Source organism: Coregonus clupeaformis, unplaced genomic scaffold, assembly GCF_020615455.1.
Source record: "Coregonus clupeaformis isolate EN_2021a unplaced genomic scaffold, ASM2061545v1 scaf0071, whole genome shotgun sequence".
NCBI classification, from domain to species: domain Eukaryota; kingdom Metazoa; phylum Chordata; class Actinopteri; order Salmoniformes; family Salmonidae; genus Coregonus; species Coregonus clupeaformis.
The window spans coordinates 1-270,000 of record NW_025533526.1 but is presented as its reverse complement, the minus strand read 5'-3'; the positions used below and the strand labels follow the sequence as shown (position 1 = coordinate 270,000).

The following is a 270,000-nucleotide window of genomic DNA, read 5'->3' as shown; positions in this document are numbered from 1 at the left end:
TTGAGCCACCCTTGTTTCTAGGAAACCATACACAAAATTAATAATTTGACCAAATATTTAGGAAGAGGTCATCATTTCATAGAGTCTGTGAAGGAAGAAACCACATGGAAAAAGTGGTAAGCAAGTTAGGTCCAAAAAAAGCAGATTTTCACCAAGTCAAATTAATTGATTGTGTTAGAGGTTTCATGATGCTTGTATCTAAACCAAAGTAGATAATTTAAAGATTGTTCTATACATCAGTTGGGGTCTCTATAAGCCTCAATATGAGTTCAGAAACCTAGAATTAAAGTGCATCCTTGTAGCTGTGTGGGCTAATATAGTCAAAATGTTTGCCTTGGGGTAAGTTGAGCCATTGGCTATGGGGTAAGTTAAGCCAATGGTTGATTGACAAGGCATTATAGCTGGGATATGAGGTAACAACAGGGCCTGGCTTTTGTTAAAAATGTTTTTAAAAATGACAAAGTGCTTGTTAGATGTTAAGCCTGTGTTAAAAGATGTTTCAAATTATTAAAAGACAAAAAAAGTGATTGTGATTATTCTGCCCTGGAATTGCGTTCCCGTGCAAAACTAGACAGATAGCTAACAACTGAGTCTTCAATAAAACTTCCAAGGCGTGACTTTTCTTGAACGAATGTATTGAAAACGTTTATGTTGTGAAACTGCAAATACAGAAAAGAATATAATTTAGTATTCAATTCACATTGACATACTGTAGCTGTACATTATACATTTCAAGTTGAAGTTGCATAAATACAAAGCAAGTGCCAAGTTACCATATATCTGGCATGACGACAAACCAAATAGATAATTACTCTATGAGTAACAACTAGCCAACTCCTTTCATTACTCTAATAATGTACAAACACCTCTGTACAATAACAAAGCATATTACACTAGAAACAGTAACAAACTATAGTATGTTTTACACTTCTTTTACATGACGCACGAGCAAACTAATACAGCTAACGGCATCCATGAAAGTCAATGCAATTTGCGTGAGTAAATGTAACCAATTAACATTGATAAGTAAGCAATTCGAGAGCTTCAAGTTCCTTGGTGTCCACATCACCAACGAACTATCATGGTCCAAACACACCAAGACAGTCGTGAAGAGGGCACGACAAAGCCTATTCCCCCTCAGGAGACTAAAAATATTTGGCATGGGTCCTCAGATCCTCAAAAAATTATACAGCTGCACCATCGAGAGCATCCTGACTGGTTGCATCACCGCCTGGTATGGCAACTGCTTGGCCTCTGACCGCAAGGCACTACAGAGGGTAGTGCGTACGGCCCAGTACATCACTGGGGCAAAGCGTCCTGCCATCCAGGACCTCTATACCAGGCGGTGTCAGAGGAAGGCCCTCAAAATTGTCAAAGACTCCAGCCACCCTAGTCATAGACTGTTCTCTCTGCTACCGCACGGCAAGCGGTACCGGAGTGCCAAGTCTAGGTCCAAAAGACTTCTCAACAGCTTCTACCCCCAAGCCATAAGACTCCTGAACAGCTAATCATGGCTACCCAGACTATTTGCACTGCCCCCCCCACCCCATCCTTTTTACGCTGCTGCTACTCTGTTAAGTATTTATGCATAGTCACTTTTAACTCTACCCACATGTACATATTACCTCAACTACCTCAACCAGCCGGTGCCCCCAGCACATTGACTCTGCAACGGTACCCCCTGTATATATAGCCTCCCACTGTCACTTTATTTTACTTCTGCTCTTTTTTTCTCAACACTTTTTTTGTTGTTGTTTTATTCTTACTTTTTTTGTTTAAAATAAATGCACTGTTGGTTAAGGGCTGTAAGTAAGCATTTCACTGTAATGTCTGCACCTGTTGTATTCGGCGCATGTGACCAATAAAATTTGATTTGATTTGATTTGATTTGAATTCTGTCAATAACAATATTATCATCACTTGCAATATGCTTGAATTGAACTTACAAACAAATATTTTCCGAGGCTGAAGCGTAACAAGAAATAGTTGCACTGAAAGAACTGTACAGTAGCGTTGTTTCTAGCTGCTTGTCTGCGTGCATGACTACTTTACTTCCGTTTTTTTTTAAACATAATTCTAAGTACCAGAAAGCTCCACTAGGGGGCGCTAAACACCATGGAACACAATGAAAGTCAATCTTAATCACTATAATAAAATAATCTGTTACCTTCTAACAAGATGGCAGCACAGTGATTGTGTTCAATTGTGTTTGGGAAATAAATATAGACATGGTTCTATTTGGTAAAAGACCAAGTCCATATTATGGAAAGAACAGCGCAAATAAGCGAAGAGAAATGACAGTCCATCATTACTTTAAGACATGAAGGTCAATCAATCCGTAGAATTTCAAGAACTTGGAAAGTTTCTTCAAGTGCAGTCGCAAAAACCATCATGCGCTATGATGAATCTGGCTCTCATGAGGACCGCCACAGGAATGGAAGACCCAGAGTTACCTCTGCTGCAGAGGATAAGTTCATTAGAGTTACCAGCAGACACATCTCAACATCAACTGTTCAGAGGGGACTGTGTGAATCAGGCCTTCATGGTTGAATTGCTGCAAAGAAACCACTACTAAAGGACACCAATAATAAGAAGAGACCTACTTGGGCCAAGAAACACGAGCAATGGACATTAGACCGGTGGAAATTTCTCCTTTGGTCTGGAGTCCAAATTGGAGATTTTTAGTTCCAACCGCCTTGTCTTTGTGAGTCGTGGTGTGGGTGAACGGATGATCTCTGCATGTGTATTTCCCACGATAAAGCATGGAGGAGGAGGTGTTTTGGTATGGGGTGCTTTGCTGGTGACACTGTCTGTGAATTATTTTGAATTCAAGGCACACTTAACCAGCATTGCTACCATAGCATTCTGCAGCGATATGCCATCCCATCTGGTTTGGGCTTAGTGGGACTATCATTGGTTTTTCAACAGGACAATGACCCAACACACCACCAGGCTGTGTAAGGGCTATTTTACCAAGAAGGAGAGTGATGGAGTGCTGCATCAGATGACCTGGCCTCCACAATCCCCCGATCTCAACCCAATTGAAATGGTTTGGGATGAGTCGGACGGCAGAGTGAAGGAAAAGCAGCCAACAAGTGCTCAGCATATGTGGGAACTCCTTCAAGACAGTTGGAAAAGCATTCCAGGTGAAGCTGGTTGAGAGAATGCCAAGACTGTGCAAAGCTGTCATCAAGGCAAAGGGTGGCTATTTGAAGAATCTCAAACATAAAATATATTTGGATTTGTTTAACACTTTTTTTGGTTACTACATGATTCCATATGTGTTATTTAATAGTTTTGATGTCTTCACTATTATTCTACGATGTAGAAAATAGTAAAAATAAAGAAAAAACCTTGAATGAGTAGGTGTGTCCAAACTTTTGACTGGTACTGTATGTAGATATCTTTGTTTTAAAGAATACTAGATTTCCCTTGATAGAGTGATGCTGAATGTAAAAATTGGCTCAACTTACCCCACTCTCCCCTACAATGTCGTGTTACTGTCACTCAAGGAGTAGAAAAGACTTAGCAACACAACGTGCCAACATTAGCACGACTTCACTGCATGACCTCACAAGTTCATGACCTCACAGCTTGACAGACACTGGCTTCAGACAAATACAACGTTCTAACCCCAGCAGTATCAGAATACATTACACTTATACAGCATCAGGACTCACTGCAAAATCAGCTCTTTGACAGCGCTGAGACAATAACAGTATGTTACAGTGAATCAGCAATTACTTAATATGGGACATCTGGGGGGAAAGAGAGAGAGAGAGGAAGTGTGTATATGTGTATTAGTGTAGGCTATCTGTGGCATTTGTGTGTTTACCTGTCTGCCGGTGTGTCAGTATTTGTGTGATAGAGAAAGTGAGCGCTGAATAACAAGACATTCTGGCTAAATTCCCTCCCTGTATTATTTAAGGCGTTGCAATCAGATTTTCACAGGCCATTGTGTAGAAGTACAGTCTATTTTGGGGTTGAATCATGTTAATTATCCTGCTGGAGATGACAGGGAAAGCTTGTCACACGCAATAAGGCTTTAAATGTTGCAGATAATTAGCCTTTGTTACTGCACTTGTCAGGGAACTCCCCTTCTGCCACACTCACACACGCACACACATACATACACATGCTCGTGTACGAACCTCACCTCACATCTTGTCAGACCCACAGAGATCCAATTTTACCCTGATGATGTGCTGTAGGCAGTAGGGGGCAGGGCATTAGACAGGGAGGCTGTGTCTGGAATTGTTACCTATTCCAATCTATTCCCATAGTGCACACGGGGACACTGGCCAAAAGTGGTGCCAATTATAGGAAGTAAAAAGCCATTTTGGATCCATCTAGAGCAGGGGTCGGCAACAGGTGGCCCGCGAACACAACCGGGCCACAAGTGATTTTTTTGTCAAATAATAAAATCACCTGTGTTTCAATGTAATCAAGGTATTAAATTATATATATTTTTTGTAATTCAATCTATTTTTGGCCTAAATTGTGGTCATTTGCAGTGTACAAATGATTATAGTTATGTTCCGCAAAAATCATCCCGCGGCTGAATGTAGTTGTCTACCCCTGATGTAAAGTTACATAAACGAGTGATGATGACAAAGAGCAATGGAAGTCAGTAGAAGGTCCAGAGATGACTAGGCCTTGAGACTGATGACTAACCAGGCTTTTGAGTATGATGACTAGAATGATAGAGCTTTGAGTATGAATAATAGGCTGATGACTAGGCTTTGGGTAGGCTTTATCATGGGCCCCTTAGGGACACTAGAGTATTAGAAAGTTAGAGAGAGAGAGACCAAAGGCCTGGGAATAGAGAGAGAGTCCAGAGAGACCAGAGAGACCAAAGAGACCATAGGCCTGGGAATATAGAGAGAGACCAGAGAGACCAGAGAGACCAGAGAGACCAGAGAGACCAGAGAGACCAGAGGCCTGGGAATAGAGAGAGAGACCAGAGAGACCATAGGCCTGGGAATAGAGAGAGAGACCAGAGAGACCAGAGAGACCAGAGAGACCAGAGAGACCAGAGAGACCAGAGGCCTGGGAATAGAGAGAGAGACCAGAGAGACCAGAGGCCTGGGAATAGAGAGAGAGACCAGAGAGACCAGAGAGACCAGAGAGACCAGAGAGACCAGAGGCCTGGGAATAGAGAGAGAGTCCAGAGAGACCAGAGAGACCAGAGAGACCAGAGAGACCAGAGAGACCAGAGGCCTGGGAATAGAGAGAGAGTCCAGAGAGACCAGAGAGACCAGAGAGACCAGAGAGACCAGCGGCCTCGGAATAGAGAGAGAGACCAGAGAGACCAGAGAGACCAGAGAGACCAGAGAGACCAGAGAGACCAGAGAGACCAGAGGCCTGGGAATAGAGAGAGAGTCCAGAGAGTCCAGAGAGACCAGAGAGACCAGAGAGACCAGCGGCCTGGGAATAGAGAGAGAGACCAGAGAGACCAGAGAGACCAGATAGACCAGAGAGACCAGAGAGACCAGAGAGACCAGAGAGACCAGAGGCCTGGGAATAGAGAGAGAGTCCAGAGAGACCAGAGAGACCAGAGAGACCAGAGGCCTGGTTATAGAGAGCGAGACCAGAGAGACCAAAGAGACCAGAGAGACCAAAGGCCTGGGAATAGAGAGGCCACAATGAGGACACACAGAGCAGCCCTGTCCTGTGGGACTCTCCACTCAGCTGGGGCCCCACGGGTCTGTGATTTTGTGTATGTGTGTGCGCGTGTGTGTGTGTGCTCGTGCATGCAAATGTATACGTGCCTATGTGTGTGTGTGTGTGTGTGTGTGTGTGTGCGTGTGTGTGTGTGTGTGTGGGCATGCAGGCAGTAGAGGTTCCCAGTCCAGGACTGAAGGGCTCTATTGAGACGGTCTCTCTCTCTCCTCCTCTTCCTTCATTACCATTCAGAAGGGACCAGCTGCCCACACTCTGCCATGACGGCTGAAATATTTACGACTTTCTGTTTACCCACGACTACCCTGACTGACAAGACCACACCCCCACAAGTTCACACCTTCTCTTCCCCTTTAAACTCCATCCCTCTCTTGTTTTATTTTCCTGTCGTTTAACTTGCTGATGGCTCTGTCTGTCTGTCTCACGGCGATGGCGACGTCTGCCCGGAGCGCCTCATGCTCATTGTGTCGATAATGGAGTCTTTGAGTGACAGATTTTAATCCTGCCCTCCCCTAATGATATTTGCTCTCCCCCCGGTGTGTCGTCCGCTATCAAAATGTCACAGGCAGATTTACAAGTGCTGAGCTGCCAAACAAAGCCTATTTTAGTCCGGGGCTCCCAGGGAGGGGCAGATATCCATATAGAGTATACAACAAATCATTGGCAGAATATTTACGACTGGCACCTGCAGCCTAACGATTGCAAACGGCTCACACACACAAACAAATAAGTGAGCTCTTAACTAAAATAACTCACTGTCACGGATTCTGCCGAGACTGCCCTTCCTTTTGGTTCGGGCAGGCTACGGCGTTCGTCGTCACCGGAATTGTAGCTGCTGCCGATCTATGTTTTATGTTTCTATGTTCACCTGATTGTTGTCTAGTGTTGCGCACCTGTTTCTTATGATAGTATGATGTCATTTCCTTATTTAACCTGTTTGCCCCCACTGTGTGTTGTGCGTGTTTGTTACTTGTTACGAGTGTCGTTTGTGAGCATGTTTGCTCCTCCCTGTGTTTGGAGGTTTTGCTTGTTTCTTTACTATTCAGTAAAGTAGATTTTCATTTCATTCTGTGTCTTGCGCTTGACTCTGGCCTACCGCATTCCACAGACATTCATGACAGTAACACGTACCCCTATGGAGTCAGCAGGAACAGCCGGATTAACCGAGACAATGGAGGAACGAGTCCAACGTCAAGAGTTGATGATTCAGACTCTCGGTGTCACCATGGAACGAATGTTCCAGACGATGGAACGATGGGAGAGAGGTGGTATCCCGTCACCAACTCCAACCACTCAACCACCTACAACACTGGTCACCACTTCGCCACTGGGGTCCAGTGGAATTCGGCTCTCGCTCCCGAGGGCATATGACGGTACACCTGCCGGGTGCCAGGGATTTCTCCTCCAGGTAGAGCTCTACCTGGCCACCATTCACCCGGCGCCCTCGGGATATGAGAGCGTGTCCGCCCTCATCTCCTGTCTATCGGGGAAGGCGCTTGAATGGGCCAATGCCAAGTGGGGAGGAATAGACTCAAGAACTGTCCGCTACGAGGATTTCACCCGTCGCTTCAGGGCGGTATTCGATCAACCACCAGAAGAGCGGCGGGTGAACGTCTGTTCCACCTACGACAGGAGATGAGGAGCGAGCAGGAGTTTGCGCTGGAGTTTAGAACTTTAGCAGCCAGCGTGGGATGGAATGAGAGGGCCCTGATCAACCACTATCGTTGCAGCTTAAGGGAGGACGTCCGTCGGGAGCTGGCCTGCAGGGACACCGATCTCAACCTGGACCAACTGGTGGACATGTCCATCAGGTTGGATAACCTGTTGGCAGGTCGTGGACGTTCTGATCGGGGGCCGTCCATTCCATCCCCCAGCACCTCTGAACCTACCCCCATGGAGCTCGGAGGTGCTGCGGTTAGGGAGACGGGGAGAGGGACCGTCCCCTGCACCAACTGTGGCCGCAGAGGACACACTGCTGGTCGGTGCTTGGGAGGGTCCTCAGGAGGTCGAGGCAGCAAGCAGGGCACTGGTCGACCGTCTCAGGTGAGTAGGCACCCGACTCACCCAGAGCCTCCTGTTGCTAATCTGTGTATATCTGTGTTTTTCCAGATTTTTCCCCCATTCCCAGCATAAGGCACTAGTAGATTCAGGCGCGGCTGGGAATTTTATTGATCGCCAGTATGCTCGTAGTTTAGGGATCCCTACTGTGTCTGTTGATAAACCTTTCCCTGTGCATGCATTAGATAGTCGCCCGTTAGGGTCAGGCATAATCAGGGAGGTCACCACTCCACTTCTGATGAGGACGCAGGGGGGGTCATGAGGAGAGGATTAGCCTCTATCTGATTGATTCTCCTGCGTATCCTGTGGTGTTGGGACTTCCCTGGTTAACCATTCATGACCCCACGATTTCATGGCAACAGAGGGCTCTCAAGGGATAGTCCGGTCAGTGTTCAGGGAGGTGTGTAGGAGTTCCCTTGGGGGCAACTACGGTGGAAATCCCAAACCAGGTTTCCACTATGCACATTCCTGCCGAGTATGCCGATTTGGCTATCGCCTTCAGTAAAAAGAGGGTGACTAAATTACCACCCCATCGTCTGGGGGATTGCGCGATAAATCTCCAGGTAGGAGCTGCACTTCCCCGGAGTCACGTGTATCCTTTGTCTCAGGAGGAGAGGGCGGCTATGGAGACATATGTCACCGAATCTCTGAGACAGGGATACATTCGGCCATCCATTTCACCTGTCTCTTCGAGTTTCTTTTTTGTGAAGAAGAAGGATGGTGGTTTACGCCTGTGCATTGATTACCGTGGCTTAAATCAGATTACCATCAAGTACAGCTATCCATTACCCCTGATAGCTAGTATGACGGAATCATTGCACGGGGTACGCTTCTTCACAAAATTGGATCTCATGAGCACGTACAACCTAGTGCGTATCCGGGAGGGAGATGAGTGAAAGACGGCATTTAGTACCACCTCTGGACATTATGAGTATCTTGTCATGCCATACGGGTTAATGAATGCTCCATCAGTCTTCCAGTCATTTGTGGATGAGATTTTCAGGGACCTGCACGGACAAGGGGTAGTGGTGTATATTGATGACATCCTTATATACTCCACTACAAGGGCCGAGCATGTGTCCCTGGTGCGTAAAGTGCTTAGAAGACTGTTGGAGCATGACCTGTATGCTAAGGCAGAGAATTGTTTGTTATTTCAGGAGTCCATCTCCTTCCTAGGGTACCACATGTCCGCGTCTGGGGTGAGGATGGAGAGTGACCGCATTTCGGCCATGCGTAATTGGTCGACTCCAACCACGGTGAAAGAGGTGCAGCGATTCTTGGGGTTTGCCAACTACTACCGGAGGTTTATCTGGGGCTTTGGTCAGGTAGCGGCTCCCATTACCTCATTGCTGAAGGGGGGACCGGTGCGTCTGTGGTGGTCAGCTGAGGCGGACAGGGCTTTTAGTCGCCTGAAGGACCTGTTTACCTCGGCTCCAGTGCTGGCTCATCCGGATCCCTCCTTGGCCTTCACGGTTGAGGTGGACGCATCCAAGGCTGGGATAGGCGCTGTACTTTCTCAGCGCTCGGGCACGCCACCCAAGCTCCGCCCCTGTGCTTTCTTTTCGAAGAAGCTCAGCCCGGCGGAGCGCAACTATGATGTGGGGGACCGGGAGCTGTTGGCTATGGTCAAAGCCCTGAAAGCGTGGAGACATTGTCTTGAGGGGGCTAAACACCCTTTTCTCATTTTGACTGACCACCGCAATCTGGAGTACATCTGAGCGGCGAAGAGGTTAAACCCTCGCCAGGCAAGGTGGTCTATGTTTCTAACCCATTTTGTTTTCACCCTTTCTTACAGGCCAGGCTCCCAGAATGCTAAGGCAGATGCTCTGTCCCGACTGTAGGACACGGAGGAGAATTCCGTGGAGCCCACTCCCATACTTCCGGCGTCGTGTCTGGTGGCACCGGTGGTATGGGAGGTTGACGCGGACATCGAGCGGGCGTTGCATAACGACCCCACTCCTCCCCAGTGTCCAGAGGGTCGTATGTACATACCGCTGGAGGTCCGCGATCGTTTGATCTATTGGGCTCACATGTCACCCTCCTCTGGTCATCCTGGCATCGGTCGGACAGTGAACTGTCTTAGTGGGAAGTACTGGTGGCCCACCTTAGCTAAGGACGTGAGGGTTTATGTTTCCTCCTGCTCAGTGTGCGCCCAGTGTAAGGCTCCTAGACACCTGCCCAGAGGGAAATTACAACCCCTACCCGTTCCACAACGACCGTGGTCCCACCTAACGGTGGATTTTATGACTGATCTTCCTCCCTCCAGAGGGAACACAACCATCCTAGTCGTTGTGGATTGGTTTTCTAAGTCCTGTCGCCTCCTTCCTCTGCCCAGACTCCCTACGACCCTACAAACTGCCGAGGCCCTATTTACACACATCTTCCGGCACTACGGGGTGCCCGAGGATATAGTGTCTGATCGGGGTCCCCAATTCACCTCAAGGGTTTGGAGGGCATTCATGGAACGGTTGGGGATCTCGGTTAGCCTTACCTCAGGTTTTCACCCCGAGAGTAACGGGCAGGTGTAGAAAATTAACCAGGAGGTGGGTAGGTTTCTGAGGTCGTATTGCCAGGACCGGCGAGGGGAGTGGTCGGTTTTCCTACCCTGGGCAGAGATGGCAATAAACTCCAACCGCCACTCCTCAACTGACCTCACTCCTTTCCAGTGTGTGTTAGGTTATCAGCGGCCCTGGCACCGTGGCATCAGAGCCAGAACGAGGTACCTGCGGTGGACGAGTGGGTTCGGCGCTCGCAGAAGACCTGGGACGCTGCCCATGAAGCGGCAGAAGGTGGCAGAAGGCGAGCGCCGACCGCTACCGCAGCCGGGTCTGGCTCTCGACCCGAAACCTGCCCCTTCGCCTGCCCTGCCGGAAGTTGGGTAGGCGGTTTGTGGGCCCATTTAAAGTCCTGAGGAGATTAAACGAGGTATGTTATAGGTTACAGCTTCCTATTAATTATCGCATTAACCCCTCGTTCCATGTGTCTCTCCTCAGGCCGGTGGTAGCTGGCCCACTCCAGGAATCTGAGATACGGGAGGTTCCTCCGCCCCCACTAGACATCGAGGGGGCACCGGCGTACTCGGTCCGTTCCATCCTGGATTCGAGGCGTCGGATGGGGGGCCTGCAGTATCTCGTGGAGTGGGAGGGGAACAGTCCGGAGGAGCGATGCTGGGTTCCTAGGAGGGATATGCTCGATCCCTCCTTGTTGAGAGAGTTTCATCGAAATCATCCGACTCGCCCCGCACCGCGTCCTCCTGGCCGCCCCCGAGGCCGGTGTCGACGCACGGCTGGAGCCGCGTGTCGGGGGGGGTACTGTCACGGATTCTGCCGAGACTGCCCTTCCTTCTGGTTCGGGCAGGCTACGGCGTTCGTCGTCACCGGAATTCTAGCTGCTGCCGATCTATGTTTTATGTTCACCTGTTTGTTGTCTAGTGTTGCGCACCTGTTTCCCATGATAGTATGATGTCATTCCCTATTTAACCTGTTCGCCCCCACTGTGTGTTGTGCGTGTTTGTTACTTGACTCTGGCCTACCGCATTCCACAGACATTCATGACACTCACTGTGTGTGTGTGTGTGTGTGTGTGTGTGTGTGTACGTGTATGTGATAGCAGAGTAAATAGAGAGCCTATCTCATGTTCTGTTCTGTCTTCATCTTTCCTTCTCTTTTAACGCTTACAACATGAGCTCTGGACAACCAATTGCCTAGACTCCCTTTCTCTCTCTCTTTCTCCCTCTCTTTTCGCTCTCTCCTATTCCCTCTCCATTTCCCCCTCCCTCTCTTTCTCTCTCCCTCTCACTGCATCCTTCGGTCTCTCTTTTACCATGCCAGAAGGATTTAGTGTGATATTGCTCATCAAAAAAAAAAGAACATGACATGCCTTTGGGGCACATTTACCCAACGCTAACAACTATTACTAAAGCTTCATCACAGTTCTCTCCCCAAGGGTTAGACCATGTATCCTGTACGGCTATACAGGCCTTCTGTGTAATATGCTTCTGATATCCCTGATTCCATATGTACCCAAAGGCTATGCATATCTACTCATACATACTGAAATGCAATGTGCACCTTCCTGCATTGGGAAAGGAATAGAAATCTTCCCGGCTTCATCCATATGTACCCCACCAAAAAAGACATATTCCATATGTATCCAGCGGCAATGTACTTCTGTCTCTTATTCCATATAACCCCAGGGAGCTGGATGGTCATGTGGGAATGCTATGGGATGTGCCGCAGAGTAGTTGTGTAAGTGTGTGTGGAGGGGGCGGTGATACAAACACACACACCGAGCTCTGGTGACATTAGTAGAATAGAGGTGTATATGCAGTGCCAGCTCTGGGCCTGGCAGAGCCCCATGGTGAATATGGCTGATTACACTGCCTTGACAAGCCTGGTGAGAGGGTGCCAACTGTGTGTGTGTGTGCGTGTGCGTGTGTGTGTGTGTGTGCGTGTGCGTGTGCGTGTGTGTGTGTGTGTGTGTGTGTGTGTGTGTGTGTGTCTGTGTGTGTGTGTGTGTGCGTGTGTGTGTGCGTGTGCGTGTGTGCGTGTGTGCGTGTGTGCGTGTGTGTGTGCGTGTGCGTGTGCGTGCGTGCCCACTGCCAGACAGAGACCTATAGTCCTCTGTATCACCAAACCCTGACCCCACTGCCACTAAACAACAACATCTACAGGACTAGCTGTCCTTCCTTCAAACCAAATCCCTCCAATTCTACCCCTCTATTACTCTGGCCATCTAATATAATTGCAAGGTTGTCATAGCAGCATGGGATGCATTGCTTTTCCCAAAACACAAATACCGAATGCATTAGATGACAGAAAACCGAAAATATGCATCAGGAGGGTATGCATATTACCTCCCTTTCTTTTGTTGTTGCAGATAACAGACCAATTATTGACTCTGTACACCACATGGCTATGCAGATAACATTAAATGAATGATCCAGTGACACTATCAGTCTGCCCACCTCTCTCTCCCTCTATCCCTCTTACTCACCCCATCCCTCTTTCCATCCCTCCACATCTACTTATTTTCTTACACCCTTCCGCAACCATCACGCCACTACCCCCTACAGTATATCCACATGATCCAATCATCCCACAAAGGAATGTTCATCCTCAGTATCCTCAGACTACTGGCAGTAATCCAGAGAGTGTCCGAGGAAAGTTAGAGAGATAGAGAGGGAGGGCAGAGAAAGATAAGAGTGACAAGCACACTGTCTGAGCAGGGACAGAGGCTATCACTATCAAACACTCCACACTGACCCAGCACATCCATCAACACTGTCCTCCACAGAGATACAGAGAGGGGCAGAGAGGGAAGGGGAGAAGAGGAGGAGAGGAGAGGAGAGGAGAGGAGAGGAGAGGAGAGGAGAGGAGAGGAGAGGAGAGGAGAGAGGAGAGGAGAGGAGAGGAGAGGAGAGGAGAGGAGAGGAGAGGAGAGGAGAGGAGAGGAGAGGAGAGGAGAGGAGAGGAGATCAACACTAAATCTCTAATGATTTACCAAACACACATAGGCAATGTCCTAAATGCCACACATAGGCAACGGACCCTATTCACTATTAAAGGGACACTCAAGAGCACCCAAACTACACAACATGCACAGGAGGCCTATACCCACAGTCCACACTCTCAGCTGCAGCTAGCATCCTCTAAAACAAAACAAACATGTTGGACTAAATGGAACGGAACATCTAAGGTCACAGGGGAACATGCTTCACTTCACAAGAACTCTTCTATAGTAGCTGACTCTGGAAGATTGGACAGTCAGCACTTCTGGACCAGATGTTGTCACTTTTATGTTGTAGAGACAAACACAGTATGTAGTAAACATACCAACTAATAAAAGACAAATTACTAACCGATGTACTCAGGATCTGATACAGGCGTTTGGTTGGGACTGCTTTTTATTCCTTTATTTATGATCAAGACAATCCTTCCGCAGCTGAGCGCTAGCTAACATCTGCTTGGAAACTCTAGAATAGGATAGTGGGAATGGGAAATGCATCGGACTATGATTATAGGGAAATTACTGCAGGACTTTCAATGTTGCTTGAATATTTTGGAGCCATTACAATATGCATAAACACATGTAAAATGAAAAGCAGTGATTATCCAACGGTGCAGACTACAGATTATACAGACCAGACACAACAATAGCAGCTAAGTATCTGATTTTTCTAAGCACTGCACATTTACACAGCATGATACCCATCTAGTAGAACAGTCGCCTGTAAAACCATGCAGAACAGCATCTAAACAAACAGATTCCCACTATGGGGATCAATAAAGTACTGTGTCCAGAATAAACAAGATATACAGAGAATAAGGTCAAAGACAATACATATGGCTATCAGTGCCCCTTCACTAATGTAGGGTGTATGCCGCCCAAATCACACCCAACATACAAAAACAGCACCCAACCCTCAGGACACCCCTATCAATAAATAAATATACAGTACCAGTCAAAAGTTTGGACACACCTACTCATTCAAGGGTTTTTCTTAATTTTTACTATTTTTTACATTGTAGAATAATAGTGAAGATATCAAAATATGAAATAACACATACAGTGAGGGAAAAAAGTATTTGATCCCCTGCTGATTTTCTACGTTTGCCCACTGACAAAGACATGATCAGTCTATAATTTTAATGGTAGGTTTATTTGAACAGTGAGAGACAAAATAACAACAAAAAAATCCAGAAAAACGCATGTCAAAAAGGGAAATAAGTATTTGACCCCTCTGCAAAACATGACTTAGTACTTGGTGGCAAAACACTTGTTGGCAATCACAGAGGTTAGACGTTTCTTGTAGTTGGCCACCAGGTTTGCACACATCTCAGGAGGGATTTTGTTCCACTCCTCTTTGCAGATCTTCTCCAAGTCATTAAGGTTTCGAGGCTGACGTTTGGCAACTCGAACCTTCAGCTCCCTCCACAGATTTTCTATGGGATTAAGGTCTGGAGACTGGCTAGGCCACTCCAGGACCTTAATGGGCTTCTTCTTGAGCCACTCCTTTGTTGCCTTGGCTGTGTGTTTTGGGTCATTGTCATGCTGGAATACCCATCCACGACCCATTTTCAATGCCCTGACTGAGGGAAGGAGGTTCTCACCCAAGATTTGACGGTACATGGCCCCGTCCATCGTCCCTTTGATGCGGTGAAGTTGTCCTGTCCCCTTAGCAGAAAAACACCACCGAAGCATAATGTTTCCACCTCCATGTTTGACGGTGGGGATGGTGTTCTTGGGGTCATAGGCAGCATTCCTCCTCCTCCAAACACGGCGAGTTGAGTTGATGCCAAAGAGCTCGATTTTGGTCTCATCTGATCACAACACTTTCACCCAGTTCTCCTCTGAATCATTCAGATGTTAATTGGCAAACTTCAGACGGCCCTGTATATGTGCTTTCTTGAGCAGGGGGACCTTGCGGGCGCTGCAGGATTTCAGTCCTTCACAGCGTAGTGTGTTACCAATTGTTTTCTTGGTGACTATGGTCCCAGCTGCCTTGAGATCATTGACAAGATCCTCCCGTGTAGTTCTGGGCTGATTCCTCACCGTTCTCATGATCATTGTAACTCCACGAGGTGAGATCTTGCATGGAGCCCCAGGCCGAGGGAGATTGACAGTTCTTTTGTGTTTCTTCCATTTGCAAATAATCGCACCAACTGTTGTCACCTTCTCACCAAGCTGCTTGGCGATGGTCTTGTAGCCCATTCTAGCCTTGTGTAGGTCTACAATCTTGTCCCTAACATCCTTGGAGAGTTCTTTGGTCTTGGCCATGGTGGAGAGTTTGGAATCTGATTGATTGATTGCTTCTGTGGACAGGTGTCTTTTATACAGGTAACAAGCTGAGATTATGAGCACTCCCTTTAAGAGTGTGCTCCTAATATCAGCTTGTTACCTGTATAAAAGACACCTGAGTGCCAGAAATCTTTCTGATTGAGAGGGGGTCAAATACTTATTTCCCTCATTAAAATGCAAATCAATTTATAACATTTTTGAAATGCGTTTTTCTGGATTTTTGTTGTTGTTATTCTGTCTCTCACTGTTCAAATAAACCTACCATTAAAATTATAGACTGATCATTTCTTTGTCAGTGGGCAAACGTACAAAATCAGCAGGGGATCAAATACTTTTTCCCCTCACTGTATGGAATCATGTAGTAACCAAAAAAGTGTTAAACATATCAAAATATATTTTATATTTGAGAGTCTTCAAATAGCCACCATTTGCCTTGATGACAGCTTTGCACACTCTTGGCATTCTCTCAACCAGCTTAATCTGGAATGCTTTTCCAACAGTCTTGAAGGAATTCCCACATATGCTGAGCACTTGTTGGCTGCTTTTCCTTCACTTTGCCGTCCGACTCATCCCAAGCCATCTCAATTGGGTTGAGGTCAGGGGATTGTGGAGTCATCTGATGCAGCACTCCATCACTCTCCTTCTTGGTAAAATAGCCCTTACACAGCCTGGAGGTGCGTTGGGTCATTGTCCTGTTGAAAAACAAATGATAGTCCCACTAAGCCCAAACCAGATGGGATGGCGTATCGCTGCAGAATGCTGTGGTAGCCATTCTGGTTAAGTGTGCCTTGAATTCTAAATAAATCACAGACAGTGTAACCAGCAAAGCGCCCCCACACCATAACACCTCCTCCTCCATGCATTACTGTGAGAACCACACATGCGGAGATCATCCGTTCACCCGCACCGCGTCTCACAAAGACAAAAATTCTCAAATTTGGACTCCAGACCAAAGGACAAATTTCCACCGGCCTAATGTCCATTGCTCGTGTTTCTTGGCCCAAGTAGGTCTCGTCTTCTTATTGGTGTCCTTTAGTAGTGGTTTCTTTGCAGCAATTCGACCATGAAGGCCTGATTCACACAATCCCCTCTAAACAGTTGATGTTGAGATGTGTCTGTGACTTGAACTCTGTGAAGCATTTATTTGGACTGCAATTTCTGAGGCTGGTAACTCTAATGAACTTATCCTCTGCAGCAATTTGTGATAAAGTTGTATCAACAAAATGTATTCAAAATGAATCTAAAACAGTCCACATAAACAGAAAGCTAAAATAGAAAGCTGAAATACTTCCTGTGGTGGTCCTCATGAGAGCCAGTTTCATCACAGCACTTTATGGTTTTTGTGGCTGCACTTGAAGAAACTTTCAAAGTTCTTGAAATGTCCTGTATTGAGACCTTCATGTCTTAAAGTAATGATGGACTGTTGTTTCTCTTTGATTATTTGAGCTGTTCTTGCCATAATATGGACTTGGTCTTTTACCAAATAGGGCATATCTTCTGTATACCCCCCTACCATGTCACAACACAACTGAAGGAAAGAAATTCCACAAATTCACTTTTAAAAAGGCACACCTGTTAATTGAAATGCATTCCAGGTGACTACCTCATGAAGCTGGTTGAGAGAATGGCAAGAGTGTGCAAAGCTGTCATCAAGGCAAAGGGTGGCTATTTGAAGAATCTCAAATTTAAAATATATTTTGATTTGTTTAACACTTTTTTGGTTACTACATGATTCCATATGTGTTATTTCATAGTTTTGATGTCTTCACTATTATTCTACAAAGTAGAAAATAGTAAAAATAAAGAAAAACCCTTCAATGAGTAGGTGTGTTCAAACTTTTGACAGGTAAGTATTCAGACTCCTTGACTTTTTCCACATTTTGTTACGTTATAGCCTTATTCTAAAATGGATTAAATTCATTTTTTCACTCATTTAATCTACACACAATACCCCATAATGACAAAGCGAAAACAGGTATTTAGAAATTGTTGCAAATTTATTTTAAAAAAAATCAGAAATATCTTATTTGCCTAAGTATTCAGACGTAGAACATTATAACATACTATGTCACACGATCAGACATTTATGCTAATTCAACTTTATCTATATTAATTAATTTCCCCCTAAAATCTTATTTTTCTTTCATTTTGTCTGTACACTGTAATTCAGCTTTCAGCTGTGAATGTGTACAAGCTCAAATAAACCTTACTATATCCTCATCCTCTCTTTTCTGTTGCAACAGGTGGAATGAAGTATGATTCCGAATGCTACCACTCAGTGTTATAATTCCAATATGGACTAGCTTAAAACATCTGTAGCCTATAATACTCACTTTTAGGGTTGCAAAATTCCTGGATCTTTCAATACATTCCCTGTTTTTCCAGAAATCCTGGTTGGAGGATTCCAGATTTCCTGGTTATTCCCTCCTGATTCCAGGAAACCTCCATCTGGGATTTCTGAAAAAAAAAAACAACAGGGAATTTAATAAAGTTCCAGGATTTTTGCAACCCTGCTCACTTTCAAGTCCATTATCAAATTAATCCTCCACTATATGAAAGTGAGGTAGACTACATGCCAACTTCCAAAAATAAAAACAGCTTTCAGCATTTGTACATTTTCTAATGATACAGCTTTCAGCATTTTAATGATTTTAATGATTTTAATGATACCATGTTGCTCAGGCAACCAATTAGAGTGGAGAGTAGAGGTAACTCTGATGAGTTCCTGTGTTGACGCTAGGCTAACTAGCTCATAGAGGAATCAGAGGGGATTGAATGGAGACTCACTGAGATGTGGTCTCTGATACAGATGATTATCTATGGGACTTGAGATCAAAGCACAACCATGCCTTGTTCTCATCAGGGAGTATACAGACGGACTGGGGAGAAATTATTGGTTCCAATAACCTGTCTTTTATCATTGGGTTTTCTAAGCATATTTACACAGCATGATACCCATCTAGTAGATCAGTTGCCTGCCTGTAAAACCATGCAGAGCATCACCTTACTAATTGACAACATTAACTAAACAAACAGATTCCCACTATGAGGATCAATAAAGTACTGTGTCCATTGAGACTGAAGCTATGTATTTTTTCTGGAAATAATATACAAGATATACAGAGAATAAGGTCAAAGACCATACATATGGATATCAGTGCCCCTTCACTAATGTAGGGTGTATGACGCCCAAATCACACCCAACCTACAAAAACAGCACCCAACCCTCAGGACACCCCTATCAATAAATATCATATACTTTATATAATATATATATATATATATATATATATATATATATATATATATATATATATATATATCAATATTAAGACATAGAACATCATAACATACTATGGTACACAATCAGACATTTACTTTGCTAATTCAACTTTATCAATATCAACTCTTCATTTCCCCCTAAAATCTTATTTTTCTTTCCTTTTGTCTGTACACTGTAATTCAGCTTTCAGCTGTGAATGTGTACAAGCTCAAATAAACCTTACTATATCCTCATCCTCTCTTTTCTGTTGCAACAGGTGGAATGAAGTATGATTCCGAATGCTACCACTCAGTGTTATAATTCCAATATGGACTAGCTTAAAACATCTGTAGCCTATAATACTCACTTTTAGGGTTGCAAAATTCCTGGAACTTTCAATACATTCCCTGTTTTTCCAGAAATCCTGGTTGGAGGATTCCATATTTCCTGGTTATTCCCTCCTGATGCCTGGAAACCTCCATCTGGGATTTGGGGAAAACCAGGGAATTTATTGAATGTTCCAGAAATGTTGCAACCCTGCTCACTTTCAAGTCCATTATCAAATTCATCTTCCGCTATATGAAAGTGAGGTAGACTACATGCCAACTTCCAAAAATAAAAACCTATTATTTGATCCTATGTACAACAGCTTTCAGCATTATGACATTTTCTAATGATACAGCTTTCAGCATTTTAATGATTTTAATTATACCATGTTGCTCAGGCAACCAATTACAGTGGAGAATAGCGGTAACTCTGATGAGTTCCTGTGTTGACGCTAGGCTAACAAGCTCATAGAGGAATCAGAAGGGATTGAATGGTGACTCACTGAGATGTGGTCTCTGATACAGATGATGGGACTTGAGATCAAAGCACAACCATCCCTTGTTCTCATCAGGGAGTATACAGACAGACTGGAGAGAAATTATTGGTTCCAATAACCTGTCTTTTATCATTGGGTTTTGCAAACAAAATGTAAGTTAATAAGAAGAATTCACTTTTTTTTTTAAAGAAAAAAACAACCAGTATGAACAAACATAATTGCAATTTGTATATGGAATTGTACATGTAAATGTACATGTAAATGTAGCCCTAATGTAGACACAGCATTGCTTGCTGTTAGGGGTTTTAGGCTGGGTTTCTGTATAGGACTTTGTGACATCTGCTGATGTAGAAAGGGCTTTATGAATAAAATGTGATTGATTGATTGATTGATATCCTGTATAACCACAATTTGTGATAAAGTTGTATCAACAAAATGTATTCAAAATGAATCTAAAACAGTCCACATAAACAGAAGGCTAAAATACAGATAGCTGAATGTAAAAAACCCATCCAGTAGAAGTGACATTCTGGGCTGTTCTCTACCCCAACAGAAGGTCACAACCCCTGAAAGAAAACTGTGGAGGAAGCAGAAAGACAGCCATCTGTGATTTCTACGCCAGAGCATCTGTGTACAGTATGTGTGTACAGTGTGTGTTTGTGTGTGTGTGTGTGTGTGTGTGTGTGTGTGTGTGTGTGTGTGTGTGTGTGTGTGTGTGTGTGTGTGTGTGTGTGTGTGTGTGTGTGTGTGTGTGTGTGTGTGTGTGTGTGTGGAGAGAGAGAGAGAATGAAAGGGAGAGCATGCCTGTGTCTGTCTCTGTGTGTCTAATTTCTGTGTAATTTCTCTCCTTCAAACCCCGTACTCCTGCCTACAGTACATGCCTGCTTGCTGTTGCAAACAAAGAAATGCTTCTCATACATGAATACAACTTTACCTTGACATATTTTACATTACAATGATTCACACTCACAGCAACCCCTAACAGACACACAAACTTGCTGTCAGTAGTCTAAAACTTAGTCTAACAAAATGTTTTCTAACAAAGCTTCACATTGTATTGGAGGGATACAATGATGCATGGCTCAAGTGTACATTCTGTCTTAGGGACTCATTACACATGCACATTCAGTATGGGTACACACACACACACACACACACACACACACACACACACACACACACACATATGGTCCTTTATCTTACCAGACCCCCCTGATCTTTAACGAGTCCCAATGTAATTTAAACACTCCAGACATGCAGACAGACAGAAGTATCAGAAAGGTGTGAGGTTGTTTCTCTCTCCACACACACACACACACACACACACACACACACACACACACACACACACACACACACACACACACACACACACACACACACACACATACACAAACACACACAACACGTACAAGAGGTGTGAGGGTGTTTCTCTCTCCACACAAACACACACACACAAACACACACACACACGCACATACACAAACACACACACACACACGTACAAGAGGTGTGAGGTTGTTTCTCTCTCCACACACACACACACACACACACACACACACACACACACACACACACACACACACACACACACACACACATACACAAACACACACACGTACAAGAGGTGTGAGGTTGTTTCTCTCTCCACACACACACACACACACACACACACACACACACATACACAAACACACACACGTACAAGAGGTGTGAGGGTGTTTCTCTCTCACCACCACTGAATACCAGGATGAAAATAGCAGGCAAAAGAACTCCTGCTAATTCAATAACATGTCTTACTGCAATGCAATTCAGAGCCTGTTTGATCAGCTGTTCAAGAGCATGAAAGAGAAAGTGAGATCCAATTCATTAAACAACAAAAACATTCCTTGGCATACAGTTTATAACAACGTTACTTTACTTTTCCTCTGAGCTCATATTGCTTCATCATACATGAATGTTTTGCTCCAAAACACACGACAAGCCCAGTGATGTGCCAACTAAAGACTCTATCCTTGCGTGATGGTAAGCTAGCATCAGAGAAGGGTAAATGTTTAATGAGATAGCCTTACGACCGCTTCACACAACAGGCCCAAACACGAAAACACAAACAAGCATGTCTGTCTCAAAGGATGGATATCATCACTCTGTTTGATGTTGTGATGATGGTCAGAGTTAGTGAGCCTCATTGGTCAGTCTCATAGTGTAACGTGTGGACTTTGTAACTGTTGCCTGCCCTCGCCCTGAGTTACCCTCCCTGGCCCTGCGTCCTCACAATGCATGTTGACTAGGCTTCATCACCCAGCATCCCTAGCCCCAATTTTAGACAATAATTAGGCGAGCTAATGAACAGGCATGATCTGGACAGCAACCTCCAAGAGTTCAACGCTTTGGTCGATGGAACTCTCCACTGTCCTGTCATTAAACCATTATGGCCAACATTAAAGAGGAGGGAGATGTGTGTTTCTCTCTAGGGTTTCTGTGTGTGTGTGTGTGTGTGTGTGTGTGTGTGTGTGTGTGTGTGTACGTGTGTGCATGCGTGTGTGTGTGTGTGCTTTTAATGATACCATGTTGCTCAGGCAACCAATTAGAGTGGAGTATGTGTGTGTTTGTAGATGTGCATGCATGTGCCTGTGTTTGTGCCTGTTGTGGTTGTGTGTGTTTTTGTGTGTGTGCGTGCGTGCTCAGTCTGCTCAGTGGTGACTGATAGCTGTGCACTTACTCCAAAGCATGGTGTGTATATGTGTGTGTGTGTGTGTGTGTGTGTGTGTGTGTGTGTGTGTGTGTGTGTGTGTGTGTGTGTGTGGGTGGGTGACAGACAAAGAGAGCAGAATGGGTATGTCTGTCTCCATCATAAACACTCTCTCTATGGACCCTCGCTCTCTCGCTCGACTTTAATCCATCTTCTATCTCTCTCCTTCTCTTTCTTCCCCTCCCGGCTCTCCTCTATTTCAATCCCTCTGTCTCTGTTTCTTCATCCCTCTCTGGTCTCTATCCCACTGTGTTTTTTCCATTTCAGGTTGCGTGTGGTGGCACTGAGGTTTAGACACCCCAGGTTTATGTAAGGCTAAGGGATGATGGAGGGAGGAGAGGAGAGGAAAAGAGGAGAGGAGAGGGGGAGGTTGGGACCAGAGTATTTGCAGAGGCGGCTTGGATACGAGATACAAAAACAAAGGAGGACATCTAGGTTAAAAGACATGCAGGTTGCTTCTCAAAGGGCCTGTGTGCTCTGCTTGCTCAGCCCAGTCTGTCCGTGACTCAAAGATTGCCTGCCTGCCAGTCAGGAGGCTCCTGTGGAGGCTTATTTATAATCCCTGTGTCTTCTAAAAGAGTCATAGTAGACTAATATCCGTGGCTGCAGGCTGTGTGGCCAGTCCTACTCTTACAGGCCTTCGACCAGGCACTACCTGATATCCCTGAATTCCTTGAAAGTGGTGTGGTAGTCCTAAGATAATGTAGAGAAGATTTTGAATGGTGAGGCAAGGACAGGCATCAAGATGTCAGACCCAAAACAGTGCCTCAACGCCGTTCACCCCTCACTCCCCTGACATTGAAATCATATCATATCATTGTGATCATATAATTAATAACAATATTGTTAAAGAAAAGTATCATCATCTGTGTTCTTATTGTAATTACAAGGCTACTAGCCCAGATTTACTCCATATTGTTAAAACTAAAAAATAATAGGAACCTGTGTGAAATATTAACGCTTTGTTCAACAGGGCCTTTCATGCATCTTGCATCTTCACCTGTTGAGGTATCTCACACCTTTACTGCTATTTAAAACATGGGAGGAACAGAGGTAGGCTACACGGGTCTTTACACCGACACAACTCGCTCCGTTTCACCGGTGAGATCCCGTGAGAACCCCACCCGGTGCTCAGGAATCATTTCTGGCGCTGCAATGCTCCGTTAGTCCCGTCTCCCCCGCGGAGGGAATTGAGTGTTTGTAGACTCCCCCCTACCGTAAGAAGACGGAACTTCCTGTTTAACTCTTATCCTTAACCATCAAAGCCAGGCACACTTTTTCTCAATATTTTCTCCCGAGCCCAAATATTTTCAGATATCTGTCTCTATATGTAATGCCAATTCTCAGTCTCAATCACTTTAACATATGATCTATCTTATGTCACACAAACACACGCACGCACGCACACACACACACACACACACACACACACACACACACACACACACACACACACACACACACACACACAGACACACACTTCAATTGCATTTCTCGCTCTGTTCTTAAAGAGACATCCTTTCAGCAAAGCACAGGGCTCATTGAACCGAATAGTTCTCTCGGCTCCTGCAAATAGTCTTCTCCCCCTCTCTGTCTTTTCGATCACTTTGATGTTGAACGCTTCATTTAGCCCTACACACAGAGAGGTAGACTTGGTCCGAAGAAATTTAGCGTTCACTTGCATTAAGGGGGTGGAAATGGGGCAGTTTCACCAGAAGCGGTTAGGTGAAAATATTAGAACCATCCTATTTCGCTATAGGGGAGGATATTGTTGCATTAATTATGCCGGCCATAAGTGCTATTTAGGACTAGGGGAAACACTGTATTTATACAGAAGCTTCAGTTGCACATCACACACTCACCAAAAAGTGTTCAGTGACTACTAATCCGCAAAGCAGAGAGTGCATGACTGCATTACCGACATGTAGAATGTTTCACTGCATGCCACATCGCTATAAGTTATTGCCACATAAATCAACACAGGCTGAATAACTGAAAACATCAGCAAGTTATTTCATTCTGCATGTAGGGATAGGATAGCCTATATTGTTATAATAAATGATGTGCTACTAAGTAAGGACTATTGAACATGTGAGTAAATAAAGAAAGTGTAGAGTTAAAAAGTGGAGTAGAGTTCACAAATAATGCAATTTTCATGCCATGGAGAGCTACATGTCTATCAGAGTGCAGCTACTTCCAAACGCAGAGACAAGAGGACACGGGTAGTAGGGTAAAAAGAGCCACCGAGGAATCCCTTCCCTAGACAAATAAGGCAGATAATAACACAAATGTAGAGAAACAATCAATATGCACAACAAAGGCATCTCCAAAATCATTTGCCATATTTGTATCCCGGAAAAGGCCCCTTTGATTTCCTCAAAAATTAAATACTAGGGTTTAGTCAAACTCATGAAATCAGAGTAGATATTTGTTGTGGCGACCTTGCTATCCAGTCTGTCGGAGATACTGGATAGGTACATTGGACAGCGACTAGCCTACCAGAGACCACGGCCGCCGCAAGGGCGCTAGGAGTCGGGCGCGCTGTGATTCCCTGAGCGCGTCTGTTTGACATGTTTATACTGCCTAAATCCACACCCGGACCACTAAAAACTGCTCGGAGAAAATTCATCTGGCCCTGTTCTCCATTTCCAAAGCAGTACAGCTTATAGTAATCGAATTAGGAGGGACCAGAACGGAAAGAAGGGCAATGCCCAGTGGGTTTAGAAGAAGTTGATGTGATGAGTGACGGATATTTTCTATCCCTTGCCTGTCTGAAACTGCCGACCAACGCCTCGGCTTTGCTGCTAGTCTGTCATCAACGAGAATTATCTTAAAACCATGGTGCTGCAAAATGAATTCACTAAATATTTTATCAAACACAAATGTTTAATTCTTAAAAACTCCACTGCCTCAAGGGAAGATGCGAGAAGCGGAGATCCAATGTCGGATTAATATAACACTATGTTATTGACATAGCACATTCGGTTGAAAGTCACAATAACGCGTTACTTTGAGGTGTCTATATATTAAATTAAAGTAATATTTACCTTGAAAAAGTTAACAGTTCCATTGAAGCATATCTTCCGTGTTCCAAGCTCAAATACTTTCGAGAGACAATCAACAATTCCACAAGCTTGATTAAAATTAGTTCGTTGTATTTATTATTTCAAGTAGGCGTAGCCGATGTATAGCCTAATGTAATTGGAAAAATATAGATATTTGGATGAAATTAACAAGTCTGAGCAGACCTGCAATTCAAACCCGATTTATTCCAAAGTTCCAATGAGTCAAATGAATACAAATCCAATCCATGTAGGTTTTAACAGTATGTCGATCCAAATTCAAAGGTCCCCCTGTTTCTGAAGAGATGCTCGCAAAATCTATATTTTTTAAATCCCAATTTATTGTAGAAGCCTTGTCATCAAGTTATTCTCCAATTTCGCTGGCTTCGATCGACACAGGCGCCAGGTGAAGTGAAGGTCTAACAAAGCGTAAAATCAGGAGAGCTCGCGGTGTTTTGTCTTGATTCCAGTGCGAGCGTTTAGGCAGCACCCATCGTTCATCCCAGTTTTGGAGTGTCCTTGCCGGTGTGTCTGCGGTCCACGCGCTGGACCTGGTTTCAGTCTTTGAAGCCCTGGGATTCGTCACAAACGCATATACCCAGCAGCCCCCCCTTCTGGAGATGGAGTCGGAACAATGCGTGGGTGACACACCGAAGTGAATGAGCCTCAGCAAAGAGGGTTGGGGTTAGACATGTGCAAGAGAACGCAAGAGAGAATAGAGAGAGGATTTTTTGTCGAAAGAGTGTTCCTTCCTTGATCAACTGTGTTTTGTAAATGTATCGAAATATTCTTTACAAAGCAATATCTATTCAATACATGATGAAGTTCTTGCTGCGTTTTAATTTATTGGAATTAGCCTATATGTTTTGTAAAATCCTGTTATGTAGCGTAAATAACAACTGTTTAGATTGGATGCAATTACGCATGGCATTTCAAACGAGGATTAGTTCCTTACGAAGGTAACGGTGTCTTGTCTGAAGTAGCCAGTGTGATGCAGCTATAGTTTAATCTGAATCGAATATAAATTGAGTGTCTACAGACCAACATCAAGTGCGCACTGGCATAATTAAAAAAAACACACACACCCGAACTGAGTTCCAAATATGCAGTAGTCAAGCTGCACGTGCTATAGCCTACAGTTGCCAAATGGCACATTTAGTCGCTCCCTTGCTCGAGCTGTTCGGAGTAGCCTTTATGCCTGCTACGTCAGGTTAGGAGTAGCCTGGTGACAGAAAGTGACTCAGGGGTAGGCTATATGTATCCAACCAGATTTTCACAGATATTGTCTAATATCCCGATCAGTGGTTGCAAAATAGACTATCCAATACTTGTAGCTCAAATGGGAGATTCCATTTCTTGAGGCATCCCATGGCTCTCCCCGCGCGCCTCTAAGTGGGCGGACTTTTTTTCATTATGCATAGGAGGTTCGCTGTTTTAAAGGGGCGGGAGTGGGACTCTTTGAATAGATTTATTCTGGTCCAATAACACACATCTGCCGTTCGAGTAACTTACATCCATCCAGTAAGTTACAGGTAGTTTAGGCTACTTATCTAATTGACAATATGTATAGAGTGCTCTGTTGACATCAGGATGCTTATTATATGCATATTAAACATATGTACCCCCCTGTACCTACAAACTAATGCACAATTACCACTGGTTTGACATTCCCCTGTATGATAGCTATTGACAAGAGGTTCTGTCATCATTTACACTTACATTTTTAAATGTTGTCATTTAGCCAATGCTCTTATCCAGAGGGACTTACAGTTAGTGCATTCATCTTAAGATAGCTAGGTGGGACAACTGAATGCATTCAACTGAAATGTGTCTTCCGCATTTAACCCAAACCCTCTGAATCAGAGAGGTGCGGGGGTCTGCCTTAAATCGACATCCACGGCATCACGCCCGGGGGTGCTGTGGGATTATTTAAGATACTCTTTGAAGAGGTATGGTTTCAGTTGTTATCGGAAAATGTGCAGGGACTCTGCTGTCCAAGCTTCAGGGGAAAGCTGGTTCCACCATTGGGGTGCCAGGACAGAGAAGAGCTTGGACTGAGCGTGGAAGGGCCAAGAAATTAGAGGAGGCAGAATGGAGTCCTCGGGTTGGGGTGTAGGGTTTGAGCAGAGCCTGAAGGTAGGGAGGGGCAGTTCCTCTTGCTGCTCCGTAGACAATTACCATGGTCTTGTAATGGATCCGAGCTTTGACTGGAAGCCGCCAGTGGAGTGTGCTGAGGAGCGGGGTGACATGGAAGAACTTGGGAAAGTTGAACACCAGGCGGGCTGCAGCGTTCTGGATAATTTGCAGGGATTTGATGGCACAAGCGGGGATCCCAGCCAACAGGGAGTAGTAGTAGTCCAGACGGGAGATGACAAGTACCTGGATTAGGACCTGTGCCACTTCCTGTGTGAGGTAGGTTCGTACTCTGCGGATGTTGTAGAGCATAAACTTGCAGGAATCACTGCTTTGATGTTTATAGAGAACGACAGGGTGTTGTCCAGGGTCACGCCAAGGTTCTTTGCACTCTGGGAGGGGGACACCGTGGAGTGGAGAGGTGATGGAGAGGTCTTTGGGCGTGCAGGCCTTCCCCGTAAGGAAGAGCAGCTCCGTCTTGTCGAGGTTGAGCTTGAGGTGGTGAGCCGACATCCAAGCTGAGATATCTGCCAGGCACACAGAGATGTGTGCCTGGATCTGATGGTTCACAGTGTTGAAGGTCCACCACCTCAAGGGTCGTAGGCTATGGCTGAGACATGAATAAACCTATGTTGCCAAATCATGTTTTCAGGGACATGACTCCCATCTCAAATGGCTTTGACAAAATCAATGCAACATGTAAACAACCAGACAAAAACGCTGCAAACCATTCAACAACCTGTGTTAGTGTACGGTGTAAAGTTCACGTTTTATGGCTGCCACTTCAGTAACACAAATATGTTAGCCAATATAAGCAGCAAGCTAGTGTGCACTGCCTTTTACAGTAACTTAGAGTTACAGAAGCCTGAATGGAAAACGTTTCAGCAGTGAGGAAGTAGTCAATATTCAGCTCCTGTTCTGTCCCTGCCTTTTATGTCTGCTATGAGAGACAAGACCCACCTTGGCACCATAGCTGCAGGCCTGCATGTGACCCCTCCCTCCTCCCCTCCCTCCTCCCCTCCCTCCTGTGCCATTCCAGGCTTAGCTTCCACATACACTGACCATGTTCAAATGGTTTAACCCCCTTCCCACTGGGCTCGACCACACAGCTGGGAAACCCTTCTGATGTGAAACCCAGGGAGATCTGAAAGACTTCTATAGGAAAAGGCACAAACAAATACCTCCCCCTCTTTCTTTGTCTCTCACTCCCCCACCAAATAACCAAGCCATGCAGAACATGGGCCTACACACAGATTAAAGTGAGGTCTTTTTCAGTCACCTCACGTTGTCAATGTACCAAAATACATCCCCAAAAGGCTTGCCAACCACAGTCTGGCCAAACAAGACTCTTTTAGCTGTGCCTTACGGAGCAATCAAATTTCAGGGAAATCAAAGCCTTCCTGCAGCCCCATCGTGAATTACATTTACGACTGGCTGAGAGAGCGTTTTCAGGGGGCCCTTTGTGTTTGAATTATCTACAGTTACAGTCAAAGTCGAAGGATAGGATCGGGATGCATTTGTGGGGAAAGCAGCTGCAGTGGCAGCTGAACTAATAAAAATTACATAAAAACACACATCTTATAATGGCTTGGATTGACTGCAGGGAGTAACGGATTGTCGTGTTCTGGAAATCTATACAACACAGATCTGAATAATGAGTGAATGTAACAACGTAATGACATGCAAATTAACATAAGGCTATTTCAAATGCAAATGTGTGCAAAAACCAGTAGGGTTTTCTTCCCATTCTATGACATAATTAATCTCTTGTTGATTTACTTTCCATAAATATGATCTCACTGCATCTCCAGCCTACCTTTTTAATGATGTGATCTCACTGCATCTCCAGCCTACCTTTTTAATGATGTGATCTCACTGCATCTCCAGCCTACCTTTTTAATGATGTGATCTCACTGCATCTCCAGCCTACGTTTTTAATGATGTGATCTCACTGCATCTCCAGCCTACCTTTTTAATGATGTGATCTCACTGCATCTCCAGCCTACCTTTTTCATGATGTGATCTCACTGCATCTCCAGCCTACCTTTTTCATGATGTGATCTCACTGCATCTCCAGCCTACGTTTTTCATGATGTGATCTCACTGCATCTCCAGCCTACCTTTTTCATGATGTGATCTCACTCAGTTAATACCATTGTCTCTACTATAGCTAGATTAGGGTTTCCTAAAACGAGGATGAGTCCATCAGTCTGTGCAGTGGACAGTGATATAGAGGTCTTAGTATGCCTGGATGAGCAGAGTGACTCCCCCTCTTATCCTCAGTAATCTGCATTACCGTATCCACCATTATCACATATGGTGTCCAAAAGCCTATAAATGATTCAGATTTAACACAGACATAAGAATAGCATGGGTCGACATCACTCTCTACCTTTCTCTTGATCTCCCCTCTCTCTCTCTCTCTCTCTCTCTCTCAATTTAAATTTAAATTTTCAATTTAAGGGCTTTATTGGTATGTTAACATTGCCAAAGCAAGTGAAGTAGATAGTAAATAAAAGTGAAATAAACAATAAATATGAATAGGAAACATTACACTCAGAAGTTCCAAAAGAATAAAGGCATTTCAAATGTCATGTTATGTATATGTACAGTGTACAAATTGTAACAACAATTTTCTGTATTTTGATCATTAGCAGGTATCGGCCTAATTCTGCTCTGCATGCATTATTTTGTGTTTTTCGTTGTATACTGAGGATATTTTTGCAGAATTCTGCATGCAGATTCTCAATTTCGTGTTTGTCCCATTTTGTGAATTCTTGGTTGGTGAGCGGACCCCAGACCTCACAACCATAAAGGGCAATGGGTTCTATAACTGATTCAAGTATTTTTAGCCAGATCCTAATTGTTATGTCAAATTCTCTCTCTCTCTCTCTCCCTCTCTCTCTCTCTCTCTCTCTCTCTCTCTCTCTCTCTCTCTCTCTCTCTCTCTCTCTCTCTCTCTCTCTCTCTCTCTCTCTCTCTCTCTCTCTCTCTCTCTCTCTCTCTCTCTCTTTCTCTCTTTCTCTCTCTCTCGCTGTCTCTCTCTCTCTCTCACCTCATGTTGACAATGTACCAAAATACATCCCCAAAAGGCTTGCCAACCACAGTCTGGCCAAACAAGACTCTTTTAGCTGTGCAAAGCCTTTCTGCAGCCCCATTGTGAATTACATTTACGACTGGCTGAGAGTGTGTTTTCAGGGGGCCTTTGTGCTTGAATTATCTACAGTTAGAGTCGACGGTTAGGATCGGGATACATTTGTGGGGAAATCAGCTGCGGTGGCAGCTGAACTAATAAAAATTATTTAAAAACACAAATCTCATAATGGCTTGGTTTGACTGCAGGGAGTAATGGATTGTCGTGTTCTGGAAACACAGATTCTGAATAATGGGTGAATCCTAACAACGTAATGACATGCAAATTAACATAAGGCTATTTCAAATGCAAATGTGTGCAAAACCCCGTAGGGTTTTCATCCCATACTATGATTCTTATTTTTTTTAATAGTAAATGGAGGTTATGCCTATTTGGTCATGCACATAATGTAAGCCTATATAGAGGAAAAACGGTGACTGCAATCATGTTCTCTTAAAATAACTTATTCTAGCTGACCATGTAGCCCAGTGGCGTGCCCATGGCTAAATGTGACTTGGATGTCCTAGTACATATACAGTATGTAGGTGAACTTTACACACAGAATCCCCACTTAACCGATCCTTATGGGGACCCAGCAGCATTTCTCCATCTATCAATCTATAAATTGTTTTCAGTTTCTATAGATTTTTTGTAGTATTCTATAGTGACCTCATCTGTTATTGGGTATTAAATCCACATTGGCATTATCCCTGATCTCTAACAGCAACATGTCATTTGAGCAGCTCAGGGGGATAATGCTATTATAACACCATTACAGAACATTAAAGCCTGGTTTTGATCTGACCTTTTTAGTTCCAGTTATCTGAAGAACTCTGGGGAGCCTGTTTGACTGTGGTGATTCTGGTAGAATGAATGACTGTCTGAATGAATGACTGAATGAATGAATGAATGAATGAATGAACTAATTAATTAATTAATTAATGAATTAATTAATTAACGATCCTATTTGAACAAAACGATGTACTCTATAAACCATGTCATTATGGTCATTACACAGTGCATTTGATTTATACCTTCTAAACTGTAATTATGAAGGGCTCAATAAAAGTCCCTAGTCATTTGTTGTTAACCACACATTAGACTGTAATCTCCCATATTAAAAAACGGATTTACTGTATAGCATCTTTATCTGGATTCATATGTACTCTATGTCCTGATTCAGATCAACCCGTGGTGGTCTGAGCAAAACTGAGCTGGTGGTGTGGGCTGGTCTGGGGGAGTCTGGCTCTGGCTCAGGTCCAGAGTGTGGTGGTTCTGGGTCCTGGTTTTGTTGGGATGTGATGGAGGCTGGCCCATGTCCAGACTCGTAGTTCTGGTGTTGTTGGGGGATGTGGGGGTAGGTTGGTCCAGCTCCAGATTAGTAGCACTGGTGTTGTTGGGGGGTGGGGGGAAGGTTGGATCAGGTCCGCTGTGGTGGTTCTGGGTCCTGGTTTTGTTGGGGGATATGGGAACTGTTGGACCAGGTCCGGTGTGGTGGTTCTGGGTCCTGGTTTTGTTGGGGGATATGGGAACTGTTGGACCAGGTCCGGTGTGGTGGTTCTGGGTCCTGGTTTTGTTGGGGGATATGCGAACTGTTGGATCAGGTCCGGTGTGGTGGTTCTGGGTCCTGGTTTTGTGTGCAGTAGACTGTACTGTACACACACACACACATGCACTCCCACCAACAGACCAGACACTGGACCTTTGACTCTCTCACAAACAAATGGCTCATTCATTACAGTTTTTCTCAGTCGCTTTGGTGCATTTCTTAGATCAAAAGTGCAATTCTTGATACTACTTGTACAAATTCCAAATCATCTAGTCACTTGTGCACATCATTAAAGCAATTTCTTATTCCTTTGAACAAATTGCAATTGCTTTTGTACATATTGCAATTGATAATGTACAAGTGTCAGCTTTTTTCCACATTTTCAATTGCTCATGTCATGTTGATCAAAATATAGTAGATGGTTCTCTGTTGAATAGTCTTACCCTCAAAACATCTAGGCATTAGTTCCTTGCATAAGCCATTACATGCAAAATTGTTGAACTATTTGTCATAAACTGTCAAGCATAGTTTTACACAGTTCTATTAGACCTTTTGTACAAAAACGTAAATTGCTGAATCGTGCAGGTGAAATTAACCCTCACTCATGAAGGAATGTAAAGTGTTAGTTCAACCAACAATCAACCAGTTGTCTAAATTGCTCAAAGGTGCATCTCATGAAGAATCAATTGGCAAGCATATATAGACAGACCACAACACAGAGTTGCAATTTTCCAATAATGGATGGACCAGGAAACGAACAGGGTCAACAGCCAAGAGGAGGAAGAAGAGGAGCAAGGATGCGTGGTGGAAGGCAAAACAGAGGAAGAGGCAGAAGAGGACATAGGCGCATATCTGATGACATAAGGGCCACTATTGTAGACCATGTTGTCAATCATGGCCTTACAATGGCTGAGGCGGGTCGAAGGGTGCAGCCGAATATTGGGAGATCAACCGTGTCCTCAATAGTACAAACGTTTCGAAGAGAGAACAGGTATGTCCACCAATGTACAGTGCACTGTTACTGTATATAAGCAGTATACTGTATACTTCCTACAATGCTTCATATTACAGTAGTCCACTTGTATTTCACAGCATACAGAAATATACTCTATACAGATACATACTGCACCTTACATGCACCCACCTGTATGTTTTACAGTAAAATGTGTGTTCGCATAGTTTTTGTCTATGTGAAAGTGTGCGATGCATCACTGCATTTTTCCACACATAGGACTGCAAGATTACCTCAAACCGGTGGCAGAGGACGCCTTTTCACACCTCAACAGGAGGAGGCTATTTGCACCATGGTCCGAGCAAACAATGCCATGAGACTCAGGGAAATACAAAGGACCATTATAGAAGACAACGATGTCTTTGAAAACATCCATACGGTTAGCATCTCAACCATCGACAGGGTGCTGCATAGAAACCAGATGAGTATGAAACAGCTGTACCGTGTACCATTCCAAAGGAATGAGGACAGAGTTAAGGAGCTACGGTACCAGTATGTACAGGTAAAACATATATCTATGTAACTACTTTACAGCAACATTTTATAGTGTTACATAGTACAGTAAGCATAAACTGCACATATTTCCATTGCTGTGGAAGGAACATGCAATATATGTACATTTTATGTCACTCTTCCTTACCAAAACAAATTCAACTGTGTGTTCTGGGATATAGCGTATAATGGAGTTGGAATCAAGTGAACCCTCTCACAACTTTGTATACGTGGATGAGGCTGGCTTCAACCTGACCAAATGCAGAAGGCGGGGTCGGAATATCATCGGTCACAGAGCTACTGTGGATTTGCCAGGCCAACGGGGAGGAAATATCACCATGTGTGCTGCTATTTCGGAGCATGGTGTCCTAACCCATATCCCCCCTTTTAGGGCCATACAACACCCAGCATCTACTCAACTTTTTTAGAGACTCTCTACAGGGCTCTCATCCCTGATGATGAGAGGGGTCTGTTTAGAGAGGATTTGCCAAAGTATGTGGTCATTTGTGATAATGTGAGTTTCCATCGATCAAACATCATAAGGCAATGGTTTGTGACCCACCCGAGGATGCTCATAGAATTCCTCCCACCTTATTCACCATTCCTTAACCCAATTGAGGAGTTCTTTTCAGCATGGAGGTGGAAGGTGTACGATCGTCAGCCACACACACAGATGACCCTGCTGGCTGCAATGGATGCAGCATGTGAGGACACCACAGTAGACGCCTGCAGAGGATGGATAAGGCATTCCAAAAGATTCTTTCCACGTTGCATTGGAAGGGAAAATATCCGGTGTGATGTGGATGAGAATATGTGGGCTGACAGACAGGAACGTCTGGATGTGTAGAGACAGCACTAGAACAGTGCTGTGGGCAAAGTTGTGCCTTAGGGGTGGTTTCCTGTGTTTCTTTCTAATTTAGTTTTTTCCTTTGTGCCCCTTGGGTTGTCCAGTCTCTTTCAATCAATAACCCACATACAGTAATATGTAAATAGTACTGTTGAAATTGATATATGCCATAGAAGTGCAGCCTTGTGCATTTTCAATACAGTAACTGTCATCCAAACTGTAGCCTAAGTTTACATCAGGTAATACTGTCAAAGTACACAGTTCCATTGACAACATGCCTAAACATTTTGACAACCTTGTTCGTGAACAATGACTCAATGACTTATCATTCTGATGACACTGACATGATCATTGGCATGAATATTTACTTTTGAGAGATGTACTAAGGATTTTTAGTGACTGACTAGCTTTAGAAACATATCTATTGTATATTGCAGTTTGTACAAATTGTTCTGAGAAATGCACTTATTATTTTGCACATGTTAGGGATGATGTGAAAAATGCACCAAAGCGACTGAGAAAAACTGTAATGTTCAATTTCAGTCAGAACCAGTGACCTTGCACATAAAAAGGTATGAGCGGTGATGTGTAAAACCCTAATCTTCCTCTGTGTAAACAGTGAGGACAGTGCAGACTCGGAGGGGGTCCAAATCATCTGTGTCCGAATGTTGACTTCCTCCCTCTCTGCCTCTTTCCCTGCCTCACTCTAATGTGCTGAGTTTGTCAGTCAGCTGAATGCTTGCTTTGGTCTATTTGGAATTTTTCCTTCCTGACTTCTCTCTTCCTCTCTGGAGAGGGAGAAAGAGGGAGGCAGATAGAGACAGATAGAGAAAGAGAGAGACATATAGATAGAGCGATAGAGATAAAGAGAGAGACAGATAGAGAGAAGAAATAAGAGAGGGAGAGAGAGACAGACAGACAGACAGACAGACAGACAGACAGACAGACAGACAGACAGACAGACAGACAGACAGACAGACAGACAGACAGACAGACAGATAGACAGATAGACAGATAGACAGATAGACAGATAGACAGATAGACAGATAGATAGATAGATAGATAGATAGATAGATAGATAGATAGATAGATAGATAGATAGATAGATAGATATAGAAACAGATAGAGAAAGAGAGAGACTGGTAGATAGAGACAGATAGATAGAGACAGACACAGAATGAGAAATAAAGAGACAGATAGAGAGAGGAAATGGGAGAGAGAGAGAGCGAGAGATAGGCAGGTGCAGGCAGCAGACTGAGGGATTCACCACACCATAGATGAGTGTCAGACAGTGTTCCTCTAGGTTATATCAAAGCTCTCTCACTCAGAAATAACACTAGGCGTAAACACCAACTCACACATGTATACGGTGCGCACACACACACACCCACACACAGTGACACAAACCCTGTCTTCTTTACTATAAACACCTGAATTACTAATGATATATCCATTCTAAAACAAACATTTACACACTAGTGGTACTGAGGCAAAAGACAGGGTATTTATCTCCTTCCTCTGTGTGTGTGTCTGGGTTTATGTGTGTGTGTGTGTGTGCCTGTGTGTGTGTGTGTGTGTGTGTGTGTGTGTGTGCCTGTGTGAGTGTGTATGTGTGCCTGTGTGTGTGTGCCTGTGTGTGTGTGCCTGTGTGTGCCTGTGTGTGTGTGTGTGTGTGTGTGTGTGTGCCTGTGTGTGTGTGTGTGTGTGTGTGTGTGTGTGTGTGTGTGTGTGTGTGTGTGTGTGTGTGTGTGTGTGTGTGTGTGTGTGTGTGTGTGTGTGTGTGTGTGTGTGTGTGTGTGTGTGTGTGTGTGTGGACATGAGCTTTAGCTCGACAATCTTCCCGGGGCTGATCCTGGAAGCTAAGATCATGTTTGATCCACTGTGTTAATAAGTGTTTTCCCTTCTATCCTCCCATCTTCTTCCTTTCATTTCACAGCTCTTCTACTAATCTCAGTGATAGATTTGTTCTTCTCCTACTTGTGGTCTTTGATTATTGCTGGGAGGATTAGCTTCCCTGAGTGTTTATCCACAACGCCTCAGCGTTTGATGTTCTCTTCCTAATGAGGCTACCAGGAAAAGGCAGAGCACTGAAATGTTCTGTTGCTTTAACGTATATTGGACATCTTAGAAGTTGTTATAATGGGTTATTAGATTTGTTCAGAGCAGGCACGTCCACTTCTGAATTCATTTATAGGGTCAGAAGAGGGTCAAATGGTGAGGATGCTGGTTGGCCTTTAACTTTCATACAGGCGCTTAAGAGCTATTGGATATTGGAGAGATGACTTGAATTTAAAATTAGGCTAAAACCCCCCCCTATATATATATATTGAGGTGACAGCACTGGAAATGCTTTTGGCGGTTGACCTGCTTCTGTTTTGTGGGTGGCACTGTGTGCTGTTTTCGATGGATGGGTCCTGGCCTCTCGGGGCACTAGGGATCGGGAGGGACGGGGGTGGGATGCCGATCATTGGGATGACGGCTCAACTTGGGATGGGGAGGGGCTTTAGCGGGGGAATTCGTGGAGAAAAATTGGAGGGTTACTTAGTAGCAATGCAAATATCATGGTACAGCTATATGGACACTCAATCATTACGGTATTTTTTATTGGTATATTTACAAACATATATAATGATAAATAGACTTGAAACTTGTATCTCATTATGGTATATGGTGAAATAAGTATAGCCAGTTATAATTGTAATGGCTTAGCAGATAATAACAAAAGAAGAACAATATTTACATGGCACAAAGAGAAGGAATATAATATCTATTGTTTACAGGAAACTCATTCAACAATTCGAGATGAAGTTGTGTGGAAAAAGGAATGGGGGGGCGAAATGTACTTCTCCCATGGGCAAAGAAACTCAAAAGGGGTGATGATATTAATTAACAGTAATTTCGATCCGAATGTGCAAATTGTCCAAATAGATACACAAGGTAGATGGATTATTTTACATATGTTATTGGACCATAAACAGATATGGCTCATTAACCTTTATGGACCAAATAATGATGATCCACACTTCTTTGACAATATATATATAATAAATTATCAACCCTGCAAGCAATTCAAATCAATATTATTATGGTCGGGGATTATAATTCTGTTTTAAATAGCTCAATGGACCGTAAAGGAAATCACACTACAAACTATCACCCTCATGCTCTTAAGGAAATCGTGAATGTCATGGATACATTAGAACTAGTAGATATATGGAGGCTTAAATATCCTGATATAGTGAGATATACATGGCGGGGACTCAATCAAGCTAGTCATCTTGACTTCTTTCTTATGTGATTCTCGTTGGCACCAAAAGTTTAAAAAGTGTTGATAGGGGACAGAGTGTGGTCGGACCATCATATAATTGGCATATACATTACTCTTACTGAATTTCTACGTGGGCGAGGATATTGGACATTTTATCAAAGCCTATTGAATGATCATTTGTTTTTAACTAGGACAAAGGAATTTATAACTGATTTCTTCCGACATAACATAGGTACAGCAAATCCCCTTATTGTATGGGACGCCTTTAAATGTGCCTTTAGAGGCCATGCAATTCAGTACTCATCTCGAAAACAAAAGCAATTTAGGTCAAAAGAGTCTATACTAACAAAGGAAATAGAAGGTCTAACAGAACAGATAGATGGCAATAAAAACTGTAACATAGAGGCTCAAAATAAATTAGAGGAAAAACAAAAAGAAATTGAGAAATGTATTCAAGAAAGATCAAGTGTAATATATTATAAAAAATCAAGCAAACTGGATGGAATATGGGGCAAAATGCACCAAATTCTTTTTTAATCTTCAACATAGGAATGCTACCAAAAATAATTTAATGAAACTGGTTACAAATGACGGAGTCACCCATGATTCACCAAATGATATTTTGAAGGAGGAAACAAAGTACTTTAAGCGTATGTTTTCGTTTCAGTGGCCTCCATCTCCTCTAACTGAAGCTAATTGTAGAGATTTTGTTCTATTGATAATGTAAAATTAACAGCCATACAGAAAGACTCATGTGAAGGTGAAATTACAGAGGAGGAACTTCTGGATGCAATTAAAGACTTTAAGTCTGGGAAAACTCCAGGGTTGGATGGCATACCAGTCGAGGTATACCAAATCTTTTTTTATATACTAAGAGGACCGTTATTAGCATGTTTTAACCACTCCTATGTAAATAAAAGATTATCAGACACTTAAGAAGAAGGTGTGATTTCATTATTACTGAAACAGGATACAAGTGGAAAATATAAAGATCCAGTCCATAAAAAAAAATTGGAGGCCCCTTACACTTCAGTGTTGTGATGTAAAAATTCTAGCAAAATGTATAGCGCATAGAATTAAAAAGGTATTGTCAGACATTATTCATTCTAATCAGACAGGTTTTTTACATGGAAGATACATTGGAGATAATATATGGCAAGTACTGTAAACAATAGAACACTATGGAAAATCTGGGAAACCAGGCCTGCTATTCATAGCAGACTTCGAAAAGGCATTTGATAAAGTACGACTGGGGTTTATATATAAATGCCTGGAGCATTTCAATTTAGGAGAATCTCTTATAAAATGGGTAAAAATCATGTATAGTAACCTTAGGTGTAAAATAGTAAATAATCAGATCCAACAATAATATCAAGGGATTAGAAATCCAGGGCTTAAAAACAAAGGTGTCATTTTACGCTGATGATTCATGTTTTCTTTTAAATCCACAACTTGAATCCCTCCACAGCCTCATAAAGGATTTAGATACATTTTCTAACCTCTTTGGATTACAACCAAATTATGACAAATGTACTATATTATGTATTGGATCACTAAAAAATACAATTTTTACATTACCATGTAGTTTACCAATAAAATGGTCTGATGGTGATGTGAATATATACTTGGAATACATATCCCAAAGCAAATAAATGATCTCACTCCAATACATTTTAATAGAAAGTTAGCAAAAATAGATAAGATCTTGCTACCATGGAAAGGTAAATACCTGTCAATTTGTGGAAAATTCACCCTGATTAACTCTTTAGTATTATCCCAGTATACCTATTTGCTTATGGTCTTGCCTACGCATAGCGAAGAGTTTATTAAATTATATGAGAATTTTTTTTTCCATTTTGTTTTGAAACGGCAAGCCAGACAAAATTAAACGGGCCTATTTATATAATTAATATTAATTCAGAGGACAGAAATTATTAAATATTAATGCATTAGACCTATCGCTAAAAGCTTCAGTCATACAAAAGTTATACTTAAATCCGAACTGGTTCTCTAGCAAATTAGTAAGATTGTCTCACCCAATGTTCAAGAATGGCCTTTTTCCCTTTATTCAGATTACAACCTCTCACTTTCAGTTATTTGAAAAGGAAATCATCTCCCAAATATCACTATTTCTAAAACAAGCCATAAAAAGTTGGTTGCAATTTCAATTTAATACTCCAGAAACGACAGATCAAATAATGCAACAAATACTGTGGTTAAACTCAAATATACTAATTGACAAAAAAACGTTTAAAATGTTTAGAAAATGTATAATCTTTGTAAATGATATCATCGGTAGGACTGGTGGAGCTATGTCGCACATGCAGCTAACAAAAACATATGGAAAACTGTGATAAATAAAAAAGTATACCAGTTTAATTTAAGGACCAAAGGATTGACAGCCGTCAATTGCAAAATAGTTGGGAAGAGATTTTTGACGTACCGATCCCATGGCATAGTGTTTATGAACTCATACGCAAAATGACGCCGGATTCAAAACTTAGAATCTTTCAATTTAAATTATTAATCCTATATGGATGGTGTTAAGAGATAGATGGGTGGTGTTGAATGGAGTTGAAGGATGGGACTAATAACAACTAACAACAACTAATAACAAGATAACTAATAATGTAAGCATACTGTGTCCATAATAAGTATATAGGTCGTAGGTTGGGAGCTTTTATGAAAGAGCACAGTTAAAAAGATATGCCATATAAAAGCAAACCGGCTGGACATCATGAAAATGATCAGAGAGGTTGAGGGTAGAGGAAGTTCAGGAGAAAAAACAAACAAAATAGAATTATTGTAAAATTGACTGTGTCCATAAAATGTATATAGTAAGTATAAGCTGGAAGTAGAGGCCTAAGCATTGTTGTTCACTAGTTTACTCCAATTAGGGAAAGGGTGGTGGGGTTGGAAAGTAATAAAGGGGAATATATATTTTTAAAAAGGATATGTATGTGTATGTATGTACAGTGGGGAGAACAAGTATTTGATACACTGCCGATTTTGCAGGTTTTCCTACTTACAAAGCATGTAGAGGTCTGTAATTTTTATCATAGGTACACTTCAACTGTGAGAGACGGAATCTAAAACAAAAATCCAGAAAATCACATTGTATTATTTTTAAATAATTCATTTGCATTTTATTGCATGACATAAGTATTTGATCACCTACCAACCAGTAAGAATTCCGGCTCTCACAGACCTGTTAGTTTTTCTTTAAGAAGCCCTCCTGTTCTCCACTCATTACCTGTATTAACTGCACCTGTTTGAACTCGTTACCTCTATAAAAGACACTTGTCCACACACTCAATCAAACAGACTCCAACCTCTCCACAATGGCCAAGACCAGAGAGCTGTGTAAGGACATCAGGGATACAATTGTAGACCTGCACAAGGCTGGGATGGGTTACAGGACAATAGGCAAGCAGCTTGGTAAGAAGGCAACAACTGTTGGCACAATTATTAGAGTTCAAGATGACGGTCAATCACCCTCGGTCTGGGGCTCCATGCAAGATCTCACCTCGTGGGGCATCAATGATCATGAGGAAGGTGAGGGATCAGCCCAGAACTACACGGCAGGACCTTTTCAATGACCTGAAGAGAGCTGGGACCACAGTCTCAAAGAAAACCATTAGTAACACACTACGCCGTCATGGATTAAAATCCTGCAGGGCACGCAAGGTCCCCCTGCTCAAGCCAGTGCATGTCCAGGCCCGTCTGAAGTTTGCCAATGACCATCTGGATGATCCAGAGGAGGAATGGGAGAAGGTCATGTGGTCTGATGAGACAAAAATAGAGCTTTTTGGTCTAAACTCCACTCGCCGTGTTTGGAGGAAGAAGAAGGATGAGTACAACCCCAAGAACACCATCCCCACCGTCAAACATGGAGGTGGAAACATTATGCTTTGGGGGTGTTTTTCTGCTAAGGGGACAGGACAACTTCACCGCATCAAAGGGACGATGGACGGGGCCATGTACCGTCAAATCTTGGATGAGAACCTCCTTCCCTCAGCCAGGGCATTGAAAATGGGTTGTGGATGGGTATTCCAGCATGACAATGACCCAAAACACACGGCCAAGGCAACAAAGGAGTGGCTCAAGAAGAAGCACATTAATGTCCTGGAGTGGCCTAGCCAGTCTCCAGACCTTAATCCCATAGAAACTCTGTGGAAGAAGCTGAAGGTTCGAGTTTCCAAACGTCAGCCTCGAAACCTTAATGACTTGGAGAAGATCTGCAAAGAGGAGTGGAACAAAATCCCTCCTGAGATGTGTGCAAACCTGGTGGCCAACTACAAAAAACGTCTGACCTCTGTGATTGCCATCAAGGGTTTTGCAGAGGGGTCAAATACTTATTTCCCTCATTAAAATGCAAATCAATTTATAACATTTTTGACATGCGTTTTTCTGGATTTTGTTGTTGTTATTCTGTCTCTCACTGTTCAAATAAACCTACAATTAAAATTATAGACTGATCATGTCTTTGTCAGTGGGCAAACGAACAAAATCAGAATTCACAGAAATATGCTTAGGGAGATGACACGCATCCTATGTTGCCTCCTGTTTGTGAATGCTTACTCCCCCGCTCCCTGTGGAGAAGGTGTGGAGAAAGTGAATGTGTGTGTGTTTTCATCTTGAGCACTCATCCGTTCAGGCAAGGTGTAGTCGCCTGGGGAGCATCGGACTGTGCCCTACATTATTCACTATACAGCGGTCTAAACTGCTCAAAGATTCATGCTCAGAGAGCCTTTGTGAGACCCAAACTAAAAAGTTCCAAGAGAAAAAAAACAGTAGTTGGAAAATTGGAATGTGGCTAAACCGAGCACAGAACATGAGGGGATAGAGGGGGAGAGAGAAAGAACAATAGAGAATGAGAGAGAGCAAGAGTGTTGCCACTTTATGTTGATCATCTTCCCGGTATCGATGGCGTATATAGCCTAGTCCTTATCCTTCATACCAGGGCCTTTACAGCAACAATAATGGGTTTAAGTGAGTAGCAGTATGTGGGAATGTGAGTGAATGCCTTGTTATATGTACAGAATGGAGAAAGGGAAATTCCGCCACTGAAGTCACCCTTGCCGATAACGCAAGGGTGACACATGGTTCAGTCTGAGTCCAGGGATTCATAGAGAAACACAAACAAACACAGATATCTCTGAAACAGCAACACAGACAAAGCACCTCAGAGATGTGGTACCGGGGACGAGTTAACCACCCTGAGGAGCAGCACCAAAACAAACTAGATAGAGGGGAAGAGAGGGAGGAGAGAGGGTGGGGTACAGGAGAAAGGTGAGGAAAAGTGATTGAGGAAATCAAGGCAGGAACCAGAAAGAAAGACTGGATAGATAGATGGAGACAGCCAGAGAAAGAGTACTTTGTTGAAGGCCCAATAAGGCCCGACACTTTCTATAGCTTGTCAGCTACGTTAATTGCATTAGCTTGGATTCATAGCCAAGCACACCCAGTTCAGTGAGCGGAACCATAGTGTGTCAGAGATGTGTCTTGCATCCCATATGATGCCTCACTCAAACTGATCCCATAAAACACTCTAATAGTCACCAGGTACCAGATGGTTTCACTCTCTGACCAACTAGACACGGATCAGCAGAGGGCCACACACACAAGCAGGTTAGAGAGGGCACAGCCTGACACACAGGCTTTCCAGCCCCATGCACCAATCAAACGCTCTGCAGCTGCTCCCAAACGACTAATCAGATATGGGTCACTAACAGATACCTTCCGTAGGACCTGGCTATCAGACAGGGTTGAGTGGATTGCATGCTGTTATAAGTAGTGATCATACATCATGACAGGATTATATTTCATTAGGGAAATGTCATGTTAGGATTGTGGATCGTGAACACATTTCGTTATGTTACACTCTTAGAAAAAAAGGTGCTATCTAGAACCTAAAAGGGTTCTTCAGCTGTCCCCATAGGATAACCCTTTGAAGAACCCTTTTTGGTTCCAGGTAGAACCCCTTTGGTTCCAGCTAGAACCCTTTTACTCAGAGGATTCTACATGGAACCCAAAATTGTTCTTTCTATTTGGAACCAAAATGGGTTCTCCTATGGGGACAGCCAAAACACCCTTCTGCAACCCTTCTTTCTAAGAGTGTAAGGCTAGCTGAACTATTTATTTCTCCAAGATTCACAATAAATTAATTCATACAATACAATACAACTTTATTTTCCAATGTGCAATTCGCTGACATGTTTTCTTTTTGCTGTGTTTCCCTGCATATAGGGCTCTGCTCTATGGATTGAAAGATGAAAACCTGTCCAACTCTCTGAGCTGTCTGAGTGAGGTTTTACACTATTGATCCTGGCTACTGTATAGTTTTCTCGCCCCCAGAAACTTTTCAAAGTGTTTCTGTAATTGCTGCTGTCATCAGGTTCCTGTTCCAGGACCCACATCCATTACATCAGCAATTAATTACATTATGATGATAAGTCAGGTGGGAATGGAATATTGGTATTCTGTAGATACAGGTTCCTGATGTGACTGTAATATGCCAACTCTATGAAAAGATGTAGAATGCAGAGTCTGGATTTCATAGGTTTCATCAGTTTTGTGTGTGTTTGTGTCGTTGATGAAATACTTGCATGGTATGTGAGTGTGTGTGTGTTTGTCTGAGTCAATGTGATGAAAGGCCTTCGATGTGTGTTATAATATGTTATGCCATATTCACTCCTATTGTGTTTCTATCAATAACTCAACATTTCACACTCATCGATTTGTCTCATGTCTGAGTCCTATCGCCCATAGGGACGTCTGTTGATGGTTTATCACAAGTTGTGATGTTGTAAAAATACACAAGCGTGTAGAAATCTCTGGCTCTCTTCATAAAGCCCAGGAGTGACAAGAAATCCATATCAGTCATATGCAATTACGTCCATGCTGATTCGGTGAAAAGACTGGCTGATTTATATTGCATCAAGGCCATGGAGGAGCTGAGCTAGGTCTGACCCCGCCACCCGGCAACCCGGACACCCCGGCCCCAGTCTCGCTCTCTTTCCACTTCTCCACTCAATACTGTCCCCTAGAGCCCTAGTACATACACACACAGGCAGCACACGAGTACATACAGGCACGCGCACGCACGCACACACACCCACACCCAAACAAATCATATAATTAAAACTTTCTTCACAAATACCTATATGAACATAACAACCTTGTGAAATACTGTCCGCCTCATATTATACAAAATAACAAAGTGCACTTGGTGTTGCATCCATATTGTCGTCTAGGGCATAAGGCCTCTGTTCTTTATACTGTCTATTCCATCATGCTAAGCACATATCAATTGCTCTTAATTGTTTCTGTTCCAAGATCCTTTCCTAGAATTTGTTGATATGAGCTAAATTAATCATGAGAAATTCATTAAGCTCTAATCGATGTTCTGAACACTAACTTATAGCAGTGGACATTGGAAAAACATGGACAGTGTTTTTTGAGGATTGTTTACCAAGCTTTGTAAAATATTTGGCAATTTTCCCAATATCATTGCACTAAGCTATATCCTGTGAAACCATAATACAATCCAGACAATATCTCCACCGTGCGCATTCCCCCCGAATACCTCGATTTGGCGCATGCGTTTTCCAAAACGCAGGAGACCAAATTACCACCCCATCGGGCGGAAACGGAGGCTATGGAAACATACATCTCCGAGTCCCTGTGTCAGGGGTTTATACGTCCCTCCACTTCCCCCGCCTCCTCAAGTTTCTTTTTCGTGAAGAAGAAAGAGAGGGGTCTGCGCCCTTGCATTGATTACCGTGCACTTAATAAAACTACTATTCGCTATAGTTATCCTCTACCCCTCATTTCCTCTGTGATCTAATTAATGCATGGGGCGCGCTTCTTGACGAAATTAGATCTCAGGAGTGCATACAACCTGGTGCCTGTCCGGGAAGGGGATGAGTGGAAGACAGCATTTAGCACAACTACGGGGCATTATGAATACCTGGTGATGCCGTACGGGTTGATGAATGCTCCATCAGTCTTCCAGTCCTTTGTGAACGAGGTGTTTCGGGACATGCTTGGTCGCGGTGTGGTGGTCTACATCGATGACATCCTGGTGTTTTCCGCTACGCGCGCCGAGCATGTGTTCCTGGTTCGCAGAGTGCTGGGCCGACAGTTGGTGCATGACCTGTATGCCAAAGCAGAAAAGGGTCTGTTCTTCTAACAATCCGTCTCCTTCCTCGGATACCACATCACCACCTCAGGTGTGGAGATGGAGGGAGACCGCATTTCAGCCGTGCGCAATTGGCCGACTCCAACCACGGTAAAGGATGTGCAACGCTTCATTGGCTTTGCCCATTACTATCAGAGGTTTATCTGGGGCTTTGGCAAGGTTGCAGCTCCGATAACCTCTCTGTTGAAGGGTGGGCCGTCCCGGCTCCGCTGGTCTGCTGAGGCTGACAGGGCTTGCAGTAACCTGAGGGCTCTGTTCACCTCAGCCCCGGTACTGGCCCATCCCAATCCATCATTGCCGTTCATAGTGGAGGTGGATGCGTCTGAGGTAGGGGTAGGCGCTGTCCTATCCCAACGCTCGTGCACGCCACCCAAGCTCCGCCCCTGTGCCTTCTTCTCTAAGAAGCTCAGCCCGGTGGAGCAGAACTATGACGTTGGTGATCGGGAGCTGTTGGCTGTTGTCAGAGCCCTGACAGCGTAGAGGCACTGGCTCGAGGGGGCGAAACACCCTTTCCTCATCTGGACTGACCACCGTAACCTAGAGTACATCCGGGCAGCGAGGAGGCTGAAACCTCGCCAGGCCAGGTGGGCCTTGTTCTTCACCCGGTTTGATTTCACGCTGTCCTATATACCAGGCATGAAGAACGTGAAGGCAGACGCACTGTCATGGCTGTACGACCCAGACGAGAGGCCCATTGACAACACCCCCATACTCCCGGCTTCCTGCATTGTGGTGCCGGTGGTGTGGGCGGTGGACACGGACATAGAGCGGGCGTTACGCACAGAGCCATCTCCACCTCAGTGCCCCACTGGGCTTCGGTACGTGCCATCTAGTGTCCGTAATCGTCTTATCTATGAGCACACACATCTCCCTCCTCTGGTCACCCAGGCATCGCCCGTACAGTGCGCTGCCTGACCGGGAAGTACTGGTGGTCTACCTTGGCTAAGGACGTGAGGGTGCATGTCTCCTCCTGCTCAGTGTGCGCCCAGAGTAAGGCACCTAGGCACCTTCCAGCGGGTAAGTTACATCCCTTACCAGTTCCACAATGGCCATGGTCCCACTTATCCATTGATTTCCTAATTGATCTTCCCCTCTCTCAGGGTAACACCACCTGGTGGTCGTTGTGGACCGCTTCTCTAAAGCCTGCCGCCTCCTTCCTCTGCCCGGTCTCCCCACGACCCTGCAATCTGCGGAAGCCTTGTTTACTCACGTCTTCCAGCATTTGGGGTGCCAGAGGACATAGTGTCTGACCGGGGTCCCCAGTTTACGTCCAGGGTCTGGAAGGTGTTCATGGAACGTCTAGGGGTCTCGGTCATCCTGACCTCTGGGTTTCACCCCGAATCTAATGGGCAGGTGGAACGGGTGAATAAGGATGTGGGTAGGTTCCTGTGGTCCTACTGCCAGGACAGGCCAGGGGAGTGGTCAGTGTTCTTTCCATGGGCCGAATATGCACAGAACTCTCTCCGCCACTCCTCCACTAACCTGTCACCATTTCAATGTGTTTTAGGTTATCAGCCTGTCCTGGCACCATGGCATCAGAGCCAGACCGAAGCTCCTGCGGGGGACGACTGGTTTCGGTGTGCGGAGGAACGCTGCCCACGTCCACCTCCAGTTCGCCGTGCATCGCCAGAAGGCCAACGCTGACCGCCACCGCAGTGAGGCCCCGGTCTTTGTACCAGGTGATCGGGTCTGGCTCTCGACCCGGAACCTGCCCCTCCGCCTGCCCTGCCGGAAGCTGAGCCCGCGGTTTGTGGGGCCGTTCAAAGTCCTGAGGAGAATCAATGAGGTTACGTATAGGTTGCTACTCCCTCCTGATTACCGTATTAACCGCTCGTTTCACGTGTCTCTCCTCAGGCCGGTGGTGGCTGGTCCGCTCCAGGAGTCTGAGGTGCGGGAGGTCCCTCTGCCCCCTCTGGACATCGGCGTACTCTGTCCGTTCCATCCTGGATTCGAGGCGTCGGGTGGGGGGCCTTTAGTACCTCGTGGAGTGGGAGGGGTATGGTCCGGAAGAGCGGTGCTGGGTTCCGGTGAAGGATGTCCTTGATCCCTCCCTGTTGTGGGATTTCCACCGTCGCCAACCTGATCGCCCTGCTCCGCTTCCTCCTGGCCGTCCCTGAGGCCGGTTTCAGCGCGTTGCTTTAGCTGTGCGTCAAGGGGGGGTACTGTCACGACTTCCTCCGAAGCTGCCACCTCTCAATGTTCGGGCAGGCTTCGGCGTTCGTCGTCACCGGCCTTCTAGCCACTGCCGCTCCTCTTTTCATCATTCCATTTGTTTTGTCTTGTTTTTTACACACACCTGGTTCATATCCCCTCATCAGTCCCTGTATAAGTATTCCCTCTGCCCCCCATGTCTTTGTGTGTGATTGTTTCCAAGTGGAGGTGTCGATAGCTCGGTGGAGCATTATGTACTTTATCACCGGGCTATTCACCCGTGTGTTTTGTTTTTCCCAGTGCGCCGTTAAGTCGCACTGTAGTTGTTTTACGCCGAATAAACCATTATTCTGTGATTTACACCTCCTGCGCCTGACTCCGTCCAAATCACCCGCTACAAAATGAAGGAGTACCCTGGTTGACACACATTCTCCAGCGGCAGGCAGGCAGCTCTCTCTCTGTTGGTCACGGACCACAACACCAGCTCCAGGCTTGATACAGCACAGCTCACACCAAATTATTAAATAAACTTGGCAGCATGAAACCGTACAATATATATATAAACACGTACACACACATAAACACACATGCATGCATGCTAGCTCACACATACACACATGCGCGCACACTTGTAACTTGTGCAGTTACATGTGTATGTATTCAAAACTGATCTCTTTTCAGCACTGTATTTCAATAAACGTGAAATAATCATTAGAATACCATAACACCAAAGCATCTAAGTCCCATTCATACAGGATAATTATGTAGAAAATGCCATTAATGATGGTAATTAATCAACGATCAAAAACAGCAGCAGACACACTCAGTAGTATTTATTACACATGAATAGAGGAGAAGTGACATTTATATAAACATTATGCCAGTTTTACTACGTTATAATGGCGATGTGAGTGGAAGGAAAAACCCATGCTGCCACCTACACACACACACATAGACACACATCGACACAAACTCTCTCTCTCTCTCTCTCTCTCTCTCTCACTCTCTCTCTCTCTCTCTCTCTCTCTCTCTCTCTCTCTCTCTCTCTCTCTCTCTCTCTCTCTCTCTCTCTCTCTCTCTCTATCTCTCTCTCTCTGTCTCTTGCTCTCTCTCTCACTCTCTCTCTCACTCTCTCTCTCTCCCTAGCCCCAGCTTCCTCCCTTATGTAATATCCTCTATATACCCGCTATATGTTTGAAATATGTGGCAGGCCACGTGCTTTCTCCGTCACAATAATCCCACTTGCTCTGCAGGTGTGTAGCTGTACTCTCCCCTCACCTGAGTGGTGGACCGGGTTTCTGAGCAAGTTGTATGATGGACAGGTGAGATTTGTTGGCTCTCTGCAGGTGGGAGTGCTCCCCTCTGCCTGTCTGAACCTGACAGGTGTCTGCAGGCTAAATATAGCCACTTGGCTTGTTAGCTCCACACTCAACGTATCGATCCCAAATCCCACGTACCTACCTGTCACTGTGGGTGTGTGTCTGTGTGTGTGTGCCTGTAACTGTGTTCCCAGCATCCCCAGCACTCCAGGAAATGTGTGGGCTCTTGACCAATGACTCACATTCTGTTCAACAATGCCTGAATGATGTAGAAAACATATTCCTTTGTACAAACGATACAATGTGACATGGATCTGTCTTGGATTATAAGGGGAAACATAATATCCTAGTGTTATCTGTTCACAGGTGAGTTATATTTTAGTGATACAGTTTTCTTCTATATCTATGGGACACGGTCGGGTCGGGTCTGGTCTGGTCTGTTCTAATCTGCTCCAGTCTGGCCCAGTCTGGCCTAGTCTGGTCTGGTTTGGTCTGGTTTGTTTCTGGTCTGGTTTGTTCTAATCTGCTCCGGTCTGGTCCAGTCTGGTCTCTCCCGTTATGGTTAGATCCCAGGGACATGGAGGATAATGAGGAGGAGATGACTTCATTACCGACCGCTTCCCTCTGAAGGTCCCCTTCAGCCCCGGAACGCCCAGAACATACTGCCTGGACGGGAGCAGGCAGCATCAAATCGATACGCAAAACATAGGAATACTGGGCAAGACGAATGGACTGCAAACAGGCAAGTGAAGTGGGAAATTGATTTTTAAGTCGCCCTGCATAGCATTTGCAAGTGGCATTTAGAATAAGAAAGACTTGGAGAGAGAGAGGAAAGGATGCTCAGTCAGTCACTAAAGCAGTGTGCTGCCAAAGAGCTCTGGGTCTGTTGCGATTATGTTCATTAAAGAACATTTAAGTCTCAACACGGACTGGAGGCCTCCGTTGCACACGCACCTCAACCATGAACAGAACTGGTCAGATTAACTGAAGGTAATGTGAGTAGAGTGATGATACCGAATCACATAGCAAATATGTTGATAAGAAATTACCCACCATGCCCTTAGAAGCATCTTTCCTGAAGCTGCAGTAAATGACTGACTATGACTAGATGAGGACATGGCGTCAGAGTAGGTAGATTTAGATGTTCACTTGACTCAAGGAGACAGCAGAGTAATGGAGACGCTGGAGGGGTGAGAGGCTGATGACGGATAAATGTTCAGAGTGTTCTGAGAAGTTTGAGGTAATGCATTTATTTTCTTCTTAAGGATGACCACTTTAATTAGACTCATCAATGATGGAGCCACCTCCATTCTGCTCTTCCCCTGCTGCTGTAATTAATTCAATCAATATTTATGTTCCATTTCCAGCCGGCAATTAATCTCCTTTCTCACTTCTCACTTCTGTCCCAACGTTTTCACAGCAAATTGATTTCAAGATTACTTAATTGCATCACCAATATGGAATGCTGAGTTCAACAAGATTGAGGGAGGCGAATTCTGGCAAACTGTGAAAAATGAATTGTGAAAGATCCCGACGGTGCCCCAAATACCTCAGATGGCCCCTAGCTCTACCTTTAGGAGTGGGATTGAAGTGGGAGGATTATATGAGCCCGTATTCACAGAATCTCAGAGTAGGAGTGCTGATTTAGGATCAGGTCCCCCCTGTCCATATAATAAGAACTTCTACTCTGAGACACTTTTTGAAAACGGGCCCTGAAGCTTTTGTTTTCCTTAAATGCCAATGAATAGGAGCCTCATATAGAGATTGGTGTGATGATAGCAACAATGGTCTCGGTGGAAGCTACTGCTGCCTGCAACCTTAGCTCTATACAATGGGAATCCAAAGTGATTTGACTGGCTAATAGATGTTGTTTGTTGTGCCCACAAGGAGAGGCAGGTAGCAGTGCTCATACAGATGAGTGATTACTGAAACAACATGGAGGCAGGAATCATTCCGTAATAACACGTGTTTCCCTGCTGGTAGAAGATTTGTTTTCTGCCTTAGCGATTGGCTCGTTCATCCTTAATAGCATCAAGATTTACATTTACATTTACGTCGTTTAGCAGACGCTCTTATCCAGAGCGACTTACAAATTGGTGCCAGTGGGATAACCACTTTACAATATGTTTTTTTTTCTTCTTTCTTTGGGGTGGGTTAAGGGGGGGTAGAAGGATTACTTTATCCTATCCCAGGTATTCCTTGAAGAGGTGGGGTTTCAAGTGTCTCCGGAAGGTGGTGAGTGACTCCGCTGTCCTGGCGTCGTGAGGGAGCTTGTTCCACCATTGGGGTGCCAGAGCAGCGAACAGTTTTGACTGGGCTGAGCGGGAACTGTGCTTCCGCAGAGGTAGGGGGGCCAACAGGCCAGAGGTGGATCAAAGCAATGCCCTCGTTTGGGTGTAGGGACTGATCAGAGCCTGATGGTACGGAGGTGCCGTTCCCCTCACAGCTCCGTAGGCAAGCACCATGGTCTTGTAGCAGATGCGATCTTCAACTGGAAGCCAGTGGAGTGTGCGGAGGAGCGGGGTGACGTGAGAGAACTTGGGAAGGTTGAACACCAGACGGGCTGCGGCATTCTGGATGAGTTGTAGGGGTTTAATGGCACAGGCAGGGAGCCCAGCCAACAGCGAGTTGCAGTAATCCAGACGGGAGATGACAAGTGCCTGGATTAGGACCTGTGCCGCTTCCTGTGTAAGGCAGGGTCGTACTCTCCGAATGTTGTAGAGCATGAACCTACAGGATTGGGTCACCGCCTTGATGTTAGCGGAGAACGACGGTGTTGTCCAGGGTCACGCCAATGCTCTTCGCACTCTGGGAGGAGGACACAACGGAGTTGTCAACCGTGATGGCGAGATCATGGAATGGGCAGTCCTTCCCCGGGAGGAAGAGCAGCTCTGTCTTGCCGAGGTTCAGCTTGAGGTGGTGATCCGTCATCCACACTGATATGTCTGCCAGACATGCAGAGATGCGATTCGCCACCTGGTTATCAGAAGGGGGAACGGAGAAGATTAGTTGTGTGTCGTCTGCGTAGCAATGATAGGAGAGGCCATGTAAGGATATGACAGAGCCAAGTGACTTGGTGTATAGCGAGAATAGGAGAGGGACTAGAACTGAGCCCTGGGGGACACCAGTGGTGAGAGCACGTGGTGCGGAGACAGATTCTCGCCACGCCACTTGGTAGGAGCGACCAGTCAGGTAGGACGCAATCCAAGAGTGAGCCGTGCCGGAGATGCCCAACTCGGAGAGGGTGGAGAGGAGGATCTGATGGTTCACAGTATCAAAGGCAGCAGACAGGTCTAGAAGGACAAGAGCAGAGGAGAGAGAGTTAGCGTTAGCAGTGCGGAGAGCCTCCGTGACACAGAGAAGAGCAGTCTCAGTTGAATGACCAGTCTTGAAACCTGACTGGTTTGGATCAAGAAGGTCATTCTGAGAGAGATAGCAAGAGAGTTGGCTAAAGACGGCACGCTCAAGAGTTTTGGAGAGAAAAGAAAGAAGGGATACTGGTCTGTAGTTGTTGACATCGGAGGGATCGAGTGTAGGTTTTTTGAGAAGGAGTGCAACTCTCGCTCTCTTGAAGACGGAAGGGACATAGCCAGCGGTCAAGGATGAGTTGATGAGCGAGGTGAGGTAAGGGAGAAGGTCACCGGAGATGGTCTGGAGAAGAGAGGAGGGGATAGGGTCAAGCGGGCAGGTTGTTGGGCGGCCGGCCATCACAAGTCGCAAGATTTCATCTGGAGAGAGAGGGGAGAAAGAAGTCAAAGCATAGGGTAGGGCAGTGTGAGCAGGACCAGCAGTGTCATTTGACTTAACAAACGAGGATCGGATGTCATCAACCTTCTTTTCAAAATGGTTGACGAAGTCATCCACAGAGAGGGAGGAGGGGGGAGGGGGAGGACGATTCAGCAGGGAGGAGAAGGTGGCAAAGAGCTTCCTAGGGTTAGAGGCAGATGCTTGGAATTTAGAGTGGTAGAAAGTGGCTTTAGCAGCAGAAACAGAGGAAGAAAATGTAGAGAGGAGGGAGTGAAAAGATGCCAGGTCCGCAGGGAGTCTAGTTTTCCTCCATTTCCGCTCGGCTGCCCGGAGCCCTGTTCTGTGAGCTCGCAATGAGTCGTCAAGCCACGGAGCAGGAGGGGAGGACCGAGCCGGCCGGGAGGATAGGGGACATGGAGAGTCAGCGGGAGAGAGAGAGTGAAGGTTGCGACGGTGCATTACCATCTGAGTAGGGGCAGAGTGAGTAGTGTTGGAGGAGAGCGAGAGAGAAAAGGATACAAAGTAGTGGTCGGAGACATGGAGGAGAGTTGCAGTGAGATTAGTAGAAGAACAGCATCTAGTAAAGGTGAGGTCAAGCGTATTGCCTGCCTTGTGAGTAGGGGGGACGGTGAGAGGGTGAGGTCAAAAGAGGAGAGGAGTGGAAAAAAGGAGGCAGAGAGAAATGAGTCAAAGGTAGACGTAGGGAGGTTAAAGTCACCCAGAACTGTGAGGGGTGAGCCATCCTCAGGAAAGGAACTTATCAAGGCGTCAAGCTCATTGATGAACTCTCCAAGGGAACCTGGAGGGCTATAAATGACAAGGATGTTAAGCTTGAATGGGCTAGTGACTGTGACAGCATGGAATTCAAATGAGGAGATAGACAGATGGGTCAGGGGAAAAAGAGAGAATGTACACTTGGGACATCTCAACAGAGATGAGAGAGAGAAAAAATATTATAATTAGAAGTTTAGCTTAAAAAAAACTGGCTTTTACCTCTCGTCAATCAAGACCAGGTAGTGAGGGTAAAGATTGGCAATTTGATTTTAGAAGCATGTCTACGTTTTTAGTAAGAAACTTTTCAAACTCTTTTTGATGTAGACTAATCTCACTTTTCCATTCTGTTCTGGATGCACACACGGTACGGGACTGAATTGATTGTGCATTGAAAATCTGGCAGCTCCAGCTCTCTCAGATGCCAAGCATCTCAAATGAATAAAGCTGGTTGGAGTACACAGTGCTCACGCTGTTCACATTTGCGATTCCTGCTGAAAGCGGTCTTCAATTGTCTTAATCACATGTTCCGCCATGCTTTTGAGGGTGTGTGTGTATGTGTGTGTGTTTACATGCATGTGTGTGTGTGTGTCTGTGTGTGTGTGTTTACATCTCACTGTGAAGTGAAGCATTCTCTCATATGTTCAGTCGTCTACACAGTATGCCAAGATACATTGTTTCATGATGTTCTTTGTAATTTGGGTAAATAGAGGAAGATGAGAAAGCCTCTATAGATATTAGCTGTTTGACAGCCACTGAGAGTTCCCTATAATTGTTTGTCTGCAGGCTAAAGGGTTGGGTAGTGCCCTGAAGGAAGTTTTCTTTTACTCTTCTTTGTTTGTTGAAGGTCAGGAGGAATGACAGTATAGTCTGCAGTGGAGAGAGGAAGAAACAAAGGATGAGGAGAGAGAGATTGAGAGTGAGAGAAAGAGAGAGAGAGAGAGAGAGAGAGAGAGAGGGGGGAGGAAGCAGGAGCCCGTACAGATACATTTAACTTATTTATTATTAGCAGCTTTTTCAAGCATGAAAGATTCATGACGTTTTCATTTTCTTCCGCTTAACAGAAGTCGTAAAGGAAGAAGAATGTTATAAAAATGTTACGATGACAAAGTTCTTTGTTTAACACAGTTCAACTTTTCAAAACACTTGGTTGGTACACATTCACCCACACAAACGCGTGTACACACACACACACACACACACACACACACACACACACACACACACACACACACACACACACGCATACACACACAAACACACCCCGCACACACACCCAGACATACTCTCACCTTGGCTGATCTCTCTCATGTCACCTCATTGCTCTGGCAGCATCTTCCATCCTCTCTCCCTCTCCTTCTGGACATAATCCATTATCTGACGCCTACAGAAACAATATACCAGGAAGAAGCTGCTCTCCGCTCGCTGCCTGGGGGCTTCACTCCCCTCTGCTTCCTCTGCACTATCTCCAGCGAAGGGTCAGTCAGAGCCAGCCCCAACCAGCCCCAGCCAGCCCCCTTGCATCGCAGGCAGAAACGCTTAAGTCTACAGATCATGTAAATCAGTAGGCCAGCCCGGGCCACCGCTGGCACCCTGCACCCCCATCACAATGGGCCTCCCTCCTTCGCCACTTCCATCTCTTTTCTCTTTTTATTCCTTTTAATGAATGTCATCTAATTCCCTCCCCTACCATTTCTTAATTGTGTCAGCATTCTTTCAGAAAATCACAATGTATAATGGCTGCCGCCAGTGGGAACATTTGACCCCTCGGCTGATTGAAAAATTTTAACCAGAGGGAAAAAAGAGCTGGCCCCAAGGGAAGAAAGAGCCCACAGCAGTTTTTGAAGTAGTCGTCGATTAAAGTTTGAGATTGAGGTAGGAAGGCAGTTTAAAATAGTACTTTTATACTGCTACGTGAGGTGTTAAGTGTCAGTGGCTGACAATTTAAAGTTGAGGTTCTGGGAGGGTAGGTACTATACGGTGCCAGGCCTGCAGGGTAAATGCAAGCCATTGGCAGTGTAATGGAGAATCTGGCTGTTTAAGTTTAGCTACACAGTTTCCATTGTAGAGAAATAGCTTTACCTTTTAGTCTGTGTGAAGGTTATTATTTCTGCCAAATATACTTAGATGGTTGAATACACTATGTTGACCTACAGTACATGCAACTGGCAATGAAAGTAAGCCACACGCAGTCTCCATTGGTCTCTACAGGTTTTAATCATTTCAGCCAAATAGACTTGCACCATTTAGATGGTTGAATGACTATATCTCTTACTACAGTATATGGTTTAATGATACCTGTGTGTGTCTGTGTTTAACTGAACCACAGCCACTTTCTACTCCCCATGGTTATCATTATATGAAGGAGATAATGTTGCAGCAGGTCCATTGAATTGCATTACCTTTGTTCCCTGCTGCACTATAATCAGTCTGGTGACACCGCTGATGTTTTGTCAGTAATGGAGTGGGAGGAGTCAGACAGATTCACCACCACTTATTCTGATTCACAATGTAATGCAAGACCTTTCTGAGTCGGCTGAGTTGTACTCCTAATCGCTGTTATGCGTTTTCATTCCTTTTTCTTTTAGTCCAGGGCGCCTCAAGAAGTGTCGTTTTCAGTGTAGCTCGGCGCTGTATGTGTGTGAGTGTGTGTGTGTGTGTGTGTGTGTGAGTGATTACTTAAGCCCCTGTGTGTAGGAGTAGCTTAATAGCAGTGAGGCACTTCACTACAGCCTCTTCAACATGCAATGACATTCTAGACGATTCTGTGCTTCCAACTTTGTGGCAACAGTTTGGGGAAGGCCCTTTCCTGTTTCAGCATGATAATGCCCCCGTGCACAAAGCGAGGTTCATACAGAAATGGTTTGTCGAGATCGGTGTTGAAGAACTTGACTGGCCTGGACAGAGCCCTGACCTCAACCCAATCGAACACCTTTGGGATGAATTGGAACGCCGAATGCGAGCCAGGCCTAATTGCCCAACATCAGTGCCCGACCTCACTAATTCTCTTGTGGCTGAATGGAAGCAAGTCACCGCAGCAATATTCCAACATCTAGTGGAAAGCCTTCCCAGAAGAGTGGAGGATGTTATAGCAGCAAAGGGGGGACCAACTCCATTTTAATGCCCATGATTTTGGAATGAGCAGGTGTCCACATACTTTTGGTCAGGTAGTATACTTGAGATATGGACAACACTTCAGATTGTGCTTGCAATTGAAAGTGTGCTTGAAGGTCATCAGGTTCTTTGTGTAGTCTTGTGTAGTGTTGTCACGATACCAGAATTTTTACTTCGACACCATACCAAGTTTAGTATCAATACTCGATACCATCACGATACTCAATACCAAAACGATACCATAACACAGCAAAGGAAGGAATCTTAGCCAAAGTCACAAAATGGCACTTGATCCAGTCAGAAACTCAGCTACTGCTCTGTTCAATTGTTGGGCATCTTTTGAGTTCAATAACATTATATTTAAAAAAATTTACTTCAACATTTTTCAGAGACAGCCATGTAACGTTATGCATTAATGAATCAATTATACAATCATACAATCAATTTGACTTTGTTTTTACCAATCTAACTACATAACAACATAATGTTAATAATTTATTTGAAAGGTAAATCGGATGCCAAGCAGTTGCCATACCAAGCAGTGATGCATCCAGTCTAGATGCTCTCAATGGTGCAGCTGTAGATCTTTTTGAGGATCTGAGGGCCCATGCCAAATCTTGTAAGATTCCTGAGGGGGAAGAGGCATTGTCATGCCATCTTTACAACTGTGTTGGTGTGTGAGGCCCATTATAGATCCTAAGTGATGTGGACACCGATGAACTTGAAGCTCTCGACCGTTCCACTACAGCCCCGTCGATGTGAATGGGGGCATGCTCGGCCCTCCATCTCTTGTAGTCCACGATCAGCTTCTTTCAGGGAGAGGTTGTTATCCTGGCATCACACGGCCAGGTCTCTGACCTCCTCCTATAGGCAGTCTCATCGTCGTCGGTGATCAGGCCTACGACCGTCGTGTTGTCAGTAAGCTAAATTATGGTGTTGGAGTTGTGTGTTGCCACGCAGTCGTGGGTGAACAGGGAGTACTGGAGGGGACTAAGCATGCACCCCTGAGGGGCCCTCGTGTTGAGGGTCAGCATGGCGGATGTATTGTTGCCTACCCTCACCACCTGGGGGTGGCCCATCAGGAAGTCCAGGATCCAGTTGCAGAGGGAGGTGTTCAGTCCCAAGGTCCAGCCTTTCAAATCATTTCATGGCTACAGATGTGAGTGCTACGGGGCGATAGTCATTTAGAAAGGTTACCTTGGCGTTCTTGGGCACAGGGACTATGGTGGTCTGCTTGAAACATGTAGGTATTACAGACTGGGTCAGGGAGAGGTCATAAATGTCAGTAAAGACACTTGCCAGCTGGTCAGCGCATGCTCCGAGTACTCGTCCTGGTAATCCGTCTGGCCCTGAGGCCTTGTGAATGTTAACCTGTTTAAAGGTTTTACTCACATTGGCTATGAAGAGCGTGATCACACAGCCGTCCAGAACAGCTGGTGCTCTCATGCATGGTTCAGTGTTAATTACCTTGAAGCGTGCATAGAGGGTATTTAGCTCGTATGGTATGCACGCGTCACTGGGCAGCTCGCGGCTGGGTTTCCCTTTGTAATCTGTGAAAGTTTGCAAGCCCTGACTCATCCGATGTCTAACTGTCTAACTAGGTTGAAGACACAGTAATAATTCCATGCGGAAGCGTTCGAAAATAAAGAAATCCATGAGACCAGCACCATTGCTGGATTCTGCAGGATGAGCATTGAAGACGTGACCAGCGGTCGCTAAATCCAGTAATGGCTGTATACACTGTAAACCCGAATAAGTAAGCAGAACTTTAAAAAAAGTGAGGCAATCAGTTGCCACAATTTTTTTGAGTTCATAAACTCAAACATTTGAGTATATCATCGCTTATATATTTGGAGTTCATGTTAAATGTAATTTTAAATTATAATTAAATTAAATTTACTGATTAAGCCAACTCAAACATTTTCAGTTTATGCTACTCAGAATATTTATTCATCTTTCTCATTGCAATAACTCAAGAGAACTTAATCATTTCAAGCATGAAAACTCAGGATATTTATGTTTCATTAACTTAACATTTATTAGTTTTTTCAATCAATCTTCTGATTACCCATAACTCAAAAACATTGACTTATTACAACTCAAAATAATTTACCACCAAACTTAAAATATTTGTGGCAACTGATTGCCTTAAAAATAATAAGTACTCTTGACTTAAAAGTCAAACAAAAAAACATCAAATTAAAAGTTAATATTTTTTCTATTCAGATGTTTAGTAGAAACTTTTCTTGCCCAGTCTTTTAGCAAAAAAATATATGAAAAAAATAAAAAAATAAATACATAAATACATAAATAAAAAATAAAAAATAACAATTAACAAGTCTACTTCTGGGCAATTTGTTTATACTTTAAGATGAACTATGTAATAGTAGAAAATATTCAAACTCAGAAAAGCTAAAATTACATTAAGAAAATATCATTATGTCACAAATAGCTTATAAACGGTTAATACAACATTACCAGGGGGGCATCAGCAAGTCCTGGGTGGTCCTGGCGGACATAATGAATGTATGGCAAAACAAACACTGCATGTCTCCAAAACGTATCAGGCAGGTTTCCAGGATGCCAAGTAGCCTGCTCATTTCAATGTAACAATTGCCGATGATAACCGGTGTCAAAAAAGAAAATAAATAAAAAAATAGATCACAGACTTCATGATCGATTACCATGGCAACGAACGAAGCTTCGAAGCTTTGATATTTTTGGGTCAGCCCTAATGTTGATTTATATAATGATTGATTATACTGAGCACATTTTCCAATAAATTAACAATTAATGATTTTATGAAGAATTACTTACCATAGAGTGGTCTTAATTTTGTCTCACTTGTATGAACCTCTTGGGAGTCAACAGCAGCAAGCCATCAATCTTGTATGCAGAGAGTGGAATTGTATCATTGAAGTCAGATTGCAGGTGGATATACATGCTTCCCTGTATGGCTGACAGCTCATAGGATCGAAGATGCTCTACATACCAGGAGTCATAATCACAACAGAGAAAATAAACATTGTGATTCACAAGGTAGATCTGTGTTAGTCTGCAAAATTTTGACAGTCCCCCACTGATTCCAACTGACACAAACATGCCACTGGTATAGTCTGTGCCATCAATGGTCACCTTTGATGTACGATAGACAGTGTCACTAGTTGTTTGTCCTCTAATGTGAGCCTGAGCTACTTCTGCTAGAGCTGAAACCAAAACAGAGTCAACCCTGGATGTTTGCGTTGTTGGTTTGAAAAACAATGGTGAACCAAGGTGATATGCCATCATGTGTTGGTGTCTGATTGCCAGTGTCTTCAATACATTTTTGAAGTTTTGAGCGTCATGCACCACTCTCTTGAAGAAGCGATGTTTAGCTTCAAATCGCATGGTCCAAACATGCACCAGGGGCCCAAAGCACTTAACTAAGGTGGGGTAATGTTCCACATAGTGATGTTTAGGACGAAGCCTAAACTCAGGGAAAGCCTCTTGTAGGATCTGTCTGTGGTCACTGATTTTGCAAACAAAATAGTCCAATGTTTCATCAGAAAATGATGGGCACAATGCTAATTCCACCAACTCTTTCAAGTCCATCAAAACCTCCCATACAACATTACCCTCTGGTACTTTACTGCCTACAAGTAACGGAAGTAATCTGAGCAGCGTGGCATTTTCATGCCCGTTGCCTCCAATTGTTTTCCGGGTCATGAATGTTTTGGGAACTGGATGAGGTTTATTTACTTTATCAGTGTGCTGATATGGGAATGATGTGATCCTTTGGTTCAAATACTCTAAAGTGAAGTGCTTAAGCCGAATCATTTCTCTAATGCAAAGTGCAAGTTCAACTGGAACGATTCCTTCCAAAAGATTGTGTAGTAGATCTGGAGGAAAACCTGTGATAGGGTGGAAGTGCTCAAGTGACTCACGGAAGACACAATCACCTTTAACCTCAAATTGGCTGCTTGAACTCTCATCTTGGAGGACATTTTGTACATGAATGTCATGACTCGCTTTGGTTCTCTGGACAAATTCCTCCTTTTTTACCTCAGTTGTTTGAAACTGTTCACTTGTGGCCATACAGAATCTGCAAACATAATCTGCTCTGAATGACTCCAAAAAGCCACCTAACCCATGTGCAGCCAGATTGTCAGCAGAAACACAGAAGATGGTGCCTTTCACATTCTGACCAACAGATTCAATGAAAACACCATCCTGTTCAAGTGTGTGAACATCACGAACCAGTGGAGCAAGTACAGCTGCATATCCATATTTCTGGAGGTCTGTCACTTTAGCTAGCATGGCCAATTGTATAGTGTGCATTGCTGATCTATACTTGGGCGGCACATTTGCTAGGACCCAGTACACAGCACAAAGTTTGTGAACTTTACGTGATGTGCCGAGAGGGTTAGCGATTTCAAGATCGTCAATATATAGCTGTATTGCTAGGTGTAGATCTTCTGTTGAGAGTAACTCATTTTCCTGGAAATGAGAGCCATCACAATATGACACATAATAACCAGGCTCAGTGTTTGGTTCTCTGATCTTGCTCAGGATATCTGTGTTTTTAAACAGCTCCTTAATCATTTGAAGGATTGGAACATACATGATGGTATGACCAGGTGCTTCTAAATGGTACTCTACTGGCATTACCAATGGATAGTTGTGCTCTATAAATGTCTTCCTTCGCTTATAAGAGGACAACTCTGCACCTTTGGAGGTTGCACTAAATACAACATTAGAGTCCATGACAGCACTGACAACTTCATTGAGTGTGGAATCTGTGATATTGTGACCATGTCTCTGCAATATATCATTAATTGCATCCTTGATCAATGGCTGAGATAAAGAGAAAATCTGATTCAAGTGATCAACTATTTATTGTGAAGCTGTGTTTGACACATGAAGGATAGCCTGTATCTTTAGAAATAAAGATGCTGCATTAAGTTTGAGCTGATTTTTTAGTTTTGAAGTATCACACTGCTCATCATCCTGCATTTCTGTGCTCTGAACTGGACACTCTTCATCCACATCAATAGTGACGTTAGAGTTGGTGGCTTGGAGATTCTAAGTATGTTCATAGACAATGTCACTACCAAAGTCTGACGCAAGACTCGCTTGATGCACTCTACTTTTATGGGAATTTAAAGAACCGTATACATTTGTGCTATAGTTACAACCTTTGTATGGGCATACCACTGTCTCATGCTTTTTTAAGTGTGTTCTTATGTGACTGAGGAGTACAGACTCAGAAAAAGGTTGCTGAAATGTGCATAAAGGACACTTGAAAGTCACAAGTTCCTGAATCTCTTTGCATTGCTGTTATGTTCTTTAGTATGATATCTTGACAGATGAGTACTCAGTGCACTAAGTGTCTGAAATGTGCACATGCAATCATCATGGAGGCATGGGAGTGTGCTAATTTTTGAAAAGTGGCTGTGCTGCAGTCTTCAGTGTTTAAATAAATATTTTCTAGTGGTAAAAGAAGCTGAACACAACTTACAGTGCCAAGTCATATTTGTTGCAGCAACCTGAAAACATACAACAACATATTATTTTACAGGACACCTGTCATGAAGTTTAAACCTCCATCAGAACTATCAAAAACTGCAGTCATATTTCTCATACTAAAAGTGTACAACAATATAGCTACACCAACATTGATTAAAACAAAGTAGATGTGTAAGATGCCTGTTAGACTATTCAAAACATTTTATTACACAAATAAGTTAAAGTTAGGTAACGTTGGGCTGGTAGCATCCATACATTCTTATCATAGCAATAACAAAAAAATTCATACAAAAAAATTTACCAGCTAATTCAACTTGCAGAGAATAGCTTTCAGTTAGCCTAAGGCACAACACGTGGAGTTAGCTTCTGCTTTCACTCACAACACTGACACAGCTCCAGCACAGATTTCGAGTTTTTATTGAGCAGTACATGATACCTTACTATCCACCGCTGCACATTGGCCTCAACCAGTTTTTTACAACTATATTAGCCTAGCCATGTAGCCTATACAGCTAGCTAACTGGCGGGATGACTTTGCATGTTAGCTTGCTAACCTAACGGTTAACCGTTTTACATTGCTAACGTGACACACTTTGTCCGTCTTAAAAATACGTTGAACCTCCAGAAACAAACATTCAAACTAGTTTTATGTTGACTACTTACATTCACAACTCATTTGTGCAGAGCTGAGTGTTACCCTCCGGTCTCCCGCTCTTCTCCTCGGCTCCGGTCTGCTGCCTGAAGAGGAAGTGCATGCAAATACTACAAAATAAAATATGTGAGCGCATATATGTAATTTATTAACTAGCCAACCTTGTAACAAGCAAACTATTAACAATTAATTCTTTATAAACGTATATACATGTGTGTGTGCGTTTGATATTTTATATATACAAATCTATCTGATTCAATTGATTTATTCTCAATTCGTTCTTGATTTGATTTATTTGTTCTTTCAAAATAAGACATAAATTCATGTTTAATCCATATAGATTTAAGTTTAAAAAATAATAATTTTAAGTAGCAGTTACATAAAAATGAAAAATGTTCATATTATTCAAAAATTACAAGTTCAATAAACTCAAAAAGAAGAAAATTGCTACTGGCACTCAACATTTTTTAAGTAAGTACAACTTTTAAGAACATTTTAAGTTTACACTACTTATTACAATTAATTATTTTGAACATTCGGGTTTACAGTATATATATTTTTAAAAACGTCTGAATGAATATAATGGCAGTTAAGCAGTTATGCTATGTGTTCGCTGAGTAGTTGGCTGAAATTCACTCAATTGTGTTCATTTTTCACTTTCTGTGCTGCTACCTTTCACTCTAGTCATTCCGAATGCAGAAGCTGGTCCCTTGTTTAATAGTGTCGCAAAGAGTTATGGGATATTAGAATCCTCTTGTCTTAACCTGTATATTTTAAACCTAGCTATGGGTACACTCAAAATGGTTCCCAGTCCACCCATTATGCCATCATTGACTTGAATGGAGATGCCCTTTCTATTCATTCTATTTCTATGGGGCTGGCCCAACGGAGCAGAGTCAGTTTGCTGAGGCAATAGATCATCTTTGGGAGAGATGAGAGCGAATAAGTGAATGAATAAAGTTTTTGGTGGCAATCAGCTTTGAAATCAGCATATTTTGACTATTTACGTTGACCCCCCCTCCCCCCCACCCCTTGTTTTTACACTGCTGCTACTCACTGTTTATTAACTATGCATAGTCACTTTACCCCTACCTACATGTACAAATTACCTCGACTAACCTTTACCCCCGCTCATTGACTCGGTACCGGTACCCCCTGTATATAGCCTCGTTATGGTTATTTTATTGTGTTCCTTTTTATTATATTTTTTCCTTTAGTTTGTTTAGTCAATATTTTCTTAACTCTATTTCTTGAACTGCATTGATGGTTAAGGGCTTGTAAGTACGCATTTCACAGTAAGGTCTACACCTGTTGTATTCGGCTCATGTGACAAATAAAATGTGATTTTATTTGATTTGGTTTGACTATTATCACAAACAAAGTACTGGGGTAGTGAATTGATGTTAGATTTAGGTGTCAGCCAACAAGGAAAGTTAGCCTACAAAGCTGGAAGCTACAGGTATCTTCTTGCATTGTAAAATGTTCTAGCCTGTATGGACATTGTTCTGTGAACAGTAATTAACAGTTTCAACATTTCTACATGTGTCGCAATATTCAAGTGTGTTAACTTCTGTGCAGCATGAGTGAGGACTAGGGAGCTAGCATGACGCAGCTCAGACTCCCAGTTCAGGGTAGCATGCACGGTGCGTCTGTGCTCATAGACAGGCTTGATCCGTGAGACACATTTGACATAAATACCAAAAGTAACACAAATTATAGTACTGAACCATTGTTCATGTTCTAGTATCGAAAAAGTACGGAAGTTTTGGTATACCGCGTAATACTAGTCTGGTGTGTAGTTATATTGTTTTGTTCCCACTTCTGGTGAAAGGGTTTGAATTGTATATGCTGAGCAGGTCAGTAGTAGTGACACTGATGGTGACACTGATCTTCCAGGCATCTGTATGGTGTGTCAATGCACAGTTGACCAAGAGGATGTGTACAGCCGGAAGTCCCAGAGGTTCCCTGGGTCTCCCAGTGTAGAGATGTGTGATTGTGATCCCCGTGCCCGGAGAGCACCGGAAAGCAGAGACACTAAGGAGGCCTGACAGACTTGTCCTCCGTCAGCAGATGGAGTCCATCTATAATTCAGTCTGGAGGCAGTTTCATGCTGTTTCTCTTCGTATCTCATCACTGTTTCCCATAGCCGCGGGAAGTAGGGGTGCAGGAGGTGCTGCAGCACCCCCTGATAAATTGATAAAAAAATTCCAACAATTATCTATTTTTTCAACAATTATATAAAAAACTATGTATCAAAAGTTTCTAAAAAGTAGCTGTAGATTAAGTTTTATCACTTACAGTCAGGAAGGGTATCACGTGTGCCAAATATAGAACAGCATGTTGCATTGTGGCCATCCATTGAAGGGTTTTGGAAACTCTAACTCTGGCAATTTGACTGGTAAACTCATGGGTACACTAGCAATGGCTGCCAGTCCTGTCTTGAATGGGAACTGCCATCTGAGCGAAGAGCAATGTTTTTCAAAATAGCTTATCTTGAGATAGGATATTTGCACGAGCACATCGGCCATCACCTTTGAGTAGCCTAGGCTTTATCTTCATCATCGGGTGAGTCAGTGCCACTGGAAAGTTTATTTAGTAGCCTACTGTAGCCTATACATTGTTCAATCTGTATGTCTCTTCATTGGCCTGAGCTATTGTTTGCATTCAAGACCAGGTCATTATTATTGCTCTCAGTTTCGCACTGTCAGAGTAGCCACTCATTTCGGTCATTTGTGTGGCATTAAAAAATATTCTGCTAATGTCTTTTATCGTGTAAATGGCGTAGAATTGCATGAAATGCATTTATAAAAGGCACAAAAAAACCTTCCGGTTATTTCCCTAACGCTCTTAACCACTAGCCTACCGGTTACTGGACCCCAGCTAGCCTAGTGCTAATCATCTTGGTCTTGCGAGCTTACGTTCAGTTTTGCTACATGGATACAGTCTGGTCATGACCAGATTCAAACCGTTTGAGCCCCTCCCTTCCGTCTACCATATGGCCGGACCCATCAGCGTCCTCTGATAATCTGTAGGGGTGGTTTAGTTGATGACGACAACGAGAAGCAACTACACTGGGCGCAGAAGTCGAAAATCATAACAATGGCTGCTCTTGAGGAGGTTGGTGTTGATGCTGCTATAGCAGCAGTTATATCAGAACCGGAAGGCATAAGTTCATTGAAAGAACAGCAAATAACTGCATTGATCTTTTCACTCTTCTCCCGACTGGGTTCGCCAAGAGCTTGATTTACCAGCTTGTTCCACTTGTAGTCACACATTTTTTTCATTAATATGTAGCCGTTTGTCACCCTCCATGGAGGACCAGATCAGAGAGGCTGCGAAGCTGGGGATCACTGCTATGCAGCTCTGTGTAAATAATGACACCGACATCCTCCATGGATGTTGGCAGGTTTTTTTTCGGTAGCCCAGAGTCTTGGTTGCTGAACGACAATTGGCAGAATATGCTGGCATCAACAGTGTATGTGGATGAGGTTCAGGTCACATACAAATGGCAAATACACCGAGTATACCAAACATTAGGAACACCTTCCTAATATTGATGCCCCCCCCACACACACACACTCACACTTTTGCCCTCAGAACAGCCTCAATTCGTCGGGGCATGGACTCCAAAAGGTGTCGAAAGCGTTCCACAGGGACGCTGGCCCATGTTGACTCCAATGCTTCCCACAGTTGTGTCAAGTTGGCTGGATGTCCTTTGGGTGGTGGACCATTCTTGACACACGGGAAACGGTTGAGCATGAAATAACCAGCAGCGTTGCAGTTCTTGTAACAAACCGGTGCTCCTTGCACCTACTACCATACCCCGTTCAAAGGCACTTCAATCTTTTGTCTTGTCCATTCTCCCTCTGAATGGCACACATACACAATCCATGTACCAATTGTCTTAAGGCTTAACAATCCTTCTTTAACCTGCCTCCTCCCCTTCATCTACACTGATTGAAGTGGATTTAACAAGTGAAATCAATAAGGGATCATAGCTTTCATCTAGATTCAGCTGGTCAGTCTATGTCATGGAAAGAGCAGGGGTTCTTAATGTTTTGTACACTCAGTGTACTGTATATACAGTCTAGGACTGCACATTTCACACCACACACTCAAACCGACAAGAGACAAATAAGAACAGAAGAGAAGTCAAATATTTCAACACTGATCTGTCATTGAGCTTGACATAATAGGATCACCACTGCAGACTGCACTGTCCCCAATGTCTCTGTTCACTGAATATTAGCTGTCTTTATACTAACTACTATTATCTGTCCTTGTCCCAGCAGGCGATTCTGCCCTTCATCAGCCCAAGACCCAGCCAGCTCGGATAAAGAGATGTCTTGTCTGCTAACTAGTGATGTCATCTCAAACATTGTGATTCACATTGTGATGGATGGGTCCTTTCTACTTTACTTCAGCTGATTCGGGTTTATTAAGTCATAAACAGTCCGGAAATATGATTCTGATACAATTGGATACATTTTCTAACCCAGAAATGTATTTTGGAATGTTGCCCAGTTCCATAATGTGTCATAATGAGTCTGGTCCTGGCCTGAGTCTCTGGGTCTGATGATGGTTTCAGGTCAGGATGAACACAGCTCTAGACTGAGGATATGGTGTAATCAGTGAACATGGTCAATATTCACTCCACACAGGCATCATCATCATCAGAATAATCATTAAAGGTCTGGCACATGCTTGAAACTCAAAACAAGGAAAAATACAATAATCAATAAGTACATATTAATGAGCACTTGTCTGTTTTGTTATTCGAGATCGACATGGCAGGTGTCCTTAATGTATTGTATACTCAGTGTATAATTACATCATTTGATATTACATGTATTAATTGGACTTCTAGCTAGATAGCTAACTAGTAGTGCATAAGTAAAAATGAAATGCTTGATGTTCAACATGTCTGAGATCTTATTCTTATTCTAGATGACACCTTTAAAATTGGTTTACCATGTAATTATATAATTTTTTTATGTGGTTGAAATATCATAGCTCTTTTGTAATGTCTATTGCATGAACAAATATGTATTTATCATTGTTGTTATTACACTTTTCTTCAATTTGTCTCAACAGATGTCTCAAACTGTTTTTTACATTGTAGAATAATAGTGAAGACATCAAAACTATGAAATAACACACATGGAATCATGTAGTAACCAAAAAAGTGTTAAACAAATCAAAATATATTTTATATTTGAGATTCTTCAAATAGCCAACCTTTGCCTTGATGACAGCTTTGCACACTCCAGGTTCCAACCTCTACAGAGGAAGCTCTTCCTGTCCAACATGCAGGATGCAGTGAAGGAGGGAGATGGGGAGATGTTGTTGAAGTTATACATTGTAACTCTGTTGTTCTACAAGGCCTATGATCATAGCCAATATGCCTACAGTACCATTCTACTGGCCTTGCAAGTCATTGGCACTCTTTCCCCTCGGCTGGCACACTGTCTTACCTGGAACAAGATCTGGAATGGGAGGGGAAGAATACCCCCCTTGACTTACACCTGGAACACCTCTACAACTTCTTGAAGTTATTTTTGGGTCCAAACATGGCTGAGCAAGCAGCAGACAGGATTAGCATGTCCATTGGTGTCCTCAAGGTCTTGATGGACACCACGGACGCTGAGTTAGAGACATTAAAGTCAAGTGGCATCAATCATACTGCTCGCCAGAACGTGGACATTCTAACCCTTGTGGAGGCTGCGGTTGACGAGGTCCAAATTGAAGGAGTGGAGAAATGTTCCAGTTTGATTTCAACCAACTTGGGTGCCAGGCTGTGGGGATGTGGTTGGCTCAGTTTGACCATCAAACCCTGTCTAAGAGGTAGACAGTTATTGGGAGTTAAGATGCAGGAGTAGGCTAAATCAACTAATGTTGTCACTGTACATATTTGTATTTGTACAAATCTGTATTTGTATTTATTAGTTCAACTTTCTATCGGCTTTTATCCGTAAAACTTTCCATGTATCATTGTTCTGTTGTCTACTGTAACAAAGTAAATATCTACATTTGATTTATGCCCCTTGATGAATTCATCGTTCATAACAACTGAACACACCATTAACAGTGTTGAGCAATAGTTATAACAGTTTTAACCAGTTGCATTTGGAACTACATACAGATAGTAACACAGTCTCATTTCTGAGCAGTCATTCAACTAACTAACTACTATAGAACAAAAAGTCTGCAGCTAAAATGTTAATCCACCAACCCCCAAAAAACGAACAAATGTCACTGATGATGTGCAGTATTTCTCTTCTTTCACTACAACTCTCCCTCCCTCCCTCCCTCCCTCCCTCCCTCCCTCCCTCCCTCCCTCCAGCAGTCTTGTACTCAGAGGAGACACACATGGCCCAAAACCTGTCACAGAACTATGGACAATGCCAAACATGTCAGTCTGAAATGGAAACCACAGATGGTACTGTGTACCAGTTATAGATATTCTATATTTCTGCTATAAGTCTGTGGTACAAACAGTCAGACAAAACACAGGCAGCAGTTAGATGATTGTACTTTACAAAATACTATACTTCTAGATACAATATCATACACAATGGCAGAGATGATAGTGGTGGATTTAGGTAAACAGTAACAGTTTAGAAGACTATCATAATATTAGATTGCACAAACTGCATTGAGACCACTTGACATGCATGACTGAAAGAGATATGAACCAGAGAATGTAGAAAAAATCTAAAGGCTTCTGAAATAATCCCATCCCTCTGTCCCTCCGTGGCTGTGGCTGCCATAAACACCCAGTGTGAGGGTGTGAAGGTCGACACACAGAGAGAGAGAGAGAGAGAGAGAGAGAGAGAGAGAGAGAGAGAGAGAGAGAGAGAGAGAGGCAGGGAGGAGTGATATTTTGCCAATGTTAGTTAGGGCATTCTTCCCCTGGAGAGCCCAGTTTGTCGCTCAGGCTTTTACAGTAACATCTCACCATAGCAGCATAGCAGTTGTTGCACATAGCTCATCTACTAGCTACTATACTAGTCCAATGTGAACACCATAGAAACAAAATTACTAGAACGCGCATTCCCATTCAAGTCGATGTGCCATGATGGGTGGACCGGGGGCCAGCAAGTCATCCTATTTCTATGGTGGAGATTGTGCTGCCTCTCCCTGAGGACTGTTGTCACCTCTGGTCCCAGGAGATCCTGGTTTACCCTGTTTCACCCAGGTTAATGTAATATTTCTGCTTCACACTTCCTTACCTCTCTCCCATTCACTGGCTGTGACTGGCCCACTATACACTCACACCACTGAGGTCAGATACAACTCCAGTTTACAGATTCCACTCTCTGTCTCTCTCTCTCTCTCTCTCTCTCTCTCTCTCTCTCTCTCTCTCTCTCTCTCTCTCTCTCTCTCTCTCTCTCTCTCTCTCTCTCTCTCTCTCTCTCTCATGCACTCTCTCTCTCGTGCACTCTTTTATCTCTGTATCTCTCTCTCTTTCTCTCTGTAGACTCTCATTGCTCTAAGGTTCATAACAGAATTAAGGGGAACACAACACCATTGACTCACAGGATATGTCCCAGATATGAAACAATTCACTGGGGGAAAAAAAGAACACAACATAACCATGTGTGTTTCCAGTTTTAGATTACAAAAATGTAGTGCATTCCTATTTCCTCATGCGGAATGTATATTACACAAATGACAGACATAGATTAACCATATCAAGAAGCATTAAGAACAATGATTCACTTTGTTTCACTTTGTTTCTATCTCTGTAATTGCTATTGTTCCTTGATTTCCACAGTCAATTTTCCGAGCCATAAGGCCTATTTTGCCACTCTGTACTGCATATCCCAGAGTGCATTTCTCCTGCCTAAACTGTCATATGACCATGCTGCAGGAGCAGGCAGCAGGTCATGTGATGTTTAAGCCTTAGCTGTCTGGAAGCTGCTGCTAAATTGGAGCTGAATCTCAGAGCACACCACTCACTCTCTCTCTTTCCAGAGAAAGGTAATGTGTGGGATATCTATCCCTCTTTTTCATGCTGTTTTTCTCTTGTTATCTGAATAGTGCTGTGGTCAGAGACAAAGGGAGTGGAAGGAGAAAGAGAGAGAGGGGAGGCAGGGATGAGGGGGAAGGAAGGAAGCCATTAAGGATGTTCTTCCGTTGCTGCTGCATCCAGGAAGCAGAACCAGGAAGGACTGAGATTTATTGTAGTTTGTTAGTATGCTATGTGTGTGTGTGTGTGTGTGTGTGTGTGTGTGTGTGTGTGTGTGTGTGTGTGTGTGTGTGTGTGTGTGTGTGTGTGTGTGTGTGTGTGTGTGTGTGTGTGTGTGTGTGTGTGTGTGTGTGTGTGTGTGTCAAAATATAACCTCTGATGCTGGATGCATAGATGGAGGGCGGTAGATGGAGTGATATATGTAGGAATAGAGAGATAGATAGATGGTGGGATGGATATGCTGTTTATCTGGCTATCTCTGTTGTTAAACCACCCTCAGCTCTCTGAATGAGAACACTCAGTGTGCATGCTGCCAGCAATGCTTGATGCTCTCTGTTTATCCCTCTCTCAGCCAATTAGTTTGCACATGGTTTCCGACTGCCCAATCAGCTCGTTTCCCTGCTACTAATGTCCTTTGGTTTGTCATAGACGTGGCAAGTCATTTGTGGATGAGGTTTATAGGTTTTGTTACATTCTTATCAAATTATTACACATCACTACACATGATAATACTCTATATTTACTCTGCCACATTACTACACATAATACTCTATATTTACTCTGCCACATTACTACACATAATAATACTCTATATTTACTCTGCCACATTACTACACATAATAATAATAATACTATATATTTACTCTGACACATCACTATACATAATAATACTCTATATTTACTCTGACACATTACTACACATAATAATACTCTATAATTACTCTGCCACATTACTTATTGAACACAATATAGAACAATATTAATTTTTTGATCACTTTCTCTAAGTTTGAACCATTCTCTCGCTCTCTCTCTCTCGCTCTCTCTCTGTCTCTCTCTCTCTGTCTCTATCGCTCTGTCTCTCTCGCTCTCTCTCTCTGTTTGTGTGGGCATCCTATAGATGACTCATCCCCACCTCTCTCTGTCTCAGTCCACCTCTGTAGAGCAGCACTCAGTGTGGACTGTTCATGTAACTACCAGCCCACTGGAAATCCAGCCATATCTTCTCACTTTTGTCAGGCATGTTTATATGTAATCCCTATTGAGCATTTTGTAGTAATGGCTACTACTTTTCTCAGAAATAAGTATTTCAGCACAACAATACATTTGTCTCCATGTGCTCTAAGTATATATCTATGTGCTCTTTGTTTTCATGTGTTGTAATAAAGGGAAAGAAAAATCCAGGTTTAACATCGAAGGTGGATGTCACCTATCATTATTGTGCAGAATGCTGATGTCTCAGTAGGTGGACTGGTGGTAACCTGTATAAGTGCTGTCCGTGGACCTGGTGAGGTTAGATCACTGTACAGATGTTGTCCGTAGTCCTGGTGAGGTTAGATCATTGTACAGATGCTGCCCGTGGGCCTGATGTGGTCTGTTCCCTGGTGGTGTTGAATGGAAAGTGACAGTGTGTATGTTAGTTAGATGACCCATTGGCCACACCTTGTGCTCTGAACAACAATTGTCCCTAAAAACCAACTTCTAATTTAGAAAACAGCCTAGCATCGACATGAGTCAGAAACATTTATTCAACTGTCAAAATTGACTACAAAGTGTAAATAGGATAATTTTGGTCAAAAAGTTGAGGTCGTGACTGCATCACAATGTAAATAAAGGTTGGGTTTGTTTCGATCCTGCCCAAATGCCCACAACTGGCAGGACACAAGTAATCATCAATACGGAGTTCAGCTGCAGGCGACCCAATCGTAATGCCCGTGGTAAATTTGGGTTGACTTTGGATATCCCTATGGGGCTAGTAAAGGACCAACAGAAAATTACACAATGAACATGGGACAATATGTTAAAATTTCTAAATTTCAATGCCTTAAAAACCTCAAACCAATTAAAGTGTAGAAATTCACATACAAATGTTGAAAGCATTTAATGAGAAAACAAAGTGTGCAACATGAAAATATTGTCTCATTTACATTGTGTAATTATTTGACAGTCCCTAACTATCCCCAGAGATAGGCTATCCAAAGTCAAACCAACTTTGCTCGATCGCACACGACAGCCAGCTAAGGCTAAGTGGCTAAATAATTTGGCTAACGCTTCTCAACTGCGAACACACACGAGACACCCACATCAAACCACACCCGAAACAAACTCACGTTTTAATTCAGTCATGGCTGCTAGCATTTCTTAATGAACCAAATCTAAAATGAGGCCAAATCAGGCCCTTTAAATCTGACTCACCTCAAATGGAATCAGGACATAGCCATCCATTGTTTGATACATTTGATTGTTTGTGATGCTGTTGCCAACTAATAATCATATCTCAAAGATCCGAGGAGGGAGGAACTCTTGATGATGAACTCTTGAGGTTGTCATTCAGTTATTATTATGTCTGTGTTATCAAATGATTCCTAGGTCAACTACTCTCATTAATTACAGCATTATCATCAAGCACTGTCAGATGGCATCAATTGCTATTCCAAGGTCATTTTCTCCATTACACTCTCAACTTGATTAGATTGCCCAGGGAGAAAAAAAAGTAATTCAACAACAACAAGTCATCACAATGGTAGCGTAATTAAGGGAGCAATTTTCAATGTATCCCCCCCCCCAAAAAAATGGCATGTCATTAAAAGCTATTTTCCTGCCAATCGAAAGATCATGTGTAGCATGAGCTGGGGTGAGATGGTCAGATGGGTTGGTAATTGCTATGATTGCATACTGTAAGTAAGTGACTGAATCCTGGATGGTAATTGAGGCCCCATTGTGAAGGAAGGAGACAAATGGAGAAAGAGGAGGCTATGGCTGTGGATTTAGTCATTTGTGGATCGAGGCGGACAAGGGGGCTTGGCCATCCCCGATTCCCAATAACAAGGCCAGTGGTCTGTGTGTGAATAATGGCTGGACAGAGGGCTAGACATGATTTAAAATCAGTCCTCATGCGAACCCAGATGCACTCCGATACAAGAGATGCCGACTAATGGGTTGATGGAACAATTAAAAGTCTGCTGGTACGCCAATGTTCTCTCAGATGACACAGAGACTGGGCCAGGCAAATCAAATGTCCAGTGTATGTGTCAAATGGGAGACAGCCTATATCAAACCTCCATAAAAGCACCAATTTTGAAGTTCCTGCTTGGCTGCTTTCTACATTATTTTGTCTTCTTTTGCCTGAGATTAAACTCTCATGGTAAAAATCAAGCAGTTATTTTGATGTGGCAACCCACCACAGGGAACACTCTAGTGCTTTGATTGCTGATTGCAAACATTCTAAACTTCATTATGCTAGTTTGAGTTTTGTACTGTGCACTATGGATTCTGCAGATCCACCAGTAAAACCAATCCACTGTAAATACTTACACATAGTATATTTACACCATATGTTTGTTTATTGTCTACTCTAGCAAAACATCCCATTACTTCATGTCTAAGGTTTTATCGCATTCTGCTCCTCTTCTGGCTGCATGCTTCGTCAATTGGAGGACCTTATTGATCATATCAGATTAGTTAAGTAATTGATTGTTACTGGTTATTAACCTCTCAGAACTCTGGGCCTGGCCAACACAGATGGAGGACAGCCCCTAATCACTCACCAGTGGCAGCCAGACGCTAATGAAATTAGTTCCTGGTTCTGCCTCACAACTCTGTTCGTTCCAGGAAGTATTGGCAAGGGCAATGAGATGCTAGAGTTTACCTTGCTGGAGAAGGAAAGAAAACATACAGAAAAAACTAAGCAGGAGAAATTGGTAATCTATTAATAAAGTTTGTGTTGGTGTGTATGTGACAAGTACTGAGGATACGAAGAGGCAGGACACAGACGCAGGAATCAACAATGTAAAGGTTTACTTAACACTGAGCAAGAGCACAACAAAGCGCGAGTACAAGACACTAACAATCACACACAACACAACACTGAACAGTCCAGGGCTATATAGGGGTGGTGATGAGATTATGAGGTGCAGGTGTGCTGGAGGTGATTAGGGTGCGTTGGGTTTCCATTCCGGTGTTGCCGAGGTGGTGCGCTCAGACCGGTGGCTCAGTAGACCGCGAATCAGAGCACCAGAGGGGAGCAATGGGAGGAGACGTGACACTGTAGACCTATGTGTGTACATGGGTCAGAAAATTTGACACGCAATTAGTGTGATTAAAATATGTGAAAAATTACAGTTATGATCCATCACACACTACATTTCACAACACAGATATTCATTTTAATTAAAACAACCAACTATTATGTTAATTGAAATGTAACTCTATTTTGCTTAGAGCATTCATAATTCTAGTTTTTTTATGCCTGCTACCGTTGGGTATTTGTCATGATTATCATGACTCACAAACACACTGCAGATGGATAGTTACCACCATCTGCTATGAAGCGTCAGAGTCAAGATTCCAATCAAGTGTCACCCCAATCCAATGTATGCAATCACGTCCCTAGCCAGCTTGAGAATTATAATAAATTATGTCACACTTTCAGTATGTCACTACACACAGCTTGAGCCACAGTTGGAAAGTCCACAAGTGTGCGTGCCTAGATGACTGAGGTGTTTTCTGTGTTGATAAATGTCAGTGCTGCAGGGATGTGATTATCTTGTCAGAACCAATAAGTCCCAACCATGTCTATTGGGCTTTGTTTACACAGGCAGCCCAATTCTGATCTTTTTTTCACTAATTGGTATTTTGACCAATCAGATCAGCTCTGAAAACGATATGATGTGAAAAGATCTGATTTGATTGGTCAAAAGACCAGTTAGTGGAAAAAAGATCAGAATTGCGCTTCCTGTGTAAACGCAGCCTTATAGTTGCCTATTGTGGTGTATTTTTCTGAAATGTCATTTTATCTCTTGATGGTTGGCTATAGTCCCAATTATTCTGCTTCAAGTACTGTGATACATCTTCTCACACATTATTCATTGTTCAATAGTATTTAAAATGTTTCTGCCATCGACATTACCCATGTGCAGCCATGTGCGTGCATGTGTTCGTGCGTGTGTGTTTCCCCCTTCTCTTTCTGGGGGTTGTGTAGCCATGGTGATGGCTGTGAGGGATCCAGGAAACAGATAGCCGCAGGGTGAAGCATATGTGGCGGGCAGAGAGAGAGGCACCAGAAGGCCACAGTGTGGATGTCCAGTTGGCCATCTGCTCCTCTCTACAGCAAGGGTCAGGAAGCCCCCCAACCACAGAGGAAGAGGCTGCCTCTCCTAATGCCAAGCCCAGAACAGCCACCCTCCCCTGGGAATAAGACTCCCACAGGTCTCCCAGACACAGAGCCATGGATGAGCCATGTAGGCTGGCAGCACTGGTAGTGGGACTCAGTCAGGCAGGCCTCCCATAGACAGCCATTGATGCATGGCAGAGATGGCATCCCTTCATGCAGAGTGTTTGTTTCTCTGCAGTAGGGTAGGAGGGTAAGGAAGGGGGAGCCACAGTAGTGTTTGGTTCATCAGCCAAATACCATTACTCTTCCTCATGGCAGGCCAAGTCCACAAGCTGCTCTACTACAGACAAATCTGGGACCACCCATCCAGTCATGGAACGACACAACTGGCTTTATCCAGAGGACGTTTTAGGACACATATTAGAATTCCGGTGCTAATGTTTTATCAGAGACATGAGAATTAAAACATATGAAAAGCAATTCCAAGAAGATGATTTTAGAGCAGATATTTGAATATTTTTTTACTTTGTTTTTTGGCAAGGGAATTATTTGGAATTGGGTCAGTTTGCAGTAGTCTGATCTCACTTTGTCTGTCTCTCTCTCTCTCTCCTCTCTCTCTTCTCTCTCTCTCTCTCTCTCTCTCTCTCTCTCTCTCTCTCTCTCTCTCTCTCTCTCTCTCTCTCTCTCTCTCTCTCTCTTTCTCTCACATACACACACACACACACCCTGTGGGTGCAGCTGGTCTAATGAAATATGCCAGCACACCCTTCCATTTGTCACTGAGCCGCAGGCTTGTGTGAACACTCGGGGCGTCTGTGTGTGTGTATATGTGAGTGTGTGTTGTGTGTGTATGTGTGTAGCACGGTGGCCAGCTTGGGGGTCAGAGTCTTGGTCTGCCTCTCTGTTGACTTGGACGTCTGCTCGGCTCCCTTCCATCGCCTCGGGAGATTAGGTTTCACCAGCTGGATGTGTACTGTTGGCCTGTCACGCCCTGACCTGGAGAGACTGTTATTCTCTAGGTAGTTTGGTCAGGGTGTGAAACTCTATGTTTTGTATTTCTATGTTTGGCCGGGTGTGGTTCCCAATCAGAGGCAGCTGTCGCTCGTTGTCTCTGATTGGGGATCATACTTAGGCAGCCAGTTTTCCTGCCTGGGTTGTGGGATCTTGTTTGTGTTTCGGTGTGTTTGGCTTGTTTGTGTATAGCCTTTTGATGTCACGTTTCGTTGCCTTTTGTTGTTTTGTCAGTGTTTATTGTTTTTAATAAACATGTATGCATTCCACGCTGCGCCTTGGTCTAATCCGTCTCTCAACGATCGTGACATGGCCCCAGAACACACTCCTCAGTTTGTTAGACAAAAAACCTGCCTCTCAGAAATGAAACAATTCCCCAGTATTGTGGTTTAGATGCTTTTACTGTTATTCTTAATCTTCTTAAGTTGGTGTTCTAAAATGTAGTCATGTGACTCTGACATATCGGTGTTGAATTCTGCAGGTTTCTGTATGACGGGGACACTGTGATATGATACCGTGATATGTGAAGTGGGAAGTTTGTGCTTTTCGCCATTGTAGCTATACTAAAAAACTGATCACTTCAAGCTTGTGACAGCTCTTGTTTATTTTCTTTTTTCCTGAATGATCAGTTGAAAAAGAGGTCAGATGAAGTCTTTGCTCTGTAGTCCTTTAGAGACACGCATGAACCAGATGGAGGGAGAGAGAAAAAAAAGAGAGAGGAGTGGTTTATGAGCGCAGATTAACGAGAGGAGGTTTGTAGAATAATGAACAATTTCCCCTCAGGACCATCACCTTCTCACCACTCCACATTCGTATGCATGTGAGAGCTTGTCACACACACACACACACACACACATACAGACAGACTGTTTGTCTTCTCCTCATCCGTCATTGACAATCCAATCAAACAAGTGCAGAGAGGACCACCTCTTAAGTCCTCTCAAACAAATGAAACTGGCAAGGTCCTTCACCCCCTCTGTTCTCTATTGTCTGGGAAGGTCGCCTTCATTCAGCATTCCTCACTCACCTTGCACCGCGTGGACCGACGCTCTTTAAAGTGTTATTGATACTCACCTGTATGGCCTATTTGTCTGCACATGCGGCTCAGAGGTGTGACTTACCTCACTGATAAGACCCCTGTTGTTTTTGTTGATTTTAAGTTGAATTTACGTTAGTTGACAACCCATTGTAAATCAAAACTAGATGTTGAACTGACGTCTGTGCCCAGTGGGTTGTTTGTAATTGTCATTTCCTTTAAAAGTCTTCCTCAGTCATGGACGGGACTTTGTTCCATACAAATTGCATGTTTTCTTTCTCTACTGTTTTAATTGTTGGTCTCTCATCCCTGAAAAAATTATTCACTTGCAATTTCCATGTTGGACAATACAACAACAAATGAAAATTGATAGATCAATCAATAATTTGTCAATGCAGTGCAATGAATCATGTGGTCCTGACCTGTATACCTACTTGTATAAACAGACTGAAGATTCAAAGATTCTCTTTAAAGTGCTCTCATAATCATTGCATGCTATTTGCCCACCCTATCACAACATAACTACACTATAAATTATCCGTGAGTATGAGATTCCCTAACAAATTATTTTAGCAGGAAATAAAACCACTCTCAAATTAGCACTTTGTTGAATACATTTAGGGAACAAAGGCTGAAAAACAGCAACTGTTTTTACATTTCTTTACAAAGACATACACTGTAGTTAAGAGTAAGTAGCTTTGCAGTGCTGCTTAGATATAGCCTCCTTCACACTCTCTTGTTGTAATCTCTCACCTTTCCCTTCCAGTGGTAAATGAACTAATGCCGCTTCAGTCAGTGCATCGCCATAGACACCTCACCCAGCCCCACTACTGAAATAAAGGTGTCTTCTTCAGGTTATTAAGGCTGCTGCCAGAACCACTGTCTCCATGGTTTACATTGCCAATTAAGCAGTTTGGCCAATTAGGGAGAGGAGAGAGCTGTAGTGTGACTGGGGACTGATAACCCTGTCCTCCCCTGTGGGTGCCTGATGTGATTGGCCCAGCTAGCAGAGCAGAGCAGACTGACTGTGGTGAGAGTTTGATTCTGGGCCTCGTTTCATACCTCATACCTCCGCCAGTCTAGACAGCCAACTCATCACTGTGGAAACTCATAACACCTCAGTGGTTATAGTAACGGGAGATTTATTTCAGACGCTTATGTAACACAGGTGGTTTGTTGAAATCATGCTTGCATGATGAGTAAACCTTGCCTGAGAACTGATGCCTAGTTTTTAGCACTGCGACCTAACACAGTCACGTACCGAGCAGAAGACTCGGGTTTGAAATCCAGTTGGTCACACTTGTGTGTAATGGAATGTTGAAGGGGGATTGTCTGTCTCTGGTTGAAGGTTGACTAGGCTAAAGCGGTTAAGGAAGCAGTTGGAATGGAAGCACTGCTTTACAGCCAGGGAGTGTTGATCAACCTCCAGTATAGGCTGTGTGAACAGGGCTTTAGTGGATTTGGATGGATTTAACCCTTCCTCCTAACCCTCTCCTCTTGAGAGACATGGCTAAGCCCATTGGTGAAGCTGTATGTTTGATATTTGATATACACAGGCTGGTAGACACAGACAGAGATCAACCTGCCCGTGAGTGTGATGCATGTGAAGCTTATATCACTCCCCAGTCTCTGTGCTGTAGTGTGTGTGTCTTGGCCAGCTTGTCTGCTTGTGTTTGGATCCCCAGGGCCAGCACTGTGACAGAGAACAAACAGAGATAACACTACCTTTGTGGGCTCCAGCTCCATACAGAGACAGCTCCCCCTCCAGGACTGCTTTATTTGATCCTCTCGTCCACGTATCTGGAGATCAGAATGGGGTGATGATAGGGGAGTTGACCGCGGGGATGAACGTGTCAGGTTCACTGTTTGTTTGTCGCTATCTTGTTATCATTAACCAGCTTGTTTTAGGACGGTGTGTGTGTGTGTGTGTGTGTTTCATATCGCTAGACTGCATGTCATACTTGCAAACATACTTGCGAACATAAGCAAGTATTTTAAAGTTAAAAGGGTTCTCACGCACAAAATGTATATCAGCCAATTAAAATGTACTTGCATGTGACCGAACGCTAAATTGTAGCTGGTCCTATCAGATAACATGGCACAAGTTAGCCCTATGCTAACTTCAACAGGTGGCACTGATTATATCCTGGCACAAGTTCATCAGCCAATTAAAATCGATGAAGTAGTTGGACACTTTCCAACGGCATGTTCTGATCATCAAAGCAACTATCATGTGTATTTGACTGACTTGTCAAATTGCTCTGTGTAAAGTGCCTATTCCATGTAATTGTCACAGATTGTGGCAAGGGTTTGAATCTCAAATCCACCCCCCCCCCACCCCTTTGAAATGTTGATTTACATGTAGTGTGCAGTGCTCGACTTGGACTAAAATATGTACCAGTACTAATTTTGGGTGCCGGTAGGGTTTATATTTAGGTACAGGATATGAACAATACTTTTGAGCTGATATTTTACAAGGGGTGCACGGTTAAAGTGCACTATCAATTGCGAGTCAACCGCTTTAGCAGTATGTGCCATGAGAAGCGATGATGACAGCGATAGACTACATGACAGCTATTTGACAAATCCATAAGGCTCTTCAGGTTTTTTTTAATGATGTATGATAAATATTTTTCCCATAAAAGTACATGGATGTGTGTGAAACTGATAAACAAAAACGAGGGATTTTGTCATATATACGAAAACATGAAAATGTTGTCAAACGTTAGTAGTAGCTAGTAGCCTAGTCAAAGATGCATCAGTGCAATATTGGCATATTACATTTTGTTACATACCAACATAACAAGTATACCTTGAATTTGTAGATTTAAAATATCCCTCTAGTGGCCAGGATTTACCTATTTTAAGAAATGCCATTGGTTTGTGGATATAAAGTCTAAGATCTTTCATAGGCTGATGAAGAAGTTGTGCCAGGATATAATCAGTGCCACCTGAGGTTAGCATAGGGCTAACGTGTGCCATGTTATCTGATGGGACCAACTACAATTTAGCGTTTTGTCACAGTAACTCAACACTTTTGATTGGCTGATATGCACTTTGTGTGTGTGAGCCCACGGAAATTTAAATGCTTGCTTATGTTCGCAATTATGGCCCCAGTGCTTAATTTGTAAACCGGGAGGTACAGGAACAAAAAGTGACTGCGAGAGGTGGGTGACCTGGGGAGCTCTGAGGTACCTTTATAATAATAAAACATTGCATGCATATCATTGCATTTGCATAGTGGCATAGAGCATTAGAGTAGAGGCATTACAGAAGTTGCACACATGGGGAATTTTTTTTTAGTGGCCTGGGGTGAAGCTGTTCTACACCCTTTTACATGACTGAATACTTTGCCATAATCTTTTTTAATGCTGCATTCAAAACAGTGGGAACTCAGAATTTAGAACTGGAAATCTCCTACTTACGACTTCAGTGCATTCAAGACAACTGGAAACTCGGAGAGAAACTAGCACCGACTGGGAAAATTCATTTTGAACGGTCATCCAACTCGGAATTCCAAGTCTGGAACTCTTTCTAGAGCTCCGACTTTCCAACCTGAAGATCACTGACGTAATGATTTGACCTCATTTATTTTTCTGAGTTCCCAGTTCTCTTGAAAGCACCATAATACTGCTGACAATGACAGGCTACCTTGACATTGACAAACTGAGAATGATCTTTTTGATAGCTTTTATTAACAATTTTACATTGCAAAAAGTGAAAATAATTTTTCATGCCACAAGAGGTACCGAATCCGGCCAAATCGGTTCCAGAACGAAACAGTCCAAAACCGAAAGGTTCCAGATCCTGTTCCGGTAAGATCCAGCTCAAATTAAGCACTGTATGGCCCCCATATATCTAAGCATTGTTGTGTTTTAATAAGGAGTCACATAATGGGATCATGTTTTTGGTTGTCTAGTCATCACTCAATAGACTGTTTATAAGACTGTTAAATAATGTGTGTCTGTGTGTGTGTGTGTGTGTGTGTGTGTGTGTGTGTGTGCATGTGTGTCTGTCTGTTGCTGTGATAACAGTTGCTGGTGATAGGTGGGGGGATAGAGTTTATTTAGGGAATAGAATGGGGTGATTTATCTCAATAATTAGTATTTTTATGTGACAGGGCAATTCCACTGTCCATAGTTGTTTTTTCTTTCTTTTCTTTTTTCCTCATTCTTTTTTTGTTAAAGACAGTTTATCAGCCTTAGGTCATTTTTAATGGAGTGGACAGAAAGAGAAAGAGAGAGAGAGATGGAAGAGAGAAAGTGAGAGCTTTAGCAAAACACTTCAGCAGTCCTAATGTTTGGCTAGTTCAGCAGAAGGGGAGGATAAGGAAGTGGGGGGTAAAGAAGCACTTTACTTTCTCAGCCCTGACTGTCCTCATTTAAGTCTGAGAACACAACACCATAGATATAATGACCTGACTGTCCTCATTGATGTCTGAGAACACAACACCATAGACACAATGACCTGACTGTCCTCATTGATGTCTGAGAACACAACACCATAGACACAATGACCTGACTGTCCTCATTGATGTCTGAGACCACAACAACATAGACACAATGACCTGACTGTCCTCATTGATGTCTGAGAACACAACACCGTAGACACAATGACCTGACTGTCCTCATTGTTGTCTGAGAACACAACACCATGGACTAGAAGGACCTGACTGTCCTTATTGATGTCTGAGAACACAACACCATAGGCACAATGACCTGACTGTCCTCATTGATGTGTGAGAACAGAACACCATAGGCACAATGACCTGACTGTCCTCATTGATGTGTGAGAACAGAACACCATAGACACAATGACCTGACTCTCCTCATTGATGTCTGAGAACACAACAACGTAGACACAATGACCTGACTGTCCTCATTGATGTCTGAGACCACAACACCATAGACACAATGACCTGACTGTCCTCATTGATGTCTGAGACCACAACAACATAGACACAATGACCTGACTGTCCTCATTGATGTGTGAGAACACAACACCGTAGACACAATGACCTGACTGTCCTCATTGTTGTCTGAGAACACAACACCATGGACTAGAAGGACCTGACTGTCCTTATTGATGTCTGAGAACACAACACCATAGGCACAATGACCTGACTGTCCTCATTGATGTCTGAGAACACAACACCGTAGACACAATGACCTGACTGTCCTTATTGATGTCTGAGTACACAACACCATAGGCACAATGACCTGACTGTCCTCATTGATGTCTTAGAACACAACACCATAGGCACAATGACCTGACTGTCCTTATTGATGTATAAGAACACAATGCCATAGACACAATTACCTGACTGTCCTCATTGATGTATGAGAACAGAACACAATAGACACAATGGCCTGACTGTACTCATTGATGTCTGAGAACACAACATCATAGACAGAATGACCTGACTGTCCTCATTCATGCCTGAGAACACAACACCATAAACACAATGATTTGACTGTCCTCATTGATGTCTGAGAACACAACACCATAGACACAATGACCTGACTGTCCTCATTGTTGTCTGAGAACACAACACCATACACCAGAATGACCTGACTGTCCTCATTGATGTCTGAGAACACAACACCGTAGACACAATGACCTGACTGTTCTCATTGTTGTCTGAGAACACAACACCATGGACTAGAAGGACCTGACTGTCCTTATTGATGTCTGACAACACAACACCATAGACACAATGATATGACTGTCCAAATTGATGTCTGAGAACACAACACCATAGATACAATGACCTGACTATCCTCATTGATTCCAGAAAACACAACACCGTAGACACAATGACCTGACTGTCCTTATTGATGTCTGAGAACACAACACCATGGAAACAATGACCTGATTGTCCTCATGGTTGTCTGAGAACACAACGCCATAGACCAGAATGACCTGACTGTCCTCATTGATGTCTGAGAACACAACACAGTAGACACAATGATATGACTGTCCAAATTGATTTCTGAGAACACAACACCATAGATACAATTACCTGACTGTCCTCATTGATGTCTGAGAACACAATGCCATAGACACAATGACCTGACTGTCCTCATTGTTGTCTGAGAACACAACACCATGGACTAAAAGGACCTGACTGTCCTTATTGATGTCTGAGAACACAACACCATAGGCACAATGACCTGACTGTCCTTATTGATGTCTGAGAACAAAACACCATAGGCACAATGACCTGACTGTCCTTATTGATGTCTATGAACAAAATGCCATAGACACAATGACCTGACTGTCCTCATTGATGTATGAGAACAGAACACAATAGACACAAGGGCCTGACTGTACTCATTGATGTCTGAGAACACAACATCATAGACAGAATGACCTGACTGTCCTCATTCATGCCTGAGAACACAACACCATAAACACAATGACCTGACTGTCCTCATTGTTGTCTGAGAACACAACACCATACACAAGAATTACCTGACTGTCCTCATTGATGTCTGAGAACACAACACCGTAGACACAATGACCTGACTGTTCACATTGTTGTCTGAGAACACAACACCATGGACTAGAAGGACCTGACTGTCCTTATTGATGTCTGAGAACACAACACCATAGATACAATGACCTGACGGTCCTCATTGATGTCTGAGAACACAACACCATAGACACAATGATATGACTGTCCAAATTGATGTCTGAGAACACAACACCATAGATACAATGACCTGACTGTCCTCATTGATGTCTGAGAATATAACACCATAGACACAAGGACCTGACTGTCCTCAATGATGTCTGAGAACAAAACATCGTATAAAGAATGACCTGACTGTCCTCATTGATGTCTGACAACACAACACCATAGACACAATGACATCACTGTCCTCATTGATGTCTGAAAACACAACACCATAGACATAATGACCTGACTGTCCTCATTGATGTCTGAGAACACAACACCATAGACACAATGACATCACTGTCCTCATTGATGTCTGAGAACACAACACCGTAGACACAATACCTGACTGTCCTCATTGTTGTCTGTGGTCCTCTGTAGCTCAGCTGGTAGAGCACGGCGCTTCTAACGCCAAGGTAGTGGGTTCGATCCCCGGGACCACCCATACACAAAAATGTATGCACGAATGACTGTAAGTCGCTTTGGATAAAAGCGTCTGCTAAATGGCATATTATTTATATTATAACACAACACCATAGACCAGAATGACCTTACTGTCCTCATTGATGTCTGAAAACATAACACCATAGACAGAACACCGGAGAAGATGGCTGCCGTTTTACAGCCCTCTAACCAATTGTACTATTATGTGTGTTTTTTCGCGTTATTTGTAATTTATTTTGTACATAATGTTTCTGCCATCGTCTCTTATAACCAAAAAGAGCTTTCTGGATATCAGGACAGCGATTACTCACCTCGTATTGGACGAAGTTTTTTTCTTCAACGAGGCGGCCGCGAAGGATATCATACAGACACCCGACAAGGCCCAAATCCCCGTCATTCGCATGAGGAAGAGACGGAGATATCGTGGACGGAGATCGGGGTGCCTTGTAAGGATCCGACGGCGAGCGAGTAAACTGCCTCTTCCATCAATCCTATTAGCCAACGTTCAATCTTTTGAAAATAAAGTGGACGACTTAAGATTACGGTTATCCTACCAACGGGACATTAAAAACTGTAATATATTATGTTTCACCGAGTCGTGGCTGAACGACGACAATGATAACATTCAGCTAGCAGGCTATACGCTACATCGGCAGGACAGAACGGCTGACTCCGGTAAGACAAGGGGTGGCGGTCTGTGTATATTTGTAAACAACAGCTGGTGCACAAAATCCAATACTAAGGAAGTCTCGAGGTTTTGCTCGCCTGAGGTAGAGTATCTTATGATAAGCTGTAGACCACACTATTTACCAAGAGCGTTTTCATCTATATTTTTCATAGCTGTCTATTTACCACCACAAACCAATGCTGGCATTAAGATTGCACTGAATGAGTTGTACAAGGCCATTAATCAACAGGAAAACGCTCATCCAGATGCAGCGCTCCTAGTGGCCGGGGACTTTAATGCAGGGAAACTTAAATCCGTTCTACCTAATTTCTACCAGCATGTTAAATGTGCAACCAGAGGGAAAAAAAACTCTAGACCACCTTTACTCCACACACAGAGACGCATACAAAGCTCTCCCTCGCCCTCCATTTGGCAAATCTGACCATAACTATATCCTCCTGATTCCTGCTTATAAGCAAAAACTAAAGCAGGAAGCACCAGTGACTCGGTTAATAAAAAAGTGGTCAGATGACGCAGATGCTAAGCTACAGGACTGTTTTGCTAGCACAGACTGGAACATGTTCCGGGATTCTTCAGACAGCATTGAGGAGTACACCACATCAGTCACTGGCTTCATCAATAAGTGCATCGATGATGTCGTCCCCCACAGTGACCGTACGTACATACCCCAACCAGAAGCCATGGATTACAGGAAACATCCGCACTGAGCTAAAGGGTAGAGCTGCCGCTTTCAAGGAACGGGACTCTAACCCGGACGCTTATAAGAAATCCCGCTATGACCTCCGACGAACCATCAAACAGGAAAAGAGTCAATACAGGTCTAAGATTGAATCGTACTACACTGGCTCTGACGCTCGTCGGATGTGGCAGGGCTTGAAAACTATTACAGACTACAAAGGGAAGCACAGCCGTGAGCTGCCCAGTGACACAAGCCTACCAGACGAGCTAAACCACTTCTATGCTCGCTTCGAGGCAAGCAACACTGAAGCATGCATGAGAGCACCAGCTGTTCCGGATGACTATGTGATCACGCTCTCCGTAGCCGATGTGAGTAAGACTTTTAAGCAGGTCAACATTCACAAGGCCGCAGGGCCAGACGGATTACCAGGACGTGTACTCCGAGCATGTGCTGACCAACTGGCAAGTGTCTTCACTGACATTTTCAACATGTCCCTGACTGAGTCTGTAATACCAACATGTTTCAAGTAGACCACCATAGTCCCCGTGCCCAAGGACTCTAAGATAACCTGCCTAAATGACTACCGACCCGTAGCACTGACGTCTGTAGCCATGAAGTGCTTTGAAAGGCTGGTCATGGCTCACATCAACAGCATTATCCCAGAAACCCTAGACCCACTCCAATTTGCATACCGCCCCAACAGATCCACAGATGATGTAATCTCTATTGCACTCCACACTGCCCTTTCCCACCTGGACAAGAGGAACACCTACGTGAGAATGCTATTCATTGACTACAGCTCAGCATTCAACACCATAGTGCCCTCTAAGCTCATCACTAAGCTGATCCTGGGACTAAACACCTCCCTCTGCAACTGGATCCTGGACTTCCTGACGGGCCGCCCCCAGGTGGTAAGGGTAGGTAACAACACATCTGCCACACTGATCCTCAACACGGGGGCCCCTCAGGGGTGCGTGCTCAGTCCCCTCCTGTACTCTCTGTTCACCCATGACTGCATGGCCAGGCACGACTCCAACACCATCATTAAGTTTGCCAACGACACAACAGTGGTAGGCCTGATCACCGACAACGATGAGACAGCCTATAGGGAGGAGGTCAGAGATCTGGCCGTGTGGTGCCAGGACAACAACCTCTCCCTCAACGTGACCAAGACAAAGGAGATGATTGTGGACTACAGGGAAAAAAAGAGGACTGAGCACGCCCCCCATTCTCATCGACGGGGCTGTAGTGGAACAGGTTGAGAGCTTCAAGTTCCTTGGTGTCCACATCACCAACAAACTATCATGGTCCAAACACACCAAGACAGTCGTGAAGAGGGCACGACAAAGCCTATTCCCCCTCAGGAGACTAAAAAGATTTGGCATGGGTCCTCAGATCCTCAAAAAATTCTACAGCTGCACCATCGAGAGCATCCTGACTGGTTGCATCACCGCCTGGTATGGCAACTGCTTGGCCTCCGACCGCAAGGCACTACAGAGGGTAGTGCGTACGGCCCAGTACATCACTGGGGCAAAGCTTCCTGCCATCCAGGACCTCTATACCAGGCGGTGTCAGAGGAAGGCCCTCAAAATTGTCAAAGACTCCAGCCACCCTAGTCATAGACTGTTCTCTCTGCTACCGCACGGCAAGCGGTACCGGAGTGCCAAGTCTAGGTCCAAAAGACTTCTCAACAGCTTCTACCCCCAAGCCATAAGACTCCTGAACAGCTAATCATGGCTACCCTGACTATTTGCACTGCCCCCCCACCCCATCCTTTTTACGCTGCTGCTACTCTGTTAAGTATTTATGCATAGTCACTTTAACTCTACCCACATGTACATATTACCTCAACTACCTCAACTAGCCGGTGCCCCCGCACCTTGAACTCTGCAACGGTACCCCCCTGTATATATAGCCTCCCTACTGTCACTTTATTTTACTTCTGCTCTTTTTTTCTCAACACTTTTTTTTGTTGTTGTTGTTTTATTTTTACTTTTTTTGTTTAAAATAAATGCACTGTTGGTTAAGGGCTGTAAGTAAGCATTTCACTGTAATGTCTGCACCTGTTGTATTCGGCGCATGTGACCAATAAAATTTGATTTGATTTGATTTGATAATGACCTGACTGTCTTCATATATATATGAGAACCAAACACCATAGACACAATGACCTGACTGTCCTCATTGATGTCTATGACCACAACACCATAGACACAATGACCTGACTGTCCTCGTTGATGTCTGAGAGCACAACACCATAGACCAGATTGACTTGACTGTCCTCATTGTTGTCTGAGAACACAACACCATGGACCAGAAGGACTTGACTGTACTTATTGATGTCTGACGACACAACACCATATACACAATGACCTGACTGTCCTCATTGATGTCTGAGAACACAACACCATAGACACAATGACCTGACTGTCCTCATTGATGTATGAGAACACAACACCATAAACACAATGATTTGACTGTACTTATTGATGTCTGAGAGCACAACACCATAGACCAGAATGACCTGACTGTCCTCATTGATATCTGAGAACATAACACAATAGACACAATGACTTGACTGTCCTCATTGATGTCTGAGAACACAACACCATAGACACAATGACCTGACTGTCCTCATTGTTGTCTGAGAACACAACACCATAGGCCAGAATGCCATGACTGTCCTCATTGATGTCTGAAAACACAACATCATAGACAGAATGACATGACTGTCCTCATTCATGCCTGAGAACACAACACCATAAACACAATGACCTGACTGTCCTCATTGATGTCTGAGAACACAACACCATAGACCAGAATGACCTGACTGTCCTCATTAATGTCTGAGGACACAACACCATAGACACAATGACCTGACTGTCCTAATTGATGTCTGAGAACACAACTCCATAGACACAAGGACCTGACTGTCCTTATTGATGTCTGAGAGCACAACACCATAGACCAGAATGACCTGACTGTCCTCATTGATGTCTGAGAACACAAAACCATAAACACTATGACCCGACTGTCCTCATTGATGTATGAGAACAGAAAACAATAGACACAAGGGCCTGACTGTACTCATTGATGTCTGAGAACACAACATCATAGACAGAATGACCTGACTGTCCTCATTCATGCCTGAGAACACAACACCATAGAACAGAATGACCTGACTGTCCTCATTGATGTCTGAGAACACAACACCATAAACACAATGACCCGATGTCCTCATTGATATCTGAGAACTTAACACCATAGACACAATGACTTGACTGTCCTCGTTGATGTCTGAGAACACAACACCATAGACACAATGACCTGACTGTCCTCATTGATGTCTGAGAACACAACACCATAGACACAATGACCTGACTGTCCTAATTGATATCTGAGCACACAACACCATAGACACAAGGACCTGACTGTCCTTATTGATGTCTGAGAGCACAACACCATAGACCAGAATGACCTGACTGTCCTCATTGATATCTGAGAACATAACACCATAGACACAATGACTTGACTGTCCTCATTGATGTCTGAGAACACAACACCATAGACACAATGACCTGACTGTCCTCATTGTTGTCTGAGAACACAACACAATAGACCAGAATGCCCTGACTGTCCTCATTGATGACTGAGAACACAACATCATAGACAGAATGACATGACTGTCCTCATTCATGCCTGAGAACACAACACCATAAACACAATGACCTGACTGTCCTCATTGATGTCTGAGAACACAACACCATAGACCAGAATGACCTGACTGTCCTCATTAATGTCTGAGGACACAACACCATAGACACAATGACCTGTCTTTCCTAATTGATGTCTGAGAACACAACTCCATAGACACAAGGACCTGACTGTCCTTATTGATGTCTGAGAGCACAACACCATAGACCAGAATGACCTGACTGTCCTCATTGATATCTGAGAACACAAAACCATAGACACTATGACCTGACTGTCCTCATTGATGTATGAGAACAGAAAACAATAGACATAAGGGCCTGACTGTACTCATTGATGTCTGAGAACACAACATCATAGACAGAATGACCTGACTGTCCTCATTGATGTCTGAGAACCAAACACCATAGACACAATGACCTGACTGTCCTTATTGATGTCTTAGAAAACAACACCATAGACACAATGACCTGACTGTCCTCATTTATGTCTATGACCACAACACCATAGACACAATGACCTGACTGTCCTCATTGATGTCTGAGAACACAACACCATAGACACAATGACCTGACTGTCCTCATTGATGTATGAGAACAGAACACAATAGACACAATGGCCTGACTGTACTAATTGATGTCTGAGAACACAACATCATAGACAGAATGACCTGACTGTCCTCATTCGTGCCTGAGAACACAACACCAAAGAACAGAATGACCTCACTGTCCGCATTGATGTCTGAGAACACAACACCATAAACACAATGACCTGACTGTCCTCATTGATATCTGAGAACACATCACCATAGACACAATGACCTGACTGTCCTCATTGATATCTGAGAACATAACACCATAGACACAATGACTTGACTGTCCTCATTGATGTCTGTGAACACAACACTATTGACACAATGACTTGACTGTCCTCATTGATGTCTGAGAACACAACACCATAGACCAGAATGATGTGACTGTCCTCATTGATGTCTGAGGCCACAACTCCATAGACATAATGACCTGACTGTCCTCATTAATGTCTGAGAACACAACACCATAGACAAAAAGACCTGACTGTCCTCATTGATGTCTGAGAACACAACATCATAGACATAATGACCTGACTGTCCTCAATGATGTCTGAGAACACAACACCATAGACACAATGACCTGACTGTCGTCATTGATGTTTGAGAACATAACACCATAGACAAAATGACCTTGGAGACCCTCTGCTTTGTGCTGTTTGTGTGTTGTTCACAGGTCGTTGTTATTATTGGGTTATCAAAGCAACATCTGATATTAGTTTACACACACACACATACACACACACACACACACACACACAGACAGACACACATCAATTAATGTAGTTATGAGTGCTAGCTGAGCAGCTTAGTGTGAGTGTGACTTAGTTGAACGATGGCCAGCAGGTCGCATGGTAACATTATCAGATTAGCAATAGCTTTGATTAGCCAAGCACTAACAGCAAAGCTGCAGGCCGCCAAATTGTAGCTAACCTTTTGCCATGTCGATCCCAAATAACAAAACAGACAAGTGTTCAGTAATATGTACTTATTGATTATTGTATTTTTCCTTGTTTTGAGTTTCAAGCATGTGCCAGACCTTTAATGATTATTCTGATGATGATGATGCCTGAGTGGAGTGAATATTGACCATGTTCACTGATTACACCATATCCTCAGTCTAGAGCTGTGTTCATCCTGACCTGAAACCATCATCAGACCCAGAGACTCAGGCCAGGACCAGACTCATTATGACACATTATGGAACTGGGCAACATTCCAAAAATGTCCTGACCCTTAACGACTTAATAAACCCAAATCAGCTGAAGTAAAGTAGAAAGGACCCATCCATCACAATGTGAATCAGAATGTTTGAGATGACATCACTAGTTAGCAGACCAGACATCTCTTTATCCGAGCTGGCTGGGTCTTGGGCTGATGAAGGGCAGATAATAGTAGTTAGTATAAAGACAGCTAATATTCAGTGACCAGGGACAGTGGACAGTCTGCAGTGGTGATCCTATTATGTCAAGCTCAATGACAATCAGTGTTCTCTTCTCTTCTTATTTGTCTCTTGTCGGTTTGAGTGTGTGTGTGAAATATATACAGTTGAAGTCGGAAGTTTACATACACCTTAGCCAAATACATTTAAACTCAGTTTTTCACAATTCCTGACATTTAATCCTAGTAAAAATTCCCTGTCTTAGGACAGTTAGGATCACCAGTTTATTTTAAGAATGTGAAATGTCAGAATAATAGCAGAGATAATTATTTATTTCAGCTTTTATTTCTTTCATCACATTCCCAGTGGGTCAGAAGTTTACATACACTCAATTAGTATTTGGTAGCATTGCCTTTAAATTGTTTAACTTGGGTCAAACGTTTCAGGTAGCCTTCCACTAGCTTCCCATAATAAGTTGGGTGAATTTTGGCCCATTCCTCCTGACAGAGCTGGTGTAAATGAGTCAGGTTTTTAGGCCTCCTTGCTCGCACCCGCTTTTTCAGTTCTGCCCACATATGTTCTATAGGATTGAGGTCAGGGCTTTGTGATGACCACTCCAATACCTTGACTTTGTTGTCCTTAAGCCATTTTGCCACAACTTTGGAAGTATGCTTGGGGTCATTGTCCATTTGGAAGACCCATTTGCGACCAAGCTTTAACTTCCTGACTGATGTCTTGAGATGTTGCTTTAATATAGCCACATAATTTTCCTTCCTCATTATGCCATCTATTTTGTGAAGTGCACCAGTCCCTCCTGCAGCAAAGCACCCCCACAGCATGATGCTGCCACCCCCGTGCTTCACGGTTGGGATGGTGTTCTTCGGCTTGCAAGCATCTCACTTTTTCCTCCAAACATATCGATGGTCATTATGGCCAAACAGTTGTATTTTTGTTTCATCAGACCAGAGAACATTTCTCCAAAATGTACGATCTTTGTCCCCATGTGCAGTTACAAACCGTAGTCTGGCTTTTTTTTATGGCGGTTTTGGAGCAGTGGCTTCTTCCTTGCTGACCGGCCTTTCAGGTTATGTCGATATAGGACTCATATTACTGTGGATATAGATACTTTTGTACCTCTTTCCTCCAGCATCTTCACAAGGTCCTTTGCTGTTGTTCTGGGATTGATTTTTCATTTTTCGCACCAAAGTACATTCATCTCTAGGAGACAGAACGCGTCTCCTTCCTGAGCGGTATGACGGCTGTGTGGTCCCATGGTGTTTATACCTGCGTACTATTGTTTATTCAGATGAACGTGGTACCTTCAGGCGTTTGGAAATTGCTCCCAAGGATGAACCAGACTTGTGGAGGTCTACAATTTTTTTTCTGAGGTCTTGGCTGATTTCTTTTCATTTTCTCATGATGTCAAGCAAAGAGGCACTGAGTTTGAAGGTAGGCCTTGAAATACATTCACAGTTACACTTCCAATTGACTCAAATGATGTCAATTAGCCTAGCAGAAGCTTCTAAAGCCATGACATCATTTTCTGGAATTTTCCAAGCTGTTTAAAGGCACAGTCAACTTAGTGTATGTAAACTTCTGACCCACTGGAATTGTGATACAGTGAATTATAAGTGAAATAATCTGTCTGTAAACAATTGTTGGAAAAAGTACTAACCAACTTACCAGAACTATAGTTTGTTAACAAGAAATTTGTGGAGAGGTTGAAAAACGAGTTTTAATGACTCCAACCTAAGTGTATGTAAACTTCTGACTTCAACTGTATATACATATATATACAGTGGGGAGAACAAGTATTTGATACACTGCCGATTTTGCAGGTTTTCCTACGTACAAAGCATGTAGAGGTCTGTAATTTTTATCATAGGTACATTTCAACTGTGAGAGACGGAATCTAAAAAATCACATTTGTATGATTTTTAAGTAATTCATTTGCATTTTATTGCATGACATAAGTATTTGATCACCTACCAACCAGTAAGAATTCCGGCTCTCACAGACCTGTTAGTTTTTCTTTAAGAAGCCCGCCTGTTCTCCACTCATTACCTGTATTAACTGCACCTGTTTGAACTTGTTACCTATATAAAAGACACCTGTCCACACACTCAATCAAACAGACTCCAACCTCTCCACAATGGCCAAGACCAGAGAGCTGTGTAAGGACATCAGGGATAAAATTGTAGACCTGCACAAGGCTGGGATGGGCTACAGGACAATAGGCAAGCAGCTTGGTGAGAAGGCAACAACTGTTGGCGCAATTATTAGAAAATGGAAGAAGTACAAGATGACGGTCAATCACCCTCGGTCTGGGGTTCCATGCAAGATCTCATTTATTATTATTATTATTATTATTATTATTATTATTATTATTATTATTATTATCATCTCACCTCGTGGGGCATCAATGATCATGAGGAAGGTGAGGGATCAGCCCAGAACTACACGGCAGGACCTGGTCAATGACCTGAAGAGAGCTGGGACCACAGTCTCAAAGAAAACCATTAGTAACACACTACGCCATCATGGAATAAAATCCTGCAGCGCACGCAAGGTCCCCCTGCTCAAGCCAGTGCATGTCCAGGCCCGTCTGAAGTTTGCCAATGACCGTCTGGATGATCATGTGGTCTGATGAGACAAAAATAGAGCTTTTTGGTCTAAACTCCACTCGCCGTGTTTGGAGGAATAAGAAGGATGAGTACAACCCCATGAACACCATCCCAACTGTGAAGCGTGGAGGTGGAAACATCATTCTTTGGGGAAGCTTTTCTGCAAAGGGGACAGGACGACTGCACCGTATTGAGGGGAGGATGGATGGGGCCATGTATCGCGAGATCTTGGCCAACAACCTACTTCCCTCAGTAAGAGCATTGAAGATGGGTCGTGGCTGGGTCTTCCAGCATGACAACGACCCGAAACACACAGCCAGGGCAACTAAGGAGTGGCTCCGTAAGAAGCATCTCAAGATCCTGGAGTGGCCTAGCCAGTCTCCAGACCTGAACCCAATAGAAAATCTTTGGAGGGAGCTGAAAGTCCGTATTGCCCAGCGACAGCCCCGAAACCTGAAGGATCTGGAGAAGGTCTGTATGGAGGAGTGGGCCAAAATCCCTGCTGCAGTGTGTGCAAACCTGGTCAAGACCTACAGGAAACGTATGATCTCTGTAATTGCAAACAAAGGTTTCTGCACCAAATATTAAGTTCTGCTTTTCTGATGTATCAAATACTTATGTCATGCAATAAAATGCAAATTAATTACTTAAAAATCATACAATGTGATTTTCTGGATTTTTGTTTTAGATTCCGTCTCTCACAGTTGAAGTGTACCTATGATAAAAATTACAGACCTCTACATGCTTTGTAAGTAGGAAAACCTGCAAAATCGGCAGTGTATCAAATACTTGTTCTCCCCATTGTATATCGTATATTTGTTGTCACATGTTCTTAAATTTCAAATGCACAAGCATTCATATGAAAATAATTTCAGTATAATTCTCAAAGGCTGACACACACACACACACACACCCACACACAGAGACCAGGTTGTCCCCACTGTTGTTTCTGTTGTGTGTAATAAAAATACAGCATTTGTGTCCATCATGGTGGGTAATTTCTGCTCAGTTGCCTGATTCCCTCTCGCTGTGCTGAGCCTAGCTCTGGTCATGATGGCAGCTGTGAGAGGAGTCAGGGACTGATTCAGAATCACAGGAAGGGATGAATGATACTCTCTCTCAGGGTTGAGACAAGCCAGTGTGTCTGTCTGCCCTCCTACCAGGGCTGTATTTACTGGCACCATGGGTCCCACAATGTCTCACAGGGATGTGGCACACCTCCAACTCGCTCTCACACTGACATGGCATGGGAACACACACACACACGCACACACATTGCTCTCTGGTTTTCTATCCATTATTATTTAGCTAATCTCACAACTTTATGTAAGATGTGTAATTGACCCTAGACTTATCTCTCTCATAAAACAATTCATTTGATTTCCGAGGGCTGTTTGAAAAGCTCTCTGGCTCTCTCTGCCTGAGCTGCAATTAGTCTCTTCTTATGCCGACAAATTAATGAGAGAGAGAGAGAGAGAGAGAGAGAGACGCTCCCATCACCAGGGAACTCATGGCTGCTTTATTATGGATAGTGAACAATAAGTTATATCCTAATAATGTTCCCCCACATTTGATTCCATTTTGATTTGCCTGTCGTCTAGTACTGTATATTTACTGTAGTAGGACTAAGCAATCTCAAGTCACTGAAACACAGAACCAACCACACAAGTAGAACCCCGTGTCTATAGAGGAGACAAGATGGGGAGTGATGTATCAGTCAGCACACTCTCTGCTCAGCCAATCACAGAGCTCTATTGTGAGTCAGAGACCAGGGCGAGTGTTGATGACATCACCAGGCCAGGCAGAGCGGGAGAGTCTGGGTGAAGGCCAGGGGTGGTGGGGCTAGCTGGTGCAGGGACCTGAAACACCAAGCCAATGAGTAATTACACAGTGGGTCGCCATCCACTCATTGTGTCACTACACCATGCAGTCCTCTGCTCTGCTCTGACCTCACTCTTCACAAGGGTGGCTGGCTGTGCTTGGAGAGACACATATAGGATCAGTGTGTGTGTGTGTGTGCGTGTGTTTGTGTGTTTCTGGGTGTGGTATACACACATACAAGTATGTATATATTCCTATATAAATCAAATCAAATTTGATTTGTCACTTGTGCCGAATACCGTGAAATGCTTACTTACAAGCCCTTAACCAACAATGCAGTTCAAGAAATAGAGTGAAGATAAAATAAAAAGTAACACAATAAAATAACAATAACGAGGCTATATACAGGAGTTACCGGTACCGAGTCAATGTGTGCGGGTACAGGTTAGTTGAGGTAATTTGTACTTGGGAGGTATTCAGACCCCTTGTCTTTTTCCACATTTTGTTACGTTTCAGCCTTATTCTAAAATGTATAAAAAAAATAAAAAAAAATCCTCATCAATCTACACACAATACTCCATAATGACAAGGAAAAATAGGTTTTTAGACATTTCTGCACATTTATTAAAAGTTAAAAACATAAAAATATCACATTTACATAAGTATTCAGACCTTTACTCAGTGCTTTGTTTAAGAACCTTTGGCAGCGATTTCAGCCTCGAGTCTTCTTGGGTATGATGCTACAAGCTTGGCACACCTGTATTTGGGGAGTTTCTCCCATTCTTCTCTGCAGATCTTCTCAAGCTCTGTCAGGTTGGATGGGGTGCGTTGCTGCACAGCTATTTTCAGGTTTTTGTAGAGGTTTGATCGGGTTCAAGTCCGGGCTCTGGCTGGGCAACTCAAGGACATTCAGAGACTTGTCGCGAAGCCACTCCTGCTTTGTCTTGGCTGTGTGCTTAGGGTCGTTATCCTGTTGGAAGGTGAACCTTTGCCCCAGTCTGAGGTCCATCAAGGATCTCTCTGTACTTTGCTGCGTTCATCTTTGCCTCGATCCTGACTAGTCTCCCTGTCCCTGCCGCTGAAAAACATCCCCACAGCATTATGCTGCCACCACCATGCTTCACTGTAGGGATGGTGCCAGGTTTCCTCCAGACATGACGCTTGGCATTTGTGACAGGTTAAAGGACATATTCATAGCCTGTTATACACTAAAAAGTATTAGTAAGTTCATGGTATGTAAGGATCTTAAAATATCTAAGGTTAAAAAGAGAATGCATCCAGTACTAGTTCATAGAGATTGATAAAATGCATAAATGTGTTTAAAATCCGTCAAGAGTCAAAGGGTTAATATTGTAAGAGGAATGTGTAAATGTTATATTGACTACTTTATTTTGTGGTGCCTAATTTAAGGGTAAAAGTGTTCATCTGTGATCTACTAAATGCTCTTAATCTATGAGCCTGAGATCGATTGCTCTGGTCTCCACCCAACTTCCTGGGGAAATCGCGGTCTTTTTCTCATTACACTAAATTTGTCAGTGAGGAAACATAACTGCGTCACGTTCGTGATTATTTCTTCCCTTTTTCAGGTACGTTATTGATATGAAACGAGTTAATTTGAATGTAATAACTTGCTAACCTGTGAAGAGAGTTTAAGGTATGTGTTAGTAACATCTTGAGTAAGTTAGAGTTAAGTTGAAGAGAGTTATTAGGTGCGTGTGTGACTGTAATCTGCTTGGTTGCAGCGATATAGCTTCGTACTGAGAGTAGCTGCCATTTTATGCTAATTGTGAATGAACATGTGCGTTGTTAATAATAATATTCGGGGGTTATTTGTATAATGTGTTTCGAATACTTTGTTGACATGGTTGATAAATGTAGTTATGGGTTACTGAGCTAAAGCTACTTTGTGTTTGACAGTTATATTGAAACATTTGTATATGTTTTAGTGAATTACAGTTTATGCTGTTGTGACTTGAATAAGCTTTGTACCCTACAAATCTCTGGTTCCTGTAGATCTGTTGTTCTGTAAAATGTGGTATTTTTGTAAAATCATTACACTAAATTTGTCAGTGAGGAAACATAACTGCGTCACGTTCGTGATTATTTCTTCCCCTTTTTCAGGGGTGTAACATTTTGGAGGCTCCGCTGAGATTGCTGCTCAGATGTCCGGCTTCCACATCCTGGTCGCTGAATTCCGAGCCAGCTAAATCCCTACATAACAACCCAGGCAGGCTGCAGTGAGGAAAGTGTTGCTGTTCGAGGGGAGCTGGAAGTTGGTGGTTAAGTACGTGTCAACTGAGGCCGTTGAGAGACCATCAGAGACAGTAAGGACCATCTAATTCAGAGTCAACTCCTGCACAGTAAAGGTTCCTCCTGTCCTGTCAACATGACAACCGCCTTGGAAGAACTACAGGAAGAGGTAGTAGGAGAATTGCACACCCTGACTAAAGACAAGTTACTAGACGTATGTGATTTCCTTGACATATCAGGCGAACAGAGAAGAGATGTTCAAGACAAATCCCGCATATCACTGATGACTCACATTATGATGTTCCTTGAAAGAGAGGAAGTTGCAGAGTTAGAAGATGGCGGCATGTCGGAATTATTGTTACTTAAAGACAAAATGACAGAGATGATCAGTGGCATAGATAGCAAGACAGGGCAAACTGACCATGATATTGAAACAGCCAGAACACATCACAGAATAGAGGGACTGAGAACTGTAACCCCACAACAAGGGGTGGGAACTGAGCAGAGTACTGCAGACCAAGCCAGTGATTCTCTGCGCCAGCCCCAACCCCCTGCCCATCTTCAGAGGAGCATGCAGCTCTCACCCAGTGCACAGCCCGGCTCATACTGGCGCAAAGAGTTAAACATTTCTGGTCAGATAGGTGAACCGGGCCAGAAAGATAAACTGACTTTTTCCAGCCTTGCCCATCAGATTGAGAATGGACTTAACAGAGGCTATCCTGAGGTAGAAATAGTAGACGCAGTAATCAGGGCTATTTCTCCAGGCTCACAGCTACGCAGCTACTTGGAAGGTAAACCCCAGCTAACTCTTCCCACACTTAGATGCATCCTGCGTTCCCACTTCCAAGAGAAGAGTGCAACAGAGCTTTACAAACAGCTAGCTTCAGAAGCACAGCATAGCAAGGAGACCCCTCAAAGCTTCCTGATGCGCGTCTTAGATTTGAGGCAGAAAGTACTATTTGCGTCCCAGGAGTCAGAATCAGGGCTTAAGTATGACCCTGCCCTAGTCCAGCGCATGTGTTTACACACAGTCCTTACAGGTCTCCAGAGTGACAGTATCAGGATAGACATGCAGCCTCTCCTGCTTGATAGCGAAACATCAGATGAGGTTTTGCTAGAGAAGCTTAACATTGCTTGTGCTAATGAGTTAGAAAGACGAAACAAAAAGCGTTTTAATGCCCCCACAGCCTGCTACAACTGTAAGTGTAGTCCAGTTAGAAGATACGCCATCTGCAAAGTGTCCTGTGAAGGAAGCCAAAGCTAAGATACCCGCAGAACTGTTAACAGAGTTAGCTGAACTTAAGACAGGTGTAGCTTCCCTAAAAGGTCTCAGTGCAGAGATTGCTCAGATTAAGGAGACATTACAGCAGCCTATGTTTCAGTCATCGCCTTATGCCCATGCCCCACTTCCAGTTAGGAGGCCAGATAGGGAACCCCCAGCCACCTGTTTCCCAGCAGCAGTATTACAGCAACTACAGTCAGCCCCATGCACCTGACCCTGCGCAGTATCAATATGCACCTAACCTGTATACCAACCGCTCTGCTCAAGCTCCAAGGAGGTGTTTTGTCTGCCAGCAGGCCAGAACAGATGCACGCTGCACACACTGCTTCCGATGTGGGAGTGGGGGAACATTTTCAAGCTGGATGTAAAATCCGGGGAGTCAGACCATCCAAAGAGGCCCCTTTAAACGGGGAAGGGTTACCGCTGAGGGACAAGTGTTAACCATAGCTACCAAAAAGTCCCAGAAATGTGCAAATTGTGCCAGAGAAGAGTCATTTGAGAACCTGAAACAATGTTCATCATGTAAAGAGACACTGTACTGTTCCAAAGGATGTCAAAACCAACATTGGACTAAACATAAGGAAAAATGCACTCACCTGAAAATTGACTCTACCTGTGAAAAGCTTTCCTGTACAGAAGAAAATGCCCACTCTTTACCATCCCTAGCTCAAGGTTGCCACCCCCATAAGGTCACCTCGCTAGTCGGTAGACAGTGCCTTGTTGAGTGTCACCTGAATCGCCACCACCTCCAAGCTCTATGGGACACAGGCTCTCAGGTATCGGTCATTGATGAACGATGGAAAGCGGAATCTCTCCCAAACGCAAGGCTGAGGGATGTTTCAGAAATTCTGGACTCACCTGATGATCTAAGATTGACGGCAGCAAATGGGACTGAAATGCCGTACCTGGGATGGATTGAAACAACTTTTCGGCTTGCCTCTGAAACTGACCAAACGAAGGAACTGATCATCCCAGTGCTGGTAATGAAAGGCTGTCACCTATCTCATCCCATCATAGGTTTCAATGTTATTGAGCACATCCTGACAAGGACCGAAAAGACTAAACGGTACAGTACAGTGAAAAAAGCTTTCCCAAGCCTCAAAAGAAATAAGGTGAGGGCTTTTATACAGGCTGTTAGCGCAGAACAGACAGATGAATACGCAGTGAAGACCAAGAAAGAGAAGGTTGCTGTACCAAAACACAGTAGCATTCAGATTGAGTGCCGGGTAGCTTCCCAGCCTTTCAAAGATGACATGACAATGCTTTTCCAGCCAGACCTGAACCCGCAGTGGCCAGATGAACTTGAGTTCTTTGACACACTAGTCAGAGTTAAGAAAGGTGTTTTTCCAGTTGTCATGCTTGATGTCTCTAACCCCACTGACCACGACATTGCCCTGCTAGGACGCACCATAATCGGTACAGTACAAACCATTATGACTGTGTTACCTGCCCAAGTCTTTGAAAAAGCTGTCACCCCAGCCACAGTGAATCACACTAGTGTTCAAACTCCATGTACTGCTACTGAACAGTGGGATCCACCAGTAGGTTTAAGTCACCTAACCGAAGAACAGAGAGAGGTTGTTAGGAAAATGCTTAGAGAAGAGTGTCACTCCTTCTCCAGATCAGACAATGACATTGGCTGCATTGAACGATTGAAAATGACTATTTCTCTAAAGGACTCTGAACCAGTCAAGCGCACATACATGTCAGTGCCCAGGCCACTGTATCAGGAGATGAAGGGTTACCTTCATGACCTCATAGCCCAGGGTTGGGTTAGGAAGTCAAACTCTTCATATTCTTCACCTGTCGTGTGCGTTAGGAAGAAGGACGGGACCCTCCGGTTGTGTATAGATTACAGAGACCTGAACAGAAAGACACATCCCGACCGCCAGCCCATCCCTCGGGTCCAGGACATCATGGACAGTTTAGGTGGTAATTCCTGGTTCTCCCTTTTAGATCAGGGAAAAGCATATCACCAAGGGTTCATCTCTGAAGAAAGCAGATCACTGACAGCATTTGTGACCCCATGGGGACTCTATGAGTGGATACGTATGCCATTCGGCCTCATGAACGCTCCTGCAGCTTTTCAGCGTTGTATGGAGGAATGTTTGGAAGGGCTCCGGGACAACATCTGCATTCCTTATCTGGACGACACGCTAGTTTTCAGTAAAACTTTCGACAGCCATGTGAATGATGTGCAAAAGGTTTTGCAGCGTCTCAGAGAGTATGGCATCAAACTCAAGCCAAGTAAGTGTGATCTCTTTAAACCCCCAGGTCCGTTATTTGGGCAGAATAGTGTCTGCAGACGGCAGCAAAGTTGACCCAGCCGATTTTGAAGCAGTAAGAGCATTGAAAGAGATCAGACCACAGACTGTGGGCCAGCTCAGAAAAATGCTTGGTTTACTCACTTACTACAGACAGTACATCAAAGACTTTTCTAGGAGGGCCAGCTGTCTGTATGACCTCCTGAAAGCAGATTCAGAGAAATTACCTGACCACCCACGGAAAGCAAAAACAAAGAAAGTAAGTCATGTGGTGCCCTCAAACAAGCCAATCCTGTGGACTGACCAGCATCAACAGGCACTTGAACAGCTGATTGAGTGTCTGCTTCACCCACCAGTCTTAGGTTTCCCTGACTTCACTCAGCCATTTGTTGTACACACTGATGCGTCACACCAAGGCTTGGGAGCAGTTCTTTATCAAGAGCAAGATGGGAAGCTTAGGGTCATTGCTTATGGCTCTCGAACCTTAACAGCAGCTGAGAAGAACTATCACTACCACTCTGGCAAGCTAGAATTTCTAGCTCTAAAATGGGCAATCACTGATAAGTTCCATGATTATTTGTACTATGCTCCGACCTTCACTGTATACAGTGATAACAACCCGCTCAGCTACATTCTGTCTACTGCAAAACTGAACGCAACCACTTCCAGGTGGGTTGCAGAATTGGCTGATTTCCACTTTACAATAAAGTACAGGCCAGGCAGAGAGAACGGTGATGCAGATGCTTTGTCGAGGATGCCACTGGATGTAGAGTCACTGATGAGAGAATGTTCTGAGGAGCTTCCACCAGACACCATTGCCGCCACTATACAAGCAGTAGAGGTACAGAAAGAGCCTTTTGTGCCTTGGTCAATTTCAGCTGCATCTATGTCAGTATCAGCTGAAGGTGAGACAACTACAGCAACAATCAGCTCGATCCCAAAAGAGGGGATAAGAGAGGCACAAGAGTCTGATCCGGTCATCCGTCCTGTGCTCGATTTCAAGCTGTCTGGTTCCAAACCGCCAGTTAAAGAGCAAAAGGAATTCAGTCCAAAGACAAAATGCCTATTCAGAGAATGGGACAAATTGACAATCGACAGTGATGGTATTCTGTACAGAATCACTACAGCCCGCAAGCAGTTAGTTCTACCAGAGCAGTACAAAGGTAAAGTGATGGAAGAGTTGCACAATAACATGGGACACCAAGGTACTGACCGCACTGTATCACTAGTACGTGACCGCTTCTTCTGGCCTTATATGCAATCTGACATTGAGCACTATGTGACTAAAACTTGTAGCTGTGTCAAGCAGAAAAAGCCAGGCCATGAAACAAGAGCTCCTCTGACAAACATTGTGACAACACAGCCATTTGAACTGGTATGTATAGATTTCCTCCATCTCGACAGATGCAAAGGGGGGATATGAGTACATCCTCGTGATTGTTGATCATTTTACACGTTACACTCAAGCCTACGCCACCACATCAAAGTCAGGAAAAACTGCTGCAAATCTCATCTTCAATGACTTTGCCCTGAAGTTTGGGTTCCCCTCCCGCATCCACCATGACCAAGGGGGAGAATTCGAAAATCAGTTGTTCCATCAGTTAAAGAAACTCAGTGGCATGGCGGGGTCCAGAACAACACCCTACCACCCGATGGGGAACGGTCAAGTGGAACGAATGAACAGAACATTGTTGCAAATGCTAAAGACACTAACTGAGACACAAAAGTCAAACTGGAAGGAGTCTCTAAACAAACTGGTTTATGCCTATAACTGCACCCGTTGCGAAGTGACTGGCTATTCACCATTTTATCTTCTGTTTGGGAGATCACCCAGGCTTCCAGTTGATATGTTCTTTGGATTGTGCACAGAGGCAGGTTCCAGTAACCAGCGAGACTACGTGGAGAACTGGAAACGAGGAATGGAAGAAGCATACGCCATTGCAAATGAAAATGCTCAGAAAGCTGCTGAAAGAAGTAAGAAGTACTATGACACTAAAGTTAGGAGTTCAGTGCTACAGCCTGGCGAGCGAGTTCTGATTAAAAACCTGACACCAAGAGGAGGACCAGGCAAACTCCGTAACTATTGGGAAGATCAAATTCACACAGTAGTGAGACAAATGGGTTCAGACCTGCCGATTTATGAGTTGAGACCAGAAAAGGGTAGGGGACGCTCCCGGGTCCTGCACAGAAACCTGCTCATGTCCTGTGACCACTTACCTTTGAGAGACAACCAGAAATGACTAAAGATGACAAAAGTAAGAAAAAGAGACATCAGCCTGGATCACAGCCTCTAGATTCTGATGAAGACAGCGGGGATGAATATGACCTTCATCATGAGCCGCTACAGGTCCCCACATCTCCTACAGTACCTGAGAGGTATGCTGAACCAGCGAGAGAGTCGGAAAACAGGCCCCCACCAGTGAAACAAACAGTTGCGGTGCCAGTTCCTGATACGCTACCAGCACAGCCTCTTGTTGAAAATCAGCTGGAGGAGAAAACAACAGTTATAGAACTGCCTGCTGAGGAGATGAACTTGCCTGCTGAAAATGTGCTGGATGATCGTCCACTAAGTGCCTTTCCTTCATTAACTGCTGCTGCTGAACCTGAGGAACCAGCTTACCAGCTGCCACAAAGAGAGAGACACCCTCCAAGACGTATCACCTATGATCAGCTTGGTATCCCTTCCTGCTACAGTATCCAGCCACAGCCACAGTTGTTCCCTGTCTACCCTGCACCAGGACTGGTTCCATGGCTGCCATCACTACAGCGATATTACCTTCAGCCACCCTACATGTATGGACTTCAGCAAACTTGAGGCCACAGACAGAGTTGACATGTTTGACCATGGACTACTGACTGATTTCACAGACTTTCACAAGACAATTAGCAGACTATGCATATAGATCATTAAAACTGATGGACTGTTGACAATAGTATGAGAAAAGACTGCTTATGGACTGTTTATACAGCTGGTCAACAGATATGGACTGTGAATATAACTTCTTGGTTCTATTTGAACTGTGAACTTTGACCTCTGCTCAAGGACTAGCTTACAGAAGAGGATTTTCTACGTCCAGTGCTTATAGACTGTTTAAGAAGATAATGTTGGTAATGTTGGGACAACATTTATTTTGTCGGGGAGAGTGTGACAGGTTAAAGGACATATTCATAGCCTGTTATACACTAAAAAGTATTAGTAAGTTCATGGTATGTAAGGATCTTAAAATATCTAAGGTTAAAAAGAGAATGCATCCAGTACTAGTTCATAGAGATTGATAAAATGCATAAATGTGTTTAAAATCCGTCAAGAGTCAAAGGGTTAATATTGTAAGAGGAATGTGTAAATGTTATATTGACTACTTTATTTTGTGGTGCCTAATTTAAGGGTAAAAGTGTTCATCTGTGATCTACTAAATGCTCTTAATCTATGAGCCTGAGATCGATTGCTCTGGTCTCCACCCAACTTCCTGGGGGAAATCGCGGTCTTTTTCTCATTACACTAAATTTGTCAGTGAGGAAACATAACTGCGTCACGTTCGTGATTATTTCTTCCCTTTTTCAGGTACGTTATTGATATGAAACGAGTTAATTTGAATGTAATAACTTGCTAACCTGTGAAGAGAGTTTAAGGTATGTGTTAGTAACATCTTGAGTAAGTTAGAGTTAAGTTGAAGAGAGTTATTAGGTGCGTGTGTGACTGTAATCTGCTTGGTTGCAGCGATATAGCTTCGTACTGAGAGTAGCTGCCATTTTATGCTAATTGTGAATGAACATGTGCGTTGTTAATAATAATATTCGGGGTTATTTGTATAATGTGTTTCGAATACTTTGTTGACATGGTTGATAAATGTAGTTATGGGTTACTGAGCTAAAGCTACTTTGTGTTTGACAGTTATATTGAAACATTTGTATATGTTTTAGTGAATTACAGTTTATGCTGTTGTGACTTGAATAAGCTTTGTACCCTACAAATCTCTGGTTCCTGTAGATCTGTTGTTCTGTAAAATGTGGTATTTTTGTAAAATCATTACACTAAATTTGTCAGTGAGGAAACATAACTGCGTCACGTTCGTGATTATTTCTTCCCTTTTTCAGGGGTGTAACACATTCAGGCCAAAGTGTTCAATCTTGGTTTCATCAGACCAGAGAATCTTGTTTCTCATGGTCTGAGTCTTTAGGTGCCTTTTGGCAAACTCCAAGCGGGCTGTCATGTGCCTTTTACTGAGGAGAGGCTTCCGCCTGGCCACTCTACCATAAAGGCCTGATTGGTGGAGTGCTGCAGAGATGGTTGTCCTTCTGGAATTTTCTCCCATCTCCACAGCGGCGCTCTAGAGCTCTGTCAGAGTGACCATTGGGTTCTTGGTCACCTCCCTGACCAAGGCCCTTCCCCCCCGATTTCTCAGTTTGGCCGGGCGGCCAGCTCTAGGAAGAGCCTTCGTGATTCCAAACTTCTTCCATTTAAGAATTGGCCACTGTGTTCTTGAGGACCTTCAATGCTGCAGAAATGTTTTGGTACCCTTCCCCAGATCTGTGCCTTGACACAATCCTGTCTGAGCTCTACAGACAATTTCTTCATCTTCATTGCTTGGTTTTTGCTCTGACATGCACTGTCAACTTTGGGACCTTATATAGACAGGTGTGTGCCTTTCCAAATCATGTCCAATCCATTGAATTTACCACAGGTGGACTCCAATCAAGTTGTAGAAACATCTCAAATTTGATCAATGGAAACAGGATGCACCTGAGCTCAATTTCGAGTCTCATAGCAAAGGGTCTGAATACTTATGTAAATAAGGTATTTCTGTTTATACATTTTAATACATTTGCTGAAATTTCTAAAAAAACGTTTTTTGCTTTGTCATTATGGGGTATTGTGTGTAGATTGCAGATTTTTGTTGTTGTTGGGATAATCCATTTTAGAATAAGTCTGTACCTTAACAAAATGTGGAAAGAGTCAAGGGGTCTAAATACTTTCCAAAGGCACTGTAGGTAGGGGTAAAGTGACTATGCATAGATAACCACCAGCCTCAGAGACAAGGTATGGGCGAAGAAAAGAGAATGTGTCTAAGAAAGTTGGTCTGAAAATCTGTATATTTCTATGTACTGCTCAGAGTGAGAGCACAGATTGAGACACGCAGTGCCTATGCACACTTCAGAAGGCTGGAGCACCAGGCACTACAGTGACTAGTGACTGGGCTGGGATTCAAGAGGAGCAGAGAGAGAGAGTTTATTGGCTTCCAACAGTAATTCATCTTGCTGCTTTATGAAAATTAATCAGATTAAATGACCACGTGGTTCCAGTTAATCTGATCCTCTGTCTCCCTCTTAAGATGGGACACTGAATCCCCCTCATCTCCTCTCTCTCTGTCTCTCTCCTCTCCCTCTCTCCTTCTGTCTCTCTCTCCATCTCCTCTCTATATCTCTATTCTCTCATTTTCTCCTTCTGTCCTCCCTCTCCTCTCCTCTCTCTCTCTCGATCCCTCACCGCTCCCTCTCTCTCTGTCCCTTTGCCACCCTTATGAGACAGTCATGAATGCCAGTGTTCACGTACCCAGACCAGGGTGCCAGACCAGACCAGACTGGCTTCAATATCACAAAAGGGCTGCTGGATAATGATATTTGAACACAATCACAAGCCTACTTAGCTCAATGCCTGCTATTCACAGAGGGCTGAAGGTCTTACAGGACAGCTTATGAAATCATGATACCATGTGACCTTTGGTTGTGATGCTGGTAGACACAAGGCTTCATAGAGCTCATCATGTCATCTGTGTGTCCCTGTCTGGGATGGAATACACATTCAATATGCATTCTTTAACTTTTTCAGTGATGTTTTTGCACACCTCCCTCCCCTCCGGTATGGAGTGTGAATGGGGTTAGAATTCCATATAGACGAGGGTGAGTCGTGATTAATAATGTCACCGGGCATCAAGGATTCAGTTCATACACACACTTATAGATGCACACGCACACACGTACACACACAGATTCCCACATCACAGATTTCCATATTTTTCCCTGATGATTCCTGGAATCTACCAACCAGGATTTCTGGAATACCAGAATATTGAAAGCCTACTCAGATCCATATAGTACATCCACCAATCTCACTGCTGTTGTTGTGTTCTCTCTCTGTTCCAGACTGACAGACTCATAACCACCAGGACAGGATGTCATACGGATCCATTGACGGAGGCTCCTTTGGAGGCAGTCGAAACCCCTTCGGCGGCCCCAAGAGGCAGGGCTACCAACCAATAGGTAAAGACAAACATCCACTTCCATGATTTCATGCTAATTTGAGGACCATATTTGTACCATAACTCAAACAAACTGTTTAAATGACACTCATACTTTTAGTACAGTATAGAAAACAGGACTGAGTTTGTCAAAGTGACATCAATCTGCCACTGGGCTTGCAGGCTGACTATGGATGGATGGATGGACAACACTACCACCCCTTGACCCCTTGAGGAGAGACAATCACAGGGTTCACTATTGTGGAATAGACGGGTGTGTGTGGAGGAATGGACTGTGTGAATTAAGAGGTCATATGGGGTCTCTGCAGAGAAATCAAGCAGGGGGAGGCAGGGCATAAAGTGTTCTTTGTTTTACCATGCACAACATGAAGTGATAATGCTATTTCTATATGCTCAAGACCCTTCAATATCCACTGGTTTGGAGGGAATATCCACTGGTTTGGAGGGAATTTCCACAGGTTTGGAGGGAATATCCACTGGTTTGGAGGGAATATCCACTGGTTTGTAGGGAATATCCACTGGTTTGTAGGGAATATCCACTGGTTTGTAGGGATTAACCACTGGTTTAGAGGGAATATCCATGCTCTAGTTTACAGGGAATATCCACTGGTTTGGAGGGAATATCCACTGGTTTGGAGGTAATATCCACTGGTTTGGAGGGAATATCTACTGGTTTGGAGGGAACATTCCCTGGCTTGGAGGGAACATCCACTGCTTTGGAGGGAATATACACTGTTTGGAGGGAATATCCACTGGTTTGGAGGGAATATCCACTGGCTTGGAGGGAATATCCACTGGCTTGGAGGGAACATCCACTGGTTTGGAGGAAATGTCCACTGGTTTGGAGGGACTATCCACTGGTTTGGAGGGACTATCCACTGGTTTGGAGGAACTATCCACTGGTTTGGAGGGACTATCCACTGGTTTGGAGGGACTATCCACTGGTTTGGAGGGAACATCCACTGGTATGGAGGGAATATCCACTCTACAGCTCACAACAGATATCTTTATCAAAGGAGGGTTATCGTGGTAATGACCTGAAGCAGATTTGCAGTGTGGTGTCAGGAACTTGGAGAGTGTTAGGGGTCAGGGGTCAGTCTGGCAGTTATAATGGGGTGGTTGCCAGCATCACTGCTCTACTCCATGACTTTTCACCTTTCACACATTAGCCTTGTAATAGGGCCAGATTAAGGCAGGCCTCCAATGAGTGTGTGTGATGTATACTGTTCACTACCCTCCGTGTGTTTGTGTATGTTTGTGTGTGTGTGCATGCATGTGTACGTCATGCATGTATTTGATATGCTCTGTGTATGTATTCATACTTTTGTGCCTGTTCTATAGAGTTAATTTTAACAGTGATCACAGCTGACACTCCAGTAGAGTTGCTGGTACAAGGTATTATGGTGTTGCTCAGATACCCAGTGAAGTAAGATGAATTTGACAGGAACAAACAAACATCAAATAAGCTCTTTTGTCTCTTAACTCCTACATACTGTAAAACTGGGAGAAACAAATATTCACATTCACTCAGTGACAGTCTCCCCCCCCCTCTCTCTCTCTATCGCTCTCTCTCCCCCATCTCCCTCTCTCTCTCTCTCTCTTTCCCCCAACTCTCTCTCTCCCCCTCCCGCTCTCTATCACTTTCCCCTCTCTCTCTCTCTCTCGCTCTCTCTCTCTCTCTTTATCCATCTCTATCCCTCTATCTCTCTACCTCTCTCTCTCTCCCCCTCCATCCTGCTCTCTCTTTCCCCTTATCTCTCTCTTTCCCCCTTTCTCTCTCTTTCTTTCTTTCTCCATATCTCTCTCTCCATCTCTCTCCCTCTCTCTCTCTCCCTTTCTCTCTCTACCTCTCTCGCTCTCTCTCGCTCTCTCTCTACCTCCCCTCTCTCCCTAGTGTATAAAGAGCAGACTGTGTAGTGTGTGCTGTGGCAGCCTCAGTGTTATGGGGAGACAGATGGGGGCCTGAGCCATCAGAGAGTGTAGCTTTGATCACAGTGAAGCCGGGGCCAATTCAGCGGGCCGGAGCCTGTCAGATTTGCTGTGTGTGGCTTCTGGTGCTTGCTGCCTGCGTCTACTGAGCTGTGTGTTCAAACACACAGTGTGTGTGTGTGTGTGTGTTTGTGACTGAGCTGTACTGAGCTGTGTAGCAGTGGAGGGGGGCTCAGGAAATGATCAAAGCCCAGGTTGAGTCTCTAATGGAGCTGTCAGTCGGGCTAATCTTTCTCCTCCTTTCTCTTGCCAAACCTTTCAAGCCCTTCCAGCATATATGCAACTCTCCTCTTCTACTCCCCGGGTGGGTGCTTAGTCTATCAAACTCCTAGGAGTGTCTGTCTGCGATCTCTCTTGAACACTCACTCACTCTTATTCTCCAATCTCCTCTCTTCGATCGCTTATGGTCAAAAAGTGGAGGCACTCTCCTTGGTCCTCTTGTGGAGAAAACACTCACTCTGTTGTGCTCTGCTGTTCCTGGTGTGTGTGTGTGTTTGAACAGTTGGAATGCCAATAAAGAGAACAGCAATGGTGTTCAGCAGCACACACCAGGTTGGCCCGGCCTATTCTCCCTGTGTTCTCCCTGTGTTCTGGGCCTGACCCTGGGATAGACGAGTCTTGTTAGACCCCACTAATTCTCTGCTCCACAGCCCCAGCCATGGTCATTAGGATGGGGTGGGATGGAGAGCTGTTTGTCTGGGAGGAGACCTTGATGAGAGCCGACTCCACCAGCCACATATCTTACTGAGGGTCCTTAAGTGGCCCAAGTGGGATGTGTGCTGAGCAGCCATGACAATGTCATTGGAGCCGCTGGGAGTGAATTGGTTGCAGTGGTCTGGAGTCACATATTGGGGTTAGAACTAGAATGTTACTAGAACTAGAATGGTAGACTGCCATACAGCTTGGAGAGATGGTGTTGCCCAAGAGTTGGAAAACATTGTGGGAGTAAGTTAAAGGTTGTTTGTTTTGCTTCCTTTGTCGGATTGATGATGCATGCTAACAAAGTTTCAATGGTGAACCACCACAATTAATTAAATGTGTTTATCTAGCATAAAGAACACTTTGAAATACTCAGCATCTGTATGAAAGAAGGTATTGTGAAGGATATATTTGTCATATATACACCCCGTAATTACCATTCTAAAGGTCAAGATTTGCGTCAGACTCTCACTGCATCAGAAAATATTCACAACGATATTTTTAGAGGGCTACAGAAGGCAACCGTATGGATAGGAGATTCTCCCACACATATTAGTGTAGTTGCATACTGTGCCTCATACAGCAACATTGATGATGCATCATCAGTCTAATTCAGGGAATAGAGAGCCAGTTAGCACCAAGCAGATGTCAGAGGAGGCTCATACTCATAACAATTTCTCAGTGCATTTAAGAAAGTCCATTAGAACTATATTTAGCTTTAGTGGGCATTTGACGCCTCTCCAACGTCAATGTATTTATTATTATTATTTTATTTCACCTTTATTTAACCAGGTAAGCCAGTCGAGAACAAGTTCTCATTTACAACTGCGACCTGGCCAAGATAAAGCAAAGCAGTGCGATAAAAACAACAACACAGAGTTACATATGGGGTAAAACAAAACATAAAGTCAAAAATACAACAGAAAATATATATACAGTGTGTGCAAATGTAGCAAGTTATGGAGGTAAGGCAATTAATAGGCTATAGTGCAAAATAATTACAATTAGTATTAACACTGGAATGATAGATGTGCAAGAGATGATGTGCAAATAGAGATACTGGGGTGCAAATGAGCAAAATAAATAACAATATGGGGATGAGGTAGTTGGGTGTGCTAATTTCAGATGGGCTGTGTACAGGTGCAGTGATCGGTAAGGTGCTCTGACAACTGATGCTTAAAGTTAGTGAGGGAGATAAGAGTCTCCAGCTTCAGAGATTTTTGCAATTCGTTCCAGTCATTTGCAGCAGAGATCTGGAAGGAATGGCGGCCAAAGGAGGTGTTGGCTTTGGGGATGACCAGTGAGATATACCTGCTGGAGCGCATACTACGGGTGGGTGTTGCTATGGTGACCAATGAGCTAAGATAAGGCGGGGATTTGCCTACCAGTGATTTATAGATGGCCTGGAGCCAGTGGGTTTGGCAACGAATATGTAGTGAGGACCAGCCAACAAGAGCGTACAGGTCACAGTGGTGGGTAGTATATGGGGCTTTGGTGACAAAACGGATGGCACTGTGATAGACTACATCCAATTTGCTGAGTAGAGTGTTGGAGGCTATTTTGTAAATGACATCGCCGATGTCAAGGATCGGTAGGATAATCAGTTTTACGAGGGCATGTTTGGCAGCATGAGTGAAGGAGGCTTTGTTGCGATATAGGAAGCCGATTCTAGATTTAACTTTGGATTGGAGATGCTTAATGTGAGTCTGGAAGGAGAGTTTACAGTCTAACCAGACACCTAGGTATTTGTAGTTGTCCACATACTCTAGGTCAGACCCGTCGAGAGTAGTGATTCTAGTCGGGTGGCGGGTGCCAGCAGCGTTCGATTGAAGAGCATGCATTTAGTTTTACTAGTGTTTAAGAGCAGTTGGAGGCTACTGAAGGAGTGTTGTATGGCATTGAAGCTCGTTTGGAGGTTTGTTAACACAGTGTCCAATGAAGGGCCAGATGTATACAAAATGGTGTCGTCTGCGTAGAGGTGGATCTGAGAGTCACCAGCAGCAAGAGCGACATCATTGATATACACGGAGAAAAGAGTCGGCCCAAGAATTGAACCCTGTGGCACCCCCATAGAGACTGCCATAGGTCCAGACAACAGGCCCTCCGATTTGACACTCTATTTGAGAAGTAGTTGGTGAACCAGTCGAGGCAGTCATTTGAGAAACCAAGGCTATTTAGTCTGCCAATAAGAATGCGGTGGTTGACAGAGTCGAAAGCCTTGGCCAGGTCGATGAAGACGGCTGCACAGTACTGTCTATTATCGATCGCGGTTATAATATCATTTAGGACCTTGAGCGTGGCTGAGGTGCACCCATGACCAGCTCGGAAACCGGATTGCATAGCGGAGAAGGTACGGTGGGATTCGAAATGGTCGGTGATCTGTTTGTTAACTTGGCTTTCAAAAACAGGATGGATATAGGTCTGTAACAGTTTGGATCTAGAGTGTCACCCCCTTTGAAGAGAGGGATGACCTCGGCCGCTTTCCAATCTCTGGGGATCTCAGACGGTACGAAAGAGAGGTTGAACAGGCTAGTAATAGGGGTTGCGACAATTTTGGTGGCTAGTTTTAGAAAGAAAGGGTCCAGATTGTCTAGCCCAGATGATTTGTAGGGGTCCAGATTTTGCAGCTCTTTCAGAACATCAGCTGTCTGAATTTGTGTGAAGGAGAAGAGGGGGGCATGGGCAAGTTGCAGCGGAGGGTGCAGAGCTGGTGGCTGGGGTAGTGGTATCCAGGTGGAAAGCATGGCCAGCCGTAGCAAAATGCTTGTTGAAATTCTCGATTATTGTAGATTTATCGGTGGTGATAGTGTTTCCTAGCCTCAGTGCAGTGGGGAGCTGGGAGGAGGTGCTCTTATTCTCCATGGACTTTACAGTGTCCCAAAACTTTTTGGAGTTAGTGCTACAGGAAATTTCTGTTTGAAAAAGTTAGCCTTTGTTTTCCTAACTGCTTGTGTATATTGGTTCCTGACTTCCCTGAAAAGTTGCATATCACGGGGGCTATTTGATGATAATGCAGTACGCCACAGGATGTTTTTGTGCTGGTCAAGGGCAGTCAAGTCTGAGGAGAACCAGGGGCTATATCTGTTCTTAGTTCTGTCTTTTTTGAATGGGGCATGTTTATTTAAGATTGAGAGGAAATTACTTTTAAAGAACAACCAGGCATCCTCTACTGACGGAATGAGATCTATATCCATCCAGGATACCTGGGCCAGGTCAATTAGGAAGGCCTGCTCGCTAAAGTGTTATAGGGAGCGTTTGACAGTGATGAGGGGTGGTCGTTTGACCGCGGACCCGTTACGGACGCAGGCAATAAGGCAGTGATCGCTGAGATCCTGGTTGAAGACAGCGGAGGTGTATTTAGAGGGTAAGTTAGTCAGGATGATATCTATGAGGGTAACCATGTTTACGGATTTAGGGTTGTACCTGGTAGGTTCGTTGATCATTTGTGTGAGATTGAGGGCATCTAGTTTGGATTGTAGGATGGCCGGGGTGTTAAGCATATCCCAATTTAGGTCACCAAGCAGTACGAACTCTGAGGATAAATGGGGGGCAATCAATTCAACGGGAAGCCTGTTGAAACCACAGACGATTACGTCGGCAGACCAGTCGTGATGGATCGGCAGAGCTCCGTGTCAACTCTAGGAGGTCCCGTCCGGTTGACAGAGAGGTAGATAGCCGGGAGATGTGCTTGACTCAAGGCTAGCTCAAGGCTGATTAGCCAACAACAACGTTCATTTGGTTGCAGCTAGCTAGTTGCGATTATCCAGAGTTAAAGGTCCAGTGATTCAGTGATTCCGGCAGAAAATCCGATAGGTTCTGGGTCGATAACTCGCTGTGCAGACAGTGCAGACTGGCCGATAATAGTCCAGGCTAGAACTGGCTGGTAGGTAGTGCAGGCCACGGACAATGGAGAAAAAGCCGCTAACGGTGGCTAAGAGCAAGTAGCTAGTTAACTGGTTAGCTGGCTACTCCCGTCCGGTAGACAGAGAGGTAGATAGCCGGGGCTAACTCAAGGCTCAAGGCTAATTGGTGCTACGGGGGCAGTGGTGATTAGCCTACAGCAACATCCATTCGACATCCATTCGGTTGCGGCTAGCTAGATCCGGTGTTAAGGTCCAGTGATTCAGTTATTCCGGCAGAAAATCCGATGTTCTGGGTGAAAACCGCTAACGGTGGCTAATAGCAAGTAGCTAGTTAGCTAGTTAGCTGGCTGGCTAGTTTCAACTGGAGATTCTAGATAAAGGTGAGTAAATAATAGAATCCGTTCCACATTGAGTGAGGCGGGTTGCAGGAAAGTATATTTAGTAGAAGGATGAAAAGTGTGATAGGGAAATATATACGTAAAATACAAAAAAACTGGATATTTACATGGACACACAAGAGAACACGACCGCACTGCTACGCTATCTTGGAAACAATTTAGTATATGGATATCTAAAATATCAGCTATAAGTGTGACACAATTCATATTTTGAATTGCTGAAGATATATTGTTGGCTACATCACAGGAAAATAGTTGTATTTGCTGCCTGTGTTCTATCTTTGCCAACTCTGTTCATTTGTTATGGATGGGGGAGTGGGTGAGTGATTGAGAACTGTAAAGGGACTATTATCATCAGACTTCCTGGCAAACAGCAAGGCTTGAACAGGAGAGGAAGATGCTTTCATGATCATGATTGAATGTGTTCCTACATTATCTTGTCTTCTGACTGGAACACACCAACAGAAGAGACCACTCTGGAGGGGGTGGAGGGTAGCGCTATGTTGAAACAGTGAATATTTAATGATTGTTGTGTTTTTTTGTTGGCTTGTCACTCCAGGTATCTCCAGGCCTGCTCACATCATGCCCCAAAATAAACCTAGCATGAACTTTATTATAGCAACTGCGGTGTAAGTAGGCTATGCTCTAACATGTTTTATGGCAACCCAACATGGCCTGTGTGTAGTTACGTAGTGTGACTGCTCGAGTGTTGAACTTACAGTAGATTGTCCAGAAGACTAAAAACCAAGTTAGGTAACACGAGCTTGTGAGAATGATCTGAGAATTACCTGACCTAGGTTAGATAGCTAGATCAAGAACTGGCGTGCTTTTTCTCTCCAACAAAAGTATTTGTGTGTAATTTTAAAAAGACATCACATACTGAAATAGTCTTTAGAAGTTGGAAGCTACCATCCTCTGGGACTTGGACTCTGGGACCCCTCTGCAGTTGGTCTATGCCCAGCCTGGCCCTGTTTTAGGAAGAGTTTCCACAGTGGAACGATAGCTGCTGACCTTGAAGGTAATGAGATGGGAGCTTTTGATTAAGTTGCTCTCTGATTTGAGAGTATAATTGAATGTGTTGCAGATAGAGCATTTACCGTATCGACAAGCGACTCTGCAAAGGCCAGGATGTTAATTTGTCTCTAGCGTGTTGCTGAGGTTTTCATTCATCACTGTAGCACTGTGTGGGTTTTGCGTGTTTGCGTGTGTGTAGGGAGAAATCAGCGGCTTCTATATCGGTTGCTCAGCATTTCTCAACCTGTGGTACCGCAGTGTGAAGACACATTTTAATCACTTCCCTTTACACTCCCTTTATGGAGATTGTGCTGAGTGATGCAGTTGGATGTAGATCTGCTAGACATTATGTCATGATTATAGTTTCAGACCGCTTCCAAAGCACTGTAGAGAGAGATAGGAGACAGAGGAAGTATAAAGAACCAATTAAACACATTAAACATTTTTAAATGCCTATCTAACATTTTTCCCAAACCTGGCTACCTTTCCATCCCTATCTTTGTCTTTCTTCCTGATTTCCCTTCTCTATTCTCTCCTCTCCATTCCCTTCCTCTCTCCACCTCCCTCCATCCCTTGTTCTTTCTGTGCCAGCCTGATCCTGTGCCAGCCTGTCAGGCAGAGAGCCAGGACTCTGTCCAGTGTAGCAGCCAGGAGTCCAAGACCACCTTATGGGGACACTAGAGTAATGACTGTGTCAGATGCCCTCCACTAGTCGTTGTGTGTCTGTGTGTGTGTGTGTGCATATGCATGTGTGCGTGCAAGCGTTCGTGTGAGATAGTGATAGGTAAATAGAGTGAGAATGAAGGAGAGAGTTTGCTCATGACTTAAAGTTTGTGTACAGTGCATTCAGAAAGTATTCAGCCTTATTCTAAAATTGGTTAAATTGTTTTTTTCCTCATCAATCTACACACAATACCTCATAATGACAAAGCAAAAACCGTTTTATTTATTAAAATAAAAATTTAAATATCACATTTTACATAAGTATTCAGGCCCTTTACTCAGCAATTTGTTGCAGCACTTTTGGCAGCGATTACAGCCTCAAGTCTTCTTGGGTATGACGCTACAAGCTTGGCACACCTGTATTTGGGGAGTTTCTGTCACGACTTCCGCCGAGGCTGCCTCCCCTCCTTGTTCGGGCAGGCTTCGGCGTTCGTCGTCACCGGCTTACTAGCCACTGCCGCTCCATATCTCATCATTCCATTTGTCTTGTCTTGTTAATTACACACACCTGGTTCATATCCCCTCATTAGTCCATGTATAAGTGTTCCCTCTGCCCCCTTGTCCTTGTGGGTGATTGTTTTATGTGAGTTGAGTGTAGCTCGGTGGAGCTACTCGTACCTTGTATTGCCGGGGTAGATTATTCCCCTGTGCCTGTATTTTGTTGGAGCTACCCGTACCTTGTACTGCCGGGGTAGATTATTCCCCTGTGCCTGTATTTTGTTGGAGCTACCCGTACCTTGTATTGCCGGGGTAGATTGTTCCCCTGTGCCTGTATTTTGTTGGAGCTACCCGTACCTTGTATTGCCTGGGTAGATTATTCCCCTGTGCCTGTATTTTGTTGGAGCTACTCGTACCTTGTATTGCCGGGGTAGATTATTCCCCTGTGCCTGTATTTTGTTGGAGCTACCCGTACCTTGTATTGCCGGGGTAGATTATTCCCCTGTGCCTGTATTTTGTTGGAGCTACTCGTACCTTGTATTGCCGGGGTAGATTATTCCACTGTGTCTGTATTTTGTTGTCGCTATCCAGCGCAACTGTGTACGATGGAATAAACTCTGTATTCATGTGCCTTTTAATGAGGAGCGGCTTCCATCTGGGCACCCTACCATAAAGGCCTGATTGGTGGAGTGCTGCAGAGATGGTTGTCCTTCTGGAAGGTTCTCCCATCTCCACAGAGGAACTCTGGAGCTCTGTCAGAGTGAACATCGGGTTCTTGGTCACCTCCCTGACCAAGGCCCTTCTCTCCCGATTGCTCGGTTTGGCCGAGCGGTCAGCTCTAGGAAGAGTCTTGATGGTTCCAAACTTCTTCCATTTAAGAATTATGGAGGCCATTTTGTTCTTGAGTGCCTTCAATCATGCAGAAATGTTTTGGTACCCTTCCCCAGATCTGTGCCTTGACACAATCCTGTCTCGGAGCTCTACAGACAATTCCTTCAATCTCATGGCTTGGTTTTTGCTCTGACATGCACTGTTAACTCTGGGACCTTATATAGACAGGTGTGTGCCTTTCCAAATCATGTCCAATCCATTGAATTTACCACAGGTGGACTCCAATCAAGTTGTAGAAACATCTCAAATTTGATCAATGGAAACAGCTAAATTTCATAGCAAAGGGTCTGAATACTTATGTAAATGTCATTGTTATGTTCATGTTTTTGCTTTGTCATTATGGGGGTGTTGTGTGTAGATTGATGAGGAAAAACATTAATTTGGAAAAAGTCAAGGGGTCTGAATACTTTCCGAATGCACTGTATTTCCAAAAGTGGTGGTATGTTTCCAAACATGTGGTGGCATATTTCCAAACATGTGGTGGTATGTTTCCAAACATGTTGTGGTATGTTTCCAAACAAGTACATTTGAGTGAGTACTATATGTGACACGTATTTGCATATTTTTTCATGTGGGAGTGATGTTTTGAAGCAGATCATGCTGATGTGAGCGTGTGTAGGTCTGTGTGTGTGTGTGTGTGTGTGTGTGTGTGTGTGTGTGTGTGTGTGTGTGTGATAATTGAAGAGGGAGTGGGGCTGGATCCAGGTGGTGGAAGATATAAGGTTTAGAAGTGATCCCGTCGTGCTACCGCTTCCCCACCAGCAGGGGGGTGTTTACGTATCACAGCAGTCTGCAGTGGATGGCTGAGCCTGCCGCTATATCTGTCTCACACACACTCAACTCATTCTACCGCAAACCGGGCGTGGTCAGACATGACACACACACACATTGCAGACCTGACTACACATAAGCATGCACACACACACTCACGCTACAACCCAACTGGCTAAGTCCCCAACCGAGTGTAGTCTGAGACGTTACACCCACACACTGCATGTATGAACTCTCACATACTCACAGAGACAAACAAAGACTAACTCAGACGTCATACAAGGATGAACAAACAGAAGAGAGACCAGGATGCCACTGATCAGAGGATGGAACGGTGCAGACTAATCAATGTCCTCCCTGAAATCACACTGACCATCCGTGTCATTGGGTGACCTTGTGTCACCCTTCTATATCCCTCCATCCTTCCATCTCTCCCTCTACCCCTCCATCAGCAGAGTGTGAAACACAGGGTCACTGATGAGAGGAGAGGAGAGGAGAGGGGTGACACAGCCCTCTGAGTTTCTCCACACAGACAGAGATGGTTCCATGTGAAGTAGCATGAATATTGAGCATCCGCCATTTATCATAACGATGGGAAGAAGTGGACAAGCATGTGTCCAAGGCGGGAGAATGTAGATCACATTAGGGGCAGTAAAGGTCATTGAACTGAAAAATTACCCCATTTAAAAAATGTATCACTATTATGTAACGTGTACGTTTGACTTAATCATTTTTCTTCCGCCACAGCAAAATCAAGTTAATGACTCTTAATATGCAGACGTGTCTATCGTATGTCTCAGTGAACTGCAAACCTTTATTTTGTTATTCGTGGTTAATAGAGCACATCTTAAGGGAACAATGCTCATACAATATGCAGGTTCAACATACTTCCTTTCTTTTCCCATACCTTTTCATTCCAACCAGTAATCCCACACCACCCATTGTCATTTTCACACCTGTTGAAACACTACTGGCTGTAGTTGGAGTAAAAAATAAAAAATAAACGTTCCAATTGCAGTCACTTTAGGTGTCAGAATTAGACAGTGGAGGGAGTCAGACCCTGGCCTGTGTATTCTGTGTGCCTCTATGTTCTACTGCTGTTGCTCTTCCCCAGTTGACAACCATCAGGCCTTTCTGGCGTAGTCGCTCTGTGACATTCTGTCCTTTTGATCAGGGAGAATAGCCCACACAACCCTTCAGCTGGACTCATGACTCACAGCAATCTACTTCCTGCTCACTGCTATTAGAATTTTGTTTATATATATTTTTACCTGTCATGACTACTGAGGTGGCAAAGACATGTCCTTTACCTTCAGGTCACTAGAAAAACAGCTATTTAGCAGTTGCCTAAGGTGTTTGGTTGATAGTCGCTGGACCCGGATTACAGTCCCGGACAGGGCTAAACCCCAAATTCACTGTACCACATTTCATGATAGAACAGCTATGTGGCTATATTTTTGTGTTTTCACCTCAAATATCTGGCTTGTTATTGGTGTGTTTTTATCATGCTCCATTTAACTGAAATCATTTCTTCTTCCCCAAGCAACACAGGTCAGCTCATCAGAGCTGCAAGACGTGTTTCAGGAGACCTCCTCTAACATTTTCCAGATCAACGCAAATGGTGAGTCTTGTAAATATGTGTGCATCGGTGTGTGTGTGTGTGTGTGCGTGCATGTGTCTTTTCTGTTATACTTTAGATATATTACTCTAAAAGCACTTGAACGTCTTTGATGTTCACAATGCTACATGTTCCTCCACATCTCAGTTGTAACGTTAGAGAAGAATCTTCAATCATTGGGAACGTCCAGAGACACTGCTGAACTGCGACAGAGCCTGTGAGTAATCACAACATGCACATACACACACACAGAGAAATTATAGTATTTACATATTCATATCAATACATTAGTGTGCAACTCAAGCGAATCAATCAACGATTCCTCCCTCAATTAGCCAACCCTCAGAACACAAACCATTTATTGCTGTGCTATTGACATCACATATTGCTACCACCATGCAATAGCTACAGTTAAAGTGTAGCCTGATTCATAGCCTCTGAGTGTTCATGCTACTTGTCTGTCTGTCCTTTAATCATGCCGAGGGTGACATTAAACCCAGTAGCTATAGAACAGAGCATATTTTCTCTTTGTTTCAACGTCCACTTTCACAGCTGATATTGATTCTGCTTGTTTTAGTTGAGCTGCCAGCAATTACCAAATTCCTGCCTGATGACAATATGGCCAATCTGAGATGATTGTGCCTGTTTCAAATGCATTACACCCCACTGTGCTGCCTGGCATGTCAACTACTTTTTTTTATGATCACCTTGGAAACCTACACTGTCTGACTCTTTGTGTGTGTGTGCATGCGTGGTGTTTGTGTGTGTGGTGTGTGTGCACACGTGCATTTGAGCGTGTGTGTTTATTTTGCTTTCTGTTCATCAATATTGATGCAGGATGTGAACCATTATACACAACACTGTGGGCTCACTGCTCTGAATTACAAGAAAGAAAATGGTTTACCATGTGATGTGACCCCTCTGTGTCAGCTGTCAACAGCTACAGTAATGTATGTATTCTAGTGTCTTGAAAAGATGGTTGAATGGTACAGTTGAATGGTTGAATGGTACAGTTGAATGGTTGACTGGTACAGTTGAATGGTTGATTGGTACAGTTGAATGGTTGATTGGTACAGTTGAATGGTTGAATGGTACAGTTGAATGGTTGATTGGTACAGTTGAATGGTTGATTGGTACAGTTGAATGGTTGATTGGTACAGTTGAATGGTTGATTGGTACAGTTGAATGGTTGATTGGTACAGTTGAATGGTTGATTGGTACAGTTGAATGGTTGATTGGTACAGTTGAATGGTTGATTGGTACAGTTGAATGGTTGAATGCTGCAGGAAGATGTGGATACATTTCATGCTGAGGGGATGCCACCTACTCACAGCTACTCACTGCCACTTCCAGCAACTACCGTAACTGTAGCGAGGATGGTTGGTTGATGGGGGGGATTTTCCCAAATGTTTACGAGAGGAGATTGTCTTCGTCTACTATTGTAATGGTGGGCATATTTTACAGTATACACAAACGCCCTGAAAGAGAGAGGAAGCTAAATAAAGAGGAACTTCCTTCGTGCCTCTGGTTAAGAATGTTAACCGACCATCTTCACCCACGGTCTTCCTCCCCTACTCCCTGCTACAACCACAATCTCACGGTTAATAGAATTGGACCCGTCCTTGTAATCGTGGAAATGCACACGGCAAAAGTCTAAGTGGATTAATCGCTCCCACCCTCTGAGTGTCATTGTCTTTGTTAGTGCATTAGGCATTCTGTGGCGACTCGTCCGTAACCCACCAGAGGACAAGGACACTGTTTAGAGGAGAGGAGAAAGAGGAGAGGAGAGGGGGAGGAGAGGGGAAGAAATGGAGGGAGGAGAGGTGAGATGAAGGAGATGAGAGAAGAGAAGAGAAGAGAAGAGAAGAGAAGAGAAGAGAAGAGAAGAGAAGAGAAGAGAAGAGAAGAGAAGAGAAGAGAAGAGAAGAGAAGAGAAGAGAAGAGAACAGAGGAGGCAACAGACTCTGCTCTCAGACAGACAGAAGGCCAACTGCCACAGAGGGCCTTGGCGAGCCTCTCCTCAACCAGCCATAAGGCCTACCTTCTGCCAGGGGGCTCCCCCCAGCAAAGCCTTCACACAGTACATTACAGTACAGTACAGACACTGGAGCTATAGATGGAGGAAACGTCACGTCAATTACTGTTTGTACTCAGGGCTTTCCTCTTGCAGAGACAGATCCACATTTGTCATGGAGTTAACTTGGAACCTTTTAGCAATTAACACCTATGTTAAAAAAAATCACAAAACTAATGTGCTGTGAAATATATTATTGATAAAACAAACATGTCAAATATGCCTACATTTGTTGATGAAAGAAAGATTTACTGTGAAGACCATTAGCTAAATTAGCCCTGTGCTAATATAAAATATCTATTTCAAAACATAATTAATTTTTTCCACTAAAGTAATTACTTTTCTACCATGCTATATGGCTTTATTTGAGTCAATATGATCATACTCTATTTAGTTTTTTAAAGACAGCACTATGGAACAATTCATTTAATGAAATCACATGAGGTGATATAGAGAGATAGATAAGAACTGAAGGAGGGACGAGGAAGAAGCTAGATAAACTGCTGTGGTGCGTGCATACATGTGTGAGAGGCCTTGAACAACTACTGTGTAAATTCACAAAATCTCCCTAGACCGTGTTGTGGAGATCTGGATTAGGAATATTGATTTAGTGTCTTGTGCCGTCTGGGCTTAGCCTCCGAGCCCACCTCTGCTCCCCTGGTCCCCTCTAGCCTAGCTTGGACATAACATACTGAACAGTACAGCAGACCTGGGTTCAAGTACTATTTGAATTTATTTCAGATACTTTATCAGGGCTTTACTGAGTTTTATGTGGTGCAATGGAAACAATTAAATAATCACACAATTGCAAACTCTGCCCATGTGGTTCTCCAGACTAAAGCAGCGTTTCCCAAACTTGGTCCTGGAGACCCCAAGGGGTGCACATTTTGGATTTTGCACTAGCACTACACAGCTGATTCAAATAATTATCTCATAATCAAGCTTTGATTATTTGAATCAGCTGTGGAGTGTTAGGGCGAAAAACAAAATGTGTGCCCCTTGGGGTCCCCAGGACCGAGTTTGGGAAACGCTGGGCAAAATCAAACACTAAAGGTAGGATTCTGAATGTTATTTGAACCCAGGTCTGATGTATAGTACATTCTGTCCTGGTGCTCCCTGGAGAGACCCAGGGATGAACACGGCTAGAGAGATCTTCTCCATACCTCCCCACCCTAGTCCTCAAATATTGATCTAAATCTGGAGAGTGGAAATGAGGGGAAAAAATAGACAGACAGACAGTCCTCAGTGTATTAGTGAACTTAGAACCAGGGCCATGTCACTGTAATTCTCTGGCCACTGTGGGAAGAACCAAGCCAACCTAGTGGAAAATAGTGGGAAAATAGACTTCCTGTTTTTTTTCCAGAGAAAGAGGGAGAGAGAGAGAGAGATCTCGAGGTTGAAGGCCAAGCTAAAGTACAGTCACGCTAGCTTCTGAGGGGAAAAGTAAGTTGAGCAAATATGGCCCCTAAAACCAGAGAAAGTATGACCTCTGTGTTTTTGGTATATTACTTATTGTGCTATGTCTCTGTCACTCTACATTACCTCAGCAAGGTCATACTGTATCTGCCAGTGATTGCATTCAAACAACTACTGAAAACAGCCATTCATAATGTTGTGCAGGAGTTGATTACTGCTTTACTTCCCTCATTCATGCAAGACCGGTTGTACTAGAACACATGTAAAAGCTGCTGCTAAATGGGTGGGCAGAGCAGATACTGTATCCTGGGTTAATTAGAGTTCGTAGCTGACAGAGTGGGCTGGATGAAGTACTTATAATATCCAGGAAAAATATGTAGTCAATCATTTCATCCTGATGCACCTGAAAGTTGGAGTTGGTCCACCCATGCTGGATCAAAAGTTTGCTCTAAGCGCTTGCATTTAAAATGCACCTGCATACTGTCACTAATAAGCTTGACTGTGACCTTCTGATGTATCTTTGGTAGGTAAAGGACATACGCACACACACACATGAACACACACACACACACAGGAATCAAAGGGATTAATAAGAGGGCTAAATCTCTGGCTGATGTGTCATCATTTAACGGTTCAGTGAAAGACTTCTCAGACATCCAGAGGATTACACTAAAATCACGGCTAGTTCATGCACCATCACGTCACAACAGGAACAACATGACTGATCTATGTGGAGAAGGACTGTGCCTTTGGATCTGCAGGCATGATATTAGTTAACCTAATACAGAGGAGGTGAATATCCTAATTCTGTTGTCCTCAGGCCTACAGTGTATTCATTGTATGACATAGATTAGGATAACCTGTACTTCGATGGTTTTACCTTAAAACCATGCAACACATAAAAGGTCAAATGTATGCATACAACACTTCAGTGAAATGCATCTTCCAATGCTTCATGTACTAAAAATAAGAATCCATTATGACCTGTTTTTAATTAATTCCCATGGATCCTCTATGAGTCAGTTTGCACCTGTTCTAGAGAGTTAGTTTCTATGGATCATCAGTGTAAGTTTATGCCACTGTACCGAGCAGTATGTTGTGCCAAACTCTCTCGGTTCACATCGCCCACTCTAGAGGACCCTCTCACACTCTTCTGACGTATCACATTACAAAGCTATCGAGATCTGTTAGTAACTTTCGCCCCCACAACGATCTCTAGAGTAGGGACTCAGCAGCAGAACAGTATGTAAAAATATAGGGAATTACTGATAATGTGAATTGCAATCAGTCACCGATGACTTTCTCCTTTGTGCTCTGCTTTGTATTCCTTTGTGGCTGATTAGCACCAGTGAGATGGAGAGGCAGAGAGAGAGGCAGAGAGAGAGAGAGAGAGAGAGAGAGAGAGAGAGAGAGAGAGAGAGAGAGAGAGAGAGAGAGAGAGAGAGAGAGAGAGAGAGAGAGAGAGAGAGAGAGGAGAGAAAAAAAAAAAAAAAAAAAAAAAAAAAAAAAAAAAAAAAAAGACCTGCGACCAGTTGTCTGATGGATAGTGTGTGAGAGAGAGGAGGTGCTGTCCTGATGTCCCCCATGTGTCATGGCTGCCTCTGGGCTAGCAGGGTTCTGTTGAGACAGACTGTTTATTTGGCTATGCTTAAGATTATCAACACAGTCTTGAAGAATATTATCCAACCAGTTCCAGTTATCACTAGCCTCAGCCCTCACCTGAACATAAAAACCACTAACAAAACCACATGTTGCTCTTCCAGAGACATTACTATTCCACTGAGATTAGGGTTGGTTTGGCGATGCTAATTGCTGTTGGAGACAGTGTGGTCGTTCCACCAATTCAGTGCCTTTTGAGGAGTGTAACTTGGTCCCAAAAACGTTTGATTTCACCTAATTTTAACATTCTGTCATAAAGAGCACATTTCCAACTTCATAAAAAACATGTTTTCCCATCTCAAGAGGTAAAAATAAATAAATGACTATAGTAAGTGCCGATTCAGTGCCAAATAAAATAACAGGGTTGACCGTAACAGGGTTGACGATTTAATCTTAAATCAGCCATAAATCCCCTCGTGACAGGGGGAATGGAAGATAGTTGTTTGCAACAGGAAGTGGCAATTAAATGCAAGCTTCAGAAAAATAATGTAATTGCTAAAACATTTCTAGCCTGCCTATCTATGGGTAACAGGGATGATGTGTTACGCTAGACCCACTCCATAAAACACCAGAAAATTGCCAAAAAGAGTAGAACCAGCCCACCTGCTTTTACTTTATGATTTGACTATTATATGTTTAATGTTTCTTTTAAAAAGGAATAGTTTCACCATATTAAAGCGAAAGTTCAGTTCACGTAACAGGGTTGACCTTAAAATGAGGGACACTATTCACATGAAATTAATAATAATCTTAAAAAATGACTTTGTCAACAAAATATCTAGGGCTTTACAAACGTGGATAGATTTTCTTGATTAAGTGGCTGGAAATCTTCCTAGAACAGATTTATTGAATTCTTCATGTGGTCTATATTAAAGGGCACTTCATGTTATATAACAGGCGTTTAAAATTCAATATTGGTGCACAATTTCTACTTATAATATCAAATGAACGCAAAAGACACTACTTTCATGGAACAACCCAGAGATGCTTCAGTAAATGAGTGTGTGGGAGGAGAAGTAGAAAATAAATGTGAAAAGCTACAGGCAGTCAGCACTGATATTAGTGCAAGAAAATATGTTTTTGTGCATGCAAATGTGACTATATTGTCTATCAGAGATTTGAATATGATTTGCATAATCACAATAGTGTCTGAAATCAGTAAACATAATAAAGGCATGTATCTTTTTGTGTTGTCTTCACAATCTACTGTTTGGCATGAGTGGCAGACTGTCAGTTGAATTGTCTAAAATGAGACTTATCAATTGAATCGCCATTCACACCTTTGCCATTATTTGATAAGAAATAATGTATGTTTCTAAACAATAATTGGGGTACATTTGTTCAACATAAAAATCCATACTCCGAGTGGCGCAGTGGTCTAAGGCAGTGGTCTAAGGCACTGCATCGCAGTGCTAGCTGTGCCACTAGAGATCCTGGTTCGAATCCAGGCTCTGTCGTAGCCGGCCGCGACCGGGAGACCCATGGGGCGGTGCACAATTGGCCCAGCGTCGTCTAGGGTAGGGGAGGGAATGGCCGGCAGGGGATGTAGCTCAGTTGGTAGAGCATGGCGTTTGCAACGGCAGGGTTGTGGGTTCGATTCCCACGGGGGGGTAAAAAAAAAGTAACAATAATGTATGCACTCACTAACTGTAAGTCGCTCTGGATAAGAGCGTCTGCTAAATGACGTAAATGTAAATGTAATACTGTCCTTGGCTGAATAGCCATGCTGAGTGCACCTCCATCCTCCCACCACTGGGCTGCACTGTAGTTCGTAAGCTGCTGTGTTTTTTGATGGTGAAAGCCTGGGTGGCTCCTCTTTGTTCTTCACCTGGCAGAGAAAGAACACCCCTAGCGCCCTGCATCCCTCACTGTGCCACTGTATAGGGCCTAACCCTACCTCTGCTCTGTCAGACTGTTGTTAATATTGATTCACTTAATTGGTTGAACTTAATCTCTCCCATGGAACTCTGAGAGCGCCCTGGCCAGCCCAGAATGCACACTGTCCGTTCTAGAATCCAGCGCCAGGGGATAAAAGCTGCCATGTCACAACCCCGAGAATAACCTCACTCATACCACATCTTAGAGGCTAAAGACTATATATCTCTTTCTCTTTTCGTCTTCTCTCTCTCTTTCACTCTCTCTCTCTTTTATTTTCTCTTTCTCTCACTTGCTTTCTCTTTCACTCACTCTCTTTCTTTCTTTCTTTCTTTCTTTCTTTCTTTCTTTCTCTCTCTCTTTCTTTCTTTCTTTCTTTCTTTCTTTCTTTCTTTCTTTCTTTCTTTCTTTCTTTCTTTCTTTCTTTCTTTCTTTCTTTCTTTCTTTCTTTCTTTCTTTCTTTCTTTCTTTCTTTCTTTCTTTCTTTCTTTCTTTCTTTCTTTCTTTCTTTCTTTCTTTCTTTCTTTCTTTATTTCTTTCTCTCTATTTATTTTTGTATTTCTCTCTGTCTCTCTTTCTCTTCATTTCCAGACATTCTACACAGCAGCAAACCAACAAAGTCATCACCAGCACCAGTCAACTCATCAAACAACTCTCTGACATCATCACTGGCTCTACACGGGTTAAAAATCTAAATTATTTCATCTATTTCTCTAAACTTTGTATCTGATTTGGATAAATACAAAGAAGCAGAGACATGAATTAAGATAATTGTCATTAATCTTCTTTCTTTGTTTTCACAGCAAGATCGTCTTCGCCTGACTAGACTTAAGACAGAACTCTCGGAGTCGGTTCAACGTTATGGAGATCTGCAAAAGGTGCCCTTGCATTGCCTCTTGTCTTCTCATCTGTTTAGTGGGGTGTTGTTCTATAGAGAGTGGTGCCCTTGCATTGCCTCATGTCTTCTCATCTGTTTAGTGGGGTGTTGTTCTATAGAGAACGGTGCCCTTGCATTGCCTCATGTCTTCTCATCTGTTTAGTGGGGTGTTGTTTGATAGAGAACGGTGCCCTTGCATTGCCTCATGTCTTCTCATTTGTTTAGTGGGATGTTGTTCTATAGAGAACGGTGCCCTTGCATTGCCTCATGTCTTCTCATCTGTTTAGTGGGGTGTTGTTCTATAGAGAATGTTGACCATGTGACATGGAAAATAAAGAGCTGATTTGCAACACGGCTGCAATATACAGTATGTTTTACAATATTAACTAAATGCTTCTCTCACGCTCTTGTGCTCTCTCTCTTCTTGTGTCTCTTCAGAAAATTGCAGACCGTTCGAGGGCCTTGCTACCCCCGGCACAGACAGAAATGAAGCAGGTGAGTTTGATGCATAGTGTATCAGTCTGTAATGGCCTTTGTTCCATTGTGAAGGTGACAACGCTCATTAGAGACAAAGATAATAAGCTTGGCCCTCCTTGTTTGATTGCCTTCTCATGAGAGGTTCTTTTGAAGCTTTGTCTAGTGTCTCCTCTCTTCTCTTCACTCTTCTCTCAGTTCTCTCCCCCTCTCTTCTCTTCGCTCTTCTCTGTTTTCCCTCCCGCTTATTAGCCATACACCCAAGTCCCTTCAATACTGCTACAGTTTTCAACAAGTTGCAGACTCATCTGTATTTTTCTGTCAGTTGAAAAGTTCAAAAGGGACAGACACATTTTGGGTTGTATGTATTTTCTGCAGGACATAGTTGTTCCGGCTGCATCAACACAGAATCAAATCTTCCCATCTCTTCAGGGGAGGAGGTTGTATGATAAGAGATCTGTGATGGGATGATCCTGCTTTTTTCACTGAGGAAGAGAGACGGGTGAAAGATAGGAAGAGAGAGAAAGATCGAGAGAGGGAGAGATCAGAAGAGGAGACAACAGATAGGTCGGTATTGAATATGATCCACAGACAGTAAAAAAAGGACGAGATGGACTCTGATACCGTGTGACGATTCTATCCATCCACCTTTTCTTACGCTTTCATGGGTAACCAACACTTTCAGACTACTGAGATGGAAAAATTAGAATTCAATCTAAATTCAATCAGACACCACAGAAATAGACGGACTCACTCACATACAGTGGTAAATCATGACAATTTGTATGTCTATATTAGGATTTATACTTATAGTCATGGGTTATACCATGTAAAAACTGGCTTGAGGTTAGATAACAGGTATCATGTTGATACACCAGAAAGCATCGTGTCTGGAGACCTCTCTCTCTCTCTCTTCTGTGTAACCCGTGGTTCTTTCCCCGAATCTAAGGAGTATTTTGTCTCCCGTGGAGACATCTAGTACAAATGATCAAATGAGATATATATCCTTCTTAGAACACCTTTGGGGACAGGAGAGGAGAGAGACAACAAAACAACAATACCCCAAAGTAATTTGTTGTAAGAGATGAATGAACAGTGAATCTTTTTGAAGGTGTCACATTTCAATGAGTTCTAAGAGGGACTGAGTGGATTCTTTTTACCTCTTCACAATGCAATTCAATCATGATTGAATTTATTCATACATTACACTGGCAATAACAACACTGAAAACTGCACTGATCCTTATCAAAAGCACTCAGTAAAGCTAATGAGAAACCCAGACATTCTTTATGATGCACTGTGTAGTGTTACTGTGTTGTAGGTGACACTATATTGCTGTACACTGTAAAAAAATATATTAAAAAATGTTTTTTTTAAGGTAACTTACTGGCATCCAGTTACCTGTAAGTTACTATTTTAAAAAATGCACAGTATATTACTGTAAATTCAGAATACATTTTTGTGTGATGTCTCATTTAGCTGTTCATACCTGATAGCTAGGCTGTCATTGCCTGATCTTCATCTCACCTTTTAAACTTTCACTATAATGTCCTGGAATAATATCAGTACGATCATGTCAAGTAGAGCGCTGCCTGAAAATCAACGCAAATAGCTATAACTTATGTTGATGTTATTGAAACATATTTCACATTTTCCTGAAAGTGTTCTTTTTTGAAATCATACTCAAATGACCCGCTGGAGAATAGACAAACTCAGGTATGTAGCCCTACTGAAGACACTAGTATCAAGGTTCTCCTTACACACCCCTGAACCCTACAGCACCAGGACACCAGAGGCTAATGTATTAAGGCTTATTTTCTGCTGAATCAATTTTATTTCATTATGCTGGTTTAAGAGGAAAACGTCTCAGACTCCAGATATAAGGACAGGTTATGTAACAGTGATTACCTTCAGTGAAGAAATTAACTTAATTGGCACGCCATTCACATTCATGAAAAAAGTTATTCATTTTTTCATAAACATGAATAAGGAATATTTATTCTCAAATTACTACATTTCTGCAGTTTTAGGGACAAAGCAGTTGGTCTATAATTTAGTATAGCCCAGCCAAGAGACCTATACCTCGGATGTCAGTAACACTACTGTAGCAGATGGTGCATATTCACTGACAACAAAAAGCAAGAACAGCACAGAAGGTAGAGCAGATAGGCTGTGTGGTCGACATTGAGTGGGTAGACCAAAGACACTGGCCCTCCTCTAGCCCCTCTAGCCCCTCCCACCTCCGTACTGAAGAAGCTACCCACAGTAAGAGAGGAAAGAGAGGAAGATGTGCTGTCTGTGCTCTAGGACAGGATGATTGGATGATTCACAATGTGGGCAGGAAAAACAAAAGCCACCTCAGGGTTTCATCAATGTCATACATATGCAATTAGGGGTCAAAATTTGCAGATCAATGTGCGCCTCTTTCAATGACCGACTCCCACGTTTCCATTGAGTATGCTGAAAGGAGAGCGAGCTAAGTAAACTCTCTGCACAGAGAAGAAAAGGGTCCTAGTCCTTTTTGATCTGGACTTGGGTAAACAGTGTGAAGAGGGGGTGGCAGTTGGCTAAAGTGATATATCTAAAGTCTTTATCATCATCGGTGTGAAACATTCTAGTTGTGTTGAGGTGAAATTGTATTCCAGGGGTACAGGATGTTTTCCCCCTAGTTACTCTCCGGTTGACTCAGGTACTGTGGCACAGACGACCATGAGTCCGCCAGGGGTTAGCCCTGTGCTGTGAACCACATTGTCTGACCTAGACCTTTAGTGGAGTCAGGCAGAAAGAGGTGCAGGACAAGCACCTGCAATGCAAGTTGGTATTTTCAAAACAAATCTAATTATAATGTTATCTTCTTTGCTCTTGTTTACATGTTTGTTTGTCTGTCTGTTCCTGTGTGTGTGTGTGTGTGTGTGTGTGTGTGTGTATGCGTGTGCACATGTGTGTGTGTGCGCTTATGTGTGTGTGTGAGCACAGAGTCCCCAGACTCCGTTTGCAGAGCTGTGTGAGGAGGGGGGTCCCCTGTTTGGCGACGCAGCAGAGAGCTCCGAGGGGGATGGACAGGAGCAAGCATTCCTCTCAGAGATCAGTGAGGAAGATGTGGAGGCCCTTCGCCAGAGAGAAGAGGCCCTGATGCAGATTGAGGTATGGAGCTCAGACATCCACATGCTGTACCTGAGTTTACAACACCCTGCCTTAACGTCTCAGTGTTCCTGAGGAGAAACGGGCAAAAACGTTCAGCTTTCCAATGGCACCATGGCTTTCAAATGAATGGTTTGCTATCTGAAGTATGCAGTGTTCAAAGTGAGAGGTGATTTAATCTATTTCTCAATAGAAAGGGCAGTAAGTGCATCTATCCAGCATCAGCTTTGAGCCGGTAGCCGTGTCTTTAGTTGAATTGTTTTGAAAATTACAACACTTTCCAGCCAAAGTGCCCAGAGTATCCTTAGATTGCATTGAGAGAGAGAGAGAGAAACACTATGAATTAACAAACTAAAAAACAAACAAACGTTCTGATAAAGCTTGTCGTTTACAAAGTGGCCAGAGAGTGCATTGCCCCGATGCTATTTTCTTCAGAGAGGTCAATAACAACACTCTACTTTATAAATAGACACTCAGCCAATCCCAGACTACACCTCCTATCTGGGCAGCCTATTAGTATTATGTCCCAGTACTGAAGCCGTTTTCACCGTCTCTTCTGCATATTAAATGTTACCCAATTACCTAGGTGCCTTTATAGGCCTGTTTGTTCTCTTACCTAAGCGTGGATGGAATCATAATGTTCACCAGACTTCGTTTCAAGGCTCATTTTGAAATACAAAGCATCACACCATGTAACTCCAGGGTTACGTCCCAAATGGCACCCTATTCCATATTTAGTGCACAACAAACCCATAGGACTCTGGTCAAAAGTAGTACACTATATAGGGAATAGGGTATCGTTTGGGATGCAGACCAGGTCTGTCTCCACCCAAACAGCTGTTTTCCTCTCTTCCGCCGGTGTCTGAGACAGATGTGGAACCAGATAGATGTGAACTCTAAACGACAGGATCGCTCCGCTGTGGGTGACATAAATGGATCTGATTTCAAAGAGGTTTCAGATATTTGTTGTCATCATCGGCATCTCCTGATGTTAGGTTTATCGTATGGGACCCTCAGCATATTTGGTGTGCTCTTTGGAGAAAACTTTTGAGAAGAAAAAGAAACACTCTAATTGCTTTAATCAACTTGATTAAGTGTTGTGATAACATATGGACAACATTCAAGAAAGCAGGCCAGAATCTCACACAGCATGCTTTTGAAATGACAACATGATATAACCCATTCCAGCTTTGAAGGGAGTTTACAATTCACTGCAATGTGTGAAAAGACTTGAAGACTAATAACAATATTTTTGGGGCCGTTGTATGTATCTGTAGTCAGAGTCAGACCTTTCAGAAGTTTAACATCGATGTTCAGAATCACCTAATCTAGCCACATCACATGAGCCTTTGTCGAACAAGAATGGAAAAGTAGCAGCATCAATCTGTCCTCATTGAGTAGCACAACACCACCAAACTACTGAATCAGCCTCAGACACGACTGACAGCGTAATTTGTGTGGAGCGGTCTGAGATGGAGGTAGTCATGATGATAGGTTGTTCAGGTAGGCACTGAGATGGAGGGAGTCATTTGATTGGTAGCTCAGACAGGGTTATCTGGCTTCTGCTTTAGTCATACCCACACGGATAAATGTCAGAGTGACTTCCCTGGCAGGTGCTGAGGAGCCTGATGGTGAACCCTGGTGAGCCTAATAATATCTGACAATGTGCTTTTCCCTGTCTATACCCCCCCTCTCTCTCTCTCTCTCTCTCTCTCTCTCTCTCTCTCTCTCTCTCTCTCTCTCTCTCTCTGTCTTTCTCTCTCTTTCTTTCTTTCTTTCTCTCTCTCTCCTCTTTCACTCTCTATCTCTCTCTCTCTCTCTCCTCTCTCTCAGTCCATCTCCCTGAGGACCTTAAGATCAGTTTCTGTCTGCTGTTATCCAAGTAAAACGCTATCAGCACTTCCCTTCTGAGAAAATAATAAGTTGATCTGTTGCCCGGGGTAGTTTGCATCCCTCAGTGTGTGTGTGTGTGTGTGTGTGTGTGTGTGTGTGTGTGTGTGTGTGTGTGTGTATGCACTCAGACAAGGCGTTCTCGCTGTGAATGGGAGAAAAAGAGTGCAGCAGTTTTCAAACAGGGACCGATGGGGAACATGGGAGGTTACTGTGGTTCTCTCCTACTGACGGAAAAAAGTATTTAGTCAGCCACCAATTGTGCAAGTTCTCCCACTTAAAAAGATGAGAGAGGCCTGTAATTTTCATCATAGGTACACGTCAACTATGACAGACAAATTGAGAAAATAAAATCCAGAAAATCACATTGTAGGATTTTTAATGAATTTATTTGCAAATTATGGTGGAAAAAAGTATTTAGTCAGCCACCAATTGTGCAAGTTCTCCCACTTAAAAAGATGAGAGAGGCCTGTAATTTTCATCATAGGTACACGTCAACTATGACAGACAAATTGAGAAAATAAAATCCAGAAAATCACATTGTAGGATTTTTAATGAATTTATTTGCAAATTATGTTGGAAAATAAGTATTTGGTCACCTACAAACAAGCAAGATTTCTGGCTCTCAGAGACCTGTAACTTCTTCTTTAAGAGGCTCCTCTGTCCTCCACTCGTTACCTGTATTAATGGCACCTGTTTGAACTTGTTATCAGTATAAAAGACACCTGTCCACAACCTCAAACAGTCACACTCCAAACTCCACTATGGCCAAGACCAAAGAGCTGTCAAAGGACACCAGAAACTAAATTGTAGACCTGCACCAGGCTGGGAAGACTGAATCTGCAATAGGTAAGCAGCTTGGTTTGAAGAAATCAACTGTGGGAGCAATTATTAGGAAATGGAAGACATACAAGACCACTGATAATCTCCCTCGATCTGGGGCTCCACGCAAGATCTCACCCCGTGGGGTCAAAATGATCACAAGAACGGTGAGCAAAAATCCCAGAACCACACGGGGGGACCTAGTGAATGACCTGCAGAGAGCTGGGACCAAAGTAGCAAAGCCTACCATCAGTAACACACTACGCCGCCAGGGACTCAAATCCTGCAGTGCCAGACGTGTCCCCCTGCTTAAGCCATTACATGTCCAGGCCCGTCTGAAGTTTGCTAGAGTGCATTTGGATGATCCAGAAGAGGATTGGGAGAATGTCATATGGTCAGATGAAACCAAAATAGAACTTTTTGGTAAAAACTCAACTCGTCGTGTTTGGAGGACAAAGAATGCTGAGTTGCATCCAAAGAACACCATACCTACTGTGAAGCATGGGGGTGGAAACATCATGCTTTGGGGCTGTTTTTCTGCAAAGGGACCAGGACGACTGATCCGTGTAAAGGAAAGAATGAATGGGGCCATGTATCGTGAGATTTTGAGTGAAAACCTCCTTCCATCAGCAAGGGCATTGAAGATGAAACGTGGCTGGGTCTTTCAGCATGACAATGATCCCAAACACACCGCCCGGGCAACGAAGGAGTGGCTTCGTAAGAAGCATTTCAAGGTCCTGGAGTGGCCTAGCCAGTCTCCAGATCTCAACCCCATAGAAAATCTTTGGAGGGAGTTGAAAGTCTGTGTTGCCCAGCGACAGCCCCAAAACATCACTGCTCTAGAGGAGATCTGCATGGAGGAATGGGCCAAAATACCAGCAACAGTGTGTGAAAACCTTGTGAAGACTTACAGAAAACGTTTTACCTGTGTCATTGCCAACAAAGGGTATATAACAAAGTATTGAGAAACTTTTGTTATTGACCAAATACTTATGTTCCACCATAATTTGCTAATAAATTCATTAAAAATCCTACAATGTGATTTTCTGGATTTTTTTTTCTCATTTTGTCTGTCACAGTTGACGTGTACCTATGATGAAAATTACAGGCCTCTCTAATTTTCTTAAGTGGGAGAACATGCACAATTGGTGTCTGACTAAATACTTTTTTTCCCCACTGTACGCTAAGGATACACTGCTGTTCATATGACACACCAACACTGGGATCAGTCAGGAGGAGTTTAACACCATAGACATATAATAACCATATTGAGTGTACCCATGAGGGTGTGTAGCACATGGGGATGTGTGAAACTTACTCCTCAGCCTGAAGTGTCCCCACTTGCGCCAGCGTATAGCTAGCTTTTCTCGTTGCGCCGACTGGTAAGACTCTTCAGGAGGGCGGTCACGTGTGCTAGCAAGGCAGAGGTCCTGGGTTCGAGCCTCGGTGTGAGCCGAATCAGGAAGAAGTGGTGCTCGCTAAGCAAGCAGCTTGACGTCCTTTACAGGTGCAGTCAGATTACTGTGGTCTGAGAGGCTTTATCACCGTTCTAGTCATTCTATGTTTAACATTCCTCTGGGATGGGTAATTCAATTTAGCCCTATCGTCCTTGACTACCATGATATTATTATAAATGCTCAGAGAGAGAGACTGAAGATAGACTATGAGGTAGTATCAGGCGTCGGTGGCGGAGGTTTATTCTGCCTCTGTACTGTCAGCTCCCAGCTGCCCCTCACACACACCGGAGATCATTTCATCAAAATGAATTCATAAAAAAGCTCAGGGCAAAGCAGAGGACAGCTTTCAGGGGGAATCTGAATACAACACCTGGCCCTGGGAAGAGGGAAAAAACGGCAAAGCGTGTCTCTCCTACCAATGCACCCACAGGACAGTGAATCTGATGCTCTGCCCTGGCAGACAGGTAGCACCCCTACATGCAGCTCTCAGGTGTGGTCATAAAAAGACGAACAAGTGGTTCAATAAGAAACCAAAACCTTTGTCATCATCCAAAACCGATTGATTAAATCTTGTACATGATTTGGCAGTACGTGTAGGAACAAACTGCAACATCAATGGTCTGCATAGCACAGACCTATAGCAATATGTGGGACTTCCATGGATGTTGCAGGATTTCCAGGGTTGTGGAGTAACTGATTACAAAAAACTGTAACTGTAATCACTCACGTTACCAGCAAAAAATATGTAATCAGATTACAGATACTTTGGAATACTAGATGATTACATCTTGGATTACTTTTACATTCAGAAAGGACGTTTGCGAAAAAATTAGTTATTGCACCTTTCTGTTTTCTCAATGACATTCAATTCAGCATTGAAAAAAAGGCGCAAGTTAAAGTTTGTTCCACCTGAGCGAGTCTGACCACAATTCAGAGACCACTATGATGACACACCAAATGCGTTTGATGGATATTTTTTGTCTTCTTCTAATTTAACATAATTAGATTACGTTACTGAGTTTGGGTAATCCAGAAGTTACGTTACTGATTAACATTTTTGACAGGTAATCTCACCATAAAAGGCTATGCATATAAAATACACACCTCCCTAAAAGTGACCGTATTGTGGAGGAATTACATAAACAGGAAACGTGTGAAGAAATCACAACGACATACAGTCTCCTCCTCATCATGGAGACTCACAAACATAATAAATCACAATATCAATATAATAAATAGACAACATACATCACAACACAACCTCAACAAAAACCTTTAGCAACCAGGATTCACGCAACAGGAAACCATAAAATGTAAATAAAAATATTGTCATTCTGGCCATGCCTTAGGATGCCCTTCGGTTCATATGCTGTGTATCTTCTTTAGTGTGTGTTCTGGGGTGTTAGGTCTTTGGACAGCTGCAGCAAAGGCAACATTTGATTTTACATTATAAACCGTTTATTCAGCAAGGGCAAAAAAGGGACATCTCACGCTCCAGCCCTTTGAAAGCAAGTGCATGTGGGAAAATGTCATCGTTTTTCCCAATTCTTTTCACCAGTAAGCGTGCACGTAAATCTGCTTAACAGTTTTTCTGCTGTGGCAGTGACACTGTGTCCTGTTGCCCGATGCCTTTGGGCTGAGGTGGGAGATGTGGAGAGAATCTCCTATCAGTGCTTAACACATTTATCAGAAAGAGAGGGAGAGTAAGAGAGAGGGAGGGAGGGAGGGAGGGAGGATAGAGGGAAATAAGGGAGGATGGGGATAGAGAGAAATAGAGAGAGAGAATGGTAGAGAGAGAAAGCGAAAAGGAGGGAGAGAAGGGGAGGGTGGAGGAAAGAGAGAGAGAGGTATTTTGGTTCACACTTTCAGCCTCCAGCTTTCTAGATGGTTGTAGCATGGATTTACATGATCTTCAGTGTTGTAATGCTTTGTCATACGGGGGTTGCCATTTCAAGGTACTTTCATGTAAAGGTGATGACAGCTAAACTGCCTTTGTATCTAGTCTACAGAAGATTCCTTTTCAACTATTGATAATGACAGGGAGAAAGGCCACGATCCATCGATCATCTTCTGTGCGTTTTATTCACATTGGCTGCCTGATTGAAAGTCATAGCAGAGAGTGGACTGGCGCTGAGCTTTCAATGAAGAGAAGAGAAGTAGCCGTCCGTTCAAAATGAGAAAGATGAGTGACCGTGCAGCGGGAAGAAGAGAGGAGAAAATGACGAGTGTTGACAGCAGATGATGAGTAATGTGACTGTGCAGGGTGAATACAACATCATCTCAAGGTGCCAGGATAGGAACAGACATGGCAGGGCAGTCTGACTTGGTCCAGCTCTTCAACCAGTGTCTGTCTGCACCTGAGAGCCAACATACATAGCACTACTCCACCTCACCCCATCTATGTTCATACAAAAAGTATAGATTTGATAGAAAATCCTCAGACAGCTATTTCAACAGACATATTATCTCTCTCTCTCTCTCTCTCTCTCTCTCTCTCTCTCTCTCTCGCTCTCTCTCCTCCCCTCTGTTCCAGTCTGGTTGACAGGTATGCTCTCGTTCCTCGGCTGGTACACAAAGGACAGGAGGGTGGCTCACCTGTTGGAGGGTGACGGAGCGAGCCCTGAATCTCCCAGACTCCTCTGCAGGGGGCGGTGCCAATGCCAGCCACCCATCAGAGCTTTGAGCCGTGCGGCTGCGTTCGTTCGTTCGTCGTGGCTGAGCTGCATCCGAATGAGGTCCTATTTCTGGTGCTGCTGATAATTTACCTGGAGGAGGAGGGTATCATTTGCTTCACTGCCTCACAGTTGAGTTACCTCCACTCCGCAGACACCAGAGGTGATCTCTACACCTGGTCAACTCTAACTCTCACAGGAACTTCAATTCCAGCATATTCATGTCCTTCTAGAGTTTTGCTGGTCCTGTTTGAAGACGGAGTCATTGTTTGGGACTTCATGCATGTAATGTTGTCTTCTCAATGCCTTCATATGTCCCTCATCTCAGCACGACAAGGACTGCCAACTCAAACCAGCTCAAAAAAGACTCCAAAGTGTCCAATGGAAACATTAAAAACATAATGGGCAAACAATTTTCTTTCCATTGTGATCTTGATCCTCAAGTTTTAACATTTGGTAACATATTATATATGAGCCATGACTGAGATGGATCCCACAGGATACATCAGCTTTCTACGGAGGAGATTACAGTCCTATTCTTCCACTTCCTCCTTATTTAGTGTGCACTAAAGCACTATCAGTACACTATCAGCCAATCGACTGGTCTTGTCTTCAGTTCTGTCAGCCAATCAGCATGTTTGAAGCCTTTGGAATCAACCTGCAATCTCTCATGGCAATGCTCATATCAGCCAATCGTCAGATCTAATTTCTGGCGGTGTCATCCCGACCCAGACTCTTGTTAGACCTCAGGAACATGAGGAATGGAACAGCAGTGGCGACCGGCGGACCTGTCAGTCAGCCACTTGTTTTTGTCTCCTTTATCTCAGTGTGCAGTTTAATTGTGTGTCTGGTGTTGTTACGGTGGCCTCTGTGTCAGATGGAACTGATGTCTGCATCTCTGTCTGACATTTATTTCTCATGAAACAAATACAGGCCCCTCTGCCTCTTACAAGAGCTCTGTTTGTTGGCTGTCTATTGCATCACAGAAACACCATAACGACAGATGTGGTATTGACATGAAGAGTCAAACAAGACTTCTACATACTGTCAGTGGTGGAAAAAGTACCCAATTTTCATACTTGAGTAAAAGTAAAGATACCTTAATAGAAACAATGACTAAAGTAAAAGTGAAAGTCACCTAGTAAAAAAAGTCTAAAAGTATTTGGTTTTAAATATACTTAAGTGTCAAAAGTAAAAGTGTAAATCATTTCAAATTGCTTATATTAAGTAAACCAGACGGCACTATTTTCTTGTTTTATTTTATTTACAGATAGCCAGAGGCACACTCCAACATCATTTACAAATGAAGCATGTGTGTTTAATGAGTCCGCCAGATCAGAGGCAGTAGGGATGACCAGGGTTGTTCTCTTGATAAGTGTGTGAATTGGACAATTTTCTTGTCCTGCTAAGCATTCAAAATGTAACGAGTACTTTTGGGTGTCAGGAGTATGGAGTAAAAAGTACATTATTTTCTTTAGGAATGTATTGATGTAAAAGTAAAAGTAGTCAAAAATATAAATAGTAAAGTCAAGTACATATCCCCCCAAAAAACTACTTAAGTAGTACTTTCAAGTATTTTTAATTAAGTACTTTACACCACTGCATACTATAGACACACTGACATGGGATATTTCTTCACCACCATGAATTATGAAAGTGGAGCTGAATTGCTAGCAAGACTACCAATAGTCTTGGGTGAGAGTAGGATTCCAGTTCCTAATACCTTAAGACCTTTTCCCAACATTTGTCTTTCAAAGGACTCCGGTTGTCTTTTGAGGTCATTGTGCTGTTGTCTATGGATGATTAATTCAGAGTGTACAGGAAGTGCAGCAGAGCATATGGAACATAGCCTGTCCCCATCCCAACATGGGTCAACCCTCTCTGGGGGACATTATGTATGGTTGGTGGGATGGGTGTGGGTGTGTGGGTAGACTGAGACCCTCCTGTTGAAAACAGAGTGAACCTGGGGCTGGGAGGCCAATGGCGGAAGAGTGGCCATGAGCTTAATATAACCCTGTAAAATATGGAAAAGCGCACACATCTGGCCCTAAGCCTGCCCACTCCCACTCCACCCCCAGGCAGGCAGGGATCTGAACAGAAGACAGCCCATCACTCTCTCGCTCTCTCTCTCTCTCTCTCTCTCTCTCTCGCTTTCTCTCTCTCTTCTATTCACACTCTCACTCATGACTTTGTTATAGCGTTCTGTCATTGTAATGAACTGAGTTCAGATTGCCAGCAACCGCTTTGCCAGGTAAAATAAATGTGTTGTTATTCTATTCCTGTGTGATGGAGAGGGTTACCCAAAGACGAAAGCAGCAAGAAAGTCTTTAGCGTCATGAGGTTTTGCCAGAGGCCATTTTTGATCCAACCAGATGGTGTTTGCCAAGAGCCAGGATGGCTGCTGCCAGTTTCCACAGCAATATCAGACACCTGTGATGGATGGCCCAGTGGGTGAGGCTATACAAACGCAGCTGTGATTGCATGGCGCTATAATGGAGGAAAGGGGGACCTGTGAGAGGGAGATAGACAGAGGTTTTATAAGCCTTCATATTGCTTTGTGCTGATACACAGATTCAAAGCCAGGAAACTGGGGAGGAGGGAAAAAAGTGCAGGTCACCCAGTGTGGTAATTCTCTCTCTCTCTCTCTCTCTCGCTGTAGTGGCCAGACTGCACACTGACTGAAATGAAAACAGACGTAAACAACACTCTATCAATTACTGTGTCCATACACGTTTATATCGTTTCATATGAAACACAAATTTACATTTAGTTTTTAAGGGGCTTAGTGGAATGGATTTTAAAGGGGCAGTTTAGTCAAAAACTAGATTTATGCTGTATTTTATAGATATTTCCACACTATGTGGTTGGAATAATACTGTGAAATTGTGAAAATTAGGATAATACCCTTTTAGTGTAAGAGCTGTTTGAAAAGACAGCATGACATTTCAGCTTGTTTTGCATGGGTGGAGTTCACCAGGTGGTATAAGTTAATAGACCAATAAAAAAGAGTGTTTCAAACCTCTGCCAATAACAGCCAGTTTTCAGGGAACATTTCCCTCTCATTAGACTCCTCCAATAAGGTCTCTCACTCAAACCACTCACAGACAGTCCTACCAAAAATGTTGATGAGAAATAGCTTCATGCTAAGAAGCTATTTTTGTTTCTTTTTTACCATTTTAATTGAAAACAATCAAAGTATTTAATTGTTACCAGGAAATGTTTTGATATTGAAATTAAAAACGGCTGCATTGGACCTTTAACTTCAGAGAGTAGTTTCAATATATTTCTTGAAATTGTTTAGTGCTTTGACTTACAGTACATATCCCTGTCTATTTTGGGGAATCCATTGGGACTATAGAAGAAGAAAGCCTGGGGAATGTGGATGGCCCATGACCTCTAGCGTAGAATGTATTTATTTAACCCTTCGTTGTCTGTTTCCTTTACAGAGGGACATGCTGGATGTCAGCCAAATCATGCGCGATCTGGCCAGTATGGTGCACGAGCAGGGAGATGCCATAGGTGAGACATCACGTGTGTGTGTGTGTGTTTGTGTGTACGCGTGTGTGTATTTATGATTGCCTGTGCTCCTGTGTGCAGTCATCCATATCTACATATTACTCTGTCTGTCTTTTCATCTCTGTGTCTTTGTAATCCCTTTGATATGTTGACCAACTTTCCAGCATCTCTTTCATCATGACATAGCAGACTTAATTAATCACCTTAGGACTCCCATCGATCAAACCATCTTTTGAACCTTAACACATAATAAATGTTTGCTTGAGAGACAGGTGGGTTACAATAACAGCATGTCCCAGTCTTCTGTTATTGATAAACAAGTCCCGCAACCCAGCGCTGATCTAGACTTGGCAGAGAGAGGGAGAGTGTGGTTCAATGCACAGACAGACAGAGAGATACAGGACAGACAGAACAACAACACCACCATCACCCTGCAGAGAGATGAACTAGAGACAGGAGGGTTGATATGGAACACTAGTCAGGGAAAGAGAAAAACAAGAGAAAGGAGGACAGGAGAGGGGAGATGTACAGATACTGCAGCAGACTGGTTGGAAGAGAGAGAAAGATGAACAAGGGACGCATAAACGGAGCAGCATGACTGATCATACTTGTTCATATCAGTGTGTGTTCCAAACCAAATTTTGCTGTACATGTGTCTATGGTGTGTGTGTGTGTACCTTTGTCTGTGACATATGTGTGTGAGGTTGAGATCTCATAAATGAAGTAAAAGGATTCTACTTCTATTCTAATTGGTTCATTGTGTGGTAGAGTGGCCCTGTGTCTGGCTGCTTTAATCAATCCAGAGTATGATCACCTTTTCTTTTATCTATTTTCACATTTTCTTACTTTTTAACTGTATTGTTAGGAAAGGGCTCGTAAGTAAGCATTTCACAGTAAAGTCTACACTTGTTGTATTCAGCGCGTGTGACAAATACAATTTTATTTTATTGGAATTATACTTTAGACTCATGCCAAGTTTCCAACTCTCACAGACTGAATGCTACAAGAGAACAGGCAACAGGCAATGAGAGAGAAACAAAGAGGAACTGGAGAGCAATGCACAATCTATCCTGGATTCTGTCCATAATTAGGGTACTTAACATTTAGAAGAGTGAATAATGTTCAGCCTTATGGAAGAGAATATTTAAACAAATGGCCCTTTTGTTTCCTAGAGAAGTTCTGGATGGCGCTGACTCCGTGAGTTAGGGCATAAATAAGACTTGTTTGTTGTTTGGCCTTTAGAGATAGGGTTTTCTGAGGTGAACAAGCAGGAGGAAATCTCTCCTTTCAACTTCAGTGTCCCTCCTCGTTTCTCTCACATGCGGTGCACAGGGAAAATAAGAGGAAATAAATAGTGGCGAGTTCATCTGAGGATATAGGGAGGATATATTTGAGTATGATTATGAGGTTATACATTGTGGATACATTGAGACTGTGGATACATTGAGATTGTGGATACATTGAGATTGTGGATACATTGAGACTGTGGATATATTAAGACTGTTGATACATTGAGACTTGATACATTGAGACTGTGGATACATTGAGACTCTGGATACATTGAGACTGTGGATACATTGAGACTGTGGATACATTGAGACTGTGGATACATTGCGACTGTGTATACATTGCGACTGTGTATACATTGAGACTGTTGATACATTGAGACTGTTGATAGGTTGAGACTGTTGATACATTAAGACTGTTGATACATTGAGACTGTGGATACATTAAGACTGTTGATACATTGAAACTGTGGATACATTGAGACTGTTTATACATTGAGACTGTGGATACATTAAGACTGTTGATACATTGAGACTGTGGATACATTGAGACTGTGGATACATTGACTGTTAATACATTAAGACTGTTGATACATTAAGACTGTTGATACATTAAGACTGTTGATACATTGAGACTGTGGATACATTAAGACTGTTGATACATTGAGACTGTGGATACATTGAGACTGTGGATACATTGAGACTGTGGATACATTGAAACTGTGGATACATTGAGACTGTTGATACATTAAGACTGTTGATACATTAAGACTGTTGATACATTGAGACTGTGGATACATTGAAACTGTGGATACATTGAAACTGTGGATACATTGAGACTGTGGATACATTGAGACTGTTGTAGAGGGAAGTGGAAAATTGGTGTGGTGGGAAAGTGCTAAAGTGTGTATGGATGAACATGATGGCTTTAAGAGATGGTGGAGGTGGTAACTGTGAGAGGGTGTTCAGCTCACCAGTGTACAGAGTGAAGGTGCTATGTCCAAGTACCTGAGAGCTGTACTACTCTACTGCTGTAGTCTTTTTCACATCCATTATGGACCACAGACATAATGTGTCTCTCTCCCATCCAACCTTGAAATAGAATCAGGTAAATTGCCTTTTTGCTTTTCTATAGCTGCAGTGCACATGGTGAGATATTTTTTTTAATGTGTGTAATAAAAACTGTGTCTGAATAAGCTGATGGGGATTTAGGGGAGTAGGGGGGCTGGGGTGTATGGAGGTGTCCAGAGGAGCAGGGGGGCTGGGGTGTATGGAGGTGTCCAGAGGAGCAGGGGGGCTGGGGTGTATGGAGGTGTCCAGAGGAGCAGGGGGGCTGGGGTGTATGGAGGTGTCCAGAGGAGCATGGGGGCTGGGATGTATGGAGGTGTCCAGAGGAGCATGGGGGCTGGGATGTATGGAGGTGTCCAGAGGAGCATGGGGGCTGGGATGTATGGAGGTGTCCAGAGGAGCATGGGGCTGGGGTGGATGGAGGTGTCCAGATGAGCAGGGGGGCTGTAGAGGGGCAAATTGAGAAATCAACAAACCCAGGAAGTTTGGATTAGTGCTTTTTAGAGGGCGTGGAGATGACAGTAGCTTCTCTGTGACAAAGCCTCTGCTTCCATGTGGTGACACACTCGACAAAGCCACAGGTCACGCTGTGCCAGGACTGATACAATCAACAACAACAAAAGAGACAGAGAGACAGAGAGAGAGACAGAGATAGAGAGGCTAGACGAGTGAACTTGGGTCAATCAGAGCTAAAGTGGTTTACTCATTTATTTTACTGTCTAAGTATTGCGTGTTAGTGTCATGGTGGTTAGAGTACAGCATGTTTCCAGTCTTGTGGTTTTTGGGAAGAACCAGCGGAATACAGTGGTTTTCAGATAAGAGGTTATTATGTGTTGATTTAGTGACATTTACTTACATGTCCTTATAATACCCAAATACATTGAGAATGTGGTGAAAATTAATTGTAGCCATGTTTGACAGCTTATGCTTTTCCCTGTTGATAATATGTTTTTCTCCCTAGAAATATCTTGCATATCGAAGACAGAATTAGTGGAGCATGGTGTGAGGGAAGTAAAGGCTTGTGGTGTGTGTGTGTGTGTGTGTGTGTGTGTGTGTGTGTGTGTGTGTGTGTGTGTGTGTGTGTGTGTGTGTGTGTGTGTGTGTGTGTGTGTGTGTGTGTTTTCTTGGCATATCATTGTCTCAGAGGTGGCTCAATTGGCTTTGTATTAGCATACTATCTGCGTTATGATTCTTTGCGCAATTAATCAAGCCATGTCCTACAGATATAGGATATTAATTTGAGTCAGTTTGCTACAGCAGGAAAATAATCCTATAGCAAGAGGAAATGTGAATTATTATGGCGATTATAATTAATTGATTTATTTATATTTTTATGGGAAATCTCAAAGTGGAAATTACAAACTTTAAAACTCCAATACATTACTCCTGCAACAGGGAAATCAGATTAAGACTCACCATCTGTATCTGTGTGTCCAATATTCACATATTGATTGATAGAGCACATGTGAAATGCATCTATATTTAATTTCCTCCAAACTCATTTGATGTGATTGACATGCAAAGAGATGTACACAAGCTATAATGGCCATGGTGACTCTCTCTCTCTCTATTTCTCTCTCTCTCTCTCTCTCTCTCTCTCTCTCTCTCTCTCTCTCTCTCTCTCTCTCTCTCTCTCTCTCTCTCTCTCTCTCTCTCTCTCTCTCTCTCTCTCTCTCTCTCTCCTTCTCTCTCTCACAAACACAAACACACTCATATCTATTCACAGTCAGCCATACAGAACCCAATAATATCTTGCACTGCCAACATGTTACAAGCTTCACGTCAGCGGTCATGGTTGTCCGGTCTGCTGCTCTCTCGATTCCATCCCCTGCTATTGGACATTTTGGATCTATTCTTTTCACTCCCCCTCAGATGTGTCTCAGTCACACCATCCTGCTGACCAAGCACAATACTCATAAACAGAAAAACACACAGTGACCTGAGTGACCTGAGTGAGAGTGATATATATATATATATATATATATATATATATATATATATATATATATATATATATATATATATATATATATATATCAGTGGGGGAGAACAAGTATTTGATACACTGCCGATTTTGCAGGTTTTCCTACTTACAAAGCATGTAGAGGTCTGTAATTGTTATCATAGGTACACTTCAACTGTGAGAGACGGAATCTAAAACAAAAATCCAGAAAATCACATTAAATGATTTTTAAGTAATTAATTTGCATTTTATTGCATGACATAAGTATTTGATCACCTACCAACCAGTAAGAATTCCGGCTCTCACAGACCTGTTAGTTTTTCTTTAAGAAGCCCTCCTGTTCTCCACTCATTACCTTTATTAACTGCACCTGTTTGAACTCGTTACCTGTATAAAAGACACCTGTCCACACACTCAATCAAACAGACTCCAACCTCTCCACAATGGCCAAGACCAGAGAGCTGTGTAAGGACATCAGGGATAAAATTGTAGACCTGCACAAGGCTGGGATGGGCTACAGGACAATAGGCAAGCAGCTTGGTGAGAAGGCAACAACTGTTGGCGCAATTATTAGAAAATGGAAGAAGTTCAAGATGACAGTCAATCACCCTCGGTCTGGGGTTCCATGCAAGATCTCACCTCGTGGGGCATCAATGATCATGAGGAAGGTGAGGGATCAGCCCAGAACTACACGGCAGGACCTGGTCAATGACCTGAAGAGAGCTGGGACCACAGTCTCAAAGAAAACCATTAGTAACACACTACGCCGTCATGGATTAAAATCCTGCAGCTCACGCAAGGTCCCCCTGCTCAAGCCAGCGCATGTCCAGGCCCGTCTGAAGTTTGCCAATGACCATCTGGATGATCCAGGGGAGGAATGGGAGAAGGTCATGTGGTCTGATGAGACAAAAATCAAGCTTTTTGGTCTAAACTCCACTCGCCGTGTTTGGAGGAAGAAGAAGGATGAGTACAACCCCAAGAACACCATCCCAACCGTGAAGCATGGAGGTGGAAACATCATTCTTTGGGGATGCTTTTCTGCAAAGGGGACAGGACGACTGCACCGTATTGAGGGGAGGATGGATGGGGCCATGTATCGCGAGATCTTGGCCAACAACCTCCTTCCCTCAGTAAGAGCATTGAAGATGGGTCGTGGCTGGGTCTTCCAGCATGACAATGACCCGAAACACACAGCCAGGGCAACTAAGGAGTGGCTCCGTAAGAAGCATCTCAAGGTCCTGGAGTGGCCTAGCCAGTCTCCAGACCTGAACCCAATAGAAAATCTTTGGAGGGAGCTGAAAGTCCGTATTGCCCAGCGACAGCCCCGAAACCTGAAGGATCTGGAGAAGGTCTGTATGGAGAAGTGGGCCAAAATCCCTGCTGCAGTGTGTGCAAACCTGGTCAAGACCTACAGGAAACATATGATCTCTGTAATTGCAAACAAAGGTTTCTGTACCAAATATTAAGTTCTGCTTTCCTGATGTATCAAATACTCATGTCATGCAATAAAATGCAAATTAATTACTTAAAAATAATACAATGTGATTTTCTGGATTTTTGTTTTAGATTCCGTCGCTCACAGTTGAAGTGTACCTATGATAAAAATTACAGACCTCTACATGCTTTGTAAGTAGGAAAACCTGCAAAATCGGCAGTGTATCAAATACTTGTTCTCCCCACTGTATATATATATAACTGAATTTGGGTCCTGCATGCTTGAGGTTCGGCACTGCATTGATGGGCGGTGAACCAAACATTTGTTTTTAATTTGGAAAAGAATTGGATTTAGGTTTGAATTAGTTCTCTCTGGCTACAATAACTATAGTTACTATGGTGTGCATTGGAATAAGACAAGTCATTTGGATTATTGAAAGACTAATAATTGGTTGACTTCTGTAATGTTTAGAAAATTAAATGTATGACGGTGTATGATGGAGTATGACTTTTGAAAGCTCCGTTCTCAGTTTATTCTCAAGCCATCGCAATGGTGACAGCCAATGAGGAAGTAATTAAACATAGAAATGAAATTAGGATGTTGTGCATCATCAAAAGAGTCACTCAAAGAAAACTCGATATATTGCATCATCGATCAAACGTGATGCTATTTACAGTGCAGTGACGGAGATTGTGTGTGCATCCTTTTTCAGTTTATTAACGATCTAGTGTGAGTGATTATGTAAATGGGAGATATACAACTAAGTTGGTCTATCTATGAACACAGTTGTGCGTTGTTCTAAGATTTTGAAGGTTCAGGACCATGGAGAGTGCACTCATACGAGCAGCTCAATCGGAGCGATGAGATATTATGAGGGCTTATTGATGTTTCCACATTGCTCACATAACACTACAACACAACTACTGTATGCTATGGTGTAGGGGTGTGAACGTTTAAATGAAATTGTGATCCTTAACGTTAAGAAATATCCCTAACCGTAGATGCAGAAAGTAAACAGCATAGTGGGTCAATTTCCGTAACAACTAAGAGCGTTGAAGTGCGAGGCTCAACTTCTCTGCTGTTTTGGTGCACTGGCTACCATGCTGTGAACAGCGTTAAGTGAACCCTTGCACATGCGCAGATACAGTGTGTGACTGTGTGAGAGCGATGTGTTGCATCTCGCTCATCTCAATATCCTAGCCTATTTATTCTTGCAAGCCAAGAAATTGCGAGATACAGCATTCCGTTGCGAGATACAGCTTTTGATTGCCAATAGATAGGCCTAGTGCACGGTTCTGACTCTATCTGCCTGGTGGCCGACCTGCCTATACTCTGCCCCTCCCCTCTCTCTCCATCCCTCGCTATCTCGCTATGAAAGATGCAAGTGTTTGTGTTCTCGGAAGTACGGCAACTAATCAGTCTCCTCCATTCCAAAAATACAGGATCTTAGGAGTCGATTCCTTGCGGAATCTAATTTTGACACTCAGAAATGGGAGTCGACACCGGGAGTCGACACCGTCGCAGGGCAAGGAGCAATCAATTATTTTTGAGTCGACTCTCCACCACTACGTCATTGTCGTTAACAGTTGAAGAAAATGCAGAGAAAGGCAAGTGACAGCAACGAAGTCCTGTATGGCAATACTTTGAGAAGTTAAATGAGCAGGAAATGCAAACTTTGCGAGGTGGAATTGAAGTATAGTAATGGTGCAATGCTGGCAGCAGCGCAGCTGCATTGTGATTATTATTATTAATTTTTTTACCCCTTTATCTCCCCAATTTCATGATATCCAATTGGTAGTTACAGTCTTGTCCGATCGCTGCAACTCCGTACGGACTCGGGAAAGAAAAAGGTTGAGAGCAATTCGTACCTGTATGGTTCTTCTATTACCACTACCACTGTAGAATGAGAGAGTACCCCAGTGTGCTTCAACCTGGTAAGAAAAGGTCCTAAACTGGAGGACATGTTGTACTGTTGCTATGAAGTATAATCATTATATTTACCATCCTTTCATGTCTCTTCAGATAGCATTGAGGACTACATTCAGACCACCACATCCAACGTGGAGTCAGCCAATCAGGAGCTAGCAAAGGCCAGCCATCACCAGGTGCAGTAGTGTCCTATTTTCATTGTCCAGGTTCAGTGATGTGTGCGTGTGGGTGTGTGCATATGTGTGTGTACTTGCAGGCGGGTGTGCGGGCAGGCGTTTATGACAACTAAGTGCAGTTCCTGTATATTGCCATATCTGTGTATTGCTGGTGTTGACATAACATTTTAATAGAGATTTTCAGGTGTCATGCTGACACATCTTTTTACAGGATCAGTAAGACAAACATGATTTCAAATAACAGGGTTTGCTATTTCATTACTAATTTATTGCGTTCATTATGATGCTGTGGAAATAACAATAAAGATAAAATATTCATCTCATATTTTATCAGCTTTTGCCTTAGCTAAATTAATTGGACTGATAGAAACAGTAAAACGGTAGCCTGGAGTATTATAGGAAAATTAAACAGATATACAACACTGAACTCCAATTCCATAAACAACTGTTTCTTCCACCAAGATAATGATTATAAGGTTTCAATTTCATCATACAAATGAATTGACTAAGAACGGAAATACATGAATGTGCATCAGACGGTAGATTATGATTTCTTTCTGATTTCTTTTGAGTGACTCTCATTTCCATTTGGTAGCACGTTCACAAAATGCCCAAGGTTCATTTTTTGTTCATTTTCCTTGTGTATATTGACTAGCAATTTTATGTCATACTCCCCCCAACCCCCCCGTCATCCTTGCTTGAATTATATCACAGGAGGGCTAAGAAGTCAGTGTTTGTAGCATACGCCTGTAGTGTGTAGCCCTCTGGCTATCCTAAATAATATATTGACAAAAGTGTCTTTGGGTTAATAAAAAGGTCACCTTTTTTGTTACTGGTAGTAGATAGCTTCACAACACCCAAACAGAGTGAGGGTTTATGACCCTGATACTCTGTCTGCAAACACACACACACACGTCATTTAGTGACTTACAGTCAGTGCATTCATCTTAAGATAGCTAGGTGGGGCAACCACATATTGCAGTCATAGTACGTGCATTTTTCCTCAATAAAGTAGCTATCAGCAAAGTCAGTGCTAGTAGGGGGGTACATGGGAGAATTTGGGAAGGTTGAACACCAGGCAGGCTGCTGCGTTCTGGATAAGTTGCAGGGGTTTGATGGCACAAGCGGGCAGTCCAACCAGCAGCAAGTTGCAATAGTCCAGATGGGAGATGACAAGTGCCGGGTTTAGAACCTGCGCCACTGCCTGTGTGACGTAGGGTCGTACTCTACGGATATAGTAGAACTGAGCCCTGGGGGACACCAGTAGTGAGAGCACATTGTGCAGACACAGATCCTCTCCACGCCAATTGGTAGGAGCGGCCTGCCAGGTAGCATGCAATCCAAGAGTGTGCAAAGCCTGAAATTCCCAGCCCTGAGAGGGTGGAGAGGAGGATATGATGGTTCATCGTCTCGAAGGCAGCGGATAGATCTAGGAGGATGAGAACAGCTTTGGAGGAGAGAGAGTCAGCTTTGGCTGTGTGGATAGCCTCTATGACACATAGGAGAGCAGTCTGATTGACCCGTCTTGAAGCCTGACTGGTTAGGGTGGAGGGAATGGGGTTGAGCGGGCAGTATTTCATCTGGAGAAAGAGGTCAAGGCATAGGGTAGTCTCTGTGTGAGTGGGACAAGTGGACTAAATGGACTGAGTGAATGTGGAGCGGATGTCATCAACCTTCTTTTCAAAGTGGTTGACAAAGTCGTTTACGGAGGGGGAGGGGGGTGGAGGATTAAGGTGGGAGGAGAAGGTTGAAAATAATTTCCTAGGGGTAGAGGCAGAAGCTTGAAATTGAGAGTGATAGAAAGTGGCTTTAGCAGCGGATACAGAGGAAGGTATAGAGGAGGGAGTGAAAGGATGATACGTTCTCAGGAAGTTTAGTTTTCTTCCATTTTTGTTCAGATGCCCGCAGCCCTGTTCTGTAAGCTCGCAGTCATTCAGCCAGGGAGCAGGAGGGGAGGGCCGAGCTGGCAGGGAGGAAAGGGGACAGTGAGAGTCATAGGATGTGGAAAGCGAGGAGAGTAGGGTCGTAGAGGCAGAATCAGGAGACAGGACGGAGAAGGATTTAGCAGAAGGGAGAGATGATAGGATAGAAGAGGAGAGAGTAGAGGGAGACAGAGCGAAGATTGCGACCGCACATGACCTTCTGGGTAGGGGCTTAGTGGTTAGGGTTGGAAGAAAGGGACACAGAAAAGGAAACAAAGTAGTGATCAGAGACCTGGAGGTGGGTTGCAGTGAGATTAGTAGGCGAACAGCATCTAGTAAAGATGAGGTCAAGCACATTGCCTGCCTTGTGAGTGGGAGGGGACTGGGAAAGAGTGAGGTCAAAAGGAGGAAAGAAATTAATCGAACGCCAGGAGGTTGAAGTCGCTCAGTACACTGAGTGGTGAGCCACCATCAGGAACTTTACTTATCAAGATGTCAAGCTCATTGAGGAACTCTCTAAGGGCACCTGGTGTGCGATAGATGACAACAATGTTAAGCTTGAGTGGACAGGTGACAGTGACAGCATGGAATTCAAATGAGGAGATGGACAGGTGAGTGAGGGTGGAAATAGAAAATCTCCACCTAGAAGAAATGAGTAGCCCTGTGCCACCACCGTGACGACCAGATGCTCTCGGGCTATGAGAGAACACATAGTCAGATGAAGAGAGAGCAGCTGGAGTAGCAGTGTTCTCTGGGGTGATCCATGTCTCCGTCAGGTCCAGCATAGGCTGAGGGGAACTCAGCATTTCTGACGGAAGTTCCAAATGCTGCTGGAGACCAGGAATTCCACATGGGTTGTGCGCGTAGGTTACACTAAAGGGGTGGGGAGCGTCTGTAAAACCTACAGTGAGAGGAGCGAACAGGTTGACAAAGCTACAAAAGAGCAAAATGAGATCATCTGAAAATAACTAGGTAAGGTACTCAAGTAAGAGAGTGGTGTGTATTCTTCCTCTTTCCTTCATCAAACAACTCCTCAGAACAACTCTGCAGAACCGTCTTTGTTTCAGTGACGAGACCGCCGCTGACATGACCACCGCTGACACAGCTGCCGCTAAAAAAAACAGGGGAGGCTGAAGTACTAACAACAATTGCTAATTGCCTAGCAGAGGGGAAAAGAGCACACCTCCCAGTACTAATTGCATATTGCCTAGGAGAGGAGAAACCACTCCCCCTCTAATACAGCCGCTGATTACAAAACAGCAACAATCACTAATTGCCCTGCCCCTTAATCCTGTTGATGTGTCAACAATCAGCTGCAAGGTATGAGCAGTCAGCAGTTCACAAACCAAGTAGGCTACTGGGAAGGCATACAGCACTTAAAGTAAATGCCCCTAGCTATCAAAATGACAGTACTAGACAATAACAGATGAATAATTTTTTTATAAATATTACTCCTGGCGATAGCAGGAGTCCTCTAACTATAGATTGAAGCACATACACACAGACACACATGCATAAACACACTGTGACGAGTACTGAGGATACGAAGAGGCAGGACGCAGACGCAGGAATTAACAAGGTCAAGGTTTACTCAAACAATGACAAAGAGAATAAACAAAGATAGAGTACATGACACAAAGCAAAACAATCACACACAACACCCTACAGGGCTAGATAGGGGTAGTGATGAGATGATGAGGTACAGGTGCGCTGGAGGTGATTAGGGTGCGTTGGGTTTCCATTCCGGTGTTTCCAAGGTGGTGCGCTCAGACCGGTGGCTCAGTAGACCGACGAATGTTGATGATTCGCCGGTCTACTGAGCCATGATGATTCACCAGAGGGGAGCAACGGGAGGAGACGTGACAGTCCCCCCCCCCCTTTGAGAAAAAGGAACAGGGATAAATTTTCTCTGGCTTACCGTGCCGCTGGGAGAGGACCGCACCCACGCCCTCCTCCGATGCGTCCACATCCAGGATGAAAGGACGAGAGGGATCTGGGTGTTTTAGGATGGCCGCTGTGGTGAACCTCTCCTTCAGCCTCTTGAAGGCATCGTCAGCCTCAGTGTTCCAGGTCAGCTTCTGAGGCCCACCCTTAAGGAGAGAGGTGAGCGGGGCGGATATGGAGCTGAAGGACCTGATGAAACGTTGGTAGAAATTGGCGAAGCCCAAGAAGCTCTGTAGGCCCTTGATGGTGTTGGGAACTGGCCATGACCTGACGGCGTCCGTCTTCACTCCTTCCATAAACACCCCCCGAGGACTGATCCTGTATCCTAGGAAGGAGATGGCCTGTTGGTGTAATTCGCATTTCTCCCCTTTCACCAACAGGCTGTGTTCCCGGAGGAAGAGTAGGACAGCTCGGACGTCCCTGACGTGCTCCTCGAACGTAGCCGAGTAGATCAGGATATCGTCGATGTACACCACCACCTGTCTACTCAGTATGTCCCGGAACACGTCATTGACGAAGGACTGGAACACAGATGGTGCGTTGGCGAGCCCGTAGGGCATGACGCAGTATTCATAGTGGCCTGAGGTAGTGCTGAATGCTGTCTTCCACTTGTCTCCTTCCCGGATTCAGATCAGGTTGTAGGCACTCCTCAGTTCTAACTTGGTAAAGTACTGGGCCCCTCGTAGCTGCTCGATGGCCGACGGAACCAGAGTGAGGGGGTACCGGTACTTGGTGGTGACTGCGTTCAGCCCCCTGTAGTCTATGCATGGTCTTAGTCCTCCGTCTTTTTTGGCCACGAAGAAGAAGCTGGCGGAGGCAGGAGAGGTAGAGCATCTGATGAACCCTTGTGTCAGGTTCTCCGCCACATACTTCTCCATGGCCTCAGTCCCCGCCATGGAAAGGGGGTAAATGCGAAATCTTCGGGGAGTGTTGTCCCTCCAGCAGGTCAATGGCACAGTCCCAGGGCCTGTGAGGGGGAGACACGTAGCCTTAGATGAAGAGAAGACATCGGAGAGATCTGCGTACTCACGTGGAATGTTGGGCTGGAGTGCGGACTCCGGACTCTCCACTGACGTGGAACAACAAACCACCGGCAGGCAGGTCTTCCGGTATGAGGTGGACCAGGCTGTGATCCTCTTGGTGATCCAATTGATGGTGGGGTTGTGTAGTCTGAGCCAGGGCAATCCCAAGACGATCCGGTGAAGGGGTGACGTGACGATGTGGAATGACAGCTCCTCGTGGTGCTCCGATAGTGTGGGAATGGTGATGGTGATGGGGAGAGTGACGTGCGTAATGGTGCCTGACCCAAGGGGTTGATTGTCCAATGTGGTGACGTGTAACGGAGATGGCAGTGGCACGGTGGGCAACCCCCATTCAGAAACCAGCTCCCTATCTATAAGGTTCCCTGCTGATCTGGAATCTATCATTGCAGTAGAAGATAAGGAATAACCAGTCACCGTTATGGGAACTAAAAACAATGGTTTTGTGATAGGAGATGACGTCACACTCATGGAGCGGCGACGGGAGTCATACAGCCTAGATAGGGAGCCGCCAGGAGATCGGTGTGCCGTGGTGGTGTAGGGGGTGCTGCCCACCTCCATGGGTGAGGACTCGGAATCAGGGCGGCTTCCATAGCTTAGATGGGGTGAGCGTCGAAGCTCCGGGAGGTGTTGGGAACGCCGTCTCTCTCGCAACATTTTGTCAAGACGGATGGACGTGGTGATAAGGGTATCAAGGTCCATCTCATCGTCCCGACATGCGAGTTCCGTCTTAATGTCCTCCCGTAAGCCTCTCCTTGTAGATGGAGGAGACGCTCACCCCGTCCTTTCCCTCCGTGGGATGATCAAACATCGCCCTGAACCGAGCGAGGAAGGTGAGGTAGGGTAGTGCCACTGCCTCCTCTCCTTCTCAGACTGCCGTGGCCCAATCCAGCGCCTTCCCCTTAAGAAGCGAAATCACCAGCGCTATCCTGGCTTGGTCAGATGGATATGCCCCAGGCTGGCGCGCCAAATAAAGTGAAACCTGTAGCAGGAAGCCTCTACATTTAGTAGTTTTACCGTCAAAACGCTCCGGTAGGGCGAGGGTTCCCACAGAAGTGGGTGATAGCCTGGGGACAGGTGGATTGGAGGCACTCGCCGCTCCCTGATGTGGAACCGGAGCGCTGGGCAGATTATGCAGAGTTTGGAGCACTTCCTGCATGGCGACGTTCAACTGGGCAAGCTGCTGCTGGTGCTGGTCGAGGCACTGGGAAACTCCAGGAGGATTACCTGCTGAATCCATTTTCGTTTGGTGTGTGATTCTGTGACAAGTACTGAGGATACGAAGAGGCAGGACGCAGACGCAGGAATTAACAAGGTCAAGGTTTACTCAAACAATGACAAAGAGAATAAACAAAGATAGAGTACATGACACGAAGCAAAACAATCTCACACAACATTCTACAGAACAGTACAGGGCTAAATAGGGGTAGTGATGAGATGATGAGGTGCAGGTGCGCTGGAGGTGATTAGGGTGCGTTGGGTTTCCATTCCGGTGTTGCCAAGGTGGTGCGCTCAGACCGGTGGCTCAGTAGACCGGCGAATCAGAGCTCCGGAGGGGAGCAACGGTAGGAGATGTGACACACACACACATTTGAGCTGATGTACTGTATGATACTTTTTCAGTTTACTGTACTTTATTTTATATCTATGGTATGAATATCACTGTCTTACTTAGTGATTTGTTGTCAATTGTAGCCAACCCCTCTTCTTATATCCTTATCTCTCTAATGGCTTTCCTTTGACTTTTTCCTCTTTCTCATATCTACTACCGTACACACACATAGATTACCAACATGCAATGTCAGGGATTCAGAAAGGTGCTTTTATATATTTATTTTCTTGGATGGATCTAACAACACCTGAAAAACTTACACAGTTACTCTTCCTGAATAACTTGCACAGTTTCTCTTATATGGGTAGTTTATTTAAAGTCTAACAGTATGAATATTGTACATGTACACCATAAGAAATGCCCTGCTTTTGAAACAAAGTTCCATATTACTGTAATATTACCCAAAAGCCAATACCATAGTTGTGTAGGGTCAGGACACTGTTCACAGATCTACGTTGCCATTTAGATTGTTCTGTTGGATTCCTAGAGTATATAGACACCATATTACTTTCCCCAAAAAGTTTTGTGAGAGTTGCTCTCCTTCCTGCAGGTTTATTTTTTTCTGTTTCATGCTGTTCCTATGCTGCTCTACAAGTGAGCGAGTGAGTGAGCAAATTGGCGAGTGGCAACAGCTTTCCCATTAATTGTCATTTCATTATCTCAAGGAGAGCTGAGCCGTGACCAAGCTCACGCAGAGCAATTTAGCTCTCCGCCAATCCACACGGCTGTTTCTAGTCTAGAGGAAGAGCGAGGGGAGAAGAGAGAGACACTGTGAAGGGGGAGATATAAAGAGTGGTAGGGAGGAAAAGAGATTGAAGGAGAGAAACGAGAGCGAAAGAGAGAGACTGTTGAGGAGGAGGGAGAGATACAGAGAGAGAGAGTGAGAGAAAAAGAGAGGGAGACTAACACAGAGACATACAAATGGCAGAAAGGCAAGGGCACAGTTCCATGAACTCAGTCAAACAGCTCTTTAATGCTGGTGCACATGCACCGTTGAACATCAGCACCAATGGTCAATTAAAAGGGGATGACATTTTCGTCCGTGGCCCACCATATCAGACGGCTTTACACTGAAAATAAATTGAATCTATGATCCATTAGCCTCAGGCAGATTACTCCTCTCACATGAAGACTCCTCAAGTTACAACACTGATGTTGTATCTCAGCCCCCATCCATGTCCAACAGACCGAGATGAACTGTGATTGTTCATTACTATGTAACGATACTATTATATTATACAGCCCCCATGTCGTTAGTGAAACATACAGTGGGGAAAAAAAGTATTTAGTCAGCCACCAATTGTGCAAGTTCTCCCACTTAAAAAGATGAGAGAGGCCTGTAATGTTCATCATAGGTACACGTCAACTATGACAGACAAAATGAGAATTTTTTTCTCCAGAATATCACATTGTAGGATTTTTAATGAATTTATTTGCAAATTATGGTGGAAAATAAGTATTTGGTCAGTAACAAAAGTTTCTCAATACTTTGTTATATACCCTTTGTTGGCAATGACACAGGTCAAAAGTGTTCTGTAAGTCTTCACAAGGTTTTCACACACTGTTGCTGGTATTTTGGCCCATTCCTCCATGCAGATCTCCTCTAGAGCAGTGATGTTTTGGGGCTGTCGCTGGGCAACACAGACTTTCAACTCCCTCCAAAGGATTTTCTATGGGGTTGAGATCTGAGACTGGCTAGGCCTTTCCAGGACCTTGAAATGCTTCTTACGAAGCCACTCCTTCATTGCCCGGGCGGTGTGTTTGGGATCATTGTCATGCTGAAAGACCCAGCCACGTTTCATCTTCAATGCCCTTGCTGATGGAAGGAGGTTTTCACTCAAAATCTCACGATACATGGCCCCATTCATTCTTTCCTTTACACGGATCAGTCGTCCTGGTCCCTTTGCAGAAAAACAGCCCCAAAGCATGATGTTTCCACCCCCATGCTTCACAGTAGGTATGGTGTTCTTTGGATGCAACTCAGCATTCTTTGTCCTCCAAACACGACGAGTTGAGTTTTTACCAAAAAGTTATATTTTGGTTTCATCTGAACATATGACATTCTCCCAATCCTCTTCTGGATCATCCAAATGCACTCTAGCAAACTTCAGATGGGCCTGGACATGTACTGGCTTAAGCAGGGGGACACGTCTGGCACTGCAGGATTTGAGTCCCTGGCGGCGTAGTGTGTTGCTGATGGTAGGCTTTGCTACTTTGGTCCCAGCTCTCTGCAGGTCATTCACTAGGTCCCCCCGTGTGGTTCTGGGATTTTTGCTCACCGTTCTTGTGATCATTTTGACCCCACGGGGTGAGATCTTGCGTGGAGCCCCAGATCGAGGGAGATTATCAGTGGTCTTGTATGTCTTCCATTTCCTAATAATTGCTCCCACAGTTGATTTCATCAAACCAAGCTGCTTACCTATTGCAGATTCAGTCTTCCCAGCCTGGTGCAGGTCTACAATTTTGTTTCAGGTGTCCTTTGACAGCTCTTTGGTCTTGACCATAGTGGAGTTTGGAGTGTGACTGTTTGAGGTTGTGGACAGGTGTCTTTTATACTGATAACAAGTTCAAACAGGTGCCATTAATACAGGTAACGAGTGGAGGACAGAGGTTACAGGTCTGTGAGAGCCAGAAATCTTGCTTGTTTGTAGGTGACCAAATACTTATTTTCCACCATAATTTGCAAATAAATTCATTAAAAATCCTACAATGTGATTTTCTGGATTTTTTTCTTCTCAATTTGTCTGTCATAGTTGACGTGTACCTATGATGAAAATTACAGGCCTCTCTCATCTTTTTAAGTGGGAGAACTTGCACAATTGGTGGCTGACTAAATACTTTTCCCCCCCCACTCTAGCTGTTTTATAATATGTAGATTAATGTTTTAATATAGACTTCATTTAAGACACACTTCCGTTAGTGTTGCATCCGTTAAAGTCTCAGTTGGCCATTAGATGAAGTTGGTTATGGGGAATGTGTTTGTAATGATTTGTAATGTTTGTAATGATTTACGAAGTAGCAATCTCAATATGCATAATGATTAATTGAAATGTAATGACTCACTTGATTGGTGGTTACCATAATTACATCATAGGACATCACAGTTTCTGTTTGAAACCTGCCAGTCACCTTTGTGGAAAATGTATCTCCTCTTGTGAGCAATATGACATACTTCTGCTTTCATGCTAATTCAGATGGTTTGTTTTTGGAGATCCTGGTGTTATCGTATTGCTGGAGACAGGGAGGGAAGGACGGAAGGAAGGAGTAAGGAAGGAAGGAAGGAAGGAGGAAGGGAAGGTGGGAGAGAGCGAGAGATGCAGACTATATTATGCCTGACTGATAGAAGACAGAGAAACGCAGAAAACGGGCAGGGGCACACTAGGGTTGGGCGGTATCCATATTTTCATATCGTCATACCATCCTTCTCTCACCCCGGTATTACCGGTTTATTACACAAGGGGGCACCAAAAGCCTGTTGGGTGTCTATTACCAGAATGCTAGTAATAGCGAATTTCCATGGAAGCTGCTAGCTAAATATGCTAACAAGCGCAAACGAAAAGGCAATTTTTTATTAAATTTTTTATTTCACCTTTATTTAACCAGGTAAGCCAGTTGAGAACAAGTTCTCATTTACAACTGCGACCTGGCCAAGATAAAGCAAAGCAGTGCGATTAAAAACAACAACACAGAGTTACATATGGAGTAAACAAAACATAAAGTCAAAAATACAACAGAAAATATAGATAAAGTGTGTGCAAATGTAGCAAGTTATGGAGGTAAGGCAATAAATAGGCCATAGTGCAAACATTATTACAATTTAGTATTAACACTGGAATGATAGATGTTCAAGAGATGATGTCCAAATAGAGATACTGGGGTGCAAATGAGCAAAATGAATAACAATATGGGGATGAGGTAGTTGGGTGTGCTAATTTCAGATGGGCTGTGTACAGGTGCAGTGATCGGTAAGGTGCTCTGACAACTGATGCTTAAAGTTAGTGAGGGAGATAAGAGTCTCCAGCTTCAGAGATTTTTGCAGTTCGTTCCAGTCATTGGCAGCAGAGAACTGGAAGGAATGGTGGCCAAAGGAGGTGTTGGCTTTGGGGATGACCAGTGAGATATACCTGCTGGAGCGCATACTATGGGTGGTTGTTGCTATGGTGACCAATGAGCTAAGATAAGGCGGGGATTTGCCTAGCAGTGTTTATAGATGACCTGGAGCCAGTGGGTTTGGCGACGAATATGTAGTGAGGACCAGCCAACAAGAGCGTACAAGTCACAGTGGTGGGTAGTATATGGGGCTTTGGTGACAAAACGGATGGCACTGTGATAGACTACATCCAATTTGCTGAGTAGAGTGTTGGAGGCTATTTTGTAAATGACATCGCTGAAGTCAAGGATCGGTAGGATAGTCAGTTTAACAAGGGCGTGTTTGGCAGCATGAGTGAAGGAGGCTTTGTTGTGAAATAGGAAGCCAATTCTAGATTTAACTTTGGATTGGAGATGCTTAATGTGAGTCTGGAAGGATAGTTTACACTCTAACCAGACATCTAGGTATTTGTAGTTGTCCACATACTCTAGGTCAGACCCGCCGAGAGTGGTGATTCTAGTCGGGTGGGCGGGTGCCAGCAGCGTTCGATTGAAGAGCATGCATTTAGTTTTACTAGTGTTTAAGAGCAGTTGGAGGCTACGGAAGGAGTGTTGAATGGCATTGAAGCTCGTTTGGAGGTTTGTTAACAGTGTCCAATGAAGGGCCAGATGTATACAAAATGGTGTCGTCTGCGTAGAGGTGGATCTGAGAGTCACCAGCAGCAAGAGCGACATCATTGATATACACAGAGAAAAGAGTCGGCCCGAGAATTGAACCCTGTTGCACCCCCATAGAGACTGCCATAGGTCCAGACAACAGGCCCTCCGATTTGACACATTGAACTCTATCTGAGAAGTAGTTGGTGAACCAGGCGAGGCAGTCATTTGAGAAACCAAGGCTATTTAGTCTGCCAATAAGAATGCGGTGGTTGACAGAGTCGAAAGCCTTGGCCAGGTCGATGAAGACGGCTGCACAGTACTGTCTATTATCGATCGCGGTTATAATATATTTTAGGACCTTGAGTGTGACTGAGGTGTACCCATGACCAGCTCGGAAACCGGATTGCATAGCGGAGAAGGTACGGTGGGATTCGAAATGGTTGGTGATCTGTTTGTTAACTTGGCTTTCAAAAACTTTCGAAAGGCAGGCCAGGATGGATATAGGTCTGTATGCACAAAGTTATACATACTGTATATAGGTAGGAGCTACCGAATGTCATGTTTGGGGAGTTTGGACATTTACAAGCGAATGTGAATGAGAGACATTGTTCAAATTAACAAAGTTTTGACGCATGCAGTACTGGCTCTCCAGCAGCATGTCTACATGCTGTGTCTGTGTGGAGTCTGAAGTCGCTAGGGCAATGGGCCTGCCTGCCTGCCTGCTCTGCTTTGAGAAGAGGGGGTAGGAGCAGACTGATGGGCCAAGAACAGAGAGGAGAAAAAATGCAATCAAAATAGAAGTGGCAGCTGTACAAAAAACTCATCCAAAGGGTTTTGACTTCTCAAACATGGCAGAAAGCTAACATAATATGATGCCCCGTCACCTTATGAATTCAGCCACTTACTTAGATAGCAAGTTTAACTAGGGGTCATGTTAAAAAATATAAAAACGCATAAGAGATATCTTGCTGCATTTTGTAAAAACAGATCTTAAATGCTTCTTATTGTAATTTCTGCTCGGCGTCAGACTAATTTTTGCTTCAGTTGCACTTCTAAACGCCGATGAGAATTCACCAACGGCATTCTATCAGCAGACCGTGATCTGACTGATGTGTAGCTACTTTTCTCTGGTACTTTTCTCAGTGTAGCCTACTTTTCTCTGGTACTTTTCTCAGTGTAGCCAGCCTATTTTTTCCAGTAAAATGCTAGATTAACTTTAAGCAAAACATTAGGAAATGCTGGCTACATTCTTTCTATGATAGGCCTAAACATTAGAAATATGATGGCCATGCATCGTTTTTAATTTTTCATTGTAAGCTCATTTAGTTGTGTGGCTGCCAGCCAAATAGAGTTGTACTTCTGTTGTCATCTGATGAAAATGAATCTATTTTATGCCGAATGTGTAGCACTAATGTATTTTCTGTGAAGGATAACTATAGTTGCACATCCCTGATCACCATCCAGTGGCTGTTTCCAAATACCCCGGTATACGGTACATACAGGAGGCTGAAGAAATTTGGCTTGGCTCCTAAGACCCTCACAAACTTCTACAGATGCACCATTTTGAGCATCCTGTCGGGCTGTATCACCTCCTGGTACGGCAACTGCACCGTCCGCAACCGCAGGGCTCTCCAGAGGGTGGTGCGGTCAGCCCAACGCATCACCGGGGGCACAATTCATGCCCTCCAGGACATCTACAGCACACTGTGTCACAGGAAGGCCAAGAAAATCATCAAGGACCTCAGCCACCCAAGCCACGGCCTGTTCACCCCGCTACCAGAGACAGTACAGGTGCATCAAAGCTGGGACTGAGAGACTGAAAAACAGCTTCTAGCCGGCCTCCGCCTAGTACCCTGCCCTGAACATTAGTCACTGTCACTAGCCGGCTACCACCCGGTACTCTACCCTGCACCTTAGAGACTACTGCCCTATGTACATAGTCATTGAACACTGGTCACTTAATAATATTTACATACTGTTTTACCCACTTCATATGTATATACTGTATTCTATTTAAGGCTCATTCTATATAACTACTGCTGTAAACACCTTTTCTATTCATATACTGTCCATAGTGGCTATACACACATATACAGATACACTGAGTGTACAAAACATTGACATAGACTGACGGGTGAATCCAGGTGATCCCTTATTGATGTCACTTGTTAAATCCACTTCCATCAGTTTAGATGAAGGGGAGGAGACAGGTAAAATAAGAATTGCTAAGCCTTGAGACAATTGAGACATGGATTGTGTATGTGTACCATTCAGAGGGTGAATTTAAGTGCCTTTGAACGGGGTTTGGTAGTAGGTGCCAGGCGCACCGGTTTAAGTGTGTCAAGAACTGCAACGCTGCTGGGTTTTTCACGCTCCTTCAGTTTCCCGTGTGCATCAAGAATGGTCCACCACCCAAAGGACATCCAGCCAACTTGACACAACTGTGGGAAGCATTGGAGTCAACATGGGCCAGCATCCCTGTGGAACGCTTTCGGCACCTTGTAGTGTCCATACCCCGACGAATTGAGGCTGTTTTGAAGGCAGAAGGGGGTGCAACTCAATATTAGGAAGGTGTTCCTAATGTTTTGTACACTCAGTGTATATTTATATTCCGGACTCTGACACTGATATTATAAATAATATTATTATAATATTTATATATTTCTTAATTCCTTTCTTTGTATTTTGGGGATTGGCGTGTATTGTTTTGTATTCTTATGTATCGCTACACACGCGATAACATAATATGTGTAGGCGACCAATACAATTTGATTTGATTACAAGGTCACTACACACTAACACATTCACAGAGGAAATATCTCTGGGCAGACAGACAGTCAACATACCGATCTATTGATGCTTTTAGTCTTGGAGCAGGAAAAAAAGGTGCAGCAGTGCTGTCCTGTCCATTATATAGTTCTTTGACAATAATAATTTCCCCAGAAGGTCAGTTCTCTACTTTAACAACAATTCAACATCCTCCCCTTCTCTATCCATCTGTGGAGTTGAAAGCCAAATTCTACTTGGTGCTTAAAACGTTACATTATTTCCATTATATGATTCTGACTAGGGAAAACATGCTCTATACTGTACATATTCATTTAACGTACATCCGATGTGTTTGTCTTACAAAATAAGCCAATTTCATAGGCACAGATACATGAGAAACACAGCCAGAATACCAGAGTGCAGCTGGGCTGTAGTTTGTGGTGCAGTCAGAGGTGATGCAGGGACAGGGACGGGGACGGGGATGGGGACAGGGGGGTTAGTGGTGCAGTCTGAGGCGATGCGGGGACGGGGGACGGGGACGGGGACGGGGGGGGTTAGTGGTGCAGTCTGAGGCGATGCGGGGACGTGGACGGGGACGGGGGGGTTAGTGGTGCAGTCTGAGGCGATGCAGGGACAGGGACGGGGACGGGGACAGGGGGGGTTAGTGGTGCTGTCAGAGGCGATTGCAGTTTGAGGCGATGCAGGGACAGGGATGGGGACAGGCAGGGGTTTGTGGTGCAGTCAGAGGCGATGCAGGGACAGGGACGGGGTTGGGGACAGGGGGGGGGGTTAGTGGTGCAGTCTGAGGTGATGCAGCAGAGACAGTGACAGGGAGGCTGTCACAGTAGCACGTCCACTGAGGGTCCCAGGACTGGCCGTGAGTGTTTATTTGCTACTCCTTTTAAATATCATTATCAGGTTGACTGAACATTTTATGTACATTTCACATAAGCCGATTACAAAGGAGGCAGCTTGTTACAGGCAGAGCCAGCATTATTTGTCCTATACCAGATGCGATAAAGGAGGAATAATATTATGTCAGTAATCATTGCGTGGCATTATTATTGTATTATTAAGACATTTCTCATGTCACACAAATGGTAAATAGCTTTCCCCTCCTGGAAACTCAATGTGAGATTGTATTTCTGTATGAGAGAAATGGTGATGAGTTTGGAGCGTGCTGGCATACGGTCTGACATGACTTGCTGGTGCTAATAACCGCAGTGAGGGTCATCTTGGTGTGTGAGGATGCAGTGTAGCAGTCTCATGCTTCCCATACCCTGAGGCAATACACACTGTCCCTGGCATGGTTGTGAAATGCATGAACACCTTTAGATGGTAATATGCTTGGGAAATTTACACAACTGGTGCCACATTATCATGTTTGGAGACATGAAACAACGTTACGGTATAGCCAGACAAATATGTTTACATTTAGGCTTTTGTGACAGTTTCCAAATGTATCCTCACCAAGAGACCAAGCTTTCTTCAGCAGAGCTCTTACTCCTCTCCTCTGGCTTTGGCTCTGGGATAAACTGAGTGTATTCAAGGTGCCACGTATTGTATAAAGCTAATTTCTCTTTCAGCCCCTCTATCTCATTCTAACCCAGCTGCTCCTTGTCCTTGACCAGACCTTTATGCTGACAAAGGGGATTTCTTAGGACCTTGCCATGACAATGACAACACTGAGACTGAGAGGATCAGGGATGAGAGCCAGCGGGAACAGGCGCGGATGGGCAAGCGGCAGAGAGAGAGAAAGAGAGAGAGGGAGAGGGAGAGCGAGAGGGAGATATAGGGAGATGGGGACAGGGGAGCAATCGAAGAATAGACACATGAAACTATGAGGAGTCATTTGACCAAATGCTTGAGGTTAAGATTTGTCCTGTTCTTGGGCATTCAGACTGAGCGTAATAGAACTGGGGAGATCCTCTCCTCTCTACTCCCCTCTCCTCCCAGGGGACTGCAGTGTACATGGTCATGAACCACAGGCCTACAGGACGCACTTTCCTGGGGATTAGGAAATTTGTGATAAGTGTTTCTTCTTTGTCTCAGTTCTGTCTCACCCCCCCCTCTACTCTCTGTGTGCATCCTTCTCCAATCCCTCTCTCACCTCACCTCTCCGTCGGCCCTGTGCCTGGAAAATTCCAGTTAAAAAATACTGCAACAGATCCTTTGTTATAGTAAGCCATTTTTTTTCCCTCTCTACCTTATTTACTTTTCTGTTCTCCCTAAATAACAGTGGAGTAGGGATGAGAAAGGGAGAGAGAGAGAGACTCGGCACCGTGCGACTGCTGTGTGCAAGCAGAGGGAGAAGGAGAGCGGATGGGAGAGAAAGTTTAGAAGGCACAGTTTAGAAGGAAATGTGAGAGAGAAGCCGGGGAATCTGTGGTGGCCAGCTGCAAAGAGGAGATAGTGGAGAAAGGCTTTTAATTCTCAATCCCCACAGAGCCTTTGAAAATTACCAATCTTCTTATCACAGACGCAGGGCTGTTTATGCAAATTGTTGTGGAGTGGAACGTTTAAACTGAAAATTACTCGACAGCAGTTTTTTTCCCCTCTCCTCTCTCTCTCTTTCCACATGGAAAGTCTGTTTGGAGTCTCAGAAGATGAATTGCTTTGAAGCGCGTCAGGATTTAAAGACTCCAGCCCCAGCTCTGGTCTAAAGCAGCCGCTCTCACTGCCTTTGTAGCGGGAAAACGGGGAGGGAAAAAGAGAAAGAAAAAGCTTTTGAAAACAACATAGATTCTGGTCTCCCCTCCCTGCTCTGACACATCACCCATCGCCTGAGGAGGCTAGGAGCCAGGGAAATATATAACTATCTCTAACCCCTGTTCTCCATTCTAGTTATTTTCATTTCTATTTATTTACCAGATTTTAGTTTTTTTTTTTACTACACATTGAGAGTTATGAACATGGGAGGATAACACAGCTTGTGTTCTATGCGGGGAAGTTGTTTGAAGCATTTCAAGTTTTCAATTACACCACAGGCTATATTAGAAGAAGAAAAAAGTAGATAAATGATGTTGAAACAATTCCCAGTCCATAGATATAACCCTTTCTAATGAAAAAGAGGAAAGAGAGTATGTGAAGGAAAATGCTGTTGTTTCTGTGTTCTGTGATCAGACACTACTGGCTGTTATTGGGCTCTCTCATCATTAACCACCAAGCACTTGACCAAACTCAAATCAAGTCTTATGACAAATTGTTTCTAAATACACTGATGTTCTACTGATTTCTACTGATTCTACTGATGTAGAAACCTAAGGTAACCCAATAACCCAAAATTGTGTTTCAGCCATTTCACCTGGTATTACAATGGGTGCCTGCATGGTGTCTATTTAGTAGGGAATGTTGGAAAGTATTTGATGTGTAACTCCAGGGAGGAGATGAAATGTCTGTGTTTTTGTATGTATTGAATATGTTGCAGATTATATAGTTTTCTGATTTAATGTAATCTGATTTGACCCACAGAGGCAGATTAGGAAGAGGAAGTGTTACATGCTGGTGGCGGGAGGCTTTATCCTCACCCTCCTCATCATCATCATCGCTGTGTCAGCAAGAAAATGAAACCAACCCCAAAGGTAAGCCTCCTAAACCATCCAACACTACTGGTGTTTATAAAACAGCGGCAGCCCAAAAACCTGAGCTTTACTTAGTATTGATATTGTTATACAGGTACTATATTGGCATATTGAATGCTATATTGACATTCTATTCTGATTGTAACCTGCATAGAGGCCTGAAACGCAGTGCAAACCCTGAGAATATGGCACTACACATTAAAAGAGAATTTTAAACCAAATGTAAATAGCATATTATAGAAGGGTTCAGAAACTTTTTTTTCCGATTTCACTTGTTTTTGAGAAACTTACCTCATCCTCATTGTGAAGTATGGGGGCTCTGAAAAACATCAACAAATGCGCCAGAAACACCCAAATAAGCCCTTTTAGAAACTGAAAAGCTCTCAGTATAGTGATGCAGGTCTTTAGATGTTGTACACATGAAATTGTGTCATTTTGAACATTATCCGCAAAGTTATATTCAATTGTGTTGTGACTAGAGCGATACCTTTCTGTCCATTGTAGCAGCAGGCTACACAAAGAATGGAACAGCGTGAGTAGCACAAAATTGAATATAGCGTTACAGATAATGTTCGGAATGACACAATTTCATGTATACAACATTTAAGACCTGCATCACTATACTAAGAGTGTTTCTGTTTATAAAGGATGTATTTGGGTGTTTTTGGAGCATTTGTTCATATTTTTTCAGAGCCCCCGTACTGCACAACGAGGATGATTAACTGAATCGCTGGTTGGGGAAAGTTTATCAAAAACAAGGGAAATCGCAAAAAATAGTGTCTGGACCCTTCCATAACATGCCATTTATATAAAAAGAGATTTGGTTTTAAAAAGCTAACTTCTCCTTTAAGGATGCTTTCAGTGGTGGTAGTTTTATGTTGTGATAAGGGATTTGGGGTCAACAAAGAATGTATAGGGATTCTACGAAAACACAGCTTTGTAGTTGGAGTGTCAGTAATGTGCAAGAATGCTTCTTTCTTGAATTGGATCAATAATTGGAATCATAGTCAGAGGGCACGCTATGAAAGTGACTGACATTGACTAGCAACGTTCATAGCAACAAGACCTTCAAAACAGCAAAGTTTGCTTTTTTGTCTCAGCTTGACGTATTTGCTTTTAACGCATATTGCTTTTTAAGTATTTTCTGTCAATAGGTAATTTGGAGGTAAAAGGATTTATCTTCATATATAACTGTACTGAAATAGATGGGTAAATCAATGTTCTCTTAACGTTCCTAATTTCCGATTACTTCTGTTGGTATGATCTGAAAAGGCTTTTAACCACTTCAGTTTCCCTGTTGGTTAGGCAACCACTACTTGAGTATTTCCCTTTTTCTTTTCCTTTTTTCTTGCTCAATGTGTGTTTACCCCAGAGCAAGCCATTGTGTACACTGAGTATAGCAAACATTAGGAACACCTTCCGAATATTGAGTTGGACCCCTCCCCTTTTGCCCTCAGAACAGCCTCAATTCGTCGGGGCATGGACTCTACAAAGTGTCAAAAAGCACTCCACAGGGATGCTGGTCCATGTTGACTCCAATGTTTCCCACAGTTGTGTCAAGTTGGCTGGATGTCCTTTGGGTGGTGGACCATTCTTGATAAACACAGGAAACTGTTGAGCATGAAAAACCCAGCAGCATTGCAATTCTTGACACAAACCGTTGCGCCTCACACCTACTTGAAAAAGAGAAGGAAAGCCGCACACTCTAGGAGCTAAGATGCAATAATTTAATTTCCTAATAACCAACGTTTCGACAGACAAGCTGTCTTCATCAGGGTATAATGACAAACACTGCGGGTCACTAGTTTATATAGTGTCAAAGGACACACGCAGGTGTCTGTAATCATGGCCGGGTGTGGCCTAATAGCATTGGTTAATTCACAGATAAACAGAACATACAAAAAACATGGATAGCATACATAGGCCCACAAACATTTACAATGAATAGCAAAATCACAATAATCATAAGAATGGCTTCAAATCAAAGTCTACGTTGAGACCGAAGGGAGCAAGGGTCTTTAAATTAAAGATCCAGGCAGCCTCTCATTTAATCACAATAAGTTGTCGAGGTCACCCCCTCTCCTAGGGAGGGTGACATGTTCGATGCCGATATAACGTAGGGACGAAATTGAGTGGTTCGCTTCCAAAAAGTGGGCAGCGACTGGGTATGTCGAGTTTTTGCACCTATTGGTGCTACGATGCTCCGAGATTCGTGCTTTTAATTCACGCTTTGTTTTACCCACATAATGTTTACCTACTACCATACCCCGTTCAAAGGCACTTCCATTTTTTGTCTTGCCCATTCACCCTCTGAATGGCACACATACACAATCCATGTCTCAATTGTCTCAAGGCTTAAAGCTTAAAAATATTTTTTTTACCTATCTCCTCCCCTTCATATTCACTGATTGAAGTGGATTTAACAAGTGACATCAATAAGGGATCATAGCTTTCACCTGGATTCACCTGGTCAGTCTATGTCATTGAAAGAGCAGGTGTTCTTAATGTTTTGTAGCTCCTTCATATTTTCTTTTTACAGACATATTTGTTTTCTTCAGTTTGGACAATGAAATTTAAATGGAATTCCAACCAAAAGTAATGATTTTTGTTCACTTGTATCTTCACATAATCAGTGCTCCAAATTATCAGGCTGGCATCTAGCAGCTTGAACGTCTCATGTGTTTGGTTAGCTAATTGTGAAGGTTCGTTAGCTCATTGTGTAGCTAGCGTAAAAGGTTGAAGAATGTCTCTCTGCCTTTACAGGAAATGACAGATTTGTTCCAAACTTTGTGTTTTGTGACAGAAACAAAGACCCTCACCATCAGTTTCTAATGTGGTAATAATGCTCAGCAGCGGATATAATCAGTGTAGAAGACTTTGGCCACTATTAAATAATAAACGCCATTGGATGTTGATGGGAAACCACAATTTTCCTTAAATGATAACGTAACTAATCTGAATAAACCCACAGTCTGGCGTCTTTATCTACCACTGATGGAATTAAATGTAGGCCTCTTGTCTGACTTACACAAATACACCTAAATCCACACGCAAACACAATCATAGTCACTGTATTGGACAGCCAATTGGTTCATCTTAAATTGGAGGTTGAGGCCTTTTGGTAGGTGTTCTCTAGTTATCTTCCCCATGTTGATTCTCTCAGGTCACAGATTAGTGGGTTTGCAGGGTTGTGGAGCAAGTCGTACCAAATAATTTGCAGCAAATGAGATTGAATTTCTTACGTTTGTGTGTGTTTGTGTGTGTGTGTGTGTGTTTGTGTGTGTGTGTGTGTACTGAGCCCTATAGAAGGGGAAGAGTACAGGCTTAGCAGAACCCCCTGGGTTCTTGCCAAAGCAGACGCAGCCATAAGCCTGGTACAGTCCGCCAGTTCTTGTACCAGAAACAGGATCCAAGTGAACAAACAGGGTTTAAACAGAATTAAGCGTTCCGAGTATGTACCAACAACAAATTCAGTTTGGCTCCCATTTTTGTTACTTGTTGTGGCCTTCTTCATTTTCCTTGATGCTGTTGACTGATTTTGAAGAAAGTACCGGTACTACACTACAGTACTCTCACATAATAATAATAATAATAATAATAATAATAATAATAATAATAATAATAACCAATAACAAATAATAATAACTTTATTTGTATAGCGCTTTTCAGTACTCCCACATACTCTAGCTGGAATAGACTACAGTATGTTATACAGAAACATAATGAAAGACAGAGATACAAAGAAAGAGAGAGACAGAAGGACACACATAGCATTACATAGACATAGAGAGGGGAAATACTGACAGGTACGAACTATGAACACACAGTGAGGGTTAGAGAGGATATAGACACAGAGAGATACAGAGGCAGAAAGGCAGAGAGGAGAATAGTGAACACTATACATCAGTTTAATGAGAGTGACGACGACAGAAATAACTGTGGAGCCGCTTCTGCTCTCGAATCAATAGCCTGGCTCTTTATGGTGCACTAAATAACACCATAACTGCATCCTGACACTTATTTCTGCAAATTATGTTGCCCGCGCCACCTTCACATCTTGTTTACAGACTCATTTGGGGAGTGAGATCTCTCAATGTGCATGTCAGTGCCATGTGCTAACTGCTAACTGTAACTACACTAGGTCTTTGTGTGTATGGGGAGGAATGGTTGCTGAAATCAGGGGTGCTGAATGAAAGGGGTTTCAAGGGGTTTCGTCTAATCAAGCAGTGACCATGGACACTAGAAATTAGCCTGTCCAGTCTGTATCCTAAACTCACTGTTGGATATCATTATCATTTACATTTACGTCATTTAGCAGACGCTCTTATCCAGAGCGACTTACAGTTAGTGAATATTATTTTATTTTTTTATACTGGCCCCCCGTGGGAATCGAACCCACAACCCTGGCGTTGCAAACGCCATGCTCTATCAACTGAGCTACATCCCTGCCGGCCATTCCCTCCCCTACCCTGGATGACGCTGGGCCAATTGTGCACCGCCCATGAGTCTCCCGGTCGCGGCCGGCTGCGACAGAGCCTGGATTCGAACCAGGATCTCTAGTGGCACAGTTAGCACTGCGATGCAGTGCCTTAGACCACTACTCTAAATAAGATTTCCCTATACGCAGATGATATTCTCCTCTATGTAACAGAACCCCAAGCTAGTATTCCAGCTATTCTTGAGGTGATCAATTTGTTTGGTACCTTCTCGGGATACAGAATAAATTGGAACAAGAGTGAATTAATGCCCATACGGTTGCAAAACACCTCCTGGCTAGAACATCTTCCAGTTAAGTTATCTTCAGAAAAATGTATCTACCTTGGAATTGTAGTTACCAAACAATACTCCTTACTATTTAAAGAATTTCCCTTCTCTGATGCAAAATATCAAGGCAAACATACAGTTTTGGAGAACTCTCCCAATTTCTCTGCTCGGAAGAATTAATGCCATTAAAATGGTCTTCCTCCCACAACTGCTCTACCTATACCAGAACATCCCAGTATTCATACCTAAATAATTTCATAAACAACTGGACTCTATAATCAATCCTTTCATCTGGGATTATAAAACACACAGGATAGGTAAAAAACACCTATGTAAATCCAAGATGGAAGGAGGATTGTCTCTCCCAAATTTTATATTTTACTATTGGGCCGCTAACCTCCGCGCTGTTACGTTGTTGCTGGATGACGCAACCCTGCCATCCAGCTGGCTTAGCATGGAGCGGGAGGAGTGTCACCCCTTCTCTATTGGTGCCGTGATTTTGTCACCTGTCAATCTGGAGATGTCACTTTACCATAACAATCCTATTATACATAGCACAGTCCGAATCTGGAAGCAAATTAAAGTCCACTTTGAGCTTAGACCAATATCATTCATGCTCCCTGTTGCCAGGAATCCCTCCTTTGCCCCCTCTAACCTTGATAACACCTTTGAGCGATGGGGAGAGTTGGGGATAAGTACCATAGGGGATTTATATATAGGAGGGACCTTTGCTTCCTTTGAAGCGCTGAGGGAAACTTATAACCTTCCCAGAAGTAACTTTTTCAGATACCTACAAATTAGAGACTATGTTAGAAAACACCTCCCAACATTTGAGAATGCTAAACCTTCCATGTTTGACGGATGCATAAAAATATGCCCCACCTCAGACAAACTGATATCTCGTCTATATGACGCTTTTCAATCTGTTAGCACACCCTCTACAGATGCCATTAAGGCAAAATGGGAGGAAGAACTAGGGACTGATATTTCGGTGGCAGACTGGGAGGATAGCTTGGAGTATATCCACACCTGCTCCATTAACTCCAGACATCGTCTCATACAATTTAAGGTATTACACAGATTACACTATTCCAAAACTAAACTGCATAGGATATTTCCTGATACATCCCCTATGTGTGATAAATGTCAGGCTGAGCAGGGTACACTACTCCACTGCTTTGCCCTATGCTCTAGTCTGTATGGTTATTGGTGTGGAATATTTGGGGTCCTCTCTGAAGTTCTGGAGACTTCAAAAGACCCAGACCCGCTTCTGATAATCCTGGGAGTGTCCGATTCCCTAAACGGATTAACCAACTCCCAAAAACAACTCATCTCTTACAGTCTCATTTCGGCCAAAAAAATAATCTTGTTGTTTTGGAAAAGGAGGGAAGCGCCCTCTACCAAATTATGGCTCAGCGAATTGGCAAAAACTGTACACTTAGAAAGAATTAGATATATTCTGAACAATAAATTATCAACATTTGATCAAATCTGGCAGCCTTTCCTCTCTTACCTGGATCAGTCGGTGCTGTGAATTTGTACTTTTTAACGCACTCTCAATTGTCATATTGTAATCTACCTTTGGGCAGCGTGGGGGGATAAAGGGGGGTATAAGTGGGGGGGTTACATCTACCCTTTTTCTTTCTACCTGTCCCTGTTCTGTATGTCGTGTTTTGTAATATTTGTTTTGTGTCCAGAACTCTTGGTCTTGTTGTTCATGTCTGTTCTCTTATGTTTAGATAAGAACTGTACACATGTCTTTCATACCTATACACCATTCTTGTGTGTGTTCAATAAAAAATATTTGAACAGAAAACTTTGTTTGCAATTACAGAGATCATACGTTTCCTGTAGGTCTTGACCAGGTTTGCACACACTGCAGCAGGGATTTTGGCCCACTCCTCCATACAGACCTTCTCCAGATCCTTCAGGTTTCGGGGCTGTCGCTGGGCAATACGGACTTTCAGCTCCCTCCAAAGATTTTCTATTGGGTTCAGGTCTGGAGACTGGCTAGGCCACTCCAGGACCTTGAGATGCTTCTTACGGAGCCACTCCTTAGTTGCCCTGGCTGTGTGTTTCGGGTCGTTGTCATGCTGGAAGACCCAGCCATGTCCTTACACAGCTCTCTGGTCTTGGCCATTGTGGAGAGGTTGGAGTCTGTTTGATTGAGTGTGTGGACAGGTGTCTTTTATACAGGTAATGAGTTCAAACAGGTGCAGTTAATACAGGTAATGAGTGGAGAACAGGAGGGCTTCTTAAAGAAAAACTAACAGGTCTGTGAGAGCCGGAATTCTTACTGGTTGGTAGGTGAAATACTTATGTCATGCAATAAAATGCGAATTAATTACTTAAAAATCATACAATGTGATTTTCTGGATTTTTGTTTTAGATTCCGTCTCTCACAGTTGAAGTGTACCTATGATAAAAAATTACAGACTTCTACATGCTTTGTAAGTAGGAAAACCTGCAAAATCGGCAGTGTATCAAATATTTGTTTTAGATTCCGTCTCTCACAGTTGAAGTGTACCTATGATAAAAATTACAGACCTCTACATGCTTTGTAAGTAGGAAAACCTGCAAAATCGGCAGTGTATCAAATACTTGTTCTCCCCACTGTACCTTTCCATGGTAGCAAGATCTTATCTTGGCCAACTTATCTTATCTTTTGCTAACTTTCTATTATAATTTATTGAAGTGAGTTCATTTATTTCCTTTGGGATATGTATTCCAAGTATATCCACATCACCATCAGACCATTTTATTGGTAAACTACATTGTAATGTAAAATTTTTATTTTTTAGTGATCCAATACGTAATATATGACATTTGTCATAATTTGGTTGTAATCCAGAGAGGTTAGAAAATGTATCTAGATCCTCTATGAGGCTGTGGAGGAATTCTAGTTGTGGATTTAAAAGAAAACATGAATCATCAGCGTACAATGACACCTTTGTTTTTAAGCCCTGGATTTCTAATCCTCTGATATTATTGTTGGATCTGATTTTAATAGCTAACATCTCGATGGCCACAATAAATAGATATGCCGATAGTGGACAACCTTGTTTCACTCCTCTTGACAGTTTAAAACTTTCTGAGAAATAGCCATTATTTACTATTTTACACCTAGGGTTACTATACATGATTTTGACCCATTTTATAAGAGATTCTCCAAAATTGAAATGCTCCAGGCATTTATATATAAACCCCAGTCGTACTTTATCAAATGCCTTTTCGAAGTCTGCTATGAATAGCAGGCCTGGTTTCCCAGATTTTCCATAATGTTCTATTGTTTCCAATACTTGCCTTATATTATCTCCAATATATCTTCCATGTAAAAAACCTGTCTGATTAGAATGAATAATATCAGAAAATACCTTTTTAATTCTATGCACTATACATTTTGCTAGAATTTTTGCATCACAACACTGAAGTGTAAGGTGCCTCCAATTTTTTAAATGGACTGGATCTTTATATTTTCCACTTGTATCCTGTTTCAGTGATAATGAGATCAGACCTTCTTCTTGAGTGTCAGATAATCTACCATTTACATAGGAGTGGTTAAAACATGCTAATAACAGTCCTCTTAGTATATCAAAAAAGGTTTGGTATACCTCGACTGGTATGCCATCCAACCCTGGAGTTTTCCCGGACTTAAAGTCTTTAATTGCATCCAGAAGTTCCTCCTCTGTAATTTCACCTTCACATAAGTATTTCTGTATGGCTGTTAATTTTACATTATCAATAGAAAAAACATCTCTACAATTAGCTTCAGTTAGAGGAGATGGAGGCGACTGAAACGAAAACATATGCTTAAAGTACTTTGTTTCCTCCTTCAAAATATCATTTGGTGAATCATGGGTGACTCCGTCAATTGTAACCAGTTTCATTAAATTATTTTTGGTAGCATTCCTATGTTGAAGATAAAAAAATAATTTTGTGCATTTTTACCCATATTCCATCCAGTTTGCTTAATTTTTATAATATAATACACTTGATCTTTCTTGAATAAGTTTCTCCATTTCTTTTTGTTTTTCCTCTAATTTATTCTGAGCCTCTATGTTACAGTTTTTATTGCCATCTATCTGTTCTGTTAGACTTTCTATTTCCTTTGTTAGTATAAACTCTTTTGACCTAAATTGCTTTTGTTTTCGAGATGAGGACTGCATTGCATGGCCTCTAAAGGCACATTTAAAGGTTGCTGTACCTATGTTATGTCAGAAAAAGTCTGTTATAAATTCCTTTGTCCTAGTTAAAAATAAATTATCATCCAAAAGGCTTTGATTACATTTCCAATATCCTCGCCCACGTGGAAATTCAGTAAGAGTAATGTATATGCCAATTATATGATGGTCCGACCGCATTCTGTCCCCTATCAACACTTTTTAAACTTTTGGTGCCAACGAGAATGAGATAAGAAAGAAGTCAAGACGACTAGCTTGATTGAGTCTCCGCCATGTATATCTCACTAGATCAGGATATTTAAGCCTCCATATATCTACTAGTTCTAATGTATCCATGACATTCACGATTTCCTTAAGAGCATGTGGGTGATTGTTTGTTGTGTGATTTCCTTTACGGTCCATTGAGCTATTTAAAACAGTATTATAATCCCCCACCATAATAATATTGTCTTGAATTGCTTGCAGGGTTGATAATTTATTATATGTATTGTCAAAGAAGTGTGGATCATCATTATTTGGTCCATCAAGGTTAATGAGCCATATCTGTTTATGGTCCAATAACATATTTAAAATAATCCATCTACCTTGCGTATCTATTTGGACAATTTTCACATTTGGATCAAAATTATTATTAATTAATATCATCACCCCTTTTGAATTTCTTTGCCCACGGGAGAAGTATATTTGCCCCCCCATTCCTTTTTCCACGCAACTTCATCTCGAATTGTTGAATGAGTTTCCTGTAAACAATAGATATTATATTCCTTCTCTTTGAGCCATGTAAATATTGTTCTTCTTTTGTTATTATCAGCTAAGCCATTAAAATTATAACTGGCTATACTTATTTCACCATACACCATAATGAGATACAAGTTTCAAGTCTATTTATCATTATATATGTTTGTACATTTACCAATAAAAAATACCGTAATGATTGAGTGTCCATATAGCTGTACCGTGATATTTGCATTGCTACTAAGTAACCCTTCAGTTGTTCTCCACTAATTCCCCCGCTAAAGCCCCTCCCCATCCGAAGTGGAGCCGTCATCCCAGTGATCGGCATCCCACCCACGTCCCTCCGGATCCCTATGGCCCCGAGAGGCCAGGACACATCCATCGAAAACAGCACACAGTGCCACTCACAAAACAGAAGCAGATTTACCGCCAAAAGCATTTCCCATGCTGTCACCTCTATATATATATATATATATATATATATATATCAGTGGGGAAAAAAAGTATTTAGTCAGCCACCAATTGTGCAAGTTCTCCCACTTAAAAAGATGAGAGAGGCCTGTAATTTTCATCATAGGTACACGTCAACTATGACAGACAAAATGAGAAAAAAATCCAGAAAATCACATTGTAGGATTTTTATGAATTTATTTGCAAATGATGGTGGAAAATAAGTATTTGGTCAATAACAAAAGTTTCTCAATACTTTGTTATATACCCTTTGTTGGCAATGACACAGGTCAAACGTTTTCTGTAAGTCTTCACAAGGTTTTCACAAACTATTTTGGCCCATTCCTCCATGCAGATCTCCTCTAGAGCAGTGATGTTTTGGGGGCTGTCGCTGGGCAACACGGACTTTCAACTCCCTCAAAGATTTTCTATGGGGTTGAGATCTGGAGACTGGCTAGGCCACTCCAGGACCTTGAAATGCTTCTTACGAAGCCACTCCTTCGTTGCCCGGGCAGTGTGTTTGGGATCATTGTCATGCTGAAAGACCCAGCCACGTTTCATCTTCAATGCCCTTGCTGATGGAAGGAGGTTTTCACTCAAAATCTCACGATACATGGCCCCATTCATTCTTTCCTTTACACGGATCAGTCGTCCTGGTCCCTTTGCAGAAAAACAGCCCCAAAGCATGATGTTTACACCCCCATGCTTCACAGTAGGTATGGTGTTCTTTGGATGCAACTCAGCATTCTTTGTCCTCCAAACACGACGAGTTGAGTTTTTACCAAAAAGTTCTATTTTGGTTTCATCTGACCATATGACATTCTCCCAATCCTCTTCTGGATCATCCAAATGCACTCTAGCAAACTTCAGACGGGCCTGGACATGTACTGGCTTAAGCAGGGGGACACGTCTGGAACTGCAGGATTTGAGTCCCTGGTGGCGTAGTGTGTTACTGATGGTAGGCTTTGTTACTTTGGTCCCAGCTCTCTGCAGGTCATTCACTAGGTCCCCCTGTGTGGTTCTGGGATTTTTGCTCACCGTTCTTGTGATCATTTTGACCCCACGGGGTGAGATCTTGCGTGGAGCCCCAGATCGAGGGGAGATTATCAGTGGACTTGTATGTCTTCCATTTCCTAATAATTGCTCCCACAGTTGATTTCTTCAAACCAAGCTGCTCACCTATTGCAGATTCAGTCTTCCCAGCCTGGTGCAGGTCTACAATTTTGTTTCTGGTGTCCTTTGACAGCTCTTTGGTCTTGGCCATAGTGGAGTTTGGAGTGTGACTGTTTGAGGTTGTGGACAGGTGTCTTTTATACTGATAACAAGTTCAAACAGGTGCTATTAATACAGGTAACGAGTGGAGGACAGAGGAGCCTCTTAAAGAAGAAGTTACAGGTCTGTGAGAGCCAGAAATCTTGCTTGTTTGTAGGTGACCAAATACTTATTTTCCACCATAATTTGCAAATAAATTCATAAAAAATCCTACAGTGTGATTTTCTGGATTATTTTTTCTTAATTTGTCTCTCATAGTTGACGTGTACCTATGATGAAAATGACAGGCCTCTCTCATCTTTTTAAGTGGGAGAACTTGCACAATTGGTGGCTGACTAAATACTTTTTTTCCCCACTGTATATATAAACTATTTAAAAATATATATATATTCAAATATCTTGCATATCTTATTTTCCATCATTATCAATTAATATTCGTAATAATGTCGCATGAACAGGATTTTAAAATATAACCCGGATTGCCATTGTATTACATTTAATTTATTGATAAGCAATTATTATCCTAGCAAACAATTACCGCGGTCTATCCCATACTCCCCTCAACATCCCCACCCCCCACAACAGATGCGGGACAAACACACACGCACATACTCACATACTCCAACACACTCAACCCCCCTCCCCCACAATCAAACATAAAATTAGATGCTCAACGGTTTTTACCTCCCAGAGCCCAACTCAAGAAAGGCCCTGATTTATGGGTGCACATACAGTTACAGCTGATTGAGAAAGCATGCAAGATTGAGCAGGAATTGAGAACAATGTTAGATTTGATTAATCTATTTAATCTATGTCATGTCCTAGGTGATGGAGATCAGATCCACCCTCTTCACCTGAGACACTAACACTCTGGTCCCCCGTTGTAACCATTTTTCCCAAGCATCTCCGTGCAGTCAGACCTTTGATTATTTTGTGCCACCTGGGCCACAATGATAAGCCCCCTCTCTGATTGTCCGAGTGTGACCCCCTCCCCATGGGTTACTGCAGCCAGTGTTGCCAGCACTGCCACTACCTAAGTGGGGGTACCCCACCGGAATCCCCACCGGCTAGGAACAAGGTCGTCAAGGTTCTCATTAGCAGCTTTGAGAATTTCCTTTTATATAATGCTCTCCCATCAGGGGGCTCTGGCTTTGTAGGACCAACTCTGCCAGGCAGGCTCAGAATCTTGAGGGGGCGATGCTGCTCAAGTAGGTCTCTGACCGCATTTATTTCTCTGTTTAGGCTACATACTCACAGCAGGTCCATAAAACAGATAGGAACTTCTCTTTGGTGTATGGGTCGCTCAGGTGGGTGTCCAGGATATAGGGTTGGGGATCTTTCCATCATGATAGGACAATACAAAATTAGATTAGATGTATACTATATTTAAAAATGTATATCCCTCATCTACACAAAATTGAAAGCTCTCTCTCACTACCCCTGCTCATAGACCTCCGTCGGCTCTGGGATATGCAACCATTTCCCCTCTCACTCACTTAACGCCGCACCTTTCCAAACACAAAAATGTACACCACATGGTTGACTGCTGAGGAAATGGGCCGAGCGCACAAACGCACCCGCATCCACACCTGCCGCAAGGGGGAAAGGACGCCAGGGAGAACACAGGACCAACCACAACAACCGTCCGCCAAAACAACAATTGCCCACCAAAAAAGCCATGTTCTAATTAGTTGTATTTGAAGATGTATTATTCTGCTTGTTATCTTTTCTTGTTATATCGTTTTATCCTTTTATAAAATACTATACTTACTATAAATGTTATTTTAATATTACTATCCCTATCATTGCTAGTATTGGGTGTTCCATTATTCGACTCCTCTAGTACAACTTTTAGAATAGCCATGGAGTAGTCTTTGTATCTCTGAACATTTGGTTGTCGATATACAGTTTATCTACCTTCCCTTTTAATCTATTTTCCTTGAAGATTGGATACAGAACTTTGCGCCTTTCTGCAATCTCCCTCGGGAACTAATCATTCATGCCTATTTTCGTGCCAGCAAGTCTTTTCCCTAGGCTTTTTACCATTGCTTTTCCTTAAAGAATGCAAATTTGGCAACGATTGGGCGCTCATATTTCTTTCCTCTTTGTCCGAAATGGTGTACACGTTCGAGTTGGATTTTATCGACAGCCTCGAGTGGTATTTGAAGCGCTGTATGCAGGAAATCCTTCATAATATTCTCGGTTATTTCTCCCTCCTTTTCCTGAATACCCGTAAGTACTAGATTTTCTCTCATCGATCTAGTTTGGATGTCTAGTAAGGTTTCTCTCAGAAGGTTGTTCTCCTTTTTAAGTTCCCTAACGTCCGTTTCCATCTTAGAGACTGTCACTTTTAATGTTTTGGTTTCTTTCTCCATTAACGCAGCTTTTTCGTCACTCATTTCAAGAATCGCTTTCAACTCTTTTACGTCCTTACTGACCAATTCTAGTATGCCCAATTTGTCATTTATTGACTTCAACAGGTCGCTTTCCACACTTACCAGACCAAGTGGTGAAAAGCATATATCATCTGTATCAGTCGATGAGTCGCGTTTCCTCTTGGAGATGGGTTCTCCTCGTTCATCTTCCGCCATGTTTGGGTGTTGCGTGTTGTTGTAATATTTGTCGATATTTCTCTAGCCTTATGATTTGTTTTGTGTTATTATCCAGATTGAATTTTATTAACTGCGAATATATCAAATGCTAATATTTAGTCTAACTAACTAATATTAATATTATGTTTTTATCTTTAGGTGGTTTGTACCGCTTTCTATTCAATACGCCATCTACCCAGAGATTCTTACCTTTGCCTCGATTCGGAAAACTGAAGTTGTTTCCATCCAAAGAAGAACAAGAAAAAACTGTCCCCCGCCAACAGCGATTCAAAATAAAGGTCACGCATGCACGCGCACACACACAGGTGCCCACACGCACCTCCCTGGTCTTTGTGGTTGAATCTGTGTTTGAAATTCACTGCTTGACTGAGGGACCTTACAGATAATTGTATGTGTGCGGTACAGAGATGAGATAGTAATTCAAAAATAATGTTAAACACTATTATTGCACAGAGAGAGAGTCCATGCAACTTATTATGTGACTTGTTAAGCACATCTTTACTCCTGAACTTATTTGACACAGAATCACAGCTGCAGAACACCATAGAGCACACCCATATTGCCTATTCCTCTTTCTTGTGTTGCTAGAGGTGCCTCTCTTTGCTCTGGTTGCATTGAGAGTGAGATGATGAATGTGTTATTGTAGTGTGTGTGTGAATGGTGACGCCCCTGAGAGATAGATACAGAGAAGCTTTATTAGCCTCCTGCCTGCTGCAGTGGATGGCTGCATACTGTATGAGAGAGACAATCATCTATCAGCCTTTTGATGCATTAACTGTTGTTGATAACACTTATTCCCACAAAGACAGCTATTCTGTAATGCTCCCCCTCAAATCACAGAAGACGTAAGTCAGAGTGATTCGGATTTGTTTCTTTTTTATGTTTTTCATAGGCTAGACTACACATCCACAGTAAATGTAATTTGTCACAAGTATGACCATATTTTTTTATCCTGGTCAAAAGCTTTGTATGTTGTGCCATCGGCAAAGCACATGTTCCAAATCTTTTGAAAGTGGTTGATTTAAATTGCAATTTGCCAACACTGATGCAAAAATCCCTTACCATTTCTGACATTTAAATGTCACTGATAAACTGAGAAGTTGTATCTTTGGTTGTTTGGTGTACATGCAGCTATTTGGGTGAGTTTAGCTGATACATCCTCACTGTCCTCTACCGGCTCCTCATTTTTCACGTTTTTTCACGTGCACACAGCCAAGGCATCTGTTCACTTCCATTTACTGTATTTGAGTGATTTCTCCCTGATGAGAGCTACATTGTACACAATGACACACACACACACACACACACACACACACATACTCACACACACACACACACACACACACACACACACACACACACACACACACACACACACCCTCCTTCCACAGACCATCCTTCCTCATACAGCTCTGTGCCTGTTTGGTCGGCATGGGGTTGTGGTCACCCCACCCGTAGGCTTATAACTTAACAGATCTGAGGTCCCCTACTGGGACACAGCTCAGTGGGGTTTTCTACTGGTCTGGGATCAGTACCCAAGCCTTCAGTAAGGAGGTAGATTCCCTCTATCAAACAGCAACACTGCTCAAATGTGTTTTCCCCATTTATCTTATTTTACAGATCTTGTACTTGTGCATTTCCCTCCACATGGGTTACCCTCACCCAAAGGAGAACACAGGTTTCATGCCCAATTGCACCCCATTTCCTTTTTAGTGCACTAATTAGTCCCACCAAAAGGGTGCCATTTCAGATATAGATACAGTCCTTCTCACAAAAGTGAGGAACATCACATCACAGTCCTTCCTAATTCTCCAACATATTTTTCCATTAATAATTTCTGATATTCATTCATTTCATTTCAGAGAGGAGAGAGAAGAAGCCTATCTATCTGCCTTTGGGTATTTACGGTCCTCTCTGTCTAAACTTCAGGATGCCTTTAAACTTTTCCTCCCTTCCTTGGTTCCCTCATCCTGCACCAGATGCAGTCAGGCTGAACAGCTGCGTATGTTATTGGCGTAGGCAATTACAAAGTAAGCTCAGGCCATTTGTGTTGGAGGGAGGCAGAGAACTGAAGAGGCCTGCAGGGCCCGGACCCCTAGCTTTAAGTGGATCATCGGGTAGGCTGGGAGAAGGTGACCGCTCAGTTTAATAGCGCTTCATTAATGCAGGAGTATAGTCCCAGAATCCATCCACATCTGATCCTCAGGTAATACTTGATTTGAGATCCATCTGGAGATACTCAACAAACTATGAGTAGACTATCAGTAACATGTTTGCAACATGTCTATTGACTTACAGCTACCCCTTCAAATGCATTGGCACTACAAATCAAATCAAATCAAATTGTATTTGTCACATACACGTGTTTAGCAGATGTTATTGCGGGTGTATCGAAATGATTGTGTTTCTAGCTCCGACAGTGCAGTAATATCTAACAAGTAATATCTAACAATTTCACAACATATACCCAATACACACAACTCTAAGTAAAGAAATGGAATTTAGAAGATATAAATATATGGACGAGCAATGTCAGAGCGACATGGACTAAGATACAGTAGAATGATATGGAATACAGTATATCCATATGAGATGTGTAATGAAAGATATGTAAAAAAAATAATAATAAGTGACTAGTGTTCCATTTATTAAAGTGGCCAGTAATTTATAGTCTATGTATTTAGGCAGCAGCCCCTAATGTGCTAGTGATGGCTATTTAACAGTCTGATTGCCTTGAGATAGAAGCTGTTTTTCAGTCTCTCGGTCCCAGCTTTGATGCACCTGTACTGACCTCGCCTTCTGGATGATAGCGGGGTGAACAGGCAATGGCTTTGGTGGTTGTTGTCCTTGATTATCTTTTTGGCCGTCCTGTGACTGACCGCACTACCCTCTGGAAAGCCCTGCGGTTGCGGGCGGTGCTGTTGCCGTACCAGACAGTGATACAGCCCGACAGGATGCTCTCAATTGTGCATCTGTAAAAGTTTGTGAGGGTTTTAGTTGCCAAGCCAAATTTCTTCAGCCTCCTGAGGTTGAAGAGGCGCTGTTGCGCCTTCTTCACCACACTGTCTGCGTGGGTGGACCATTTCAGTTTGTCAGTGATGTGTATGCCGAGGAACTTGAAGCTTTCCACCTTCTCCACTGCGGTCCCATCGATGTGGATAGGGGGGTGCTCCCTCTGCTGTTTCCTGAAGTCCACGATCATCTCCTTTGTTTTGTTGACGTTGAGTGAGAGGTTATTTTCCTGGCACCAGTGATTCTTCATATTAACTGGTATACTAGTGTGGATATTGGAACAAAGCCAGTATCTCTCTGACTCTTAACCAAACAGTGTATTACCAAGACAGAACATAGAGTAACTATCCCTCAGATGCTAAGTGTGCCACATAGATGAAAAGAGAGCCCTCCACACACTCTGGACCAAATGTGTCCCATAGTCTTTACACCTGACAGAAGGAAAGGATATCTGTGAAGCCCCACACAGTGCCAAGAGAGAGACAGCCAGATAGCAGTAAATCAGGGTCAATGTTGTGGAAGAAATACATATGAATCCGAAAGGGATGTTTGGTTATGTTGCAAGGATTGTTGTAAAGTCGTCCTGTTTTGGGTCAGAAGAAGCTGATTGAAGTCATGTATTTTAGGCCTTGGGTGAGGCTGTGAGAACCCATGCCTCCAGTCCATACCTTTCGTGTCCCAGACAGCACTAGTGAAATACTATGATATGAAAGTACCAGACAGACTGTGACTTCCTCTAGCTAGCTGTCATTGTTGCCTCAGGAACAGGCTAGATTGTGGGTGATATACGTAGCTAGCTTCACTGTTTTCACACATTCTCCCTTATTCAGTCAAAACTAGTCTAGTCTAGTCAGTGGAGATGAGAAGAGGAACTGTGCAGCTGCCAATGTGTTTTTATGTATCCTTTGTGCTCATCCTTGTCTGAATAGTACACTGACAGTCCCTTTGCTTTCTCAAGGGAATAATGTGTTACTTTGATGTTTTTTTACAACTTGTTGAATGTTCCCAATGCAGCTGTTATGCAGTTTAGTGCTGATTCTCAAATATTCACTGCCATCTTGAATTTCTTATCCAGTGTTCTATGGTTTACAAGGCCAATAGTTGGTATTTTTGAATATACAGAAATGGAGTTGACAAAATATTGAAATATTTTCCACAATATTAAGACATTTCTGAGCTGTGCTGCAGGAGAAATGTCTATTTCAATACCATACAAATATTAATAATCATAATCTAAAATATGGGAGTTTCAGGGATCAAACAAGGTGTCAAAGCTTGTTTATAACTTATGTGTTCACACAGCTTTCTTGCTGAATTTCTAACACGGATGAAGCCACATTTCAAGCACCTTTTTCTGCTGATAAATATTAAAGAATTAATGCAGCAGATCCATGTTAAATTTAGCATCCAAAGCTGCTTTAAACACTGCAGACAGGCTCATACTGAAAGAAGCTTATTCAAATGATTTAAAAAGCTAAGTTGACAACACAGAACAGGGATCCAGCAACAACGAGACATTGCAAAGATGAGACAAGAAAATACAAAAAAAATTATAAAATATCATATTTATAAAATAGTGACTTATGAAAGGTCTTACCACCCAGAATGATATAAGTACTCTGAAGTGGGGAGTTATTTATGTAATTTAAATATTACCATAAATAGAGAACCCTTATGTTCAGACAGGTGGAAAAATATTACGTATTGACACCCTAAGACAGGAAAGATGACCCATGAAACTACAGTTTTCAAGCAAAACATTGAACCAGAAATAAATGTCTTACATGCAGCCGATTGTTTTAAACAATTATACTTAGGGGTGAAAGTAAGCCGGTACGGTCCGATACTACGTCCCGACAAAATATATAGTGGGGAGTATGCTGTACCGGTAAAATGTGAGCCTATCACAATTAACACAATATGCCAAAAAACTATAGACTATTACACCATTATTTAACATTACTGCATGTAAGCCGCATGAAAAATGAGCAAATTGACTTGAAACTGGGTGGTATATTGTGTTGTGTCCAAGACACGCACGGACAAGGTGGAGATAAGTAGCCAGGACCGAGGCGCGTGTGGACAACAGTGGATGCATCAATTCAAGCTACAAGCCTAATGACAATCGCCGAATGTCATTACAATTCACGAAGGTGTTTTGTAACAGATGTCGCTTTCCATTCATCAAATTGCGGGTGAACAGTGTACTATTGGGGTTTGGATGCTGGAATTATTTTGTGAGTGGATGAACGTGCGTGGGTAGCCTACAGGAGCTAATTTTTTAAGTGATTGTTTGACAATCAGATGAAAACATCATGACTGGTTGTGTTTCTGCCGCATTAAAAGCCATAGGCGGCGCGTCCATAAGGCTAGGGGAAGCTTTCCCTAAAGTATATTGAATTAAATTGCCAAAAATATTTAGCCTAATTAGCTTACTCCTGTGTATACAGAAATAAATTAAATAATTCAAAATAAGCTACTACACCAGAAAGCATGATTTGGCCACAGAGGATCATTAGCTTCTTCTTTTTTTTAAACTGTGGATTGTTTTAAATGGCATAGCCTACAGTCGGAAGGGCCCACAATTTGGGCAGCGCGTGCAGCAAATACCAAATAGATGATTGTTGAGTTGCGACTGTCAGTGAAAAGCAGAGAGATCCTAGCCAGACATATCGCAATATAAAAAAATACAATCGCGGAAAAACAGTTTGGAAAGCAAATGTAAAGAGATGACAATGAAAATACTCCAATCGATCTTTTAGTTTTGAAGATTCTCAACTTAATTGAGCAAACAGTAGCCTATCTTATTGGCACCAGTGGAGAACATCGGCCGTATATCAGGTGAGTGTGCATATTCACAGTCTTTATCATTGGGTCAGTGCCACTTTTGTTACTTTTTGGACAATAATTTCCTCCTCCAGGTTAGACGGACGTCATATTGTATTTGTGTCTCCCCTTTTCGTAGGCCTACTATATGGATGAGGCAACGTAGTTTTTATTGTTATGTTTGTCAGTGTTAGCAGAGTAGGCTACCCTGTAATTTTTTGTCATATTAAAAAAGATGCCTCCAGTCATATAAAGTGTAGTAAAATAGCAGGAAATGTGTTTATAAAATGCCAACAAGAAATGTATCTCTAAGGCAGATAGCCTAGGTCTACTCTACACCACTACTCACTGCATTACAGTATTTTTTTATAATATTAGCCAGAATTATGACTATCCAATGTAATCATCACATTAGGAATAGTAGGCTATCTTACATAAGTCTGCAAATGTGAGGATGCATGGAATGCTCTATTATAAAGGTGCATGTTTATGGTGAAAATTAGCTTCCCCAAATTTGAAACCCAGGCGCCGCCTATGTTAAAATGTATTGCATGTTAAAAGTGATATGACAAATCTTTACTAGGCCTAGGCTACTAGGCCCGCAGCGATCATATCTGAAATTAATAGGGATTCTATGGTTGCATCTAGGCTATAAAAAAAACAAATGTAGATTTACTGTACATACAGTGCATTCGGAAAGTATTCAGAGCCCTTGACTTTTCCCAAACTTTTTTACATTACAGCCTTATTCAAAAATTGATTAAATTGTTATTTTTTCTGAAATATCACATTTACATAAATATTCAGACCCTTTACTCAGTACTTTGTTGAAGCACCTTTGGCAGCGATTACAGCCTCGAGTCTTCTTGGGTATGACGCTACAAGCTTGGCGCACCTGTATTTGGGGAGTTTCTCCCATTCTTCTCTGCAGATCCTCTCAAGCGCTGTCTGGTTGGATGGGGAGCCTCGCTGCACAGCTATTTTCAGATCTCTCCAGAGATGTTCGATCGGGTTCAGGTCCGGGCTCTGGCTGAGCCACTCATGGACATTCAGAGAATTGTGCCGAAGCCACTCCTGCGTTGTCTTGGCTGTGTGCTTAGGGTCGTTGTCCTGTTGGAAGGTGAACCTTCGCCCCAGTCTGAGGTCCTGAACGCTCTGGAGCAGGTTTTCATCAAGGATCTATCTGTAATTTGCTCCGTTCATCTTTGCCTCGATCCTGACTAGTCTCCCAGTCCCTGCCGCTGAAAAATATCCCCACAGCATGAGGCTGCAACCACCATGCTTCACCAAGGGATGGTGCCTGGTTTCCTCCAGACGTGACACTTTCCATTCAGGCCAAAGAGTTCAATCTTTATTTCATCAGACCAGATAATCTTGTTTCTCATGGTCTGAGAGTCATTTAGGTGCCTTTTGGCAAACTCCAAGTGGGCTGTCATGTGCCTTTTACTGAGGAGTGGCTTTTGTCTGGCCACTCTACCATAAAGGCCTGATTGGTGGAGTGCTGCAGAGATGGTTGTCCTTCTGGAAGGTTCTCCCATCTCCACAGAGGAACTCTGAAGCTCTGTCAGAGTGACAATCGGGTTCTTGGTCACCTCCCTGACCAAGATCCTTCTCCCCCGATAGCTCAGTTTGGCCGGGCGGCCAGCTCTAGGAAGAGTCTTGGTGGTTCCAAAGTTCTTCCATTTATGAATGATGGAGGCCACTGTGTTCTTGGTACCCTTCCCTAGATCTGTGCCTCGACACAATCCTGTCTCTGAGCTCCAAGGACAATTCCTTCGACCTCATGGCTTTGTTTTTGCTCTGACATGCACTGTCAACTGTGGGACCTTATATAGACAGGTGTGTGCCTTTCCAAATCATGTCCAATCAATTGATTTTACCACAGGTGGACTCCAATCAAGTTGTAGAAACATCTCAAGGATGATCAATGTAAACAGGATGCACCTGAGATCAATTTTGAGTCTCATAGCAAAAGGGTCTGAATACATAGCAAAAAAAACTGTTTTCACTTTGTCATTATGGGGTATTGTGTGTAGATTGCTGAGCAGCATTTTTTATTTAATCCATTTTAGAACAAGACTGTAACGTAACAAAATGTGGAAAAAAGGGAAGGGGTCTGAATACTTTCCGAATGCACTGTATTTGCACATTATTCTTGTTAATATTCTTCAAGCTCTGTCAAGTTAGTTGTTGATCATTTCTAGACAGCCATTTTCAAGTCTTGCCATAGATTTTCAAGCAGATTTAAGTCAAAACTGTAACTAGGCCACTCAGGTACGTCCAATGTCGTATTGGTAAGCAACTCCAGTGTATATTTGGCCTTGTGTTTTAGGTTATTGTCCTGCTGAAAGGTGACTTTGTCTCCCAGCAGACTGAACCAGGTTTTCCTCCATTTATTTTTATCCTAAAAATCTCTGTAGTCCTTGCCGATGACAACCATACCCATAACATGATGCAGCCCTCACCATGCTTGAAAATATGAAGAGTGGTACTCAGTGATGTGTTGTGTTGGATTTGCCCCAAACATAACACTTTATATTCAGGACATAATGTCAATTTTTTAGCAATGTTACTTTATTGCCATATTGCAAACAGGATGCATGTTTTGGAATATATTTTGTTATGTATTTTCACTCTGTCAGTTAGGTTAGTATTGTGGAGTAACTACAATGTTGTTGATCTATCCTCAGTTTTCTCCTATCACAGCTATTAAACTCTGTAACTGTTTTAAAGTCTCCATTGGCCTCATGGTGAAACCCCTGAGCGGTTTCCTTCCTCTCTGGCAACTGAGTTAGGAAGGACGCCTGTATCTTTGTAGTGACTTGGTGTGTTGATACACCATCCAAAGTGTAATTAATAACTTCACCATGCTCAAAGGGATATTCAATGTCTGTTTGTTTTTTCACCCATCTACCAATAGGTGCCTTTCTTTGCGAGGAATTGGAAAACCTTTCTGGTCTTTGTGGAGGGACCTTACAGATAATTTTATGTGTGGTCTACAGAGATGATGGAGTCATTCAAAATTCATGTTAAACACTGTTATTGCACACAGAGTCCATGCAAGTTATTATATGACTTGTTAAGCACATTTTAACTCCTGAACTTATTTAGGTTTGCCATAACAAAGGGGTTGAATACTTATTGACTCAAGACATACATTTTCAGCTTTTCATTTTTAATTAATTTGTAAACATTTCAAAAAACATAATTCCACTTTGAAATGATGGGGTATTGTGTGTAAGCCAGTGACACAATATCTACATTTAATCCATTTTAAATTCAGGCTGTAACACAACAAAATGTAGAAAAGCGGTGTGAATACTTTCTGAAGGCACTGTATAAGGAGTATAATGACACCAAGATATTGTCTGTATCATGTGCGGTTCACAGATCATAGGGTCTTACAAGCAACAATGTCTCACATTTTCCCTTCGGAATTCGACATATTATCGATGAACGTCTATTTTTAACACATTAATTCTGTGTGGTTACAGGGAAATTTTCCGTGTGGTTACAGGTTTAAAACAGAAACAACTCAAAAATGAACTGTTTAGGCATTCATTCCAAGTGGTTAAGGTTAGGGCTATGGTTTGGGGAAGGCTTAAAAGGGAAACGCTTTAAATCGAAGTCTATTTGTAGTGATCAGGCTGCTGACAAGAGGCATGTATAGGGCTAGAAAGGGCCTAAAATGTCCACTTTCATCATGATTTTCCCAAAAATGGTTTGTGATACAAATGTAAAAAGCATGTTCAACATCGTTCCTCCCAATGAAGTTTCTATGTAAGAGTTGCCAGAATAATCTGAGATACCCAAAATACTGTATTTTCAGGCCTTCCTGGCGATTTTGAAACTGAAGTCAAAAAAGCAAATAACCTGTAGTAAGTACTCATGTGAAATGAAAGGAAATGAAGGGTACAGAGTAGCTATTAATTCATAGATGTCACAGAAGTAACTGCTGCATTGTAATTTGCCGTATTTTCGCCCCTGAAAGAGAGATCTCTTCACTAGCAATGCAGTAAGGGGGAACTTGTGGGCCTTGCCATGAAGTTAGTACAGTCCTTTTGCGGTCTACTATCGTTAATCCGTGTCTATGAACAAGTGTGACAATAAGCTCTCTGTCTGAACTGCAATCCTCTTAGGCAAGGCTTTGTGGGTAAACTCGCCTCATGCAAATTCTAAACCCCATTAGCTTTGAGGGACTAGTCAGCTGCATTGAGATTAATGGTCGAGTGACTACTTGATTTAATAGGGTTATTTCACTGCTTCCGGGGGAAAATAAACAACAAAGTTAATGCAAGACATTCGTCACTGACGTCCTCAATCTATCCTCTGCTCTACGAGGGAAGGGAAGAAGAAAGTTTTCTTTTTGCTTTCAGAATGTTTCACTCTGATTGTCACTTTACTTTTTGTTAACTTCAGATGTTTGGGAGACTTTGCAGTTTTTTATTATTAAAAATTAATGACTGTATATGGTTAAATGATAGGAGTCAATTTAAATAAAAGTATTCTGTTTGTGGTTTGGGAAAAATTGACAATTCAAATTGTTTTGATATTGTGGATTCAGGCCTAGTTGCTCAACCTATTTCTGCTTCTGGTATCTTCCCTAAAGTAAGAAGGAAAAATCTAACTAAAATGGAAGAAAGAAAACAAAGGAAAATATATTTATTGTGTAGAAATGATTGCGGAAAATTAGAGTGTATGGATTTTTTAAAACTCTATTAGAGATAAATGCTGTGGAGAGAAAGTGCTGTGCAATTTTCCATTACGGGGTAAGAAATGACAATCCTTGTTTATCTTTTTCCATGCCGTCAGCTTACTCCCAACTTTGCTGCAGGGGATTATTGTGACTCTGTGGGTGAGGGACTGTCACTGACATTTCTCTTTCTGTGAGACAACACAACACTATGTGACACCGGTGATATGAGACTAGCAGTAACACATTTCACAAACTAGTAGGTATGGTAAAAATGATTAACACAACTTAAAAATACTGTTTTAATTACTCTCCATTTACTGTAAATCCAATCAATTCAGAATTATACACCCCACACACATAAACATAAAGACCCTCCACATCAGAACACACACACACACACACATATCCCCAGCTGCCCAAACCGCCTGTCTGTCTCCCAACCTGCTCAGCACAGCCAGCGTTCTCCAGGAAGTAGAGCTGAGATTACCTAAAGCTGATTGGCCTTAATGTGTGAGACCTTCCAGCGGATGGCTTAGGATATCATTACACCAGCCTGATCAACACAGAGCTCCTCACACAGACAGATGTCATTTTGGAGAGAGTCAATCGAGGGATAGAGGGAAGGATGGATGGTGGGTAGCAGCTTAGGTATGGAGGGACCTCACATGGAGGGTTAAAGAGGCAGCATAAATCCACTATGTCATTGTGTTCACCAGTGTATTTAAGTGGACAGACTGTAGGTCTGATATATAGTACAATGGGTGAGCTAGGTTCATACTGGATGTACTGTTGTACACAATGGTGTAGCCATCAAATGTATTGAGATAGAGAGACTTAGTAACATAGATCATTGAATGTGGGTGGTCAAACTAGGCTGTCATGAGAGATATCTGCTTCTCCTCTTCTCTCTTTCCCCCCACCATCACACATACACACACACACACACACACACCACCCGGTCAGCCTGTTGGCTCTGAGTCCACGCCGGTACAGAGGTGCCATTCATCCAGCCTGTGACTGACAATCAATAGCTGTGATAGCTGTGCCGTGGAGCCAGTTTGAGCTGTGATTGATGCGGCCTATCAGGTCCATGCATCTGGACACTGGCTCTGCTGGAAATGGGGCGTGACGGACAGAACGGGGGCCTTGAAAACACAACCCCACCCCAGCTGCTCACATTGATCCCATCCACCCTGGATTTCAGTTTGACTTCTAAATCTTCCTTCACTTTGGCTGGGCGATAGTAAACACCTCCACCAACTCACTCAGTGCAAAGGAAATTTGACATGTCTTTTGCAGTGCAGGCAAGTGAAGGGAAGCTGGATCATTGTAATAGGTGGAATGGATTAACGTATTAAACGTGATTTAATGTGACAGCAGCCTCCACTGGTCTGTTGTCTGTCTTGTCTATGTTATCTACAGTACAGTACAGTACCTTGACACTTTCATCAAGATTGTTTTTTTTTTAAATTCAGTTTATCTCCTGCCTTTCTCTCATTAGACTGCCTGTCTGGAGTTTTTATATTGTTTAATAGCAGGAATATGGATCTACTGAGGCACATTACCAGATGTCTAAACTGCTGCAGTGCTTTTTCCCTCAGCTTGTCACTCCAGCATTCATCTTGGGGACTGTCTGTGTTTATTGGCTTCTATTCCCTCCCTCATTCCCTCCCTCATTCCCTCCCTCATTCCCTCCCTCCTTTCCTCCCTCCTTTCCTCCACGTCTTTCAATGACAAGGTGGAGTTATGTTCAAATAGCCTTCTAGCACCCCCTTGCTTTACCCAAGATACAGTGCAGAAGATTAAGCTCTGTGCGCGTGTGTGTGCATGCATACATGTATGTGTGTGTCTCCCAGACTCTTCCGGAAGGAGAAGGGGGTCTCCGTTGTGGTGGCACAGAGACAGAGCTTTGAAGTAGGTGATACTGGCAGAGTTCTCGCTCTCTCCCTCTATGTGTGTGTGCCAGTGAGACACCAGGGAGACAGGGTAGCCTCATGCCCTCTGATCTCTTCAAAGTACCATATCTCACTACCGTTACTCTTTATCTCACGCTCTCTCCTTTTCTCTTCCTTTCGTTTTCTCTCTTGATCGATCGATCAATCTCTCTCTTGATCTCTCTCGATTTCTATCCCTTGATCTCTCTCTCTTTCTGTTTCTCTCTCTCTCTCTTTTACTCACTCTCTCATTCTCGATTACTCTCTCTCTTTGTCTTTGCTTGTCCTCTACTCTGTCCCATTCATTTTATCCACCATACTCCCCATTTTTACCCATAATTCTCCAAATGTTTTGTCCCCTATTTCTCCCCGACACGTTTTGTTCCCTCATTCCATCTGTACATCTATGCCTCTCTCTCTTCTCTTCCCCCTCTTTCCTGGCGTCATTCCAACCTGTCTGGATCAGGACATCGTTCAGATGGGTATAAAATCACCAATCTGACGGAAGCCTGGGGTCTTGTCATAGACAGAGGTCTGCAGCGTAGTCATCTTCATCCCCCTGTCAAACTTCAGACTCTTTCCTCCTCCCCCCTCCACCGCTCTGAGATCAGAATGAATGGTGATTGGCCACTGTGGGTGAAAATCCAGCACTTGCAGAAAGAAGAAATTAGGAATATATGTATAATTATTGAACTACATGTACCGTACATGTGAGCAGTAGAAGTAGCAGTAGAAGTATTGTTGTCCGTTAGTTTACTCCAATCAGGGTAGGGATGGTAGGGCAGGGTTCAGATAGATTGTGGGTTCTATCAAGTTAATTGTTTGCATCATTTCTTTAATTTTCTTCTATATGTTTTTATTTTATCCTTTATATTCCTCTATATTCTCCCCCCCCGCCCCCATACCATATTGACACCATATTAGCTGTCATCGTAGTCAACCTAGCTAGAACTAACACGTTAGTAAACCCGCTACAATCATGCAGTACAGTGTGTACAGAAAGCAGTTTAGCAATTACACCGGCAGGTCCCGGTGGCAATACATTTATAAAACCAAAAGCTTACCTTGACTTGGAAGAGTTACATTGTTGGATAGCCATAGCTAGCTAGCTAACATAGCATCCCTCTCTGTTTGAGCCGGGTGCTTGAGTAGGCTAAACTAGCTAGCTGCATTCGCTAGCTAAGTAAGTTAAAGTGAAAGGGAAAATAATACAACGAAATATAGCTCTCTCTCTCTCTCTCTCTCTCTCTCTCTCTCTCTCTCTCTCTCTCTCTCTCTTGCTTCTCCTTCATTCTTTAAGAAATTAATTTGTTCAAAACTGTTCAACTACTCACCACATTTTATGCACTGCAGTGCTAGCTAGCTGTAGCTTATGCTTTCAGTACTAGATTGTCACGCCCTGGCCTTGAGAGGCCTGTTGTCTTTAGTTGGTTTGGTCAGGGCGTGAGTTTCTATGTTATATATTCTATGTTTATGTTCTAGTTAGTCTATTTCTATGTTGCAGTGCTAGGTTGTGTTTTTAGGTTTGGCCGGGTGTGATTCCCAATCAGAGACAGCTGTCACTCGTTGTCTCTGATTGGGGATCATACTTAAGTAGCCCATTGCCTACTGTGTATTGTGGGACCTGTTCCTGTTAGGCTGGTATGTGTATAGCCCTTTGGACTTCACGTTACGTTGTTTCTTTTTCTGTTTGTATGTTTATTTGGGTGAATAAACATGTACGCTTTTCACGCTGCACCTTGGTCCGACCCGTCTCTCAACGTTCATGACGTAGATTCATTCTCTGATCCTTTGATTGGGTGGACAACATGTCAGTTCATGCTGCAAGAGCTCTGATAGGTTGGAGAACGTCCTCCGGAAGTTGTCATAATTACTGTGTAAGTCTATAGAAGGGGGTTAGAACCATGAGCTTCCTAGGTATTGAAGTCAATGTACCCAGAGGAGGATGGAAACTAGCTGTCCTCCAGCTACACCATGGTGCTACCCCAGAGAGTGCTGTTGAGGCTATTGTAGACCTTCATTGCAAAACAGTGTTTTTTCATCAATTATTTGGCGATGTTAATATATTTAGTATAGTTTTTCTCAAAAGGATAACTTTTTTAATGTTTCACTATTTTTATTTTTAGGAAATTCACTGAGTAGTTAGGTCCTCCCCTTCCTCCTCTGAGGAGCCTCCACTGGTCCTGCACCTCCATATTTGTAACATTTCTACCAATATTGCCCTAAAAATACTTTACCCAAGAGTATAATGATATACAAGCAGGTCTGAGTTTTACATTTTATATTTCCTAGCTTTGTGTGTCGCAGGAACTTGGAATAATGTAAAGCTGCTGGTTGCCCTTACTTGCCTTTCTTACACTAGGATCTCTCTTAACCAAAAAGAGAGAGCCCTATATGAATGAGAGTTGAATGAAAAATAAAACACCACAGTGGTGTATTGTAAAAACATTTCTCTAACTTCAGTTGTATGGGTCTTTTCTCTTCTAGACTCTTGCCCAAACAGGCATGCCTGGATTGGGGCAGTCTCAGCCAATGGCCATCAGTCCCTCAGAAAGGATCGCAGGAACTCTGCCCCCATTTCACGGACTGTGGCCTCTCTCAATTCCTCTCCTCTCTCTCTCTCTTTTTCTTTCTTTCTCTCTCCCTCTCTTTCTTTCTTTCTCCCTCCCTCCCTCCCTCCCTCCCTCTTTCTCGCTCTCTTTGAAATAAGGTAGTGTGAGTTTTAATCAGAGATTGGCTGGTCAGGTCCTGAGTAGCAATAGATAGAGAGGAGAGAACGAAAGAGTGAGGAGAGAGATTGCTGGAGATAGATCTGCTTTGATGATTAGCCCCCTCTGACATGACCGCGAGACCCATCCAATGGACGTATTTGGAAAGGTAGTTATGGACTGACTGAAGATGATAGGAGAAGTGGAGAAAGAGGGACTGAGTGACAGACAGCTTGGAAGAATGGACTCCATAGTGACAGGGGTGAGGCAGAGGTAGTTGGAGGAAGAAGCCATTGTTTGCCCTGTGAGTGTTGTTTGCCCTGTGGGTGCAATACAAAGCCAATCTCAGCAACAGCAATGTGACTCACCCCAGATGTCTATTAATTTACACCTTCAATTATGACATGGAACGATAACGATTGAATAGTTCAACATAACATAAACACTTAATCTAAAGCACAGACAGTACAATACATTGTATTTTCTCAGCCCAACATACAGTATAACCCTGAAATCATCTTAGAAGTTGAATAGTTAGACACATAACAAATACTGTATATTCTCTTCAGCTCAACATATTGTGTACTGCATAACCCTTAGATCATCTTGGCTACATGCTGTAATTAACTTATGAGTTTCCTGTTGGCCAACTCCTGAGTATAATTTCAGATAAAAGTGATGCACTGTGGCCTTTTGTGGTTCTACTATTTGCCCGGCACAGTGTGCTGCTGATTAATGAACCATTTGGATCTCCAACTGGCTGAACTCTGGCCCAGACTTAATTAAAACTCCTATGCTGACCACCAATCATAAATTACTCCCCACAACCTTGTGGCACTTCCAGAATAAAAAGTACAAATTGGTTCCTTACCAATTAATAATTCAAAAAATGAAAAGAAAGGGAAAATAGTATAACCCCAAGGCGGTTAGTAGTGGATGTACGTAAAGGTATATGTACATGAATATTACATTTTAGTCATTTAGCAAACGCTGTTATCCAGAGCGACTTACAGTTAGTGAGTGCATACATAATTTTTTTATTTTTCATACTGGCCCCCCGTGGGAATCGAACCCACAACCCTGGCGTTGCAAACGCCATGCTCTACCAACTGAGCTACATCCCTGCCGGCCATTCCCTCCCCTACCCTGGACGACACTGGGCCAATTGTGCGCCGCCCCATGGGTCTCCCGGTCGCGGCCGGCTACGACAGAGCCTGGATTCGAACCAGGATAATGCCACTCGGGCGCAGTGGTTTTGGTTTAGACTTGGTTTAGAAAGCTTTGTGAGTAGCCTACATTAGTGGTTGTCATCCTATCGTTAGCTTGCCAATATAGTGCTGGTTGATGATTGATACATGTTGTCTGGTGTGCTTGTGTTTCCCAGGTAGCTGCTGTCATAGTGCTGTGACCTCGCTGCTTCTGCTCCACCTGACCACCTGACCCCTGACCTGTACCAGCTGTCTCAGAACAGGAGGGGCCTGCCCCACACCAACACCTCTACTTCATCATGGCTGTCCCTCCTTGGTTATGTAGTTAGATATTTGGTGTGCGCATGTATATGAGTGTGTGTGTGTGTGTGTGTGCGTGTGTGTGTGTGTGTGTGTGTGTGTGTGTGTGTGTGTGTGTGGGGGGGGTTGGGCAGGGGGATAGCTTCATTTATACTGTACCTAACTGTGGTAGCTGTGGCAGCCAACCAGCCAATCATGGAGAGAAGCTTCAGGTGTGGTGTCACCCAGAGCTTTTGATGTATCCACTTACTTTACCCTGTTTTCCTCTGTGTTTGTTTACTTGTTTTTGTTTTTTAAGCACTGGATCATATTTATCTGATGCTACTGTATCTATGAAGTATGATATTAAAATGTTGTGTAGTACTTATGATTATATGAATATATAAATGATAATTAGTCAAATGTATCAAATGGTATGATAAAAACCAACAGTACTTTAAAATATGATTTACAGCTTTTTTCATAGTCCTATTTTACTATCATTTTACTCTTACATCCTCTCTCTCTCTCGCTTATGCAAACACAGACACACTTGCACACATCCCTATATGCCATGATCTGAGTGTAAAGAGTGGAACATGTGACATAAATTACAGGTTTGTTGATCGCCTGAAGCACTCACCCTCTGGCCAATCAATAGGCAGTAGAGTCAGCCACTTTCCCTCCATTCCCTCCAAATGTCTCTTCCTGTTACATATTTTCCAGGAAGGCTTATTTAGAGATAATAATAAAAAAATAATATGCCATTTAGCAGACGCTTTTATCCAAAGCGACTTACAGTCATGCGTGCATACATTTTTTTGTGTACGGGTGGTCCCGGGGATCGAACCCACTACCTTGGCGTTACAAGCGCCGTGCTCTACCAGCTGAGCTACAGAGGACCACCATGAGATAGTAATAGGCTTAATTTGATCTCTCAGAGGGGTGATTATCATCTCTCTGATTTCTCCTCTGGGCTGTACATGTGTGCTATCACTGAGTTCTCTGAAAAGATGGGTAAGACTCTTCACTGTACAGCTTCAGTGTCAGCTCCTAGCCTTTTCTGCTTCCGACTTCACTCATCCTTTATTATCACTCTTCCCTCACAATCCACCGGCATCAGTGAGCTCTAGCTCTTAACTCATCGCATGCATACACAAATCTGAAGTGTTTTATTATTGTTATTTTTTCTCTTTCTCTTGCTGAGTCATTGTACCCAGCTTTTTTATTTGTGTTTTGTAATTTGTACCTTGCAGAGAAAATGAACAAAATGAACCAAAAGCACCAAATTGTTTGTGAACCTATCACAGGAAGTCGGTGGCACTTTAATTGGGGAGGATGGGCTCGTGGTAATGGCTGGAGCGGAATTGGTGGAATGGTATCAAATACATCAAACACATGGTTTCCACAAGACTCCGTTCCAGCCATTATTATGAGCCGTCCTCCCCTCAGCAGCCACCACTGGAACCGATCCTCAAGTTCTGGGTTCACTATTCAAATCTATGCATACATTTAAGGTGATGTAACTGAGCTTCTCATATCCCTGACAAAATGGTTATTTTATGTAAAGCTTAAAGTTTCTTGAATTGTGGTGTGGGCGATGAGAAGATAAATGATAGCTGTGGATACCTGTGAAGGTTGTGCTTTATTGCTGTGATATGTTCCTTCACTGCTTGTAAAAGTTCTCAGCATCGCAAAATATGATTATTCACAATGGGAATCATATTTTTATGAGAAAGTTGATGTTCATAAAGGAATTTGTGGCACCTTATATTACTCCTCAGCTCTTTATTTTGCCATTGAAACATTTACTTTCATTGTGTCTTTTTAATAAATAAAATCTCCTAAATATCAGAAGTGAATACGGTGTGATGATGTTTTACTCTTTCAAAATAGCAGTACTGTTGGGTTTTGTCTACTGTACAGAATGACCATTGGTTTTGAAACCTACAGTATGTTAGTGGTTCAATATTTCCTCTTAAACATGATAACTTTGGTACATAAATCTAAACCTCTACTTTATCGGGCCACTAATGTACCTAGATTGATGGACAAGCTTAACCCAGAAGATGGGGTCAATTTTTCACAATGGTTGACTCTACTAGCCAGCCCCTCTCTGTAAATAGGACATGGACAAGCTGATAAATCCCCTGGAGAATGTGTGCTGAGGGGAATTTCAATTTTTAGGAGAGCAGTTATCACTTTATGGTCAACGTCGGCTAGAATGTTAATAGTGTTTTGCAGAGGGAAAGGCTGTGAGGACGTGGTTTGAAGTGCTGTTGAAGTGAAATGCTTCACTTCTATATTGGAAAGGCTTCTCTCCGGTACCTATGCCTCTAATAGTAAAGAGCTCTTCTTTTAATGTACTATACTTGAGAGCGAAAGAGTCGCAATAAAGGTCTTTGCTCCAGTGATACACCTAGGGCAAGGATCCTCCATTGTTTGAGATTGCAGACAACTGACAAGGAGTGATGGGGAAAACTGGAATGTTTTGTCCACCGAAGCTTGACCCACTACAACAAGTGCCCATTATTAAACATGTGCAATAATATGTTCCACTGAACCAAAGTAGGACAGTGAAGTACCTATTTGTCTGCCTGTTAGGGACCCCAGATCCAGCCACACAATGCTTTTCCAAACACAATACCTTCACTTGCCTTGGTTTTATCAAAACTCTCTCTAACCTTCAAGTGCCTTGTAATACAAATCCAACGCAACCTCCAAAGAGAGATATGGCGTGTCTTTTACAGATCATATAACTCAATTTCCAGCTTCTAGGATTGCATCATTTGACAAACCCTCTTCTTGAGTAAGGACATACACTACCGTTCAAAAGTTTGGGGTCACTTAGAAATGTCCTTGTTTTCCATGAAAACATACATGAAATGAGTTTGAATAGGAAATATAGCAAAATGCATAGGAAATGTATTCATTGACAAGGTTAGAAATAATGATTTTTAATAGAAATAATAATTGTGTCCTTCAAACTTTGCTTTCGTCGAAGAATCCTCCATTTGCAGCAATTACAGCCTTGCAGACCTTCGGCATTCTAGTTGTCAATTTGTTGAGGTAATCTGAAGAGATTTCACCCCATGCTTCCTGAAGCACCTCCCACAAGTTGGATTGGCATGATGGGCACTTCTTACGTACCATACGGTCAAGCTGCTCCCACAACAGCTCAATAGGGTTGAGATCCGGTGACTGTGCTGGCCACTAATTTTGTACATTTACATTTTAGTCATTTAGCAGACGCTCTTATCCAGAGCGATTTACAGTTAGTGAGTGCATACATTATTTATTTTTTCATACTGGCCCCCCGTGGGAATCGAACCCACAACCCACAACCCATGTTCTACCAACTGAGCTACATCCCTCCATAATAGACAGAATACCAGTTGACTGCTTCTTCCCTAAATAGTTATTGCATAGTTTGGAGCTGTGCTTTGGGTCATTGTCCTGTTGTAGGAGGAAATTGGCTCCAATCAAGCGCCGTCCACAGGGTATGGCATGGCGTTGCAAAATTGAGTGATAGCCTTCCTTCTTCAAGATCCCTTTTACCCTGTACAAATCTCCCACTTTACCACCACCAAATCAGCCCCAGACCATCACATTGCCTCCAACATGCTTGACAGATGGCATCAAGCACTCCTCCAGCATCTTTTCATTTGGTTTGCGTCTCACAAATGTTCTTCTTTGTGATCCGAAGACCTCAAACTTCGATTCGTCTATACTTTTTTCCAATCTTCCTCTGTCCAGTGTCTGTGTTCTTTTACCCATCTTAATCTTTTCTTTTTATTGGCCAGTCTGAGATATGGCTTTTTCTTTGCAACTCTGCCTAGAAGGTCAGCATCCTGGAGTCGCCTCTTCACTGTTGACGCTAAGACTGGTGTTTTGCGGGTACTATTTAATGAAGCTGCCAGTTGAGGACCTGTGAGGCATCTGTTTCTCAAACTAGACACTCTAATGTATTTGTCCTCTTGCTCAGTTGTGCACCGGGGCCTCCCACTCCTCTTTCTATTCTGGTTAGAGCTAGTTTGCGCTGTTCTGTGAAGGGAGTAGTACACAGCGTTGTACGATATCTTCAGTTTCTTGGCAATTTCTCGCATGGAATAGCCTTCATTTCTCAGAACAATAGACTGATGAGTTTCAGAAGAAAGTTCTTTGTTTCTGGCCATTTTGATTATGTAATCGAACCCACAATTGCTGATGCTCCAGATACTCAACTAGTCTCAAGAAGGCCAGTTTTATTGCTTCTTTAATCAGCACAACAGTTTTCAGCTGTGCTAACATAATTGCAAAAGGGTTTTCTAATGATCAATTAGCCTTTTAAAATGATAAACTTGGATTAGCAAACACAACGTGCCATTGGAACACAGGACTGATGGTTGCTGATAATGGGCCTCTGTATGCCATTGTAGATATTCCATTAAAAATCAGTCATTTCCAGCTACAATAACCATTCACAAAATTAACAATGTCTACACTGTATTTCTGATCAATCTGATGTTATTTTATTTTAATGGACAAAAAAAAAATCGAAAACAAGGACATTTCTAAGTGACCCTTAACTTTTGAACAGTAGTGTATGTTACGTCAGTACTTTAAAGCTATAGTCAGAAATTCAGGGTCTCATCCTGTAAGACATCCTTGATAAGAGGAATTCTCCCTCTTCAGACACTCAGGGATGTATGGTTTTTTGAACCCTCCAAGAATTGCTCTGATAATTTGCTCCCGCTGTTACAACCTCATGAATCTTAATCATGCGATGTTCTGCTCCGTTCGCTGCACTCAGACATGATTAGCTCGTCCTGATGCCAGACCAGAGAGCTACAGCTCCAACCGACCAGTAGGACAACACAGCACAGGGTTTTAAATAGATTACATTCATATAAAGCGTTTTCTGTGTCTGTGCCATCTGTTTCTCAAGTCATTCGATTTTAGGGCTATTTGTAATTAACTTTAGTGCGGTTTGAGACGTGGGTTTGAAGTCAAGTCATTTCTCTCTATTCAACTCTTTAGAACCCATAGCGGCCGTCGACTGCCTTTCCTTAAATTACTATAGCGGCCGCGAACTGCCTTGTTTTTCTAACAATAATATCTGTGTCAATATCACAAAATTAACTTGCTAACAACCTGTTTTCGTATTCGCGTGGCTGTTGAAACCAGAAACAGGGTATGCTGTTATTTGACTTTTCAACGTTTTTTTAACTTCATTACTGAAAATGACAGCACAGACGCGACTTTTCATTGTGAAAGAGGCTGTATCTATGTTGGTTGATTATATGGATTCGGACACGTCCTTGCACTTTGAAAAGCGATAATGTCGAGGTGCTATGAAATAAGTAAACAGCAGATATATGTTTGGTGTTGTCGTTGTTTGAAGCTGTGAAACTTGGGGAATAGCTCTCAGATTAGCAAATCATGTCATAATAACTTGGTTGGTACAGGCGAGCACATCAGCGGTGGAACTCAAATGATTGCTCTCTGTCTCATGGAAATAGTTGCAGTGTTAAGCTGTGTATAGTCAGCTAACTAGTTGGTTGTTTTGTCTTGTTTCTAGCAATGTAATTCAAATGGAAACGGCCCAAGCTGCTTGCTATAGCTAGCTAGCTAACTAGTTAGTCTGTCAGGCAAGAAAAGTTGTGTGTAGCAGTAAATTAGGGCTGCGCTCACGAAGCGTCAACCTCAGCTGTCACTTTCACTAGCTAGTCATACAGACAACCAGCTAACTAGCCACCGAAATGAAGGCTAAAGTAATTTGTTTTTATCTGTTGGGATTACATTATGGTTTGTCATGTTTGCTAGGTGCAGATATTCATAGACTATACTTTGCCTCATTTTCCTATTATTTGACAGCTTAGCTGTCGTGTTAGGGTAGTAGATGCCCGCACAGTGGAGTTCATATGATGAGTTGGATATTTGTTTACATAGCCAGCTTACAAGTTGCTTGTTTTGTCCTGTTTCTACCGATGCAATTCATTTGGAAACTGTTACAGCTTCGTAACTAATCAGCTAACATTGGCGAACTCTGTAGTTAGTCTGTCAGGCAAGAAAACAAGAGTTGATTGGAGGAGAGAGAGAGTGTGTGTGTGGTGGGGGGGGGGTATGTGTATGGTTGAGAAAAAGAAAGAGGAAGGAAGAGAGACAGTGTGAGAGGGAAAGAGAGAGATTATGTTCCTGATCACAATTGTATCCTATTTGTTGCACCTCTCCATCTGTTACTCTGTTCCTCTAGGTCAGTGAAAGTGAGGGAAGTGTAGAGAGTCAGGGCTCAGCAGCAAAAGACAGGGGGAAGAGTAGTTAGAGATGATTGGAGGGATAGAGATGTGGAGCAAGGAGGAGTAGAGCGAGAGGAGAATGAAGGGAGAGGAACATGGAGAGGAGGAGGAAGAGGGAGAGGAGGAGGAGGAGGAGGAGGGAGAGGACGAAGCAGAGGAGGAGGAAGAGGAAGAGGAGGAGGAAGAGGAAGAGCACACCTGAGAGGGGAGCCTACGTTTCCATGGAGTGTGTCTGCCCCAAGTCCCACCATTAGAGGACCAAGCAGCGTGTCCAGGAACAGACAGCCTGGACCTGGGAGGAGATCCTGGACGGGAAGGGATCCTGGACTTGGGAGGAGATTCAGGCCGGAATGGATCGCCGTCCTTGGGAGGAGACTGTGGAGGCGCGCTATAGAGAGGAGCAGCGGCAACGCAGAGGGTACCGGCCGAGGAGGAAGCCCGAGAGACAGCCCCAATAATTTTTTTTGGGGGGGCTAAAAGGGTGGTTGGCGGAGCCTAGGTTTAGAGCAGAGCCAACTCCCCATACTCAGGCTAGGAAGCGTGTGACTGGGCAGGCTCCGTGTTATGCGGAGCCACGTACTGTGCCACGAGTGTTCCGGCACAGTCCTGTACGTCCTGTGCTAGCACCACGCACGTGTCGTGCAAAGATGGGCATTCAGCCAGGACGGGGTGTGGCGGCTCAACACTCGTGGTCTCCAGTACGCCTCCTCGGTCCCGTATATCCTGCGCCAGTGCCACGTGCTGTAGCGCCACTACGAGTGCACAGCCCCGTACGTCCTGTGCTGATGCCTCACACGTATTGTGTGGAAGTAGGCATTCAGCCAGGATGGGTTGTGTCAGCTCTTCGCTCCAGACCTCCAGTCCGCCTCCACAGTCCGGCCCGGCCCGTTCCAGCTCCCCGCACCAAGCCAGTGGTGCGTGTTCCCAGTCCAGCCCGGCCTGTTCCTGCTCCCCGCACCAAGCCAGTGGTGCGTGTTCCCAGTCCAGCCGGCCTGTTCCTGTCCCCCGCACCAGGCCAGTGGTGCGCGTCGCCAGCCCGGTCCGGCCTGTTCCTGCCCCTCGCACCAAGCCAGGGGTGCGCGTCGCCAGCCCGGTCCGGCCTGTTCCTGCCCCTCGCACCAAGCCAGTGGTGCGCGTCACCAGCCCGGTCCGGCCTGTTCCTGCCCCTCGCACCAAGCCAGTGGTGCGCGTCGCCAGCCCGGTCCGGCCTGTCCCTGCTCCCCGCACCAAGCCAGTGGTGCGCGTCGTCAGCCCGGTCCGGCCCGTTCCTGCTCCCCGCACCAAGCCAGTGGTGCGCGTCGTCAGCCCGGTCCGGCCCGTTCCTGCTCCCCGCACCAAGCCAGTGGTGCATGTGTCCAGTCCGGCACGGCCCGTGCCTGTTCCACCGGTGCCTGGTCCGGCACCGGTCAGCTGCTCCACTCCGGAGCCAGAGCAATTTGCTCCACCGGGGTCCGGTCCAACTCCAGTCAGCGGATCCACTCCGGAGCCAGAGCAATCCGCTCCACCGGTGTCCAGTCCAGCTCCGGCCAGCGGCTCCAGTCCGGAGCCTGTACGGTTTGATCCACCGTCGTCGGGTCCAGCTCCAGTCAGTGGTGTCAGACCAGATCAGGGGCGCAACGGGGAGGTGGAGAGAAAGTGGTGGTCACGCCCGGAGCCGGATCCGCTTCCGAGGCGGATTGCCCACCCGGCCCCTACCCTGTTGTGTTTGTGTGGCGCGGTCGCAGTCCGCGCCTTTGGGGGGGGTACTGTCACGCCCTGGCTCTGGGGACTCTTAAATGTTGAGCCAGGGTGTAGAGTTTCTATGCCATATTTTCTATGTTGTGTTTTCTAGATCGTGTAGATCTATGTTGGCCAGGGTGGTTCCCAATCAGAGGCAGCTGTAGCTCGTTGTCTCTGTTTGGGGTCCATACTTAGGCAGCCTGTTTGGCACTAGTCGGTGTGGGATCTTGTTCCGTAAAGGTTCGTTTTGTGTAACCTAGGACTTCACGTTTCGTTTGTTTGTTGTTTTGTCGGGTGTTAAGTACTTAATAAAATGTACGCTTATCACGCTGCGCCTTGGTCCGTATCTTCCATGAACGATCGTGACAGGGGTATTGTTAAGTTGCGTCAATTCAAATCTGGTATTGGGAACAAAAGAGGTCAACACGACTTCTATGATATACTAGTATTTTAATTAATGCAAACACTTCAATGGTAAATATGATGTTCGTATATACGGGTCCACTGAAATACCACGCAGGGCACTCAGAGAACTGATCCATTGTTCTAAGTTCTTCTCCAAATACTCTGACAGAGATAGTTCCCTCTCCCTGCTGGCCAATCAGAGTAGAGACTGAGCGTGGTTTAGACTTACTCAGCCTATCGTTGGTGCACAGGCTGGTCCCAGCCCCTTGGCGCTTCACTGTTGCCAGGTGTTTAGTTGTTTTGCAACTTCAGACATAGTCTGTTCCTCTCCACTGTAGCAGAACACATGTCCTTGAGCGCGGTTTAACAAAGAGGCAGTGTGTATGTGTCTGTGAGAATCACAAGTCTGTCTCACCCTACTCCCTAACATTCCTCACATGAATCACAGCTTGTTATGTTAAACAATTTATATCAGTACAGTACAAACCTATTATGTTTAATCATTAATGCATTCTTTCTAAGCTAGGCATCACATCTAATTATAAGAAAATAGATCCCCACAGTATGCTCAACATTGCCATCATAAATGCGTACATTGTGTGGAGGACCCTAGCAACGGACGCTAATAGCTTCTCGAATCCCATTGTGACGCAGGGGGGGACACTTTTTGGAAGGGGGACACTATTTGGCATGACATGCCCCTTCCCAGAAACCGCAGGCGCTGGTCCCTGAAAGCATTCAAACTTTGTGATATGTCTACAGTGGCAGGAAGAGGGGAGCTAAGAGTGTGGCACCAGGGCGTGTGGACCGAGTTGTAACTCATTTGAAAGCAAGTGAAGTTTGAAGGGCGCAAGACAGTGTGTGTGGTATGCATCTGGAGTGGACGCAGGGCAAAGAGTGGGAGATGTGTAGAAACCTCATTTGGGTGCTCTACGTGTTCTGTGCCACTTTGCATGATGGGGCAGTGCTTCTAGATGTTCCATGACATGTTGTAGGGTAAATGAAAACACAAAAGTGACCGTGTGAAATATATTTTATTGTCTCTGAACAGTTGTTGTGTTTTGTATATTTTCTCTTTATCTGTCTCTATCTAATACTTGTTGCATTCACTGAATTGTTGTCAAAGTAGGCTACTATTTCTACATTTTGTGTCAGGCCTGGTCTGTACAAAATCTTATTGAGAGAGGTTTCCTACATTTTGAAATAGTATCTAAACATTTTCACATTGTTACAGAGGTAAGAGTCGTTGTCAATCAAATAGCCTACTTTGTGTGGGTTTTGAAAAACGTTCTGAATACTTTCCGAAATACTTTCCTCTGGTCACATTTTGGATATTTTTATCTATTTATATGTAAATAATATTTATAAGTGTAATATATTATACTTGGTACATTTTGAGTGAGTAATTTAGTCCAATTTTATATAACTTAAATAATCTAGCATTTTTTGTTGTATTGAGTGTTAATCATTTTTTGATAGTGAGTGTTTTTACACAATGGAAGACAAAAATAGTGTTTTTCCTATTCAAATGTCATATTAAAGAATAGGTTGTGAACTTTAAAACTAAGTTAACTTGTAATTGTAATTTGTTCTTTGTTTTGAGCTATGTCTGTTTTGAGCTATGTCTCAGTAATCTACAGCAGCATTCTAGAATTCTATTGGGGTCTAAAGGGTTAACAGTTTTAAATTATACTGAACAAAAATATCAATGCAACATGCAACAATATCAAAGATTTTACTGAGTTACAGTTCATATAAAGAAATCAGTCAATTGAAATGAATAAATTATGCCCTAATCTATGGATTTCACAATGACTGGGAATACAGATATTCATCTGTTGGTCACAGATAGCTTCAAAAAAAAAAGTAGGGGCGTGGATCAGAAAACCAGGCAGTATCTGGTGTGACCACCATTTTCCTCATGCAGTGCGATACATCTCCTTCGCATAGAGTTGATCAGGCTGTTGATTGTGGCCTGTGGAATGTTGTCCCACTCCTCTTCAATGGCTGTGCAAAGTTACTGGATGTTAGCGGGAACTGGAACATGCTGTCGTACACGTCAATCCAGAGCATCCCAAACATGCTTAATGGGTGACGTGTCTGGTGAGTATGCAGGCCATGCAAGAACTGGGACATTTTCAGCTTCCAGGAATTGTGTATAGATCCTTGTGTCATGGGGCCGTGGATTATCATGCTGAAACATGAAGTGATGGCGGTGGATGAATGGCATGACAATGGCCTCAGTATCTCATCACGGTATCTCTGTGCATTCAAATTGTCATCGATAAAATGCAATTGTGTCCGTTGTCCGTAGCTTATGCCTGCCCATATCATAACCCCACCACCTCCATGGGGCACACAGTTCACAATGTTGATATCAGCAAACCACTCGCCCACACGACGCCATACACATGGTCTGCAGTTGTGCAGCCGGTTGGACGTACTGCCAAATTATCTAATTGCCGATTATGGTATACAACTGAACATTCAATTCTCTGGCAACAGCTCTGGTGGACATTCCTGCAGACAGCATGACGTTGTGTTGTGTGACAAAACTGCACATTTAAGATTGGCCTTTTATTGTCCCTAGCACAAGGTGCACCTGTGTAATGATCCTGCTGTTTAATCAGTTTCTTGATATGCCACACCTGTCAGGTGGATGGATTATCTTGGCAAACAGAGATGTAAACAAATGTGTGCACAACATTTGAGAGAAATACCTCTTTTGTGCATATGGAAAATGACTGGGGTCTTTTATTTCAGCTCATGAAACATGAGACCAACACTTTACAAGTTGTGTTTATATTTTTGCTCAGTGTAGTTATGTCAAAGTCATTACACATAGCGCTATGCTCAGCATGCATCACAAAGTATTATTACTTAATTCCTGACTCATAACCCAGCTAGCACATTTGGTTCCTTGGAAGTTGTGGGAACGTATGTTTTTGGTTTCACATTGATTATGGGAATGAAGCCTGATCGTTCTGAGAACATAAGTAAACATTTTGTCTGTTCTGGGAACGTTTATTTTTAGGGTGCAGGGAGGTTCTGAGAACTTTTAACTCTGCTTCCTTGACAGTTTTCCTGGAAGGTTTGGAAATTATAGGTTATTTGGAGGTATTTGAATAACTTCATTGAACATTTCACTGAATGTTTCAATAAGACTTTTAATAACACTGCTATCTTATGTTGGGTTAACTTTTGTTAACTCCAAGCACAGATAGGACACATGGAAATTAATTTCCTTAGACATTAATTATGCAAACACATGTATTTTTTATTGTGACATGCATCAGTGAGATACCAGCCTTTAACTTTCCATTCTGGAAGCTAGCATGCCATGTCTTTCATGCATACCAAGCTGTTAATTTTAGTCTATTCAAACAGACCCCATTTCAAAGGAAACAAGCACTCATTAAGATCAGGTGTGGCCAATTAGTGGACATGGCCAACACACCTGAACACACTTAACAAGATAGAGGATAAAGAGAGTTAATCTTCATTATGGTCACGCTGTCTTTATATCTTTCTTTGTATGTCTATATATAAATCCCCCTAAAAAGAACTATGGTATGGTATATTGTATATTTCCTGAGAACGGAATGTATATGTTTTTAAATAACATTCTTAGAACGTTCTCTGAACTTTAATACAGTTTTCTTGTGTTTTTTATGGAAAGTTTTCTTCACGTTCTCTGAACAATTTGAGAACCTGACTTTCAATAGAACAATAAGGAAACGTAGGAAATGTTATCCTGAAGTACTGAAATTCCCACAAACAGTAAGAACGTTTTTTCTTAACGTTCTTGGAAATATTTGAGAACATTAATTTAAATAGGAAACCTGTAGGAAATGTTATGCTGAAGTACAGAAATTCCCACAGAAGAACATTGTTTCTTAACATTCTCTGAACTATTTGAGAACATTCCCAATGTCAAACCAGCTGGAGAACGTTCCTAGAACATTACCAATATTTTAATTAAATGTAACCATGTTTGAACTTTTAGGAAACATTCTGTTTAAAGTAAAGAAAAAAATAATTATGTTCCTTAAATGTGCTGAGAATGTTCCAAAGCCAAGCAACTATCCTGCACCATTCCCAGAAAGTTGTGGGAAGGTTGTGTGCAAAATAACCATATGACAACCACACTCTCATCAAGCTCTAAGAAACATATGGTTCTCAAAACATTGTGTGCTAGCTGGGAATGGTCCTATAGTCCAGTGTTTCCCAAACTAGGTACTGGGGACCCCAAGGGGTGCACGTTTTGGTTTTTGCCCTGGCACTACACAACTGATTCAAAAAATCAACTCATCATTACACTTTGATTATTTGAATCAGCTGTGTAGTGCTAGGGCGGAAACCAAAACGTACACCCCTTGGGGTCCCCAGGACCGAGTTTGGGAAACACTGGTATAGTCAACTAACTAATTGACTGAGAAGCACCATTACTCAATGGGGTTGTCACTGTAAGATTGTTGGTGTGAGGTTATTATTTGGAGAGCTGTGTTTCAAAGTCATTAGGTTTTTTTCATGCTATTGTCCGGCCTCACCTTGCTTGAGCCCATACAACTGGGACCAGAGCGAGTGAGCAGTTTGGTAATCCTAGGCACTAAATTCTCCCTCTCGCTACTGTCTGGATTAATGATGACAGCCTAGAATCATAGAGCTACTTAAAACAAAGATGCTGACTATGTCTTCCCTATCCATCTTTATCTCCGTATTAAAACATTGGCTAAGTGGCAGAAATAGTACATCATTATCTCCTCTCTCGTCTCTGTGTCCGCGGCTCTGGTAGAAGGATATAAACCAATGGTTTATGGCTCCTAGGGGCCCCGTGAATCACCCAGGCCTCTGTGGTGAGATGTTAAAGGCTTTTTAATAGGCTGTAGGCTGCTGCAAAAACATCTTGCTGTTTTTTGTGAACACAATGGCTTCCCCTTTACATCTCCTTACATCAGGGTGCTCTATATCCATCTCTACTCAGCCAATGGATGCCCTCCATCTATCCTCAGCCAATGGAAAAGCAGTGTGCATCCTGGTGAAGACAAGGGCACCACCTATTTTCCGCCGTATTGCTTTCACATACCCAGTCCTAGGTCATGTCCCAATTATCTCTCCTTCCTCCCAAAGTGTGCACTTTTTCAATTCCCTTTACTGATTTGAAAGGAAATTACTGGTATAAGAAATATAGTGGCAACTTTATTTGGATTGGTGGAGGTATAGCCCATACCTCCACCAATCCAATTTCTTTAGATTTGTAGGAAGTAGTGATGCACACTTCAGGAGAAAGGAGATATTATTGGGACACAGCCCTAGATAAGGGGGAGTGAATCTGGGCAGATCTGAGGGAACAACTTTCTGGAATGACACACAACCTATTAAAGGACACTGGAAGATTTGGCCCAGTACCTTTGTGAGGCGCCTACATCACAGACTGGATGATCCGGTTTCAACTCTAAACTTCAATGGAAATCTGTCCTCTCCAATGAAGGTGTTGCCTTCTAGGATTTTCTCTCTGTCTTAATTTTTGCTTTGTCCTTCTTTCATCTTGAATTGGTTTCATCTTTATTATGGTCACGCTGTCTTTATATCCTTCTTTGTATGTCTATATATAAATCCCCCTAAAAATAACTATGGTATGTTATATTGTATATTTCCTGAGTACCTTTATTAGGGAATGAATATTTAAGGAGAGAAAGTTCAATTGTGTTTGTTTGTGTGTGTCTTCACTAGCAGGTTCTTGTTACTGTATGTGTGTGTCTCTTTAGGACTGTATATGCGTTCACTGCAGTCACATTACGACTTTCACATGGCATTGCAAACAGGAGAGTGCAGGCTGGGGATCAGTAATAAGCAGCTATTTACCCTGTCGGTCTCCTCTCCTCAGCAACACAGGCCTCTTTACAGCACAACACAACACAGCACAGCCCTGCAAATCGGCTCCTGACAGATACAAAAAGGAACATGAAAGAAGAGCGGGCCATGCTTAATATCAATGATCTCTCCACCGCTCAGGGGCTGGCATTGATCGCTGCACGTGAACTGTCGGGCACACAGTTGACGGAGGATGTTTATGTGTCAGGGTGTACGGGCGGGCCGCTCTGCTCTGACAGGATGCCTCTTATCACTGACTCCTCTCAGGCCGTCTCCCCCTGTCTCTTTCCATCTCTCACACCCACCCATTCCTCGCTTCTTAAAGAGCAACAAAATGTCACATATCCAAATCCATAAACAGTGATGTATGAGCCCACTAACAGTGTGTGTGTGTGTGTGCGTTCGTGTGCGCGTGTGTACTATGCTGACGAATGGGATTCATTCAGAGCCCAAGGCATGTGATCAAGACAGAAATGTACTAGTTGAATGGTAGGGAACACTCATTAAAATCACACATCTCTATCCTCCCTCCTGTGAGAAAGACAAATATGGTCTCTTACATTGATGATACTGGATGAGTAGGTATAACAGTAGCATCTGGACAGCCCTTCCTGCAGTCAGCGTGTCTATAAAAAGACTGATTAAAGTTCCAGCCTGTACTGTCTGATAGTATACTGTAGTATGTACTCATTAGTGGTGTCAGCACTATATGTCTCTATTCTGAAATGTCACAGGTAGGGCTCCCATCACATACACCATGTCTGTGCCTGAGCACCCATCCCTCCCCTCCCTCCCCACCCTCACCCCCACCCCAGGAGCCAGCCTGTCCACAGAAACCCCCATCACACAACTTAACGACATGAAAGATTCATGGCCTGGACTAAAATAGCCAAATTATCAAACTGGCAATAGATACATTTTGGAACCTGGGCACTCCGTCATGAAACGACGACAACACACTCTGGACACTTCCAAGAATTGCGAGCCCCAGGTAGTGCTTCCCTCCAATCTGTCAGGGGAGAATTATGAATATTTGAGGAAATTAGATTAAATTAAAATCCTCAACAGGAGGATGAACAATGAAGGCAAATATTGCAGATGACCAACTCAGACTAAAGTCTGCAAAACCACTACAGTCAATACTGTAGTATTTTACTGTAGTATAATGTAGTATTTACAGTTAACTATAGAATAAATACTGTATTAAAATAAAACTTTAGTATATACTATAGTAATTAATGTAGTGTTTTTGCGGATTGTACTATACTATAGTATTTACTGTAGTGATTTTGTTTTATTATCTTTGACATAGACGTGGAGGCTTTCTCCTTCAGGAAACCTACTGGAGAAATACTACACTGAACAAAAATATAAATGCAACATGTAAAGTGCTGGTCCCATGTTTCATGAGCTGATCCCAGGAATTATGTTCCATAAGCACAAAAAGCTCATTACTCTCACATTTTGTGCACAAATTTGTTTACATCCCTGTTAGTGAGCATTTTATCATTTGTCAAGATAATGCTGAGGAGTATTTCTGCCTGTAATAAAGCCCTTTTTTGAGGAAAAACGAATTCTGATTGGCTGGGCCTGGCTCCCCAGAGGGTGGGCCTGGCTCCCAAGTGGGTGGGCATATGAACGCAACATGCAACTAATTCAAAGATTATGCCCACCCACTTGGGAGCCAGGCCCACCCATGCCCAGTCATGTGAAATCCATAGATTAGGGCCTAATGATTTTATTTCAATTGACTGATTTCCTTATATGAACTGTGAATCAGCAAAATCTTTGAATTAGTTGCATGTTACGTTTATATTTTTAATCAGTACACAAAAAGTTCAGATCTTCTGTTCTTTTTTATAACCTGTAGGGAATACAATATATGGTCTATGTCACGCGTGCTGTAGGTGGGTGTAGTGGTGGAATCAAACGCAGAACACCGAAGGATAGTCCAAACAACTTTAGTCAATCTCCAAACAGGAAAATATGACAACACTTGCCCGAAGGCAAAAATATGCACGAAGGCGAATAAGCAAAAAGCGCACAAACAGGTGCGTAACACTCCAACGCAGTGGAGGAAAGCTCAACCGAGCGAAAGGGCGAAAATAAGCCCAACACACGACAGACCAAAATCAATAACACACAACACTAGACAAACACAACGAGAAACTTATAGGACACTAATTAGGCTAAACGAGAACAGGTGTCACAACAAAACAGACAAAAGCAAACGAACATGAAACATACAACGGTGGCAGCTAGTATTCCAGAGACAACGAACGCCGAAGCCTGCCCGAACAAGGGAGAGAGGCAGCCTCGGCCGAAACCGTGACAGTACCCCCCCCTTGACGCGCGGCTCCAGACGTGCGCCGACTCCGGCCTCGGGGACGATCCGGAGGACGCGGAGCAGGGTGCGTCGGGTGCCCACGATGGAATTCCGTCAGGAGAGACGGGTCCAAAATGTCTCTCCTCGGCACCCAGCACCGCTCCTCCGGACCGTACCCCTCCCACTCCACTAGATATTGGAGACCCCCCATCCGACGTCTCGAATCCAAGATGGACCTCACGGAGTACGCCGGTGCCCCCTCGATGTCCAATGGGGGCGGAGGAGTCTCCCTGATCTCACTTTCTTGGAGTGGGCCAGCTACCACCGGCCTGAGAAGGGACACATGGAACGAGGGGTTAATACTTTTATATTCAACAGGTAGCTGTAATTTGTAACACACCTCGTTCAACCGCCGACCCAGTTTCCGACAGGGCAGGCGGAGGGGCAGGTTTCTGGTAGAGAGCCAGACTCGATCACCAGGTGCGTACACCGGTCCCTCACTGTGGTGGAGATCGGCGCTCGCCTTATGACGTCGGAGGGCCCGCTGCAGGTGGACGTATGCAGCGTTCCATGTCTCCTCCGAGCGCCTCGCCCACTCATCCACCGCAGGAGCCTCGATCTGGCTCTGCTGCCAAGGTGCCAGAACCGGCTGGTAACCTAACACACATTGGAAAGGGTGTTAGGTTAGTGGAGGAATGGCGTAGGGAATTCTGGGCCATTTCGGCCCAGGGAACGTACCTTGCCCACTCCTCCGGCCGGTCCTGGCAGTATGTTCTAAGAAACCTACCCACATCCTGGTTCACACATTCCACCTGCCCATTACTCTCCGGGTGGTAACCCGAGGTGAGGCTCACCGAGACCCCCAACCGCTCCATAAAGGCCCTCCAGACTCTGGAGGTAAATTGGGGACCTCGATCAGACACAATATCCTCGGGTACCCCGTAGTGCCGGAACACATGGGTGAATAGGGCTTCGGCAGTTTGCAGGGCGGTAGGAAGGCCCGGCATGGGGAGCAAACGACAGGCCTTAGAAAACCGGTCCACAACGACCAGTATAGTGGTATTCCCCTGTGAAGGAGGAAGGTCAGTAAGGAAATCCACCGAGAGGTGGGACCATGGTCGTTGTGGAACGGGCAGGGGTAGTAACTTACCCCTAGGCAGATGTCTAGGCGCCTTACACTGGGCGCACACCGAGCAGGAGGAAACATAAACCCTCACATCCCTTGCCAACGTGGGCCACCAGTACTTGGCACTAAGACAGTGCACTGTCCGGCCGATACCCGGGTGTCCAGAGGAGGGTGACGTGTGAGCCCAATAGATCAATCGATCCCGAACCTCGAGCGGAACGTACTTCCGACCCTCCGGGCACTGTGGTGGACTAGGGTCGGTGCGTAACGCCCGCTCGAGCTCAGCATCGACCTCCCACACTACCGGTGCCACCAGACACGACTCCGGCAGTATGGGAGTGGGCTCCACGGACCTCTCCTCCGTGTCATACCGCCGAGACAGCGCATCTGCCTTACCGTTCTGTGACCCAGGGATGTACGTGATCTTAAATGTAAACCGGGTCAAAAACATATTCCATCTAGCCTGCCGAGGGTTTAGCCTCCTCGCTGCCCGGATGTACTCCAGGTTACGGTGGTCCGTCAAAATGAGGAAAGGGTGTTGAGCCCCCTCAAGCCAGTGCCTCCACACCTTTAGGGCCTGTACCACGGCTAACAGCTCCCTGTCCCCTACGTCATAGTTTCGCTCCGCCGGACTGAGCTTCTTGGAATAAAAAGCACAGGGGCGGAGTTTAGGTGGCGCGCCTGACCGTTGTGAAAGCACGGCTCCTATACCGGCCTCAGACGCGTCCACCTCTACCTGAAATGGTAAAGAGGGATCCGGATGTGCCAGCACTGGAGCCGAGGTAAACAGGTCCTTCAGCCTCCCAAACGCCCTGTCCGCCTCGGCAGACCACAGTGGTTGGTGTTTGCCAATTACGCACGGCTGACACCCGGTCTACCTCCATCTTCACCCCTGATGCAGACAACTGATACCCCAAAAAGGAGACCGACTCCTGGAAAAACAGACACTTCTCTGCCTTAACATACAGGTCGTGCTCCACCAGCCTCCGCAACACTCTGCGCACCAGGGCCACATGCTCGACACGGGTAGGCGAGTACACGAGAATGTCATCTATGTACACAACGACCCCCTGCCCCTGCATGTCCCTGAAGATCTCATCCACGAATGATTGGAAAACTGACGGAGCGTTCATCAACCCGTATGGCATGACAAGATACTCGTGAATGGCCCGAGGTGGTACTAAAGGCTGTCTTCCATTCATCGCCCTCCCTGATGCGCACCAAGTTGTACGTGCTCCTGAGATCTAATTTAGTGAAGAAACGCGCCCCATGCAAGGACTCAGTCATGGTCGCAATCAGCGGGAGTGGATAACTGTACTTCACCGTGATCTGATTGAGACCACGGTAATCGATGCACGGGCGTAAACCCCCATCCTTCTTCTTCACAAAAAGAAACTCGAGGACGCAGGGGAAGTGGAAGGCCGTATGTATCCTTGTCTCAGAGATTCGTCTATGTAAGTCTCCATAGCTTTCTTCTCCTCCTGAGACAGAGGATACACATGGCTCCGTGGGAGCGCAGCTCCTGCCTGGAGGTCTATCGCACAATCTCCCTGCCTATGGGGCGGCAACCGCGTCGCCCTCGACTTACTAAACGCGATGGCCAAATCCCCATACTCAGGGGGAACGTGCAATGCGGGCACCTGGTTTGGACTCTCCACCGAGGTAGCCCCTACGGAAACGCCCAAACATCGACCCACACACTGGGCAGACCACTCCATCAGAGCCCTCTCCTGCCACGAAATAAATGGGTTATGGGTACTCAACCAGGGCATGCCCAGCACCACCGGATACGCAGGAGAGTCAATCAGAAATAGCTGAATCATCTCCTGATGACCCCCCTGCGCACACATCCTAAGTGGCGCAGTGACCTCCCTGATCAAGCCCGCACCCAACGGACGGCTATCTAGGGCATGAACGGGGAAAGGGACATCAACAGGAAGAAGGGGAATCCCTAAGGCTAAACAAAACTTCTTATCAACAAAATTCCCAGTCGCGCCTGAATCTACCAGCACCTTATGCTGGGAATGAGGTGCTACCTGTGGAAAACTCACAGGTATACAGAAATGTGCAACAGAGAGCTCTGGGTGAGTGGGGCGCCTACTCACCTGGAAGAAATCCCCAGTGCGGGACCTGTCGTCCTCTCCCCTAGGAGGCCATCCCCAGCACCTAGCCGCGGTGTGTCCTCCCCGACCACAGTTGGTGCAGGGGATGGACCCCTAGTAAGCCGACCCCTCCTCTCTCTAGCGCCAGCACCCCCGAGCTCCATGGGGCACGGCTCGGAGGCGCTGGAGGGTGAAATGGACGGACCCCCCTCGGGACGTCCGCGGGTAGCTAGTAGGTTATCCAGCCTGATGGACATGTCGACCAACTGGTCGAACGAGAGGCTGGTGTCCCTACAAGCCAGCTCCCTACGGACGTCCTCTCGTAGACTACATCTGTAGTGATCGACGAGAGCCCGATCATTCCACCCTGCATCTGCCGCTAGAGTACGGAATTCGAGGGCGAACTCTTGGGCACTCCTCCTCCCTGCCGGAGGAAGACCAGACGCTCCCCCGCCGCTTCCCTCCGGGGATGGTCAAACACCGCCCTGAAGCGGCGGGAGAACTCGTCGTGCACGTGATGGTGTCCGCGTCGATCCTCCTCCACTCCGCGTTGGCCCATTCCAATGCCTTCCCGGAAAGGCAGGAGATCAGGGCGGACACGCTCTCATGTCCCGAGGGCGCCGGGTGCACGGTGGCCAGGTACAGCTCCACCTGGAGAAGGAATCCCTGACACCCGGCCGCGGTTCCATCGTAGGCCCTCGGGAGCAAGAGTCGGACTCCTCGAGGTTCCGGTGCGGGAATGGGCGGACTGGCCGATGGTGCTGGCAGGGAGGGTGGCGGTGGAGGCGTTCCCCAGCCTCGGATGGTGGTGATCACCTCCTGCAGTGCGGTCCCCATCTGCAGGATCTGGTCCCGTTGTTCCCGGACCTGGTCCTCCAGCGTCGTCTGGGCTGCTGCGGCTCCTGCTGATTCCATTATTGGTGTGTTATTCTGTCACGCGTGCTGTAGGTGGGTGTAGTGGTGGAATCAAACGCAGAACACCGAAGGATAGTCCAAACAACTTTAGTCAATCTCCAAACAGGAAAATATGACAACACTTGCCCGAAGGCAAAAATACGCACGAAGGCGAATAAGCAAAAAGCGCACAAACAGGTGCGTAACACTCCAACGCAGTGGAGGAAAGCTCAACCGAGCGAAAGGGCGAAAATAAGCCCAACACACGACAGACCAAAATCAATAACACACAACACTAGACAAACGCAACGAGAAACTTATAGGACACTAATTAGGCTAAACGAGAACAGGTGTCACAACAAAACAGACAAAAGCAAACGAACATGAAACATACAACGGTGGCAGCTAGTATTCCGGAGACAACGAACGCCGAAGCCTGCCCGAACAAGGGAGAGAGGCAGCCTCGGCCGAAACCGTGACAGTCTATACATGTAGGTTTGTAGGTTTCTCACTTATGGGTGTCACAATTTGTAATATAGGAGAGGGGTATGGGCAGGGTATATGCAAATGAAATACTGTAGTATTTACTAGAGTTAAAAAAGTGTAGTGTTTTTGCAGAATGTAGTGTTTTTGCGGACATTACTGTAGTATTTACTACAGTGTTTTTTTGCGGATAATACTGTAGTATTTACTGTAGTATTCTACAGTATACTGCAACATTCTATAGTAAGTAAGACACATGATTGAAGGATACTGCATTGGTTAGTATAGTATTATACAGTATGCTACAGTTTACTACAGAATTCTAAAAGTGTTTTCATGTGGGTTTTAAATTGGTGTTAAAGGTCAGAGATAGCGGTTTGCTCTCTGGGGATTCTCTTTTGTCCTTGCTGTTGCTCCTGTCGTCTGCGTTGAGTCGGTGAAGCCACACGGCTAACTAAAAGTGTCTGACAAGGCCACAATAAAGCATCAATCACAGTGATGTCCAAAGACCTAAGACGGCCTCAGTGGGAGGGAGTGAGACTGACCACCAGGCACCAGGGGGACTGTGACTGACCTGATCATATATGACTTGAAGGTGTCAGATGGTGTTTGTGTGTGTGTGTGTGTGTGTGTGTGTGTGTGTGCGTGCATCTATGTGCGTACACATACACACACAAACAATCCCTGTTAGACATCCAAGGCTGCCTGTTGATCTGCATAGCTCTTTTAGTTGTGTCAGTGTCCTACACATCATTAGGGAGTGTGACCTTTGGCATTTGAGGCTTCTCCTACCTTTAACACACACACACACACAGCACAGGGGCTGAGGAAGTGTGTAATGTGTCAGATGGAGCTGTAGAGCAAGAGGTGCAGGGGTGTGTGGTGGTGTGTAGTGTGCAGCAGCGTTACTCATGAAACACAGGTTTCTCATGCATAATGGATCTGGATCTTACCGCCTCTTTAAAAGAGCTAGCTGTCACTGCCAGTTAAGGCCCCGGCCCACACCCTATTACCCCCACGTCCTGCCCAGCCTGTGCCTCCGCTCTGAACATTAACATGTCTGTTTTCATCATCCGTGTCTGTGGATCCACGTTTCCAGCAGGAGTTAGGGAAAAGAGCATGTTTAAAATGCTAAGACAATGCAGGACAGGCAGGGAGGAGGAGGGACCAGCTAGGTAAGAATTGTCCCCACACTACAGTGTTAAGACTGCAGTCCACAGAAGTTCAATATGTGTTGGTTCATTTGGGGGAAATGAAACAGGTGAACAATATAGTAGCACTATCAACTATGATGGAGTTTGGTTGAAGATCATTGAACTGTGTTATTGTGTTTTTGCCAATGAAGTAATGCAGTAATCACACATTCAAACTCCCTGATCTATTCCTCTGAAGTACACTTGCAATATTTGTACTTATTTTGCACTTGCAGTAAGTACACTTGCAATACTGAAATACACCTGTTGAATGATCTATAATATGATGTTCATTTACCCAAAAAAATCGGGTCTACCTGTTTTTCTCACCAGCAGCTAGCAATGACTGCAACCAACTCAGACCCAAAACGCCTTCAAATGCCCAAAAAAGGAGTCTCAGTTCAGTTCTCCCATTCTCTTCCATTTACATTTTTTTGAACAGCCGTCAGGGTGGTACAGATTTCGGTTGTTACACATAAACCTGATTGCCTCCTGGTTTCTGTTTTGGAACGAGGAAAGGGAAATGACATTCTGTCAGTGCTGGGTGCTAGGGGCGGGATGATGCCTTTGGATACATGATGAGGACTAGGCTGTCACTGTGAGCAGTCAAGCGCTTATTCATGAAATGGAATTACATTCTGACAATGGCTCCGCTTGCTGCTCGCTTTTGAAGCCGCCTGTCTTTTTCTTCTGAACTGTAAATCCTTTGGCTAGCGCCTAGCACGGGCTCCCCTGTTCACACACACACATGCACGCTCATACGCATGCTCGTATGATTGCAAAAAGTCAGCCCTTCATTCCTGCACAAAAAGAGAAGGGTTTCTCTCCTTCTTCAACAATTCCTTTAGGATAAGGCAAACAGATTTGACGACAATTCAAGTTTCAACGTTTATTCGCTACGTGCACAGGATACAACAGGTGTAAAACAGCACAGTGAAATTCTTACCTTGAGAGCTCTTTCCAACAATGCAGTGATAATAATAATAATAATAATATTGATAATAATAGAAATTAGAATAAAAATGTAAGTAAGAATAAAAACAACACAAGAACTACGATGAGAGTTAAAGAAACATACAAGTATATACAGGTCAGTGCCAGTACATTTTGATTCATTGATAAATGTTCTTACTTGTAGTTGTTAATTGACACACGTCATTGTTTGCACATTTTGTGTTTGCCTACTAGCTTTATTAGTTGTATCTACTGTTTGATGTATAACCCACATGCTATATGCTACATTTTATAGCCACTGCCATTTTAGCCTGCTCTAGCTTAGGCCTACCACACCACGTAATTGCATTCCACTTTTGACATTCATATCATTATCTTGTCACTATATTTGCATAGTTTAATAGTTTATTGCTATGTTTAATAATTGTATTCATATTGCAATGTATTGATATTATAGCATTTAATAACCAAATTATACATTCATGTACTGTCATTATTGCTTGTTATTATTTGCAGAAAACCATACAGACATACTACGTTACCCACCGTCTGGCCAATCCTAACCACAGCCAATCAAGACCAGGATCACAGACTAATGCCTACTGAACTGTCAACTGTCAATCATAAAATCTAAACCAACTGTACTGTGATTCAATTCATCTGAACAACCTTCCATGCCATGTACCATCTTCTGAATATAAAAGACTCAGGTCAGGACATTAGCACTATGGATGAATGGTGGATCGCATTGAGCCCTGGGCTGAAGTGTTTTGTACAAGTTTTGTATGTGTGCTACTACTAACATTAGCAGTCATTGCCTGTATAATTTTTTCATGAATGTGAAATATAATGCCACATTTCTGTTGATTTTGAAGAATATCATAAATAACTTACAGATCGTTGAACTGTCTTTATCAATATAAATATGTTTAAGACCTTTTAATGTTTTGTTGTCATTTGATAAGATAACGCATTTGAAGCTTCAATCATGTCTTGAAAAAGTAATTTTGTACTCATTAATTATTATCCTAGACAAACGTATTAATTTGTATTTTCACACCCCCAAAAATGTTTGTGTCCTTTGTTTGAGTATAATACTTTACAATTTATATTTAGGTATTACCGATGAGGAGTTTATAAACACCATATAAGAGCAGGGAATATACAATGAGAAGGACTCCCATTTACAGTATTTGGAAACTCCAGAAGAAGGGATCTAATTCTGCACTAGACAGGATTTGAATCACCATCATAGTGTTTAGGAGCTTTAGAGAGAGGAAACAACACCCAAAGATAAGAGATGTAATTCTGCACTGCACTGGACTCAAAACACCATAATAGTGTTTTGAAGCTTTTCCGGGTTAGGGCTCCCAGTCTCTGGCAAGGTGTTGCACAACTCTTGATTATGTGGTGTTACAACACACCATGTCATGTTTCAGAACACCTCAGGATGAATGTTTTAGTGCACATTAAATCTGTCCAAATACCCTCACAACCATGTGTTTCAATACTCCAGCAAAGTTAAGGTTTCATCTCCTTTAAGGTGGTAGCAGCTCAGTTGCCACTACTTTTAGTATTACAAAGCACTTCATTTTTACAGTGTACATGTAAACAGGAGTAATAGTGACCAGTAGCAGGATAAATAGATAAATACTAATGGTAATGGCAATCAATAATCAATGGACAGCAGCGTAATGGAGAAATACATCTGTGTCTGAGTGGGTAGAGACCACTGGATGGGCATAGAGTTAGTGTGGATAGTCTGTGGAAGAGGGATATAAGTAGTTGTTAGCCATTTAAGTCTTATGGCCAGGGGACAGAAGCTGTTTAGGAGTCTGTTTGTCTGAGCCTTGATGCCGGACGGGATCATGGAGAACAGTCCATGTCTCGGGTGGCTGGAGTCTTTGGCAAGTTTTCGGGCCTTTCTCAGACACTATCTGGCGTGTACAGTGGGGAAAAAAAGTATTTAGTCAGCCACCAATTGTGCAAGTTCTCCCACTTAAAAAGATGAGAGAGGCCTGTAATTTTCATCATAGGTACACATCAACTATGACAGAAAATCACATTGTAGGATTTTTAATGAATTTTTTTGCAAATTATGGTGGAAAATAAGTATTTGGTCAATAACAAAAGTTTCTCAATACTTTGTTATATACCCTTTGTTGGCAATGACACAGGTCAAACGTTTTCTGTAAGTCTTCACCAGGTTTTCACACACTGTTGCTGGTATTTTGGCCCATTCCTCCATGCAGATCTCCTCTAGAGCAGTGATGTTTTGGGGCTGTCGCTGGGCAACACGGACTTTCAACTCCCTCCAAAGATTTTCTATGGGGTTGAGATCTGGAGACTGGCTAGGCCACTCCAGGACCTTGAAATGCTTCTTACGAAGCCACTCCTTCGTTGTCCGGGCGGTGTGTTTGGGATCATTGTCGTGCTGAAAGACCCAGCCACGTTTCATCTTCAATGCCCTTGCTGATGGAAGGAGGTTTTCACTCAAAATCTCACGATACATGGCCCCATTATTCTTTCCTTTACACGGATCAGTCGTCCTGGACCCTTAACAGCCCCAAAGCATGATGTTTCCACCCCCATGCTTCACAGTAGGTATGGTGTTCTTTGGATGCAACTCAGCATTCTTTGTCCTCCAAACACGACGAGTTGAGTTTTTACCAAAAAGTTCTATTTTGGTTTCATCTGACCATATGACATTCTCCCAATCCTCTTCTGGATCATCCAAATGCACTCTAGCAAACTTCAGACGGGCCTGGACATGTACTGACTTAAGCAGGGGGACACGTCTGGCACTGCAGGATTTGAGTCCCTGGCGGCGTAGTGTGTTACTGATGGTAGGCTTTGTTACTTTGGTCCCAGCTCTCTGCAGGTCATTCACTAGGTCCCCCCGTGTGGTTCTGGGATTTTTGCTCACCGTTCTTGTGATAATTTTGACCCCACAGGGTGAGATCTTGCGTGGAGCCCCAGATCGAGGGAGATTATCATTGGTCTTGTATGTCTTCCATTTCCTAATAATTGCTCCCACAGTTGATTTCTTCAAACCAAGCTGCTTACCTATTGCAGATTCAGTCTTCCCAGCATGGTGCAGGTCTACAATTTTGTTTCTGGTGTCCTTTGACAGCTCTTTGGTCTTGGCCATAGTGGAGTTTGAAGTGTGACTGTTTGAGGTTGTGGACAGGTGTCTTTTATACTGATAACAAGTTCAAAAAGGTGCCATTAATACAGGTAACGAGTGGAGGACAGAGGAGCCTCTTAAAGAAGAAGTTACAGGTCTGTGAAAGCCAGATATCTTGCTTGTTTGTAGGTGACCAAATACTTATTTTCCACCATAATTTGCAAATTAATTCATTAAAAATCCTACAATGTGATTTTCTGGATTTTATTTTCTCAATTTGTCTGTCATAGTTGACGTGTACCTATGATGAAAATTACAGGCCTCTCTCATCTTTTTAAGTGGGAGATCTTGCACAATTGGTGGCTGACTAAATACTTTTTTTCCCCAATGTATGTCCAGGATGGCTTGGAGCTCGCCCCCTTTGTCGGGCCTTCTGGTCGCGGGCGGTGCAGATGCCATACCAGACAGTGATACAACCAGTCAGAATGCGCTCAATGGTGCAGCTGTAAAAGTTATTGAGAATCTGAGGGGCCATGCCAAATCGTTTCAGCCTCTTGAGGGAGAAGAGGCGTTGCCGTGCCTTCTTCACAACAGTTCTGGTGTGAGAGGACCACGTTAAGTTAAAATGTAATGCAATTAAAAATTAATGTTTAAATTGAATGCAGCCAGGTAATGTAAGGTTTTGTTCAAGCCTTACCACCTTTCATACAGTAGGAGAGCAAAGACAAGGTCACATCAGATCTAACTCTGTAAATGTATAGTACAGTAGCCAGGTGTCATGCGTTAACTTGCTATGCCAACAAGTTACTGTAGTTCCCTCCTTTGTGCAAGTCTCCTTGCAGGGATCATTGTAGCATGGCAAATAATTAGTGAGCAGATTTGAAATCAGAAAAATAGATTTTGTGCATTTGAATATATCGATTTATAAATCAAATTGATGAGTGTTGTGAAGACAGCCATAATCATACTTTCAACAATGTGACACCGTTTAATATAAAGATACATAATTATGTATTGCTCTCTGAAATACCTTTTGTGTGAATAAATATTCTTTGTGTGCTTGTCAGACACCACAGTTCTACAACAATAGAGGGAGGAGTCCTACACTAGACAATGACATCATCTCTACGAGCCCCAGAGAACAAAACGTGTCCTCCTTCTCCTGTCAGTTTCTGCCCTCGCCTCCAAAGGGGAAATAACATAACTCTAATTACCATAATATCTCTTCCGGCAAATGATTTCGCCTCCTGTGAAAATTATTTTGTACACTGTCAAAATGTCAACCATTTCTGAAGTTGAGATGTCATATTTGTCAGAAATAATTTATCAAAAAACTGCCTCAGGCATTCCTCACTTGATGAACTTTATACTATTTGTACGCTACATTGTGTTAGCAATGCGTTTTGGCCCTAGGGTCGAGATGTGGGTGAAAGTATGACCCAGGCACAATTACTGTCTTTCCCTCCTGCGATGGAGAGTTGAAACCAAACCAGATGGCTGTATTCATTAGAGTGGATGGAGTCATCGGCCTCTCACTGTGTCTCTTCACTGCGCTTCCATTCAGAGAATTCATCCCACTGGCACTGGTAAAATGGTTTGACTCATTTTTCTCTATAGCTTGTTGCTTTGATAAACATGATCAAAGTAGGCACAAAGCAAGGTGAGGGGCAGGAAACCAGACAGAGAACCGAACATCAATTTGTATGAATCAAACAGCCAATTCTCCAGAGGTCAGAAGAGTTTGCCCCTTTATGCTTCAGAGGGAGAACTAATAAAGGTAGAAGTTACAGCACCTTCTGGGAGACACGTAGCACAGGGTTAATTATCGTGACCTAAAGCCTCCAGTAAGCAATTAGAGACCAGGAACTGACTCAGATATAATGCTGATCAGCACTACCTACGTTCATCAGCCCTCAAAGTACACATATTTTGCAGATGTTATCGCAGGTGCAGCGAAATGCTTGTGTTCCTAGCTCCAACAGTGCAGTAATACCTAACGATGCAAAACAATGCACACAAATCCAAAACATTTAAAGAAAGGAATTAAGAAATATCTTAAAAATTAAATATCTTAAAAATCATTATTAACTGGACACTTCATGTAAGCTAATTAGCTCATTAGTTAGGCTAACTAATTGACATCCATGCATATGTGTGTGTGTGGATGTACATGTTAATCTATGCACAGCTGTATCCTCTCCCCTGGTCCACTCTGCTCCATAGCCTACTGCCTCACTGACCACCCTCTCCACTCAGACCACTCCATCCCCAGCTCCTTTTCTGGTCTGGGTGCCCCTCCACCCTCCCCCTCCTTGCATGCTGGCCCTTCCTCCCACCAAATCTGCCTGTGACTTGTGACATGGGCCACAGTCCTCATCACAGCAGGCTATTACTCAGCCTAATTACTAGACAGCCACACATAAGTCAACAGCCGCTGGGAATAAACAGCTAGCACCCATCGCAAGACAGAGAGACTCTCACACCCCTGAACAAACACTGCCATCTATTTTAATAAAGATTTATGTCTCCAACACCGACCGAAAAGAGATGGAGAGGAGGATGAGGAGAGGGTGAGGGAGAAGAGAGGGAATAAACCAGAGAGGGAAGAGAGAGAGAGAGCGAGAGAGAGAGAGAGAGAGAGAGAGAGAGAGAGAGAGAGAGAGAGAGAGAGAGAGAGAGAGAGAGAGATCATGAAATGTCATAAGAGCATCAATGTGTAGAGACGAGAGTTGCGTGTAATTGGTTGGTAGAGTTGTGTGGAGAGACACTTTTCCTGATAAGGAAGATGATGTCTGTTTTCCACTCTACACTATGTCCTGTGTGCACTGCGGCTCCCAAACAGAAACAACCCTCTCCAGTGTGAGTGGTGATGGGGGGTGGATAGACAGCCTACAGATTAATAATATGAGCCACACATTAAATATGCAATAATAATTCCTATGTCATTTTTAATGAGATTTCCTGCCCCTGTAGCAGAAACATGATGGGACCTTCATTCACACTCCATCCCTGGGATACTGACAGCATATTTTGGCTACTTCCACTACGATCATCAGACCTCAAGCACCATGAGTAAAACTACTGCCATGTGTAGTCAATCATCAACTGATACTACCCATCCAAGCAGCCCGTACAATCCACTGTGTGTGTGTGTGTGTGTGTGTGTGTGTGTGTGTGTGTGTGTGTGTGTGTGTGTTTGTGTGTGTGTGTGTGTCATCAACCCTCTTCTGATGGCTCCTGTCTCCTGCCTCTTTAAAAGAGTGAATTGAATACATTATCTAATTATAATGTTGTAGGAAAGTGAATGGCACACCACTGAATATAACAGTCACCAAGCCACCCATTGGATAAATCAACTCTTAATTAAACCGTGTTATTAATTAATGTAGTGCTTGAAGAAAGAGAAGTAATTTATGACAGCCCTGGGTAATCATATCAAGAACCCATAGAAACATGGCAAACAGAAGCCTCATACTGATAATAACATCTTACTGAGAATCTGTCTGTGTGTTTCTCTCTTTGAGTACTGTTCCATTGGATGCAATGCAATCAATACAATGACACTGGATATAATGCTGTGATGTACTGCATGGGCTATGGCATAGGACAGTATACACTTTGTAGTGCATGGGGGTGATAGTGTTTAAAAGCACATCATTTACAGTGGGGCAAAAAAGTATTTAGTCAGCCACCAATTGTGCAAGTTCTCCCACTTAAAAAGATGAGAGAGGCCTGTAATTTTCATCATAGGTACACGTCAACTATGACAGACAAATTGAGAAAAAAAAATCCAGAAAATCCCATTGTAGGATTTTTAATGAATTTATTTGCAAATTATGGTGGAAAATAAGTATTTGGTCACCTACAAACAAGCAAGATTTCTGGCTCTCACAGACCTGTAACTTCTTCTTTAAGAGGCTCCTCTGTCCTCCACTCGTTACCTGTATTAATGGCACCTGTTTGAACTTGTTATCAGTATAAAAGACACCTGTCCACAACCTCAAACAGTCACACTCCAAACTTCACAATGGCCAAGACCAAAGAGCTTTCAAAGGACACCAAAAACAAAATTGTAGACCTGCACCAGGCTGGGAAGACTGAATCTGCAACAGGTAAGCAGCTTGGTTTGAAGAAATCAACTGTGGGAGCAATTATTAGGAAATGGAAGACATACAAGACCACTGATAATCTCCCTCGATCTGGGGCTCCATGCAAGATCTCACCCCGTGGGGTCAAAATGATCACAAGAACGGTGAGCAAAAATCCCAGAACCACACGGGGGGACCTAGTGAATGACCTGCTGAGAGCTGGGACCAAAGTAACAAAGCCAACCATCAGTAACACACTACGCCGCCAGGGACTCAAATCCTGTAGTGCGAGACGTGTCCCCCTGCTTAAGCCAGTACATGTCCAGGCCCGTCTGAAGTGCATTTGGATGATCCAGAAGAGGATTGGGAGAATGTCATATGGTCAGATGAAACCAAAATATAACTTTTTGGTAAAAACTCAACTCGTCATGTTTGGAGGACAAAGAATGCTGAGTTGCATCCAAAGAACACCATACCTACTGTGAAGCATGGGGTTGGAAACATCATGCTTTGGGTCTGTTTTTCTGCAAAGGGACCAGGACGACTGATCCGTGTAAAGGAAAGAATGAATGGGGCCATGTATCGTGAGATTTTGAGTGAAACCCTCCTTCCATCAGCAAGGGCATTGAAGATGAAACGTGGCTGGGTCTTTCAGCATGACAATGATCCCAAACACACCGCCCGGGCAACGAAGGAGTGGCTTCGTAAGAAGCATTTCAAGGTCCTGGAGTGGCCTAGCCAGTCTCCAGATCTCAACCCCATAGAAAATCTTTGGAGGGAGTTGAAAGTCTGTGTTGCCCAGCGACAGCCCCAAAACATCACTGCTCTAGAGGAGATCTGCATGGAGGAATGGGCCAAAATACCAGCAACAGTGTGTGAAAACCTTGTGAAGACTTACAGAAAACGTTTGACCTGTGTCATTGCCAACAAAGGGTATATAACAAAGTATTGAGAAACTTTTGTTATTGACCAAATACTTATTTTCCACCATCATATGCCAATAAATTCATAAAAATCCTACAATGTGATTTTCTGGAATTTTTTTTCTATTTTTTCTGTCATAGTTGACGTGTACCTATGATGAAAATGACAGGCCTCTCTCATCTTTTTAAGTGGGAGAACTTGCACAATTGGTGGCTGACTAAATACTTTTTTTCCCCACTGTATATGTCTGATATTTCTCAGAGGATTATGACCATTAAGTATGCCTCTCAAAAAGCAAAGTTCAACACTAAAATATAAATCATTGTTTCAACTTATATGAAATATGGTTTTCACCACCACTACAATTTTCCTGTGTATTATATGAGATGATTTATTCCTATAAAAACAAAATCAGGCTGTAACAAAGACAAACAGGCTGTGCAGACAAAGTGTGCGATTCATTATTGTGTATGCGATTCAGTTATGAACAAGGCCTACGTCTGTGCATCCTCACTGTAACAAATTGCCTCCTAGAACATAATTAATGGTCAACATAAATCACTTGTCGTATTTCATTATGGCACAAATAAGAAAGGGATGTGCTCTGATTTTCCCCCAGAACTTCCCACTTACCACTTTGGCCTTGCAGCCTGCTTGGAGTGTGTGTAGGTGATGATTGTGTGTGTGTTTTGTAGTGTGTTGCGATAATGTAGTGCTGTTCATTTGTTGTGAGAGGCAGAAAGAATACATACATTTACTTTTGTAATATTAACTTAGCACTTTGCATTTCATCAATTTACAGACCTGTGCCTCCTCATCACTGCTTACCTCACTCGCTACTTACAGTAGCCTACAACATATGTCTACCTACACTGTTACCCTGACAATGCCAGGTCTGTACCATTCAATGGCTCGATGCAATACCATGTTTTCACCAGGGTGAAATAGAACCTACAGTACCTTACTCTTAACCTTGTACAGAGCCGTGTGCATACCAACCAACCATCAAACCAACCATTCAGCCATATGTGTAGTGTACATGAAGAAAAAGCTCATAGGGTCTCACGTCATTACTTAGTCTGCCCAACTTACTTTGGAGATCACAGCTATGGTCAGTTGAGCTCTCAACCATTCCGTAAATCTTTATTCAGCAAATGAGGGATAATGGTCGCCACAGGTGGCTCAGTGCCACCAAGCTCTTTCTCTATTTTTATTTTTATTGTTCTTTCTATTTCTCTCTTTCTCTCTCTCTGCCCCAGCTTAAAATATCCCCTTTGACCTCCAGTCAAGATCATTGAGCTTTTCGCTTCAGCATTTAACACCATGAGGGTGTTTGAGATGAGAGCTGAGAGACCAAATGCAATGGGCTCACAGAACAGAAATAGGCTTTATGTACAGTACAATGCTTCCATATATATATATATATATATATATATATATATTACATATGTTACTGGAGGCTGTATAGATGTTTGCATTTGACATTCATGTTGTTAGAATTGTTCATCACTATAGCTAATAGATATATAGCTTTTCATTCTTAATATATACAGTATATACCATAAATATATAGTGTGTGTCCCAAATGGGACCCTATTCCTTATGTAGTGCACTACTTTTCACAAAGACCCAAAGGGCATTTGGGACACAACATATTATATTGATTTTACATAGAGGCCATTAAGTCATTGTCACGCCCTGGCTCTGGGGACTCTTAAATGTTGAGCCAGGGTGTGGATTTTCATTGTTTAGTTTTCTATGTTTTTAGTTCTAGATCGTTTATATCTATGTTGGCCAGGGTGGATCCCAATCAGAGACAGCTGTAGCTCGTTGTCTCTGATTGGGACCATACTTAGGCAGCCTTTTGGCATGTTAGTTTTGTGGGATCTTGTTCCTTAAGGTTTTGTGTATAACCTAGGACTTCACGTATCGTTTGGTTTATTGTTTTGGTTAGTGTGTGTACTAAATAAAGAATGTACGCTTATCACGCTGCGCCTTGGTCCGCTTCATCTGTCGACGATCGTGACAGAAGATCCCACCACCAGAGGACCAAGCAGCGTGCCCAGGAGGAGAAGTTGGCGATGTCCCAGGTGGGCGAATGGTGGTCATGGGAGGACATATTCGCGGGCAGAGGGCCATAGGCAAAAGTAAATGCCCAGGCAGGAGAGGAGAAACGGCGCCAACCGTGCCGACGACGGACACGCGAGAGGCAACCCTAAGTAATTTTTTGGGGGGGGCACACGGCGTGGACGACGGGGCTGCTGGAGGCAGCTACAGGGCGAATCGGTGGACTAGGAGAGGAGGCCACCAGGTTTGGGGGGCTGGAAGGGTGGTTGGCGGAGCCTAGAGGTAGAGCAGAGCCAACTCCCCGTACTCAGGCTAGGCAGCGTGAGACTGGGCAGGTTCCGTGTTATGCGGAGCCACGTACTGTGCCGCGAGTGTTCCGGCACAGTCCTGTACGTCCTGTGCTAGCACCACACACGTGTCGTGCTAAGGTGGGCATGCAGCCAGGACGGAGTGTGCCGGCCTCCAGTACCCCTCCTCGGTCCCGGATATCCTGCGCCAGTGCCATGTGCTGTAGTGCCAGTACGAGTGCACAGCCCTGTACATCCTGTGCTGATGCCTCACACAGATTGTGTGGAAATAGGCATTCAGCCAGGACGGGTTGTGTCAGCTCTCCGCTCCAGACCTCCAGTCCGTCTCCACAGTCCAGCCCGGCCTGTTCCTGTCCCTCGCACCAAGCCTGTGGTGCGAGTCGCCAGCCCGGTCCGGCCTGTTCCTGTCCCTCGCACCAAACCAGTGGTGCGCGTCGCCAGCCCGGTCCGGCCTGTTCCTGCTCCCTGCACCAAGCCTGTGGTGCGCGTCGTCAGCCCGGTCCGGCCCGTTCCTGCTCCCCGCACCAAGTCAGTGGTGCGCGTCGTCAGTCCGGCACGGCCCGTGCCTGTTCCACCGGTGCCTGGTCCGGCACCGGGCAGCTGCTCCACTCCGGAGCCAGAGCAATCCGCTCCACCGGTGTCCAGTCCAGCTCCGGCCAGCGGGGCCAGACCAGATCAGGGGCGCTACGGGGGGGTGGAGAGAGAGTGGTGGTCATGCCCGGAGCCGGATCCACCTCCGAGGCGGAATGCCCACCCGGCCCCTACCCTTTTGTGTTTGGTTGGCGCGGTCGCAGTCCGCGCCTTTGGGGGGGTTACTGGCTACCACTAACCCGGCCACCAACTCTGCACCCTCTGCTGCAACTTGCCCATGCCCCCCCCGCTTCTCCTTCACACAAATTCAGACAGCTGATGTTTTGAAAGCGCTGCAAAATCTGGACCCCTACAAATCAGCTGGGCTAGACAATCTGGACCCTTTCTTTCTAAAACTAGCCGCCGAAATTGTCGCTACCCCTATTACTAGTCTGTTCAACCTCTCTTTCATAACGTCTGAGATCCCCAGAGATTGAAAGCTGCCGCGGTCATCCCCCTCTTCAAAGGGGGTGACACTCTAGATCCAAACTGCTACAGACCTATATCCATCCTGCCCTGCCTTTCGAAAGTATTCGAAAGCCAAGTTAACAAACAGATCATCGACCATTTCGAATACCACCGTACCTTCTCCGCTATGCAATCCGGTTTCCGAGCTGGTCACGGGTGCACTTCAGCCACGCTCAAGGTCCTAAACGATATTATAACCGCAATTGATAATAGACAGTACTGTGCAGCCGTCTTCATCGACCTGGCCAAGGCTTTCGACTCTGTCAACCACCGCATTCTTATTGGCAGACTAAATAGCCTTGGTTTCTCAAATGACTGCCTCGCCTGGTTCACCAACTACTTCTCAGATAGAGTTCAGTGTGTCAAATCGGAGGGCCTGTTGTCTGGACCTATGGCAGTCTCTATGGGGGTGCCACAGGGTTCAATTCTTGGGCCGACACTTTTCTCCGTGTATATCAATGATGTCGCTCTTGCTGCTGGTGACTCTCAGATCCACCTCTACGCAGACGACACCATTTTGTATACATCTGGCCCTTCATTGGACACTGTGTTAACAAACCTCCAAACGAGCTTCAATGCCATACAACAATCCTTCAGTAGCCTCCAACTGCTCTTAAATACTAGTAAAACTAAATGCATGCTTTTCAATCGAACGCTGCTGGCACCCGCCCACCCGACTAGAATCACCACTCTCGACGGGTCTTACCTAGAGTATGTGGACAACTACAAATACCTAGGTGTCTGGTTAGACTGTAAACTCAACTTCCAGACTCACATAAAGAATCTCCAATCCAAAGTTAAATCTAGAATCGGCTTCCTATTTCGCAATAAAGCCTCCTTCACTCATGCTGCCAAACATGCCCTCGTAAAACTGACTATCCTACCGATCCTTGACTTCGGCGATGTATTTACAAAATAGCCTCCAACACTCTACTCAGCAAATTGGATGTAGTCTATCACAGTGCCATCCGTTTTGTCTCCAAAGCCCCATACACTACCCACCACTGTGACCTGTACGCTCTTGTTGGCTGGTCCTCACTACATGTTCGTCGTCAAACCCACTGGCTCCAGGCCATCTATAAATCACTGCTAGGCAAATCCCCGCCTTATCTTAGCTCATTGGTCACCATAGCAGCACCCACCCGTAGTCTGCGCTCCAGCAGGTATATCTCACTGGTCATTCCCAAAGCCAACACCTCCTTTGGCCGCCATTCCTTCCAGTTCTCTGCTGCCAATGACTGGAACGAATTGCAAAAATCTCTGAAGCTGGAGACTCTTATCTCCCTCAATAACTTTAAGCATCAGTTGTCAGAGCACCTTACCGATCACTGCACCTGTACACAGCCCATCTGAAATTAGCCCACCCAACTACCTCATCCCTATATTGTTATTTATTTTGCTCTTTTGCACCCCAGTATCTCTATTTGCACATAATCTCTTGCACATCTAGCATTCCAGTGTTAATACTATTGTAATTATTCTGCACTATAGCCTATTTATTGCCTTACCTCCATAACTTGCTACATTTGCACACACTGTATATATATTTTCTGTTTTATTTCTGACTTTATGTTTTTTACCCCATATGTAACTCTGTGTTGTTTTTATTGCACTACTTTGCTTTATCTTGGCCAGGTCGCAGTTGTAAATGAGAACCTGTTCTCAACTGGCTTACCTGGTTAAATAAAGGTGAAATAAAAAAAAACAAAAATAAAAAAATAAAAAAAACTGTCACGCCCTGGCTCTGGGGACTCTTAAATGTTGAGCCATGGTGTGGATTTTCATTGTTTAGTTTTCTATGTTTTTCTTTCTAGATCGTTTATATCTATGTTGGCCAGGGTGGTTCCCAATCAGAGACAGCTGTAGCTCGTTGTCTCTGATTGGGGTCCATACTTAGGCCGCCTTTTGGCATGTTAGTTTTGTGGGATCTTGTTTCGTAAGGTTTTGTGTATAACCTAGGACTTCACGTATCGTTTGGTTTATTGTTTTGGTTAGTGTGTGTACTAAATAAAGAATGTACGCTTATCACGCTGCGCCTTGGTCCGCTTCATCTGTCGACGATCGTGACAGTCATTTTGAAATTACATTCACTTTAAACAGAACAGGCATTCTCTATGATTTGTCATGGTCTAATTATGCAGTCATGTTGTGGGCCTTACCAAAATAAACCCAGGCCAGGGTCATTAAAACAGTCTATTAAGAAACCGGTCATAATTACATCCTGGAAATTGGCCCTTCTCTATTTTGAAAGTAGCACAACAATTAATGTCCTAATCAGCCTTTCTGAAACACATTACTTAGTTCACCCTCTTGTTAGCATAATGACTAGAAATAAATAAGACGTGTTATAGTTAATAGAATTAGGCAGCAAAGAAAGAGTAATAAGGAAAATGGTCAATGTAAACAGCATACAATGGCTAGACATCTCAACAACCTTTCAATCCATTAGGTCACTTACATTATGAAAAATCATCGTCAGGGTTGCCATATCTCAGTAGCCGGTGAAGCTTTGCCATACGTATATAAACATTTTAATAAGGATTTACACCAGCAACGCTACATCAATACAATCTTAATTATGTCATTTTTCACTCATCATGTCCTTATTTGTGACCCCATCAAAAAAGCAGATGTGAGGATTTTCCCTATTGCCCCTCAAGAGAGTTGAACTTCTCAATGACATTTTGACTAATAGTGATAACAAAATATCTATGAGGGTTCTTGAAATTCATCTAAATAACCATAAATCAGGAATACAACACTGCGCCTGGGCAACAATACCGATAAGACAGATCCACATTGATCTGCGAAGCGGTTCTTTATGAGGTTCTAAACAGAGGACATAAGGGTCAAAGGCAGTGGCGGCTCCTGAAAAAATTCTCAGGAGGGGCAATTTTTCTGATGATTTAGGTGATCTACACACATTTTTAAAAAGATATGTCCAGCAACAACATGAAGACAGGGGCAGCATATAAGTCAATACCAGAAGCATTTATTGACTGATCTCAAAAGTGTTGGCTTACAAAAGCAAAATAAGTTATCACAGTAAAAATAATCAAGGGTGTTCTTTCACATTCCTCAACACTGCATAAACAATATGTATGGCTTTGTAAAAATGAACAACCATATTCTGGCCAATTGTATAGATTTGTAAATATGAACAACCATATTCTGGCCAATTGTATAGATTTGTAAAAATGAACATGAACAGATTTTTTATTTTTTTGAATGGCAGTACCTTTCAAACATGTCTGCTTGCAGTAAGGTAGCACTCACAAGGTGGCCAGAGAAAGATAACCTTTCTTTGGTGTGATCCAGGATGGTGTTGCAGACCTCTTCAGACAGCCTCTGCTTCTCCTCTTCTCTCAAAGCTGTTCTGGGTCTTTTGGCTCCTGTTGCTTCTTGCAGCTGCTGTTGAGAGGAGTCCCTGAAGGCAAACAGACCAATGTGTTTGTTGGCTTTGTACAGTATTGTTGTCTATGTGATGCACAGGTATATGCAATGTATCCATGTATAGTACAAATACTTCAGTTCCACTTAAAATGGGCAGGGATGCATAAAGTCTTTAGTGTTTAAGTTAGCCTTTGTGTCTCACATAGCCTGGATGTTCAGCACAGTATACAGTGGTGCTCATAAGCTTATGATCCCATGCTAAAGTTGACTAAAAAGAGGAATAAAAAAGAAAAGAAAATTGGTGTCCTTAAAGGTTGGATTTTCCAACTTTTTTAATTAAGTCATTAAGATCAATTTCCAAAAGATGATTTTTTTATTTTTTTATTCCTCTTTTTAGTCAGCTTTAGAATGTGTTCATACACTTATGAGCACCACTGTACAGTACACATAGTATATAAAATAAGATAGATTACACCACTGGCCATATATAATGACAATAATGTAATTTCAAACACAAATGCAGTCTCCTTTCATGCATACATTTTCAAATAAAGCTCTGCTTTGAGAAAGATCGAATGATATTGTTTAATCTTTATCTTACCTTATGGCCTGCACACTGCTTGCGAAGCTGTCGAGGGCACGTTTGATAAAGACAGCATCGATGTCCTTATTCTGTAGCTTCTGGTACGGTGGGCTGGTCAAATGAACCCAATGAACCCGTCCGGATGGCTTCAAAACATTCTATGAGGTCGTCTCGATTCTCGTAGACAGTGTTCACGACTCTGCTGTTGCTAACCTCATCGTTGTGGCGGCGGACAGCTAGCCTGTATCCCTCATCCAGTTGAGTGGCAATATTCACTCTCACCAAAGCAGACAATCTCAAACAGCTATCAATGTGGGTCTTTGACAGCTCATTTTTCTTAATCTTTTCTGAAAGATGGTGCATGTCGGTTACACCAGTCGCTGTCCAAGCGTTGCTGTCTGCCGTTCATGGTTACGTTACGTTACGTATGACGAAAGCGCGTAAGTGCAAGCCCTCAGACACCCATAGAGAATGTATTGAAAGCTCCGAAATTTGAAAAAAAAATTTTTTACATTAGAGGCTATGAGAGACTTCTGGGCGATTTTCAACCTGACTGAAATCGCCCCAAAACGGGCGGGGACATTTGAAGCACGACTTTAGCCTGATTGGACATTTAGTGGCTGGCAGATCAGACGTGAACACTGAACTACTGTTGCCATGATATAATTGATTAGAAAAAAAATCCCTTCCTTTTCCCGTTTGGCAGTGCGTCGCCCATATCGCCCTATTGAACACACCGCCCATGGTCAAAGGTCAGGAGTCATGGGGGTCATCCTGTTTCTCAGGGGGACCAGACTAATTTTGTTAACTCTATATCATGGAAAGTCTACGCAGGAAACGCGAGTGAAATCCAATTCATTCATTAAAATGTCTTGAAGGAGGACCCATATCACCACGCTCCTTAGCTACATTCTCTCTCTCTCCAACCTGGTCTCAGAGCATTTCATATTGTTCTGTGTGTAAATCCGAGACACTCCATTTAGTACGATATGTTACTTTTGGTATGGTTACATAACACAGATGGTTACATAAGGCAAAAACGAAAGGAGGGTGGTTGGTCAGGGTGGATGGGTGGGTGTATAACGTAAACGTCTAGCAACCCAAATGTTGCGAGTTTGAATCTCATCATGGACAACTTTAGCAGTTTAGCTAATTAGCAACTTTTCAACAACGTACTGCTTTTTAGCTACTTTGCAACTACTTAGCATGTTAGCTAACCCTTCCCCTAACCCTAACCTTAACTCTTTTAGCTAACCCATCCCCTAACCCTAACCTTAACCCTTTACCTAACTCCTAAATTTAACCCTAACCTTAACCCTAACCGCTAACCGCTAACCGCTAACCTTAACCCCTAGCCTAGCTAGCATTAGTGAACTAGCTAACATTAGCCACCTAGCCATGTAGCTAGAATTTGTAACATATCATACATTTTGCAAATTCGTAAGATATTGTACATTTTGCAAATTCGTAACATATAATACGAATTGTAATTCGTAACATATCATACGAAATGGGTAATGGACCACCACAAATTAATACATATGTACAGAATAATCAAATCAAATCAAATGTATTGGTCACATACACATGGTTAGCAGATGTTATTGCGAGTGTAGCGAAATGCTCTGAGACCAGGTTGCTCTCTCAGCCCAGAGATGGGAACTGGGAAGGTTGGGAAGCGCAAATAAAACAAGATCTAAAAATAATCGATAAATGTTTCATCAGATTTAAAAGACGGTGTTAGCCTTAGCTTTATGGAGGCTGGGACACACTTTCAGGGTGGCCAAGTCCTTGAGTTTAAAAGAAAGGTTTATGGTGCTGTAAACACAGCCCAATTCTCTTTTCCATTTCGACCACATAAAGATCTGACACATCAGTAAATCTACAATGGAAGTTGGAGTCCCCTCTCTGCCCTCTTATCTCTTCCTTAATACTTCTATTTCTCTCCATTTTGTCCTTTCTCTCCTCAGGGCTAGATCTGATGTGTTCCTCGTCTGACCATGTGTTCTCGCATACCCCGAGAGCATCTGGTCAGCGGGGTGGTGGCACAGGAATCCTCATCTCTCCCAAGTGGACATTCTCAATTTTTCCCCTAACCCATCTGTCTATCTCCTCATTTGAATTCCATGCTGTCACAGTCACTAGCCCATTTAAGCTTAATATCCTTGTCATCTATCGCCCTCCAGGTTCCCTTGGAGAGTTCATCAATGAGCTTGACGCCTTGATAAGTTCCTTTCCTGAGGATGGCTCACCCCTCACAGTTCTGGGGGATTTCAACCTCCCTACGTCTACATTTGACTCATTTCTCTCTGCCTCCTTCTTTCCACTCCTCACCTCTTTTGACCTCACCCTCTCACCGTCCCCCCCTACTCACAAGGCAGGCAATACGCTTGACCTCATCTTTACTAGATGCTGTTCTTCTACTAATCTCACTGCAACTCCCCTCCATGTTTCCGACCACTACTTTGTATAATTTTCTCTCTCGCTCTCCTCCAACACTACTCACTCTGCCCCTACACAGATGGTAATGCGCCGCCGCAACCTTCGCTCTCTCTCTCCCGCTACTCTCTCCTCTTCCATCCTATCATCTCTTCCCTCTGCTCAATCCTTCTCCCTCCAATCTCCTGATTCTGCCTCCTCAACCCTCCTCTCCTCCCTTTCTGCATTCTTTGACTCTCTATGTCCCCTATCCTCCCGGCCGGCTCGGTCCTCCCCTCCAGCTCCGTGGCTTGATGACTCATTGCGAGCTCACAGAACAGAGCTCCGGGCAGCTGAGCGGAAATGGAAGAAAACTAGACTCCCTGCGGACCTGGCATCTTTTCACTCCCTCCGCTCTACATTTTCTTCATCTGTTTCTGCTGCTAAGGCCACTTTCTACCACGCTAAATTCCAAGCATCTGCCTCTAACCCTAGGGAAGCTCTTTTGCCACATTCTCCTCCCTGCTGAATCCCCCTCCATCTCTGTGGATGACTTCGTCAACCACTTTGAAAAGAAGGTTGACGACATCCGATCCTCGTTTGTTAAGTCAAATGACACTGCTGGTCCTGCTCACACTGCCCTACCCTATGCTTTGACTTCTTTCTCCCCTCTCTCTCCAGATAAAATATTGCGATTTGTGACTGCAGGCCGCCCAACAAGCTGCCCGCTTGACCCTATCCCCTCCTCTCTTCTCCAGACCATCTCCGGTGACCTTCTCCCCTACCTCACCTCGCTGATCAACTCATCCTTGACCGCTGGCTATGTCCCTTCCGTCTTCAAGAGAGCGAGAGTTGCACCCCTTCTCAAAAAACCAACACTCGATCCCTCTGATGTCAACAACTACAGACCAGTATCCCTTCTTTCTTTTCTCTCCAAAACTATTGAGCGTGCCGTCTTTAGCCAACTCTCTTGCTATCTCTCTCAGAATGACCTTCTTGATCCAAACCAGTCAGGTTTCAAGACTGGTCATTCAACTGAGACTGCTCTTCTCTGTGTCGCGGAGGCTCTCCGCACTGCTAAAGCTAACTCTCTCTCCTCTGCTCTTGTCCTTCTAGACCTGTCTGCTGCCTTTGATACTGTGAACCATCAGATCCTCCTCTCCACCCTCTCCGAGCTGGGCATCTCCGGCGCGGCTCACTCTTGGATTGCGTCCTACCTGACCGGTCGCTCCTACCAAGTGGCGTGGCGAGAAGCTGTCTCCGCACCACGTGCTCTCACCACTGGTGTCCCCCAGGGCTCAGTTCTAGGCCCTCTCCTATTCTCGCTATACACCAAGTCACTTGGCTCTGTCATATCCTCACATGGCCTCTCCTATCATTGCTACGCTGACGACACACAACTAATCTTCTCCTTTCCCCCTTTCTGATAACCAGGTGGCGAATCGCATCTCTGCATGTCTGGCAGACATATCAGTATGGATGACGGATCACCACCTCAAGCTGAACCTTGGCAAGACAGAGCTGCTCTTCCTCCCGGGGAAGGACTGCCTGTTCCATGATCTCGCCATCACGGTTGACAACTCCGTTGTGTCCTCCTCCCAGAGTGCGAAGAGCCTTGGCGTGACCCTGGACAACACCCTGTCGTTCTCCGCTAACATCAAGGCGGTGACCCGATCCTGTAGGTTCATGCTCTACAACATTTGGAGAGTACGACCCTGCCTTACACAGGAAGCGGCACAGGTCCTAATCCAGGCACTTGTCATCTCCCGTCTGGATTACTGCAACTCGCTGTTGGCTGGGCTCCCTGCCTGTGCCATTAAACCCCTACAACTCATCCAGAATGCCGCAGCCCGTCTGGTGTTCAACCTTCCCAAGTTCTCTCACGTCACCACCCTCCTCCGCACACTCCACTGGCTTCCAGTTGAAGCTCGCATCTGTTACAAGACCATGGTGCTTGCCTATGGAGCTGTGAGGGGAACGGCACCTCCGTACCTTCAGGCTCTGATCAGTCCCTACACCCAAACGAGGGCATTGCATTCATCCACCTCTGGCTCTGCGGAAGCATAGTTCCCGCTCAGCCCAGTCAAAACTGTTCGCTGCTCTCGCACCCCAATGGTGAAACAAGCTCCCTTACGACGCCAGGACAGCGGAGTCACTCGCCACCTTCCGGAGACATTTGAAACCCCACCTCTTTAAGGAATACCTGGGATAGGATAAAGTAATCCTTCTACCCCTCCCTTACCCCAACCCCCCCCAAAAAAAAATAAAATAAAAAAAATAAAAAAACACATTGTAAAGTGGTTATCCCACTGGCTATAAGGTGAATGCACCAATTTGTAAGTCGCTCTGGATAAGAGCGTCTGCTAAATGACGTAAATGTAAATGTAAATGTAATGTGGGGTGAATCTAGGGATCGGGATTCTGTCATGTAACCAATTATTACTCTGTTGGTGGGGGGGGGGAGTCATTAATTGTCAATGGAGCAGCTGCAACGCTACGTTTGGCTGTGTTGCATTCTGTGTACCGCATGCGTTCAACTCGTGCATTGCATTACCGTGCGGTGGAACAAACAGAAGTTCATAAAAGTTCCCATGGCAGGGGTGGCACCATAAAGAGGCCAAATGATGACTATTATGTAGTTAGAGAGGAGAAGATACCGGCTGAAGGACTGGAAATGTGTCTCAGGTAAGAATGACACAGGGACAATTCATCATTACTACCCTTGGGTAGTGCGCTCTGTTCGCTAGTTTTCACGAAACCAGCCAACAGAATGGCATGCAAAATGAATATGCACAGAACTGCTCTGTGCGTAATTTTGCATGCCATCATGCAGGGCAAGCTAGTGATTTCAAATCAGTACTCTGAATGTGAACAACCAGTTCAATGTATTGATGTTGCTAGAGATGAGTGACAGAAGAATAGAAACTACCTAGATTAATTGTTGTAATGCGTCCATGTGCGAGCCAGTCTGTTGACAGCTCTGCCAGCCTAGAAAACCAGTAGGCCAATAGGAGAATAACTTTAATCTGTTCTAATATAGCTTTGGTTGAACAGGGCAAAAATGATCTTCTCCATGCTGCAAACCATTCTGCAGCTTTGCGAAGTACATGTGCTTAATGTATGCAAAATGCGGGCTAGACATCTGGCAAAACAACATAAGGTATCTGGTGGACATATGGCATTAGCCTCCTCTGGCCATTGTGCACATTTGGGTTAAAATGTTGTGAAAACCCATTTTTTGTTAGTCAAACCTATAGTTTTGTACACATTCTCAGGTGTGTCCACAACATTTTAGATGGGACCCCATATGAGTAAAAATCAAAAAGTGACCTAATCTAATCCCTGGGCCTGCAGTGTGAGAGGAAGGTGGGGGAAGCGGAGGGAGATGGAGGAGGCAGGGGGAGGCAGACAAGTGGTATGTGGGAGAGAGCGGGAAGAGGGATCTCAGGGAGAGCTGTCTGTACACACCGCCTCAACCTTCCCATTTCTACATCATTAACCTCACTTACCCGTTACACAACCTTTGGAGTATACAGGCAGGATTGGGATTTTGATCAGTCAATTTAGATGTGATCAGTCAATCTAAAATGTAGAGTAAATCTTACTGGGCTTCCTTATTGTGGGTAACTATATATTCATATATTCAACAGAGAGACAAGAGTTCTGAAAATATATTCATCAAATAAATCACACATATTCACTTTTTATATTAAAAGTATTTTCTGCTGTATTTTTATTGACTTACATCAAAACAGTAAAAGCTAAAAGATGGCCGGCTGTAAGGATGTGTTTAATCACAAATGGAGCAGTGTGAAGGATTTGATCTCCTTGGTGTTGTGTTGCTGCTAAACTAAACTGGTGTTATTCATCTCTCCTGGACTCCAGTGTTCCTGCCAGTATAGTATTCATGCTACCAACTGGATCCACCAGATGTGTCTATAACAAATCATAAACACAGCCATTGACTGCTGGTTCAGATTCATAAACCTAGCAATTGACTGCTGGTTGACTGCTGCTCAGATCCCTATAGCGGAGGGATTCACTGGTGACTCAAAATGCTAACCAGGGCGATTGACTGCTGCTTGGATTCATAAGCGCCGTGATTGACTGCTGTTGGCACAATTGCTACCACCGGAGTTGGTGGCAGCTGACAAAACGACGGTGGGAGCGGCATCAGCGGGCGCGCGAGGGAAATTACCCAGCCCTATCTGAGGCCGCTGGTAATCATTCCACATGCCTTCTACATCCCTCTCAGTTGCTTTTTACTGCCACACTCAATCACAGACCTAGAGATAATACTACAGAACAATTACAGTAGAGGACATTATGTGGACTCCCTGCATATGAGTGTGGGTTTATTACATACATTACTTGTGGTGTTACATAGACAATATACAGAGACAGAGACATTTCAACTGGAGAGGAGAGAGACGTCCTTCGCTGCCTAGTGCTGTCTCTAGAGGGCTCCCTGTGGCCTGCAGGAACACACTCAAAAGACTGTCGGCTCATGAATTACCATTGTCTGTTTTCTCTTTGGCACTTAATTGTTCGTTGCTTGGAGAAAAAAAACTAATCACAGAGAGAGAAAGCAGTGGCTGCTTAACTCAATTTGTATTATGTTTTAATTGACTGTACGGTGGCTGAGCGTTTGGCACGATGCAATTATGAAGAGTGGGCAAGGAACACACCACATTACAGTGCATTAAAGTCATTTAATTGGAAACACCGTCCTCCGTGAGGTATTGTGTTCCTCCAGTGACAGTTAACTTCCCTCATAAGCATTTTACACACTTGCAGTTGCGCAGTGTCCTCCGATATAAATGTTTTATAATGGCAAGCCAGGCCCAGGAGCCACAAAGGCTTCTAATGCAGGAGAGAGTAGAGGGATGGTGTGCATGCAGGCAGGCAGAAGCACCAATGTGTTATCATTGAGGGTCTGTTGAATGCCTTTTGTACAGGAATCTTTGAATGTTCATGTCACTCCGTCAGCATCTGAGGAGTCTGCTTTGTGAAAGCAACATAATAAGAACCAATGTGTTGATGGTTGGTCTTTGTGTTTTTATACAGAAGCAGTTGTTGTCGTGTATTGAAGCACCGCCAACAGGTTGTGAAATAATTAGTTACTTTGAGTGTTTTTTCCTGCCTTGCTTTCGCAGGTTTATGTCCAGAAACGTTGACCTTTTTAAATAGGCCAAGGTTTCTCTGCTCCATTGATGTGTTTGCTCTCTATTTTAAATGTTTTGTCATTTTAGCAGACGCTCTTATCCAGAGCGACTTACAGTAAGTGAGTGCATACTATTGATGACATCTCTGTAAGGGTTGTGTAATGAATACTCGGACAGAGTGGTAAGATCCAATCGCAGAATAGCGATGCTTTATTAGAGTACAGACAAGGGAATAGCTTAATCGTGGTCGGGCGGGCTGTGGTCAAAACCGGGCCAGGCATAGACAGGCAGAGGTACCAAAGGAGCGGGCTTAGTCGTAGTCGAGGTCACAGGCACAGGATCAGAGAACGGTAATCACTGGGGTAGACAAGTAGAGGATTAAGCAATTCGGGGAGTCAAACAACAAGGCACAGGTCGGATACACGGGTAATCAAAAACAACAAACTCTCTCTCTCTCTCTCGGAACAAAACGCTTAGCAAGTCACAATGGAACAATACCTCGCGCCGACTGAGCTTCTGAGCACACCTTAAATCCTACACTAATTACTGACAGGTGTGCTCAGAACTCAGGTGAACCAGATCGAGTCTGATGACTCCCCCTCTCAGTAGATCGGGGAAGTGTCAGACTCTGTCTAGATCCTGCCAACCCCCGATCCCTTACAGGTTGGTGTGAGGTGTGACCCAGGTGCGCGTCAGGCTTGGTGTTCTTCGACCCCGGACGGTATGAGATGGTGAACCGGAACCTGGTGAAGAACAACGCCCACCTGGCCTGGCACGAGTTGAGCCTCTTGGCCCCCTGAGTGTAGGCTAAGTTCTTATGGTCCGTCCATACGACAAATTGATGGGCGGCCCCCTCTAGTCAATGCCTCCACTCCCCCAGGGCGAGCTTGACCGCTAGCAACTCACGGTTCCCCACGTCGTAATTCCACTCCCCGCCGGGGACAGCCGACGGGAGAAAAACACGCAGGGGTGAGTCTTTCCGTCCGTGAGGAACCGCTGGGACAGGATTGCTCCCACCGCAACGTCTGAAGCATCCACCTCCACAATGAACAGCAGGGAAGGATCAGGATGCCCTAGGACCGGGGCCAATGTAAAGCGCCGCTTCAGCGCATCAAATGCGTTCCCCGCTTCCAGGGTCCAGGCGAAGGAGCGCACGCTCATCTGGCTGAGGGCTGTCAGGGGAGCGGCTAGGGAGCTAGAATTGCGACTAAATCGGCTATAAAAAATTTGCAAACCCTAAACCCGCTGTAGTTGCTTGAGGGATGAGGGCTGGGGCCAATCCAGTACCGCGCTGACCTTGGCTGGGTCCATCCGTAGGTCCCCCTGGGTGACGATGAACCCCAGTAAGGAGACTATCTCTGGGTGGAACATGCACTTCTCCGCCTTGACGTAGAGCTGGTGATGGAGAAGGCGTTGGAGGACCTGCCGAACATGCTGCTGGTGTTCACTCATGTCCTTAGAAAATATTAGGATGTCATCCAAATACACGAAGACGCTGTAGTCGAGGAGGTCCCGGAGCACGTCATTGACCAACGCCTGGAACACCGCAGGCGCGTTGGCTAGACCAAATGGCATGACTTGGTACTCATAATGCCCACTGGGTGTGTTAAAAGCCGTCTTCCACTCGTCCCCCTCCCGAATCCTCACCAGGTTGTAGGCATTACATAAGTCGAGATTGGTGAAGACCCGGGTTCCCTGCAACGACTCGAACGCCGTCGTCATCGGGGGAGTGGGTAGCGGTTCTTAACCGTGATGTCGTAGAGCGCCCGGTAATCAATGCACGGCCGCTGCCCACCGTCCTTTTTCCCCACGAAGGACAAGGAAAACAATCGCCCTCGTGTGGGCATGGCGCCCGGCAGGAGATCGATAATGCAGTCGTATGGCCTGTGAGGTGGTAGGCCCTTGGCACGCCTCTTACTAAACACCTCCCGCAGATCCCAATACTCCCGGGGAACACCTGCCAGGTCTGGGCCGGCGATGGTCGGGGATGGTCGGGTGTCCACCCGGCTCTGCACGGCGATCGTCAGCTGGCAGAGATTCTCAGTGATCTGCTGCAGGCTGCGGTCGGGTTGGTTCAGCATAGCTCCCTGTGTTGCCAATGCGCTCCGATACTGTGCTGGGTCCATATTGGCTCCGTTTTCTGTAAGGTTTGGTGTGAGGTGTGACCCAGGTGCGGTGCAGGATATACAGTAGGCAGTAGACAGAGATGGTGAAACAAGGATCTTTACTGGTGGTCCCGAAGCCAGAATACAAAATAACAGACTTATCACGATAAAAGAAAGGCGGAGCAAATAAGTCTCCAAAAACCGGCTGACAGCCAAAATACGAAATACTACCTATGACTGAAACAAATAACGAAACAGGGAGAACACTTCTCAAGTACCTGTACATAGGTCTCCGATCAGACACTGAGTAGTACTGCTGGACTACAAAAATAGATGATGTTAAGACACTGCTTAGACAAACTCTGAGCCAGGAGTAAAATCAGCTCCCCAAAATTTCTCTCAGCTGGTAATCACGACAGTTTGAGGTACCACAAAGGAAAGCTAGTGATGACGCTCCTTGACCAAGTTGCAAATAATGGGGAAAAACCAATCACGAATGAGGTATCGCCAGCTGTGAAATTTTCATACAAAAATTAAAATAGTGAAACACTAAAAAATGTATCATTTTTAGATAAAACTATACTAAATATATTCATATGTCACTAAATAATTGATTAAAACACACTATTTTGCAATGAAGATCTATAGTAACTTCAACAGCACTCTCTGGGGTAGCAACATGGTGTAGCAGAAGGACAGCTAGCTTCTGGCCTCCTCTGGGTACATTGACTTCAATAAAAAACCTAGGAGGCTCGTAGGCCTCACCCCCTTCCATGAACCTACATGGTAATTATGACCACTTCCGAAGGACGACCTCCAACCAATCAAAGCTTTTGCAGTATGAACTGACATGTTGTCCATCCAATCATAGGATTAGAATCAGAGAATGAACCTAGTGTGTTGTAGAATCAGAGAATGAACCTAGTGTGTTGTATTATGGTTGTGCTGCAGAGCATTATGGGGGGGCTCTATGTGTTGAGAAGCTTGGTGAGTTGGTGACATTATTGGATAGATATTGAAAAGTGATAGTTGATCATTTTGGTCAAATTATTCAATTAAATTAGTTTCTTCAAATTACAGGAGACGGAGGAGGTAGATTATAAATTGTTTCCTTGGTTTTAGAACTTGATTTTTTTGTGTCCAGTTAGCGCAATTTATTTCAATTTGCCTTGCTAACTTCAGTAGCAAGTAGCAGTAGCTAGCTAGCTACCAGCTCGAGTGTGCAGCAACTCTACCAAAAATGTTGTTGACTTTTTGTTGAAGAACCCCTTTCATTCTCTGGGGTATGTGGAAAAGGTGTGAATTAAAACCAAGGGTCGACCTCTGCCTGAGATCAGTTTCATGAAGAAGGATGAAAAGGTGAGGGCGTTCAATACCAATTGGTATCAAAAGTATAGCTGGTTAACGGGGAGCCTTTCATCAAGCCGCTTGTATTACTGGCCTTGCCTGCTTTTTGGAAGGTCTGAGCCTTGGGCAAAAGGGAGGTACAGTGACCTGAAGAACATCGATCTTTCAGCTGAATGGCAAAACAAAAGCACGGAGCATATAAATGCCCACATCAGATTCAAGCTTCTGGGAAAAAGCCACATTGATCATGACGAAGGTCTGCGTATTCAAACTGCGCAACACAACGAAAAAGTAAGAAGAAACAGGGATGTTCTCAACACCACTGTGTTTTGGAGCATGCAAGAATAGGCTTTAACGCTTTGAACACACCGACTGTGTAAAAAAACAAAAGTTCAACATTCACCTTCTGCTACCATTTCAGTCAACCCGTTTCCGCATACAGTTTGACGCATACCAATGTATGCATCACACAGAACGCACTGCAACTGCAGCGTTCCATTGGAAAATAATGTACTTCTGGTGTACCAAAACACAATAAGTTAGTGTGTTCTAAGCGTTAAGCTTTGAACACACCGACTGTGTTTTGCGCAAAATAGTGTGCAGCATCATCTAGATATGTGTGCAACGAAAATAAAAAATTCACCTTCTGCTACCATTTCTGTCAACCCGTTTATGCATACACTTTAACGCATACGTTCGATAAATCCAATGTATGCACCACACAGAACGCACTGCAATTGCCTCTGCAACGCAATGCTGCAAGGCAAACTAAGCGTTCCATTGGAAATGAATGTACTTCTGGTGTACCAAAACGCAAAAGCACAGTCGGTGTGTTCAAAGCATTAGAGGACATGACGAGAGGGAAAGGTCCGCTAACAACAGCAACTACAAGGAGCTTGCAGAGGTAATTGCACGTTACGATGCTTTACTTGCTGAACATATGGAACTTTCGACTGTCTTTTCTGGGATGTCGAAATCAATTCAGAATGATTTGATAGCTTCTATCGCATCATCCATTAAAAGTTCGATTAAAGAGAGAGGTTGAAGCAGCGCATGTTTTTCGCGCGCGCTCAAGTAGGCTTTCCACTTTCCTCCAGTATTTATTTAGCAAAGATGATAACACATAATCACTCCGGACAGACCCAAGCAAAAACTAATTCCATAAATGTTGCAGCAGCCTAGGCTACACCTAAACATGAGAGATCTGACATGCTGTATGGGGCAGTGCAAATAGTCCGGGTAGCCATGATTAGCTGTTCAGGAGTCTTATGGCTTGGGGGTAGAAGCTGTTGAGAAGTCTTTTGGACCTAGACTTGGCACTCCGGTACCGCTCGCCGTGCGGTAGCAGAGAGAACAGTCTATGACTAGGGTGTCTGGAGTCTTTGACAATTTTGAGGGCCTTCCTCTGACACCGCCTGGTATAGAGGTCCTGTATGGCAGGAAGCTTGGCCCCAGTGATGTACTGGGCCGTACGCACTACCCTCTGTAGTGCCTTGTGGTCGGAGGCCAAGCAGTTGCCATACCAGGTGGTGATGCAACCAGTCAGGATGCTCTCGATGGTGCAGCTGTAGAATGTTTTGAGGATCTGAGGACCCATGCCAAATCTTTTCAGTCTCCTGAGGGGGAATAGGCTTTGTCGTGCCCTCTTCACGACTGTCTTGGTGTGTTTGGACCATGATAGTTCGTTGGTGATGTGGACACCAAGGAACATGAAGCTCTCAACCTGTTCCACTACAGCCCCGTCGATGAGAATGGGGGCGTGCTCAGTCCTCTTTTATTTCCTGTAGTCCACAATCATCTCCTTTGTCTTGGTCACGTTGAGGGAGAGGTTGTTATCCTGGCACCACACGGCCAGGTCTCTGACCTCCTCCCTATAGGCTATCTCATCGTTGTCGGTGATCAGGCCTACCACTGTTGTGTCGTCGGCAAACTTAATGATAGTGTTGGAGTCGTGCCTGGCCATGCAGTCATAGGTGAACAGGGAGTACAGGAGGGGACTGAGCACGCACCCCTGAGGGGCCTCCATGTTGAGGATCAGTGTGGCAGATGTGTTGTTACCTACCCTTACCACCTGGGGGCGGCCCGTCAGGAAGTCCAGGATCCAGTTGCAGAGGGAGGTGTTTAGTCCCAGGATCCTTAGCTTAGTGATGAGCTTTGAGGGCACTATAAATAAATAATTAGTCATTTAGCAGACGCTCTTATCCAGAGTGACTTACAGGAGCAATTAGGGTTAAGCGCCTTGCTCAAGGGCACATCGACAGATTTTTCACCTAGTCGGCTCAGGGATTAGAACCAGCGACCTTTCGGTTACTGGCACAACGCTCTTAACCACTAAGCTACCTGCTGCTGGTGTTGAACGCTGAGCTGTAGTCAATGAATAGCATTCTCACGTAGGTGTTCCTCTTGTCCAGGTGGGAAAGGGCAGTGTGGAGTGCAATAGAGATTGCATCATCTGTGGATCTGTTGGGGCGGTATGCAAATTGGAGTGGGTCTAGGGTTTCTGGGATAATGGTGTTGATGTGAGCCATGACCAGCCTTTCAAAGCACTTCATGGCTACAGACGTCAGTGCTACGAGTCGGTAGTCATTTAGGCAGGTTATCTTAGTGTCCTTGGGCACGGGGACTATGGTGATCTGCTTGAAACATGTTGGAATTACAAAACTCAGTCAGAGACAGGTTGAAAATGTCAGTGAAGATACTTGCCAGTTGGTCAGCACATGCTCGGAGTACACGTCCTGGTAATCCGTCTGGCCCTGCGGCCTTGTGAATGTTGACCTGTTTAAAGGTCTTACTCACATCGGCTACGGAGAGCGTGATCACACATTCGTCCGGAACAGCTGATGCTCTCATGCATGCTTCTGTGTTGCTTACCTCGAAGCGAGCATAAAAGTAATTTAGCTTATCTGGTAGGCTCGTGTCAATGGGCAGCTCACGGCTGTGCTTCCCTTTTGTAGTCTGTAATAGTTTGCAAGCCATGCCACATCCGACGAGCGTCGGAGCCGGTGTAGTTCGATTCAATCTTAGTCCTGTATTGACGCTTTGCCTGTTTGATGGTTCGTCGGAGGGCGTCTGAATTAGAGTCCCTCTCCAAAGAAAGTGGCAGCTCTACCCTTTAGCTCAGTGCGGATGTTGCCTGTAATCCATGGCTCTTGGATGGGGTATGTACGTACGGTCACTGTGGGGACGACGTCATCGATGCACTTATTGATGAAGCCAGTGACTGATGTGGTGTACTCCTCAAGGAACATATTCTAGTCTGTACTAGCAAAACAGTCCTGTAGCTTAGCTTCTGCGTCATCTGACCACTTCTTTATTGACAGTCACTGATGCTTCCTGCTTTAGTTTTTGCTTGTAAGCAGGAATCAGGTCAGATTTGCCAAATGGAGGGCGAGGGAGAGCATTGTACGCGTAAAATTTATTACAATTTCCCTGCATTAAATTCCCTGGCCACTAGGAGCGCCACCTCTGGATGAACGTTTTCCTGTTTGCTTATGGCCTTATAAAGCTCATTGAGTGTGGTCTTAGTGCCAGCATCGGTTTGTGGTGGTAAATAGACAGCTACGAATAATATAGATGAAAACTGTCTTGGTATATAGTGTGGTCTACAGCTTATCATGAGATACTCTACCTCAGGCGAACAAAACCTTGACACTTCCTCAATATTAGATTTCATGCACCAGCTGTTGTTTACAAATATACACAGACCGCCACCCCTTGTCTTACCAGAGGCAGCTGTTCTATCTTGCCGATGCAGCGTAAACCCCGCCTGCTGTTTGTTATCCATGTCGTCGTTCAGCCACGACTCTGTGAAACATTACAGTTTTTTATGTCCCGTTGGTAGGATATTCGTGATCATAGCTCGTCTATTTTGTTATCCAATGATTGTACGTTGGTTAATAGGACTGATGGTAGAGGCAGAATACCCACTCGCCGCCAGATCCTTACAAGGCACCCCGACCTACGTCACTGATATCTCCATCTCTTTCTCCTGCGAATGATGGGGATTTGGGCCTTTTCGGGTGTCTGAAGTAAATCCTTCGCGCCCGACTCGTTAAAGAAAAAATCTTTGTCCAGTACGAGGTGAGAAATCGCTGTCCTGATATTCAGAAGCTCTTTTCGGTCATAAGAGACAGTGGCAGAAACATTATGTACAAAATAAGTTACAAATAACGCGAAAAAACACACACAATAGCACAATTGGTTAGGAGCCCGTAAAACGGCAGCCATCTTCTCCGGCGACATTATCAAGATGTGTCAAGAGAGAGAATGTAGGTCATGTCACATGACTACCCTTTAATTTCCTCAGGGCAGTAGTCACCACTATTTAAATATATATATATATATATATATATATATATATATATATATATATATATTCTTTTTAGGGGTAGATAAGCTTTAATATTGCAGATAGATTGTAACTTCCATCAATGTAATTGTCTGCATCACTTCCAATCCCCCATATGTTTTTTTTCTCTCACATATATATATATATATATATATATATATATATATATATATATATATATATATATACATATATAATATAATAATAATAATATGCCATTTAGCAGACGCTTTTATCAAAGCGACTTACAGTCATGTGTGCATACATTTTTACGTATGGGTAGTGCGGGGATCGAACCCACTACCCTGGCGTTACAAGCGCCATGCTCTACCAATTGAGCTACAGAGGACCATATATATATATGGTCCTCTGTAGCTCAATTGGTAGAGCATGGCGCTTGTAACGCCAGGGTAGTGGGTTCGATCCCCGCGACCACCCATACGTAAAAATGTATGCACACATGACTGTAAGTCATATATATACTGCTCAAAAAAATAAAGGGAACACTTAAACAACACAATGTAACTCCAAGTCAATCACACTTCTGTGAAATCAAACTGTCCACTTGGAAGCAACACTGATTGACAATAAATTGCACATGCTGTTGTGCAAATGGAATAGACAACAGGTGGAAATTATAGGCAATTAGCAAGACACTCCCAATAAAGAAGTGTTTCTGCAGGTGGTGACCACAGACCACTTCTCAGTTCCTATGCTTCCTGGCTGATGTGTTGGTCACTTTTGAATGCTGGCGGTGCTTTCACTCTAGTGGTAGCATGAGACGGAGTCTACAACCCACACAAGTGGCTCAGGTAGTGCAGCTCATCCAGGATGGCACATCAATGCGAGCTGTGGCAAGAAGGTTTGCTGTGTCTGTCAGCGTAGTGTCCAGAGCATGGAGGCGCTGCCAGGAGACAGGCCAGTACATCAGGAGACGTGGAGGAGGCCGTAGGAGGGCAACAACCCAGCAGCAGGACCGCTACCTCCGCCTTTGTGCAAGGAGGAGCAGGAGGAGCACTGCCAGAGCCCTGCAAAATGACCTCCAGCAGGCCACAAATGTGCATGTGTCTGCTCAAACGGTCAGAAACAGACTCCATGAGGGTGGTATGAGGGCCCGACGTCCACAGGTGGGGGTTGTGCTTACAGCCCAACACCGTGCAAGACGTTTGGCATTTGCCAGAGAACACCAAGATTGGCAAATTCGCCACTGGTGCCCTGTGCTCTTCACAGATGAAAGCAGGTTCACACTGAGCACATGTGACAGACATGACAGAGTCTGGAGACGCCGTGGAGAACGTTCTGCTGCCTGCAACATCCTCCAGCATGACCGGTTTGGCGGTGGGTCAGTCATGGTGTGGGGTGGCATTTCTTTGGGGGGCCGCACAGCCCTCCATGTGCTCGCCAGAGGTAGCCTGACTGCCATTAGGTACCGAGATGAGATCCTCAGACCCCTTGTGAGACCATATGCTGGTGCGGTTGGCCCTGGGTTCCTCCTAATGCAAGACAATGCTAGACCTCATGTGGCTGGAGTGTGTCAGCAGTTCCTGCAAGAGGAAGGCATTGATGCTATGGACTGGCCTGCCCGTTCCCCAGACCTGAATCCAATTGAGCGCATCATGTCTCGCTCCATCCACCAACGCCACGTTGCACCACAGACTGTCCAGGAGTTGGCGGATGCTTTAGTCCAGGTCTGGGAGGAGATCCCTCAGGAGACCATCCGCCACCTCATCAGGAGCATGCCCAGGCGTTGTAGGGAGGTCATACAGGCACGTGGAGGCCATACACACTACTGAGCCTCATTTTGACTTGTTTTAAGGACATTACATCAAAGTTGGATCAGCCTGTAGTGTGGTTTTCCACTTTAATTTTGAGGGTGACTCCAAATCCAGACCTCCATGGGTTGATAAATTTGATTTCCATTGATAATTCTTGTGTGATTTTGTTGTCAGCACATTCAACTATGTAAAGAAAAAAGTATTTAATAAGATTATTTCATTCATTCAGATCTAGGATGTGTTGTTTAAGTGTTCCCTTTATTTTTTTGAGCAGTGTATATACATACATACATACATATATATACATATCCTTTTTAAAAATAGATTTTCCTTCATTACTTTCCAACCCCACCACCACTCCCCTAATTGGAGTAAACTAGTCATCAACAATGCTTAGGCCTCTACTTCCAGCTTATACATACTATATACATTTTATGGACACAGTCAATTTTACAATAATTATATTTTGTTTTTTTTACTCCTGAACTTCCTCTACCCTCAACCTCCCCGATAATTTTCATGATGTCCATCCGGTTGCTTCTATATGCCATATCTTTCAAACTGTGCTCTTTCACAGAAGTTCTCAACCTATAACCTTTATTATGGACACAGTATGTTTTACATTAGTTATTTTGTTGTTATTAGTCCCAACCTTACATTTTACATTTGAGTCATTTAGCAGACGCTCTTATCCAGAGTGACTTACAGTTAGTGAGTGCATACATTTTCATACTGGGCCCCCGTGGGAATCGAACCCACAACCCTGCCCTGGTGTTGCAAGCGCCATGCTCTACCAACTGAGCTACACGGATATACCTTCAGCTCCATTCAACCCCTCCCATCTATCTCTTAACACCATCCATTCTAGTCACCGCTATTGATAATATGCATGGTGAAACAGTGGACCCTAAGCTGAGTTAAACATCATTTTATTTTACAATATGAATGATTCAAGATGCCTAAAAGGCGCTGCATGGTCAATATGACTTCTGCAGTGGCCGTACAACATTTACTGTGATGCAGCCTCCGCAGAAGTCAGAGCAACCATATTTTTTGCGCTTCGCAGAGCAGAGCTGTTGTCAAGGAAGTGAGTTTGTGTTTATACAGGACCTCCCGCCCCCACCTACCGTCAACCAATCATGTCAATGCGGAGCTATACGGAGCCCTCCACACTGTTAAAACATTTGAGAGGCGCATGGCACGGAGCTTGATTTGGCCTCTGCATGCCACCGGAGGCTCCGCAATTGCATCACACTGTCCATAGGAAGCCACTGACCACATTTTCGGAACAAGCCTAAATTGGCTTTTACTGTAACTATACAGTAGCTGAGCAATTGACTGCAATCCCCACATCACCTAATGAATTAAATGCGTAGTTACATTTTAGTCATTTAGCAGACACCCCTATCCAGAGCAACTTACAGTAGTGAGTGAGTACATTTTTTCCATACTTTTTCATACTGGTCTCCCATGGGAATCAAACCCACAACCCTGGCGTTGCCAGCGCCCTGCTCTACCAACTGAGCTTCAAGTTGAACTGGGTACTTTACCCTCTGGTATGGTAGTGGAGCGTGAGTGTGTGTGTGTGTGTGTGCGTTCATGAATGTGTTTGTGGATGTGTGTTGTGTTGCATGCGTGTCAGTGTGCATGCAAGTATATCTTTGCGTTTGTGTATGTGCTTGCGAGCGAGTACTTCTTTGCATGTGTCCGAGCACATGTTCAACCGCCACTGTGTCGAGATGAGTAGCTTTGTTAAGCTGTGATGTCGCTACAAAAGTAGATGCATTTTTAATGAGCCAGCGTGTGTTTAAATGTGCCCAGGCCACTGTGGAGAATGTTGCTGTCACATCCAATCTCACATTATCCCTTTCTCCACTCCCCGAGCTTCTAATGGGGAATTGTTCAAATAAAACTCTTTAATTATGGAGGCGGCTTAGGGTTTTAATGGACTAGGTGTGAGCTAATGGTGGACTCTCCTATTCTCTTCTCTCTACTCTCCTCTTCGGTTTAGAAGAGGTCAGAGCTTGGTCAGCAATCAGTCCTTTAAGAATCTATGGTGATGTTTTTATCTTCTTCTAGTGAAATCTTTTAAAGGGTGCTATATGGCTCTAGGAAATGAGAGAAGGAGGAGGGAGGGTTGTAGATAGAGGAAGGGATGTAATGATCAGAAAACTAGGTTTGTGATGGGAGGGCAGGAGATGAACGCCCAAAGCAAACACACAACTATTATGTAGGACTCCCAGGTCACAGGAGATTTCAATTTCTCCTCTTCACAACTGCAGCTCTCCAAATATACAGTATAATGTGGAAACATAAGCCAAGCAAACACAGGCCAGAGCTGCCAGAGCCTCTCAGGCTGTAAAATTATCTATATGTCCTCTATTTCACATTGAGACTGTCATCAGGCAGTGGGGAGTCCTTCACACTGGGAGATGGTTGTGGGAGATAACATAGGACGTCAGGCACAGACTGATAATGAGCCCAGAAAACAGGACTGAGAGAAGTTTAAGGACAAATCATTGTATTGTGTTGTATAGCTCTATATCAATATAACGTCACAATAAGGTGCAGAGTGTTCTATTTGGCTGCTGGGGGGGCAAGGAGACCCCCAGCTCCGCTTAAACCATTGACAACTACGTGCCGTTTTCAAGGGATTGTTAAATAAATGTTATAATTATTTGGTTTTAATATCATCACCTCTTGAAGAACATAGTCGGAACTACACATTTATAATTATTCCACATTTAGCTCTATTATCAGAGTTACAGTGGGGAAAAAAAGTATTTAGTCAGCCACCAATTGTGCAAGTTCTCCCACTTAAAAAGATGAGAGAGGCCTGTAATTTTCATCATAGGTACACGTCAACTATGACAGACAAATTGAGGGGAAAAAAATCCAGAAAATCACATTGTAGGATGTTTAATGAATTTATTTGCAAACTATGGTGGAAAATAAGTATTTGGTCACCTACAAACAAGCAAGATTTCTGGCTCTCACAGACCTGTAACTTCTTCTTTAAGAGGCTCCTCTGTCCTCCACTCCGTTACCTGTATTAATGGCACCTGTTTGAACTTGTTATCAGTATAAAAGACACCTGTCCACAACCTCAAACAGTCACACTCCAAACTCCACTATGGCCAAGACCAAAGAGCTGTCAAAGGACACCAGAAACAAAATTGTAGACCTGCACCAGGCTGGGAAGACTGAATCTGCAATAGGTAAGCAGCTTGGTTTGAAGAAATCAACTGTGGGAGCAATTATTAGGAAATGGAAGACATACAAGACCACTGATAATCTCCCTCGATCTGGGGCTCCACACAAGATCTCACCCCGTGGGTCAAAATGATCACAAGAACGGTGAGCAAAAATCCCAGAACCACACGGGGGGACCTAGTGAATGACCTGCAGGGGAGCTGGGACCAAAGTAACAAAGCCTACCATCAGTAACACACTACGCCGCAGGGACTCAAATCCTGCAGTGCCAGACGTGTCCCCTGCTTAAGCCAGTACATGTCCAGGCCCGTCTGAAGTTTGCTAGAGTGCATTTGGATGATCCAGAAGAGGATTGGGAGAATATCATATGGTCAGATGAAACCAAAATATAACTTTTTGGTAAAAACTCAACTCGTCGTGTTTGGAGGACAAAGAATGCTGAGTTGCATCCAAAGAACACCATACCTACTGTGAAGCATGGGGGTGGAAACATCATGCTTTGGGGCTGTTTTTCTGCAAAGGGACCAGGACGACTGATCCGTGTAAAGGAAAGAATGAATGGGGCCATGTATCGTGAGAATTTGAGTGAAAACCTCCTTCCAGCAGCAAGGGCATTGAAGATGAAACGTGGCTGGGTCTTTCAGCATGACAATGATCCCAAACACACCGCCGGGCAACGAAGGAGTGGCTTCGTAAGAAGCATTTCAAGGTCCTGGAGTGGCCTAGCCAGTCTCCAGATCTCAACCCCATAGAAAATCTTTGGAGGGAGTTGAAAGTCCGTGTTGTCCAGCGACAGCCCCAAAACATCACTGCTCTAGAGGAGATCTGCATGGAGGAATGGGCCAAAATACCAGCAACAGTGTGTGAAAACCTTGTGAAGACTTACAGAAAACGTTTGACCTGTGTCATTGCCAACAAAGGGTATATAACAAAGTATTGAGAAACTTTTGTTATTGACCAAATACTTATTTTCCACCATAATTTGCAAATAAATTCATTAAAAATCCTACAATGTGATTTTCCGGATTTTTTTTTCTCATTTTGTCTGTCATAGTTGACGTGTACCTATGATGAAAATTACAGGCCTCTCTCATCTTCTTAAGTGGGAGAACTTGCACAATTGGTGGCTGACTAAATACTTTTTATCCCCACTGTATACAGCAAGTAACTGCATGCTTTTCATGATCAGTAAACATCAATTGATGTATTTTCAGATACATGAGGGTAGCCTATCCATTTGGCATGTAGCTAGCTAACTAAGCAAACAACATAGTGTATGTCATTTAGCTTGCTTCGTCAGAGATTAGGCTTTTGGAAAGAGCTTAACATCGGCAAGTCCTCATCCTGGTAAAGTTGTTAGTTGGACTACTGTCATCACCACTATAGATGGCAAGCAAATCATACAGCCATCTAGTTTATCCCCTCAAAGTTAGTTTGTTAACTAGCTATATTGAAGTGATCTGTTATTAGCTAGCTAGCCAATTTGACTTGGTCCATCAATCAATGTAGCCTATCATGTCTGTCAGCATGTAATGCCTTGCAGTCGGAGGCCAAGGTACTTGAAGCTCTCAACCTGTTCCACTACATCCCCGTCAATGAGAATGGGGGCGTGCTCAGTCCTCTTTTTTTTCCTGTAGTCCACAATCATCTCCTTTGTCTTGATCACGTTGAGGGAGAGGTTATAATCCTGGCACCACACGGCCAGGTCTCTGACCTCCTCCCTATAGGCTGTCTCATCGTTGTCGGTGATCAGGCCTACCACTGTTGTGTCGTCGGCAAACTTAATGATGGTGTTGGAATCATGCCTGGCCATGCAGTCATGGGTGAACAGGGAGTACAAGAGGGGACTGAGCACGCACCCCTGAGGGGCCCCCGTGTTGAGGATCAGCGTGGTGGATGTGTTGTTACCTACCCTTAACACCTGGGGGGCGGCCCATCAGGAAGTCCAGGATCCAGTTGCAGAGGGAGGTCTTAAGTCCCAGGGTCCTTAACTTAGTGATGAGCTTTGAGGGCACTATGGTGTTGAACGCTGAGCTGTAGTCAATGAATAGCAGTCTCACGTAGGTGATCCTCTTGTCCAGGTGGGAAAGGGCAGTGTGGAGTGCAATAGAGATTGCATCATCTGTGGATCTGTTGGGGCGGTATGCAAATTGAGTGGGTCTTGGGTTTCTGGGATAATGGTGTTGATGTGAGCCATGACCAGCCTTTCAAAGCACTTCATGGCTACAGACGTGAGCGCTACGGGTCGGTAGTCATTTAGGCAGGTTACCTTAGTGTTCTTGGGCACAGGGACTATGGTGGTCTGCATGAAACATGTTGGTATTACAGACTCAGTCAGGGACATGTTGAAAATGTCAGTGAAGACACTTGCCAGTTGGTCAGCACATGCTCGGAGTACACGTCCTGGTAATCCGTCTGGCCCTGCGGCCTTGTGAATGTTGACCTGCTTATAAGTCTTACTCACATCGGCTACAGAGAGTGTGATCACATAGTCATCCGGAACAGCTTGCTCGAAGCGAGCATAGAAGTGATTTAGCTCATCTGGTAGGCTCGTTTCACTGGGCAGCTTGCGGCTGTGCTTCCCTTTGTAGTCTGTAATAGTTTTCAAGCCCTGCCACAACCGACGAGCGCCGGAGCCGGTGTAGGACGATTCAATTTAAGTAATGTATTGACTCTTTGCATGTTTGATGGTTCGTCGGAGGGCATAGCGGGATTTCTTATAAGGGTCCGGGTTAGAGTCCCGCTCCTTGAAAGCGGCAGCTCTACCCTTTAGCTCAGTGCGGATGTTGCCTGTAATCCATGGCTTCTGGTTGGGGTATGTACGTACATTCACTGTGGGGACGACGTCATTGATGCACTTATTGACGAAGCCAGTGACTGATGTGGTGTACTCCTCAACGCTATCGGAAGAATCCCGGAACATATTCTAGTCTGTGCATATTCGAGTCACTGGTGCTTCCTTCTTAATTTTTGCTTATAAGCAGGAATCAGGAGGATATAATTATGGTCAGATTTGCCAAATGGAGGATGAGGGAGAGCTTTGTATGTGTCTCTGTGTGTGGAGTAAAGGTGGTCTAGTGTTTTTTTTCCTCTGGTTGCACATTTAACATGCTGGTAGAAATTAGGTAGAACTGATTTAAGTTTCCCTACATTAAAGTCCCCGGCCACTAGGAGCGCTGCCTCTCGATGAGCGTTTTCCTGTTTACTTATGGCCTTATACAGCTCATTGAGTGCAATCTTAGTGCCAGCATCGGTTTGTGGTGGTAAATAGACAGCTATGAAAAATATAGATGAAAACTCTCTTGGTAAATAGTGTGGTCTACAGCTTATCATGAGATACTCTACCTCAGGCGAGCAAAACCTTGAGACTTCCTTAGTATTAGATTTTATGCACCAGCTGTTGTTTACAAATATACACAGACCCCCACCCCTTGGCTTACAGGAGTCAGCCATTCTATCCTGCCGATCTAATGTATATCCCGCCAGCTGTATGTTATCCATGTCGTCATTCAGCCACGACTGTGAAACATAAGATATTACAGTTTTTAATGTCCCGTTGGTAGGATAACCGTAATCTTAGGTCGTCCAATTCATTTTCAAATGATTGAACATTGGCTAGTAGGATTGATGGAAGAAGCTGTTTACTCGCTCGCCGTCAGATCCTTACAAGGCACCCCGACCTACGTCCACGATATCTCAGTCTCTTTCTCATGCAAATTACGGGGATTTGGGCCTTGTCGGGTGTCTGTAGAATATCCTTCACGTCCGACTCGTTGAAGAAAAAATCTTCGTCCAATACGAGGTGAGTAATCGCTGTCCTGATATCCAGAAGCTCTTTTTGGTCATAAGAGACGGTGGCAGAAACATTATGTACAGAATAAATTACAAATTCAGCGAAAAAACACACATAATAGTACAATTGGTTAGAGGGCTGTAAAACGGCAGCCATCTTCTCCGGCGCCATTCTCTGTCCCAATATAACTGTTTGTTATTGAATTGTAACTTTGTGAGTCTGGGACACAGAAACCCTCTTCTTCTTCTATCTCATTAATACACGGCAGATAGACCTCCAGCCCTGTGAGTACCTTTATCCAGGACATGCTCCCCACTGATGTTACCAAGCATTAAATCAATAAGTGATGGATTGTAATGCCTTGAATCTATTAACCATGCAGAAAGACAAAAAAGAGGGTAAGGCTCGCCTGGCCACTCATTCTCGTACTCAACTCAATTTTGTAAAACACAGAGCCACTTGATTTATCAAGTATTACATGTGAATTATTTAAGCTAATGTGGCCATTAGGAGAATCCTGACAAGACTCTCTCTCTCTCTCTCGCCTTCTCTCTCTCCCTCTCTCTCTTTCTCTGTCTGTCTGTCTGTCTCGATCTCTGTCTGTCTCTCTATCTATCTGTCGGTCTCTCTCTCTCTCTCCTTCTCTCTCTCTCTCTCTGTCTGTCTGTCTCGATCTCTCTGTCTCTCTATCTATCTCTCTGTCTCTCTATCTATCGGTCTCTCTCTCTCTCTCTCTCTCTCTCTCTCTCTCTCTCTCTCTCTCTCTCTCTCTCTCTCTCTCTCTCTCTCTCTCTCTCTCTCTCTCTCTCTCTCTCTCTCTAGATAGTGGACAGGATCAGAAAGAGGCGGTGGGTTAAAGAAGGGAAGGATAAGTGATCATGGAGAGCAAAAAGTTTGAAGAGGAACACAATACAAGAGCGTGAGTGAACCATGTCATTTGTCTCTGATAAGGCTGGTATGAGTCAGTAATCTTTTGTAAATCAAACATCAAGTATTTGTTTTTAAACACATACTTAGATTATTTGATATAACAAATATGGTTGATTGCAACCTGAACTATGATGTTCAAAATAACCATCATGGCTGCAAGGACATATTCAAGTGCTGTCATAAGATGTTATAATATTTACCAGAACCAATCGTCTGCTCATCATGCAACAGATCACAGGATAATTCCTTCCTTCTGTTAATTTGAGCAACACTTGAACTTGTGACATATCATTGATTTTCAGGTCACCAACAGGAAATGACATCAGGAGATGGAGAGCAGGTGTGGACGAATAAATCAGTACACCAAATCAATCAAATGCTATAGTTTAGTTAAGCACCATCATTAATCATCTGTAATGATGGTGCTCTCTCTCCATCGCTCTCCCTCTCTCTCCATCGCTCTGTCTCTCTCTCTCTTTCTCTCTCTCTCGCTCTTGCTCTCTCTCTCTCTCTCTCTCTCTCTCTCTCTCTCTCTCTCTCTCTCTCTCTCTCTCTCTCTCTCTCCCCACACCTCTCGCTCTTCTCCTCTCTCTCTCTCGACAGCAGAGATCTGCCTCTCTCTAACAGGGCTGTGCTGGGGACAGGGACAGACACAGACAGGCTGGGCAGGCCTATTGAAGCCTCCAACAGAGGACCTATCCTCCTGCCATGGCATGGTTCTCTGTATCCCTCTGTCTCAGTTTGGCTGTCCTCTATCTGTCATCAGTACACATGGAGGGGAGGGAGGTGGGATGAGCTAAATGGCTAACAGGTAGGATGATGGTGAGCCTGGTGTATAATGAGAATAGAAGACCTGATCACGTTAATATACACTGACACACACTGGCAAACACACACATGCGTACATACATACAGTACACACACATACACACGCAGATTGGCAAACACACCATAACCCCACGACTGCTGAACCAAACATAACAGTGCATCTTCCACCAATATCCTCTCCATGCTCTGATGCACCATCTTTGCTCACATTGTTTGAGTTGTTCTGAGGCAGAAAAACATAGAACCAAGAAATCAAAATGCTGAAGAAATGGAACCTGCTTACTTTTGAGCAAGAAACACTTGCTTTCCTCACGGCACAAGCTCCTACCAGGCATAGCGAAGAAGTAAATGGTAAAATTACAGGTATCTGTTTGGATAGAATCTTATTCCAAAAGGAAAATAAACCATCCTCCCTGATGGCAATTGACAAGCCTTTTTGTTAAAACCGCGGTGGATTTGTAAAACAGAGCTCGGTGGAAACTCTGTAACATTTTTGTCCGACAGGGTGGAGAAGATGAGGAGGAATAGACTCAGCTGCTGCCAGCTTATTTCTCAGCATCTCTAAGCCCAACAAAAGGATACATCCAATCTTACACGAGTCAAACATGGCCATTCTGTTATCGTTAGAAACACACTGACATTTGCAGTCCGCAGGATGGCTTCCATAGGATAATAGAAACACATAACGGCCACTTGAATCTCAAGTCATCCTTGAGATGCCAATACCCTCATTGAACCTCGGGCGGGCTTTTGAAGCCAAGATGGTGAACAAAGCGATTACGTGTTCTTTCTCTCAGCCTCAAGATGAAAAAAGAGGGTAATTTCATATTAGAGATTATCATCATGTGTAGGAATAAAAGTCTGATACTTTTGAAAGAGGAAAAAAGAGAAAGAGAGAAAGAAAGAGAGAAAGCAAAGTCTATCCCTCCCTTTTGAAGAGGCATGAAGTACTTCAAAATAAACGTTATTTTCAGATTTTGCTGGGGTTATGTAATGCATCAGTACATCAACGACAAAAAGGGACTATCTAGAACTTAAAAGGGTCCTTCAGCTGTTCCGATAGGAGAACCCTTTAAAGAACCAAAAGGGTTCTACCTGGAACCAAAAAGGGTTCTCATACGGGGACAGCTAAATAACCCTTTTTCTAAGACTGTAGGGGCACAATTAACTCTACTGTTAATTCAATGGGCGGGTCTCTTTTTCTCACACTCACACACACACAGGCACACACACACACACACACACACACACACACACACACACACACACACACACACACACACACAAAGATCCAGACCTTATTATATCAGCCATTTTCTAATTAAAAATAACTGGGGGAGAAATCAACAAGGGATCAGAAGAAGTCTGAGGGCGTCCGCCAGCATGATTTTTGCATTTCCTGATTGTTACGACCATAATGGCATGTGGTGATGGTAGGTAGAGGTGTTTCTGGAACCCAAAGATCTGTGTGTGCCTGTTTGCCCAAGATAGGAGAGAGGAGCTGAAAACCCATCTCACTACTATCTTTGCTCAAGACACACACAGAGACACACACACACAAAGAGGATGTGCTGGTGGGTAGACAGCATATGGAAGCCTGCCTGCCTGCCTGCCCTGGACTTACAGAGAGATTGGGCGGAGCTGGGAAGATAAAAACACCAGGGCAGGAGAAGATGGAAAAGGGGACATATAGAGGGAAGGAGGGAGGGAGATGTGTGTGATGTGTGATAATAGCAGGGAGGTCTGTAAAGGCTTTTAATTGACCTGTGTGAGGCCAAAAGCATGAAGAGGGGGGTTAGTGCTGAATAAAGGCAGGGGGGACTGGTGTAAGGTGTGCTTTAGAATGAGGGAGGCAGGAGAGGGAAAATGCTTTCCGGTCTATAAGATAGATGCAGGAAGTGTTGTGGGATATGAAATAACGCTTTCTGGTGATTTCTGAGCAGAAAATGCTAAATGTAGGAGTATGGAAGAGGGCGAGGAAAGAGCATAGCTAGTAATGCTGGAATATTCATGAATCATTTTGTCAAAATCCTTTAGTGAAGTTCCCTGTCAATTATTGTGGAAACTATGGCTTGACCTACACTCTTAGAAAAAAGGGTTCTTCAGCTGTCCCCATAGGAGAACCCTTTTTGGTTCCAGTTAGAACCCTTTTTGCTTCGTGCGTTTATTGTTGTGTTGTGTGTACTGCTTGACTTGGCTCGCTCTGAGAGGAGAGCTATCGTGTTGTGTGTGCCCGATGAAGGAAAGATAATGCCTTTACTTCTACCTTCCTGTGTTGGCTTACAAAAAAAACACATTAATAAATCATTTTTTCACGTGGTTTTCAGACACTTGTGTTAACACACGTGAACAAATCACTTGAAAGTGTTCACGCACATTTTTTTGGATATATATTCACGAGTCAGATGTGGTTTTCAGACAAGTGTGAAGTTTCACATGTTGATTTTTCACGTGTTTTTCCCTCGTGAAAAAAAATTCCCCACGTGACATTTTTTTTCACACGTTTATTTTTTACCACTTACAGCTACATCTGGTCGCCAGCCAGGGTGTAATGTTGCTGGAATGAATGTGCCAAAACTTGCAACTGGAAAAAAGGCAGAGAAAGCAACGGCCAGGGTAACATAACCAAATATAGGGAAAATTGCAGGAAAAAGGGAGGAGCTTTATTTAATCGCGTTATCATAAAAAATGTTTGTTCTCGCATTTCTAAATTATTTCCTTACAATATTTTTTTGCTATCAATACTTTTGGGTTTATGTTTTGCTTTTAATATCATTATTTTTGTTTGCAATACTAAGAATTTGTTCTCAACTTCAGAAGTTTTGCTTGATATTAATGGCACAAAAGTAACTCACTCACTAGAGGATTGCACCGTATAATAACACTATTACTCTATTAAAGGTGTTTAAAGCGTCAATCCTTAATTGAAACATTAACAAAGTGCATTCCCCGCCACAGTTTCAGTAAAAAGCTGAGGGATGGGGCTGGTGAAATATAATCACTCTCAAATCCATAGACTATGCTATGGATGCAAGGACTGACCATCCATTATGTCAAAATTATAGTTTTAACCATGTTTTTTAGGCTATACAGGGTTTTCTTACATTTTCTTTGTTTACAAACACTGGAGTAAAACAAGCTTATACTGTATTTGGGGTTCTGATGGGGTACCATAGTTGAACTAAGCTCATGAGGCATTTATATGTTATATTCTTCAAGAATCAATTGGTACATATCATTAATTTATAAGTCAAAAAATGTATGTAGCAACTAAGGATTGCCCCTTTAGTTCTGCTGTATGACGGTCACTGCCTGTTAAAGTGGCAATCCTTAGTTGCTACATCAATTTTATGTCGCCATTTGAACGTGATCCATTAACCTGCCCAAAAATGTTTTATTCTGTCCACTGTTCCGCGAATATCCCGCAAAATCTTTCCCTTGGCCCACATTTGGGCTTTTAGATGTGGTCACCCCCTAATTCCACTAGTGGAAGCATTCCTACTGCAATATGTTAACACCATATTTTCACATGTGAGTAGAATAACATTATTTCAACCCCACATGTGATTCTGCAATTCCACATGTAAAAGTGACATTTTCACATGTGATTTTCTTACATGTGAAACTGCTAATTTGATTTTCACTTTCACATGTACAGTGGGGAAAAAAAGTATTTAGTCAGCCACCAATTGTGCAAGTTCTCCCACTTAAAAAGATGAGAGAGGCCTGTAATTTTCATCATAGGTACATGTCAACTATGACAGACAAAATGAGATTTTTTTTCTCCAGAAAATCACATTGTAGGATTTTTAATGAATTTATTTGCAAATTATGGTGGAAAATAAGTATTTGGTCAATAACAAAAGTTTCTCAATACTTTGTTATATACCCTTTGTTGGCAATGACACAGGTCAAACGTTTTCTGTAAGTCTTCACAAGGTTTTCACACACTGTTGCTGGTATTTTGGCCCATTCCTCCATGCAGATCTCCTCTAGAGCAGTGATGTTTTGGGGCTGTCGCTGGGCAACACGGACTTTCAACTCCCTCCAAAGATTTTCTATGGAGTTGAGATCTGGAGACTGGCTAGGCCACTCCAGGACCTTGAAATGCTTCTTACGAAGCCACTCCTTCGTTGCCCGGGCGGTGTGTTTGGGATCATTGTCATGCTGAAAGACCCAGCCACGTTTAATCTTCAATGCCCTTGCTGATGGAAGGAGGTTTTCACTCAAAATCTCACAATACATGGCCCCATTCATTCTTTCCTTTACACGGATCAGTCGTCCTTGTCCCTTTGCAGAGAAAAACAGCCCCAAAGCATGATGTTTCCACCCCCATGCTTCACAGTAGGTATGGTGTTCTTTGGATGCAACTCAGCATTCTTTGTCCTCCAAACACGACGAGTTGAGTTTTTACCAAAAAGTTCTATTTTGGTTTCATCTGACCATATGACATTCTCCCAATCCTCTTCTGGATCATCCAAATGCACTCTAGCAAACTTCAGACGGGCCTGGACATGTAATGGCTTAAGCAGGGGGACACGTCTGGCACTGCAGGATTTGAGTCCCTGGCGGCGTAGTGTGTTACTGATGGTAGGCTTTGTTACTTTGGTCCCAGCTCTCTGCAGGTCATTCACTAGGTCCCTCCATGTGGTTCTGGGATTTTGCTCACCGTTCTTGTGATCATTTTGACCCCATGGGGTGAGATCTTGCGTGGAGCCCCAGATCGAGGGAGATTATCAGTGGTCTTGTATGTCTTCCATTTCCTAATAATTGCTCCCACAGTTGATTTCTTCAAACCAAGCTGTCTTCCCAGCCTGGTGCAGGTCTACAATTTTGTTTCTGGTGTCCTTTGACAGCTCTTTGGTCTTGGCCATAGTGGAGTTTGGAGTGTGACTGTTTGAGGTTGTGGACAGGTGTCTTTTATACTGATAACAAGTTCAAACATGTGCCATTAATACAGGTAACGAGTGGAGGACAGAGGAGCCTCTTAAAGATTTTACAGGTCTGTGAGAGCCAGACATCTTGCTTGTTTGTAGGTGACCAAATACTTATTTTCCACCATAATTTGCAAATAAATTCATTAAAAATCCTACAATGTGATTTTCTGTCATAGTTGATGTGTACCTATGATGAAAATTACAGGCCTCTCTCATCTTTTTAAGTGGGAGAACTTGCACAATTGGTGGCTGACTAAATACTTTTTCCCCCACTGTATTTGTATTTATTAGGGATCCATTAGCTGCTACCAAGGCAGCAGCTACTCTTCCTGGGGTTCCAAACATATTAAAGCACTTACATTACATATAAAACAAAAATAACAGTAACAATAACAGTACATCATATACCATTATTACAC

The 270,000-nt window shown here is 43.7% G+C and overlaps 2 protein-coding genes across 3 annotated transcripts; one reads left to right on the top strand and one right to left on the bottom strand.

Annotated features, from left to right (window-relative positions):
- Positions 1-59,519: 59,519 nt before the first annotated feature.
- Positions 59,520-64,295, bottom strand: LOC121586012. Of its 2 annotated transcripts, XR_006003906.1 has the most exons (3): positions 63,347-64,295; positions 62,676-62,703; positions 59,520-60,162 (listed from the first exon to the last, which is right to left on the bottom strand). XR_006003906.1 is itself a non-coding variant. In XM_041902426.1 (2 exons), the coding sequence occupies exon 2, from the start codon at positions 61,919-61,921 to the stop codon at positions 60,008-60,010; it is 1,914 nt and encodes a 637-aa protein (XP_041758360.1). In that variant the 5' UTR covers positions 61,922-62,703; positions 63,347-64,295; the 3' UTR covers positions 59,520-60,007. The 2 variants fall into 2 exon arrangements, 1 of the variants encoding a protein (XP_041758360.1); XM_041902426.1 differs by having other exon boundaries at positions 59,520-62,703.
- Positions 64,296-71,232: 6,937 nt separating this feature from the next.
- On the top strand, positions 71,233-199,914 carry LOC121586013 (t-SNARE domain-containing protein 1-like). The gene is made up of 12 exons (XM_041902427.1): positions 71,233-71,318; positions 109,237-109,353; positions 121,682-121,759; positions 121,904-121,973; positions 129,372-129,462; positions 129,584-129,658; positions 130,096-130,152; positions 133,108-133,275; positions 143,560-143,632; positions 151,404-151,486; positions 168,994-169,103; positions 199,678-199,914. The coding sequence occupies exons 2-11, from the start codon at positions 109,266-109,268 to the stop codon at positions 169,087-169,089; spliced, it is 879 nt and encodes a 292-aa protein (XP_041758361.1). The 5' UTR covers positions 71,233-71,318; positions 109,237-109,265; the 3' UTR covers positions 169,090-169,103; positions 199,678-199,914.
- The last annotated feature ends 70,086 nt before the right edge of the window (positions 199,915-270,000 follow it).

Bases quoted from the DNA above. Each gene is read 5' to 3' on its own strand.
- LOC121586012 (XM_041902426.1), bottom strand. From the start codon at position 61,921: ATGGACTCTAATGTTGTATTTAGTGCAACCTCCAAAGGTGCAGAGTTG.
- LOC121586013 (XM_041902427.1), top strand. From the start codon at position 109,266: ATGTCATACGGATCCATTGACGGAGGCTCCTTTGGAGGCAGTCGAAAC. The intron at 129,463-129,583 runs GTTAAAAATCTA...TTGTTTTCACAG, and splicing joins TCATCACTGGCTCTACACGG to CAAGATCGTCTTCGCCTGAC. The intron at 129,659-130,095 runs GTGCCCTTGCAT...GTGTCTCTTCAG, and splicing joins GTTATGGAGATCTGCAAAAG to AAAATTGCAGACCGTTCGAG.